Source organism: Platichthys flesus, chromosome 24 (genome assembly GCF_949316205.1).
Source record: "Platichthys flesus chromosome 24, fPlaFle2.1, whole genome shotgun sequence".
Lineage (NCBI taxonomy): Eukaryota > Metazoa > Chordata > Actinopteri > Pleuronectiformes > Pleuronectidae > Platichthys > Platichthys flesus.
The window spans coordinates 4,770,628-5,003,269 of NC_084968.1; the positions used below are offsets into that span (position 1 = coordinate 4,770,628).

At 43.8% G+C, this 232,642-nt stretch overlaps 5 protein-coding genes and 1 pseudogene across 5 annotated transcripts; 2 read left to right on the forward strand and 4 right to left on the reverse strand.

Moving 5' to 3' along the window:
• Positions 1-9,427: 9,427 nt before the first annotated feature.
• Positions 9,428-170,692, forward strand: nlgn2a (neuroligin 2a). The gene is made up of 9 exons (XM_062384143.1): positions 9,428-9,626; positions 69,610-70,488; positions 97,725-97,778; positions 119,158-119,307; positions 158,882-159,067; positions 161,941-162,206; positions 163,691-163,844; positions 164,777-165,143; positions 165,841-170,692. Exons 2-9 carry the CDS (start codon positions 69,981-69,983, stop codon positions 166,676-166,678), a joined length of 2,523 nt encoding a protein of 840 aa, XP_062240127.1. The 5' UTR covers positions 9,428-9,626; positions 69,610-69,980; the 3' UTR covers positions 166,679-170,692.
• On the forward strand, positions 162,463-162,763 carry LOC133950249 (histone H4-like; annotated as a pseudogene).
• A 1-nt stretch (position 170,693) lies between the features above and the next one.
• Positions 170,694-177,033, reverse strand: LOC133950274 (up-regulator of cell proliferation-like). The gene has a single exon (XM_062384526.1). It carries the CDS (start codon positions 177,031-177,033, stop codon positions 172,321-172,323), a length of 4,713 nt encoding a protein of 1,570 aa, XP_062240510.1. The 3' UTR covers positions 170,694-172,320.
• A 17,826-nt stretch (positions 177,034-194,859) lies between these two features.
• On the reverse strand, positions 194,860-200,955 carry LOC133950352 (up-regulator of cell proliferation-like). The gene is made up of 2 exons (XM_062384610.1): positions 200,812-200,955; positions 194,860-199,702 (listed from the first exon to the last, which is right to left on the reverse strand). The coding sequence occupies exons 1-2, from the start codon at positions 200,888-200,890 to the stop codon at positions 195,018-195,020; spliced, it is 4,764 nt and encodes a 1,587-aa protein (XP_062240594.1). The 5' UTR covers positions 200,891-200,955; the 3' UTR covers positions 194,860-195,017.
• Positions 200,956-214,983: 14,028 nt separating this feature from the next.
• LOC133950343 (interferon-induced very large GTPase 1-like) lies at positions 214,984-216,611 on the reverse strand. Its single transcript, XM_062384601.1, has one exon. The coding sequence runs from the start codon at positions 216,427-216,429 to the stop codon at positions 215,299-215,301; it is 1,131 nt and encodes a 376-aa protein (XP_062240585.1). The 5' UTR covers positions 216,430-216,611; the 3' UTR covers positions 214,984-215,298.
• Positions 216,612-218,107: 1,496 nt separating this feature from the next.
• LOC133950342 (interferon-induced very large GTPase 1-like) lies at positions 218,108-219,330 on the reverse strand. The gene has a single exon (XM_062384600.1). It carries the CDS (start codon positions 219,312-219,314, stop codon positions 218,196-218,198), a length of 1,119 nt encoding a protein of 372 aa, XP_062240584.1. The 5' UTR covers positions 219,315-219,330; the 3' UTR covers positions 218,108-218,195.
• Between the last annotated feature and the right edge of the window lie 13,312 nt (positions 219,331-232,642).

Sequence of the window (232,642 nt, forward strand, 5' to 3'; positions counted from 1 at the left end):
TGGCATTCTATGTGTAGGATATCCTTTAGCAAAGCTCTTTGGTTCATCTGCTCTCGTTTCGAGGGTCGTCTGTCTCTGAGACTCCTGCCTTCTCCTCCAGTGCACTGGAGGAGAATGGATTCCGTGGCGCCCTGAACATCAAAGAACGTCACTTGAACACTTGACAGCAAACTCTCTCTTCTGTTGGACGAACATGGCGCTGGAAGGCATCAGCGGCATCATTTGTGCTTGTTACTGTTCTGCAGTACAAAAAGATTAAAGTGGAGTAAAGCCCCAGGGAGAGGTGTGGATAGAGAACCCCGGTTCACTACATATTTCTTGATGTCCGCACCCTTTTAAATGAACTAGCTGCTGCTCCATCTTTCCGTGTCCATTGCAAATCAGCTGAGCGAGCTGTCAGCCTATATGCTTGCTTGTTCAAATTACAAGTAGCATTATCTTCAGTACCTTCTATTTGTGTAACTCGGATCCACATCCTCCCTCCCTCCTCGTGCTGCTGCAACAAGCCCTGTTTCCCCATGGGGACCATTAAGGTTCCATCTAATCACCTAATCTAATAATGCTGAAAAGTTCAAGTGTTGTGCACATTGCGAGCAAAGTGCTGCTCGGCGTCATCCATCTGGAACGATGATGTTGCCCGTGATACAGTCAAAGAGATGTCTTGTCGTTTGGATACTCCTCCCGGAGGAGCCACTTTCCACTTCCATTATGTAGATTGAGCTCCGCTCCTCGCGCTCCGTCTCCATTTTCGGAACGCGCCGCCCACGAGGCAGCGGGCTGCAACAAAAACAAAGAATTTGGATGAATTAAATATATTGAAAAATAATTACAGTCAGCAAAAAAGTCAGAGCGAGATAGGTCTGCCTAATAACCTGTAAAATGATGTCTCCTTCTGGTTATTATTCATAATGGAGCGTGCACGCAGGGACACACAGAGATGCAGGCACACTCACACTCACTGGTCTTTGTGCCTGTGCTGGTGTGTGTGAGATAGATAACGATTAGGTGCTGAGTTTATGGATAATTCTGCTTTATTACAACTTTGATGTGGTCGTTTTGCGACTGCACCTGACAGTTAGCAATCAGTTGTTTCATAGTGAAGATGTACACGTGGACACATTCAGCTGGTAGAGTTTTTGAACAGAGTGCAGAGAAGTAGTAGTCTTGTGCCTCGATTTGCTCGTGCTTGTGCTCAAACGGTGTGTGTGTGTGTGAGTGTGTGTGTGTGTGTGTGTGTGTGTAAATGTGTGTGTGTGTGTGCGTGTGTGCGTGTGTATGTGTGTGTGAGTGTGTGTTACATCACTGGTAAAAGAAGGGCTCATATCAAAGTCACACATTTCCCCCTCATTTTACTACCTCCTCACCATGAATAATACATCAAACATCAGTCCCATGAGCAGCATCCTCTTGCCACACAGACACACACACACACAAAAGCACAACACAACAAATTAACCTACTAATGTTAAAAATGACTACATTTGTGTTTATGACAACAAGGTCATAAAGCCAAAGTATCCTGGGCAGAGGAAGTAATGAAAAATGCAAAGTTTCTCTCTCTCTCTCTCTCTCTCTCTCTCTCTCTCTCTCTCTACACCCCTCTCTCCCCCCCCCCCATCTTTCTTTATACCTCAGGGTGCCAGCTTTCATTGAAGGGACATGTGGCACCGCAATTAGCACTGGCCGATTCATGGATGTGGAGACCACGCCAATGCTCAGATGGGAACAATTAAAAGCAGATGCCACTCCAGCTAATGGGCTGTGCATAAATGTGTGTGTGTGTGTGTGTGTGTGTTTGTGTGTGTGGTACGGAGATGCTAAGTTACATAGACAGCACAAGAAGGGGTGGCATATGCTGGAAACCAATGCAAGTGGAGCTCCTTTAGCACTAATCTGGCGGGCGCCCTGCTGCGACAGATCAGAGGGAAGGGATGCGATGGGGGGGCCTGCTGAGGAGCAGAGATACCGGAAAACAGGATGGGAGGGAAAGAAGGAGGGAGGGATGGAGGGCAGCAGATATAACCGGGCGAGTATAGCGTGGAGTGGGGGAGCCTGGGAAAACGGAGGGCAGGCTAAGTGTAAGTAAACAAGCAGAAAGAGGATGGAGGTGAAGGAGCAGGCTTGCTGCGACAAGAGGGTGGATGTAAAGCGAGGGGAGGAAGGTGGAAAACGTCCACTGGGAGAGATTTGCTGTGAGAGGAAGCAGGTGGAAGGGCTGGCGCGACAAGATGGTGATCATCTCGGTAAATTATCCTTTTTAAAATTTGGAGACAACAACTTTGGACCTTATTTTTTTTTTCACTCCCTGGGTGTAAAGGATGCATCCAAAATGTGGTCACGTTCATAAAGGAATGAACCGGCTCCAGATGCAAATGAGGGACAGTTATTAACTAATAATAATTAGTTAATAACAATCAAGACTAATTCAAAAGTCAAACCAAATGCCCTGCTGCCAGGGAGGAGAGAGAGAAACGATTCTCCTGAATTTGTAGTTTGTGGTGAATGCGTTATCTGGTTTAATCTTGAGCCCGGTTGATACTGAAGTAACTAACTTGTTTGAAGTGTAGCGGGACATTCACACAGTTATTTGGTTTTGAAGGAGCATTTTTGCGCATTTACAGCTACTTGTGTGTCGGATCTAATATTATATTTAGTAACTTTTCTAACATACCTGCTGGGTCTGGTTGTTCAAGCTGCATGATAAATTATGTCTCGATATCTTGTAATTCAGCATCCTCTAAAACACCCTGAAGCTCTTATGGGCCCATGGAGAACTATGTGATTTACTCCAAAGAAAAACCTTTTCCATATATTACCACATTATCCCATTTTCATCTTATTGAGTCCATGAATCCAACCCATATCATTCCGACAAGTTGAAGAAAAACGAGCGGATCAGGCTGAAACACTGGTGTGTTGTTGATATGCCGAACGGGTCCGTGACAGCAGACATGATCAGGTTTCCTCTGGAGCTGTGTTTCTGGCCACCTGATCAATAGCGGTCCAATATTCGCTCTCCCTGTCCGCGCTGTGTTTCTCTGCAGCAACTCCCAAGTGATATATCTGTCTCCTCAGCTGCCAGATGCTCCACCGTGTTCACAGCCCGGCTCGTCAGCTGGTCGGTGGCGGGCGAGTCTCGTACATTGTGTTACAGCTTCATATAAGAAAACAGCTGCCTGCCGCAGAAAATGGGATTTGTCAGAGCGGTGAGATTGTAACTTTTCACCTGTGTTATTAATATTTTTGATTTATTTTTGATAAAAGGATAGGGATAAATGCAGATAAGTAGGCCCAGTGAATGCATTTGTTACTCCTGCTGTGAATAGAGATAACGACAGGTGGAATGTTGACAACTGAAATTGGAGAGTGGATACAGGGGAAGAAAGCGAGCTGGCCTCGAAACAGTCTGGCATTAAACAATTTTATTTTTTGTATGGAACAGATGTGATATAATGTCTGAGTGTGTTCATTTAAGTGGTGCTGGTATTAGTAGAAGTACATGTAGTAGTACATGTTTAATCTTTGAGCAGAGGATTGCTTCACTAACAACCTGCTAGCTGTGGCTCCAAATAAACAGATGTGAGAGTGACAACCAATATTCTATCTAAATTCCCCTGAAACTTACATAAATACTTTTTAGTATCAGTACTTTTACCCTATCAGTCAGAACCCATAGTTGTGAAATGTAGAAATTCTGATGCACGACACCGGTTATAAAAGGAAAATTACCTTTTTTAAATAACTTCTTAACATCCACAACTGCAGTCCTGGTGGCTTATTGGATGGTGAAAAACTCATATCAACATTTAACAGCACTATTATTATGGCGGACCAGCACCAGCTGAGGGATCTGCTACTGCACAAATGAACAGTAGAATGAAATATGAACTTGAGAGCAGGCACTTCAGGGGAGCTGCACCAGAGACGATAGTATATCCACACTAGTCTGGACTTTATGGACTGGAAAATCAGCAGCACCTTTCTCCTGCACCTCTCTCCCACAAGGAATAAAAAAGAAGGGAAGGAGGTGTAAAGACGGTTGGAGAAGTCCACTGCCATGAGTGGGCGTGCCACAACGAGGGGTCTCAAGGTGGCTTAGCCCCTTGGGGTTCAATGTTTTAGCGATATTTTCAGGGTGAGCATGTGAAGCGTTGTGTAACTGTATATCGTTCTGTGTCTGCGTAATCAGATTCTTAAATGTGGAAAAGAATCTATTAATGTGCGCATCGATCTGTGGTTGTGAAAATAAATATTTAATATTAATGGCTGTTTGATGGGAAAAATAAAAACAAAACTTAAAATCGTTTCAATCTCTTCTCTCATTCCCAGCAGCCATCACGCCTTTTTGTAAAAGAACACATGAGAAATGAGATAAAAAAAATAGCTGCCTCGCTTTCAATACCTTAGCTTAGGTTAAAAAATAAATAAAATCATAGTGGAAATACGTAAATAAAAACATCAATTTTTTTACAAATCTGATTACACAAACACACACATACACAGATAGCGGGAAAGCATCTTTTAATTTCTGTTCATATTTGCAAATCTCTGCATGCATTTGCAGACTATTTGACACATTTACAAAGTGATTACACGCACACGGGTTGAGATACAGTTACACAGCTCTCCATAAACACACACATAGACAACGTAGCTACAATATTGGCCCCATGTGGCCCCCTCAGTTGTGATGGATTACCCTTTAAATTAAGCTTCAAGAACATATGGCTGTCGTTTCAGCACCATGGACAGCTCTGTTTGGCGGCTGTAGGCTGCACCCAACGCACACAATGTGATAAAAATAAGAAAATGAGCAGGGACATATCCAAGCTCGTTTGTTTATTGTTATTCAGGTGCAAGTCCAGAAGGGGGCTGAAGTCAATGATAAAATAGTAATATCAAAATTTGGGTTTTGTTGACCTTTGACCCTTGACCAATGACCTCTGGAAATGTATCCATGTGTTGATTATTTTATGTTGTGCACACAAACACACACACACACACACACACACACACACACACACACACACACACAAAGGAACAAAAACAACACCCTGCTCCCTGTGTGGCTATGCCGGCGAGCAGGGCAATAAATAAAACTGTGCTCACACATAAATCCAACCTCACGGTGATAAGTGGGTTATGTGAGAAACACAACCACGATGCCAGGAGGGAAAGAGCCAGACAGGAGGAGGACGAGGAGGAGGAGGAGGAGGAAGAGGGATTGATGTTGGGAGAACACCACCAGTTACTGACCTCGGGCCGGACACCTTCCTTGCGGGCCAAGGAGCTATAGCAAGAGAGGCAGAATAAATGTGAAGCTACAAGCGAAGTCAAGAGAGATTACTAGTGAAGGAGTTTGGGGAAATCAGCGCGAGGAGCTTCAGATGTGGTGCAAGGGTGAGAACACGGAAAAGACATGAGGAGGCCAACGTGGAGAAGCTGGAGGAGAGGGAGCGTGTTTGCGCCTTGCAGTTCCTCTCCCTCTCCTGGAACGCTTTGTGAAATAAAAGCTCCTGGGATCCGCATGCTGGAGTTTGTCCTCAGCTAGTGTGACATCGTTGCAGGTGTTAACTTTCGCAAAAGAAATGAAAAGTCTGTAATTATGCATATAATGAACACAAGGTTAGCGTGTGCAATACCGCGCTGCCCTTGTGATTAGTCGTAAACAAACGATTGTTTCTCTTTGATATTCTCCTTTAATCTCCGCAACAGTGCAGCTTCTCAGCGTCTGCAAACGCAGAGGGGGATTTGTGGGCGTGCTCAATAGATCAGGTCGCCGGAAAGTAAATTAGAGCGGGTGGCCTTTCTGCATAGTGTGGGCGCCTCAGACCGAAAAGGTTAATGCCTCTTTGAGATCGCAATGACATATTATTGCAAACACCTCCGAGCAAACAAAAGATTTGATTGTACGATTGCAGGATGTAGCTGTTGCAGTTTGTTGTCGATGGAATATCCAAATCCACAGTGCGTGTGTGTACGTGTACTGCACATGCTTATGCTTGTATATACCTGTGTGGCATGATATCCATTTATGTGTGTGTGTGTGTGTGTGTGTGTGTGTGTGTGTGTGTGTTTGTGTGTATATATGGAAGTCTTATGCCCTTACCTTCAATTGCAGAGTTCTCTGTTATATCGTTTCTGTTCTCCTTTGAAAAGCAGAGAGTCAGGAGCCTGAGCTGAGTGCCTGTAGGGGCCCGATGGACTCTAGGGCCACATTGATCGGTCTTGTGACTGGTCACTTATCCGCAGAGCTGTGCAAATCATGCAAACTGTACTATAATGGTTTTCTGGGGTTGTAAATACACACAAAAACACTGCAGAGGCATTCTCCACAGACCAGCAGCCCTTCCCTGGGGCTCCACATGGGCAAGCTGGCCTCTAGCGCAACACACATCAAATATGTGTGTGTGAGTGTTTTTGTGTGTTCTGTTTGTGCTTATCTTTTCAGGAGCTTTTCCAGCATAAGCGCTGACCTTGTCAGGACCAGTGGACCTCATGGGAACCAAAGCCCGGTCTTGTCTGAGGTCCTGGTTGAGGTTAGAGGTAAGATGTGAATTGTAGTTAGGTTAAAGGACCGGTGTGTAGTATCCACCCCTCCCCTCACCCGTACCTCTCCCAGTGTGTAGGAGAACAGCGGCCTGCAGGTGACATTAAATGTGAGAGGAGCTCCTCAGAACCAGTGATTGGTTAGTCCGGACTGGGATGTTATAAGCGGCGGTTTAACAACTATGAATTTTATTATATAATACATTTTTGACAGTAGATCCTCCTGTATGTGTGTTTGTGTGTATATGTGTGTGTGAGAGAGAGAGAGAGAGGGAGAGGGGGGGGGGGGGGGGAAATGGGGTTTGTAAGTGTCTTGACACATGTGTTTCAATTGTGCATCAACGTCATGCATCAGTGACAGACAAGAAGTGGTCATGTGAATGCACTGAGGAGAGTGTGTGTGTGTGTGTGTGTGTGTGTGTGTGTGTGTGTCTGTGTGTGTGTGTGTGTCTGTGTACTTCCACATTTGAGTGCGTGTATCTTGGTATTGGGGCTCAGGTGGTCAGGGCTCCCTTGTGGGCCATCACCTCTGATGCTTGGCTGGAGGCTATCAACTGTAGGACATCGACCTCACCCCTGAACAACCACACACACACACACACTCCACCTTGGCTCGATGGGACACCACCGGGGAATGTACATCCACCACCACACGATTTGTCTTGATGGCTGAGATACCGCAGCCCCACGGCAGCCTATCTCTCTCTGCCTCGTCTGTGTCCCTCAGCTAGTCTGAGGTGCTCAAAGGTAAAAAAAGGCAGGACAGGACTGACAGAATGTTCTGGCTGATCGACGACAGCCCGGCTCACCCTGCATGAGCGAAGCAGCAGCCTGTGTCTGTGCCTGGGGTTTCTAGTGAGTATGAAACCGGCACATGGATGTTAGGGCAGTAAATCGTCTCTGCAATGAGATGTGGCCTGGGAGCATCGTCTGGACAGGCCAGGCTGGGATGCTGTCGGGGGAGTTACTCATTTCACTTTGGTTTAGCCGGTTTAAGACATTACCTCTGGAGACTGTCCGCAGAAAAGGGCTTGGACTAGAGTTTGCCTTTCACACGTGAATAAAGCAAAGAAAGCAATTCTGTGTCTTCTTCAACACACCCACTCGCCCATGATGAATGATCTCCGGCTCTTTGGGACATTCTCTGGAGTTTTTACTATAGCCTCTCTCTCTGACATTCATTTGCCTTCTCACGTACAACCCCTTCTCGAGGACATCCGGAGATTATCCGAAATTGAGTGCATGTCTGAAAGCAGCTTTAAAGTCCTCCTGCGAGCCGGGACATCCTGGCAGGTGTCCTCCCCAGGTGTTCATGGCCACAGATGCATGGCTCTGCAGCGGGATAGTGACTGAAGCAGATGTTTGGCCGTGTTACGACCCGGGTAATAAGACAGACATGTGGCCGCGCGGCAATCGAGAGGGCAGCAGGTGCTGCCGCCGCGCAGCCATTACCATCTGCATTGATGAGATCAGGGACTCGGCCGTGCTGGATGCGAAAAGCTCACCGTCCCTTAAAGCAAAACCATAGATAAAAGCTGGCCAACAGAAGGCCTAGGAAAGTGTAGCGGGGTGTTGCATCCTCATGTCATTGTACGGTGAATCATTCTTATCATCTATGACACCACTATGAAATTCTTTTTAATGCCCCATTTGGCGCTTAAAACAGTGTTGTGATATTTATCCTCTGGTGATTAACATTGGTTAGCCTGGGGATGGGGATGGGGTGGCGGATTAGAGGAACGGAGAATGACATGCTCGCCGTGTCTCGAGGTCAAGCCACACGACGGCTGAGGAGGTGGAGGGCAGCGGCGGACGGAGGGATGCTCGGATGAAAGGGTGGCGGCAGAATGAAGAGACGCAGGGATAGAGGATGAGGAGGAGGAGGAAAAACACAAGGGGTGGTATCGCTTTAACTTCCCGTGACGTCATGCTGATGCAGACGTGGAGGAGAGGGATGCCGAAAAAAAAAACAAAAAAAAAAACATGAAAGTCCTGAGCAGTGATTTCTCCTCATCCTCCTCCTGCAGGAGAAGATGGAGCCCGACCCTGTGAGCACGCGCACACATGTTCCCGCCGCAGACCGAACGCGACGCTGCGGGGGTGCACGCGTTCCCTTTATTTAATTTTTATTTCTTTCTTTTTTTGCTAAGAGATGCGACCATATTGAGGTCAGAAGAAAGCGTTGCCAGGGCGACCGGCACTGCGGCGCGCGTCCCCGACGTGTGACGTGCTTGGTGCGGGCGCGTGCCAGACGAGAGAGAGAGAGAGAGAGAAACAGGGAGAGGGAGACAGGGTGAGAGAGAGAGAGAGAGAGAAGCGCGGTCACGGTCGCCGACCACAGCAGCGGCAGGCAGCGGCAGCAGAGGCGCCGTCGTCCCGCAAAGACTCCGCCGGAGCACCGTGTTGCCCCCCCCTGCCCCCACCCCAGCACCGAGGCTGGAAGCGCCGCTCCGTCCGGAGCTTCTCCATCATCCGCGGGGATTTACCGAGGATTTATCGAGCACACACAAAAAAATCATAATCGGCTGCAGACGCGAGCACTGGCCCGACACAGGTGGCACGAGCCGGCTGAGTCCCCGCAGACACGTCCGGGTTGTTTTGTGGATAAAAAGAGGAGGCTGTCATCCTGCAGGACCGAGCGATTCCTCCGCTTCTCCGTGTTCCGCCGCCTGCTGCCCTCGGATGGGGGATCTCTCCGCGTCCTGCTGTGTGTGATGCAGCAGAGCAGCTTTGTTTTTTAGAGATCCTGCCTCCTCCGGCTGCATGGACTGAGCCAGCTGCAGCTGCAAGCGGTGGCATCTTTTCCCACTATTATTATTTAGCTTTTTCTTTCTTCTTTTTTTATATTTTTACGCTTGATTTTCACCCTTTTTTTCGTTGTGAATATGTGTTGGCACAGTTTTTGCTCACTTGACATTTACTGGACTGCCGGGAGGAGGGTTTAGGGAAGAGGAGGTGGTGGAGGAGGAGGAGGAGGAATTGTCAAAAAGGAAAGGAAAGGGAACATTAAAAAAAAGAAGCCAGGAGGCATCAGTTGAAATCTGGCATCCATCCACCATCCAGTGGGTCAGGAACAGGTAGGCTGAGCTTTAAATATGATTCCTAATGAAAAATCCAAGTTGCAAAATAAAACAGGTTATATACGAAATGGAGATGATGATCAGCAAATGGTTCTTATTGTTTTTTAATTGTTTCTCTACATTGTAATTCCACAGAGGGCTCTATTGTGGGGGAAATGCATGGAAATACACATTGTTTGCAGTAGCACCTTCAAAGACAAGGCCATTATATTCCATTAGTTTCCTACCCTGTCATTCTAAAGTAGATTGTTTTGGGGGGTGCGGAATGCATGGAGCACCCTAAAAGTTAAAGCATTTGTCCAAACTTGTCAGATTTTTTCATTTGTTACCCTTGTCATCATTAATAGGACTATATTTGTTGGGATATGAATGGAGAAACATGCTGTCAGCTGCAGCCCCCTAAATGAAAATGCATTTTCAGACCCCTCTAGGTCTAGAGTATATTTTTTGTGAAAATGAGTAGAGATGCATGTTGTCAGCAGCAGCAGCAGGAGCACCCTGGAACAACATGCATTTTCAGTTGCCCCAGACATGTCATAGTTTGTTGCTCTCTTCTTTTAGCAGCATGTGTTTGTATGTGTAAATTTGCTGAGTGGCGATGTCAAAGCTGCTGTGAGTGAGTCGTGCTTCACGCCGGCAAGCCTCCGTCCTATCTGTGAGAGGAGAAGTGCCCTCCCTCCCTTGTACCACTAATGAGGACCCTGGACCCGGAGCTCCTCTGGTGAAATGAGACAAACAGAGGCTGCTATTCAGTCAGGCCCGAGAATCATTCCTCCTCGCTCCTATAACAGGCCAAATTTGTAGCCCATCAATCAAGGGCCCTTCGCTGAGATGGCATTGATGCTCGGATCGCTAGCTGGTGATCATTTCTGTCATTGTGTGCATTTGTCTGGAGTGAGAGTGAAATGGACAAGAGTGAGAGGGAGATTTTGCCAGCACACTTTGCCTGTGCTGCAGACAGATGCACGCTCACAAAAGTCCCCCTTCAATGGTTCAACCATCCCTCAACTTAATAGGAGCATCTCACATGGGGTCTTTATACTCGAAAAGACCCCAGGAAACGCCATGGCCATGAGAACATATTCCCCTAAAAGCACCCCTACACACACACACACACACAGAGCAAGAAGAATGGACCGCATTTATATGCTGTGGCTGGTGTTGTGGGGCATTCGGATCGGCAGGCCCTGCTAGATGATAGAATTCAGCAGGGACAAGAAGACCTCTGTTCTTATCTGCGGCGACGGGAAAGGGAGGACAGCTCCGCTCGACTCAGCTCAGCTCGGCTCATCTCAGTTCAGCTCGGCTCACCTTCTCTCCTCGGTTTTAGGCAGCGAGCCTGTAAGGCAGATAGGGACATCTCTGTGGGGAGGATGCGTTATTTAATGGAGAAAAATGTGCAGCCGTCCTCGCGCTAAATAGATGCTGTCACAGAGGAGGTGTTCTTTATCTGGACGGCGGCGGGCTGGAAAGTTTGAGGATGCGTGGAGATGTTTGAGGGGGATGAAGGTGGCCTGCTCATGCTGTGTGTGGAGCTATTGCGGGCATTTGTCACTGAGGGGGGGGGGGGGGGGGGGGGGACATTGAAGCATAGAGAATGTCTGTAGTAATATAATATGCCATGTTTGGTTCATACATTTGGGGTAATTGGCTAAGTTGCTGTAAGCCTACACAAACTCAAAGAACAGCCTTGTCGAGGAGGCCTGGAAACACCATTTGAAGTGTGTGCTTGAGTGTGTGTGTGCGTGTGTGTGTGTGTGTGTGGGGGGGGGGGGGGGGGGTGTTAGTCATCATCCTGCATTCAAACATTTGTTCATTTTCCCAAATGTCCAAAACGAAAATGCATCTAAGGCCCCTGAAACCAATGCTGAGTGGCATCCATCCTGGGCAAGGTGCAGCGGGGCTGGAGGCAGATGGGCCCTAGGCGCTCGGAGTGTGTCGTTGGGCAGATTGATGGCTCCCAGCGCGGGTCACTAAGCAGGCAACAGATGCAGGCCGGTGTTGTGACAGGATGGGATCTAAATGGTCATCACAATCCCACACGTTCACACTTCCACAGTCGTCGGCAGCCCCCCCGACTTGTTCATTTAACTGCTGCAAATTTAGTCCCTCGCGATTTATCTTTATCGTGGATAAATCAGCGACAGCAGGTTGCCGGGCTGGTCAGGATGTTCTCTGATGGCGGAGCTAATTTTAGCCGATTTAATGTCATCTGTGTAAAAAAAAGATAAAAAGTCTTCAGGATAATGGCAGCCGACTTGTTGACTGGAGACTCATGTGAGAAATGCTGGTGAAATTAAATGTTTGTTAAGCAAAGTCGAAATGAATCAGCCAAGCCAAGGCTGGCTGAACACGCAAGTCCTCAGGGAGGCGCTGTTGATCATATCTTCCTTCTGTCACAGAAATCTGTTTGAAAGTGCAGAAATTAATTTCCAGGGCTGGCGGCAGAATATTTTAGTTTTCATTTCCCCCACCGACAAAATCGTGAAGCAGTCTTCCACCCTTCAGCCGAACTTGACGGGTCCATTGTGACAAACTGCACCATTAGCAGTTGTATAATTGGCAGAATATTGAATATCTGTGGGAACCTGTTTTTGCAGATTTGAGGGATCTGTTTAGAAGAGGTGACTGGGAGCAGTGTGTTATACCGACACACACTTAATGAACACATCGGGAGAAAAACATTTCAGGGAGACTCATTTGGTTTGAGTGGATGTTCAATATTTTGACAAACCATGACATGTGCTAGTTGCGGTGAACACCTTTTAGTGTTCTCTGCCTCCCAAGTAGAAAATAAAGCAATTTAAATCTTATAAAGTATACTTTAAAGTATAATATGGCACTAAGCGGCTTTTTTATAATAGCTAATATAAGTAAAGTTAGAGTGGATTGATGATGTCATGGGTCTTTACCTCTGTTCTTCTATTTGGTGTGTGTGCATTTTAGTACATGTGACTTCCTCCACACCATTATGAAGAGGGTCCAGTACAAGCGACTTTCTTAATTTTCACCACTGAAGAAAACATTTTCTTCATTTGACAGGATGGCCAAAAGGAAATTGCTATCAGCAGTGTTGTGGAGCATAGCATGGCAATGCTAGCACGGGCTAATGGCTGTGGCTGGTTGGCTTATTTTTTGGTTCTCGTGTTTCTTTATTCAGTCATGCCTCTTGTTGTGCCTGTAGGGGGCGACCTGGGCTTCACTACACCTTACTGAGAGCACAGAGAAAGGGGTGAGCTGTGGCCTTAGAGAGGCCGAGTTGTGGTAGTGAATATCATGCATATAACCTTTTAAAGATAGAATATGCAACAATTCTTTATTACGAACAGACCTATATTATGTACTTTTGTGACTCTGAGAAATTGTATTCATGGTAAAAGGAGGTTTTATATTTGGCTAAATTGAATTGCTTCATATCTACGTTACTTGAGAGTTTGCTTGTCTTGGCTAGCGATGTATGACGAAGGAGAAACAAGTTGCTTGTCAGTTAGCCAATGAGCTAGCTTTCATCGGTCCATCGTATTGGATCACAATTATTCATCACTGTTTGCCTCACAAAATGAAAACAAAATTTAACACTCATGAAAATGACTGGTCACAGCAATGGTGGTTTACACACCAACGCCCATGAGCCCATGCCGCTTCACCACATCCTCAAACTAGGTCTATTATTGTTCTGACTGAGAGACCCCTAGTGGCTGAAGTTCTAAATTGCACTTTAATGGAATAACCCCATACTTTATGCTCCTTTTGGTGCGTCAAGGCTCAGGTAATTGACAACAAGCTGTTCTTCTTCCTTGAGCCCAAGTGTCCCCATGCAATCACCCAGTCTTTCACATGTGTTTGTTGTAATGTGCAGGCAACCGGTCTCTCCCCATTAAATTAAATTGACTTAACGCCAAGTGTACATGCTTCTGTAACACCATATACACTGCACGACTCCTTCAGTGCCTTTATTCCTCAGTCATGTATTAATTTGTCACACTTCTCTCTCCATTTGTGGCCAACTCATTCATTTGGTTCAAAGGAAGCCTGGCAGCGGTTTTTCTATTGCCAGGAGTGTGCGTTGTTGCTATGGCAGCATCTTTCTGGACGGATAAGCCCCTGCAATGATTTTAAACCTCAGGCTCGTGTTTTGTTTTCATTGGTGAGTGCGTGTGCTCCAGCATGTGTCCCTTTATATTCAAGCTGCGGAATTAATCAAAAAAAACACAACTGTCATCACCATATCGACTGCTGCAATGTCCAAATTGCTGGAGGATGCATTTTTTCCCCCCTTTGTGATAAAGCCCAGTAAACAGTGTTCTCCGGGGCTGTGCAGAATCCTGACATGAAATCGTTATCATCAAATATTTTATTACTGTCACAATCTGCGAACCTAAGCATTTAGCATGTCTTATTTACTTTTTCTGCACTGAAGGAAAAGCAGCGTTGGGTAATACTATGTATTCTTTATTTTGCGTTCAATGCTACTGATTTGCTTTAAGAGTTATTGAAAGACCGAAGCGTAAAGATTTGATTATATTGTGGAGGATTGTTGCCTCGAGACGAGTACCTCTGTCTTTCCAGCTCAGTCTGTCAGTGTTTCTGTTTTGTTTTACGATTCTCTGAGTGTGCTGGTCTCCCACAGTCCCTCCACAGTGGCCCCTCTCTCCTCTTTTTCTGTGCCCATTGAATGAGGTCTTTGCTCTCTGGGGCGCAAGATGGAGACGAGGGGTTAGAGCCATTACTTGTCTCGGCTCCCTCTTTGCTCCCTCTGCCTCGGTCCTACTCTACTGTCTCTGCTCGTCGCTCCCAGTTTCTCTTATACACTCTTCCGCATCCGTCCGGGCTGTGGTGTCCCCAGGGGGCTCATTAAGGTAAGATCAAGGTCGAACGCTTTCTGACACGTTTTGATCGAACTGAAAAGAAACCCCCCAGATGTTTGCTTCCGGAGTTTTCAACCAACTGCAGTGGGAACCGTCACATCAGCACTCCTCCCACCCTCCGCTAGAACCAGGCTGACCACCGGCTAAGATCAATGAACATTCACTCTTTTCTTCAAAGCGATTAAAAAAGCCAGGGAAAGACACAGAGACGATGAGAAGACGAAAACCACCCAGAACATCCACCAGCTAGCTCGGGACTGCTTTAGCTCCCCTGTTTAATTTGACATTGCATGATGCTGGATTTGGCTCCACACTCCCTCTGACAACAGAAAACCTGGAAAGATTAAAATCTCTGCTGGGTGATTTTATATTTTATAATTCCATTTATAATAGAGGTGCAAGGCTTCAATGGGATTTCATTCTTCTGTGCTGCAGAGTCAGGCCCTGAATAGAAAGCAAGATATAGATTTGATGGAATCAACAGTGCTGGAGTCAGCAGCAGCCGGGATTAAATATATCCTGCTTTCTGGCAAGTCCGATTGACTGACAGTCAGAATCCATGTTGCTCTGAGTGGTGCAGCTCATCCCTCTGGCACAGTGGAGGTCTTCCCTGCATATCTCTTGTGCATCTGCAGGAATTGTACCTGTGTGCTTAATTTTTTTGCCCTTAATCCCCGTCTGCGGGCCTTTTTATAGGCCGGGGGTTTTATACCCAAAGCTCACAGCAACATAACTTTGGAGATCAATGCGTTTATGAAAAGGAAACTTTTTGTTCCTCTTGTGTTGTTCATTACAGTGTCTCACAACACAGCATCTTGGTGCATCTTCCATTTAAAGCCACTCACCGCATTTTACTTCTCACAATAGACGGGGATGCGGACAGATTGAGTGAGTTAGAGCATTGGCAGCATCTCAAGGTCAGGAGTGGCCACATCCTTGCGAGAACCCCCACAGTAAACCCTCAGCATCGCAAACAAGCTCTGGGTCAACGTGGCTGGAGACGGCCGGCCCGGCGCGTCCCACTATGCCTGCCCTCTTACCCCAGACACTTACACAGGGAGGTCGAGAGAGTGTGTGCTCTGAAAGGCAAGTGGCCACGGATGTCACAGGAAATCGAAAAGAGCAGGGTGGGGGGGCGAGCCGAAGAGCAAATAGGAGGGTGTTTCAGCAGCGCGAGCCGCGATGGAGTGTGCCGCGCAACAGGGAGACCGAAAGGGAGAGAGAGACGCCACGAACATATACACCGTCATCTCTACTTTGCACTCCGAGCATCTGCTGTATGCTTCCTCTCCCCTGCTGTTGCAGGTACATTAGTGCGGGCTGACACGCCGCCACGCATATTAGTATGAGCTGTCAGCAGGAGCCCCAACAACCAGCGAGAAGAGGACCAGTTTAATGGTAATGCTGGCAAAGGAAGTAGCAGCAGTAGTGGCTGTGCTGGCCAACAAGCTGAAGTGTTATCACCGTGGCTGCACTGTATAATGATGAGGGTCGTTATAAAACACATATCTCCACACACACACACACACACACTGAGCGCTGGTCTCAGTCAGTCAAACATAATGAGCCTCCGTGGTGATATAGCCAGTGGCTGTCCCATAGTACCGGCTAGGCTGTTATCCATTTGATGTCCATGTGTTGACATAAGTGACGGTGGGTTGCAGTGGCTGGGTCTGAGGCACGGCTCAAGCTGCCGGCTAATGGCCACACTTGAGGATGCTGAGACACTCGCCGCCGCTGTCGATCTCCCAGGGGTTGGTGCCGCTGTTCAGACCGCAGCCCGGAGGAGCCGTGGATGAGCTGTTCTCAGCCACATCCCCCCTCTCCACCTCCCCTCCTGTGCAGACATTTACCGTGAAGGCAGGCATGGGAGCGCAGTCGCACGCCATCTCCTCAACCTTACTTTAATAATTGAGACCCCGACCCCCCCTCCGCCTCCTCTCGACAAATGGAGCGGTTCGAGTACTTCCGTATGCCGTCGCGCTCCAGTTGATGCATTGTTAAGCTGCCGGGGCTTTAACTGTCGCGACGGCGGATGCTAATGAAAAGAATAAGGTTGTTCTTATGTGGTGAATTAGGATGTCTCTTATTTGACAGGCCCTTACGAGACTATGGATGTGTTTGTGTGTGTGTGTCTTGGTTTGGAAACGAAGGCGCGACAGTGATGAATGAGCAGCGGAACGGCGGCGTTACGCTTTTTGCACTGATTGTCCCGGTTACTGTCGCAATCAAACAAAGAAACCACGTACCCTCCGGATGACACACGCACTCACATGTGCACACGGACACACACTGCAGGGAAAACCTTTCGCCACGCCTTTTCGCCTGTGATTTATTTTAACTACATGCACTTTCCCTTTGTCTTAATATTTAAGGATGCAGCACTTGTATTCTCCATCCTTCACGGAAAACAATGCATGCTGGTGGAGTCATTCATCTGTGACTCCTCACACTGTCTCTCAAGGCTGAAGCAATTCTTCTGCTGACAAATGGCAGCAGCAAAGAGGGGGCTAATTTCCAATCTGTGTGGATCCCTCCTGGGCCACACACCCCACTTGAGCAGATTTTCAAAGGCTATACTTTCACAGGTAGCAGCTCGCAGCACCGGGGCTATGGGATATAACATCAATGACATAAATGCCAGTGTTCTGACTTGTACCGAACTTTATTGAGTGCACTTATCTGCCACCCTCAGGCTACAGTATCTCGGTGAAAGCGACTCATCCTCCCTGTGCAGTGCCCTTCATATGTCCCCTCGGACTGCCTGGTATCTACCTAAGGAGTGAAAAAGGAAGGAATAAAAAGTTCAGCGAAGGAGGCGGCAGGTTTTGTGGTAACATGTGTGAATTTAGAAGGGATGTAAAGAAGAGAACTGCTCACTATTAGAGGAAGAAAAGTAGGGTCTCGTCACTTTAATAAGCCAGAGTAATGGACTGTAACCTTTCACACGCTAAAGGTTACAGTCCTTTCGCTAAAGGCTAATGAGTGGTGAGATAGCTTCAGTGTAAAAGACGTTTGAGAGTGTTGCTTGTAGACGGCTGAATGGGGTGGAGTGCAGTTGAAGAAGACCTGGGAAGAAAGCAACTGGTGAACCCCCCCCCCCCCCCCCCCCGGTATTGACGTGAAACAATCTCTTTGCATTTGCTCTGAATCTCCAGGGACATGGAAATAAGACAGGGAATGGGAGAATGCGCTGTCGATTCGGAAGGCTGCAAGTCAGCAGGATTTCCTGGCCCTATTTTTTTTTTCTTAACTGCTTCATCCCCCCCTTTTGGAGGGGAATAAATACATTTCTACGGATGAGTTCCATATGTCAGAACAGTTGATGAGTATACGTGTGCTCGGCACATGTATTCCTCGTATCGAGATGTTGTTGACAAGCGAATATCTGAATTGATTTTCCAAAGGTCTCTGCACAGATTGTGCTCTGGATGTCTTATTTAGCGAGACTTGGACAAATCTGAAGAGGTGGTGTGGTATCGATTCTAGCAGGTGAGCCGGTAGTTCAGAATCATCACTGGCTTTTCAATACCACATGGTCAATCAATCAATTTATTTAAGCAGACTCACGGGAATGCGACTCTCGGTGAGCTCCAAATCTTTACTTGCCAAAATCTGTTTACCTCTCTTGTTGTCACCCTCCTAACCTGCGCCCACTTGGCCTCTCATCCCTCCCCCCTTCCCTCTTTGCCACAGGCTGCTCAGTCCAGCCCCCGCCCTCTTCATTTTCTCCTCGCTCCACTTAATTAACCAATTGATCAGGATGCTCATAAATTAGTTCAGCTGACAGGCCCTCATAGAGCACTTTTCTCTCACACCCCTCACCCAGAGCCATTCTTCCATCGGCCTCACTGTTACAAATAAGGTCCCTTGTCAAATGTAGTTTTTAAAGATTTCCGTCGATTCAGCCTCATAAATTTACAATAGGCCAGCGCAAGCCGGAGTTTGGAAAGGGAGCGGGGAGTTGTGTGGAGGTCAATACTGCTCTTGTAGAACCCCTCAATTCATTAGACTCACAAAGCTCAACCTTTTCACGGCACCCCCCTTGTGTCTGTAAATGTTTCCCCCTTCCTGCTCTCTGTCTGACCTGTTCTCCGGAGCACGGTGCTCAGAGATTTGCCCAATTAGGAGGATCTCGGAGATCATTATGGAGGGAGGCCTCTATAACACTGCCCCCCCCCCCCCACCCCCACCCCAGCATCTTCTTGCCTATTCCTTCCCTTTCCGTCCTGCCTTTTGACTCTTTGTCCTGTTTACATCACTTATACCCTTTACATTTTCGTCCCCTCATCATCCTTTACCACAACCACTTACAGCGTTCCTCCTTCTCATTAAGCCCCATCACTCCTTTTATTACTATCAGACCTTATTTCTTCCATGTTTGTCCCTGATTCTCCGGGTTGTCATCCGTTTGGCAGCCATTGTTTTACTTCCTCTGTGCTTACTGTAAATCCTCCTCACCCTCATCCTCTCCTGTGTCTGTAATGTTTTATCTGAGCCTTGCCTCACGGTGCATTACATCCTTTGCCCCCTGTCAAGTTTTTTCCTTGCCCAACGGAGTGTTTAGCAGAGCTAAATGGATCTGAACTAAGAACATGTGCTAACAATGATCTGATTCGGGGTGGGTGGATGGTTTTATTTAAAGGGTTGGCTCACTGGTACATGATTCATTCCCATCCCAAGGTGTCCTGCTAGGGCCACAGCCTGGGATGGGAATATGTGCTGAGCCAAAAGCTATGTTTGTGCTTGTGGAGGTCAGTTAAAGACAGAAGGCTTTGGCAAACTGCTGAGCGGAATGCATAGAGAAACATTCTCTGTTAAGAGTACAGGGACAAGAACATTTACAGTGAAACTCACATTAACCAGAGCCAAGGAAATATTTTTACCTACCACATTGTTTCTGCTGGTAACATTCAAACGTAGCAGCATGCCCTGGCAAAATCTCAACACAAGGCCTGGTTGCATTTGACTGTGCCGAGTGCCCTGTCGAAGTGTCCTCCTTCCCCACTTCCCTGCTGGCCAGTGCACCTTAACAATCATATTGCACCTTAACAATAAACACCAACAACAAGGACCTGAACAGTAGTGAAGGGATTGCTTGGTTTGATTTGCTCTAGAATTTACGAGGCACACATGTTGAAACATTTTTTGTACAATTTATCTAGAATTTATAATTATGCCGTGTAGAAATGCACCTAAATGCAGTGGTGCTGCCAAGGGGGGGTAAAGCATGGGGCACAATATTCTCATTTTGGTGAAGAAGCTGAAGAAGCTGTCCACTTGCAGGTGAACAGAATGTCTAAATCATGTGTGTGCTTCCTGAGCTTATATTGAAAATGAATTACAGCGGTGGCTTTTTATCAGCGGCTCTCAATATCTGGGGGAGTTTCAGAGACTACAGCTCCGTGGAGGAGGATTGCCCTCATTGTTTTCTGCCCACACTCTGTTGTACAATGCAGGACTTTTTACTCCTGTGTGCCCAAGTAGCTCCCATGGCTCAGCCCGTCAGGCAAATGCACACACGCAAGGACACAAGCAGGTTTACCAGCCTGTTTGGCATATTTCACTATAGCTGTCACTGCACTTTACATAAGAATAAATATGTTTTAAGGGAATGATCTGATCTCCCATGTGCCCTCTCTGGCTCACGAGTCTTCTCTGTACAACTGTTATAATGCTATTACATTTCTCTTGTCAAAGCCAGACTTCAAGGTCGCTCGCGATGGACAGGGATTTAGAGTCGGAGCCGAGCAGGGAACAAGTTAAACATTGTGGTTTTTGCGTATTAGAGTAAAATGGTTCCCAAGGGGCTCCATGAGTCAAGGTCAGTGATAACACCATCACATGGGGCTTGTCGGGAGGAGGGGGTGCGCCGTTTAACACCAACCAAATCATCCCAGGGGTGACAGAGTCTACAGAGAATCATCAGCATACCTGTTTGTATGCATTCTAACCTATAAGGAATGGTATTTACAGCCATTATTTACCAGGTCCCTGTTAATCAGCTTTATCCTAATGACATCCGGTGTTTTCCTAGTCTGTGCAATTTGGGTTTCCATGGAAATTAAGTCCTTTTCGCTCAGCTCTGCAGATTCCTGACGCTCAGGGCTGCAATGATACCTGTATTCGTCTCCAACCAGTTCAGTTTGGTAAGGACCCTCTTCGATTTTGAGACCCATGTGGATAAAAATATCGATTTAATTATTTTACAGTGTATCGACACATAGCAGAATATGAATAGCAGAAAGCATTGCGGTGTTATATCCCTCATTTTGAAGTATTGTCGTTTCAAACACCGCACGCAACAGTGCATTCTGTTGGAAATATGCATGCATCCTTGAAAAGTCTCGATGATTTCAATGCCGAGTTCTGAGGAAAGAAAGCCCGACCTTCGAAGGACCATACATGTTGGTACTCTGCACGGCTGGAAGATGCATTTAAAGAGCTTATCTCAAATAAGACTTTGTGTCATGTGTGAGTTTCTGTATGAAGGGGCCTTGTGAGATCTGGAAAAAAGCTTCCCCCTCCATCTCGGGTACCTTAATCCCCACCAGTATCCTCCACCTGGAAGCAGTGAAGCGGTGGTAAATTATGACTTGCAGCCAGTCATCATCATAAAGCTCCGTTCAGCTGACGTCAGCCTCACCAGCCCAGCTGTAAGTGCTGAGCATCGGTACGGACGGGGGTGGGGTGGGGGGGCTTTTCTTCATTGCAGTCTTTTCCCTCTGGTGATCCCTATTTTCAAAAAAACGTGCGAGAAACTCCTCTCTCAAAACACCCACATTAGCAGTACAGTGGCATTTGATTTTGATTTTCCTCTTTTCGTTTGTTCTGCCCATGCTGATTTCATTCCCCTTTGTTTCAAGAGCTTCACACAACTTATTAATTTTTGACTCTTTCACCCTAAATCACTTTCACACAATTTAATAGTAAAACTCCCCGTGTGGTTATGTAGGAGTTTGGATAGATCGGTGCCACGTAGACTTTACCATGTTATCTGGAACTAATGCATGATGGGCACAGACCCTAGTAGCTGGTGTGAGATGGTTGTCGGCTCTTTGCGACCCATTATGGACGACAAGCAAAGCACCATCAACATATAAAGAGGCTCTCTGCTGTGATGAAGGAATGCGTGAAAGAATCCTTGTGAGAATGATGGAAAAGGAGGGAGAGCCGGAGGGAAAGTGAGTGGCCGTGAGGTTTGAGCGATGTGCGACCTGAGCTCGAAAATTTAGAAATTATGTTTTTGCTCGGTCATGTCAGGCAAGCGGCAGGCAAGCAATATTTGACCAATGCGTCTGAAATCAATTTACCTGGAGCTTATAGAAAAAAATTGATTTCACTGTCATTTACAAGATGCCCAGGGGTGTAATCGGGCAGCCTGTGACCATGGTAACAATAGCTGCATCGCTGCTTTGCCAGACTCGGGCCGGGTGTAGACATGAAGACAATTTAAATCACACCCTTCGTTCTGCAAAAATGTTTGGACGCATTTGGAGAGTATGATTTCCAAAGTGCTTTCAAGGGAATACAAGCTCGTTTGAGAGATTTTGTGAAGAAAGAAATGTGCGGCAAAACGTGTCCAGACGCACCAAGCATGCTCGCACACAGTCTGCACACATTAAACTCACTCAAGCAGGAACGATGCTTTCTGCAAGTATATGATGAAATTACCATGCACACACACACACACTCACACACACACACACACACACACACACACACACACACACACACACAAACACACACAGACAGATGGATGCACTCGATGAAACTTGCTCTCACGGCCACTACACATACCTTCGCGTACACATGTTAAAACCACATTACACAACCTCTTTTCAAGGCTTTTTAAGTGGTACAATGAAGTCATGCATCTATTCATCGCTTTGCGGGATAAAAGCCTCATCAGTGGCTGGTTTATTAATCATTTGCATGAATCCCACCGACAATGCATTACACCTCTGCACCTTTTGTCATCAAGGAGAAAATTAGCGTTCTCTCTAAAAAGTCACGTCCAGGCCTCCACCTGAAATGAGGCTGAGTGTGTTAGTACAATCACACATGTTTGTATTCTTTACGGCTACCAACGCTCTTAATATGTTTTTGTTTAATATATTGTGATCGTTAATACAGTACATCATCCCGCATCAGAAAAAAACGATCCCGCAAACAATTCGCTAAGAAATACAGGAGCCATTTATGCTGAAATTGTAGTGGGATGAGAGTTGTCAACGCTTTGTTTCAGTAGATTATTATACCAATGTGAGACTGTCCTCACTAGATAAATGACAGAATTGGTCTTTTGTTTCAAACATTTAAATAAACCATTATGTTTGTGGCAAACCAATAAAAGGTAGCAGTGGTGAGGCGTAATTACCTCAAAATCCTCCTAGAGTAATTTATTTTGTCCACGAACACCGTGGTTTCTCTAAGCCTAACCCTGTTTATCTGTAGTATCTTAAGTAGTAATTGCAAAGTACATGTTTTTGGGCCTTGTGGGACTTTTCATACCCACAACTTTTGTCAGAATTCCCTCCATATCTCTACTTGTTGCCTTCGTACCAAAGTCCTGCCTGTTTATGTCCCTTGCGGAAGAACTCAAACAAATGAGAGTAAATGATATTAAATGACAGATTTTTATACACACCATTACATAGCATCATATTGCAGACTCCTAGTCACGTAAGCTATGCTGCACCCTGGCTCAGGCACTTCCTACATTCCCGATCCATTTCGCCTCGACCTCCTCCATTCCAGCTGCTCCTTTTGGTGTGGCCGCTGCTTACAGTTACGTAAGACCCAAAGCAGGTGTTGCAGAGAGATTGTGTTTTTTCGAGCTATTCCTGGGCACAGGTGGACACGGACAGTCAAAGCAACACACCACCACTCCCCAGACGCTGCTGCCATTTGTGGGGCCCAGATGTTTCAGCTCGGGCAGGAATAGATCTGAGAGTGTGTGTGTTTTGTGTGCGCGCGCGTGTGTGTAATAGCGTAGGTGCATCAGTGTTATAAACATCTCACACTGATGCTGCAGAAAAGCCACAAATGCCTGGCAGCTAAATAATGTGACCGTACCTGCACACACGCTGTAACAAATACATTTATCTTGCGCTTAAAGACCGATGTGACTGTAGTTTAACGGCCTCGGGCTGGATATCTATCTTCTGCGGTACTTACATTTTTTCGCTCCATCATGCCACACAACATACATGCATCTTAATGGCGGTTCAGCGAGGATAGACATCCCATAGGCTACATATTAATCTGCAGGTAAATGCGGCGCCGGAACATGATGTGATAGCGGCGCCCTCCCGATAAGACACAAAATGGGAACTGGAGCACGGCCGGGCCTTGACAACGAGACATTTGGTCAGTCTATGGATATATATGTGTGTGTGTGTGTGTCTGTGCAAACATTTTGGCGTGTGAATGCCGTGTGATGCGGAGATTAAAGCCCTATTTCAATGATAAGGATGGCTTTTAGACGGCGACGTGTAGCCTGACTGTTGCTGCCGCTCCGATGTAAAGGATTATCCCATTACCGAGACCTGGGCATTAGCACTCAGCCACTCACCTCAGGGAATGACAGACGGACGGAAAAGGGAAGAAAAGGAGGGACATCTGAGATAGAGAGAGAGGGGAGGACTAAAGGGAGGAGGAAGGGGCTATGAGTGTTTGCTGTTGGATGGAAAAGATGAGGAGGGGTGGCTGAGTGAGGAAGAAATGGAAGAGAAAAGTGAAAGGGATGTAAAAGGGAATGAGAAGGCGATAGGAGGGGGGGGAGGCACAAAGCAAAGGGTTGAAAGAGCAGGGTTGAAGTGAGAGACGGAGCTTTGCTGCATAGATAGAAATAGAAAGGGGCAAGACGCATGCAGCAGCAGCAGCAGCAGCAGCAAGAGGAAACCAAGGCAAGACATTACACAGGGGGTGAGGAGGGGAGGTGGGGCTGAGGAGGGGAGAGAGCTGGAACACCAGATAAAAGCCGATGATGAAGATTTGATAGTGTGGCTGTGAAAGAGATCCAGAGTGCATTAGGGAACAAAACCATGAATGATGCATCAAAGAAAAGGGCTGTTTGAATTATCGGGGCTGGAGCTGGGGTCGCTTGAAAAGAGAATTTTATAAAAAGGGAAAAAGAAAGGCGATCTGCAACAAAAGGGGGAATGAAGGATGAGTGTGGATGGCAGTAAAATGAAGAAAGGATGGAGCGAAGGGGAAAAATGTGAGATTAGAGGCAAACAGAGAGGAGTTATTCCTGGACCAGTGCGACAGCAGGAGAGGGAGAGAGGAAAAGATGAATACGTGAGGGATGACCGGAGAGGGAGATGTGTATGTGAGCAGAAAAGGAGAGCCAACGGGGGGAAATGGAAAAAAGAAGAGAATATGGCTACAGAGAGAAAGAGAGAGGGAAGGCTGATGAAAACAGAGGACAGGTCATTATTCTGTCAACCTCTTCTCTCTGCGGATTGATCCAGCGATCAGGCACGCACACACACACACACACACACACACACACGCACACCTGCATTGATTTGATTGGCGTCCTGTCCGGTCCTGTGTTGCCGTGTTGTTTACGAGTACTGTGTACAGCACATCAGTGCTTACACACAATCACACACACACACGCACACAAACGCAGCACTGTGTACAGAACATCAGTGCTTACACACAATCACACACACACACGCACACACACACGCAGCACTGTGGTTTACAGCTTGACTCCGGCATTGCCCTTGAACATGTCCACATTGCAAACACAACGTTCTATCAGCCGTTGCAAATCTATAAATTTGTGGCTCTTATTTTGAAAAAACGGCACATAGGAGACCTTAAAAGGACCATAAAACCACTGGTCAAACAAACATAAGATTATGGAGGTGTTTTATGGAGGTAACTAGTCATTGAAAACAATTTGTACAAAAATATAGAGTAACAAATTTGGTACGAATGTTACGCATTATGAATAGTCTGTAGTAATAGTGAATATGAAATGATTAGTGGCTTTGGGTTTGGCTGCCTTTGGAGCTACATGGGGATCATTGGGATTTTTTGTATCTATTTTTAACAAACAGGAGAAAGATAGGCTGCGTTGGAGGTTTAAAAAAAAAAAAAGCACACTGAAGCTTAAATTGACTTGAGTGGTTTGGGCCTGGGCCAGAGCAGTAGAAGTCAATATAGTAAACGGGTAAAAGTAAATAGAATAAGACAAACTGAGAGGAGATGAAATAACATCCATTTTCGTTGCAGAGCACAGATGTCACTCAAGCAAGAGGCTATACACTTCCTTGAAGCTGTGACCAATAATATAATTACTAGCAGGTTAATTATATTATTGGTAACTGTGACTTTTTTATTATGCCTTTTTTGAAAATGTTGAATTTCAAGCTACTTTTCATTTCCTTTAGATCCAGAGCTTTAGATGTAATGTATTAAGGTTTGGCAATGAGTGGAATATCACGGGTTGTTTTCTCTTTAAGTCCTGCCCACGAATTTGCATGTCCTGTTCATCCCTCTTCCTCCTTGTCCTAATGAACAGGATAGGCAAAGCTGCCTTAAACAAGTTTGAAATATGGTGTCTTTGCAAAACACCTTTCTTCTTCTCCAGACTGTAGCGTTATGCAGTTCAACACCTCCCCTCAGTGTCTGGTTAATGCACGTTGAGTCTGACCTTCATTGATATTTAGCTTTTAATCTTTTGTGATTATTATTTAACGCTAATTCAAAATATAGTTATATCAAGAAAACCACATAAGCTCAAAATACATAAACTCAAAATATGCACAGCTTTTTATTAAAATCTGCACGACTGAATTTGGGCAGATTATGTCATTCTTCCTGGACGGAACCTGTCAGCTTCTATCATGCTGGATGGGAAACGTCTGTGAATCCTCAGGTCTCTCCATAGACGCTCGCTGGGCTTTGTCTCGGACACTCAGGGACAGTCCCTGACATGTCCCCAAGCCACTCAGGCGATGTCTTGGCTGTATGCCTCGGGTCATCGTCGTGCAGAGAAGAGAAGCGCTACCCCAGTTTCAGGTCGCGAGCACTTCCGAGCAGTGTTTGGCTGCATTCGTCCTTCCCCTTATTCCGACCTTTCTCCCTGTCCCTGCCCCTCCACCGTGTTATGATGGTCCCACCACCATTCTCCACTTATAGGGCTGATATTAGCCAGGTGATGAGCAGTGCCTGGTCTTTGCCAGTGTTAAGAGTTCTTGCTCAAAGGGGTTGTTATATCATCGGGCCGCCACGGAAATTACTGTTTAACAAGCTCCAAGGAGGCTATCATATGCCTTTTACTTAAAGCACCTTCCATCTAGCCACTCTACCTTAAAGGCCTGATTAATTGAGTGCTGCTGAGATCATCCATCCAGCAGGGTCCCCCCGCCTCTGCAGAGGACTTCTGAAGCTCTGTTAGTGTGACCGTTGGGCTTCAATCACCTCCATTGTTCCAGGAAGAGTCCGGATGCTTTCCAAACTTCTTCCATTTCACAATAATCGAAAACACACTGTGCTACAGAGAGCTCGGTGGACTGCAGGGTTTGGTTTTTGTGCTGACGTGAAGTGTGGGTGCCTCAGATACACAAGTGTGTGCCTTTCTAAACTTTGTCCAATCAATTCTGTTTGCCACAGGTGGACTCCAGTCACATTCTAGACACATTTCAAGGACAAGTAGAGCAAACAAGACCACAATCTGTAGGAACACAGCAAAGGACCTAAAAAAACGTGAACGAGAGATTTGATTTTCACTAAATATTAGAACATGTTTTCTCTCTTTCATTCATCTCTCTCCATTTTAAATTCAAATCTACAGTAGAGTAGAGATTCCAAAAGGTAGAGTGTTTTGAATTCTCTCCGTAGCCAGTGTGCATTGGACCGTGACGTTTGATGAAACGTCGCATAAATACTGAAAAGCAAAAACCTCCTTTTACATAGGCCTGAATATAACATCACAACTGTACTCTCAGTTTCTCTTCAGGGACCCAGTGGTCTGCAACACGCAGCACTGCTGTGCCGGCATGTGAGGTCAGAGGCTGCTGATGACGGAGAGACAGAGAGAACATGTGGCAGATGTCAGGCCAGTGACAGCGCTGCATGTTGAGCTGCACACGAGCAAGTACACATGTAAAAGCAGTAACAGCTTTGAAGCAGAGTCAGTCCAGCGACTAGCAAGCAGGAAGCTGTTGTTTAACCCCCACCCATCCACCCACTACCACATCCACATCCGCCTCTGCTGACTTTCTGGGCAAATGGACAGAACCTCATTTGTCTCGGATTTGTCCCTCCCAGCCAGCGCACGTCAGCCAGTTGAGAATTTGGCATTTCTTCCCCCACAGAGGCAGTGGGAGGGGAAGGGCCTGGGCCAGTCGATACAGAGCTGATGACGCGGGGGGGACCATCGACCAACGGGGTTCATGGAATTAGCGTCACCGCTCGTGCCAATCCGTGGATCAATTAAGCCATCTAAGGGACCAAATGGAGGTCTGTCTTTGAGCTGGGGGTTCTGGGAACAATACAATCAGATAGTGCCAGGCAGAGATTGAGTGGACACTATAAAGATGGAGGAAGGGGAAACACTGTCTCCACCAGCAGCAACTGTAGGAAATAGGCACATGGCCATATCACCACCTCGTAAACAGCTCTGTCCTGTCGTGTTACCCGAGTAATATTATGTCCATTCTGTAACGTCACATGTTACATAGTGTTGGGTCTATTTTTTTTACCTGCAAATTTCCAAGGAGACAATTTGCATCCAAACATTTCAAGAGCGGAAAAAGATACACAAGGAGCGGAGAGATTGTGATATCGAGGAGGAGTTCAATTGCTTTTAAAATGGCTTCTTCTTTTTCTTTTTTTTTTATAAAAAACGCAATACCAAGTGGCGAGATTGCGGCGAAACCGCAAATGTTGCAAAGAGGGCAGGCAATGTAAATGTTATCAGAAAGAAATAGAGGCGTCAAGCGGAGTGCATGTGCATAATGTGAAAGGCCACATTGACTGTATTAAGCGAACGCTTCCCTTCATGCTGAAGTGGAACGCGTGGAACGTGCGGCACATTTCTGATAACGCGGAGCAGTGGAGTTTTATCCGACTGATGTGGTAGAGGAAGAAGAAAACTGCCGGTAAGAGCTTTTTTTGGTGTCGGTGCAGTGAAACAGAAGGTTACATTCTGTAGTTTGTGATCATCAGGTCTGTAATCACAGTGTGGATGATATTTGAGCAGTATGATACAGCCCAGCATCACAGGTTGACTGTCACGCGCTTCGGGCCAGGCAATTAGATACACCAGTATGGTTCTGTGGTGTAAATAAGTGAGGGAACAAGCAGCCATGACTTAGAACCCGACTTTAACTGCCCTGTACTGGCACACCCACAGAAAGGAGAACTCTGCTTTATGGTTCACCACATCACGTGGGCCTGCTTCTGCATTACACTTTTATCATCACTGATATTAATTGTTCTGTTTTTTATATGGTTTTACGAGTTGCACGGCTCTTTGTGGCTCTGCTCTATTAAAGTAATTGAGCAGCATGCTTTGTTTATGAGTTTTGGATGAGCCGACCGCACCAGCCCGTCACTGTGGCGCCTGGGCGACCAAATGCCGATGGCTCCAGCAATAACCTCACAGTCAATCACAGTGTTAGGGCATCGATACAACTGAGGAAGAGGTGGTTGTATGAGGGCATAAAAAAAGCCAAATGTCTCCAACGTCTTCTTGGCCTCTTCTTGGCGCTATCACATTTGACTTTGAGACATTTTCGGCGTTGGATTAAAATTGGGCCACATAAAACAGATGTCTCCAAATTGCGGTGTAGTGACCAGAGTGCTCGCACGGAACCGGCTCTGCCTGCCAGTCTCTTCATTAACTGAGACAAAGCTCGGTGGTGCCCGGCTCTCGCAGAAGACAAGGAGAGACGAGAGAGATTCATGAGCACCCGCATGCAAGACACACAGATCCAGGCACATATACCAACGGACGCATTCCATCTATCAATTATCGACGGTCGCGGGGGGGAGCTGACAATAGGGAAAGAGGGGGGGCAAACCCTGGAAAAAGTCATTAGGATACAGAGACAAACAACCCATCATACAAATGGTAACTTTAGTGAGTCCAATGAATCTATCTGGAATCTGCATGTCCTTGGCCTGTGGGAGGAAGCCAGAGTCCTCAGAGCAGAGCCATGCAGACGGATCCTTATGCGGTGGAGGGGAGACAAATAACAAATACTACACCGACCAAAACACCTATTACCCTGCTCATCATGCAAAACCTGTCGATCCGCGAGTGGCTGAGAAAAAGAGTTAGAGAGGCGCGGAGTCAAGATGGCCCCGGTTGATTAGGAAGTAGCAGGCGTTTACCTCCTTGTGCAAAGATGATAATGACAACTCTATCAGCCCCTCTGTCACAGTGGACTGGTATTGAGGACCTATTGAGAGGAGCCCCAGTGGCTGGTGGGTGGAGGTCTGGCTCTTCAGGTTTGAGGACGCTCGGCGACAGCAGTGATACAAACATGGGTTGTGCGGGACTGTCCTGGGAATAGTGGAGAGAGAGGGTGAGGAGATGGCAAAAGAAGTCTGATGAAAATCTGATCAGGATGCTTTACTGAAAGGAAAGAGAGACCTGGAACCGCATCAGGTTTCAGCTCTAACCAGCTGTTATTATGAAAACAACAAGAGTGATAATTATGGATGTAACGATGTTATTAACGAAAGCAGCAACAATTCATATAATAATAATAATAATCATTTCAAAATCGAAATCCTCTTTTAGCTCTTTAACAAGTCAAAGCCGGTTGGATAACGGTTACTTTCACCTCTCCTCTTCTTCCATAACTTCTACAATGTCCAGGTTTCTTCATTGCCATTATATCCTGAGAATACGGAGCTAACTTTTTTCTACAGCTGGTCGCTAACTCTGGCTACACTAAAGTCGAAATACCACGTGATATCAAAATTATGTTATTTTAAGGTAAAAGATGTTATTTTAAGGTAAAAGAACAACCTCATTGTGTGGCTTTACAGGAACACTCAATCGGAGTTAAGTTACTTGTCATGGAGAGCGTTGAATAATCATATAATGTCTGTTGCTCTTTAGGGAGCTGTACAAAGTCTGATAAAATATGATGTCTTAAGGGTTCAGAAACATGCATGATGTGCGGTATATCTTTATTAAGAACTTCTCATCCATTATCTCTTATGGTTATCTCTCCCAGAGGAGATGCCATTTCTTTGATATCCTCCCTCTGGCACCTCTATTTTTTCACAGAGCAGCATGTCTAGTTTTACGCTCTGAGAAGAAATCCTTTTTTTTTAGGAGTTTGTTACTGTAAAAGACGAAATGCCCCTACAGGACATTTTGATCCATTAGATATAATTTCTTTTCGCCCTCCTGGCAAAATGATGGCCCTTGTTTCTTTTTGATAGTATTTTTAAGTTTATGGTTCTCAATAAAACAGAAAGAAATAAAAAATGTTGCCACGAGTGACTCTACCCGCATAATCCCTAATTCATTGTCATAGATATATAGATGTTTTCATAAAACATCACTGTCAAAAGACTCATGAACCTGTCTGTCGTAGCGGTGTAATGATTCCCCCGTATGGCTTTAATGTACCCAGGGGGGTCTGCAATGTAAAGGTTATTATCCATTTTGAGCTCGATTAACAGGCCTAACTTTTACTGCATGTGTGTTTGCTCTTTCGATTGGACCAAATCTCCGTGTGATGCATGCAGTTAGAATGCAATAAATGTGTAATAATATTTTTCTAAATGTACTTTCCTCTAACTTTAACCGGAATAGTTATGTGATTTACATATATAACGGCGAAAAATGAGCTTTGCTACAAGAGTATAGTAATGAGAGATCAGCCGCTGATTTAACAGGAAGTGTCCCACCCCCCACACGCCCCCTTGCAGTCACCGGCTGTTCATGTTGACCATCAACTCGGCTGCCAAATTGAGAAGCCAAACTTCAACTAATGTCTGTGCTGCACCATTTTTCCCCCGATGTCTATCTTGCATGACCCCCAAAGTGCAATGTAAAAGTGCTTGTGTACTTTAGGTCAATTTGGCCGCCTACTCACACACATGACCTCCAGAGCCGTGTGTCCGTGACGTGACTGCATTTGGCAAATGAATAACCATTGTCTGAAAAAAAGACTTGAGTTTTAAGTCTGTTAGTCAGATTGATTTTTTATGTCTATACCATATTATGTGTTTAGAGAAGGTGCAACTACTCTTTCGCCAAAAAATGGACATCTCAAAAACTTGATATTAGCTGAGAGCTCCGTACCAAAGGCAGCACCACTCGTTTGGTGTCTCTCCTCTCGTGACGGGCAGCTTTTACCTTCTCCTCTCCGGATGATTTTATTATATTGGCAGCCATCTCTCTCCCCAATGGCTCCCATTTCTCCTGACTCTGCATCTCCCAGCCAGATATAACCAATGGTCCCTGTGTCAGAGCGCAGTGTGGGAGTGAGATAAGCAGATATTAGCCGATCTTGCCCTCAGCGGAATGGACCTGGGGGGGGGAGACGAGCTCTCGGGCTTGGACGGGCATCATTAGGCACTGAAGGGCAGACAGTGGCGAGGACAGCTGAGACCTGCTTCTGCCAGGTCGGGGAGGAAATTGATCCCATGTCATACTGAGGCGACAGTAATCTGATTTCAGAAAATCAATGTCAATAACCACGTATACAGACATGTAATAAAACTTAGAATGGAAAATTTGAACTAACAAGTGGACATTTTGTTCTGCACATGATCATAAGTAGGACCAAGGTGACATTTGTTAGATATCACACAAATTCACACAAGACTAAATGATGGCTCATCAGTTTTTTGAAATACATCGTGTTGGGAATATCTGGATTATTTCAGACCAATACAAATATTTATATTTGAAAAAAAAAAAACAGAGAAAAATCATAACACAAGTTATACAAACACTCCTGTGAGACTAGGCTACTTCGATTGAACATTGGAATGAGGAACAAAATATTTGTCACAGTCAAAGACATTATTCAATATTCAGTACATTTTGGATTTTCTGCAGGGATGTCGGAAGAATATTATTGGCAGACTAGTGATGCAGAAAATGGCTCAAGGTGGTGAAAAGTCATGTGCACAAAAGATCACATCATCCGCATGAAAATGTCTTGCTGCAAATCAACCACCTTCCGTGCAGATCTACTGATATACATGCAATAAGAAAATATACGATGATGATATGGGAGGGAAGAGGCATAGACAACAGGTTTGTTCAGGTTTATTGATGGAAAGGATGTATTTCTATTGATGCCTGAAGTGTTTATTCAAAATAAGAACCTAATCTGAAGAAGAACTACTTGCAGGAGGAGGGTGTGCATGTAAACACACTCATTACTCTTCCTAAAATCGGCGCTGGTGGATGAAATGGCCTCAGAGCCGTGGTCAGCTGGCAGGGAGCCACCCTGAGTGGCACCGTGTTGCTCTGCAGTTCCCTCATCACTCTATCCCTCCATCTCTGCCTGTCCTTAATCACCTCTCTGCCTCACCCAAGGCCTCCCTCGACACACACACACACACACACAGACAAACACACACACTTTGCAGATTTGTATGTTCAAACCCAACTTCTGGAGTGAAGAGGCTGATGATTTAAACAATACTAGTTACTCCTGAGCACGCGCACACACACGCACACACACTGACATCCTATAAACACAGTGAAAAATCCACAAAGACCAGTGCCACACTGAGCCAGACACACACACACGTTTAATTTAAATCCCCAAACTGCATTCTCATACGTCCCAACACTCCACTTTTAATAGACCTTTGCCTCTTTATGGCTTTCCGCCTCCTAAACCCATCAATCCTCTCCTCTCTTCCTCACTCTCTCTCTCTCTCTCTCTCTAGGTCTCTCTGTCACATCTGATTGGAGCCGTGACGCAACCTGCCTCTCTCATCCAGCCTCTGTCTTAGCCCGCTTTATCTAACTCCCTTTTCTGCTCGACTGCAATCATTTTGTCTTTTTGTTTTACCCCCGGTTCTGTTTTTTTTCTTCTTCCTCCAATGCTCTTTGTGCCGCCTCCACCCCCACCCACCACATCCCATCAACCCGGTCGCCCTTCTACTTTCCCCTTTCTGTTCTGCCGCTAAGAAGGCTGGAGCCAGTGCAGCACTGCATGTGGAGAGGGATTAGATAAAAAAGAGCGAGAAGAGAGAGACGATAAGTGGAAAGTGAGTCAGAGAAGGAGACCAAGGACAGCAAACAGGAGACGGATCGACTCAGAGGCTGTAAATGAGTTTTGGGGAGGGGTGGGAAGCCGAAGTGAACAAGGCCAGATGATGCACGGCGCGATAAAGATATTGAGATCCAGTTTGATCCGATCAGATGTCTTCATCTCATTTATTTCCCTAACTAGGCACTGAACCCTTAGCAAAGCATGTAAAGAAAAGCTATACAGTATAACGCGGGAATCCACACTAATTGCTGATCAATGCAGGAATACGTTCCCCTTGACATGTAATATCATCAGAAATCCTTTGCATATTAGAGGTAGGGCTGCAAATAGCAATTATTATACTTTATTCTGCTCGTAGCTTAAGCTCTAATAAGGAGAGATGGCATCTGCTACGTCTTTGTGACCATGTTCATGTTCAAAGCAGGAATGTGAATCTTCCACGTCGCACAAAAGCAAAGCTGAATTCCTAAGCAATGAAAGGCAACATTTCTCAGCTCAGGTGAACTTCGCCGCTAAAGCCATAACTACTGGCTCTGATTCTGTAAGCTGGTATGACAGAGTAGCATGTGGTGGCTGATAGTTGCTCCTGTTATCAAATGTAGACATAGTTTGCATCGACGGTTCAAAAGACATGTGTTTGAAAGATACAGCTGCGCCAGTCTAACTGATTCCAAGAGCCTCTGCTGTGCCACATAGCATTCACCAGTATCCTGTAATTTGTATCTAAGTAATATCGGCTCATTTTAAACTTCCACTTTCATTTTGCATATTTTTACATATTCAGAAAATAACTAGCAAATTCACAAATATTCAAATGACCTGCCTGAACCAGAGGCCTTCATTACCGGGCTGTAATGAAGTTTGGCAGAGCCTCAGGTACAGAGCGGTGCGGTGTCTCACCCCACTGGACAGAGCCGAAATTAGCTCTGAGCAAATAAAACCGAGTAAATGAGCGAGGGGGGAGGGGTGGTGCTGGTGTGGCGGTGCTGCTGCAGCAGTGTTGGCTGGCTCAGGTGGGCGCTGATGGCAGGGGTCCTGGGCGGGGAGGCAGCGGGCCTTGACCAATACATCGGCGCACCTGCACCCTGCCTCCCACATCCCGCCCTCTGGCTCCTCTAAACAACTCCCAGTGCGGTGATGGCCCTCCCCCCGCCCTCGCACACCTCCTCATGAACTGTTGCTCTCTACCCTCCATCCCTCCATCCCTCCGTCCCTCTAAAGCACCTGGCCTGATTGTGGGCTCCAACGTCACTCTGAGGACTTTTTCGACTCTAATTGAACTTGCTCGCCTCACAGGTTCAAACCTGGATCAGTCCCACTTTGAAAAACAAATTGGATTCATGAATATTTAACTGCAATAGTTCCAGCATCCCCACCAGTGATGTTGTACAGCCGAGCTAAGTGAAGTTTAATATGTGTGATGATTAAGTCATTAATGGACAATGTGCATTTTTGATGTATGCAGCAAGGTTGAGTATGACAGGGGATTTAAACTAAATTAATAATGACCACTGCCCTGCTCTGACCCAGTACAACCCTGCTGTTATACAACACCAGTCGTAGTATATAGTATATATATATATATAATAATATACAGCCCCTAACGCTCCAGCTATCACAGGGATCACTCTCCACATCTGTTCTAGCTGTTCTTTGGTACTTCTCAATCTTCTCACGCTCCTTTTCCCTGATGTTACTATCCGCCGGGATTGCCTTTGATGTGTACTTTGACTTGTTATGTCCTATCCACTAACACGGAGCAGGTGGCTTTCATGACCTGTAGTACAGCTGATTTGACTTCACTTTTGGGGAGCTGTCATGTCGTCCATCTTATTCAGTCTCTGTTGTGCACACGGTACCTTCATAATCATTAGTCGCACAACACCTACTTCATGGTCTTGTCCTGTCTTGACATGTTTCTGCATGTTGAATGTTCGGTTCTACAGTATAATCTGGGTTTGAGGATTGATTGACAACCTTTAGCTCAAAGCGCAACCCAGCCTGCTACCGCCGCTGTAGATTTGTTCGGCAACAATGCAGCACGGAATAGTACCTCACCCATTTTAAAGGGATATTTTTCTGTTGGAGGGCACTTGATTGACCCCTTTAGCGTGCGACCTCTTAGCTTTAGCCTCAATTAGAGCAAGAGCAGTTGAAAATAAGAGGCTTGGGCAGTTTGGTGTTGAGGGAATATGATTTAAAGTACTGTATTACAAAACCTGTCCGTCAAACTAAATCACTCAATCTCTCTTGCTCTCTTTCTGAGACTCTGTGGAACGCACACACACACACACACACACACACACAGAGGGGTGTTGAGGTGAACTGTGACGACTCAGTAATACCTGTGTGCACAGGGGTGTTTCAGCGGTGAGTGGAGCCCTCCTCTGAATAATAAAGGTATGGACAGAGGTGAAAAGGAGAGGAAGAGGAGGGCATGAGGAGGAGGGGGAGGGAAGAGGAGGGAGGTAAGGACTAAAAATAGCTCGGAAATCGCCTGCCTTTCTTTCCTAAGCCTCTCTTCAGCCTTTCCAAGCAAAACATTTGAAGTCTCCTGGAATAATAGATTGATGGTGCGCTCTTTTCTGGCACAACAAGACCTTTCCCCGCACAACTGAAGCCCTGACATTTGGAAATACCGACAGTATAATGTGACAGTATAGCAAATATAAACACATTTTGGAGTATCATTTTCCAATTTGATCCGAAACACCTTCATCTAACCTGGCGGTTCTCTATTTGTAATTTTATATTTCCTGTTTTTTTTTTTAGCGCTATATACATCTACTTTTGAATGTGAGGAAGGTCTAGACTGATATTTTCCCAATGCCAGCCCAGAATACCCATATTTCATATATTTAATAAATGAATCTGGACACTTTTCAAGGACCCCCCTGGCTGTGTGCTTAAGACCCCCATATGAGAGCCACTGATCTTTACAGTGACAGCCTATTGTTGTGTGACTGTTATACTACTCAAAAATGATCCAAATTGGATTCAAGGAGTGCAGCTCTGGGTGTGTAGGAACAGTTTGTAATGACTTCATGTCCCTTTGCTTAGGGACAACATTAATTACACAACCAATACCATTTTTCAAAGAACACATTATTTTGCTCAAGGAATAAGTAAGTACACAGCAAGAAATATTGTGTTGAGCCTTTTGGAGTTGGACACATTAAATGGGGACTTGACATTCCCCATGTCCAGTAAATGTAAAATTATAATGTCCACTAAATGTGGTTACTGAAGTACCAAAAGTTAGAGAAATCCTACAAAAACATAGAGATGAAGAAAGCAACTATTCTGTATTGATTCCTGTGGGGACATTGTCTCAGTGCCCCTCTCTCCAAGCTGAGGAGAGAGGTCACGATCAGCAGCAGAAAATAAAAACATCCCGAGGCACATAGGGATACAGTGTATGGCTCAAGGACCATTTAGCAGATGCTTGCTGGTCTGGGGTCTTGAAAGGTTAAGGAACATCCCGCTGGCTAAATAATGGATTGCAGACATTTAAAATGAGGATGGGAAAGCAGTGCAGGTTATTTGAGTCCTCAGCTGCCAACAGTCACATCCTTACCAAGTGGATCCCTTTTGCATTTTACCCTCACTGAGTGACGTCATATTTTGTTTGGATGAATCCATGAGCACTTTGAACGAACGCTTCACAAACTGTTGTCGCTGGCCAGAAGCGTGTGTGCTATCTGGCAGAAATAATCTGATTGGGCATTCTGTCAAGGAAGCAGGGAAACCTTCTGGGACCACAGCGGCACAGCAGTAGCCTCAGTCTGTCCTGATAGATTCTCTGGCTGGCCCAAAGGTCACGACTGTCGATATGCAGATAAAATCTTTAGCAGCCTGCCCACATGCTTAAAAAAAAAGGTTAGAGGTTATTGTTCTCATAATAATCAACACTTATCGTAACCTTAACTTAACTTTAATTAATAAACATTACATTTATTTTAACCTTAATGCAGCCAAAGTCAAATTTTCCGGCCAAAAATATATCCATACACATATATCGGGACATTTAACTGCTTGAGTCATGCCCAGTAAACAAACTAATTCTTATCGTCCCTTGTCTCCAGTCCGCCTCGATCCCCAATGCACGCCAGCGAGTCCGTGCCTGGGTAACACAGGCATAATCAAAGTGTTGTTTGAAATATGGCTGAGATTTGTTATAAGGTGAAGGCTTTGTTTTTCCCTGGCATGCACGCAGACTGGGGGATTTAAAGGCTCCCTATTGGAAAGTGTACAGATTAGCCCCGAGTGGAGCGGTCGCTGCAGCTGCACGCCGCTTTTTCAAATTTGTGGCATGGTCAACTCCGAGGCCGTCCAAGTGTGGAGAGAAAAAGGGGATAAACATTTGATGGTTTTCCATAATGGCTCCCGGTGAGTGCAGAAATGGTGAGATGAAAAAAACAAAAGAACAAGGTGCAGTGTTTAAGCGAAAAACATTTCTTGGAAGGAGAACAAATGGAGTCCATATAAATGAGAGTACAGATTTCTCTGATACACACAGTTGTTCTATTTCATTTGCAGTCACGTTTGTGGCTTTTAACTGTAAGAAGCCATGAAGGAAATAAATATATAAAGTGCCCCATATTATTGTCATTATCCTGTCCCAGTTCACTGCACTCGATTGGTTAGCAGGAGATGAAAGGGAATTACTCATGCGGGCTAATGTGGACGGAAGATGCTTTTTGAGACATTGGCTTCTCTATTTTTACACGCCTTGTCTCTGTGCATATATGTGGCAAAGAAGGGAACCTCTAGCTCAAGGGCATACAACGAGGGACATGTTGAATACGCACTTAGACATGCTAAGAGCTAGCATGTTAGCATGTCACGTGTGCACAAAGTCACACGTATGCACACTACACACGCCTGCACTTAGGATGGCTTTTGTGGCTCGGCCGTGCTGCTATCTTTTATTCAGGGCAGCTCTATATGTCTATTTTCAGCCGTGCGTGTACAGATGATTTGCTCTCTAGCAACAGGATTTGGGAGAATGGGATAATTTCGGCCAAATGTTCTCCTCCACTGCCCCTTTCACTCTTGTAAACACACACAGACACACACACACAAACACACAGACACACACACACACACACACACGCTATACACACATTCTGTGTAAATTACACATCATTGTAGCTGATCTGCATATTCATAGAGACGCTTTGTGCCAAAGCCATGGCAGGATTCCACATCTAGCAGCAGGGTGACACAGTCATTTAAATACTGCTCTCCCATACTGCACTAGACTCTGCTTTCTGCCTCCATCAATTTACTATGTATAGACATGGAACGAGCATTTAATGCCATGTGGAGACAGACAGACTTAAAGGGACGGAGGAGGAAGCGCAAGGGGAGATTGTTGGAGACGGTGTCTTGCTGGAGCGACAGGTAGAGCACAAGGTCATGAGTGGCGTCTCTGGAAGGGAACAGAGATGGAGGGAATGAGGGGCGAGCAGAGGGAGACGGAGGTGAGGAGGTTCTGTGGAGGCAGCCGCAGCCCCCTTGGTTGCCTCGATGACTCAGCAGTGGCGACCTGAATAATCAGAGCCGTTCTCTGGGTCTCTGCCATCATTAGATTGGTGCACATATTAAATATTCAATGAGACATTTTGGGCAGACGTGCACAGGAGCGGGCGAAAGGGCAACTTTGTTTGAGCACGTGCAGTGTGCGACAAAGATACGTAAACATGTGCGTGTCTGTGTGTGCGCTCAGAGGGCTGCTTTCTAATAAAGATGTGTATTCGTCTTTGGGACATTACATGTTAAGGCTTGAGATTGACTTTGGAAGTCATGGACCCAAATACCCCTAAATATACAATGACGTATCAGTGACCCTGTTCAGACCTGGTTTTAAGAAATTGTCCTGAGTGATCAAATCGCACGTACAACATAACATGCACACACATTTACAAACGCAAACTGGGTAAAAGCAAAATTTGGTCTTCGAGAACACCAATGACGTGCGTGATTATTTGCTTATAGAGCGAACACACTTACAGGACACTGGTCACATGTGATTGGAACTCTCACCTTGTCTGGACGGGGCCAAAATGATAATCTATGGCTAACATGAACAACAAGAACAGCGCAGCGTCACATATGATTTGAGTTAAAAATCTCCAGGTCTAAAATAAATAAATATAAAGAGCAGTGAAACTGGAATTGTCTAAATATCGACTGGGTTAGATCATCGTTGCTTGAGGATCATCATCGGTTTCTAAAAATTCACCTGAATCTGAATCTAACTCTTCAGATCTCGGCACACATGCAGCACCTTTGGAAAGGTTGAGGGAAAAGTCAGTGTGTGTAGGTGTTTCGGGGTGTGGGGTGTGGGGTGGGGGGGGGGGGGGGGGGAGCACCGGTCCACACTGCTGAAAAAGGAACAGAACAAACACGCCTACGTTCAAGCGGACTCATCTGGGCATGGGGGCGGAAGGGGTCGCTCAGACAACTGCCCAGGTGCCCCGTTTGGTAGGAACTGCCCATTGGCCGACATTACCAACAATATGGCTGTGTTAGACGTACTCTGTAGGTCGTGTCATATTTCTCAGACCAGATGCCGAATGGATCCAGATTCGGCACCGGTGGCGCTCCAACGCTGTAATAAATCTGCACGCCGCTGACAGGCTTCTCGTGCATTCTCGAGTCCAGAGTCAGTAAATATTGCATCATGTCGTCGCAGTAGGTGATGTAGCTCTTAATTAGCCCTCTGAGCAGGCTGCCTTCTGCTGACTGCCTCAACACAGTCAATATGTTTCAATGTGCACAGTCGGCAACGAAGAATGAAATCAAGACGTATTGACTCCATAGCTGCACATTTGCATCAAGTGTTCCAGTATTAAAGCTGCCTCAACATACACTGGACCTGTTTTGAATTTTAGCAGCGGTGTACTTACTTTACTCTTCATACTAAAAAAACATAAATCGATAAATGTAGAAATAAATATGTACATAAATAAATGAAAATTAAAAGGCTTTATACATGTATTTCTACATGTATATGTATTTATTGTTTGTATTTAGTAATTCATTTATACACATTTTCCCATACTAAAAAAAAATGTAGAAGTACATAAATGTATTCATGTAGGAGTACATTAATATCCTATTTCACAACAGAATGTGTATTTTTATTAATGTATTTAATTATATAGTTTTGCATTTACTTATTTATATATAATGAGGTGTTAATTTCTTTATTTCTTATTAATTTTGGCAATTTCATTCCTCCCTACCTGCTTTTACCCACTTGGGGTATTATTATTATATTACATTTTGTGTGTTGAGGAGTGGACCGTGATCCAAAGAGGAACTCATTTAATTTTGCAGCAGATCTGGATAAGCCGGTGGAGTCAGTATTTTTTATCTCCCACTTTGTTTAACATGGCCAGATTAGAATGCCTTCTAGAAAAGACTATACCAGTAGTGACTTTAGTAAAAGGTTGGATTCACAATCTTACATCACAGCACCTGCTAAATTAGAAGTCGGTGCACAGTTTCTCTAACACACACAAATTTGTAAAGGTTAAAACTCTCATTTCTTTTTCAAGAGTTTTGTCCGGATGTTTTTTTCTGTTAGAATTATTAGCACTAGCAGAAGTCCCAAGCTCCTCCAGTATGGAGGTCTGTGTCAAGTAATGAAGGAGAGGATAAATTCCACACTGTTTCCTAATCCATCCTGTTTTTGGACCCACATGCCTGCTGCCTGTGCCTGATGCATTGTTACCGTACATTGCGCGCCGGGGCTCCATTCGTCTCAGTCACCACGTTCCTCTATTATCATTCCAGAGCAGTTACTTTTGGGAATTTTACCAAGCATAACAAATGAATTATACACCGTATTCATTACACAAATAAAATATGAGACGCGGGCGTGCCAAAAGTCTCTTTTTACAAATGGCCCTTGGGCTGTGTTTAAAGAGACCAACGGTGCATTTAGCTGAGGAATAATCACAAGCATCAATGCTGGAGTTGAGAGTAATGGCCAGTGGACATCCACAAACAAATGTTGCAGTGCACTAATTGGGAAGCTATACTATTGAGAACTGTGTTTTACTCAAGAGTGGAATATCTCAGTAAGAAAACAACAACATAAGACTGTACGCTAACAAGACACAGGTACAAAATGCACTCTGTCTGGGCCTCAAGTTCCCCGAGATCCTCCTAAATCCGCCGATAACCGCAGCCCACCTGCAGGATGCGAGACTCCCCTCCATGCTCGGTTTCCTCCAGTCAGCCCGTCTCCTCTGCCGTGTCAATAGCACCGAACTGGATTGACGGCTGTTTATTGCACGCTTCTTTATGACCCAAAGCGTGATTGAGTGAGTTAGCCGCTCTGCAGGGAGAGAGGCAGAGAGAGAGAGAGAGAGAGAGAAGACAGCACCAGATTGCATGCTAGTGTTCCACTCCCGGGCCTGGCTCTTCCACAGCGTGCCTTATTAATAAACACATGTTTGTAAACACGGCATTTCCTTGGTTGTATTTAAGTTGTTTTGAGTATTGTGTGAGAGAATGTGAGATGTTTTTTTTTTTTGCGCAGGTGGGCACTCATATTAAATTGTGTTTTTACACTTTACTACGCTTCATCTGTTTGAGTAGCTACTCGTTTCATTCTGAGCGACATTAATTTGTTTAATTTATGATTTGAATAATTCACTTGTGTGTATTTAATTCAAGATTCATACATTAGAGTTTGACTCAATGCACTTCGGGTGCTGTGTAAGTTGTGTACATAGAAGAAAGAATCAATCTAGGAAAAACGCGTATTCTATATTTATGAGCCATTAATGGATAATAGTTGATTATTAAGCATTTTTCTACTAAAACATGTTGCATCTCGGGGAAACGACTGTTGTCAGTGGTTGGGCACGTCCACACTTCTGTGTAACCCCTGATCAACAACAACAGGGAAGCAAAAGAGGAGGAGAGGGAGAGGGAGAGGGAGGGAGAGAGAGAGAGAAACGGTGGAGGTGCAAGTCGTGGGGGTCGAAAGAGAAGGATGAGAGCAGTCATGGAGAGAGATATAAGGCCAAGATCCTCGACAAGGTGGACCGCAGAGAGAAGACGATGACACAAAAGCACCTATGAGGACAGAGATACAGTCAGAGCAATATCTGAAAAACGTCCACACAGATAGGAAAAACTCAAATATAAACACTGGTCTAATAATGTGATTTATATTTGTGGAAATCTCAATTGAGATTAAGGCCAAAAACACACACACACACACACACACACACACTTGCAAGAACCCAGACACGTGACTATACACGATTGATAATCCATCCACTTCACACACCCCGTGTGTTTGATGTGTTTGATGTGTATGTGTGTGCACACGCATGTGCATGTGCTGAGTCAGCAGGCCGTGTCACCCAGTCAGTCAGAGTGCTTGTGCAGATTGTAGACGCCAGCGTTTTACACCCTGAAGTTTCATGCATGTCGTGCACACACACACAAACACACAAACACACATGCAACTTTTGCTTTGCACATACAGGCAGTATATTTTCATACATCTCAAACGGAAAATACTTTTACCATTTTACCAAGTGCACGTGAAAACGGTTGGCAGTCCTTGAGCCACGGCTCGCTCTGCATGAGTGAGCTCCCAGGGAGCCCTGCTCACAGCGGGTTGCAGTTACTTCAGCTCTCTTTGGCTCCTAAATGGTCCGGCGGTGACATTTGCTCCAATTAGCTTCCTCCTATCAGGTTGTTTTAGATCAGTGCTAAGTGGTTGGAGATAAGAGGCAGGGTGCTGTCGACCAGAGCCCGCGTCTCCTGCCGATGAGCCACATTCTCCTGAGCCGTGACCGCAGCAGTCCTTTTAAACAGCCCCAGTAGCTGCAGCCATTACACACCTCGTTGGATTAAAAGCAAGCAGGCAGCTGGCGGTGTGATGAAAGACGAGCGGGACGGCATCTGTGTGAGCATGTACGTGTACGTCACCCCATGTCCGTGAGGTGCTGAGTGCAAATCAGAATGGGTTTTTATGGGTAGTTGCTCCACATGCTGTGTGAACACGAGATGGAAGTCAATGAATCCTGAAATGTTTTTTTTAAATGTTTGTATTTAAAAGAAATTACATGACCTCCAAATGGGCCGAGATAATAATAGCTCAAATCTGTCTTTTGAAAGACGGTGGGGAATATTGAGAAAATGAATATTGCAATCTCTGTCTCTCATATAGAATTGACTCATTGTTTATATCATTGAATAGCAGCAGTGCAGTGAAAACCATTTATGTACAGATTCTGAGATTTCTCAATAAAGTTCTTTCATGGGCTCAGGACATTCTCCTAAAGCTGTAGTAACTGCTGTATGACTTTTGCGCAACAGAAATAGGCCAAAATGCAACACTGGCATTTATCAGCCCTTAAATTGAAACTTAACAGAATAAAACCTATTGCTTCTGTTCACATCAACAGTTTTTTGTAGCCACGTTCACTCTGTTTAAGCTCTGATTTGGTCTCCACCGACTCCTGGGAGAAATATTCAGGTCTTCAGCTCACTATGTTCCCCAGCTAGTCAATCCCTTGTTGTGTTAATCACAATTACAGACTGATTCTGAATCCCTTTTTGGATTACTGGTTTACCTGTTGTGCAAACGACTGTCAGTTGTCTGAAACGCCCCCGAGAAAATGCTCCACACGGCCGGGGATTAGATTGGTGGCATGTTTTCGCTAAACCGACTTACCAATTTGGATCCATCAACTGTTTATAGCTAACAGGAGCATTTTTCATTAACAAAATAAACGGGGGGGTATAAAATGATAATGGCAGTGGTTTTTATTGCTAATTAAATGTATCTAGTTAGCTATTAAAAAGGAGATTGTTTGCGAGAGAGTTGCAGCGGTAAACATACGGCTTCACCCTCGACGATCTTTTCCCGGCGTCTTTTCCCGTCGTCTTTCTAGTAAAGACAGAAATATGACATGAATAATGAAGAAGGCTGTGTAATCTGTGTGTCCGTGCGTGTGTGTGTGTGAGAGAGAGAGAGAGAGAGAGAGAAAGGGGAAGGAAGAGGGAGAGAGGGCGAGAGAGCCTTTGCAGCGTTAGAACAGGTAGCAGCCTCGTTGCTGATGCTGATGTGGTCTCAGTTTGCATTTTGAAGAGGTTATGTAACACATCACGCCGCGTCGCTGGGCGAGCGGTGTTCCTGCTATTCATAGAAACGCTTTGATGGAACAAATTCAATGACACACAGACACAAAAACATCAACCTTTGTGTTTGTGTGTGCGTGTGTGTATGTGTGTGTGAAATCCTTTGTGAGCTGCACAGGTATGATCTTTAAATACCTTTTTTTCCCCCTCGATATTATCTTCCGCTGTATCTCGTGCACCAACACTTTCACACAAACAATAATAAGGTGGTATCCGATAAACTGTAATTGTAGCTATTAGAGGGATGAAGAGGCTATGCCGACTTTAGAGGCTGCGGCACAAACCGATAATTATCGATGTGTCGTGATCAGTCGACAACGTCCATGGGGCCCACTCGCTTTCTGTCTGCCCATGCACGTCTCTCTTCATCTGGATGAGTCAATCTTTCAGATTGGCTGCAGCGTCCCCTGTGTCTCTCTCTCTCTCTCTCTCTCTCTCTCTCTCTCTCTCTCTCTCTCAAGCATGCATGTAGCGTGAGGGCGCTGTCACAGTCTGGTGCGGCATTTTCCGTTTGTTAATTTAAACACCAAGGAAGAGAAAAAACCATTACGGGGCGCAATGTGCCATGACGGCTTTTTGATCAGCCGGGAGAGGGGGGGGAGAATGTTGTGGGCATTACCGCTCATTTTCTCGAAGGTGCTCCGATAAACGGTTCATCAGCTGATTGCTTTGTTTCGAGCCCCGTCCTCCTCGGCAGCCAGGAGATGTCACAGCGAGCGAGGAGGAATTGTACCTGTCGTGCATCTTCAGCTCACATTGGTCTGCATAATGGTCATAGGCATAAATTATTTTCATTATACATTTATGGGTATAGCTAAAGGATCCAGATTATGTATTCTTCTCATTGGTTTGTGAAGACAGGAAGATTTTCTGATGATAATATTGCAGCTGAAATATCTCAAAAACCTTTGGATGAATTGTACGGAGGCAGAGACATCGCAATATAAACGCAAAAAGCCCCAACACAACTTGAAAAGCCAGGTTTTTGAAATCCTGATCAACTCGCCGTAGCTTTTAATTTTACTGCTTGTCTATTTGAGATGTTACCGCATAGGAGCCTGGAGTGCCCAGAAGAGGAACTCACCTATACCGTAACACCTCAAATAGACGAGCATCACATTTTGAGTGGTATCTAGCGTTATGGGATTTTCACAAATGACGGCTCACTTGACAGCACTGTGAATCTGTGGCTTTTGCTGTTGTTCGGTCAATGTGGTCGTTGTGTTGTAACTTTTGTTGCGTTTCTTTTAATGTGCTTGTGTGAGACATCTTGGCCATCACAGGCTTGTCAGGAGAACGACATTCCTGCTCCCCAGAGGATGAATCCTATTAACTTAGATGTTGAGGTAAAATTACATTAGGACGGATGCTATGACATTTGACACCTGCTGCAAAAGACTGCAGCACTGAGCCATTTATCGCTCTGCGTTACTTTGTCTGGACATGTGAGCCACATGCTTTCTTAATTTCCCTGCATGCTCCTGCCATATGCTACATTAGCCCCCCACTGCTCCCGGTCTATATGTTCTCGTCAGCAGCAGGCTTTCACCTTAACAGAGGTGAGCAGGGCGTGACAGCGAGCACAGTAGCAACTGAAGCATCCGCCTTCTGTGTGCCTCAAAATCAACAAGTCAAAGAGGGAATATCTCCCTTCTTGCCAGCAGCTGTCACAATCTTCGCGATACGGCGTAAACAACAGCCTCAAATAGAGGGATGTATCCCAACAGCTGGTCCGGCTTAGATAATGTGGCAGGGATCCACTTCAAAAATGTAAATTATTTTATGGTAGACGACGTCTCACAATTCTATCGTCAAAGAGTCGTTTTGGGAAGCAAACAGAAATATCAGATGCATTCCCAGCTGTAGATTGACTTTGTGATGTGTTTTTTTCCCCCAATGTGACACATTTAACTGAGTAGTATGAGCTGTAAACTTGCAATTATTTACTCATCACCTTCCTGCCCGCCTTGTTTTGATCTGAATGATTGAAAAGAGTGAGAGATGGAGACAGATAGGGAGACAGAGAGAGAGAGAGAGAGAGAGAGAGAGAGAGAGAGAGGAAGGAGCAGGCATTGACAGCTGCCGAGAAGCGTGCTGCCTTTTCAAGATATCGGAGCAACCGCAGCACCTCAGCAACCAGACAGATAAGACTCCAGCTGAGATATCAAACAGCATCAGCAATAAGCAGCTGCCACAAACAAACACTTCTGCAGCCCGGCCTCACAAAACCTCCACCCTGACGCCCACCGGGCCACGGGCCGCCTCAGGAGGCGAGGGGTGCGGGACGTTCAAATGGAACCCCGGTTCACCTCGCCACGCGCTCCCTCATCAACAACCCAATAAAGACACAGAGTTGCTCAGAGCGGCAGGTTTGCTTTAAAATGGGGGCACAGAGAGGGGAGAAGTGAAAATGAATGTGTTGCTCATTATTTCATCATCTTTTCACTGCCTTTCAACTACAGTACCGGAGGCCAGTTAGAGGTGAAGACCTGGGGGGGGGGGGGGGGGGGGGGTTGCAAAGGTCACGTTCTGCCTTTAAACAGCAAAAACACCCATCCGTCATAGAGGAAATCATGTATTTTAAAGCCTTTGTGACTGATATGCATCCATTGTATCGCGTCAAGTTTTTAGCGCGCTTTGCTAATCAGTAATTAGATTTTCTTATCTCTACGACAGAAAGAAATAAGGATATTTAATCTTTTGACACATCAGCACCGCGTTATCGGACAAATCAGGACTTTGAAAATATACTTGTGAGAAAACTGTGTCTATTCTGATGAAAGAACCACACAGACTTGAAGTTAATGGACTTTTTGTGGAGGAGGAGATGTTTGCGGGGTGTCGACTGCGGAGCCTGTCGTTTGTTACATCTGTGTGATATTCAAAGGAGATGTGTAGATTCTCAAGTCCCAATGACACTTGTTGTTTGGATCCAGAAGGAGTGGAACTCTCCTTGACGAAAAATGTGTCCCCTATTTTTTTCTTTATTCTCATAATGTTGTTACTTTTTCTCTTGCCAAATTATGACTTAATTCTCGAAATCTGAGAGATAAATTTGTCTTCAACAAGATGCCATTACTGCATCATAGATCTGGAAGACTGAACGCGAGTGCGTAAATGCTCCATCAAGATGCCCAAAGCACATCCAGCGTCATTGATTGAGACAGACCTCTATGATATTCATGTAAACAGATTCAGCGATGGCATCCATGAAGTCTTCATACAGTCGTTTTTTGACGTTTCATGCTGTCATAATGAGGATTGACCCAAATTAAAACTCTTCAAAGATTAGAATATTTAAAGATATTAGCAAGTAATCATTTTTTATGGGAGGTATTAATTAAACTGCAACTCTGTTATTTGACAGTCATTGAATAATGCTGAAATGCTAAACGCCAGAGTTACTGTGGCACAATTGGAAAAGAGTCACGGAGGCAGTTGAACACAGCAATAGCTTATCAACCACATGGAGTTTCCTCAATGGAACAATCTGGACTTCTCCTTTTCCTGGAAACCAAACAGCTACTGCTACATCTTGAATGATTTTAAGAAGCAGCCCACTTCTAGAGATCTTCACGTCATTGTAATGTCACTAGGGTGAAATTGTAGAAGAATTTTCACACTTCCGTGTCGAGGTGGCAGCAGGTGACCAGGGTTTTCCAAACATCCTAGCTCCTCCTGCAGGATTCCGATTTGTTACCAGGCCAGATGGGATATATAATTCCCTCTGTGAGTTCTGGGTTCCTTGACATTTTACTAAAAATTTAAAATAAACATCTCATTTTGAGGTATTGCTTTTCACAAATATCAGTCGGCTCTTAAATGATCGCAAGTAAAGACTGCAGTAGGTAAATGCTCATTCCTGCCCTTCTTCCGATTCAGCATCTGGTAATTTCTGTCGGAATATTAATCCAGCATAATTGGACCTAATCCAGCGAGTTTTGTTGCTCCTTTCACTGTTACAAAGAGCGCCTGCCCTGCAATGGCTTCCATTTGGAATTTGAGGTAGCCCCTGTGCTTTCATTTAGGTGGCTATCCTTTACAGCTTGCTTTGGATGTTAGAAATACTCCTTTATGGCGAGCTGAAGACATTACATTCCCGACGGCAGTAGCTTCATCACTCTCTTCATAATGCCGGATATGAATCATGCTCCCTGTGTTGTCCCCCACTGAAGGAATTAGGTAAGAGTTGTGAGGCTGTCCCATTCCCCATCCGTTTCCTCTGTCTCATTTATCTCTGTCTTCTTCAGGTTTCTGTTTTTTTTTTACCCGTCTTCTTCCTAACACTCAAATTTATTGTCATCAGCACAGAGGTGCGGAGAAGATCCCATTTCACAAACAAGACCGAGATTAAGGCGCACAAAGAGAGGGAGCAGGCAGCTGAGCCCATTAAGAGAGGAAAATGAGACCGTCAGCAGATCAACAGACACTCTCGTTCTCATTCCAGAACCAGGTACTTATACCCGGTCTACATTATCGGGGTGCGTCTAGCACAATTTCCTGCTCAAACTTAGCAAACAAGCAAATACAAATGTCTAAAGATTCATGAACAAATATAAATCGCATTGTGCTCAGCGAATCCAAAAACCTCCCTGTCGAACAATCGAGCAAACATATTTCGAGCACATAATGGATCAGAAACAAAATACAGCATTTTCTACAAGTACAAAAAGTACAACCCCCCCAACGGATAAATTGGATAAATTGATCACACGTTTGAAATCCAAAAGCGTTAACTTTATCATGGGTTAGGGTTAGGGTTAGGGTTCAAGTTTGATATCATGAAATTAATATCAAACTTGAATTATTTAATATAATATTAGGGCACGGCTGTACATACGATTCTATTCGAGTGAGGAGGCAAATAAATCATTCACTTCCCCTGGAGAGGCACATTTTCCATCGTGTCCAGACTAGCTGGTTGGCTCTGCACAGTGACGACTCGAGTCTCCGCTCAGAGAGGTGTGCGACCCAAAAACGACCTTTAAGAGTGAAAGAAGGTGTTTGTGTGGGATATTCATCTAAGCTGAAAGCAAGTGATTTTGTCTACCGGGTTGGTTTCCGGCCCAATGTCAGCCGGTGTGTGTGAAACGCAGTGAACGGAGCTGAGATGGATTCACTGCTCCGGCTCATCCCCGCCGCTCTCTCCCTGTCAATCTCCCTCTCAATAGCGTCTTCATCATCAACTTTTTTCCTCTATTCGCTCCCTCGCTTTCCTTGCTTCCTTTCGTCCTCCAAACTCTGTCTCGCTGGCATCTTCCCTCCTCTTCTTCTCCTCCTGTCCTTCGTTGGCTCCTGCCCTCCATCCCTCCTTACCTCCCGTCAGCCTAGACACCCCACTCTGCTCGTTCCTCACCTCCTTCACTCTGCAGCTCCTCCATCTTAGCTCGTCCTTGCAGAAGAAGCGAGGTATTTTTTTTCTTCTTTTTTCTTCGAATGCTGCTGATGTCACAGGTGTGTGTGTGTGTGTGTGTGTGTGTATTTGTGTGTGTGTGTCCATGTGCACGTCTCAGAATGGCACCGATCGCCCTCGGACCGCAATGAATGAGACGATCCAGCCCTACACCCCCCTTGCCCCCCCCCCCCCCCTCCCTTGCCTCACACTTCAGCTCGCATAAAGGAGTCAATTTGTCAGAGATGTCAGGGGGTGCTAACGAACAGCCAGCTTCTCGCCATATGTTTCTGTGTGTGTGTGTGTGTGTGTGTTTGTGTGCATGAGAGCACGTCCGTACTGTCTCTGCAGCATGGTGAGAATGTGTGTGCCAAGTGTACTAAGCAGACAAGTACATTTGTATATATAGATGCTGAGTTTAGAGCGCTATTGAGACATTTTTACAGGTGTGATAGGATGTGTCAGTGATGTTGGTCTGTGTGTGTGTGTGTGTTGTGTGTGTGTGTGTGTGTGTGTGTGTGTACACTTTCAGAGGTGGCAAATGTGTTAATTAATACATGACAGATGTGTGTTCTTTATGCGCTTTGGCTTGCCCTGTCCCGCTGTGTGTACGTGAGCATGTTTTTTTTTTTTTTCTGCGAGTGTGAGCGTGTGTGTTTCCTGGGAAAGTGTGTGTGAAGGATCCCCTTCATCGGGTGCTGCCCAAGGAGTGTGATGACCAGTCTATCTGACAGACGTTTCCGGCACAGTGGTTGGCCAATCCTGCAGTGACCAGGTCACCGGAGTTTAATTATTCTCAGCGCCAGTCCACACACACACACACACACCCACACACACGTATACACATCCTGTCCCAGCGAGACATGTAAAGTGTAAACACACACTCTCCCAGCTTTGACCTAAAACCGAATGAAGCCTTTTAACCCGAAACACACACATGGCAGCGCTCCGGTGACCCAGAGGTCTCGGGTGCATACTGTGTATGAGTTAAACCGACCAATCCACACACGCTTTCCAAGCCAGTCCTTAATGTATGGATTCCCGCAGTAGAGTATGGATGACAGTGACTAATGTGAGGCAGTCTCCCTGCTAATTAAAGGCCTAGTCATACATTAATTACCATGAGCTGCAGACTTAAAGTTTTTAATTGAGAGCTGGAAGATTCTCCCTTTAACCTTTGCGTCGCCGGCATTTCCTGCTGTATCACTTTATAAGTTGACATAAATAAATGAGAAAACCTAGTTCTCAACACACAAATCTAATTTCTATTCGACCCTAATTATATGGCCGGTTAGGTTGATGTTTCGGGGCAACATCTTAATTTATCTCGCAGTTATCATTTGCATCCAGTGGCCCCTCAGCTTTGTTGATCATTACTCTGAATATAAAGCTGATCCCTGTAATTCCTGCTTCATTTCTTTATCAGCTCATTCACAGAGAGATGTATTGTTTACAGGAGAATAGGATGCAACATCATGGTTCGCTCCTTTCAGACGCGACGACTGGAAAAGCTCTGTGATCAGATTGCAGCTCAGCACTCGTTTAAAAGAAAGGTTCATCTTATTGAGAAGGAGGCATGTTATTATCCCAACATATTCTTTATCTATAATCTGCTCATTAATTATTACAGCTTTCCCCCTGATTATAAAAATAATATATAAAATACAATATCTAGTAAATACGTAGATATTGTGCCGTGATAAAGCACAAATTGAATTGCGTTAACAGATTTGTTAAGACTGGCTATTGTATCTATCTAACAGTGAAAATGAACTGTAAGTGGCAACATTATTAGGGCCAAAGAATAGCCCTGTCCTCTGAGAGCAGTGATAAATAGATAAATAGATGTTTTTTTTTTCATCTTGATCACAATTCATAATTGCCATTTTTAATGTAGCATCCTTCCTTGGGCAGCTGTGACTCAGGAGATGCTCCTCCACTCTCAAAAGGTTGGCGGTTCGACTCCCGGCTCCTCCATTCCACATGCCAAACTGTCTTTGGGCAAGACTCTCAACAGCAAACTGCCCCCGGATGGATGTGCGCTGTTAGTAATAAAGATGATATCTGTTCAGCTCATAGATACACTGTGTGAATGGGTGAATGGCAAAAACTCTTGTCCAAAGGGCTTTGAGTGGTCATCAAAACTAGAAAAGCGCTAAATAAATACAAACTACAGATTACAGTTCAATCAAAATTGTAATATACAGTAGATACCAACCACCCATTAGTCTAGTATCAGTTATATACTGAACAGTGGCCATCATGGCTGCAGGACGTGAACATGGGGCCGAGTCCTGGCTGAATTATCAGGAGCAGAAGGCAGCCATGTGTGAGTGGGCGGGGTAAAGGCAAATGCTCACACTGATATGCACACACACACACACACACACACACATACACACACACACACACACACACGCACACACACAAACACACTTTTTGTTATGAAGGTGGTGCTGTGTGAGCACCGTCTGAATTACATTATTGCACAAAAGCATTCACAAAGCAAACCAAATGTTCCAAATGTGTCTGGGTCGCCCCCCCCCCCCCGCCCCCACTTCCCCTGCCCCCGCTCCCCCTCCCCTCAGTTGTTACACCACGGCGGGATCACAGCGCTAAACGGGCTGAAAAACAGAATCCGGAAAAAAAGAAAGAAGAGCACAACAAAAACAAAACAAAGCTCCTGATTTGGCACAACAAATGAGCACAACAAATGAGCCCCCTCGTGACTGCGAGCACATCAGGAGAGTGATATGCTAATGAGCGCCCCGCGTGCCTTCGAGCAAGCTCCTGCCAGATGCCAGGGAGCCCGGTTCGGGGATGTGCTGTGATTAGGGTTGGATGTTTTCGGGAATTGTCTCGGTGCTGTGTCTCGGTGTGGACGGTGCGTTTAGAGAACGAGGTGAAATCCAGCTGCTCTTTTTCTAATCTGGAGAAAGGGATGTTAAAAAAATTTGGTGCACAAATTAAATGGAAATAAACCAATGGAAATAAAGAATGCATAAAAACAATGCCGCCCCAGATGTGACAGGTTTACAGGTTACAAGCAAAAGTGCCACAGGGTTTCAGGAGCCCTTCACATAATGAAATGTACAGATGGAATCATGAGAGAGAACTGAAGTGGGTGCAGATGTGCAAGCTGCATATCAAGCTACTGTGGCTTCTTCATTGGCTATTTTCATGGCGGTTATAAAAACTGAAATAAATACATTTTGTTCTGTGGGTATTGCCTTATAAAAATGATGAAATGCATTCAGTCCCTGACACATCATGTGTTATAGTGCACAGGACACTCGTCCTTTGGAAAAGTAAACTTACCTCTAACAATTGTAGGATCAAAAGTCACCCATCAGGGTGAAAATAACAATGCATTATTTGTATTCCTGTTTATTTTTGCAGTCTTAACAATTTTATCGTTCCTGTTATTTACATTACAAAGCCATTATCCCTCCTGTTCGTTTGATTCTGAGTTATGGAGCCTTTTGTAAAGTCTCTTTCACAATGAGCTCAGTAGCTAAATCATTGATCACCCCTCCGACGTTTAATTACCATGATTGAGATGTTACCGCAGTGAGGTATGTGTGATGAATTAGTGGGACAGGCGCCATGAATAGCCACAGTAATGTGTGACGGTTGCATGTAAGAGAGTTTCTACCTCCATTTAAATGAATGAATAATCGTGATTGTAATTCATATGACAAATTAGAAATGAGATAAGTAAAGCAGTCTTCAGTGGCTGTTCACAAATGATAGAGTTGTGTGCTGTTCTTAAATTTGAGCCGATGGGTTCCACAGTCTTTGTGGTAATTAGATTCACATTGTTTGAATGGGCTCATGTTCTTCCGTTTTTGTCTGTGCTAAATGACACATGAGTAACATTACTATGGGACTAAGACAGTTATAGAAGTTAACAGAACATTGAGCTCTTCATGATTACAATTTTTTTTTTTAAAACAAACTTCATAAGACAATTTAGGACAAACACATATTGCCTTGATTTAAGATACTAAATATTTGTTAGATTTCAGTTTTGCAGTGAACTACTCTTCTTCTCTCATCTCCATCATCCTCACCTCTTGATTCTTTCTAATTTGGTCTGTCTCAGTGAAAAGATGATATGCAGCCACAATTGATATTGCTTGCAAACATTAGGATAATCTGGCAGTAAAAATAAAATGTGTAGTGGCAGCTACTTTTAATACTCATTCCTACTTTTTTTGACATTGGGCGGTCGAAATAGAACTAGTAAATTCACTGAATTCACTCTGCAGAGTTCCCAGGCGTCTGAAATCCTCGAGGGAGGGAATGGCTGTGAATGAGTGGCACATAACGCAAGGACTTGTTATTTATTTATTTTTGTCCGTATGTTTACGACTTTTAAGTTGTCCAGCGGGGCAAGTCAATTTCTCTTCCATTAGCCCCCTTTGTTCCAGTCATAAGGCTATCACATTTGAATCACAGTTCCACAGTTCACTGAGCCCAAGAGCCTATAGTGGCTGACGCTGGTGTATTGTTGTGAATCAACCGCCCTGTCAGAGCACACTGTGTCCCTCTTCCCTCCCTCTCCTAACAGCCTGTGTCACCCAGCCATGTTGCCAATACGCACACACACACACACACACACATACACACACTCACAAAAGACATACACCCACACTGAAAGCTGTTAGATGCCGCAGTTTGAGAGCAGGTGCTAGCGTGGCATGGCGGCGCCCGCAGGGCTCAGAGGCCGTAGACGGATACCAGATCCGCTGCCAGTTTTCAACATTTTGTGGCAGGCACTCGCTGGTGCCCAGTCCTAATTATTACTGGCCGCTGTAATTAATTACAGAGCCTCTGAGCGGCCAGCAGCTATAATCCGGGATCACTCCCCGACATCAGTGGAGTCACTGGGTGCTTCGGACTGCGTCTGTGTGGCTGCTGTCCCTGAGACTGGGCGATCACGCTCGGTTCTGTACCAGGAAGTGTTTGCCGTCAAGCACTTGGTGCCGCTCATTCTTGATTTGGCACAATTCTGCAGACTAGCATATGGTCCAAGGATGGAATGTCTGATTTAGCTTAGATTTGACATCAAACAAATTATTTAGCGGTGTAATTAAGTTGTCAATTTAAACTACGCAGTCAAATATGGATGTCGTATTTTATAGTCCGTGGTAGCGCCTACTGTTGGCCTGTAAGGGCAATTATTATTGTCGGGGAGCTATAAAGATTATGGCTTTATGAGCAGAGGATTTGTCTTCTCCTTGTGGTCAGAGGGCTGCTGCTGCCTGCAATACACACACAGGCGCCAAGATTTAGGAGAAAAGTAGATGAGTATTGAGTGTGGGATATATCTTGGTGAAAACTGCACCCGGGGGAGAAAAAGGGAGGGAGGGAGAGCTGAAGAACAGGCAATACGAAGGAAGCCGGCTAAAATCAGGACAAAAAAAAGAATCAGCGCGCCTGGAATCGAGGCTCGATGGCTGCCCTTGCCACGCCAGGATCTGCGCCGTCTTTTAAAAGTGGGTTTATGGTTTTGCTCGTTGCACCCCCCGCCCCTCCCATCCCAAATTATGGCAGGGGGGCTGTGAGGGGATCGAACACGCTGCACTGTCTTATTCCTTTCTCATGCCTCTGCACTGAGGAAGCGAAGGAAAGGGGGAGTGAGGGCCAACAACACTGAGAGGCTGAGGGAATTGGAGAAGAAAAATAAACCAGCGTAACCTACTTTTTTTCCACTGTGTCTCCGGGCGCTTATGTGGAGGCTTAACGAGAGGCAAACACACGTGCGGACGTGAAAACCCCTTTTGCTTGTAATTGCTCCAGTTGGTGCACGGGAACAGTGCAGTACAGTGGGAGCAACATGCAGGTTCAGAAACAGAGAAAAGGAAATGGGGATGTGTGTCAAGATGGCATCATGCACACACTAACACACACACACACACACACACACACACACACACACTCGCATTGCACTCACACACTTTTAGCCCTGGTGTTCTGCCACCAAGTATTAAGTGTGACCTGCCTCCCTTCCCAAACGCCAAGTGGAACAAGTCTCCCAGGCCTCCTCCTCCTCCTCCTCCTCCTCCTCCTCCTCCTCATGCTCACGCCTCACTTGTCTTCAGTCACCGCCATCCTCCGCTGGCGCCTTATTATTTCCTCAGGACCCAATTTGGCAAAGGCTGCCGATTCCTTAGATGCAGAGATAAGCAGAGAGAAAAAGAGTGATGAGAGCGAGAAAGATTGAGAGAGAGAGAGGGGGGGGGGGGGGGCGGAGGTGCACGTTCGACATCCCACTGTGCTGCGCCCCACACTGCTGTGACACCTCAAACGCGCCTCAGACTCGCACACGCGCGCCCAGATTGAAGTACAGTAGCAGCAGGGGAGCAGGGGCTGAAGAAAGGCAGAGGGGAGGGGACAGATTATCGGAGCTGGAGCGGAGCAGAGAAAGGCAAACTGTTTGAGATGGAACCCGGGAGGGGGAGAGTGTCGAATGGAAAGAGAGCACGAGCCGAGAGAACATCGCGCAAGGAGAGAAGCAGGGAGACAGTAGACGTTTTTGTGGGCAATGAGTGCTGCAGTGGGCAGCAGGCGTCTGTCTGTTCTCTGCCACCAGTCCAAACTGGGAGACCTCATTCAGTCACTCAGACCTGCAGGTATTTCAGTCCATACTTCCTTCACCACTTGTATACACACATACTGTAATATAAATACTGAGAAGTATATCAAGTATACACCGGATTCGTACCCATGTACCTGACAAAGAAATAAAAGCATCCTGATCATACTTAACAATACAAGTGCTAACCAGTTGCACAAATGGAACGCCCCTCATTTCTTTGTTAGAGACATTAGCCGGGTCTCAATTCTGGGGCTGCATCCGTTGGAGGACTCTGCTGCCCGTGAAGGTCGAACCATAACCAGATGATCTGGTCTACAGAGGCTTTTTGGGATCACCAGCTCATCCCACCTCCATTGCTGTTGCCTAGCAACTGACCTGAAGTTGGCCACAACGAGGAAGTTTATTCCCCCTTGTTTTTTTTTAACCGTTTGCCGTTTGACTGAGTTGTCGCCTTATACTTAAACACTGTATGTCTCCTCACTTGCCGGTGCCATTACCTCTTTGTAAAATGGTTTCGGCTGGGAAAGAACCACCCCCCCCCCCCCCCCCCCCCCCGAGAATTCATCGCGCATTTGTCAGCCACTTTAGAAGGAGCCTTTCGAAAGGGGACAGTCTAGCCAAGGAGCCTCCCTCCACTTTGACTGACCAGCCGGCCTCTCTGCTGTGATTGGTCAACAGCCTCCAGTGCGTACAAGACGAGTCGACCTCCGCTCCTGCTCTGCCCGGCTCTGTGAGGGGGCGTGCCAGGCGAGCCGCGAGGCATTATGCAAAGGTCCATTGTGATGTCATGTTACATCACGATGCCGCAGAAATAATGGCTGGACTACTGACAAGACTCTTTGGATGTGATTTCCCTGGTGGAGACTTTGGACTTTTTAACTTTGCAGATCCTCACTTACGCAAAAAAAAAAACAATAACACAAAAAAAAGCTGGAAAATATGTCTGCTCTATGACCCTTTTACTGTATTCTCCTTAAATTGCCACCTTTTTTCAACGACCTTGCCTCATGTAGAACAGGCTGTACTCTACTGCCAGTACACCATCACCATCATGCACATCAGATCTCGCGTTGGGAGAAAAAACCAACCAGTATTTACTCTTTATTATCCTGCTGATCATGTACAGTACATTTATGAGCTCGTCTTCCTCCTCCAGCTCTCCCCCACTTGTAAAACAAACACAGCCCTACTTGATGAGCTCAGCTATAGATTAAAGCGCCGGATGAATATTCATCGCTCATATTAATAGCCAGCGGAGGGGAGGAGGGAGAGAGAAATTAGGAGGGAGATAAGGTAGAGAAAGGATCTGGAGGGGGGAGAAGAGGAGGCAGATTTCTTTCTGCTGCCGCAACTTGACAATAATAACACTGATTATGATCTGGGGATTATTCTCTTCTCACTGTGCCCTTTTTTTTTGCAATATCTATCCCATGTCCTCTCCTTGGCTTCTGCACGATGCGGCGCAAACTCTGACTCGGCACGGAATTAAATCAATTGGGGACAAAAATAGACACAGGGTGGCTGGATGAGGACAACAACAGGTACGGGGGGGAAGCAGCGAGTGCTGACGTGTCCTCTTGTTTGGGAGAGAATCATACACATCAGCTGCTCATGTGCTTTAGCGGCCATCTGTCAGGGACAACTAGATCAGGATGGCAGCTCTCCAATCCCTCCCTCTTCCTCTCTCTCACTCTCTGTGGCATTCACATTAATGGACATCACCCTCGCTCAAGGTTCATCGCTGGTCATCAGCAGTCAAACGCCACTGACTTCATTTCTCAGTGTCATATCCTTAGGTGGCCAGACTCAGTGTCCCCAATAGAGTCCTTTATATAGTCTTTAGAGTGTAGCATACGCTCATGGTACTATTTTACTGTTAGTAAGCAGGATCTTGTAAAAACTACCGGGGGAACTACTACAACACTTAGTTTCACTCTCTCTGCAGCATTTCATACAGAATCCTTGCAATCTACGGTAGTCGTGGTAGTACACATGTTTTTGCAAGATTGTTTTAGGCGCAACAGGTTCTACTTGTCAGTACGTGTGCAACTGCACGCAGCTTTAAAATGAAGCAACAGGAGAAAACGGAAAGTTAAAGATCTCTTATTTTATGATTACAAGTGTAAACAACCTATTTATTCATTATGAAACTATTGTAGGACAAATTATAACATGGCAAGCCATAGTTGTTTTTTTTTACATGGTACTTCGACTTGAATTTGTATATGTCTTGCCTGGTCTTGTTAGCTTGAAACAACTTCACCTGGACCAAGATGGTCAGTTATTATACTGAGTAGCACACATGACTTCCAAATAAGACCTTCAGCTCTCTCCAGCCTCAGTGATTCATTGTTAGTACACATAATAGTACTTTAGGGAAATGGTAGAATAGGCAAAACAATGAAGGTGTTACCATCTCTTGCATTCCTGCGTCACTTATAGAAGAACAAAAAACCCTTTAATGGAAGAGGCATCAGCATTTGAAGGAAGCAAATACCACCACCTGATCTGTACATGTCGTGCTGCACTCTACAAATACACCCAACTTTTGATTAATCTGTTGACGTCGCAATATCTGTGTGCTCTAGAGCCTTGATGGGATCTCAATCGGAAAATTGCAGGTTTATGTCACTTTACACAAGTTCCCTCACCTTCCTAATCCTCTCTGTCAATATTTAGATGGGAAGCTTTTTATCTCTATCAGTTTGCGAGTTCCTGCCTGACAGCAAACAAAATCCAAGTTCCTTTCTGCTCGCCAAGTGAGCAGCTGTAAGCTAGGACTATACAACTAAACTGCTGTTGTACAACTTTATTCAAACCTGCCCAGGAAACGTCAGGGAGCTCAGAAAGGATACGCAGCAAATGGTGTTTGACTGCAAAGACGTTTAGTGTCACTCTCTGATAGAAACCAAAGTTAATGACCTTTTTGGATTACATGCGCAAGACCTTTTTAAAAAGGCCCATTTAATCACCACTGTAAGAAACTGTTAAAAGTTTTAAAACTCTGCCCGTGTCCTCCTACACGGTGGTATATAACCTAAAGTAGTCTGATCCAAGGTCAAAACCACTTAGGAGACGGTAAAATATTTATGATATATGGAACGTGTTTAATGGCGGCGCTATCAGCAAAGTGTTATAGCCCCCAGCCCGCAACCCCCACACCCTGCTTTCACGTTCCAGTGAGCAGTGGCGGTGCCTTCCAGCATGCGGAGGAGCTCTCCCCCCCCGCCCCCCCCGGGGCAGGACCACGCAGACCTCTGCCTCTGCTGGACGGTCCCATGTGAGGGACAGATCCTGGCGAGCGGCTCAGGATCTGTCCCTCACATGCAAGGGGAGCGGGGATATTTAGAGCCGGTGATTTATAGTCGAGACGCAGGCGGAGGGGGCAGAATTGAATCGCGGCACGACGGCAGGGGGGGGAAGCTGCTCTTCGCGATTCCGTGCACGTGTGTCTGTCTTTAAATAGCAGAACGCAAGCGAGAGAAAGGCGTGTACTCTGGAGATGGAGACACTCGTTTTCCGATGTGTGAGAGGAGTTCGCCACGCGAGCCAGATTAAGTGATCGGGGCTGCGTCGGGGCCCGATGTGAACGTGTGTGGCTCTGCTGTCGGCCTGTGATTAATCTGCCACTGTCTGTCTAATTACCTGCCGTTGCCCCTGCGTGTTCCTCGGCTCTGCCGTGGACGCGTTGACCCAAACCGGAAAACTCACTGCTCCCAATGCAAATTTAAGCCCTGTAAATATTTGCTTTTAACTCCCGCTGACACATTGTTTCCAATTTTGCGCTCCGGTGGTCCGCAACCCCCAGCCCCCCCCCCCTCCTCCACACATACAGAGCACTCACTTATACCAGTGCTACCCACCGCCGACGTGTGTGTGTGTTGTCAACAGGTTTACAGACATCCTCAACACCCCCCCCCCCCCCTTCCTCTGTCTCCCCCCCTCCCTCCGCCTCTGCGTCCTCCCATTGTGTCTGTGTTGTGGCTGGAAGTCTATCAGCCCAGTCTCCTCCATTGCTCCATTGTCCGACCAGTGGGGTCTCCGGGAGGAGGTGAATCGAATCCGTGCAGCGAGGGGAAGACAATGTTCAAATGTAAAACGATAGAAAGGCTGAATGGAAAAACAGGATTTCACAAATGATTATCAAATTGTGACGTTCAAGTTTAAATACCTTGCAAAGATAAGGTGACAATATGAATCATTATTTTTACTTTAATTGAAGTTTTTACAACTAAAATGTGTTTTTCTTTCTGTGTTTAATATTTCTAAGCATCTATTCCAATTACAGAAAAGTAGTACAAATAAGAAATACATTTTCTGATATCCTACATTGTTTTTTTCATTAACAGTTTTAAGAAATATTCAAAATGCCCCCAAAAAATTGTTAAATGATAACAAATTAAATATTTAGTGTCATTTTACAGATTGTTGCTTTTCTTATATAGATCCGTTAACACTAATCCGTGTTTCTGAGCACTACCACTGCAGAGTAAATCCACACAACGATGTTGTCCTGTACGCACAGATTTCAGCTCTTTAACAACAGTGTATCGAAATGCATGGTTGCAGGTAACATGGCTATACATGTAATCTGTCTATGTATACAGGTCTTGGAGTACTTCTCTATATTCTGCTCCATTAAATCCTTTTAATTCCTCTTTATCCCCCGGAAATCCTTCACTGAAACCTTCCTGGTTGGAAAAAATATAATTCCACACTGAGAATGTCAAATATTTTACAGTTTTATAAAATTTTTAAGTTGTTTGTGGAGGTAAAGTGTATTACTCTGATGCTTTTCCATGAGTTTATCTAAAGTCAAATCAACTCCATGACCTAAAAGTGTTTATTCCATTCTGATTTTCCTAAAGAGCTAAATGTTATTTGCTTGCTCTGCTCTTTGCATGCCTTCATATTATTAACCTACCTTTCCCCTCTGGCCCGATTTTCCCTCTTTCCGACATGGAGGGAAAGATAGAGGCATGAACAATTATTAAAAAAAATAAAAAATGATTGGCAGAAGGCCCAACGAGGAGTGACCTGCCCGTCGGCTCCTTTCTATCCGGAGCCCGCACAGAGGCTGTCAGCCGGATGGCAAACATACAAACAAGCAGCCCTTTTGGGTTGAACCGCTCAGCGTGGCTTCAAAATTACTTCCACAATCAACACATCAGAGCTGCTGCCGCCACAGATTTAAACAAACACACTCTTCAAAGAGAAACACAAGTGCAAAAATGTATACACACGCAGATGGATGAGTGCGTATGGGCTCACACGAATGTATACAGACACGTGTATAATGTCCAATTTTCCCGTCTCAGCCACGAAGCATTCATTATCAAATATGAAAACAAATGAGATGTGCTGGCTGAGAGACCGTCAGGCTGTGACAGCCTTGAGAAGATAATGAGCGTGATGCAATTGTGCGCGTGGGTGCATGAGTGAGTTTGTGCTTGTCTGCACACTGACATGATAATGTACAGTATTTTCTTTATTTTTACATCTGCATAAATGTGGACTTCATTTTTTAGCCGGAACTCGCTTGTCCAGCACCTTTCACTCACTGAATTCCAGCTATTAGCCTGCACCCACCGCCATAGCAATATCAGCTTATTATCTATCATTAAGTCGAGCCCAGTGTACTGGCTGACTGACCGGCAACAAAACACTGGGAGAGAGGCGGCAAGCAATTACAGGTGAGGTCGTAGTGGCTGATTCTGCGGCTGTATTGGAGTAGAACTGGGTGGGATTGGTTTGAGTGGGATCTAGACTGTACTGGGTAAGCTCTGTGGCACAATGGCGATAGATCCGTGTCTGAGAGTCGGATCTCCAGGCTGATATGTACGCTGCAAAATAAATAAAATGGGGGGGAAAGCTTCGTTTTTCTTTGCTTCACACTGAGCTTGTGAATCCATATTCTTGGCCGACGAGTGCTGCTGTGAGAAACAAACACAACAGCCTGAAGAGCTGTTCACACCGGGGGAACACAGGGAAATGGGAAATACTCGCCTACACGTATTTCTCCTCAAGACAGCGGCAATGCAAACTTGTGACTGCTGCAACAGTTTTTGAACAGGAAGTTTCAATAGATTCCAGCTGACACTTCAGAGATAGCTAATTCAGAAGTCACCTAATGATGATGATCCTCCCCGCCTCACTTCATTAAGAGCCGATTTTCCATTTTGACAAGGTAGGCAGGAGAAGGCGAGTTTCGATGCCTCATGCAGGATCTGAAACTGGACCACAATATAGTTACAGCAGCCTGTCAGTTCTATAAGAGCCTTCATTCTTTAATGAAAGATTCAGAGATATGCTCAATGCATTTATTTCATTTTGATTTGTTCTGCAGCTCATTTGATGAGCTTTATGTTACATGAAGGCCAAAGTATAAAGTAACCTTCCTTACTCTCGTGCACTAAAAGAACATAAGCTATCCTCAACCTTTTCCCTTTTCTTTATTGATAATGATATTCCATGTGATTTTGTTCTTTAAAAGCCTTTATTTTTGAATGCACATTATTTCAATCTGAATAACTTTTCTAATACATGGAAATGTCTTATTTGAGATGTCAAAATATTTCATTTAAATTCTTTTGAAAGGAGAAATGCTCCTCCTCCACCCAATGTTTGAAGTTTTAGTCAGAACTGTTGTTGTGCTAACAATGAAATATTAATTAATCCATATTTGCTTACTATATTTTGCAATTTTACCCTCAGGTGTGCATAAACTATGGGCTATGAACGCCTTTTTAAGAATCGTGAAATTATTATCGCTATCGGCCATGTGAAGCATGTAAATATCAGGAATCTGCCTCAATAATTTATACTGCAGCCTTTCTCCTCACAGAACCCTCAGCGGGAAATCAAATATGTCCAATTCCAAAAAATGTCAAACCTCTTCTTAAAGGAACGCGAAGCACCCTGCCCAGTGTGATAATCTATGAACAATGCTTTTGTTCCAGCAGAGCGACTCACTTCCGCGAGGTTAATTATGCAGGGGTTGGGTTTGTTTGTCCACAGCTTGGAAAAAGGGAGAATCGTCTGTGGGGGACCGTCACAGCAAACAGGGGTCACCCAAACAGACGGGAGGGACACACCACCTATCGATGGGAGGACAAGACAGGAGAGCGAGTAAAGCCCCGGTGTTTCCTTACAGTAGCATTGATCAGGGAAGCTGTGTGAGGAGCTGTGTGTGTGTCGATGCTCGCTGCGAGGGCGCGCGCGGCACTTGGCAGCAATGCAATCCGACAACACAACCACCAGCTCCGACCCGAGATCAGTCTCGCGGTCGACGGTCCAAGTTAAAATGGACGATTATGAGCGTCGCAAGTTGCTGCACGGAGAATTAGATCGCGCGTCGCTTTGCAGGTGTTGTTATTATTCTCTCTTCCTGTTGTGTATGTGTGAACAATTTTCTCCCTCGTTAATTGCGACGAGTCTCGGCAGAGGTCTTATTGCGCAAATTATTCTCATTCAGTGGATCGCCGCCTCATAAGTGACACCAGACTTTGATGTAATCGCTATGGGCGGGGGGGGGGGGTTCTCAGTGCTCATGTTAAGGCAAGAATAACATAGGATTCTTCTGATTTCATGTTTTCCGCAGTGAGTGCTTCGAGGAGCATCGGGAGACTCGTGTGCTGCGAGCGAGGTTTCCTCCAGTTAGGCTGCCGTTAATCTTCCATGCGAGGGGGCCACGTCTGTGTTTGTCGAGGCTGACGTGAGATCAGTCAGGGTGATTGAAATTGGTCCTCGTCTGGGGGGAAATTAGCATCATTCCTCTCTGTTTTGTAAAGGTTGAAATGCGGCGGATCAGTCAGTTATTGGGAGTTATTTGACTCGTATCAGAAAAGGAATCCCTGCTGTACAACAACTTTACGTTTGACACTAATTTACCCTGGTTCTGATTTACACCTTAGATCCCTGCCGAGAGCTGTTATGTGGCTGTGGTTTAAAAGATGAAAAAATGAAGGAATGTAAAGTATATTCGGGCATTTCAGACAAGAAATGAAGAATAACAATAATTTAAGGTAAATTCTTTATGTCCAAAAGTTGTCGGAATGAAGGAAGAACTTATTTCTCCATGAAATGAATGTTGAACTTGGTCCTTCAAGTTTTCTCGCTCAAAACAAGTTAGTCTAGTAAAGCAAATAGAGGAAAGAATAGACAGGCAGACGAATAGATGTAAGGCAGACAGACAGCGAGACACACAGACCGATCAGAGGGTGTAAGACAGAAGAGTAAAGACAGGGAAGCGATGCCATGGAGAGAGAGTGACACACAATCAGAATGTTTTTTTTTGCAATACCCCTGCAACAGACTCCGCTGTCGTGCACGCCCACGTGTGCGTGTGTATATGACACGTTGAGTTGTGTCAGCGGGAAAACAGGGCTCCCCCGAAAGCCACAGGGGGAATTCAAACACCGGGCCCTGGCTGTTGCAGCCTTGTTAATAATAACATCTATCGGAGTTTGCTAACAGGCAGACTGTATTTCGGGTCAGCAATTGAAGCTGACAGATTTGTAGGTTGAATTAAGGTGGTTGACATTGAGATGGAGGGGAGGGGGGGGGGGGGGCTTAGATGGATAGACGAGCAGCTGAGGTTTTAGCAACCTCTAGATTCATGAAGCATGACACCGCCTCTCTGCATGCCGGCTGTTCATCGTAAGGAGACGCAATTGTCTGCTCAAAGCCCCGTTGTGTGTGCATCTGATTTGAATAATGTTAAGTCATTGAAAAACATTTTTACCACTGTTGTGCACCTTTTTTTTGTGCTCGTCCTCAACGGTGCGGAGTCACACAGTGCCCGTAGTGCGATACACTCTGCAGTAAACAGCCCGGTCGAGGATCGGAAATATAATTTGTCTTTCTTTGTCCTCAAGAGGTTTTGCCGACGGTGCACGTTCTGATGACAAATGCCAAGCGAGAAAGTGCGGCATGGTCCATACTGACGCTCTGCCACCGCGCCACCTGCCTGATGAAAACCTATTCCTTTAAATCTGTAAACCAGAAAGTGGATGCTATCTGCATTCCAAATAACCCCCCCCCCCCTACACACACACACACTGCCATGGTTGCCTCCTATATGGCGGTGTTGCCTTCCTCAGCTCCCCATCGTTCCTCCCTTTCTACCTCATCAATCACTCCAGCTCTCCCACTGCTCAAAGCAAAGCTGGACCCATTATGTCCTCCGATTGAGCCAATTAGCAATGAAACACTGAGGCGCACCCACTGAAATTCTGTTGGACCCATTCAGGCACATTTACGCCTGCTGGGGACTTGGGGGTTTTACCAGGGATCCTGGCTTGTGCGGGTCTGTCTGTAGGGTCCGAGCCAACCCAGAGAGACCGAGCGTCAGTCAATCAACTGTTTTTGGTTAGACCATATTCACAAATTGGCCTTATAGAGCTTAAAAAGGTGAGACATCCTCTGCCCTCAACCTTAGAGAGAGTCACAAGCGAGGGATTCCTCTCCCAGGAAGGACACAGGGGCATTAGATGTAAGAGAGCACATCAACCGAATAAAAACAATGTAAACATTCATGAGAAACATACGAGAGAAAAGATAAAGAGATGAAGGGAGCAGCTTCGACAACTGTTATGATAATGGTATCGCCAAGAATGGTAGGCATATTGTATGGCGAGCGATCTAGTTGTAATCGGTATCCATGATCATATGCCTCCAAGACCCACGATGTGTCCGCAGCTGCGCTTCTTAATCTTCAGCGATAAAGCACCTCTGGGAAGGGGTCACGTCAGTTACATGTAATGACGAGACATTAATGTGATGAAGAGGGAGAGGAGGAAAGAGAGGCTCCGTGTGTCATGTGTCCCCTGGCAATCCAAGCCTATAGCAGCAGGTCCAAGGCAGCTGCACCCGTTTTCTTTCCCTCCCCACTCTTTCTTCAGGCCCCGGCCCTGTAGACTCACTGCAGGGTCATTCAAGGCACGCCCGCTCCTCCACGAGAGGCTGCACGCCCCAGACGCACACACATGGGTTGCGTGGGCGGCACTACAACGTCCACGCCGAGAGGAACAAAGGCAGGCGGCGACATATTAAGGCTTAACACACTGTGCCGAGAGGAGACAATGAGCCATTTCAGACGCTAGTGCGGACATGCTCGCAATTACCGCTCTCTAAACGAAGACAAATCTGTTTTCCGCCACGCTTCTCCCTATGAGTTGGAGTATTCCCTCCCCTCAAAGAGCTTTTTTCTGGTGCCGAGGAAACTTTAGTATTACACGAGCGTATCTCCTTTATATCTTCCCCAGCGCTGCTTCTGAGACCCCTCCCCCGCTCATCAACCTATAGGCTCAAATGATGTGCCGTCTTGCCTCAGGAATCTTAACTTGCACACCTTCATATTCAAATTGCTTTAATGGCGGTGGGAGAAGGGGGTGGGGGACAACAAAAACACGGAGGCGCTTCAGTGGGTGCAGGTCACGCAATAACACGGTTAATGACGACTTTAAATGGGACAATTATAGCATGGGATAAAGGGGGAGGGAGCGTGAAAGAATTTAGAATTTTAACAATCAGATAAGAGCGGAATAGTGCACAAAAATTTCTCATTTGGATATTTGATTTCCCCCCCACGGCGCAGTCATTGTTGCTGCTCGCGTCCTGCGTCCTGTGCCCGTTACGCAACACCACCCAACAATGTTAATCTCCGCCGTGACTCCTGCATATCTGGTTCGGGGTCTGTTACACGAGGATTTGCACATTTCCGCACTAGATTACATGAATGAGCGCACAGTGCCGTGCCACTCGCTCATGTGCGGGTCAATTAAGGCTTACCGCGTGCATGTGTGTGCGTCTTTGTGCGCTGTATGTTTGCCGCAAAGTGTCCAGGGCTGTTATAAGCTGCTTACGGGCGCCCATTATTGACCCTTGACTTTACTGGGCAGTGAAAGGCTCGACCTAATCTCAATATTCTCGTCTTCATCCTCACTGCCTACTGTGCTGTGGTTCCTAAAATCGGCTCTGAAGATGTTAATAATACGATAGCAGGGCCCGTTCTACACCTGGATGTTTGTGACGGGCCTGTGGTAATGCTGGCTGCAGCTTTATTTCTGAAACTGAAAAACCGAGTGAGCTGTGATCAACCATATTCTGTTTTCTTGACCTGATTTTATTGTCACTATAGCAACCCAGCCTAACTAGTTTTATGTTTTAATAAATTGCATTTTGACTAGTACTTCAAAACGGGCACGGTATATCATGCTTTTATTTTGCAGAGAAACTGCTAAAGAGGCAGTGATGCTATGAATGTTGTAGCCAGGACGGAGATCAACACCTGCAACATCCATGGATGTCTTTCAGTCTGATATAAAGTAAAGATAAAATTATCAATAAAAACTGTAGAGCCAGTGCTCATACAAATAACATTAACATTAAATAAATTAAAATAAGTTAAATAACTGAGTTACTAAACTAATACTTAAGTGGGAATGAGTCTTGATGATAATTCAAAGTGATATGGAGTATTGCATATGATATTGAACATAATACAATGAAAAGAGCCCGTTACACATTCATTGTTATGTAAAATACAACAAAAATGGATGATATTGCACATAGTGTTCGTATTATTTTTACATGGAGAGGCGGTGGTCTAGTGGCAGAAACTTGGACTATGGGCAGAGAAGGTCTCTGGTTCGTCTCTGGTTCGACTCCACGGAGAGACAACAAAAAGACGAACCTGGATTGATCTGTCCAAAAATCCAAGAGTCTCCCTACCCTGTCTAGTGCCCCTGAGCAAGGCACCTTACTCCCCCAACATCTGCTCCCCGAGCGCCGTACATGGTCGCTCACTGCTCTGTGTGTCCTGCACCAGATGGGTCAAAAGCACAGGATAAATTTCCCTACCTGCATGAGTGTAACTTTGCATGTCTGTGCATGTGTTTGGGACTAATAAATGCATCTTAATCTTAAACATGGTTATTTTAATATTTTTATTTGTTATTATTTATTACGACGAGTATTTTAGATATTATAAATTATCAAAATGATGGCGGGCGGGTTGTTGTGCAAAGAGTGAAGTTGACACGATGAATGATTTGCAAATCTTGAAAGGGTGAAGTGTGGTTCAATTAGCGGGTCGATAAATATTGACTCATCAGCGTCAGCGCTGTGAGATGTGTGCATGTCAGGAAGGAGCCGGGAGGCAGTTTGCCAGGAGGGATTCGGTGCATGTCCTCGCGCAGGTCAGATCAAGACAAGGTGAACAAGACTGATTCGGGGGGGGTTCTCATGCATAATAGAAAGAGGAGTCATGTCGCCGTGTGCAGTCAACACGGAGCAGACATGAGCCTTCAGCAGGTGAGATCACTCACAGGAAGTCAAACGTGAGGGTTTCGTGACTCCACACGGTGCGTGGCTGCAGTTTTCCACGGTGGGATGTAATGACGTGAGGCGAAACGCATTGATCACCACAGGAAATGTTCCCCGTGTGAGGCCTATTGACTTGGTGTCATTTCATCTCCGCGGCTTTTTTCCCCTTCAGGAAATCTTTTTTCCCTCGGCAACGGTTGAAGGGAAAGTGTTGCGCTGACAACATTCAATGGAATATATTTCTGTTTCAGATAAGCTTATCTCCTATGGCCCCCCCCACTTCCCTTTGCCACCTTTTCTTGTTTTCTGTTTTCCTCTCTTTGTGTCACCGACCAATCTTTAAATCTCCTTTCCCTCTCCTTCTCTTTTTCTGCAGGATTTCAGTGGCTGTGAAGAAACCTCAAATCAAATGATCTGGACAAGAGACGACCAATAGGGATGGAACGTAACAGAGCCATGGCTGGGGAAGCGTTACGGATCGCCATCACTCAGAACCAGCACTGACCTGGCAGCCAGACCGAGGTTCCACCTCCTTCTCCAGCTCCCTGTGGACCCTGCTGTACCCCAACAACTGCTGTGTCCTTCACCTCCGCTCAGCGCTCCTGGGGATTGTACCTCCAAGAAGGCTCCTTTTTGTCTTTCAGGGCCTTGGCTGCTTCTGTTGTTTTAATCCATCTCTTCTGCTTTAACACATTGTTGGTTTTAATCCACGTTCCCTCATAGACTGGAAGCAGGTGGCTGAACAATATGAATCCAGTCATGTACTCCCTTCCACTTGCTCCAAGCAAACAAAGTCGGCGGGGTTTGTCGTCCAGGACGCGCCCCCTGACTCTTTTGACAGACTGGTGCCTGATGGGGGCGCTAGGCCTCATTCTATTCTTCAGCCTGGCCTCGAGCCAGAAGATGGACCCTTCCAAGCACCCCATAGTCACCACCAACTATGGCAAGCTCAGAGGTGTAAAGAAAGACTTGAACAATGAGATTCTAGGCCCGGTGGAGCAGTACCTGGGCGTGCCCTACGCCACGGCACCCATTGGCGACCGCCGCTTTCAGCCGCCTGAGGCGCCGGGATCCTGGCAGGAGATCCGCAACGCCACGCAGTTTGCCCCGGTGTGCCCTCAGAACGTCCAAGGGGTGCTGCCAGAGATCATGCTGCCCGTGTGGTTCACGGACAACCTGGATGTGGCAGCCGGATACATCCAGAACCAGAGCGAGGACTGCCTCTACCTCAATGTCTACGTGCCGACGGAGGACGGTGAGTGGACAGTATTAAATACAGGGATGGTGAAGGGTGGGAGTTTTAGATTCTTGATTTAGGATTAAAGTCTCTGACAGATTTCACCTCCACGAGTCAGTTGGAAATGGCCGACTGACCTTTTAACATTTCCAGCTAACTTGGTTTAAAAGGAGCAGTCCGTAAATGTCCTGTGGACGTGATGGCTACATACGTGAGGTTGATGTAAAAACACTGAGCGTCTAACCAGTTCTTAATCCATTCAGATGGCAGGAAAATCAAGAAACAACATTTTTAGAGATCTTTTGCTTCAATAGAGAAGTATGGTCCTGGCCACATTGGAGATGTGAGCGTCAAGGTACAGTTGCAATCAGAAATATTCAACCCCCCCAAAGATTTTAAGGATTTATCAATTAAAGTAGACAGAATCTTGTTCTTTGATCAAGATTCCGCTTCGGATGCCTTCTTTATGAGTTGAGTGATACAGAAAATCAACACGGAAAATGCATGATGTAGTATTTGTGTGTAGCAGTATATTTTGTTAAGATAGCCATGTCACAATTATTTAACCCTTATATAATATTGTTGTTTTTAAAGCTGTCTGACAGTTTTTTTTGTCCTAAAGTTGAGTTGAAACATTATTAAGCCTTTGGGATGCATATATAAACCCCACCCATGAAGGTATTCAAGGTGAGTTGCAATCATGGTAAAGACAAAGGAGCTTACACAAAAGCTGAGAGAGGAGATTATTTCATCACACCTGAAAGGCCCTGGGTAGAAGAAGAATTCCCCAAAAAATTATATTCCAAGAGACACAATTGGGAACATTATAAGGAAGTTTACAACTGATGGAGCAGCCTCAAGAAGAAAGCCCAGCATTTCATCAAGGACCCTCAGCAACTTAGTCAGAACAACTCAGATAAACCCCTGTGTGACTACAAGACACCTACAGGATGACCTGATGAAGGCTGGTACAAGTGCTGCAGTGGCAACTATAAGACATGCACTGAATAATAAAGGACTTAATGGCCGGCTCCAAGACGCAGTCAGCTCTTGACCACAAGCAACATCCAAAGTCGAGTAGAATATGTCAGGAGGAATTTGGATAAGCCTACAGAGTTTTGGGTGACAGTTCTATGGACTGATGAAACCAAACTGGAACTGTTTGGACGTATGGACCAGCGGTATGTCTGGCGTGTGAAAGGCCAGGCTTATGACCAGAAGAATACCATCCCCATAGTCCAGCATGGAGGTTGGTCAAAGATGATGTTGGGCTGTTTTTCTGCGGCAGGAACTAGCAACTTTTATTGTGTACATGGCATCATGGATTCACAGAAATACCAGGCCATTTTAAAGAGGAATGTGATTCCTTCTGTTGACAAATTAAACCTTGGTGATCATTGGACTTTCCAGCAAGACAATGATCCAAAGCAAAATCTCCAAGTCCACAAAAGCTTGGTTGAGAAAAAGATCCTGGAACGTCCTGGAGTTGCATTCACAGTCACCAGATTCAAATTTGATTGAAAATCTTTGGTGGGATTTAAAGAAGGCAGCTGCAGCATGGAAGCCATCAAACATCACTGATCTAGAGGCTTTTGCACTTGAAAAATGGGCAAAGATTCCAATCGAGAGGTGTAAGAAGCTTGTCCGCACATTTTTTAGAAGTTATAAAAGCTAGAGGATGCGCAACAAAGTACTGAAGCTGGGGGGTTGAATAATACTGCACATGCACATGTGTTGAAAGAGTTACATTTTTCATTTGAACTTCAAAGTTAAGTCAACTTCTGTTGTCCAAATGACTAAAATACGCATCAATAAATATTTTTTGTTGTTTGATGAGTTTTTTTTGTCATTTATTGTCATTATCTGTCATCCATATCACTATAATGTCTATTGAGGTGAGGGGGTTGAATATTTGTGATTGCAACTGTATATTAGAGCTACTCCACTTCCCTTCATGAGTTCAGCATCTTGCAAGGGTCTCGCTTATTTTCTCCATGCATGGTTCAAAGCAGAATAGACAGTCAAAAAGGGTTTTCACCAACATTTTCACAAACATCATAATCTGTCATTTTATGTGACATATATTTGCAACACTTCCTGTTCCTTCTTTCAAAGTAAAAGCACTCTAGTTTTTATCCCGACTGAATCCAGTCATCTATTTTAACGGGTTTTTCCTTATTATTTTGATTACGCCCTCCACATGCATCCATCGTGGCCCAGGCAGCTTTAGTGGAGTGTTGAACAAGTGGCAATTAAAGAAGGTAGAAAACTAATATTTCAAATTCAACCCCATTCATCTGCTTTGCCTGCATTGACTTCTAATCAAGCAGCTGCTGCTTGGAACCATTGCTGTTCATGGGAGGGATTCAGTGAACGGTGAACCACTCGTCAGCGTACGGAGCCGAGGAAATGGTCTGGAAAAACCACAGACAGTATTTCCATTCTTCTCCAGATGAATGCACTACTCTTCAACATCATACATATTGCATAGAGGCTTCTTTTGGAATGTGAATTTTAGATTTAGAATGAGTGGTGTGTACAATATGCAAATTATTCTGTGGAGTTTTTTTTTTTACAACTTCCCCTCACTGATATAAAGCAAGAAAGCAAAGGTCAACGCTGAGGCAATTTCCAGGTGTTTCAGGGCAAAAGAATATGGTGACGTTGACTTTTCTTATTTTTTTTTTTACCTTTTCCCTTCACGAACCCCCTTCTCTCTGCTCAGATCCTACTGTGGACATTTTAGTCTACCCGGCCACGATTAGGTGAGCAAATAAAAGAGAAAGAATTCCACACTTTGTCGGCAGCTGTTATATGAGAGACTTCCATCACCCTCTTCTCTCGCTCCTTCTCCCTCTCCTTGCCTGGGGTGCTGTAAGATGTGTTTCCCATTTGTCTTTTGGTTTCTACATCTCTAATATAAGCTGCTCTAAGCCGGCAGAGAAAAGGTGGGTTTCACTTTCAGAAAGAAGAACACATCCGTTTTGACGTGGGAGATGACAGGAGGTCTTAAGAAAAAAAAGATCACATCAACCATTTTGGGAAAGAAGTGTGCGTGTCTGCAATTATGTATGTTTTTCATTAATCAATGCTTTTTTATGTGATGAGGTACTGATTTCATTATTTAAACAGATCCCTCACTCTAACACTGTCTCCCTTTCAGCGATTCCCTGCCCGGACTTCTTTTCCTTTTTTTGTAAAGACCTCCACAGCTCAACATCCTCCCCTCCGCCTCTCCACTCAGACACTGCAGCCTCAGCCCTCGACACCCCATCATTGCCACTTAAAGCTCCTCGGGCACATACAAAACACAATAAGTCAGGTCCTGAGTCATTTCACACTGTCGAGCAGGTTGTTTTTTCCCTGTTCCCTGAGATGAACGACTTTGTGGAAATGCAAGTGCCATAACACAAATCCTATAAATACAAACACACATTTATTAACAGGGCTGTATGGTAACTTTTTTGCACATATCACTGGTGCTGCTTTACTGCAGGGACATTACATCAGTAAAAAATCGTAAACCTTATTCTTTCTGTTTCATATCATATGTATTTAGATTAAGATTAGATTGAGATACGTTTATTCATACCAAACACATGCACAGACATGCACAACACACCCATGCAATGGCAGGCAAATTCAACCTCTGCATTTAACCCATCTGTGTGCAGGACACACAGAGCAGTGAGCGACCATGTAAGGCGCTCGGGGAGCAGATGTTTTGGGGGAGTAAGGTGCCTTGCTCAGAGGCACTAGACAGGGTAGGGAGACTCTTGGATTTTTGGACAGATCAATCAAGGTTCGTCTTTTGTTGTCTCTCCATGGAGTTGAACCAGAGACGAACCAGAGACCTTCTCTGTCCATAGTCCAAGTTTCTGCCACTAGACCACCGCCTGAGTTTGATCTCATGACTGTGAGATGATCAAAAACAATGTTCAAAGGGGTAAAATAGACTTGATTTAACTCCTTATCGCACTTTAATGGACATGGAATGCTCTACAATCCATAAAACGGCAGTCTGATCACCAACACAGGTGACTAAGAAGGAACGAGTCTCTGTTAAAAAGAAAGCCTAGAGTGGTTTTACTTCAGATCAAGGCTTTAAATGTTTTACGTCCGAGACAGCAGAGTTCATGATAAGTCAAGAGAACTGTATAAATGTAAATATAGCTCTCTCAGAAAAAAAACCCTTTGATTTGATAAAGCTTCTTTTTCCGTCCATTTACCAAATTGTAATGTCAAAGCTATATAGCGACCTAGCTCGACCTGTCGTTGTGGGATTTAGTGTTTCTACGCAGAAAGGGGAATTGGTTTTATATAGTCCACACACATAAGTGACCGTGTTCCAGACACACACACACACATACACCAATGGTAAATTTGATCATTGCGCAGACAGTCTTTTTTGTAGCCCTTGCAAAGTATATTGCACACTATATAGCCCTAGTGAATTAAAAAAGATGACATTGAAAATATCTATCACCAGATACAGAAAGAAATGCTTTGGTTTATTGAGGGGGGGGTGGGGGTGGAGCAGGCAACATATGAACTCCTTTCATTTCTCATCCTTCATCGTCATTGCTGGCACATTTATGGTGATCAAGTCAGGCATGACATTGCTAACCTCAGCATTCCCTCATGCAGCCCTGGGGTTGTCTGCGTCTTGTGCTCCTCCTTCCTTCCTCCTCCGCTTCTCCTCCTCTCCACCCCCAATTTTTTTGGAGGGGGTAATCAGGAGAGAAGAGGAGAGGGGACCACGGGATCAGACAACTGCCACCATGTCCGTGGGGACTATATGAGCTCAACTCGCTGTCACACACCACAAAGTTGAATATGCTCCCATAACCACACATAAACACACAGATTCTCTCCCATTTCCGTTTGCCGTGCCGCCCATCTCCTCTCACTTCTGCTCTTCTCATGTATTAAAACATGAAAGCTGCATCTGTCAGAATCTCCCGAGTTCTTTTAGCTCATGTTCATTCGGTGGAGCAGCCGTGAGGAGTATCATCAAAAATAGAACCCCTCGTAAGTGGATTAATCTCACAGAACTACTTCTTAATGCTGTCGTCAGTGCGAATCTAAGAAAGTGGGGCACTGAAGACGTGAATGTGTGTGTTTGTTCATAGATAAACAAATATACATACTCACGGCTCCTATTTTTAAATGCTTAGGAAGACGAGAGGCTCGTCCACGTTTTGTCATTTTTAGTTCCATGGCACACATGACTAAGCATGTTTGTGAGTTTGTAATGAATTAGGAACAGACGTATGTAATCATCTCACAGTAATAAAACGACATCACACTTGTTACGCTCTCATAAACAGGAGCTTAATCTAATGTGGAAACTATGATTTCTTGTTTTTTTTTTTAAGGGGAATTTACCTCTTCCAGTATTTGAATATTTCAGAGCCTCGTTCCTCATCACACTCTCTGCACATCGTGACCAATCCTAGACCGTCCTGTGAAAAACGATCCCATAGGTCGCCTGGTCGCCGGTTTATTATGACCCATACTTATGTTTTATTGTGAGGTGACCTCTAGTAGGTGTCGTGATTAAGAAAAAGAGGAAGTAGAGGAGGTTAAGAGGGGGGGGGGCGTGGTGGGTGGACGGATGTAGATGACAAAACATGTCCTGTTATTCTTAACAGTGTATGTGCATCACTGTAACCACGGCGAGAGAGAGGACAGAAGGGGGGTATTGTTACATAACTGTGGGTCATATCAGAGGGTTTGGACAAATAAATAATAAATAAATAAATAAACTGAGTGAGAGTCAGAAGGTCACCATCACATAAACTTTAAGATAGATAGATAGATAGATGGATACTTTATTAATCCCGAGGGAAATTCAGATCATCCAGTAGCTTGTACACTTAACACATCACTGACATATTCACATAAATCACATATATCACATACGGAGAGCATATATACAGATACAGGTATGGAATGCAATGATGTGATTGTGTCAGTGTCCAGTATTTAAAGTGATTTTGTGCTGGAGTGGTTAATATAACAAAATATAAACTGTATATATATATTATAAAAACAGCAGAAATATATATATATATATATATATATATAAATATATAGGAATATCAATCAATCCATCAATCAAATTTTACCTGAATAGCCCATATTCACAAGTTACAATTCTTCTCATGGGCTATAACAGGTCGTGACACCCTCTGTCCTTAACCCTCAACAAGAGTAAGGAAAAACCACGAAATAACCCTTTAACAGGTAAAAATATAGCCAGCTTGCACTCTTTTTTATAAAATACCCTATAGCTGGTTAGTCCCATACCAAATACAAGCAAGGAGGGAGGGGGAGGGGGGGGGGGCTCCACTGGTTCCCTCGGAGTTGACATGCCATAAATCTTGGCGAGAGGTTTTCATGTGGCTCCTGCAGAGTCACGCTGGATCGATGGCTAGAGGAAGGGAGGAATGGGCTGGCCTCCGCTGCTGCCGCCGCCGGGCCCTCAGACACACAGCATTATTCTCTCAGCAGCTGTTAACACAGCCCCGAGTCGTCATGGTGAATGAGTTGGGGTAGCTGGACTCCACAGCCCATAAATGGGAACTCGCTGTCAATGTTTCCCCCCTGCACACTCAGAAGCCGTACTGTTGATGTGATGAAGAAACCATTGGTGTGATGTGAGCAGAAGAATGGTTGTCGTGAGGAAGGCGACACCTGCTGATGCATCTCCACCGACCGTGCAGCATCCGCACCGGAAACTGAAACAAGCCCATTCAAGGCAGACGACCTGAAACAGTCCACCCGACAACAGGAGCACCCACCGCCGAATCAATGGCAACCTGAAAAAGATGGTATACCTTCGCTGAACCTAGACTGTGGAAATAAAATGCACATTTATCGCTATTTTCATCAACCTTTTTAAAATATTACATTTTCCGCCAAGAATAACGTCTCCTCCACTTTGCTCGGGAATGCAGCTGCAGGGATTTGCACACAGCTCACCGGTTGTTTGTGATACTAGACATTTGTGAGGTTATGCATGGGAATTTGTGCATAACTTTTCCAAAGATAGTTTATGAGCATAGGTGCCTGATAACAGAACCTCTGCACCTACTGGTCTCCATGAGCAATTAAATAAATGGGTGATATCATCCAACTGGTAGATTTGGTCGACCCTTACTAGTTTAAATATATAGGACCGATGTGAATTGCAGGTGAAATTCTACGTTTTCCTTATTTTACTTCATTTTTCTATCTCAAACCTCTTCTCACCCTTGTGACCCCATTATGATCAGTTTAGGGCTGTTGCCCTTCAGGTACTTTCTGCCCAGCCATTGTACAGAACCAATAAGCATGTTCCTCTTCAGACAAGGGTTCAGCAATCAAACAAGCAAGGGTCTTGAATAAACTGGGACATACACCCATGATGTTGAAAGAACTTTATTGGTGGTAGGCCGGGGTTTCGCCCTGGTAAGCTGTTACAAAGTGCCTTTTAAGCTGCTAGTTCTTCCCAATTAATCCTGTTCTAGAAGGGTATACATCGGTTTTGCAAGATAATCCTCGGGGATTTGAACCGCTAACCTCAGCGTTGTCAGCGCTGTGCTTCTTGGGCTGAGCCTCAGGGTGCCTCATACATTATTCCATCCAATACTTCATCCATCTCCATGCATCAGGCTCAAGCTCCCACGTCTCCCCTCTGTTCTGCAACATTTCAATTTTGTGAGCAGATGCATCAGGAGGGGTTCGATACTAACACGATTCTGCACGCGGCGGCCGAGGGCTGCGCTGCGGCTTCGCCAAAGGGCTAGAGATGAATGAATCGAAAAAAAGTGATAAAAACAAACAGATAAATCATAGAGGGAGAGAGAGAGAGAGAGAGAGAGAGAGAGAGAGAGGCGCTGGCATGCAGCAGGGGAAATGTATATTGCTTCTGATGCCAGAAAGAAACCTTGATTATCCTCTTTATGTCGTCTCTCTTTCCTGCCAGCCCCAGCTGATACCCTATGAGGAACAAAAAATGGATGATGGCGCTGAAAATACTGTAGATCACCATCTTTCTGCAGGCACAAGACAATCCACTCCCCCCCACAATGAACAAATGCTGTTACATACACTGTGGTAGCTCCCAGGGGACTCGTGAAATATCCACTGTCTTTGTCCCTGCCTCACACACACACCCTTTATCTCACACCCCAAATTCTTCTGTGATGTGAGCATGCTTGCCAGAGCTGAAGGAATCCAAAAAGACAAGGACACAGCTAGAAGCAGAAAGTTGGACTTGAAACTCAGCATCTCCAGATAGTGTCATTTCAGGGAAGACGGAAGTCAGAGCAAAAGGCCCCATCCAGCCTGTGGTCCAGCCCTTACAAACAAACTCCGGGAGTCCATCTTTGTTTTTTTTCTCTCATGTTTCCCCTCGCCCCGTCTCCCTCTCCTCCATCTGCTGAAGCACAGAGGAGCAGACGGAGACTGACCTGCCTGGTCAAAGGCTTTGTCTTACTCTGGGAGGCCATTAGGGTGAAAGCAGAATCATATCAGCCTGTTTAGGACACTGAGAGACAAGGATACAACCGTACCACAGGAGTGTCTACGACTTCAAACAAAAGGACTATAGGATGATCGGACTTTTCACCCAAAAGATGATATGGACTCGGTCACGTTCTTTTGCGATTACATATGACTGAAACCAGATGTGAAGTTTGGATACTTTGCCACTTGACGGCTTCAGTTGCTAGCAACCTTCATTTTCATTTTTTGAGCAAGTCAACTGTGCACATTGAAGCCTCCAGTCTTACCAGTCGCTCTTACTGCAGTGTGCACTCTGAGAGGTGTGTGGCTTAAATAAACTCGTCTGAAGAGTGAAATAAGGTGTTGTGATCTAAGATGTGCCGAAGCTGAAAGCCATTGATTTTGTCTACCTGGTTGGGCTCGCCCAGGTACCGCCAGTGTGTGCAAACCACCGTGAACAGAGCTGAGCTGCAACGCTGATTAAAAACCCTGACAGGTCAAGATTCTGCGGAAAAATTACAAGTCTGAAATCCACTCTTGTGCGACCCATAGAGAACGGGGGGGGGGGGGGGGGCACTGGAACCCTATGTTATTAGATTGTGACCTTGCATGTTGTCCCCACAGGTATGAGCTACACTCTCTATATATTGTAAAGCCTTATCACACCTCTGCTTGAAATCTCCTGAAACAACGCGCAGCAAACTGACTCTCCTTGTTATGAAACACCACGGAACAGTCTAAAAATACCCATTGCTTCCATGTGTCATCACTAATTACTTGCTCTTTTATTAGAGGCTCAACTGTGAACGTGAGGGAGCTACCGTAGACTTGCCGTGCTAGAACACACCACTCGATGTGGTTCATGATGGGATTGATTTGTTTTATGGTGACTCACGACGGTAACATCAAGTAAATCCCGATAAATAGTGATCGTATCTCATTGTGATCGAAGTATGTTCTTATTCATATGGTTGCACTGTAAAATAAATTAAAGGAAAGGATGGCAAAACGTGGTTTTATGGAACTGCTAGATTGAATCAGGAGGATTTTGTGATGATGCTAACAGTTAGATATCTGCAAACCAGTCCCACCCAATGGTTAAGGCTATAGGTGCCATTAATGTGGGAAACATTACCCTAAAAACTGCTTTCAAAGCTTTAACAAGGACTGTAAATGAACACTTTGGAAACGCCAATGCCTATAAACTGGTTGCAGCTGAGCACGACAAAATAACCCCCCACCCTTGTCCAATAATACAGGCGAACATGAACACAGGGTCAGGCTCAATGAATGAAGTGGAAAGACATAGCATTCCAGTTGGATTCTTGGGTCATTGTGTCGCAACCGAATATTTTACAGGTTAAAAATAACAAACTGGTTCTATGACACGGGGTTATTAGCCCCCAAAAATCCCAACAAATTTTGTTTAAAAATTCATGTTTAAAAATAAATTCACAGTTTGAATTCCTTGTATCTTGTCACCCCCTATTGATACACTTCTAATCTCTGAGTATTTAACTTTTTTTCTAACAATTTCAACTTGAACTGGTGAACTGGCAGAGTAGCATTATTACTGATAGTCCTCGGCAGCCTTTGTGTAGCCACTGTATATGTGCATGTGGTCTCATTTACGAATGTGAAGGACTGACAGGTTGTTTTAGTATAATGTCATTGTTTGGTTGACAATCCATTTATTTGCGGACTGCGTACATAAATAAACTTGAAAATAGACATTCAAATCAGGAAAGCCAATATATATTACTACTATTGGTGAGTAAGAATAGGGAAGTCGGGCTGTTATGGCGATCGGCAGGGTTAAACAGTAATGTATGATGTATAACTGACTAATAATCAGATTCCATGCACCCCCTCGGAACTGATGAAGTGTCCTGGATGAGCGGCAAAACCATCAAACCCAGTAGCCTTTGATGTTTTACCTCTAGATATACTCCTGGCCATCAATTTCATGCTTGATTCTTTTTTCTTACACATTCAGTCGGTAAAGATTCCCTGGTGGTTCCCAGGCAGGACAAAGCTCCATGAATGTTTGATATCCGCACGAAAAAGAATCTGGGCGGTAACATCACCTCTTTCAGCACCGACCTACAATATCCAATTTGAGAGGAGCAGAGAGCTAAGCTGGCAGAGCTTGTGGGTTTGATGGACTGTTGAATTGGTTGAAAGGTTATCAGAAATGTGTCCAGAACTATTGAGTCTAACATGTCGTACAAGACAAAGCTGTACAGACAAAGAGGAGACGCCACATCGGGTGTCTGGAAGGGAGTGAGTGAGGAGAGGAGGACTGCGCCATGTCAAGAATAAATCATCTCAATATTTTGTGGTGTGAGCTGGACTGTTATTTTCCAACCTTACTGGATGTGTTGGGATGCAAAAGCAGATCATCTCTGGAATTCCCTCCAGTACGCGCGGAGCGCCGTCCAGTTTTATTATTGGCTTCTGGACAAAGGCAATGCTTTGGCAGTTCACCAGTGATTCATTTGTTGTCCAGTTGAGTGATATCCTGAAACGTAGAGAAAAGTAGAGAGTATCTGTGCACGGTGATCGTAGCTTTCAAACTAAATTTAACTAAAACACATCTCTGATAACAGACAATATGCTGCGAATAGTCGCACAATTGGTTAAATGATAATGTCTAATCTAAGTCAACGCCACTTGGCCTATATTGGCCAAACAGATTATAAAAATGTCAAAATCTGCCTAAACCCAGCCAATTTCACTTTGAAGAAGTTATTCCTCATCCTTCCTTCCAGTATTTGGCCCATCATCCTGGCCATCAATTTTTTCAAACTTTTGAAAACCGGGCGCTAAGCCCTAACCCCGTCTGCACCCGTCAATATTCCTGTTTTTGCTCTGGACATTTTATGCAAATTACTTTACTGTGATAATGTGACCAGTTTCCCAGATTAAAATTTGCAATTTTACACTTCGCTGATTAAATAGGATACAGCTGAGTTTGGTTTGGTTAAATTGAAATGTTTTCACTGAAAATTTGCCACTTTTACAGTGAACAGTTTTGTGACGAGACTTGGAAACTACTGTTGGAACACTTCCTAGCTTTCTCAGACGGGAATAATGCAAAAGAAAAGAAACTCATGGTGGTGTGGACTAAATGATCAGTCCTGATTTTAAACAGTCAAGTCACAGTTGCGCATGTGTAATATCTGCATTGTGCAGATTTGACAATAACGATACAAAGTATTTTCAAAATTCGCTCAGTAGCTGTACTTTTTGTGGTTGCAAGCAAATGCAGCGGTTTCCCTAATGTGATTACGTGACTGAGACGGAGTCCACCGCCAGATTATGATATTGATCGCATTAAGAAACCTTGCGGCTCGCCCCTGGAGCAACAGTGCAGTCGGGGACAGACGCTGAAATGGAGGGAGGATGAGACCCAGGGATGGAGGGAATTTCGAGCAGTGCAGAATTTAGATAGAAAAGAGACAAGACGGCGGAAAGTGGGGCGGAGGGGTTGCCTTGGCAACCAAGCGCCACTTCCTGTATCCTCCTGTCAGGGAACGCATCAAAGGCCGCTTGCATTTTGCCTTTCCACTAGACTCTGAATGAAAGAATTAGCAAGGGCTCAGTTCCAGCTATTTTTAGCCTGTGTGCCAGAGAGATGGAAAGAATGAGAGGGAAGTTGGGGAGGGTGCGTATGTGTGTGTGTGCATGTGTGGTTAGGCTTTAGTGTCCTATGGGTGTGCGTGCAACATCACATGACCCTAATAAAATCTGCAGTGTGTTTTAACCCATTTGTTGCGTTCACATCTGTTTGTTTGTTCTTCTCATTCAGCTCCTATTATATCTCTATTCTTCCAGCATTTCCAATCTTTTCAACCCTTCACAATCCATCCATTTTCTGTTGTCCCGTCCTCCTTTCTTTTTCTCTTAAGCAAACCCCCCACCTCCTGCCCCAAATTCTCACAGCTTTCCAGTCATCACCGTATGCGTTGGATGAGCAATGGAGGCAGAAGAAGTATTTAGCTGTAGACAGCCCATTTAAATGCTCTTAGCCTCAGGAGAGTGAATTGACTTTACAACAGTACTTAAATAATAAGCTCTCAGGCTTTGGCTATTCGTGTTCTTTTTGGCTTGGCTTCCTCCATGCAGCGTTCCAGCGCTATCTGGGATATGATCTGATTTAACTCTGGGATTGATGGAGTACGTCTAATTGGATTCGATGCAACCCGTCCTATCAATTAGGCATTCCACATAAAATAAGCTTCTGTCCACCGATGGGACAGCGGTTTGTCTTTGGCCCAAGTTTCTGACACAACCATCTCCTGAACTCTCTGTCCCAGTTCCCTATTTAAAGTGTGAAGGTATTGACCCATAGTGTTGAATGCATATTTAAATACATTCTTTTGCTGGTTGCACAAGCAAAACTTATTTTCTACATAGAGATTTTGACTATTAGCCATAATATTGTCACTTTATCATCCAAGGTAGCCTTACCACGAGCTACAAGATTATTAAACTAGTCGTATACTCCTGTAGATGCCGTAGTTTTGTCTGATATCAACTGTGTTTTATTTGCAATGTCAATGAGAAGTACTACACTTCCTACGATCCTCAGGTGTAATAGCGATGTATCTGAATGGTGGAGCTTGCTGTTATCATGGATTTGGTTACCACAACTGCAAAAAATCATTTTATTCCTTTCCTCTCGTAGCTGGTCTGCCTCGTTCCAGGCTTGAAACTTTATTAGAAGGATTTTCTGAAACAATGAATGGAAACTGTCTATTTGGATAAGGTCATTTCTCACCTTTCGATCGGTATACTGGTTTTGCCTTTCTACGGCTTCCACTATCAAAAAGGAGTCATTTTTGTGATATAGTGTAAACAGGGATTGGACAGGGTGTATTTGCTTAAATGTATCCCCCGGTTTATTGATACTATTCCACTGCTGAGCTGCTGAGTCGGCAGCACGGCCGGTCGCCCTGTCGCCGTGTCGTTGGCGAGAGCAACAGCAGTTGAAAATTACAGAGCAGTGCTGTGAAATGGAGATAAGCTCAGGTATAGAAACTGGGTGGTGCTGTGTTGCAAGAATTTATTGAATTGCAACACTGAAGCGTGCAAAATTGATATTAGACATTGTTATTTCATTTTTAAATAGGAATCACTTCTACGCCTTTATCCTAACTATAAACCTTTTTCACTTGAATGGAAAAGCCACTCGGAGAGAGAGGAAAGTGATGTAGTGCTGCTTATTTAAAACCGATTACGTCACAGACTGGGCCCTCAACAGGATCACATGTACTGGTGTTTCCTGTATCTGTGGAGCCTAGGAACAGATAATGTTCTAAAACTGCAAGTGTACTTGTGATTATATAGTAACCTTAAGAAAAGAAGCTGTAGGAAGATTGAAGATCCAGGAAACCTGTGAGTTGCAAAGAAAAAACGAGAATTCAGCTTTCAGGGGATTAATAATGACTCTGGTTTGGCTGGAGGATAAGTAGCTGAAGATGCATGATATGCACACGCACACACACGTGCAGACTTGTTAGACACATACAGTACATGCACATGCACAGCTCATTCTGCAGCATGAGGCATGTTCCTTTTACTTTAACTATCTCCTTTTGCTCTCACACACACACATGCACACACACACTCTTTCAGTGCATCTCAAAGGACCATCTCTTCAGGGCTTCTGAAGCCGAAGTGGCCAGTGGCAGTGAATGCAAATGACCCCCTCCTGCGCGCACACGCACGCACACACACACAGACACACACACACTCAAACAAACGCACACACAGAGAGAGTGAGAGAGAGAGAGCAGGCTCCCTCTGCCAGATCCTCACTGTGCCCCCACCCCCCACCACCACACTGAATGGCAAGGGCAGACAGAACAGGGGAAAAAGTGAGAGGGAGAGCAGAGATTAAAAGAAAGTAGGGAATGAAGGGATAGAGCAGGATGTTGTCCAGGGGTAAATCCCCCTCTTTTCTGAACTGCAGATTCATTCATGTAGGAGAAAGTCAATGCATCAGAGAAACGCCATTCATCACCAGCCGCTGCCGGGTTCAAGCTGACGCCCAGTATTAATGACTGGAAGCCCAGTTTAATCCATGCAACACAGATACACACACAAACACAGACACACATGTTCTCACACTTAATTGAAGACATAAGACAATTTATTTCTCATCGCAGGCATTGACGAAAATTATGTTTGAGGACTCCCCAGAGGCCAGCAGCAATAGAAACATGACACAACAACATCATTATGATGGGGTTGCATCCTCCATTAGCTCACAGGCACATATACTGTGTTTACTGATGTACACAAATGCACTAACTCAAGGAGGTGATGAGTGTGTGCAGGCTCAGTGCAGTCCTCGCACAAAGTAACCATGCGGCAGTACACTAAATAGAAAGTGTCGTACAAAATTGAACACACATAGGTCTCTGATACAGACACATGAACAAAGGCTGACATTTGTACAATTATAATCATTAATTTTATAGATCATAGACCATAAATCATCCTCTTCACCCTTTTTACCTAGATGCATTTATACATTTTTGAATTACCCATAATATGTGATTACATTTTAAGTATTCAGATGACGCACAACTGCACGGTTTCAGTGCATTATCAGTGGGGAATAACCAAGAGTCTAGTACCATCATGCATTGGGCAGTCAGACAGGAAATCCATCAATGTGAATGTGCTGCAGTTTTGTATTAGATAAAAAAAAAAACACAATAGTCCATCATGACTGGAGCCTGCGCTGCTCGTGAATGTCAGGCCACAGTTCAGCACCACGGACAGCGTCAAAGAACAAAGTCCTGACAACTGCACACACCGAGTGTTTCTTTTGCTCGTTAATGTCCAACTAGTGTCCTCCTCAATCAGTTCTACAATATACTGTCACTTTTTTTGAGTGTTTGTGTCCTGGACCTTCTGTGCAGAATTAATATTAATGAAAATATAATAATAACTTTATTTGTTTAGAACTTTATGTAAACATTACAAAGTGCATCACAAAATCCATGGCAACAAACTGAATGAACTGAAATAAAAATGTAATCAATCAGTTCACTTTTTAAAGCCAAATCATAACCTTATAAGTTGAAAGACCTTACAATTTAAAAAGGGAAACCAACATATCCCAATGAGCAGCACTTGGAGACCATAGTCTCCCTCAAGTGCTAAATTTGCGTTATTACTGTTCACGTGCGTGGCTTATATAGAAGTTTGAATGATCTACTGAACTACTGATATTTTTCCGGAGAGCTGTTAAACAATAGACACAATCATCTGACTCCAGTTCACAACTTGTCAAATATAATCCCTGTAATTCAGCATTACATGATACGAGAGTTATACTTTTATTTACTAATTTTATTAAGACAAAATACCACTTCCTTGGGCAAATAAGACACCCGCCCAGGGGAAAGCCGATAAGATTGAATGATCCTTTTATCTGATAATGCAGAAGGCATCCACAGTCCTCATGTTTATTATTTCCAATCTAGGTTGGTTTTTAATTGAAATTCCAATCAAAATCCTTCAGGTCCTCAGAGCAGAGCGTTTGGTATGATGTAGCTCGAGGGAGATAAGGTGGTTTAGCTAGAGAGATGGCAATTGAACTGTCCAAAAGCATTAAAATAACATGTGTCTGTTTTAACTACGCTGTCAGCTCTGCCTTATTTCCCCGGGGTCTCCTTTATTATTGCGTTTAACACAATTTCCCATTTTGGAAGACCTCCGATAGACAAATTTGTATAAATGGAACATCTCTCACGGTTTCACGACTTAACATTAGCAGGAACATTTAGGAGAATACTTTTCCCATGTATTAATATGCACAGCTGGCATACATCAGGACATTGGAGATGAAGAGTCCAAGAAAGGCATGTAGAAATTGTAAATGTAAATGGTCATGTTGCTGTATCTTGGGTCCCTCCTGGGCTTTTGACCCAAATTACTCCCCGTGCTCCATCTCGGCACTCGCTCGGTGTTTCACTCTGTCAGCATTAGGAGCTCACTGGTTAGTAACGGGCCTGCGCTGCAGCCGGCCCACAGCCCGCGGTGGAATAAGCTCTTACAAGGCTGGTGATGGAGGAGGAGATGAATGTAGATGGAGGCCGGGGGAGGGAGGATGGCAAAGGGTCAGCCGCCAAACAAGCTTTGTGCTTCGCTTCGACCGTTCTCAGAGAAGACTTTGATGAAGACACACTGAAACTCCTGTTTGCACTGACTGTAAAACATTTTGAGTGTTAACATTTTTTAGCATTTCCCATCACTTCCGTGTGCGTATTTAAAGGTAAATTCAGCTATTTCCAATAATCTCTGTGCCAACTTTTGATCATTTTGGTTATTGATTAATGAAGTAGGTCTTCAATTATTTGATCAGTTGTTAAGTCTACAAAGTATAATAAAAAATAGCATAACGTCCACCATGGCTTTTTAGGTCAAAGGTGAATTCCCTGACAAAATACCTGACAAATCATATAAAATACAAAATCAGCAAATCCTCATATCTGCGTGGTACCAGTAAGTATTTGGTATTTTTATTCAATATCTTGAAAATTTAAAGTTTTTAACATTTACAAGACCAACTTTGTATCTAGTGTCTGGCTCTATTAGAGGAGAAGACCTCTGTGTTAGATGTGGTGGAAAGGTCCTTGACATTAAAGCAGCAAGATGAGTTCAAAGCCCCCCCGTGGACAGATGAACAGCAGCTGTGATCAAGGGTGACCAAGGGGCCTTTGTTCAGGGCAGAAATAGCCCCGGGGTTGAACGACTGTTTAACCAAACAAACAGATTGGGTTCCTTCATGGACGACGGCAAGGAAAAGGCAATAAACCGCCGAGATTACCTCCAAGAAGAAATAATACATGAAACGGCAACAGAGCAGCTGAGCCTGTCAACGTTTTGATCGCTCAACACAACAACATCCCACCATATTTTTCCTTCACCCCCCCCCCACACACACACACACGCACACACATATGTCAGACAACATAAAGACTGTTTGCTCTTCAAAGGTTAGACCGATGAAGAGCGCACGCAGACGCGAAAAAGGCTCTGCTGCCAAAACCGCAGATGTCAGAGTGGTTCAAGTGGACTCCTCTGAACGCAAACCTTATCTTTAACGTGGAGAGACGAATAGCGAGAGGCTGACAGACCCAGGGTCTCATGGGAGATGGAGTGAGAGTGTAATATTATCGCTCCTGGGCCAGAGGGAATCGCCCTGTTGGGACTGGGAATTGACTGGATCTGCACACACCGAGTTCAGTTGGACGATTTGAGTAAAATGTGCATCAGAGAAATGTATGAATAGATTTGTGACAGTATTGCAGGTCATAGGGCTTAGTTTACAAATATAATCACAATATTACATTTTTTTAAACCATCACATATATGATCGAGTGCTCCTGTTGACAGCTATGCTAGGTAGCTGCTTATGCTAATGCTCACATTATCTTCACCGACTGAAAGGTTTGGCTTCTGCCCATACCTGAATCCTGTCGGTCTCATTTCAGTTGTAAGGAATCATCCTTTAACAAAATCAAAATAAAGGAAGTGGTATTTCTTTTTCAAATAAAAATTAATACGAGTTTTATTTGGCCATGTTTTGCAAATTCACACATTTGACATAGATTTGCTTCCACTGTTAGTTTAACATTGGCTGTAGATGGGTGTAGCTGGTGAAATCAATAATTGCCAGATAAAAGTTGTTTCATTTTATTTCAACTTCTTTCACACTAGGTGGTTGTGATAAAAAAAAGAAAAAGATTATTGTTCACTCGCCTAGTGCACAAGAAAAATAAAAAACACATACCTAGAACACTCAGAGGGCACTTACCTCAGACCCGTAAATAACAGCCTCCTCAAAATGTCAAAATCCCAAAATTGAAGGAATTATTTTCTGTCCCATAGTGCATCATTAGTTTCATAAATAAATTATCAACGCATATAACAACATAACCTCCTTCGGGAGACAACGTGATAGTCGTGCATTTACTTGACGTAGACGATGAGCTTGGAGGCCAGACCCACTCATCGCCACCCCGAAGCACTGTTGTAAATCAATGTGTGGAATCGGAGGTGTGTTTTTCATTAAAAGTTTCATGCAGTGTTTACGCTGGGGATTCAGCGTGACATATGAAGTAATGTAACTATCGAATTTCTCTTTCTCTATTTGGCCACCTTATGAAAAGTTAATGCAGCGGCTCCCGGTCTCCAGTTAAGTTCGATATTCTCGGTTGAGAGGAGCGCAATTTACAGTCGACAGCGTGTGAGGTGCCCGACAATCTTTGACTATTTTTATTCTGTTGTACCGTGTATGACTAAAATCCAATCATTCATATTCACAGTGGAATATAAACAGCAGCGCTCATATTTGTTGATGAAGTGGATGCATGAACGCACAAAAAGATAAACCTGGAAGTGTGTGTGTGTGTTTGTGTGTGCGTGTGTGTGTGATTGTGTGTGGCTGCATGGGGAGAAAATGGCTTTAACCTTCATGCCTACTCGATCATCACCACTTCGTAAATGTCACTCCATCCTCCTCCCCGGCCCTCTCCACATCTCTGTTTACACCCTTTCTTTCTCTTTGCTTCACATAATGTCTTTATCTGTTTCTCTCCCCCCCCCCCCCATCTTTTATTTTCACCCCTGCTCTTCTCTGTGTCCTCCATGTTCCTCTGGGCTTCCCGACTTCATCCTCCTCCCGCCAATCCTTCCTTTACCTCCTCCATCACTCCAACACTTTAGCCCCCCCCATACATAAATACTACTGCCCTCACTTTCGCTTCCTTTTCCCTCTTTTAGCCTCCCTTCTTTCTCTGTCTACAATGCAGGCGTTGGTTGAAGAACCCTATGTCAGCATCTCTCTCCCTCCTCTTTTCCCTCTCCCTTTCTCTCTGTCTACCTGATTCGGCCCCTTTGGCTAAGTCGGATCGATAAATCTCAGCCTCTCAATCTGAGGCTTCAGAATGAGGCACCGGGAGACTGAAAGGATGGAGAGGGTCGACACGGGGACAACAGAAAATGAAAGAAATAAAAGGCAAGAGGTAAAATGTGGGAGAAAGCAAGAGCAGGAAGAGAGGGAGGGAGTGAGGGTGAGAGAAAGAAGGAGGAAGAAGGGTGAGAAAGAGATGTGGCAATCATTTCATGTGTTGTTTGAGCACACATGTCATTTCTGGCTTTGGATTATTTTTGTACTGACAGATATTGTTCATAATCCCTTATATCACCTATTAAAGCTCAGCCCCACCATGCCTTATTCTTCTGTCTACCTCTGTAGCCTAGCAACAACATATCAATGGCCACAGATGCTGTGAGCCGCACCGACTCGGTGAGTTTGCGGCAAACAAAACAAAAGAGATTTTGACAGATGAGTGTTTGGTTAACATCCAATTGAGAGTTCTGCTAACCAAAGTTGGAGTTTAACGAACGCCTCGGTTCACACGGTTGACACGGGGCGGTGGCGCTCGGAGTCGACCAGCTGTCAAATATGTTCTCCTCCGGGAGGAGCCAGTGTATCCAGTGTGTGCATTAACCACATTGTACAACTAGTGTGAAGCTGCGTTAGAGGCACAGACATAACTGAGAGTGAAAACTGGTTTGATAAGTGAGGGAGCTTTCACAACTGCCCTGTTCCGGTGTGAGGGGCGCCTCAGACCAGCCGACGTGAATTCAGTCCGACCAGGAGAGGTGGTCCTGGTGTGGATCAAACCAAACCTTAGTTTCCATGATAGTTTACAAGGTTTTCAGTGCAGCTCAGACTTTTGCACCAGTTGCAGGAAGTTGCGTCAGCGTTAAACAATAGACAAAGAAATGGAAGCAGAGGCGTCTGGCAGGATTTCTCTCATCGTCTTCGCCTCTGACGCAAGTTGGAGTGACGAGGTTGTTCATGTTGCTGGTTGTAATGTCATCATGATATTACAGTGGCAACAAAATCAACAAGGTGAACACACAGGTTTATTACTTGTCTCCATTCAAACAGAAAGACTTCATTTGGTCTCCGTGACGAGGACACCCTGTTCACCCTCTGTCCCTTACAGACATTTTTATTATTAAGTTCCCTGCCCTTACTCATAATTTAAAAAGATATGGTTTTCCCTTACCCTCGCTGTTCTTTATAATCACACACATTACATTTGTATTTATTATGTATTATTAGATTCTTTTCTCCTGCTGTCAAATTCGAATAAATTAAATGAAACTTTATTTTAAAGAAAGTCAGCGTATACAATCACAGAATAGACAAAAGTGGGTTTCCTACAGTGCAATCTGACACCGAGGCTTTTAAAGAGTAACATGCTTGTTTATCCGCATTGATTTATTTATTTATTTATGCTGTTCCAAATATTTACAAGTTACAGTTAATACAGCTGCCACAAGACTCCTGCTATTTATTACAGCATGTTTACGACTCAGCAAAACCCCTTGTGGTATACAGATTTAACTACATCTAATAAATTTGCAGAACCTTCCGCACATATTTAATTTATCCCTTTTTTTTTTATGTGCACATACTCTCCAGAGAAGAATGTAAGCTGAGATTAAAGCAGGCCGAAGCCGGCACAGCCACAACACTCCCTCCTGTAGCCCAAATCAAGGATGGAGCGAAAGCAGAATTGAGTTTCGCCTTATATATAATTAGAACATTTGAAATTAGGAGATGGGCAACATAATCCCAGAGCGTTATAAGGCACTGCTTATGTATGGAGATGAAGCCGACTTTTATTTTTAGATTTATGCAGTTTCACCTCATTTGCAGCTCTTTTCCATATTTTCTTCTTTCTATTTTTAGACAGCAAGGGTGCAACAAACAATCTGACAGATTCAAGCCCAAGCTTCCAGTTAGGCTGTAAAGAACCTGCAGAAAGGGATAAGCCAAAACTTTTAAGATCAAACCACCTCAGCAATTTCGCTCCTATCTTGCCTTTGTTGCCCCGTGGTAGACCCCGAGTCAGGTTGGTTAACTTCAGTGCGCTGGTCATTTTCCAGCTGCTGGCATCAAACTGGCAGCAGCATGACAGTCCCATCTGTCCTTGTCTGTAACTTTGAAATCGCCCCAAAAGCCTATTATTCACCTAATGCAGCTACAGGCAAGGTCACTGTGCAGTGAGTGAGATGGACAGGGGGGAAGGGGAGGGCGGGGGGGGGGGGTTCGTCTTGTGACTCGACAGCAACACAAAATAGGCCAAAATATCGCTCTGGAAAGAGCAGGTGGAGGCACAAGCAGAACATGTAGTAGCTTTAACTCTTGGGACTATTTGGGTCTTTCAGTTTATATACGCCATAAAAAATTGACCATGTTGGTGTTGTTTTTTCAGCACAACATTGCCTTTATTCCCTTTTTTCCTTTCGATACAGTTTAACATTTTGGACCAAAAAATACAAAAAAAATATTCAAAATGAACATGTGAATAAAGGTTGTAAATATGAATAATCAAGTATACATCTATTTGAAATAAAAAGCAGGTGTACTCATAGACTTTTTTTCTCTTAACTGTTCCAAACTGTTTATGTATTCAGTTAGACAAATATGCACATAACTGTCCTTTCATCTTCATAGTGAGGGGAGTTCCTAAGTAATGAAAATGTTAGTAAAAGGTAAAAATCAAACACTTTTCCCCGTTTGGGATTGATTTGTTAAGTCCAGTTGTTGGAAACACAAACTATCCCAGTCTCATGAAGACATTTGAATCGTGCGTCATGTTATCGAAAGAGAGACTTCATGACACAGAGCGGCAGAGAACTACTTGTGACTGAGTGACTAATGACAACGATAGAAATCCATTTAGAATATGTCTGCGGGGCGAATGTTTAACATCACCTGAAATGTTCCATGTCATTCAGCTGAGAATGGTCTGCACAGTTGTCTGCAGTGGAGTCACAGCTTACTCATCCTAGCTACTCATCTGTGACCTGCCCCCACACACAGACGCACACACACACACACACACATGCAGGGTATAGTGACTGAGGGAGCCGCAGTGTGTGATAATGAAACAGCTTGGTATGTCTGCCTGATTGTCTGTGCATCTAACTACATGTATCACACACTCTCTCTTTGTTCTTTCTCTCGCTCTCTCTCTCTTACACACAGACACACACGTGCACTTGCACTCACTCACCAGAACATCCACTCATAAAGAGAGATTGTGTGTGTGGGCTCTTAGAGAGTGGCAAAGAATCATATCTCGCTCATCCTAATTACTCATCTACAACAGACACACACACACAAACACACACACACCTTACTGAGTAATTCACTGCATTTCTGATGTGCTATTTTAGCTCCAGGACAATGACAATGTCTCTCTCCTCTCTTCTCTTCTCTTCTCTTCTCTTCTCTTCTCTTCTCTTCTCTTCTCTTCTCTTCTCTTCTCTTCTCTTCTCTTCTCTTCTCTTCTCTTCCCTTTCCTTCCCTTCCCTTCCCTTCCCTTCTCTTCTCTTCTCTTCTCTTCTCTCTCGCGTCTATCATTGGTGTTCGAAGCTCACTCGAAAGCTGTCAAACACAGTTCCATTTCCTCGTCGATCATTCCAGACCCACACTGCAAAAAATGAGCTACTCAACACCTACTTACCCTTGTGGCTGAGCACAAACATCACACACAAACACACACTCCCATGCTGCATCATACATCTGTGCAGAAGTTTTGTCCTTTTACATTGCATCTCCACAAAAAGAGACATTCTCTTTTTGAATGGATGCTGTCCATATCTCCCGTGGAGTTCGACCCACTTGCAGAGTCAAGATGCACTGAAGCCGTTCTGGAGTCCCCTGGTGGCACGACCACTTGTCAAGGCGTCTCAGAGTGTTTCTGCCATTAATTGGCCATTCATAAATAAATACTGAATGAGAAACACACACACAGACGTAAACAACAGGACAATAACCGGGGGAAAAAAACCTGTCCTGCTTCATCTTTCTGTTGTCTCATTATTTCATTCTTTATTCCTGCATCTTGTGTGTGGACGTATTTGCATCTCCACACCACATGCATACCCCTGTATCTTGTTTGTCTGTTTTGCATGCATGCGTACTGTATGACGTGTGTGTGTGTGTGTGTGTGCGCGTGTGTGTGTGTGTGTGGCCGTCTGGAGAAGCCAAGCGAAGCCTTGCATAACTAGCTTCAAAGCGACAGACACTAGGGAGCGAAAGGAGGGAACTAGTTTTGCATAATAGGGGGAAAAAAAAAATGTGTGCTTAGCGGACAGAGAGTGTAAACAACGGGGGGGGTTAAATTCTAATACTCACCTGGATGAATGATTATAACATTGGTCATCCAACTGTCTTTTTATTTAGTCCTAAAAACTGTTATCTGTGTTCGATTGCCTTTTTTGGCACTGCTCTGAAGTCATCAATCACCACGCCATCTTTTCTCTCTGCGCTGAGTTTGTTCTATTTGTATTTGCCTCTTAATTTTGGGATGTATAGCACCTACACGTCCGTGGAGGGCGTGGAGGGGGTTGATGGGACCTGGGGTGTATGGTTCTCAACTCCCGTTGCCTCTGCTCCTTTGTCTGGAAGAAAAGAGGCTTAAAATGTCTGGAAAAGCATTTTTTTTTTTTTTCACTCAGCTTGATTTACCCTCCGGGCAAACAGAGATGTCAATCAAGATGAGGTTTTTCTTTTCATTGTTCCTCAGCATGTTGCCAGCCAAGTAACGGTTTGCTTGATTTTCAGCTTTCCCCATTTTGCCTTCTACCTCCACCCAAAAAAAGCACCCTTGTTTCTTTCATAGTCGTGTTACCATTTAAACTTGTGCTTGATTGACTTTGTTTGTTTATTGTTTTGAAATGTGCTAATCGTCAACATGTTTGTAGTTGTTTTGTGCTTTGTTTAGCTAATAATAGGTCATGAGCTGCAATGATGCCGTTTTCATTTTTTACAATCAAACCCATAAGAAGACATGAACACTGCATCATCTGCATAGAAAGAGTCGGTCCTTCCTCATGACTTTCAACTAATCTTAGAGTCTTCCTCAGCAAACAGATGTCTTCATCACTGATTGTGTGTATGTGTGAGCTAAGGTTTTTTTCTTCCTTTCACTCCGGTGGCGACCCTCTCTTCAAGGTCAGGAGTGAACTTTCATTCTCGATGATCTGTCAGATTTTTCCAGTGGTCATTTCTGAAAAGTACCACAGACCTCAGCTCTCAGGTTCAGGCTGCAGCTGCAAGTGTTCGTAACCTCTGCTTTCAGGTTGTAAATCACCAAAGAAAATATTTAAAATGTCAGTTTTCATGTTCAAATATCAGAGAGATCCTCGGCTTTCATCTTATAAATACTGTGAAAAATATCATGAATTTCAGCGTTCGGGCTGTAAAAAAGATGCAACTTTTAGAATTAAAAGTAAATCCATCTGCCTCAGCTGTACTTTGTGTTTGGGGCTTTTTTCTCAAACCTCAGCATGCTTATATGTTGAGTTAACATGATAAACCTTACACTATCAAAATACCAGCATGGCAAAAAAGATAGCAACATGGCCAATTATGTTTTCTGAGTCGTGGCCACAGTTTCCGCACAGTTCTAATGCTGCATCCTTCTCAGTTTTCTGTGTTAAAGAACAATTTACACCAACCACCTCCCTATGAATTGTGTGTTATCCTCTTTGAACACATTCTGGATTTTTAAAACCTTGCCATGCATATGTGTGAATAAATACATAGTGTTTAATTATGACTATTAGTAGTAATTAAGACACCTCTTAATACACCAAGGGACCAAGCTTCTCCAAGAGCTTTCAGTGTGGGTTGAGTTTTTCATGCAGTTTATGTACGCCTTAAAGGAGATGTGTTCATTTTCAGGTTCCTAGATGTAATTTGTGTTTTTACTTGAAAAGGTTTTCATGCTCTGATGTTAAGAAAACAGAACTCCTTCCTCAAGCTGTCAGTTTCTGCACCTCCTCTTTTCAGCCTCGGTCTGAAACACTGGATTCTGGCTCTTATCTCTTTTAAGGAGGCCCCCCTCCTGATAAAGCTGACCCACTCTGTTGTGATTGGTCGGTCTAGTCCCTGGCTGTGTTTGGCTTCATTAGGGGCCGTGCCAGACTAGCCGGTATGCGTGACTTATGCAAATGTTGGGTATCGTGATGCTATGACACATTCTGATACTCTGGAAGTATCGGCCTGAAACCTGACGAGGTCTTCAGGAGTCAGGTCCTTTAAGCTCTATCCTTTTTATTTTGGTGTATTTTGATTGTTAATGCACTCTTATTTTGAAATCTCTTTGCCGGAGGTTCTTCAGAGGTTACCTATTCATCTTCCCATTTCTTTGTCTGGTAAATATTGGATATATGACAAACGTTCAGCCACCTTGCAATAGGCTGTTCACATTTTGAACAAAAGAAAATTAGACTTCTATTAGCTGCCATCTGTTTAGTCAGATTCTAGTCTTGTTGTGTAAGCTATCCAGCTTCTTTGCCAAAACCTCTAGCGGATTTATCAGATGAAAGGGAAAGCGATGAAAGGTGGAGTACTTTTGTAGCAGTGCTGACTTTCTGAAAGCTGAGGTGAAGAGCACTCTATATTCACCTTCTCCTTTTGAAGCACGAGGTGAACAGCACACACCGATACGTTTTCTCTTTTCATACAACCAAAATAGTCAACTTGGCTCTCTTTTCGCTGAAATGTATTCGCAAACGAAGGTTGCAAGCTGGAGAGTGGCAGGTGTGTGAGGGCGATGAAACGGGACCCGGGTCAAAGCAGACTCCAGAGTGTTTTCTTTAAACACCACACTTTGTGATTAAAAAGGAGGATACGGACAAGAACAAATACAAAAACAAGGATGAACGGAAGAAAATCCGAGGTTAACTTCTCCTCTCTCTCTCTCTCTCTCTCTCTCTCTCTCTCTCTCTCTCTCTCCCTTCTTCTTCTTTCTCTCAGCCAAAAACAGCCAGTGGGCAGATGGGGATCAAATTACATTCCCCTCTTACCTGCGCTACTCTGCAAAATTAGTGCCACGCGTACTCGTCATTTCAAATTGACACACTGCTGTTGTGCTATGTAATTATTTACCCGCCTGGGGAATAGGTCTCTGGTTTAACCACTAAATAATGACACACACACAGAAACACGCACACACAATTCACAACACAAAAGCACCTGTGCCCTATTTTATCTGAAACATGTTTAACATGCCTTTTACCCCAACAGGGGTCAGTATCTTTTTGCTTTCCACTGGTAATCTCTTTGAAAAGGACTAATTGACCTGTACGATTTCACTGCCAACCAAATTTTGGGGTTTGCGCATCAGGACCCGAAACCTCCCGTTCTTCCTATAGGTGTCCTCTTCTTTGCCTGTTCTTCTTCTTCTTTTTTAAAATGTGTCTTGTTCTTCAAACCACAACGGCCTCACTACTCCCCATGTCTCCTCCCAAACCCGAAATCTAGACAACAAAACAGGGGTTAACGGAGAGAAAGGGAGAGAGAGAGAGAAAGACAAGGACTTTAAAACATGGCAGCCGTTTTCTTCTGCAGGGGGAAAGGAGGAAATGCCGTCCCAAATAAAACCCCAGCTTTCTTTGATCTTGTGTCTTTTCTTGTGATAAGTCTGTGTCTGTAATGCCTCTTGTTTTTGTACACTTTTTAAAGGAAAAAAGAAAGGATAAGAAAACCACAATAAGCAAACATGAACTCTTGCTGATTTGTCCTTTTTGCTCTTGCTTCTTTTCTTTTTTTGATATTCTTTTTTTTTTCTCGTTTTTGCCAGTAATCTTTTTTGAATTTTGTCTTTTCTCTTTTTCCCCCCTTTTTTTCTTAACCCTAGGTCCGCTCACAAAAAAACACGATGAATCTACAATGAACAAGCCTCGAGACGAAGGTATTTTTGTTGCATGTTTTTCCTTTTTTCTTGTTTTGAAGTCTTTTTGGGGGATGTGTGCACATACAGTGGAGTGGAAAACACACACACACACGCACGCACACACACACAAGTCAAATAGGTGGGATTTTGGATATGAGATGCATACCGATGTGTTGCTGTAAGTGTATGTGCTGACCGTTGCAATTAAAAAAAAGCCGCCTTTCCTATGCGAAGCCTTATGTAACCTCGGAGGATCACAGCACCTGGCTGATGGAACCCAGGTACCCTTCATTAAAAAGCCATCTACAGGCTGCCGTGTGCATTTTCCAGAGGCCCCTTATCTCACTCTCGAATAACAGAGAGCCTCGGACATCATCATCATCATCACCACGGTGCCCTTGAAAAACACATTGGCCCACGTACAGCATTGTCCCCCCGATAGCAAAATTGTTGTCGGGATTTTCGAGCGACAAAGCGCCCCATTGAGAGCCGCTCGCTCAATGAGGCGCATTGTTATGGTGCCTCAATACCCGGCTCGTGGAGGAAATTGGTATCGAGTGAGGACCCACACAAATGTTAAGGTGGCCCCGCTCCAAGTCAGCCACGATCTCATTGAGTAATGCGGAAGTAAGATCCACACTTTTCAAATCGGGGGGGGGGGTCGGACATCCGAGGACGCTCGTGCCCCTCTCTCGCAGACGGTCAGAGGTGATTTAATCTGCACTTTCACCCCGCAACCCCCCCCCCCCCCTTGTCCTTGTTCTTTTGGACCTGTTTCCTGGAGGGCAAAAAGATGATTTTGATACATATTTCTCTTTATGCTATTTTAAGGGGTTGTGCTGGTGAATCTTCTCTTTTTTCCCCCTTCGTCGTCTTCTTCTTCCTCTTCTTCTCTCGCTCCGTGATGCTCTTTGATTTGGGGGTAGTTTTTTGAAGTTTGTGAGGCGGAGGAAGTTTGACACAAGAGGATTTTCTTGGTGATCAAACGCCATGGCACAGACACCGCTCCTTTTTCCTTTGGAGCCGCCGCAGTCATCGAGCAGTCAAGAAGCCCCCCCCCCCGCACCCAAACCACATATTAGATATATCTTCAATCCGTCATCATGACGTATGATTAGCCTAATTTGATCCTGAATCTCAGATTCTGTTACAAAATTGGATACAAATTCAGCTCTGGCACAGGGAGGGGTGGGGGGAAGTGGTGTAACACTGAACACTGTTAAACTACACAACAGTTTTGATGCTAAAAACAAGTGTTACTCATTGAGATATTATGCTATTACATGGAAATCAAAATTCAAAGGAGAGAATATGCATAAAACTGAATAAGGTGAGAGATATTAAAAGCTTTAAAGAATACAAAGGAAATCAGTTCCATTACAGCCCCATTAGTTGTGAGGCTTGTCAGGGCTGCAGCCAAGACTTCAGAGCAGCGCAGTATAGGACAGAAAAAAACATTCTCAGTTATCAGGACATGACATGACAAATTCTCTTTGTGAAAACCTTCTCCATCCTCACGGCAATTTGGAAAGAACAAAAAAGATTTTGTGACACTGAAGCTCATTCTGATGCCAGTCATGGTCCAATATACGACGTGGTCCCTTAAAACTTCCAGGGCAGAAACTATGAGACCTTTCAGCGAGGTCAGAAACATCTTGTGTCGAGTAAAGTTTTAAAATTTGCACATTCAGAATGGACAGTTTTCATTGAGAGAAAAGAAGTGGCAATAACAATGTTTATTCAACCGTTTTTTTGTCGGTAAAAACAAACAAACAAGATACTTCAATTGTATTCCATACATTATAAAACATTACTGGGGAAGAAGTTTAAATAGGTTAAGTTTAAAAGATCAGAATAAGCCTTATAAATGGGCTGTGAACCCGCTAATCCGTTTGTAAAATTCCCAAATTTACAGAAGCTGTTTTGAAGTCCATTGTGCCCACACTGGTGACGAGTGTAGTGTTGTAAAAACAGACATGTGGAAGGAAATATACCAGTGAGTTTAAACTTCCAATAGGAACTAAACACAATACTACTTGTATCTTTTAAAATGGATATCAGTTTTCCATTATCAATTAACATTTGACAAAAAATTGTGAAAAACAAAAGTAGAACTGAGAGAATTGCCACAGTGTGTAGACAGAATGGCACTAAGTCATAAAATTGCTTGATTTTTTTTCATGAAGATCAATGAAGTATTGTTTGAGAAATCAACACAAATGTTGAAATATAAAAGAACAAAAATCCTGGATCTGCTCCCTGATTATGATCCACCGCAAAATTCAATGGCTGGTTCAACAAAATAATCTGTATACCTGCAGAACTACCTGTTTTCCCAAAGTTTGTTCAGTAGTCATGTGACCTAAGTATGGAACAAGAGAGATCCAAAAATCCTTTGTCCTCTCCAAAATAAAAGGGGTTCTTCCTTTGGTCCTGCACGCCCCTCTACAAATCTCATGGAAATCAGAGTAGTTTTTGTGTAACCCTGCAAACAAATCAATCAAACAAACAATAGCAGACGAAGGAATAGCTGCCTCGGTGGATGTACAAATACAGTAACACAACACAACGTGCAGTACTTTGCATTATGTTCTTTTGGTTCCATCTTGCCGGTTGGAAACCATTCATACCCACACTCAGGGCTGTAGGCCACATACCCTGTGATTCCCAGCTGCTGCTCCGCCCGACCTGTGTGTTGCTCCACCATAAGGAGAAGCCCTGTTGCCTGTCAGCGACCTGCAGTGTTTAAATTGTTGCACAAATAAAGGTTCCGCCGTGTGATTGCAGGTATAATCTCCTGTTACCTCGGCTTAAACCTTCCTCAGTTGGCTCCTTGAGTATTGTTTTCCCCAACCAAGAAAATAACACACTCAACACGCCAGACAGAGAAGTGAATAACCACATGGCCAGCTTTTTATCTGATAATAGCCACGGCGAGCACAATCGGTTCATCCATTTTGTCCTCATTCTTTCAGCCGTGTATCAACAGCCTTTTCAAATTGGCATGTTTTTAAGCCGCGTAATCTAGGCCACGCAGAAACACATTCATAAGCTGTTCTCTCAAAGTAAAAACACAACGACCATGTAACTTATACTCGAGAAGCGCAACAAGCAATTAAGGCGGTGTCCTCCGCCCAGCGAGATGCCTTGACTCAGCAGCAGCAGTGGCTCACTCTCCGCCTCTGCGTCAGGTGTGATACAGAGAGGGTGAAGCTGCTGTGCCGTTCAGCGTCCATGTTTGAGTAGATTGATGGTGCACACAGCGCAGCGCGTGTGTGTGTGCGTGGAGAGGGGAGGGGATCAAAGACCAGCCCGAGAATGAGCTAAATTAAGAAGGAGACGGTGAGTGTGTGTCCCCTCTTTGTCGTTCGGTGTGTGTACTCTGATCAGAGACAAACCTGGGATTTATTTCCGCCAGGACACACACACAAACACACGTGACACATGTCTCCAAGACTTTAAAGGACGTTACAGTGACCTACATTTCTTTCCTGGAGACTAACTTTAACTTTAACCTGAGTTACTACTTGCCTTACCCTTACCGTCACCAAAAATTTTACCTAAACCTAACCTTGGCCTAATGCTTGACCTTGAACGTGACCTAACCTTAAAAAAACGTCTTTACCGTAAAGTTAGATGATTTACATTATGGAGACTTGCTTTTTGTGCCCATCAGGAAGACAAGTCCCCTTAGTGTGACTTTGTAAATAGAAATAGGTCCCCACAACACGAGTAACACCTGGATCACTCACACAAACACACACACACAGCGTAATATAAACAGGGCCACATAATACAACCCCCGTATAAAGACAATACTCCATCAAACATATGAATAATAAGTAATCATTATTTTGAAGACATTTTATTCATTTACTCCGGCCACATTAGTAGACGACTTAAAATTGAAACCTAAACATTCAAACGACGGGGATCCAGACAGAATGAGGAAAAGCAACGACTGCAACTTCTACTTTTAACAATGTAGAGATTATTACTCCTATATCCCACAGAGGATAGAAATATTTATTGATCTTTCGAGGCCGAGTGTCGCCCACTGGTCAAACATTTAACATGTGGATTACGTGACATATGGAATGAGGCTCTGGCTTCTTCCGGTAATGCAGTTATTTTTAATTCATGACTAGCGGTGATAAGAATATGAACCATCCAGCTGCGTGTTTAATTACAGTGCAATATTTGGCATCATTAATCAATTAAAGCACGGAGAGGTTTTATAGTGGTGCTGTTACATCCCCAGACTACAGGAATTATAGAATCCCTCTTTTACACACTTTTATTTTACACTGCGTAAAGCTTTCTGCTAACATGGACACAGATAGTTAGGTATAAAATAGATCAAGTGGAGCCGTTGATTAAATGAAATGCATACGTAAATTGAACATTTGCCAGTTTATCACCGCAAGCACCTCCTCACGCGGTAATTAGACAGAAATATTTTCTGTTTTACGACAAATTGATTGTAATTTCTTACGATGGAGGAAATCACATTTGTTAAACAGTAATTTACATTTGATTCTCATCAAATAACATTTGTTTAAGTGTTATTGGGAATCTATGAGACTGCATTGTCTGCTAAGGTGCACTTAGATAAAGTGATTTGTTTAGTCAGAACGCTGCTCGCTCTGAGCAAGGCTGCCGTGAAATGAAAACTCAAAAATTCCGAGATCAGGTGGATTTATTCGTACAATAACTGCATTTAAAAAAAATAAGTGCATTCCGATATCTCAATTTCTACCAAAAGGATCACTACCATGGCTCTGGTTGTAATAAGAGTTATAAGGTTGTAACCAGGCCAACTAGCTACAAGATGAATCGGGACTATAACATTTTTTATTGAGCCATCGCAATTTATTTCGTGTTTCATGCCCGGTGTTTAGCCAATAGTTGAAGAAAGACATGAGGAAGAAATGTCCACAATGGTGGATTCTTTAGACAGACTCTTTCAACAGGTACATTATCACAACTTCCTCCACCGTAGCCATGTTTGTTGTCGTCAGAAAAACACTCTTGACTCTGCGCTGCCCTCTAGCGGATGTGCTGCTCAACAACAAGGACGGATGTATGTGGACGGTGACGATAACAACGTTTGAAACTGACGCATGAATTTTCTTAATTAATGGCAGAATATATAAGCCTCAAGTGGAGGAGTCATTCTACATTTTCATCTGCCTAATGATATGATGGAATATAATATGATATGATTAGAGCCTGACCGATATGGATGTTCGGAGGCCGACATAGAAGATACAGAGAAGTTGAGAAGAGCCAGATTCCCATACTACAGGCAACAGACAAACTGTGCTGGTTTATCGTTAAAACCATTAGTGAGGTGTTAGTTTCTTCACCCGAGCTGGATTCGCAATACTTTGCGTACAAATACAGGTCCTTTTAATTCTCATGTCAGTGAGGCGGCCACGCAGGAATGTTAGCTGACAGAGCGGCTCCCTCTGCAGGATAACCTTTGAATTGACTTATTTGATGACAAAAATAAAGTCTCCCCCGCTATTAGCGATACTACTTTAAAATTAATAAATCGGTGCAAAACTTGTTGCCAATTCTGACACTCACCAATCTATATGATGTGATACGATACGATACGCAGCACGATTTGATGTGATTATTGTAAGCAGCATATGCGTTTGTTCTTGAACACAGCATGCCCGGGCCTGTGATCAACCCTGTCCAAGCACAAGATGCTTGTAAAAGTTTATCTGTAAAATGTACTGTCCCTGCTGACCACTGTCTGCTCACAGCCGAACAATGGCTCCTCATCAACAGGCGTTTGATTAACGGCCTGTAATTCTGGCTCCGCAGAAAGTGCCTCTCCACGGGCTGGACGAGCGAGCACGGTTTACTGAATCGGCATTTTGACGAAGGCCTGGTAACTGAACATGTCGCACAGTAAAGCAGGAAATGACTTGGCTGTCACAGACCGTATTCACACGGAAGAAACGGTTTATTTTTGGCCGGCGGTGTTTATTTTTAGCTGCTGCTAATTTCTCAGGATTATTGAGAACCGGGCCTCCGCCGAGACAGAGGAGCAAGAGGGCAGGGAGGAATAGGACCAAGAGGCACGGAGGGATGTCAGTAAGAGTTATGGCAGCATCAGTGTCAGTCGCTGCCTAATTCGTTGTGCGTGTTGATGGCGAGCGAGGGGGGGGGGAGAGAGACGAAGGGGTTCATCACAGGGAGAACTTGAGCGGGAAACAACAGAGGACATTCACAGTGCTCCCTCCTTTACGGTGCGGAGGAGAGTTTGTCGTTGTTTGTTTGAGTCAGATAGAATATTTTCTCTCCTCTCTGTTTTCGTCTGCATCAATGCATTTGGCCGCGCCGATTTCCACTGCGATTACAACTCGGCTAACAGACGCTTGAGGCCCGTGGGCCACGCAGCGTCCCTTCACATCGGCCTCTCTGTACCGTGCTCTCGGAAAGATGCACGTTTGCCCGTTGCTGCGCTCGCCCCACAAACCCCTCGTTTTTGGAAAACGGCGCCATTCCTTTCTGTTTCATATGATTTGGAGCATCCTGTGAGAGGCCCTGTAGGCCTTGCACCCTGGACAAAGAGTTATATTGAATGTCCTGAGCTATACACATCCTAAAAGCCAAATCTCTAACTTGTGATATCCAAAAACAACGAGGGAACCGTGAGCAATCCGTTGTGGAAAATGTGTAGCCCGGCCTCCATTTGTTTAGTTTTTTTGTCTCGCACAACTTTTTACTTCCTTATGTGCTGAATACAAATAACTTTATAAGAGGATTTTGACTAGAATGAGGCGCAACAGTGACAAGATTGAGAGGTACATTGAAAAATGATGAAAGGAGAATGGAAAGAAAGAAAAAACGGCACGGAGCAGAACTGAGCAGCCCACGGAAGAAAATGACAAAACAGGACAAGCCGGTGGAGAACACCACACACACCCTAGCGTGACACACAAAAATAAAACACACTACAAGAAAGCCCGGCGCAGGACAACAGAATTCTTCTTCAGCGAAGGATCAACAGAACCGTCAAACCGACTTCATTTTAACATTACATCAGAGACCCGCATCTCTTGTCTCCTTCTATCTCCCCGTCTCTCGGCGGACCTGTCAGTTATTTGCCGCTGAGGCTCCCTGCCTCCCATTACCTGCACGCTCGGCCCACGTCGTGTCAAGGTTGTGTCAATACCGTGTCGAATACACCTACTCCGCTGCGTGCTGACAGATAATATTTCATTGAGCGTGAAACCTTTTTGACAAGACAAAGAAAAAGCAGAGCGGAGGGAGGGAAAGGACGGGGGATGAAAAGGATCGGGAGGTACCGCGAGATAGAGTGGGTCTGCGAGTTAGGAAGAAAGAGACGGGGAGGGGGGGGGGAGAGAGAGCTGCTTGGCGCCGTGTCGCCCGTCAGCTCACTCAGAGCTTGGGAATAAGGGCTCAACACAGTTTTTTTTTTTTTGTTTTGCACTTGGCTGGGTTTATTGCCCATGTGTAATGGCTATAAGGGACGGAGGGGAAGCAGCTCCTCGCTCACTCCTGGACCTCAGTGAATACCCCGGTGTCGGCTTTGAGCTAGCCAAGAGCTATAGTGGGTCTGTTTAATCCAAATCAATAAAGTTTAAAGTGCTCACTGAAACAAATGAAGTTTGGAACGGTCGAATTGCATTGCAGAGGAGGCCTCCCAGCAGGGCACTCGTAAGGCCAGTAATACTGAAGGAGAGTGGTGGAATCACTCTCTAGATTAACGATTGGGTGGTACACGGTTTAAAAATGGAAACGCACATTAAAGCACACTGCAAAGGATAGGAGCCTGGGAGCATTTAGACGTACAATCTCACTGAAGTGGGAACTGTGTGTAGCTCTGCCTGCTTGACTGCTACTGCAAGAGAAGATGCTGCACAACCAAGGCGGAAGGATAGATGGTATTTCAAGACCACCTCATTAGCAACGGGAGAGGTTTCTCTACCATATAAAGCCATTTTCAGACGTGAGCGCACAACGGGGTCCAGAACTTTCTCCGGACTTTGCTCGACATCGCCACGGCAGGAGATTCTCCAGTCAGACACGTTCACGATCACACAGTCTCGATCTCCGGTGCGTTCAGGGGAGGGGGGGTGCAGCAGGCAGGGCCAGGATGGGAAGTGAGGAGATCCTAGTCTTTTTGTTTACAGCACATCAACACCGGCGTCGGCCCTTATCACCGAAATATCTCCTGACATCCTCTTCGGCGTCCTCTGTGTGATTGGCACCTTGTTTTCATCCTGACATATTTCTGATCTGTTTTTACTTTTGTTATCTACGGAGACACGTCTGACTTCTTGAGTGATTTCTGAATAATCCGACTCTGTTTTTCAATCTATGCTGCCATGTGGGAACTCGAGGTCAAGAAGAGTTCCTTAGCTCACAGTTCACCCACTGCAGCGGCAGGATGAAAATCATCTGGAATATGACTCAAGAGACCGGCAAGACATTATCAGTGCTCTAATTCTGTCTATTCTAAAAGAACGACTGACATCAAACTTCAACAGTAACATTAAAACAGATATTTGCAAATCTTTCTCCTCGAAATAAATTCATGTGCAGTAATATAATCCCGACGGCAAATATGCACATAGAGAAATAAACTGCCGCTGGTTTTTAATCAACATCTTGAGGAAAGATTTTTAAGGAGAGTATCTGCAGTGTCATCAGACAACATCCGCCCATGTCAAACATGGAAGCGGGGTGGCCTATTTTTATGATGTTTCTAAATATTTAAACGATTGAAAATACTTTTGGCCGCTCCATTTATTTCCTAGTTTGTGGAAATCGGAGCAAAGCGAGTGGGACTTCAAGTGGAAGAATTCCATCGGTCTGTTTCCAGAGTGCTTGTAAACACCACGTGTTGATGTGTACCAGCGACGGTTGCGGTTCAGTTGCATAGTTACAGGGAAAATGTGGGTGTTGGAAAACCAATCAGAGCAAAGGGTCTGACAGCTCCGGAGGAAAAAAGGCAAATTTGCTTCTCCGCCATCAGATTATCTGTCAGGACAGACGAGATGAGTGAGCTGCTGATAAGCCATATATCCTCCCCGGGGCGACGTGGAGCACAAGCAGGAAGATCTCCATGCATGTAACGATGTCTGATTATAGATGAGCGGTGAGAACACACACACTCGCCCATCAGTGCCCCCCCCCCCCCCCCCCCCCCCCACGGTGGAACGTAGCCAGGCTCCTGGCAATGCAGATCCCAGAGATCGCAGCTCAAACGGCCTACCTGCTGAGGATACACACGCTCGCACACACTGCAGGAGAGATGAGTCATCCCTCCGACTGTGCACACACACGCAGTTCTGCGAGAATATGTCGAGGCAAAGTTGCTGCAAGTTATAAAAGTTCCTCTCTCTTTGACCCGACACAGCTCTCCTTAGCTTGCGCCTCTGCTCGCCGTGTTTGTGCTAGTTGTCGACACCTGGGTTGTATTGTAACTGTCACAGGGAGGCAATTAAAGAGGCATTGTTATGTGTGAGAGGGAGAGCAGTGGGTAGTGGCAGGGGTGACAGCGTTACTTAATGGGAATGCTGGTGTCTGAATGGAGTTGACAGCGGTGACTCTGTACGTCCAATTTATTGTTTTTTCTGCTCCTCCTGCAGAAGCTCACACTCGCACAAATCGAAAAGAAGATATTACTTCCACGAGGTCATATTCTGCAAACACACAAACAGCGCCTGCGTTATTGTAACTTGCACATGAATACGTTATAAAGTTCAGAACAATAAAGTAACAAGAAGTCTATGCAAAACCTTTGGAACCATTAATCAAGACAATAAGTTACAACCTTGTACAAAACAGAATATATTGTGTACTTATATTAATTTGTTCATCAGTGGGCTTGCGTGTGCCGCTGTAAACTGTAATTGCTCCAACAATAGCTTTGTTTCCTGTACATGAGCAGATTTACTTTTCATTCTCACTCCACGTGTATCAATAAGAATCTGTACTTTCCACTCCGCTACACTCTCCGTTCCACTGCTGCATATTTACAGTGTTCTTTATAATATTAAAAGTAATGAGTTGTTCCGGTGATCTGAGAAGGCAGGCACATCTTACCCTGCCTCTTGCAGCAGCACTGGTGAAGCAACACCACTGAGACGCAGCCATTATGATGTAATTATTACATCATAATGGTACACATATATACATTGTAATAGAACAGTTGTATCGTTATAAAATACTGAACTTTATTGCTGTTAGCAAAGACAACAGTTCAGCCACGATTGTAATTGATAATCCATTTTGTGTTCTTCACTGGTAGTTGAGCCTCATGCTGGTTGTTTTCTTCCGGAAGCGAATCATAGTGATGGAAAACGGACCAATCAGAAAAGGCTATGTCATGACCAAAGAGGGGTTAGGGTTAGCAACCAGTAAGCAAGCAGTTTTTAGTCTACATCATAGTTCTTAAAACTCGGTTTTAAAGGGCAGCCCCGATGTTTTCAAACTTAAACGAGGCCGGTGCCATTTTTAAAAGTCTATATTTACAGTGCACAGGACAAAATGAACATTGATGGAGTAACAAACTTAATTAATTTTAAGGCCTGTAACATTGTGAGCTTGTAAATAATCTAAATTGCATATTTATATACGTTATTAAATCAATATCAAACAATCAAAATTGTCGGTGTAATGACATGGATAGGCCACTTTTTGTAAAGACTTACTCAGAGTGCACATCTCTGTTGGGGCAGGTTGAACAAACCAGCCCCTGGATTCCTGCCTGTGTCAAGGAGGCCTCGCAGCAACGAACCCTCGCACTCAGTCAATCCCAATTAGACCCCAGACACCCCCGTGAAACCAGGGCTCCGATGGTCGCCCCGCTAATGGCCAGATCGTTCTAGCGAGGGCAGAGGGAAAGAGAGGGAGGAGGACTGGGTATAATGAGAGGTCGCAAGAGGACAGACGAGGAGGGAGGGGGACGAGGAGGGTAGCGTTGGTTGATTCCATTTCATTCAAAGACATGCCAGAGATGTACAACCACAAAGTTCAGACATGCCTGTGCGTTTTAGAAATCAAAATAGTCTTTAAGTATTAAAGAGCGACGGTTTTCTTAAAGAGATACATGTAGTTTGGGCTTTTCACAGCGGTGGAGCAAGTACTCAAACATTTAACTCAAGTGAAAGTACAAATACATACACATGAATGTACTCGATCAAAAGTGAAAGCACTGCAGAGTGGAGCCTGGTCGCGGATGCAACGCTCTATTACATCATAATGGCTGAGTCTCAGTGGTGTTGCTTCACCAGTGCTGCTGCTGCTGCTGCTGCAAGAGGCAGGGTAAAATGTGCCTGCCCTCTCTGATCACCGGAACAACACATTACTTCTAACAATCTAAAGAACACTGTAAATATGCAGCAGTGGATCGGAGAGTGTAGCGGAGTGGAAAGTACAGATGCTTATTGATACACGTGGAGTGAGAATTAAAAGTAAATCTGCTTAGGTGAACCCCAGGCCCTGTTCATGTACAGGAAACTAAGCTTTTGTTGGAGCAATTACACTGCATGCCTGGGCCGTGCTCTCAGATTTTATCAAAACATGACCAACATTTTATACAGTGTATACTTATATACATAGACTGTACCATGTAAGTAGTAGGTAATAATAAGCCTGGTACACTAAAACAGCTATATACCGGTAGGCCTAATTTGTATTTCAAATATGTGGCATGAAGTGGACCATTTTGTTCATTGATTGTTTGGTTGAATAGTTTTATTAGTATTTGGCATTCTACTTCAGGCAAGACTTTCAAATCCACATTGAAGCACACAGACACAGACAAAGGTTTTGCATAATCTGTTACCGGTCAAGCATAAAGAAAAGAGAAATAAAAGCAAAGCAACGAAGAGAGGGGGTCAAGTGAAGTCCAGGAGGCTTGAGGCCAATAGAAAGGGATGCGGAAAATGGAAGAGAGGAGGGACGTTATGAGGGGAAAAGAGAGCGAGCCAGCAGTGGGGAAGCAGGGACAATGCCTGTGTTTGTGTCGTCTTTGTCGTCACTGTGGCTTTTTGAAAGACAGTAGGGCTGTGTGTGTCTGTGTGCGTCTCTCTGTGTGCGTCTCTGTGTGTGTGTGTGTGTGTCTGTGTGTGTGTGTGTGTGTGTGCTTCCCCATCCCCTTGATTTGTGCAATTGATCTGCTCCCTAATAGTGAGCAACACAAAAAGTCGGCCTAATCCAACCATTATTTATAACACAGATGGGAAAGAGGAGGAGGAGGGAGGAGGGGTGCAATTTACCAGTAGAATTGCTACAAAAGCCTATGATGGAGAGATGAGATAAAGATAGAGGAGAAAAAACAGATACAGGGAGAGAGAGAGATGAAAAGAGAAAGGGACTCGACTGAGTGCAATTGGAAACTGAGTAGAACAAGAAGCACGGAAATGCTGGGCTCGTATCCGAGGTAAGAGAGGGGTTACGAATAGACTCTCACAGAAAGAGGCTCGCCAGCGCTAGACTAAGACAGAAGAGGAAAATAGCCGTCGATGAAAAGAGAGGGGGTGGGGGGGGGGGGGGGGCCTATGGCAGAGAAAATGGAGATCAGAAAACAAGCAAGTGGGCAAGATGAGCCAGGCTGGCGGCTGGCTGCCGGAGAGGACGAGGCTGGAGAGATTGCGAAATAGATCGAGAGCAACAGGAAGTGGGAGAGGAGGGGGGGGAGGAGGAGGGGGAGAGCACTTGCTGGGGGCGAGCGCGGGATCGAAGAGGTGGTGTGAGGGGACGGAGAAAGAAGACGGTGAGATGGATGGACGGCCGGGGGAAATTACTACTTGTGTTTTTTTTGGAGATGTTATCAAATCTAATAGGAATCAAGGAGTTTGGAAGCAGCTACTGCTGGTCCCGGTGGTCGTACTTGTCTTTTTTTTTTTATTTCCTTTGCTCTGCTCTTTTTTTCCTCTTTAAACCTCACCCACACTTAAATCTGCTGCTGTTGCATTTGGAATAAAGAGAAAGTAGATGGAGGAGGCGCTGAGCTCTAAATACAAAGGAGCAAAGGTTGCCGATGCTCGCCACACTGTGATAGGTATCTCTGACTCCAGAGCTGCAGGATCCAGATCTGACACGACTCGGTTGTTATTATATAACAGAGCGAGGACCCTATTGTAATTGCTCCGATTATTATTATCGTTGTTGTTGTTGTTGTTAGACGGTTCTGTCTGTCAAAAGGGAGTTTTTTTCTTCTCCCCAGTTGCCAATGCAATTACTGAAGCTGAGCTTTTGTGAACGCATACGTCCGAGTGGGATGCCGACTTTCTCCGCCCGTCGGGGGGGGGGGGGGGGTTGATGACGCCTCGAATTCACGACAGACGCAAAAATGAGAAAAGACGAGAAATAACTGCTGGTGAAAAAGTGGTGACACACACGTAAAGGACACAGATAAACATATCAATAGAGCTTGTGGCGATAAGAGCTGTCGACGAAGGAAGTCATGTGATCTCCCCAGCAGAGTTAATACATCACTTCCTGTCATCCGCCTGCTGCACCCAGCCTGAACAACACCCCTTTGCAGAGAAAAGGCAAACTGTCGGTTAACTCCGAGCCGATTCTCCGGGGGAAGTGCCTTCACATGATGTATGTTGTGATTTGGCGCAACACAAATAAAGTTGTATTGAATTGAATTAACACCCACGATAATAACAGGCCTGCCTCATCTAATTGCTGAGCAATCAATACTTATATATGGCCTTCCACAAGATGGATGCTGTAGCTTCTCCGCTTGCTTCCGGGCTGTAGGGTCTGTTGGTTCGTTCTGTAGAAGCATATTGAGCTGGGAGGTGGATGTTTGTTCACTGTGGCTGGAAGTGAAGTTGGTGTAGACGGAGTGCAAACAGCACAGGATCATCCAGACTCCCTGCTGGTCCCTACACAGCCCAGAGTGTAAAAAGCTCAGACAGAAGGAAGGGGGAAGAAGCAGCACTCTGTATGTTCTTACTGTGTGTGTGTGTATGTGTGTGTGTCTGTGTGTGTGTCTGTGTGTGTGTGTGTGTGCTCGCTCACTGTGAATTTTCCAGACATTTTCCTGCTTGCTTCTCACATTGGTTCTCCTGGATATATTTGACAAGGGGTGCTGGCAGGAACAGGAAAAGCGCACCAAATTTGGTTTTCAAGCTTTGGATACCGATGTACCAAAATCACTAAGTTGCCATCAGTAAAACCAAATTTAAGTCGATGTAAAACTTTCTAAAAGGCAGACTCTGTTGAACGTGCCTTTTTTTGTGAGCACATTTATCTATTCCCCCTAATATGACTATCCAATAAACCCTAGAGGCAACCACATGCCATATGTCAATACACATAATGAGATAACGTGTCGAAACAGGTGTTTTGTGGGGTTTTGAAATTGCCTGTTTGTGTTAAAAAAAAGAAGCTCTACAGTGTAATAGATGTTTTACAATGCAATATAATTGTAAATTATCTTCATGTAATTATGCAGACTTTAATCAGGACTTTAGGAGGTTTGCATTATGATAGACGCTTGAGAGTCAGCTGCCATTTCAATGGAAGAAAACCCAGACATCCCGCAGCACCCGTTCCTGTTCGGTTCCTTTGTTTCTATACGGAGTTCGATGTTATGAGAGAATATTCCTCTCAATGCAATACTACCGAGCAGGAAACTACCAGGTTGAGCAACTGAAGGCAAATCGATTGGTATTAACTGCAAATTCTAATATGATCTACTTTAGTTTAGTTTAGTTTGTTTGACCAAAAACAGGAAAACAAAATAGCATAAATGAATAAAAGTGACACAAAACAAGTGAATTCTTTCTGTATCGACGTTAGAAATTAGAGCTGTAGCAGTTTTTTTTCTTTACAGTTAGGACTATAGAACATGCCCTTACGTCCAGCGGCTTCTCATAATGCCAATGCACACACATACGCACACACACACACACACACAAACACACACACGTCCCAGATGCAATCAGTATGGCCTTGATCCATTGTGTTCTAATGATTAAGCCTTAGCCCTGCTCGCTGGCCTATAGGCCGGCTCCGCTGCTGTGCATCTCATCACATCCCATTCATCACTGCGCGTCCGTCTTAACCTCCAGCGCTCTATCACACGAACCTGCCATTGACCTCCTATTGACAAACACACACACACAGTTGCAGTCATCACATTCGCGTGAGGCCTCCACACAGTGTGTTGGGAGAGGACATTTTGTGCCTTTTTCTCTGAATGTGGTTCATTTCAGTTGCTTTACCGACTCAAGGTCCAATGCAAACGCACAAGTGGGTGATTCTTGGCGGCCACTGGCTTTTGTATTAATGAAAACAAAAGCCTTTGACAGATGAGCAGAGGAACAATATATTTGATTTTGCCTTACAGGTCCAGTGTGTAAGGTTTAGGTAAAAAGGATCAGCAGAAATTGAATATGAAATAATCCTAATTTCACTAATGTGTAATCCTCGTTTTCTTGTTTTCTTTAACCTAGAATGGGGCCTTTGCATTTAAATACTTTATTATGACATCAGGAGGGGGGTCCTCTCTACGGAGGCCGCCATGTTTTTTTCCAGTAGTTCAGCAGAACCATCAACTTCACTACTAGATGCCACTAGATGCCACTAAATTCTACACACTGAACCTTTAACTGTATCTTCTATACAGGTATAAATGTATTTTGCTCAACCAGAGAAAACATTCCCTTGCACAATGGTCTTTTCCTAATGCAGAGGATGAAGCCTTATTGAAGATAAGCACCATAATAATTTTAGTCCATCATGATTAAAACTGCAGGTCACAGGAATTCAGAAATATCTATTTTACCTCCATTTCACTGTTACAATATTTTCACCACTCCCTAACCTTTGTGTTAATTGGACCACTAGTACAAAGTGCCCGCGTGTATTTGCACACAGATGACAGTTCATCATTTGCTGTGAGCAATTTCCTTATTATTACTGCTCAGAGTAAAAGGTCAACATCTATCTACCTCACGCCTGCATGTGCTCGTGCACACACACACACACACACACACACACTCACAGGCCCATCCATTCTAATGAAAATGAAAATAGAAATGGTGAGGCAATGCACAAATGTTGAGCCTATGCGGGAGAAAAAAGCTCATTTGTAGGAAGTGAAAAATACATAAATCTGTACAAGATATTATTCCCCCTTGTGTTGTCGTTTCATTACAACGTGATTCGATATCTTTCTTAATTATTTCTCTCTGTAAGGAGAGGGCCCTCCGCTCCCAACTCTAAATGCTCAGTTTATGTGGAGACGATATATCAGGAGGCATTCCTGTACTCTCTGCTTTGTTTAGAAGTGATAAATGTTTTTTAAATGCTGTGTCCTCCACACACACACACACACACACACACACACACACACACACACACACACACACGCACACATACAGTTGATGTAGATCCCATGAGAGCCGAGATAGGCAGGATTTGGCTCATGTTAATCCATGGTTCACCCCCAGCTCTAATTTAGTATATAAACAAGAAAACATATTAATGTAGACTTTATAATCAGTGTCATGTCAACCCCCCACTAAAGGTCAGCTGTACGTATGAGGCTTTTTCCACTCCTCTTTCGCTGAATTTATCAAACATCATCTCCCTAAAAAATCAACACCTGACAGACGGCCGCTCTCCGTCCCCGCGACCCGTCAACCAGCCGATAAACGCAGTGGAGATGAAGACCCGCGTCTCGTCGGGAGATCAGAGGGTGGCATCTCGGAGGGCGGGCGGTGGGTGGCGCGCTAAACTGGAACGCTCGACACAAGTTTTAGAGCCTAATCGTCTCATTGTCTCCGTTCTGCTTGAAAGGATCAGCAGCCATGCTAAGCTCCTCGGGGGTACCAGTCCTCAGCTGCTCTCTGCCATCTTGCATTGTCTTTGTCTTGCTGTTGTTTGTGTTTGCTGACTAGAGACAGTTTTGTTTTTTACTGGCATCTTTGAGGTATTTGATTCTTTTTTTGATTTGAAGTGAATGGATGTTTTTATTTTGTGTTTTCAGGTGTTTTGTGTTGTCCTTGATTCCTATTCTAATCCTTGAGTAGACATTATAATAGCACAATGGAAAAGTGACCAGGTGAAAACCAGGATCACTTTTTTCCACTTCTTCCCCATGTTCAAAAATATCTGGTTGTTGCCGTCTTGCTAACTCTGACCAATCACAAGTACATCGCAGCTGTCAGTCATGATATCTCCGCCCCATTTTACCGCATCAAATGAACAATAAAAACTTACAGGAAGTGTGAGAACTCGGAAATACATCAGTGTTAAAAAATCTTCCTAAAGTGACAGGGACCATCTTTGAGAAAAAATGTTTTGATGTCCACTTGAATTTTTTGGCTTGGTCCATGTCCCATCCACTTACATGAAAGAGGCGGGGTTATTAACTATAATACATTAGCCACCAGGGGCGATCCAGATGTTTTGGCTTCACTTTTTGGATGCTGTCATTTAGTTCATATTATATACTGCCAATGAATAAGAGGGCATAGAAGCTGCCCCATGAGGCACAAATATGATGCAAATCTTTTTTAAACTATCATTGTCAAACATGGTTGCCATTTACAAATATTGTTAAATAATTAAAACAAATGCAAAAGCCAAAAACATAATAATCGCTCAGACACCGTACCAACCCTATTATATGTTATGGTATGTCAAGAGTGTAGGTTCTGTAGAAGGGACCAGAAACTGATATTTAAAGTTGTCACATAAATATGATGGAGGGAAAATTAAATGGATATAAAAGTAAAGAAGCTGTTAGGTGGCATAAAATTCAATGTAATAACACAACTTGCAAACTGTTAATACTTACCCCCAACATAATAATGTTGACGTGTTGTTGTAGCTCTGCCGTCCTGTAGTCGTACGTGTCATCAGTAATGAAAGACGAGTCAGCGCCATGTCATGATGAGTAAGCCCCCTCTCTGTATCACCTCATGCCTGTGAGGAAGTGTTTACCATCTGTCGATAATCTCAGGATGTGTAGGATTTGTTGAGGCTTTGCTGGATGTATATTCTGGACACTGTCCCAATAACTGCCTCCGTGGCACCACACATCCACGACACGTTGTCATGCAGCTCCTGCTTTGTTTCTGATTCGTGGACGAGTTGTGAAAAGTGTTGTCCCAGTAGAGCTGGTGATCTGATTAGCCTGCTGCCTGAAACAAATGCATTTTCGTGTTTTAATAGATAAATAATGGAACATCAGGGTTCTTTTTTTTGCTGTGGTCTGTTAGGAGTTTATCCCATTTGGCTAAACACTGGCCCTTCAGTGGGCATCGCATGCTAAAGTTTTTTGTTGTGACAGACACACGACAGAGCCAGAGGCAGAGAGTGGGAGACCGAGAGCCCGAGAGAGGACAGGAAGAGGGAAAGAGAGAGGGAGCTTGTAGCCCCCGAGGGCCCCGGTCCGATCTGTCACTGTGCCAGAACGATTCGCCCTGTAACTGATCCGTGGACACAGAGTCTACAGGTCAACTGTGACAGCCTGCTTGGTGTGTGTCTTTGTGTCTTATGTGGGTGTGCGTGGGCGCATCAGTGCATCTGCATCCTGTCTCCCACGATGCCAGGGGCTGTCAGTCTTCATCTATTGACGCAGAACACAGATATGTGTGTGTGTGTGTGTGTGGGTGTGTGTGTGCATGACTTGTGTGTCTGGTCATTGGCCGCTAACGAAATGAGATTCAGGTAGGAGACGCGGTGAAGGGCACCGCGGGGTTAGAGATCCACGAGAGCAATATGTTACCATGGCAACAGTCAATGAGACTTTGTCCACGTGAGGGTGGCTCATGCAGGGAGGGCGAGAGAGAGAGAGAGAGAGAGAGAGAGAGAGAGAGAGAGAGAGAGAGAGAGAGAGAGAGAACAGGGCAGAAACAAGTTGGATTGAAGCAGTTGCCATAGCGACTCTCCATTGCAGCTGCCTGCAAATTTCTCTCTCCCCAAGTGCAGAGTGTGACGGCCTGACTGATGCACCAGTTTTGGCGTCATGGCCGCGTGTACGTATGACTGGCCCGGTGGAACCGCTGGTGTTTATATATACACACTGTTTATTTGTAAATACTGTACATGAGCCGGTTTCCAAGGTAGCCAGACGCCCTCCATCTCTCTTCCCCACTATCAGATCCAGCAGCGGTTATTTATGTGGTTGTCCTGCACTGCTGCTCTCTCACATCCCCAGGCCTACACACACACACACACACACACACACACACACACACACACACACACACACACGCGCGCAGGAGCCAACAGGGGCTGTCGCTGTGCCACACTTCTAAGTCCTGTGTGCCATATGCTCCCGTGGGCTCCTGGCAGGAGTGTCGCTGCTCCCAGTCAGGAGAGACTGGTTCAAACGAGGGCCCATAGGGGGCCATCCTGCACACACACAGCTCGGCGGGAGCCAGCATATGCTGGAAACTCCCATGACTGACGTCGACTGGGTGTAATCTGCATGCGTCTATTCAAGATCGATGCCAAAATGTGTCCAAGGAGTTTGGGCTCTCAGAAAACTGTCATTTTATTTGTTGATATAGAAACACAATTCCAAATGTGGTTAGAAGAAGGAATGAATGAAATCAAACACCTTAGTATCAAGACATGAATGACCGATAAAGATGATTCTTAAGTCTGATTGTCTGTTAGACTGTGTGTAAATAGTCTGTATTTATATAGAGCTTTTATTCCAGAGCACTCAAAGCTCTTTCAGTACAGTTTTGCCATTCACCCATACACACATGTGGGTTTGGGTCAAGTATCTTGCTCAAAGACACTTTGGCAGAATGCAGGAGACCTGGATCGAACCGCAGACCTTCTGGTCAGTGGACGACCCGCTCTACCTCCTGAGACAACCCACCCTAGGAAAATTTGATGATGTGTCGTCCAATGATAGAAGTGACATTTTGGTGTGAAACTTTTCCATTACCTGTCCTTTTTCTCACCGCGAGGCAGGCTCCGCTGGCAATTTGTGTTGTGCAAAAAATATGATCGCGTCCACGAAAACTGCATTGTCTGGAGATTCCCCCCCCAGGGGAGTTAGGACGGAGAAATTGCTTGTTAAAGTCGTCCCTGCAGCTCAGGAGAAGCTGCGATTTGCATTCAGGGGAGATTTGAGTTCTAAAGTGCAAAATAAAACGAGGAAATTATAGCAATTCGTGGCAGACATGAGGAATTAAGAGCCAGTGCCCTTTCATTATCATTATGTGCCGATTTTGCACAGAGTGCTCTTCAGACATCAGCATAACTCCGACAGGTTTTAATATGTGTCCATCCTGGGGCCTTTTTCTTCACCTTTAAATTGTGCCTCTGGAGCCCTGTTACTTTCTGCCTTCTGTTGTCCCAGAGTGACTTTCTGCATGTGGTTAAAACTTCTTCTTCTTTGCAGCAGGCGTGCACAGTAACCCTCTGAGGAGGAACGCTCCCTCCTAACTGGCCGCTAGAGACTGTTGTTTGCAGGATCCTGTTTATATCGTTCTTAACTAAAAATCCAAATGGCTGGAACAGTCATTCTGTTTGTACTGAGGGACAAAACCTCCGTCTTCCGTAGCGTGATGATGTCATTACGTCTCAAAAGAAAAGTGGATGTCAAAAACTTTTCATAGTTTAAATAAACGTGTTGAGTGTGAACAAATACTTTGTTCATGTTACAATACTTGGAAATGTTCGGATATTTCTATAACTTATGATTTTTATAGTATTTTTACAGTATCTTATGAGTTTCTTGACTTACATTACCTTATAGCTGATGTTGACCAGAGTTTACTGATATGAAGCTTTTGAAGACGCCCAAAGAAGAATCGCAGTAAGCAAGATCAACACACGGTGGATCAAAGGGTCGACACCAACATTTGACACTGTCACAATAAAAGAGCTGTTGTGCAAATGACTGGCTCCACACGTTCTCCATGTTTTAACCAATCGCTCGTGTCGGACCAGGTTTTCATTGATAGGATCGCGTCCTTGCAGCTCAATCCGTGCGTCCTGGTGACATGAAGACTCTCAGAGGCCGTGAGACACAAGTTGGCTCTAATACGCGACACCACTACCCTGTGGTTTTCTTCAAGGCGTTATTGCTTTAATCAGGAAACGTTTGATTCGATTCTTGCAGGGGTGTCTCCTATTATTGCCTGTTGCTGGAATCATTGCCTGAAATCGAAATTACCTCAAAGTCATTTTTTGAGAGATGACTCCCGGCTGCAAGGAACAGTGCAGTTACTGTGTTTTCATCCAGCCGAGCAATTTGCTGTTTTCACAGTATATTAGGAGCTAACACAATGTGTGATCAAAGAGAATATGAGAGGCATAAATACAGTTATTGACTTTTCCACCCCTCCTTTCTGCTCGCTAATCTCTCTCTCTCTGTGTGTGTGTGTGTGTGTGTGTGTGTGTGTAGATATCCGTGACCGCAGGAAGAAGCCTGTCATGCTGTTCATTCATGGAGGCTCCTACATGGAAGGCACCGGAAACATGTTTGATGCCAGCGTCCTCGCCGCGTATGGCAACGTGATAGTGGTGACCATGAACTACCGGCTCGGCGTACTGGGTAAGTGGCCTGGGCGCTTTCTTTTCCCACTGCAAAGACGATTTCTCTGTATTTTCCGGATTGATCGAGTCAGTGATGGACGACATCGATAGAATTCGTCAATCTAATGGAAACCAGTGCACTTGTTGATCCTGAGAGCTGACTTTCCCCACAAACACATTGCAACCACTCCAAGGGAAATCTTGGAATTTCTTTAACTGATTCAGACCTAAGCTGCCCTCTGAAAGGAAAAAAAAAAATCTGACACCCAGCCTGCTGAAAACCTGAGGCTTATCTGGAAAACTCTCTTAAAACTTGAGTTCTCAGTGTCTGAAAAGGAAGGACACAGACAGACGGATGAAATACAAATCATTTGAATTTCTAAAGTGCAGTTTTTTTATTGCACTTCATTGTCTTTGCTGGCGATGGCTTGAAACACACATTATTTTTTATTGAAATAATAACTCAATTATTCGTAGCACACGTTTATGGTGTGGATATTTATGAGTCTCGAGTCCTTTCACATCTTGTCAAGTAACTGCAGGACTATTAAAGTTTAATTAAAAGAAGGTTATTTAGTCGTGAGTGGCCTGCACATGATCTGTATTTCATCTTTTATCAGTCGTATGGGTGCAGCTGGTAGACACACACGACTTTAAACAGATTGATGATGTCGCCCCACCTTTAACCTCATCTTCCACGTGACCACCTCTTTGTTATTGATTTTTCATCTGAGTGAAAGTCAAGGGGATCAAGCATGCAAATCACATGCCGATCTGGGATTTTAGCGGCACGACCCTTTGCCTGCATTGTCGACCTTCGAGGCGTCTGTTTTGCAGCTTCATATATTCTATAAAAAAAGTAAGATATGAAAACGAATAATGGGAGGGCCGAGTCACAACGCAGGTTTGTGATGCATTTTGGTACTGAAACAGTTTCCCTGCTAACAGGCATCAGGAATATCACATCAAGCGTCTCGTCAACATCACACACTCTCATCATAGCTCCGTGAGCATGTGACCTTAGCCTTCAGTTAGCTAGTAGCTACCTCAAACTCAACAAAATGCCTAAAGCTAATGAGTTGAAGCCCAAACCTTGTTACAATGCATGTTGAGTCACAGTGATGGTGAAGGATTTGTAAAGTACCTGAGGTGGCTCTACTGGCCAATGCCCGCTGAGCTCGCTCTGTGATCTGCTGTAGACAAGTACCAAGTTCCACCTCAGCTCTCCAGCACCAGCCTGTCGACCTTTCCCTGGAAATACACCCCACTTCTCCCCTGTTACCCGCCACTCTCTGTCTCACTCCATTGAGACCAAGTCATTTAGCGTGGAGAGGGGGAACATGCCTCTATGGAGGCAGCTGCTAACCAAAGGAAACTAAGTGCATTAGATATTTCATTAGCCAAAGAGAGCAGGTTTTTGGAAGCTGTTTCAAAATAGGCTCCTTCACTTTGATTTGTTTCGTTTCTTTCCTTTTTTAGATGTCATTTTGTTGTTCTTGCAGAGCTCCTACACAGCCTTTCCAATGGGGACAGATTTTCATTTGCATATAATTGCTTTAAGGGTTTGCTTTTCAATGCATCTTTATTGAGTTCATCAGCACTTCTCGCTTCAAGTGCGTAAGGAAATGCAATCTAAAATGTGAGATCCATGAAGCCGCCAGGAAACCACGGTGTGACAGGAGTGTGTTTCCTCGCTTTCAGATGTCTGTGCTCTTACTCAGCTGATTATTGAAATCTTTTCCCCAAGGAGCTTATGTTTTCAGCCCTGTGTGTGTGTGTGCTTCTTGGTTGGTTGGTGTGTTTGTGAACAGGATTATACAAAAATGAGTGAACATATATCAACCAAAGTTGGTGGAAAGATGCAGGATGGCCGAGAGAATACAAAATTTAATTTCTGTTTAGGCCCCAGACTTGTTTTCAGTTTTCAACGTGAGATTGGACATTTTGCTACTTTTTAAAAAGTATAAAACTCCGGCACAAGCACAGGCAAACTTTTACGGCTGGAGAAGCCTGGTCCAGAAATGTCTGTGCTTCTCTTCTGTCAGTGACCCTGAAGCAGGCTAAGAAAAGATGTCTATTAGATGGCTAAATGTCCCTGGAACAGCCTGAATTCTATAATAATTGAATCGGATTTAGGTGATGGAAATTTAAATGAACACATTCTCAATGGGCCAGTGTTTCACAGAATATAAAGCCGGGCAGAGCAGCCGAGTATAATGAGTGAACCTTGTGCAGCTTCTTACTTCCTTTATGCCTTTAAATTTGAATCTTGGAAAAAACACACAAGCTCGTCTGACTCTCCACCTCACGTCCCTCTAGTGAGCGTCCGCTGCTCTACTCTTCCATCAGCCCGCTCCACTACACTTCCCTTTTCCCTCCCAGTGCTTCGCCATTTCTACCACCAATTTAGATCTCCTGTCCCCCCCCCCCTGTGGCAGCTTGGCCATCAGTCCATCCATCTTAAACCCTTTCACAGCTTAAAACATTTAGTGCATTACAGCACCGGCCAGGACAGCAGGTGTGTCTTTGTCTGCTTTGGCCATCATGGCTCCAAAAGTCAGGTCTCAGGTTTAAAGATTTACAGTCAAACTGAAATTATGCAGTAAAAGCATTGTTGGGATTAAATTGAGTCACTTTAGATTCGTGTTTAACATGTGAGTTATGTAATTAAATTCTGTCTCTCTGCTAATCCTTCTCCTTGCGTCATTCACGGACCTCAAACGGGAGCATTAACTGGAAAAACAAAAGGAAATCACGCACAAGCAGAGAGGAATAGAAGCAATAGAGGTCAAGGGAAGAGAAATCCACACACTCTATCTTTTTTTTTTTTTTTTTCAGCTGACTGATTGAGAGATGTGATCTTTTCACTCTCTCTCCGCTCCCACTGACATGCTTATTCTACACAAACTGTGGAGTCATTGACATAGCAGGACAAGCCTGCCCCTATCCTTATACTAAAATGGAAATGTACCTGTCTGCACTCCAGACAGCGAGTCTCTCCAGCGGCGGCAGCAGACCCGGCTGAAGTGGCGGCGGACAGAGCAGCGGGCGGTCTCTGCGGGGAATTCTGCCGAGTTAAATACGTAATGAAAGGCTTCACCCGGCCACTGAGCACTTGACCTTGCCTCGGATGCCTTAGCGACAGACGTGCTTACAGTACATGCATCACCTCCACCCTGATGGGCTTTTTATATCCCTCCGCCGCCCAGGAGCGAGGGAGCAAGAGGGATGAAAGTGAGACAATGAATTCATTCAGACGTTAACTGTGGTGATGAGAGCAGAGAGGTGGAAGAGCGCGGAACAGAGCTCCGAGCGCTGTTTGGGGCTGTTTGTGGACATACTGTATGCACTGTGTGTGTGCGTGTGTGTGTGTGCGGAGATACACACTCATGAAATTGGGTGAGAGATTTTGAGAGATGAGAGCAGTGACGGTGGGAGAGAGATGGGGGAGAGGGCAGGGAGCAGGGGGAGGAGAGAGAGGGGCTGCGTTCGCCCGTGATGCTAAAAATAACACCTGCAGAGCTGTTTTTGAGTGTGCACCAGAGCAGACATTCATCTAGAGCACAATTCTGTGCACATGGCACACATTAGGCCGGCCCATCTATTCATTGCAATGACCGCAACACACACACACACACACACACACACACACACACACACACACACACAGAGGATTGAATGTCTTGCGGTTGGGATGAATTCTCCTTAAAAATGCTCTGCCTCACACAGTCGTACTGAGTGTGTGCCGGGTGATATCGACTCTGTGACTTTGAGATAGAGGACAAGCTGTTCCACTATTTTCTGAGAGGGGATTAGCACCTCTCTCTCTCTCTTTGTTCCACACACACACACACGGCTCACATTCCCATGGGCAGGTGAGGTGCCAGCAGACGCCCTCCCGCACTGACACACACATTGACACACTCGCATATATGTTTTCAGACAGCTCTGACAGATTCCTTCAAACCGCTCCCCAGACGTTCTTCCATTTCTGTGAGTCCGTAGCTTTGATCTCTCACCCTACGTTCCTCCTGCTTTTTCACTTTGATTCATTACCTCCATAAGGATGGCATACATTTAACCCTCTAACACCCATTGTTAACCCCAGATGTAGAACTTTGAAATAAAAAGTTACACAAATATAAACCTTTAACACATGTTATGATGGATTAGACTTGTGTTATTTGGGTTGAGCCTTTGTGGCCGTGAAAAGAAGCTCCTGTGTGACAGAGCGTTTCAAGTTGTGATAAAAAGTTGACACATATTTGACTGACGATTAAAATCTCACCTCAAGTTCTTGCTATAGAATAGACAGGCCGGAAAAGAGCGGAAAATCTAAAGCACAAGAAGGGTTTGTTTTAATGGGAGGAGTATTACAAAATCGACCACGCTCTTGAATAAAGATTTATTCAATTAATGTGCAATTGTTGCAATTGTTTTCAAGACTTCTTTGAGATTAGGGAGAAGAATACCTAGTTCGTGATGCCACCCGATTTCAAGATGGGTCAGGATTTTAAAACTCATGTGGCACTTTTTGCCCCGTTGTTCACACTGCAAGCATGAGTGCTCAATTCTGATCTTTTCTAGAGCAGATGCTTTTATGTAGGTGTTTCTACATTATCCCTTAAAATGTGGCCAGTATCAGACTCCACTGTGAACTGGTGTTGAGCCTGATGGCACCCCCGTGCTCAGAAGAAAACCCAGACGACCCCTCAGTTACATTACATTCGTAGGTCATGACCTATAATCCCCCTTAATTTGATTATGGAAAATCATGAAAAGCAAACCGAATCATGCATTCAAATATAAAAGTAGATGAATTCACTTTTATATTTTCCTGTTTTCCTTTTATCTGAGGGCATAAAAGAGTGATGGGACAAATTACGCTGATGTATGCTTCACATGTCGAACATTCAGCTTTGTAAGTGAGGAACCAGGGGCTGATAATAGCCAGGGATGGATCATCATTACCAAAGGGATGACAACCACTTGAATCATCGCGTGGCGCTGTGCGGCTGGGTCCACTCACTTTCTCACAGGAATGGCGGAGTTGTTTTTCGGGGGGGGGGGGGTTCCATGAATCTTTACGTTCAGACTGACACTCATAAAGGCAGGCTGTGGAGCGAGTGCAGATGCATGATACATGAGCTAAGCGACATGATCTTCGTGTCTCAGGACCAACACTAACATTGCCTTTGCGCTCTCTGTGCAGGCAGCCAATACACAACAACATACGGCATCAGCATACTACTGTATTTATTGTGGATATAATTGTCCGCTGCACTGTAGTGTACAATGAATGAGCCATAGCTCTGTGTTCTGTGTCTTGGTCTTCCCGTTTCTTCCACCTCAGCGTTCCTGAGTGAGTTTCCTGCATTTTCTTAAGCAATTCTCCATATTCCTGTGAGAGCAGTTGTGAAGTGGAGGCTGTCACCTGTTTGGTTTGGGTTGCAGAGAAAGGAGCGACAGGCGAGGCTTGTGTCAGTTCAGTAAATTGTGCGTTTTTTCAGAAATTTTACATCCCAGTCTCCTGTGGCTGCCATCAGTCAGTGTCTGTGCCTCCGCTGCAATGTTATCCAAATATTACTTGTTAGAAAGACCCAACATCTTGGGCCATTTTAATCAAGTCATCCAGAGCTTTTAGAGGCGATAACACTATTAAAAGATACATAAAGTGATTTCCTCCTGGTAAATAGCATTGAATCCTGGTAAGGCTCTCAGATACATAATATATTAAATTATGTATTTTAGACTTCGGGCTATCCACAGTATCAAATGTATGATAAAGAGGCTAAACCTCCTTGATTGCAGCTTTCATTTTATTAGAGTTTTAGGTTCAAGTAAAATCTATTTACTTATGCTCTCTGTTAGATACGCATATGGAAATGGAGGGAGCCTCCTGTCCAAAATTTGGGCTTCTGAAAATGGTTGAATATTGACAAAACTGCTAACATGCAGCAGTACCATCTTAAACCATTGGGGGGAGTGGAGCAATAATTCTAACCCTAACCCTAAATCATGGCGGTATCTGGCGACAGTTTCATAGTCTGACATGGACATTTTCTTTTTACTTTTAGTCAGCATAAATAAGCCTCGGCCCTATCCCATAATCCTGTGTTGGTATTTATCTGTAGTGTTTTTTCTTATCATGCTCTAATGCTGATTAGTGTAAACTCTCTGTGGGATTCCTGCACACAATATGAGGGAGAGCTCAGGACAGCCCCAGATTCAGCACCATGGACAGTGGTTGGACAGTACTTTTGAGTTTAATGGCCACCATTAATGAGCATGTGGTACATTGTGCTTCCACCACAGTGTACAGAAAATCCTCGCTTCTGTTTGGCTTGTTTCCATTGCGTTTGCCTCTCCATGCCAGCCGGCTCCGTTGCCACCTGCCCCTGGTCGCAGACAGACAGAAGGATCATTCCACGGCTCCAGCTGCTGAACCCTCGGTCCTTCTCCCTTGGAGGATGCTTTGGGCTGGGGCACAGCTGGCTAGCAGCACCCCTTTCCCCTCTTCTCCCCAGGATCTCCCTCACTCTCCCCATACCCCCATCACACCCATCACACCCTCACCGCTACATTAACCAATCAAACCTGACTAACACAGCACCTGTGGCCAGGAGAGTGTGTGTGTGTGTACTCCATTTGCTCATGTCCGATATTCCCCTCTTTTCCTATCTTAAACACAAACACACATGCACTATGAATGGTAATACGAGTCATTTGCATTTTACAGCAGGTGAGGTCAAGGGCAGGACTGCTTGGTGTCAACCACAATGTTGGCCAGGGCAGCCGTGATTGACAGGAGGAAAAGCATGATAATGACAGAGGCAAAAGGACACCTGACATAATCACACATGCACTCACAAACACACAAACACATACACACACACACACAGTGGCACTTACACATAACATAATGGGACAGGAGGAGGCCGAGGGAGGTAGAGTTGGACAAAGGAAAGCTGAGGGCTGGAGAGGGAGAAATTGTCCTCACTCGTATGTGACTGTAGGTCACTTTCTCACAGGCATGCCTACACACACACACACATACACACACACACACACACACACACACACACCAAACGCAGGCCGGCCATAATAACGTGATGGCCCATGCAGCAACAGATGTGGAGCCAGGCTACATCTGCATACCTCTGCTGCTCCACCTCCTCTCTCTCGTCCACTCTCTCCACATCCAAATGTGAAAGGAATACACACACACACACACACACACACACACACGCACAAGCACATGCACACTCCTAAAGCAGGCCCAGGGTAAGATAGGGAATATGTACTGCAAATCTTTCCCCTCAAGTCGATGTTCTTTTACATGTTTTTCACAGATAATGAGCCGTCGATTCTCAGGTTGAAAAGGCTTCTCATAGCTGGTGGTGGTAAAAGTACACACATTCTTTACTCAAGTAGAAGTTCAGATGCTTATGTTGAAAAGTAAAAGAAAAAAAAGTTAAAGGTTTCTTCCAGCTGTATCCATGCAAAGAAAACCAAGACTCGTGCCATATTGACATAGTTCGATAGGTGTTGCTTTGTCTGATGGAAGGAGCTATGAATATGTAGGAGAGTGGGTGTATACAGTATGTGGGTTGTCTACCAGCTCTCCAACCTTCAAGGATGGAGCAGTTTAGACGTCTCGTTAGGAGGCTGCCGGGGCCAATCAACCAGTTCACCAGCACAACCAGTGGAACCTTTTGCCTGAAGGAGCTTCTTTCGCGAACCTAAAAGGATGTCCGGACCTGGCTGAGAATCCTTCCTCCACTCGCCATGTTTGGTTCTTGCCACCTTGACCAGCCTGCTCACGCTCTCTGTTACTGACGGTACCGATTGTTCGTCTGGACCTCGGACGGTGCCGCCTCGAGACAGATGGCGCTCGCAGGAACGTCCACGTTTCCATATGGAAAGCCCTGTAATCTGTTGAGCTCTGAATGAGGCAGATGCCACCTCTAGAGTGGTGCCACGACAGGCTCTCGCTGCCGTGTCAAAATGGGCCTTTTCTCCGTCGGTGTGAGGCGACATCCTGAAGACTCCTGGAACAGAGACGCATCTCGAATGAATGACTGCTTCAAACCGGTGCACAGAGACTCCCGCTCGCGCAACTATAATCTCTGAAACATGAATGAAATGCAAAAGGAATTACAAGCTTTTATTTTGATAACGCACACATGAGGTGTTTGAATATAGTAGCACTGAACATGCACACACAAGGAAGGAGGGAAAGAGTGTTTTGTGTGCCACATCATTGCACGCTCCAATGCACCGGCACAGCACGTCATGGCCTCTTGTGCCCTCTGCGTGGCTTTGGTCCGTGTTTGTACGTACAACACTCTGCCCAGAACAACTGGGTGCTGAATTAGTAATGAACAAAATATATGAAGCCACTTTGTCCTTGTGTGTGTTTATGCACAGTGCTTGACTCGGGGTCCCAAACCAAATGCGTTATTATCACAATATTATTACAGTTTTTCACGCCTGGCCCCATTAACAGCCCCCTGTGGCTCGGTAGGTAGAGGTCGCCTACTAACCAGAAGGTCGGCGGTTCGATCCCCGGCTCCGCATGTTGAAGTGTACTTAAGCAAGGTTCTGAGCCCCAAACTGCACCTTATGATGTGTGTCTGAGAGAAGAGCTCTGTGTAGAACAAGCACTGTAAAGTCGCCTCAGACATGAACTCTGGAGAACGCTGTATGCAAGCAGGAGGCCAGTAGTTGTAGGTGAAGTAGAAAAGTGTTAATGTTCAACACTAACACGTCCATGGAAATCAATATGGATCATTCGAAGGTGAGGCAGTAGATTTGTTGTATTTTTTCGCACAAAATCCTACATGTAGTTATATAAAAGTCTTTCACAGAGTTTGCCCTTTAAAAAATTCAGCTTGAAACACTAATGAACCAGGATGGCACTCAGTAGAGCGTATACTTCCGCCAAGGCCAAACAGTACCCTGATGAAACCACATTTATATTCACTAGATCCCGATTTGGATTTGGATCTGCACCAAATTGCTCACTCTCATGAATACAAGTCCCCTCAATATCTCTTTTTGTTATTTTCATCAAGATCCACAAAATGCCGTGTCTCACAATGTTATAAAAGGATAAAATAAAATCCTGAATATGCTGTCGGACAGAATTTAAAGGTTTCACTAACAGACAAACAAACAGAGATGAAAACTCCTTTGGCCGAGGCAACAATAAACAGAGACTTCTGGCCAAGTCCCTGCGTGACTGCATTTACATGGTCATCTATATTTCATTGGAGTAACACTGCCATGTAAACAGTATTTTCTGTGGAGTATTCTGCCCTTAGCTGCACTGTGTAGGTAGACATGTGTACATCTTAATCGAATGACGACAACCGAATATTCACAGCATTCCCATTAACAACTCCTGTAAACATCACGATGACAATAATTATCAAACAGACGCATTATTGTTGTCCATGTAAACGTTGTGTATCTGTCGGTATTTGGAGCAGTGATGGATCGGAAAGCCTAACGGGGGTGAGGGCTCAGTGAAACGTCGTGCCTGGCTGCACACGGTGGTGGAGGTTTGCCGTGCCATATACATACTGTATGGCGGTTAAAAAATTCAAGCCACCGTGCAGAGAGGATGTGTAATTCGCGGCTCTCTTGCATTTATCGCGAGTCACAGCCGTCCACCGAGACTCGGAAGAGAGTTGCCTGTGATGTGTTCTGCCCCGCAGCCATGTGACCGTCCATATACATCGCCATCTCAAGCATTAGTGCTACGGCACCCCCGGGGTCCAACTCACGAGAAAAATGTGTGATATATGATCCGCTGACTCCCACGCCATCCGGCAACAACCCAGGCACCAGCTCGCTTCTCCGTGGGAATTTCCACGATTAAAGAACCAGTTTGTATAATTTTGGGTCCCAGAGCTGCGCCCAAAGAGTGAGGGAAAGGGTTTAATTTGCACTGTGGAATTTCATAATGTCAAGCGTGTTTTGAAGAACATCAACACAGCGCGACACGGGAACATGGAGTGCTCTGACAGATCTTCTTAACCACGTTCCCCCTCTGATCTTTGCCTCGGTTCTCCTGTGCCCCCTCCTCAGACGCCACTTCTCTCTATGCAGAATGCGGGAGAATAAATTGCATTGTGTCATCGGTGGTTTGGAAGTGTGAATGTAATTACGTTTGCAGACCACATACTGGCCCTTAAAATCTCTAAGTTGTTGTTCTTGCTCACAAAAGCGTGACTTCTCCTTATCCCTCCGCACATCATCCCCTGAAAGCTTCGGCTGTCTCACCAATCCGCACCTTTCCCCTCTTTCTAATTACAATGAAACAAACATGCTAATCAATCGGTGGACTTTGAAGAAGGGGAATTCAGAAAGACCCTAAAAAACATTCTGCTGATGAGGGCAATTCGATAAATAAAATATTAAGTCTGCTCGCGCACAGAGATATCCTATGACCAAAGTATTTTTTTGGGGAAAACAGAATAGGATTAATCGGCGGCTTTTGCCTGACACATGTAAACATGAAATGTCTGGGTGACTTTGCGGGAAATGAGCTGGCTCCGAGCGGCCTTTGAGCAGATGTGAGTGGTGGAGAAAAGCAAATTGGAATTGGCGCCCGATCTGACAACTTGGCAGTGTTGTTACCTCCCGTCCTCAATATGACTGCGCTGAATTGAGTTTGGCCCGATATGGGAATAAGATGGGGAGATGTGTTTATTTATATTTTCTTTTTTTAAACTCCTCCTTGGCTTGCCTGCAGGTTTGTAAATGGCAGCCGGGCCTCAAAATACTACTACCTTGGTAGCTGAAGGGATTCATTTTTGACTGCTAATTGGTGATATTTCAACACACGCGCGTGCACAGGCACACACACACACGCAACAAATTCAAAAGCAATATGTCATAAACCATTTAGGTGTCATGCGGCACATTGTGCTTATGTACTCTTGCAGCTTACCACAGACTGTTCTGTTATGCATTAGATATACCATGGATAACGCATGAAATATGTTATTCCTATACTGTCTCTGTGCGTGTGTGTGCGTGCATGTGTGTGTATATTTATGCTATATGAACATCTTGACTCCCAAACTGATTTCCGAGCAGGTGGCTCTTGATCGTCCCCCTCGGCTCTTTGCTCTGCATCTCCCCAGGAAGACGGATACAAGTGCAGCGGAGGGTGGCGTCTAACACTATGATTATGTGCTGTTCCATAAGTATTCATGAGTCTTAAATAAAGTCTGTTCACACGCGTACACAATATTGCCTTGTGGCGCATCGTTTGTGAGGCACACTGGATCGAGCTCCATCAGGACTTCCTTCCATCCTTGATGTGTCTGTTCTTGTGCACAAGCAACTCCACCGCCTTCAATTCTCTAGATAAATGGTCGGCCTGTGGAAAGAGGTAATTAAGTGGATCATTTTTCACAGGGTGTCTCATTGGTCAGTCATTAGTTATAATGTGAAAAAAATCATATAATTTTTATGATTTATAAAAAATAAGTTGTTATTGGGGTTTTTCATCCACATGAAATACCGGATTGAAGCTGGGATGGAAACAAGCATATCCCACCATGACACCCCACTTTGACTGAGTCATTGTCAGATTAAAAAGTACATTTATGTCTAGACTTTATGACCCCGAATAGATTTTATGAAATGGAAGGAAGGATGAACGGTTATTTGTCAGTTAATTGAATATTTAAAGTAAAAAAGATCACGTCTCTGGTGAAAAAGATTTATGGAATTTCCTGAAGAAGCTGTTTTTACACTGAAGATCCGGCTGAGGGGGGTTTTAGGGAGGAAAGAGGACCCTGTCAGCAGTTTTGATCCTTAATGTCTGTATTATAAGAAAAAGTATCTTAAGTGCATTAAGATTTAGCAAAGACTTTCTGAGGGTTTTAATAAAGCCACAAATCAAAGCGAGGTGTTTTAGACTGTTTTGTAACTTTGTTACACTTTTTTTTCCAACCTTTGTTTGATTACCTCCAACTACTTTCTTGTCTGAAAGTAAAGACATCTATAGGTCTCTCCATCTCTGCGGTAACCTCTCGCACAGTTTGCTCTCCATCCCCACTTTCCTTTCTTCCCCTTCTTCCTCTCATCCCCCACGTCCACGCCCTCCTTTCATCCCGCCGCCCCCTGCGTCCTCGGCAGTGCGGGTCAGGCCGGTTCAGAGCGTCAGGGTGAGCAGTCAGCTCTAGTTATGACAGCCTGTCTGACCGAATACACCTTCCTCTCCTCTCCTGCTCCTCCTCCTCCGACCTTTATCCCCTCTGTCTCTCCGAGAGGCAGCTCCCCTCAACCCACCCCTTCCGCCCTCACTCTCTCTCACTTTGCTCACACTCCCATCCGCCTCACCATCCTCTTCCTCTTCCGTTTCGTGCTCCCGTCCAACTATTGTCATCTTCCCTTCCTCCCCTGTAACCTCTCGTTGGTCCTCCCATCCATCACCAGCTCTTCCTGTCCTGTCTCGTTGCCATGCAAATGTCTCAAACCCCAAAAGCTGTCGCTCTGTCTCCGTCTCGATCAGTTCATCTGTCTCCTCTTCTTTCTCACCACACGCACCACCATCGCCCTCCCTCTGTCCCTCATCCGTCACTCACCTCTTTGTCTTTCTTTTCTTCTCATTTTCTCCCCCCGTTTTTGTACTTTTTCCTAATGAAAAGATCAGTTGGCTCTGAACCTGGGGATCGTTCATCTTCATTTTCCTGCGCTACAAGCGGCACGTCTGTTCATTAATCTTTAGCACGCCCCCTGTCTGTCTCTCTCTTATCTTTCATCTGTCTATCTCTACATCTAATTCCTCCAAACCGTTCTCAGATCACACTCATTCCCATCTGAAATATATTCTCAATCGATTTACCTGTACATTTTTATGTGCAGGTACAATAATGATTTCCACAAGTGTTTATAGCATTTAGCATTTAACGTGACACCAAAGCTATAAAAGCCCATATATAATTGAGTCCATCAGAGAACATGAGGCATGTAACATTTAATTCTTACTCATTATCTTTTTATCCTGACAGTGATTAAATTACATTCACATGATTAAATCATGTTTTTATCGAGGTTGCCATGGGGTAGTGATTTCCCTTTTCAAATTTTTATTTTAATGCTACCCTCAATATTCCTCCCCACAGAAACGCAAGTGACTCGAGGGAAATAAAACAATACAAGACGATTATTTTATCAGTTTTGACTCAAGGTGTAGAATAAAGGTTTTTTTTTAAGACAACCACCAGAAGGCTGTGTGTTTCCTGAAGAAGCAAATAGAGACACACATAAAAACAACTGATGGCTCCTCAAACGTGTCTCTTACCGACTGAACCATTGTCAGTGGGTCAGCAGCGACATCGTGTGCTTCTCAATCTTCTACCATTGTTATTGTCTTGAATGAAAGTCTCCTGTACTCTCCACTGACTGATACAACGTGATTTTAAACAACCTTTTTTGCAGGCTACCGGCTCTTACAAACCAACTGCGGCTGAACCAGGCCAGACACAGTTTCCAGTCTTTATGCTAAGCCAAGTTAACCATCTATTCATCTTTTCCTCTAATCCTTGACTAGAACCCCCCCCCCCAAAGAAAATGTGATTTTATAGCAGTACTTTTTTTAATGTATACATCTGTGTAAACGAGTAGACCACACTAAATTCACAGGAGTTTCTTTCCAGATTGGCCTGTAGGGACTCAGTGAGGTGATGTCAGTCTCTGAAATGAACCCCGGGAGTCATCAGTTCCTCATCTTTCATTTTGATGATTCTTCGAAAGGAGTGGGTGGGTGGGTGGGTGCACTAACTTTGTGCCTGACTGACCTCTGACCTCTTGATAGGGAATCAATAACACTTCATGCTATGTTTTGACGTTAATTGGTTTTATCAGCAGCTACTATATAGAACAGTGCTTCTGTATTCTTCTCAGTGGCAGTAGATTGCAAATATCACAATTCCCCTAAATAAGCTCTGACAAATAAGTGTTTGTTTTTTAATGCCACTGGTTTTGTGTTAGAATTGCCTCATTACCTTGAGTTAGTTGTTAGTCTAGTCAGGACAGGGTTAGGTTTTTTCCTTCATTGGTTTGCATTGGTGGTTAGCGAGGACGGCGCTAATCTTTCCCGAGTCATCTCCCATTAGCAGCCGTTTAGCCACCGCTTTCCCCTCCCATTACCGTGACTGACGGGGGTGGAGGGGAGCCAGGCGCTCAGAGGACAACAGACTAGTGCACATTTTACTCTGCTTATGCAGCCAACACACACACACACACACCCCTCAGAATCCCAGCATTTCTAAATCGCACACACACACAAGGCACTGTTGCAATAATACAAAACTGAGATCATATTTGCATTTTAACCAAACACTCGATACTTGCACCCATTATCAACAATGTATACTGGATTCCCGTGTGGTTTTATGACACCTTGCCTCCCAGGACTTCAGAAACGCTACCTACATCTAAAACCTGTTGAGCTCCTGAAGCACACACATTGAATCAATAGCTCAGTTAGTCTCATGGCCATCTTGACGGCTATATATCAAGCAGGCATACGCTTCCATACGCACACGCTGACGCACACAGCGGATCAATAGCCACCAGAGGAACTAGGGTGTGAGCCCACAGGAGGCTGAGTGTATCCTTTGTCAAGAGTTTCTGGGTCATGCCTCTGGTCCTCGTCTTCTGATGCAGCGGCTGGCGCATTGAGCGGCCATGTGATTACACTTATTGCAGTCGTGTTCAAAGGGTTTCTTGTTATTTTCAGTGTCAGGCCTGTTCTGGAAATCGGCGTCACTGAGTCTAAAGTTAAATCCACATCTGACTCATGCTCTGCGGCGTAGGATGTGTTTACAGTTAATATTGAAAGCTTTCTAACTTTATAAAAAGATGTTCCTAAGCTGGTTAGAAAACAGTCCAAAAATAATGATGTACTGTTTGTACTTTATTTATAATTAAATTCATAACTACGTCATGAGTTAATTTGACTTACAATAAGGTGTTCAGGCCTCTCTGCCTCAGCATAGATGATTAACCGGTCAAGAACTAAGAGAGAGACATTAGAGATACAGTTTGTAAGATTTAGGTGAAAGGGATCTATGGCATAAATTGATCATAAAATAATCCTAGTGATGTTTTCACTAATGTGTTTCAGCTAAACTGTATTAATTATTGTTTTCTTTACCCTAGAATAGGTCCTTTATATTCAAGTACTTTACATCAGGAGTATTGATTCTATTTTATCAAAACTTATTGGAATCATTTTGCTACCTTCATTTTGAGTACATTTCACCCTCAACAAGGTTTTCAATCCTCTACGCCTGATGGATGATTGTAGCGTTCGATAATATTATAAGACTCTTTTGAAATGTATTTGTTGTAAATAAACGTAAGCTTTGTAATCATGATTACTCAGAGGGAATCTAGCTGTGCTGGACAGGTTTCTTGTATTCCCTGGATTCTTCAGTAACTGCGACTGCTGAGCGGCGTGGAGCATTGGTCCTAGAGAGACCACACAGTGTTGGGTGGAGGAAACTCCGGCTGGAGGAAAGACAAAGAGGCGTGAGCATTGAAGAGAGTTGTCAGAGGGATAGCAAAGTGAAAGAGGGTTGATGAGGGATGGCAGTGAGAGGAGGAGAGTCGGAGAGCAAGTGAGTGCGCATGAAGCATCTTGGTTGACGAGAACGGGGAGGACGGAGCGGGCGAGCGAGAGGGACACCAATCAACACCTCTTTGATTGCCTCAGGTGTCCCCGGCGGAGAGATCGATCGGCGGGGGAGGGGGGAGGAAGAGGGTTAGAAGGACGGACGGATGATCGCTCCAGACACTCGTCACAGATTACAAAGGAGTGTCATATCTTCCGTTGACCCTCCATCTCTCTGCAGGCCACTCGGGAAGGAGCCGAGATGGCGCGCCGTGGCTTCATTATCAGCTCGGTGAAGTCGATGCGGACAGCAAATGAAAGCTACGACACTCCTCTCCCAAGTGCCCCTGCTGGTCGGTCTGTCCGCCAATGAGTCACTCGATGTTTGTGTAACTCATTGCCTAAGCAGAAGCAGTACCTTGGAATTATGGGAGAATGATCACCGATTGCCAGTGTGACATGGAATTGAACCTTTACCATGGAGCTCTGTTTTGTTTCACTGCGCACTCCTCGCCCATGTTTTACAGATTACACCCAGAATGGAAGATCTGATTTACGGTGAAAAGTATGACATAGCGTCAAATTGTCATTCGTTTCTAAAACACTTACAACTTTTCAAGAAAGGGAAGGGGAACAAATATTTGTGATGGCCTGTTTAGCACTGGACATGACACCATACGCCCTTACATTGAGTTAAAGGCTGTAGACTCCAAAAGACCAAAGAAGCTACGAGTGTGACTGTGCCTGTTTTAGTCAAACGACAGAGACATGCCTCCGAGTGCTTCTTAATCAGAGCTCAGTCATCCATGCTAAGAGTGGGTGCAATAAAGAGGAAAGATTGACCCAATTACGTGTACCCGCTGATTACCTTGTCGTGGACTCACCGAGAGCCACTCAATCTGCGTCGCCGAAACTGTATCTCCCACACGCATCCAGTGCACACACCCACCTCTGGCTTCCTGCTCTCCCTGTGACATCTAATCACAAAGACGAAGCTGTGATGGGAACTAAACCAGCCATGGCTGAGTCACGTTCGTGTTCGGGTTGGCCCTAACATGACGGAAATCAATGTCCTCTAGCCCCTCTTCGCTCCTCCACCCTCGCTCTCTCAGTCTTTCTCCCCTCTCCCTCCCTCCTCACCATCGCCTCCTTCCACCCTTCTCAAGGTTGTTAATGAATTATGAATCTCTTTAATTCACATCCTCTGCGAAGTCCCGGCTCGCTTCCAGTGAGAGTGAAAGCAGAGAAGTCAAGGAAAGCGAAGGTTACCTTATTGTTGTGTTTTCTCCCTGCTGGCATTTAGTAAATACAGATACAGATATAATAGAGTGAGTCACCGGGACATCAGAATGGAGCGTGTCGTCCTCGCAAAAAGGAGTTTGTTGACTTTCAGAGGACTAAGGGTTCCGGTGTGCCATTGCTCACATTCATCAGCACTATACAAATAAGCAGGAGCCTCGTGACTTTTCCAGTGGTGATAATTAACCAGTCCTCGCAGTTTTCATTTGTTTATAGAGAATTAACTTTTAAAGACATGGATAGATGGATTTATTTGTATGATGAGATATGAAGTCACCAAATTCCTTTAATTAACATTCATTCAACTCTATCCTGTGTCCAGAGTTATGACATGACAATATGAATTTGAAACCGGGCCTCTTGGCATGAGACTTGAAAGTCATTTTCCCATTAGGAATACAAACCTCCCAGACCCAGTGCAGTGAAGAGAGTTGCTGGTTTCCTGTTTAACTTCTGTAAGGGAATAAAAGTTTGAACTTTGCCCTCAGCAGCTGACCTCCTCCCTCGCTGTTGAAGAGAGATTCATACAGAGGAGCAGAGGACAGTGACTTCATTAGCCGCTCTGTAGATTGTGTGTGTGTGTCTGTGTGTGTATCAGCATGTTTAGTCTGTGTGTGTGTGTGTGTGTGTGTGTAAATGTTAATGATATTAGAAATGGAAGGATGGCTAAATGAACACGGTGTAAAATGTCAACTGTGTTTGTGTGTATGTGTGTGTGTTTTTTTCCAGTTTTCATTACTGCCACCGTCTCTCACTCGCTGTCTGTCTCTCCCGCTCACACTTTGCAATTATAACCTCCATTAATTATGAATCAGGCCCCGGATGAACTGGGCGAAGCAGCTGCCTCGGTCGACCCAGCCAGGCGTCAGACGGACCTGGCAAGCTCCTGAGCTGTTGACGACGCCTACGGAAGCGCCGCGTTTTCATTTACGATTCATCAATTCAGGTCGCTCGAGTCTGGGCGGCGATACGGAGGGGTGGAGGGAAGGAGGGAGGTGCTGGAGGGACGGTGTATAGCTGTAATTATCCCACAATATCAGCAATGATTATATTATTGCTGGGAGAGGGGGACTCGCTTGCCCCGCAGCCCTGCCCCGCTGCTTCATTTCGGAATGCGGAGTGAGTGATGAATTAATAACAAAACTTTCCACTGGCTGGCTAGTTGAGTGGCATATGACATCGGCGTTCTCTCCCTCCGACGCTCTCTCTCTCTCCATCCTTTTTCCACGTGACCACATCTCTCGTTCGCTGGCAGAAGTGCATCACAGAGACGCTCTTTCATGCGAGTGATTCTAGGCGAGAGTGTAATCAACAAAATTGAGGCAACCCGCTGTACTCTGTCCACTGCAATTCACTAATCATGACCCGTGTGTGTTCTGACATTTTGCTCGTTTGTGTGTCTGTGTGTGTGAGTGTGTGTGTGTGTGTGTGTGTGTGTGTGTGTGTGTGTGTTTGTCTGTGTGTGCGTGTGCATGCTGCTCCACAAGGTGACTGCTTCGCAATCAAGGCAGAGAGGGCTGACAGGTCGGGCTGGGAGACGCCCTGCACTCTCTGTCAAAATGTCATCACTGTTCGCTATGAACAGACAGTAGACCACCTCAGGTCACCCTAAGCTGTGTGACTTGACAAATAGAGGGGGGGGTCTTTGAGCGGTGTTTGTCTATCATCAAAATGCCGCGGAAGGCGCAAGTTTGTCTGCGGAGAAGTTAAAAGAGGAAATGTTCTGGAACTGCAACAAGTCGGGCATTAATGTTTCCCCGGAGTTGTCGACTGAAGGAGTCTTCTCAGGTCAAATTTTTTTTCCTAATGAAGTCCCGATCCTTATATTCAGAGAGGGTGATTTGAAAAACCGAGCCGCATTTTTTCACCCCCTCTGATGCGCCGCGTTTGAAAGAGTTTTGCCGACCAAACTCTCTAACCCCCTGTGAGCGGGGAGTTGACAGTGTTCAGCACCAGCCCGGCTTGTTTTGTTCTCTGTGACCTGACGGAGCTTAATGAGACACAACTATGTTTATTCCTCTAAACTCTTTCATTCCGAAAGCCTCGGCAGGTTGTCTCATTAACCAACGTGTGCGCCTTATTTCACTTTGCCCCGTTCATCTGTCTCGTGTCCTGATAGTCTCTCTCTCTCTCTCTCTCTCGTCTCTCTCCGAGCTCGGCCATGTAGCTACGTGTTGTTGTTGTGTGTAAAAATAACACAACCATGCACTCTCCGTTGGCCTGCAACGACAGATCGGATTCTCAAAGTCACTAGACAGCTTGACAGAAGCAATTAGCACATTGAGGGGCTCCTTATTGTTGCATGTCACCTTAGAGCTCCGTCTAGTCATGGGTGTGTGTGTGTGTCTGCGTGTGTGCGTGTGTGCGTGTGTGCGGAGGGCCCTTAAATTCCACTTATCTCTTTTCGAGAAGTGTTATTGTATATTTTTGCTAGAAGGCTTCTTTTGATCCACTCAAGATTGCCCTGTTAAACTTTGCGATAACTTCAATGGAGGCTAGCCTTGTTGTCCACCACCGGTCTTGTTTTGATCCCCTTCTCTTTGCCTGGTTCATGTTACATTACATCATTATTTGTGAAGTCAATACTTCCTGTTAGCATTTCAAATTAAAAGCCCTTCAGCATGCCAGTGGACAAAACCCCATTATTTTTCACATCAACTCGCTCTCCAAGCTCTCCAAGGCCTGTGTAGCACATGCAACAGCAGCCGGAATGGGATTAAAGGACGACAAAGCTAACTGGATGCAACAACTTTGATACACACATGCTGTTATAGCTAGTTTAATCCCGAGGTTCTCAATCTAAGGGTTGGGCCTGCTCCAAAGGGTCACCAGATAAAGCTGAGGTGTCATGTCCAGAGTGAAGGGAGTGGAAAGAAAACATGTTTTCTACCTAACTTTAATTAGTTAAATCATCTTAAGATCTTACTGTGATATCCTTACAGGTGTTTGGACGATAATACTTTAAATGAAGTAAGATTTTGAATGCATGAATGTACTTGGAATTGATTGTGTATTAAGTGTGTAGGATTTAGGTGCCTCTATCAGCAGATATTACATTTTCATTAGTGTATAATCGCCAATATTTTAATTGAGTTGAAGGAACGAACACGGATGACGTCTTTCTTCTTTGCAGTTCTTTAAGAAAAAGTAATAGCTCTTCATTATCTATCAGCTCCGAATCCCAAACGATTTGCTAGTGACACTAGCCATTGTTCTGAAGTACACAGAGACTTGTAAATAAGCAGACCAGAAACCAGAAGACATTCACCTCCAGCATAGAAACTCTGTGATTGCTCGGCCCCGGCTGTAGGCTACATGTGTATCTGTGGCGTACCTTAAACGCAGAAGCATCAATTGATCGATGTTGCTAATTCCTATACTTTGAACGTTATAAGAAGTGGAAATTATTATTTTCTCTACCATCATATAGCTGTCAGATAAATGCAGTAAATTAAATAGCACAATAACTTTCTCTGAATTTGGATGTAGTAGTATTGTGGATGCCAGGCGTATCTGTAGCGGATTTGATGCATTTTCAAACACGTAGTATTGTGACCCTAGGCTCGGCTTGTGTTGCAGCCACCACTTGTGCACACAAACCCATGTCTCAATTGTCCAATCAGGGATCCTCTGCTATACTGCTGTGATATAAGTCCGGCCTGGATACAATGGCAATTAGCAAGTCTAATTGCGAATTGACTGCCTTCCCATCCTTTCATTGATTCGACCCTCGCTCCCTCCTTTCAGCATGCGCAGCTCGACATCACAAGGCATCACCGCCCATACAGTGAGGTCAACGCCCCTTTTTCCAGCAACGACACAGGAAACGTTTCATCCTCACGTGTCTAGGATCAAAGGCACTCGTCTGGTGGTGCACGAGAATAACGGGCGCTGTCACAGGCCGCCGCCAACAGATTGCTAGGCTATCATTAGCATCTTAATCGTCACGGTTATCTGCTGCTGATAGCCGTCGCAGCGAAGGAGCAATTTCTCCCACCGAGCACAGAACAGCCGCGTGATTTTGGTCTCACCAACACAGGCACACTGAGCCTAATCGTTCCAAGGCCGGAAATCATTTTGCAGGCAGGAAATAAAGAACATACATCATCTCTGGCACCTTTTTGCGTCACTTGTGCGGCCTGTTGTGTGTCATTAGATCCCCACTGTGTATATTTAGAAGAATCTGCACACAGCTGAGGATATCTTAATAAGGCGGATGCTAGCACACGGTGTAATCCTATGAAACATGCCAGTGGAGTCGTCTTATCAGCGCTGACATGCCAGCCACACAACACCTAATCCTGCTCATGTGCTAATGGAAATGTGCATGTTGACTGTTCACCGCAAACTCCCCAAAGAAAACAACAATATTGCGATGGCTTATTGCTGTCATCTAGCCCTCTCTCTCCCTCTCTCTCTCTCTCTCTCTCTCTCTCTCTCCCTCTCTCTCTCTCTCTCTCTCTCTCTCTCTCTCTCTCTCTCTCTCTCACACACCACCTCCAGCTCCTGTTGGAGAGGGATATTATTTAATGGAATGGTGCTTTTTAAAAACGTATTTATTATGCTCTTATCGGCCTTTCCACAGACACCCAGTTTGCCCTGCCAGGAAAACAATGAGAGCACATAGCCTTTTGTTAGGACGAGCACGAGGCAGTTCCACCTCCGCCACCCACCCATTCCCCCCATTCCCCCCCAAAAAGTGCATTGCATTCACACTTCCCCAATGTCATCTCAGTGTTGTCTCACTTCCATTCCCCCTCCCTCCTTTGCCTGCCCACTCCGATCTTGGGCAGCAGGATTTTCTAGTTTTCTTCTTCATCGCGGCCAAGATGCGATATGATAAATGCCGTGTGATGGAGGAAAAGTGGTGTGAAGCAGGGAGAGGGCTGTGTACGATCCACGTCACTGTCATCTGCTGCTCACACGGTGACTTCAGCAGGACGGCGAGGGGGGGATCTACGTGCAGATTGCCTGGAGAGTCTCTACTGTGCGAGCTGACGTGCTCGCAGCTTCAAAATGAAAAAGTCCATCATGTTTATTTTGCTTGATTCGGGAATGAAAACAATGAATACATACAATTTCTGACGCTTCTATCTCTCCTGAACACAGACACACACACACACACACACACACACACACACACACACACACGCCTTGTAAGCTCTTTTATTACCACCGCCAGCACCACCTCCTTCAATTCCTACTCTGCAACTGCCTCCTAACATGGACGCTGTCATTAAAAACATGATTAAATTCTTCTAAGCGGCTATTGCAAACCTTAATCTTCCTCCCCAGGTTGATTGTAGAAGCACACACACACACACACACACACACACAAAAACACACATTTACACCATGAATTACAGAATTTAGAGATAACTCTCATCATCGTATGGGAAACGTAGACCTTAAGGGAGAAACGTGAGGTGTGTGTGCGCTAGCGTGCGGGTGTGTGTGTGTGTGTGTTGTTGAAACATTAGGCTGAGACCATCAGATAAACACCAGGCTTGTGACTTTTTTGTGTCAGTGTGTGGTTCTGTGTGAGAGTGTCACCCCGCCCTCATGGATATGGTAAACGTGTAAGCCCTGCCAATAGCCAGGATAAAGGAACATGCGTGATAATGACATGCTGCAATTAAATCACTACGACCAATCCACGACCATTAAGTCCAGAGGCCTGAATGCACACACACACACACGCACACATACACACGGTCACTGTATATGTACATTTAGTTGTGTCTCTTAGTTTGACATGTCTTCTACAGGTTACTTCTGCTTTCTTTTGCGGAACATTCACCTTGAAGATGACCCTCCTTTCGTTTCTCTTTCCGATTTGCTTTCCCCCCCCATCCACCTCTCCCGCTCTTTCCTCTCGCCCCGCGGTCTCGTTGGGGACCAATCAATCCCATATTCTATCTTTAATGTGGCCTATCATCATTTTCTCATTATAATCAGAGAGTGATTGGATTCTGGGGGTAAATGAGGGATTCTGAGAGGTAATTAGCGGACTAATAACTCCGAGTTCCGACGCGCCGAAATAAGAGACGGATGGAGGGACTTTGGGTCTCTCGTCTGCTCGGATGAGAGGAAGACGAGGGAGGAGGAGGAGGAGGAAAATCAGCCTCTTCTGAAAGCGCTCGGCACAGATTCATCAGTAGCAAGCCCAATATTATTCAGTGGAAGTGGGAGGAAGAGAAGTGGGAGTGGATATATTTGTGGAACATGAGGCACGTTTGTCTGAATGTTTAATTCTTCTTCTTCTGGAGTTTCTGTTGCAAATTAGGCTCGGATCAGAGTTTCGTATTTACTCAAACAAAGACGAGACAGCCCGTATACACAATGGGTACTTTCACAAACAGGAGGGCAAAATTAGCGTGTGGAATCCTGGCCAAAGACAAAATGGGTAAGTGACCTTTGACCCCGCAAAATCCTCCTTCACTCCAAGAGAACATTTCTATCAAACTCAAAGCCATTCAATTTTTTTCATATTTACCTGCGCCAAGGAGGTTATCATTTCACCCCTGTCCAACTGAGTCATGATTCAGAGACACACAGGCACAGGTAGATGTTATTTTCTCAATCCTATCTATTAACAGTACTTACACCATTGGCATAAATACAAGTGGGGTTGAGGTTGTCTCTCTATATACCTATATATAACAGAACGGTGCACAAGTGTCCTCAGGGCTGGAAAGCCTCTGTTAAAGTTGTATTCGTCCATCAGCCTCAGGTGCTTTTGTCCCGGCCAGCAGAGCGCGTGATTAGCCAGCGCCACCGGCCGTCCATCTTGGTTGGTGGGGTCGGCCGGAGGGGCGAGGCTGACTACAGACCGGGTTGGCCTGCACCCCCCACACCCATGTGCCTCTCCACCTACTGAGCACACACACGCACACCGCAGCAGCACCAGGTTAATAGCTTTGACTCCTGTCCACTCCATCTCTCTCTCTTGCTCCTCCCTGTCATGTTGTCCTATAGTCAAATGTTGGCTGTCTTTATCTTTATCTTTCCCCGTCTTCTTCAGCCCAGCGTCCCCGCGTCACCTTCCCTTCTTCTGCGCCTTTCTCTCCCGTTTCTCCATTTGTTTCCCCGATGACCTCTCCCATCTCCTCGTTACCTCCCTTTCTCTCCTTACCTCACCTGGAGGGGGTAATGCATATGTATGAAGGACGCGACAAAGTGCCACCCTCAGCACAAACACAGGCAGGTACTCGGAGAGACTGATCTAAATAATTGGGGGGGGAGAAGGAAGGGATGAGAAGGGATGGAAGACCTTAAAAAGAAGGATAGAGTGTGTAGGGAGTTATACAACGGTGTGGGGAAGAACGAGAAAAGGAGAGGGAACAAGGAGGACAGGTAGGAAGGAAGGATTAAGGGCAACCTTTTATTATTATTATTATTATTATTATTAAATGTTTTACCAGGCGCTACGTGGCTGTGGCTCAGAGAGAATGTATTAAAATAAATATTTTCTCATAGCTAGTGGAGAGAGCTGGTTTAATTTAACAGGTTTTTTTACATTTTATGATCCTGACCAAAGTAAAGCAGCTTGGAGAGGGCGCTGCTTTTATTAAAGTGGGTGAGAAAAGCAAAAGTGATGAATGACAAAAGGAGGAAAACAAGGGAATGAAGAGGAATGATGACAGCAGAGTAAACAGGTGGCGGGCAAAGGAGTTTCATCAGTCTTGTGCCCCTGTCACAAACGGAAGACACACACAACAAATATAATTAACTGTTGTTTATTACAAAGGGAATAATCCACTAATGAAGGGAGTGGGTAACGCAGCAGTGCCGGGTGTCATCAGTGAGATCAGCAGAGGTGGGGGGTGCTGGAGGAAAGATGACATCGTCTGTGCTGTCATAGCCGGCGAGGTTCTACCTAGGGCCAGTTGCCAGGCAACGGTGAGCTTGACAACAGCCGAGGGTGACTTTATGTGGCTCTTTCTTTCTTTGCGAAGAAGTCAAACAACTTTCCCCCCCGATACACACACCAGGTCAGTGCAAGGGCACTCATCCTGTAATAATGGGAGAAGAGCCAAAAACTGCACGGCAAAGTTGTGCGTCTTTTTTCGTGTACGTGTCAAGAATTACTTTTCTACTATACTACTCGCCGCTCCGTTGGAAAACTACAAGGGTGCACACACACACACAAAAAGACACCAGAATGAATGAAAAATGTTATGCTGACACACTCCATGTGACAGCGAGGCAGTACTTTGCTATGATGGTGGGTGGGTGGGTGTGTGTGTGTGCGCCTGGAGTTCCACACGGTCTCATGCTGTGGTCATAAATAAATGAGTGCCTGTGCACCCCACTGCATGGGAGCCCACCTACCCGTGTTATGGTCCCCCTCAGTCCCCAAACAAACCTTGATCGGGACCTACCGCTGTTTACACCTGCATCTTATCTTATGGTAATACTGCCACTGACACACACACACACGCACATGCTTTCATTGGAGGAAAGAGCTCTCCTGCATCAGTAGCTGAGCATCTGACTTAGTTCAGAAGTGGGTGGATGGGTACTTGTGTTAAAAAATATAGAAACAATGTCAATCAATCAATCAATCAAATTTTATTTGTTTAGCCCATATCCACAAATTACAATTCATCTCACAGGGTTTTAAAAGGGTGTGACATCCTCTGTCCTTAACCCTCAGCAAGAGTAAGGAAAAACTACTAAAAACCCTTTTAACAGGGTAAAAATATGTAGAAACCTCAGAGAGAGCCACATGTGAGGGATCCCTCTCCCAGGACGGACAGAAATGCAATAGATGCCCTGGCAGGAAAACATCATCAAGATTAAAGTCTTCAAGATTACAGATTAAAGTCAGATTAAAGCAGCATTTGATGAGAGTAAGCACCCCAAAGGACAACCCCAACATGACATGCCAAGCAGTCCCGCTGCAATCACAGTCCATGGTCAGCAACCAGCAGGACCACGATCCACCATCCAGACCAGAACGCCACTCCAGTCCTCAGTCACCGTCCACCGCCACCCACCACGAGCCGCCGCCGCGGCCCTGGTCCAATGCCCGTACCGGATGCCAACGCGACACAGGGTCCGCCACCACCACCACGATCAGCCCACACGACACAGAATCCGCCACACAGGGTCCGCCACCACCCTGTGCGATATGAAAACACTTCTTTTGGCACTGTGGAGGTTGAACACCCAAATGACCACATTTATGAGGAGAGGGAGACGTGGACTCTGCTTTTTCCCCAATTGTTGCAAATTTTTCATTTCTTTACCCCTACCTGTACTTTCATAAACAACCTAAAAATGCACTCTGGGTGTAGGGATAAACCTGTGGTTGATAGGGACAGACCCGGGAAGGAATTTAACCCAGAGGGGAAATGAATGAGGCAACAGTGAGCGTGTCGTCCTGAGAGTGAACGCTCCGCTCCTCTGCAGTCGCCAGCCATTTACCAATCTGTCGAATTTCTCCGACCTGTAATTTCTTTATTTTTCTTCAACTCTGAAACACATCGCTCAGATTCATGACTTCCTCACCAGGTTGCATCTGTGCTGTCTGAGTTATTGCACATGACAGACGAGTGGATAAACCAGCAGAGAAATCAACTGAGCGACCACAGTCATCAAAGGTGTCAGTAACATGAGGAGAAAGAAAAACTAAACATTTCCCTTGTATTCCTCTGTTTCATTTCTGTTATATGTTATATGGCAACTAATAACAAGAGAAATAGGATGTACTCTGTTTTGCCTTTCTGGCTGCTTCAAGAGATGACAGAGAAAATGTAGTTTTGTGTGTGTGTGTGTGTGTATGTGTGTGTTTACGTGTGTGTACGTGTGTTTAAGTGTGTGTGTGTGTGTGTGTGTGTGTGTGCATGCCTGCCTGATGCATGTTTGTATTGTTTTCGTATTTGATTCTGAGTGTGATCGAACTAGTATGTGTGTGTCAGGATGGGTATGTGTGTGTCAGTGTGGGAGTGTGTGTAAGTGTGAGTGCTGGAAAAAATATGTGTGGGATTTAACAGTTTGTGTGCGTGTCTGTGTGCGTTCCCCTGTGTTTATGCTAATATACAATCCAGTGTGTCTGTTCTGTGTTATCAGCCAACCCTGTTTTGTGGTGCAGAAGGGCATGTGGTTTGTTTGCTTGTGTGTGTGTGTACGTGCGCGCGATTGTCGCGACAATACACTGAAGTTATGAGAAGGATAGAGAAAGAGAAGGTGCTAGTGTGTTTTTTTTGTAAGCATCTTGTGTGCGTGTGTGGGGTGTGTGTGCTTGTGTGTGGCCTTAATTTAGTAGACCTCTGCGAGCGCCCAGGCAGGCCAGTCTGTCAGCGTCGCCGCTCTGCCACTACTTATTAATCAACCTGGCAGACAGACAGTGGTGGCACTGCCTCTCTGCCTGCCAAATAGGGAGCTGGCCTCACTCTGATAACTTTCAACACTCTACACCCTCTGCTCTGAGGCTGCCAAATTAGGAGCAACCCGGGCTAAGATAACTCTAATGGTCCCATGCTGTGGGAGCGTGATAGAGTGGCTCGCCTTAAAGATTGCTGGTTTCAGGTGGGAGCTGTAGGGTGGGGGGTTGAGCAGAAGAAAGCAAAGGGTTGTGGTGAAGGAAGCCGAGGAAAAAAGGAGAATTGCAAACGTCTTTTACCGGTTTGTGCCAGGGGACTTCACCCGGCACACTTGCTGTGTTTCCAAGCTGCACTCCGGTCGGGTGAAAGTGGGTGTGCATGCAAAGTGGAGCAGGTTCCACGCCAGCAGGAAAAGATGATGCTAGTTTACAATTTCCATTTGTGTGGTAAATCCAGCACGAGCAATGCGCCGCCGTTCTCTGTGGGCAAAACTTCCACGAGGCACAAACAGGGGAATCGATCGGCCAAGCTGTGACTTTGGACGGGTCATGGGATTTAATCCCTCTTCTCTCTGCTGAAGTGTAAATAATTGTCAAAGACTGGAGCGCAGCAGCGAGGAGTGTGCATGTGCTTTTTTTGTTTAGCGGGTTCTTCAATGGTTTGCTAAACTTAGAGACTTCATAGCTTGCTTTCTGATGAATGTTTTGTGGGGATTTGAAATCATTTGAATAATGGACGTTTCCTGGTGTAGAGAACCATGAAATGTGTTGCAAAGAACATTTTACTCTGTGAAGGGGTTTCCAGGTTTTTCCTTGCATCTCCTTATGTTGCTGTATGAATTATTTATCAGGGCCTTGGACATCTTTAACATACCAAAGTGTGGATCCGCAGAACACACACGTAAACATTGACTCTCCATCTCCCCGCTTTTTCACTATAGTGCTCTGACTCTGACTTTGTCCACCTTACTTTGACTCGACATGTTATTTCCAACATCCCGTCTCTCTGTCAGCTCCTCTGTCTCTGGAGAGGAAGCAGAGTGACTTCCATTTCTCTGTCTGTCTGTATGTGGAACCCACATCTGGAGAGCAGTTCATCTTATCTGCTTCAAACTTGACACGTCTATTCTTAAGGTCCCAAGGAAGTGCAATGTCAAATTACAGTTTTAGAAAGCAAGCTGCAACCATCCCCCCCCCCCCCCCCCCCAACCCTCCCCATTCCTCCTCTTCCTCAAACGTAATCTGCTTCAATATCCCTCCGTCCGCCGTTGTCTGAAGAAACTTTTTTTGCCGGCTTGGAGCGCTAACTGACAAACAAATTTAATTTCCCATGATGCATTTTGCCCTCCCCGCTCGTATTTCAGTGTCACTGCGATGACACTGTGGATGAGACGCGCGCGCGACTCATCCCCCTCTAAAAGTAGAAGCGCACAGATGTTGCACCCGGTCTAAATGGGTTAATTGGAACATATGTCTATTTCCGGTTGGAACATAACATCCAGTTATTATTACATTTTATTCATATGAGTCGAATAAGAGGTAAGAAGTTTCCCGGACATGTTGCCAATTAGACAGAGAAAAACACACCACCTCAGTTTGAACAGTCCATCTCATCACAGATCGGACGAGAGGAGTGACGAGATGAAGAAGTCATTAAGAGATGAAGAATGAGGAGGGTAGTTAGCAGAGTTTTAATGTCAGCGGCTCAGGGACAGTCTCTGATTGACCACCAAGGCGTGCACAATGCCGGGTCACATACACTCCAGCCAAGAACTCCATTAACTTGAACAGAGAGAGAGAGAGAGAGAGAGAGTGGTGGAAAATTGCAGGAAGGGATACACACTGACTCTCAAGGTACACCACACACCTGACAGGTGCTTTCTCTTTGTGCCTGTTCACCCTGCTGGGTTCTCTCCACTTTCTATTGTGGTCCACTGGCAGTGAGGACATGAAGACATTTCTATTATGCCTGAATTGATTTCTTTTTCGTTTTCTTTTTCTGATGGGTTGGGTTTGTTGCTACAACTGACTCGTTCTGATTGGGAGCTGGGTTGTTAGCGTATCACATGTGTGGTTTTCGAGGTGCAGGGGTACGCAATTAATCAGAGCCCATGAGGGCTTGAACCACTAACCAGGTGATGAAAACACAGCAATGATACATGACAATGGGCCAAATAAAAAAACTACAAGGTTTTTACTTACATCGTTAGCACGGGATCTTAAAAACTTCTGAATTTTAGTTTTATGATAAATCCAATCGAAAAAATTATGAAGCTAGAACAAAAGCCTGATGTGTAGGTTGTGTGCTGGCTGCACTCGGTGCCATACAAACGTGACGAGGGGTTACGGTATCTAGGCCAACCCAGCATGGGCTGTGTTTGAAGTGTGGCAGCACTTTTGCCAGCAAGTAGTGGTGGAGCAGCAGAGGACTAGTTACTGACACAACCTGCTGCAGTGGAAGGGCGAAAACATGCAGGGAAGATGACATACATTCACAGATATACATGCCACATATATGCAGCTAAGCAAACGGATAAAAAGACTCACAAACAAACACATTCACACTTCCCTGCAGACCCACAGTGAGGGGTTGTTGTTGTTTTGCTCTGTGAATCCGAACCACCACACAGCTGCTGCCGCGGCTGCTGCTTCCACTGCTATGAATATAAATCTCTGAAATCTTTGTTGACCCTCTGCCAACCACATGTGAACATTAAGCCTGTGTAAGTGATCTGAGGAGCTTCAGTGTGAGCGAATGACACACTAGAGTCACTTAAGTTTGGAAACCATTCTGGCCCCGTTTTACTTTGAATACCCCGATGCTGTGTTTTAGTCTGGACAGAATGTTTGACACGTTTCGACCGATCACAACCGCTTGCTCATTGGGCCGTTTTGGTCACATCGCAGCTGATTGGCCGAGCTCATATGACACGGTTCCCATATAAGGAAGAAAACAACTGTGATTAGCCTAGGCTACCAGTGTAGAACGCAATATGGATAATCTGCATAAACTGTGCAGTTTACTTCTGCAATGACAACGATACAACTGCTTACATGTGTAGGAGACAGGCAATCTGCAACAATTCCCTTACCTCTTTTTACACCTGCATGTGCATGCCAAGGTTGCAAGTATGGACGCAGTATAGAGTACCTTTAAGAACAATTAACATATTTGTATGATGTAACCTGAGACTTGGTTTTAAATTGAATTACAGGAAGTGTGGGATCCTGTGGTACTAGTAACATAAAGCTTAATGGCGAGGTAACGGCAAAAGAATGAAGAATCCTTGGCTTCTGGACACGTTATTTTATTTTTAATTGAGGTGGTGCAATTTCCCAATGTGATCCTGCTAAACCTCGAGGCCTAGAAGTCACAACAGAGTCTTTGATCAAGATTACAATAATAAAGTAATTATATCATGAGAATAAAGTTGAAATATTATGAGAAAATAGTCGTCATTTTTACAAGAATAGAATTGTAATATTTCCAGAAATCAAATCAGAATTGGGTCATAATATCAGGCTATGTGTTGTTGATCAGAAGATCAGCCTGTCACCAACATTAGAATAAGGAATGTGTAGCATCTCGTTAAGCTATAATTTAGTATAATTTCCCCAAGTAACGAAATACTTCACCTTTGCCTCATCAGCACCACATTTTCTAACTCGATATTGCCTTAACAGTCCATCATAAAAAGTCATTCTAATGCAAAAAGTTCCACACATTTTGAACATGAGAGCTGGCGTCCATGCACGGCTGCTTGAATAATGGCCCTGATCACAGGGGTGTAAGTCTTCACATAGGACGCCGAACACGGCAATGAAGAAAAAACAATTACAGTAGCTTTGTACAAGTGCCCTACACACATGTTACGCCATACATCGTGTCCGAGCTGGCCCGTGGCACCCCTATTTCACCCGCCATTACCCTCTGACTGGATAGAAGACCCCCGGGACTGTACCACTCGAGGGAGCCAAATGAAGGATAAACAGGAGTGTAGGGCAGGAAGTAGTATGAGGGAGAAATGTGGAAACACAGGGGGCCTTTCAACACCGAGCGCACACGCACTTACATGAAAAGGCTCGTGAAGGGAGTGTGTGATCGGACTAGTGAGCTATTGCTCCTTGGGGCTGTGAAAGTGTTCACACGGTAACACAACCTGATCGATAGACACACACCACTGCTCTGTAGAGGCTCTAGTTAAAGTAGGAGAGTGAAATAGAAACCGGTGCCTCTTCTTCTCGTCCCGATGGACACGCACACACCTGACAATCGATCATCTCACTTCCTCTCGCCGTGTTTGTCCCTTTGTGGCTCATTCTGTCTCTGTCAGCCGCTCTCCCTCACCAGCATGTGTGTGTGAGTGCGTGTGTGTGTGTGTCTGTGTGTGCGTGTGTGCTCGTCCCTTTGACACTCTTGGACCGGCCTGGGACAAAACCAACAGCAATCACACTCCTCTGTTCTTAAGATTGCATATAAACATGCGTGTGCGGGCTGAGGCATTGAGAAAGACTCACGTGTAGTCTGCTGGGAGCTGGCCTGGTTTCGCTCTCACAAGCATCCTCTCACACACACACACACTTCCCACACTTCCTCTCTTGCTGTTGTGGTATCTCTGTGTTGTTGTACAACCCAAACATAGGGCATACAGAATGACAATACAAAGAGACAACATCAAAACATACTGATGCAGGCACACACACACACACACACACAGTATTGGCTCTGCAACTTCATTAAAGGCTGAGTGACAAGGCTTGAAAGACTCTTCCAGTGGCAGTGCACCCACCACCCTCAAAATGCACACACACACACACACACACACACAGGAGAGGACCAGGGTGGCTAGCAGCCAAAGCCCCAGATTAAATCCTGAAAGATGGAGGGATCGTACAATGGGAGACCAGGGAGATGAGAGCATAAACGGAGGCGCAGCCATGAAAAGGTAAACTGGTGAAAGAAAGAGAATGAATTGTACAGTAACCCATGATTTGGCGGCACCATGTGGTTCCATGGTCACAGTGATTGTGCAGAAAAAGGCTGTAGCAGCTCACCATGCCAAAAATGAAAACTGTCCAGTGAACATTGCTTCTTCTTCAAGATTGTGCCTTTAGACAGAGAAGACACTTTGTTTCTCTATCACTGATAAACTGCTGTTTAGTTAACTGTTTCAGAAAGAGTCCGACATCTCACTCATTCACTACCCTTACTCACTATATAGGGAACTCCTCGCCAAAAGGCAAAAGTATTTCCCGACACCACTCTGCGCAGTTTCTCTCTCCGGTAATTACATCATTGTTGCAGGATTAGGACTCACAACAACAATGGCCGGTGTTAAATCGCGTGTTTTAAATTTTAATTTCATGCTTTAGTATTGAAATAAAGAGCATTTAGGTAAATAGCAGATTGAATGACCAATGAAGATATAAACTTGTTTCCTGCAGATTGTTTATTTTTTTGATTAGAATAAGAAGGAGTACAATTGCCAGCTGTCTTGTCATGCATCAAGTGCAATGCATGATGGTATATATTGTTGGTTAGCGGCGGTTAGTTGTACCCTACTTTTCACGATGCATTTTGTGGAAACAATGAGACCATAATATAGTGTCATGGGAATTTCTCAATAGTCAAGCACAAGTTATTACAATGTCTTTCTGGAAGTTTATTCTACATCTGCAGATGGGCATCAATGTACAAGACCATGGGATAGATTTCATACAATGAGCAATGACATACAAGAAAGACACTTTATACATCAAAAGCACTTTATACATCTCCAAGCCTCTCCTAGAGAGGAAACAAATGTTATCCATCAACCTCTTTGATGTGAAGTAATAGGTGACCAATATCCTGTCACCTACTCTTTCCCGGACCCCTGGAATGTAATATCTATTCTCAAGATCCCTTTCCCAATGTTTACAACCACAAATCCCCCGTGCTGTTAAGTGACCCTGTCAGTGAGGAAGTCATATAACATCAGTTTGAGTGCAACCCGGACTTCTCAGGGAAATATTTGTTATCTTTCTAAACATCAAAGAAGTTCCTCATATCAATCATTGCCCTAATATTAAAATTTCTATCACAATAGCGTATCAACATTTCACTTAACATTCGGACAGCATGATAAAAATGGCAAATTTACTAGAGAGTGAGGGATGAGAGATTTCCGATGAGCTGTCGATGAGAAGATGTGAAAGAGGGCGGGGGGACAAAAGGAGAAAGACGGGTATTTAAAGATGAGATTGAAAGAGATAAGGGCTTCCAGGTATATGTCTTCATTCAGCTAATTGTCCAAATCTCAAAATGTCACAGTTTTTCCGCTCAGGGAAATGGATCGCGTCACACGGATATACACACACAGACACACTGGGAGAGATGGGTTCTGCTCGGCGTACGAGGGCATTCAAATCTGAATCATTTCACAGATAATTTGCTTGTCACGGCGCTGCAATTGTAAGAACAACTTTGGAGGGAGAAAGAGCTCAAAGAGGAGGAGGGAGGGGAGCGGAGCAAATCACCCGCGGCCGATCGCTGGGTCTGAGCCAGAGCTGGGTTTGTCTCTTTTTTAAGGTCAATTAAGAAAAGAGGGATGTTTCCCATTTCCCCGTTTTGTCCAACTTCTCCGTCCCTCTCCCCCTGAGAGTCGTCTGCTGTGACCCTCTGGAAAATAAAATGTTTAGTTGTGCAGTTTGGCTTCGGTGTTCTAAACAGGAAGATACGCTGCCCTAATGGTAATAAGAAGTGCAGTAGCTGGTCCGGGCTGTTTGCCTGGTCTGTGGGCGATGTTTCTTTCTGAAACTGTAAAAGTAATTGAGCCATGGCAAGTCGCCTGAAGCTGCGCCACCACTGCTGCACACAGAGCTGCTCACCTTGTTTACTCAGAGTTCAGTGAGGCTCGACACCGAACTGGAGAATCAGATGTCGTGATCGACGACGTGACTTACAGAGCACAGGTCGCCTGTTTGTTTAAAGTTCATAAATATTGAACATATCTCGTGTTCAAATTCAACACTTTACTTTCCTGGGCCCTCAACAACACACAATTCCACTTCAAGGGACACTGGAAGGAGCTGCAGCTTCCCCTTGTGGCAAGAGGCTGTCACTGCAGGCAAAAATATTTTACACCCAAAATAACATTAGAGAACATAGAGTTCAATAATATTTGTTTACATTTTTGAACATTCTGTGTATTTTCTGTTGTGATGCACAAGTGTAGAATGTGACTGCAGTAGACAAGGGTGGTTGGATGTCTCAAAAAGAATCTGTGATTATTTGGGTTTATCTTATTCTCCCTTCATTTAACCAGGAAGGTCCCGTTAAAATACAAACTGATATGATCCGAATTAATGAACTGTGGTTGACGGTTCAACACACAGACGATTGGGTCTGTGCGGTTGATCCAACAGGCAGAACAAAGGAGGCAGAGGCTAAGGTGTGTGTCGTATTGGAAACGTGTGTGTCCCATTCATTATTCAGATGCTTTGAGCCGCTCACATCTGTTCAATTCTCTGGACGATGCACACTCTCCTCTGATAGACAATAATCACTGTGTTGCCAGGAGCACGCTCACACACAGAGCTCTGGCACCCATGTGGTTCTCCAACAATGAATCCACTTGGGGTGTGGTGCGTCAAGCCCAATTCCTGCTGGTGGGTAGAAGTTATGCCGTAGCCTATGCGTAGACATGAACCTTACGCAGAGCCCTACACCGAACCCGGACTGCACCTTCCTAGAAATGTAGCTCCGCATTGCTGGCAGACTCTGCTTCATGTTTTGAAATGAGTTGAAGGAACGAACACGGACGGCGTCTTAACTTTTCTTCCTTTCAGTTCTTCAAGAAAAAGTCATTGCTCTTCGACATCTAAAGGCTCCAACTCCAACTCGCCATTGTTTTTCATGCCAAGGTCCTCCAAACTGGTGGAGAGATGGAGCAGGGACCCCCTGCTCCATCTCTCCCTGGACTTAGTGCCATGTATAAACATAGCTACCCTGTTATTGTGCATTCAATGCTAAGCTATTCAAATATTACATGGCTTCATTTATTCATGTTTTTAATTTAAACATGTGCAAGGTACAGGGTGGCCATGCCACTGTCATTTATAAACATACATTTTGCATTAAACACTGAGCTATTAAAGTAATTCACAGATTCATGTTTTTATTTTAAACATGCATGTAGAAGAGAAATTGACTCCTCAAGCCATCTGTGGATGGCACACATACTCCCACATTAGTGAGATGTCGGACTCTGATGGGTAGCACACAACTTATCTAATCTTGGACGGATGGAGGTTGTCAGGCGGAGGGTCAAATCAGCCTCACAATATGTTGGATGCATGTTAATGTGTATTGAAAGACATTTAAATTTGTGGGAAAAAAATTGGTTTGAAAGTAAATAAAACATTTAAAAAATTGTCTAATCAACCAAAGATTTTGCGCCCCACCTGCAGTACTTCCGGGACCCCCTAGGGGTCGCGCACCCCCTGTTGAAGACCTCTGTTCTAAAGTAAACAGAGAAGCCAGAGAAATTGTAATAAGCACAACCTCCACTAGCATTTCTGTGGTGTATTTGCAGCTTGACTCACGTGCACCTACATGCGTACCTACGGCGTAGCTTTGTGGCAGAAGCATTAATTGGGCTTTAGAACACAAATCCTAATCAAAGCCCAACGTACACACACGGCTGCACTCGCACACAACGAACCTGTACATGCACATCGGCCCTATGTAATCTCGAGGCTCTCTGATGACACATGAAAGGCTCATTGCTGCTTCGTTGTGAGTGTGGGAAAGGTGCCCAAAAGTGTGTGCTCGCTCGAAATAGACAGAATAGAAAATGGGCACGTATTGGGGGTCTGTGTAGGCACCAGCGTGATGTATGATAGTACCTGGCCTCTTGTGTACGTCCTGTTTACATGTGCAAGTGTGCATTTGCGTTATCTCCCATCTTGGCGTGTCGTGCGCCTGTTTCTGCGTGTGTATGGAAAAGAGAGGGAGATGGAGAGAAAAGGAGGCAGTCTTCTCTGTAGTGTCGGCCTTTGATCTGTGTGTGTGCGTGTGCGTGTGCGTGCTTGTGTGTGTGCACACCAACCCCTGGTGTCTTGGAGGCAGATGAAACACTGTGCCTCTATCCGGGACTCACAGAACACCCACTATCCTTCTCTCCTTCTCCTTCGCTCTCCCTCTCTCTCTCCGCCTCTCTCTCCCCCCTCGCCCCTTCCAACCACCTCTCCTCACCACGGCCATTTTAAAGGCAATTCATGCAGCGCCGCGCTTTCATCTCGCTTTGCCGCATTTTAACCGGCTCCCCTGTTTTTCTCAAGCCTTTTATCAGATTACAGAGGAACGGGTGAAGTGGCCTGCTGCTGTACACTGACTCACAGTCGGACGGCCGCAGCGTGAAGGCGCAGGAAAGACAAGAGAACGTCAGGATCCTGCATGGCTGCTGGGTCTGTGGAGCCCTGTTCAGTCGCTTCAGTAGTTTAATGTCCCACCAGCACAGCACCTTTTCCTGCAGGGACCTGCTAAAAAGCAAAACGATAATAACTTTATTCATTTTCAACACAAAGTGCAAGGTGCTGCACAACAAGAAGACAAAGGTTCAAATACAGAAGAAAGTATGTTTTAGGATATTTTATATTTTTACTAGTGCTCAGTGCTCCCTAGGAAGTGACAGCAGACCCTCACCCAAAGATCCAAAGCTGTGCATAGGTTCACAGGGAATAAAAAAAAATGTGGATATATAGCCTGGGTTCAGACCGTGAAGATCCTTAAAAGTCATCAATACAAAATTGAAAATAAATCCTAAAACAAACAGGGATCCAATGTAAAGTGTGATGTGATCTTATCTCTAGTTAAAAGCCGAGCTGCTGAATTGGGTACAGACTTCCGGGTTTTCTGATTTCCACCAGAGAAAAGTATTTTGCAGTAATCGAGGTGTGATTCTGATTTGAAATATGACAAAAACTGTTTTTCATAATCTCTGGACTTTACATTAACCACTGCTCTTATATTTAAAGCAAGAAACAACGCTGACATGGAAGTATTGCTTTTCTTTGCATTAATTATCTAATTTCCTGGCCCTATTAGCATAATGATATATCATGGTGATTGCATTGGGGCTATTAGGCAGCTTATTTGCCTCTGTCTTGTCTTTAACTTAATTGATGCACTCACACATGCAGCCTTATTTGTGTGTAATTGTCCCGTCCAGGAAATGCACGGTGGCCTCACAACATGTGCTTCGATCCCCTTCGTTTGTATGGATCATTTGCGATGATGACCATCAGTGGCCTTTGGCTGCAGGATGAAGAGTAATTGTTCCCTAATGCTGTGGACTCTATGCGATTTAAGCCCTTAAGCATAAATTCTGCATATTACTGCTGAAAGGTATCACAATTCTTTTTGAACAAATGAAACTAAATCATTTGAAATGTCAGCGGCCCAAATCAACATATTCCTTTACATTCTATGGACCACTTTCAGATAAGATAAGATGAACTCTATTCAACCCAAATTCACTTGTTACTACAGCAGATAATCAGAATGACTTATACAGGTGACAGTATGAAAATAGAATAAAAAAATATTAAAACAAGATAAAATACGTAGAATTTGTACATATCAATTCACTACACATGGAAATATTACTTGTAGAGAAGTGTACTTTGCTAAAGTGCAGTGGCACAGGATGATTGCACCAGGATATATTCTGTATTTGTGCATTATATATAAGGAAATAGTCATAAGTATATATGCATTTGTTTAAAGTATATAAATCGTTGTCAGGGCAACAGTGACAGTCTTTGCATATTCATGTCATTTTTTTCACTCATCAGTCGTTGTTTATTTTATTGTTCTGTATTATAGTTGTAGACATAGTATTCAGTGATGGGGGGAGGGCGATTTTGCCACAAGGTGGCGTCTTATCCAAAGATTGGCTCTTACTACAAAGTGTTGGCATTATGTCTGGTGAAGTGTGGCCAGTCTCATTATACTGTATTCTGTATTTGTGTAATGGTTTTGTGTTGTCCATACAATGTTGCTCTGTCACTAAAAATTAATGTCCAATTTTTTTATTTGGCCAATGATGTAGAAGAGCATTTACAGATTTGTCTACAAATAAATACGAATCTCGCTGCATTTACATATTACACAGATTGTTTACATGTGCACAAATCGGATAACGCACACACTGAATACAGAATACACATCTGAGGATTATTTGTACACAGTTGCAAATCCTATTTTACCCACAAGGATTGAAATACAGTTACACAACTCTCTACACACACTCTCAAATAATATTGCTACAATATTGGCCACATACATTGTACGCTACACATTTCCATATCTTGACACCTTGACAAAGGTGAATTTCCATCCACTATTGCTGCTTGACTTTATCTTTGGTCCCACTGGAAATAATCGGCTCCTTCTTAAGGTTCCCATGGTAGTCAACATACTGGATATTTGTGTTACAGCAGATGCTGGGAGCTCACTGTACTCACGTGTGTAACCTCGACTGTAGCGGTTTAATTGATGACCTTACCAGTGTACCTGCCTTTAATAAAGCTCTAATTAGGAGTCCCATTAGGATCCAAGAGCCTTCCAGTTAATGGGCACTTAAAGAGAAAAAGATTTAGGGTCTTTGGTGGAACAATCGAAGACACTCATGAGAGGCAGATATCGGCTAAACTACAGTGTCCCCGCTCGTGGTTATGAAGGAACACGTCTCTGATGGGTTTGAATCACAGGGGAACAAGCTCGACACACACACAACACTAGTCGATAGAATCAGCTCATTGTTGGCTGTAGTCTTTATCTGGGATTTGTTAACAGTAAGAAAAATTGCAGGATATGTAAAGAGGGCATTAGTTCCAGGCATCATGTGTCATCACTTGTAATCCAGTCACGGGTGTGATTCAGATTAGGGTCACCTATGTGCATGCCGCTGTAACTGGGAGTGCTTTTCTTTCTTTCACATTCCCGGCTCAACGGCATTAGACAGCGCACATTTCTGCAAAGCCCCTTTCCCACTGGTGAAGAAAACCACTAACACCAGCTAGTATCCGGCTTTTGTCTGCAATGAGAATGGATTCATCCAGCACACACACAGTCGAACACAAATACAGAAAGTTACCAGAACAAGTACGGAACGTTTGACAGACAGGTACCAAAGCTTCAGATGATAATTGTGATTGAAATGGGAAATGGGCACTGTTACCTCCCAGTAAGAAGATTTTTGCACCCACCTCCAGTTATTACCCCATAACACTAATGTCTTCTTGTCTCTCTCTCTCTTGTCTCTTTATACCCAGGCTTCCTCAGCACCGGTGACCAGTCTGCAAAGGGAAACTACGGCCTGCTGGACCAGATCCAGGCGCTGCGCTGGCTCAATGAGAACATCGGCCACTTCGGCGGCGACCCGGAGAGGATAACCATCTTCGGCTCCGGAGCGGGGGCGTCCTGCGTCAACCTCCTCATCCTCTCGCACCACTCCGAGGGTAATTGGAGACCCTCTGTTATTTGCTTGTCCTGGTACAGCATCCATTTATGTTCATCCGTCTCCTCAACCATGCATTTTTGTCCTTTCTGTATCTTTACATTATGACGATATGTTAACACAAAAACTCCAAACATCGTTTTTCATACCAAAGCAAACAAGCGTTTTGGCTCTATATCAGTTCTAATCCCTGTCTATACTAACATGCCTGGAAATGTGTAACTCCTGACCACCCGCGTACACTTGATCATCTCCTACAGCACTACAGTATTTCCAGACGTCTCCATTTAAGCGGCTCTTAAAAGCGTTGATGCTTTTTCAACCTTAAAGGTAGTAATGGGGATGTAGCCTCAATGTTTTCTAATCTCTACCTACAGAGCATTATTTGTTAATTATATTTGCCGGAAACTGATGGCGATGCTTGACTTATTCAACGTCCATCATGTATTTGCTGATTACTTTTGCCCTTCTCCTTTGGCCGTGTTGAGATCCATGGTCAGATGGAAACTCAGCTAGCAGCATCCAGTTTAGAATTCATTAGGTCCTGACACTTGTATGCTCAAGGTAAAACACTGCTCATCCGTTGAGCTGTGGCGTGGCCAATGAGTTTGTCCGGATTTCCTCCAGTTTGATGTCTATGGAGGATAAATGACACTAGAGCTCCCACATTACCGCACATTACCTGACCTGACAAGCACTCCTGGCCCTGGTAACGGTCCACTGCTCTGCAGCAGAGAGGTTTTATCCCCCATCTATCTGACCTAATGCTCTCCATTATCAACAACACACCCCGAGGGGCTAAGTGTTAACATTGCACCACCCAAAGGAGAAGAGGCCTGTGGTCCAGTCGACTTTGATCTGAATTGAGATCAGTGAGGCTGACGACCCGCAGCCAAATGGCCGCGCACTCGCCGCCTTTGATCACGCTGTTCTCAAAGCCGTCCTCCTCCGATCGGATCTTCTCTGTTCTCCGCGACGCTCGACGACTCCCACTCACCATCTCTCTCCTCTTTTCATCTTCCATCTCACACACGCACAAACCACAACGGACAGCAACAGGGAAGAAATGGTGGGTGAAAAGAAAGAGAGATTAGAGGGAGTATGTTCACAGAACCGCACATCTATTTCGATCACCGCTCGCTCTGTGAGTGTGTGTGTCTGGAGCACCAAGCAGACGTCTGACACGTCTCTAATTTTGACCCGTTCTGTCCGCATAGATGTGCCATGAAAACAAATATGTGTCGTCAAAGCTTGAGTCCACTGCCATCTCACAGTGTCAATATAATACAACCTCTATAATTTGACTGATCCCCTTTAAATCCCCCCTAGGACCCCTCTGGTTATATAGTTAATATGAGATTGACCATAAATTGCTTTGGACTTAAACGTGCAAAGAGCAAATACAAATACAAAACTGAAAATGTTTACAAAAGGACTGCATCGTTGGGGAGCAAAATTGTAAGCTCTGCAAACCAGGCTCTGTTGCCAATATTAGCACATCTGGACTTTGGAAAATGAGCTCACTCTGTCATTTTACCTCCAGAGCAACTCATTTGTACATTTGCATTCTCGCAAACAGCCCCTGCGAAGTATTTCAGGGGAAAAAAGGAACCGTAACAGAAACCTTGTATTAACCCCCTTGTCTTCTGTCACTGACACCCACCCCCCCTCTGCTGCCGGTCCTCTCAAATGCCTCTGCTTTGTCATCACCCCATCATCATCGTCTTCGTCCTCATCTAACGGTGTAACATCAGCCCACTAGACGTCGCCTGTCTGTCATGCAACCCCCCCCACCCCCCCCCCACCCCACCCCTCTCCCCCATCAGGTAAGGAGCCTGTCGTCTGCACCCGCAAGGGACACCGATCATGTCAACAACACAGCATCACAAATCACAGGCCCGGCAGCAGACATGTGCAGGATGGATAGCAGGAGGGAAATGGCAGACGGGATGGAGTGAGGGACTGTAAAATGATACTGATACGATGCAGGGTGGGGGATACTTCGGTGTCTGGGGTATCTAATGTTCAGGGAAACACAAGGAGAGGAGGGAGGAAGGGAAAGGTTGAGGTTTGCTGAGGTAACGCTGGGGAAAGAGAAAAAAAACTCTCTGGCCTGGTTTATCCGAACGGAGAAGTAGCCAAGTAGAGGAAGGTATTGAGCAGGGAAGGCAAGAGGCACTTGGACAAAGAAACTTATTTTGAATGATATAATACCCAGCTCCCCCTTCTCTGTGTCTGTCTCAGTGCAGATATGTAGGTAAAGCTGTTTCCGAGCTACTTCTTACTGTGATTGATTTTCCCAGGGAGAGGGGGGCTCTGCTTAATAATTAACTGACCAATCTTGAGCCCAGGAGAGGGTAGAGAAAGAAAAAAGGAGCACATGCAGAAATGAGCCAGGCAGCCGGCCCCTTGGCGGCCCGCTTGATTGGTTCAAACAGCTCAGGACACACAGAACTAAGGAGACAGAGAAAAGGAGACACCAAGAGAAGCAGACAAACAGCTGAGCGAGCACTGAGGAAAGAAAGAGGAAAAGCAGTCTTTCAAAATCGCAGCTACAAGCTTACTCCCTGCCTCCATTTGACTGAGTTACAGCACCACAGCAGGCTCTTATCTATGATGTTTTCTGTAGTGCCATTCCTGATCTGCCAGTTTTGCTCCAGTGACAGTGATGAAATGATTATAAATAGACAAAGAGACGCGATGCACATCAAATCATCTCGCTGCATCCTTTCTCACAGACATTCAGTCAAACAGCTTTACATGTCGTTACATCCTACCTGCAAAAAGGCAAAGAAATTGATATCGCAAAAAAAAACTTCCTAAATTATTGCGACATTAGAATAATTGAGCTTCTTTTCCATCTGTCCTTTGAAGGTCTGTTTCACAGGGCCATAGCCCAGAGTGGAACGGCCATCTCCAGCTGGTCTGTCAACTACCAGCCCCTCAAGTACACCAAGATCCTAGCCCGGAAGGTGGGCTGCACCTACACGGAGACGGCCGACCTGGTCGACTGCCTGAGACGCAAGAACGTCAGGGAGCTGGTGGACCAGGACATCCAGCCAGCCCGCTACCACATTGCCTTTGGCCCTGTGGTGGATGGCGACGTGGTGCCTGACGATCCTGAGATCCTCATGCAGCAGGTGAGGGAACATGACAATATTACTGCAGGGTTATGTTTTTTTTTTATTCCTCTCTGTATTCAAGACGCAGTCTTTCAGTTGGAGAGCAGGCCCTTATTGATTTTTGCGTTCAGATTTTGTATCGCTCAAAACCCTGAGCTCGCATTCCAATACACCCAATTTGAGTTTAGATTTCCTGTGCGGCCGCTTCAGCTCTTTTCCTCAAGCTTACTCTGCATCTTAGCCTGAGTGAAACATCTGCCCTGGGAATTCTCCTATGTACGTACTCCTTTTATTGTACGTTTTCCTGTGGTAACCTTTTAAATTTGTCGAAGAAATTCAATAAAGTCAGATTTCTAAAAAAGGAAGGGAGGGTAAAGGACTCCGTAAAGGAGGCACCAAGCGTCACCTTGGAGTTCTTCGTGATAACATCCAGGGAATCACACCGCCTTGCTTGAGTTGAGCGGGTTCCTGGAGAACGTGATCTGTGAGGCTGTCACCTACACCGAGCCCGCCAAGGGGAGGTGGTGTATGCTCTGAAGAGACAGGGCTTCACTCTGTATGGCTTCGATGGTTAAACTCATTTACCAGCAGCTCAACAACACAACAACCCAATTGTTGGAAATTGGGAATTTTTGACGGCTTTTTTCACGTGACTCAAAGAGAAGAGCTGAAGCAGGAGGAATTCCAAGAAAAAGCAGGATAAATCAGAGGCAAGGTATTGAAATAAATAAGTTCTGCTCTCGAGCTGAAAGACCACACTCTTAAATAAAGAGAAGAGAAACTCCCATACAGAGTGTGAGCATGAGTTATGACATTTACCAGCTGGTGTGATCCCCTGCAAAAACACAGTGAAAAACAACTATGGTCATGTACAAAGGCCGGTGATGCACAACCCTTTTTGCTTGGGATCCTTCAATACAAGTATACCGTCACCAGAGGGTGCAAGTGCACCATGCTGGGAGCAGTTCTATCAGAGAGTGAATAACTTGAAGATGTCTGGATCGGTAGAAGTTTTTTTCAAATAATGGAAAAAAAGATAAGAAATAGTCTAACCTATTTTGTAAATGAGAATTTCATTGTATCTTTTTTTCCTTATTTCCCACATCATCTTCTGACCTCCAGGTTTGCAATCCTCAATGTCAGGGACTTATGATACTTTATAACATTGTGTTTTCAAGGGACCAAACTCAGTGCTCCCCAAGACAGTTGAGGATCTGAGAGAAATAATTTGACTGGCCAAAAACCTGAAGAAAGTTGTTTAGAGCTTCTCTTTGAGGTACTTATCCTCGTGTGATGATGGAGGCTAGCATTCAAAAATAAACCCACGTCTTATTCATGCAAAGAGATGATACGATGCAGGTTTACATTTCCCGGCATGAATCTCAACGAAAGCTCAGCATCATCTGTTGCTGTTGGGAAGTTAGAATTTTGATTATCTAAAAAAAAGCTGATATCACCTGGAAAAGCAATTTCAGCACTTTTCCCCCTTATCGCACCACCAGGGGGAGTTCCTCAACTACGACATCCTCATAGGAGTGAACCAAGGTGAGGGGCTGAAATTCGTGGATGACAGCGAGGACAATGATGGCATCTCAGCCGCAGCGTTCGACTACACCATCTCGAACTTCGTCGATAACCTCTACGGATACCCTGAAGGTCTGGAACGCCAACTGTTTTTGTTTATTTTTCATGATTAGCTATAAAGGTGAACTGTATGGTAACTCACAAATTTTACTTTAATAAATATGTTTGCTAAGTCCTGGGGTGGAGGAATTAATCAAACATTTTATTTGAGTGAAAGTGAAAATAAATAGCCAAATATATAGAATGTACTCTAGTAAAAGTAGTAAAGGTAGGTAAGTACTTCTTTTAAATTTACTTAAAAGTATGTGCAGAGTGTAAGCTATTCCCTAAACAAAGCAGTGGTCTACTGCATCAGAACGGCTGAGTCTCGTTGAAGGAGGCGGGGTCTACTGTTACCTGCTCACTCTGATTGGTGGATCAGCTTGATCAGTCGATCCATTCCCCTTTAGTTTAAGAAAAGATAAATGTCAACATGTAATGCGATGCACTGTAAAAATGACATGCGCTAGAAAGTAGAGATATTGGCAGTGGAGTAAAAGTGAGAGCTACCCAAAAATAAATCCACTCAAGCAAAGAACATATAAATATAGTTTATATTAATATATGCTCACAACAAATAGACATCTACAGCAGCTCCCCTTGGATTTGAAGGTCTTGAAAAGATTGTTCGTGCCAAGAACACGACGAGAAACAAACGTGCAGAACCAATGCAGACAAGCATACTGAAGACGCCGCATGTCATTGAGATTATCTGTCCCCGTGGTGGGTCTGCGCTGTGGCCTCTCAGGCTCTGTGGGAATTACTGCTGTCTCTCATCATCCCCCAGGCAGCCAGTTCCCAATCACAGTGCTGTTGTTCCTCACAGATCAACCTGCAGACCCCTCACAGCGAGGCCACAGTCAAAATACAGGCACATTTGGATAACGCAGTCACGCTCCATCTCAAGTGCCCCGTCACTTTTTAAACATGGTGTCTCTTTTCCTCTCCCGCATCTTATCCTCCAGGCAAAGACATCCTGAGGGAGACCATCAAGTTCATGTACACCGACTGGGCGGACAGGGACAACGGCGACATGCGGAGGAAGACCCTCCTCGCTCTGTTTACAGACCACCAGTGGGTGGCGCCGGCAGTGGCCACCGCCAAGCTCCACGCTGAGTTTCAGTCCCCGGTTTACTTTTACACCTTCTACCACCACTGCCAGACGGAGACGCGACCCGAGTGGGCCGACGCCGCCCACGGAGACGAGATACCCTATGTGTTCGGTGTGCCCATGATCGGCGCCACGGATCTGTTCCCATGCAACTTCTCGAAGAATGACGTCATGCTGAGTGCCGTGGTCATGACTTACTGGACCAACTTTGCCAAGACTGGGTAGGCCTTGCCGAACTATTTATATCCAAATGGTATCTTTTAAATTTCTTAAATTGTGTGTTAATAAAGATCCACGCTGTAGCTGTTTTCAGACATGAACTCCGGGAGAACTCCGCATTCAGGCAAAGGGGAGGTGCAGTAGGCGTAGGATGCAAAGTAGAAATTCCCCTTCATAGATCATGTGTTTTTGTTTACAACACATCAACATAGTTTCAGCTTTTATCTACAAAAGCTCACAAATCTCTCAGTAGTTTAAAGGTGACATCTTTGTCTGCGTCTTCTACGCACCTCTTTTATTTTTTCAGTTTTGCAATCGAAAAGTCATCAACTTGTAGCTTTCGGTGAACCCCTTCTGAGAATTTCCTGCTGTTTTATCACACAGGCTCATTCTGAAATTCTTTCTTTTTTATTTGGGGCCTGGGAAACTGGGGAAAATCCTCTGTGGGCACAGCTGAGGGAGGACGGAACGATGACAGCCTCTCACTCTGACATTAGCGTTCTCAAATACAGAGTCCGGAGATCAGTGCATGTCTGAAAGCAGCTTCTGATGGGGGGGCTGATTTCTCTTGTGGAGTTGTGAAAAGTTTAAATCGAACTGTCTTGTTTAAATCTAAACAGTGAAGAAATCCTTCATCCAGAGTGATTAAGATCTTGACTTGAAATCTGTAACTGAGATTCTGCCTCTGTCGTCCACTAGGGATCCCAACCTGCCAGTCCCGCAGGACACCAAGTTCATTCACACCAAGCCCAACCGCTTTGAGGAGGTCATCTGGACCAAGTTCAACTCAAAGGACAAGCAATACCTCCACATAGGCTTAAAACCTCGTGTTAGAGACAACTACAGGGCCAACAAGGTGGCCTTCTGGCTTGAGTTAGTTCCCCACCTCCACAGTCTACATGAGGTGCTCTTCCCCACCACTACCCGCTCACCGGCAGGCCCTCGCCAGGGCAATAACGGACCCTGGTCCAGGACTCCGGGCCCTCGCACCACCACCCGTCACCCCTACCCTACATTCCCCTCTGAAATGGAGCCCGAGGGGTCTGAGCGTCCACACCAGGACCTCTTCCCTGGAGACATGAGGGACTATTCCACTGAGCTTAGCGTGACAGTCGCCGTGGGTGCATCGCTCCTCTTCCTCAACATCCTGGCCTTCGCCGCCCTTTACTACAAGCGCGACAAGCGACACGAGATGCGGCGCCACCGGCTGTCCCCCCAGCGGGGCGGCCCGGCCAACGACCTCGCCCACAGTCAGGAGGAGGAGATCATGTCCCTACAGATGAAGCACTCGGAGCACGACTCGCACCACGACATGGAGCCTCTCCGGCCCCACGACATCCTGCGACCCGCCTGTCCGCCCGACTACACGCTGGCACTACGCCGCGCCCCGGATGACGTGCCACTGATGACGCCCAACACCATCACCATGATCCCCAGCACCATCACCAGCATGCAGCCTCTTCACGCCTTCAACACCTTCCCCTCCACGGGCCACAACAACACCCTGCCCCACCCCCACTCCACAACCAGGGTATAGTAGGGACTGCCCTGACACAGCACCACCCGAGGACCAGGAAGACTGGCTGTGCTACTGATCCAGGAGGGAGGCCTCTACATTAGGGCCTCTCTGCTCTCTTATGCTCTTACTCCTCATGTGCTGTCAAACTTAGCAGCTCCCTCCACTGGCGCCGCGGGGAGAAGCAACTGAACTGCACGGCAGCAGACGACCAGTTGGGGGCGGTTTAGATCTTTTACAGATACTGTTTTCAAAGAAAGTCGGCTGTTTCCAGACTGAAGCCCTCTGACATTTGTCAAAGGGGACATGTGCTTTTACTTTAGTGTCATCTCTTTTTTCTCTCACTGGTGTATTACGTGCATATATCGTTCTCTTTTTCTACATCTGTGTCTTATCCCTGCTTTTGTTCCTCTCATTCAACATGCGATTCTCTCTCTCCCCCCCCCCCTTTGCTCTACTGTACTGAGCTGCAGGAGGGGACATTGAGTGCATACAGTTGGCATAAAGCTATGAAAAGACAGATATCCGATATTTTGTTCTACCAGCATTCTTTGTGCCAAGTATGTACTTCTGTGTTTGCGTTCTCATCGAGGGAGGGGAAAAAAAACTAACCTAAAGAAAATTCTTGACTATTCCCATTTACTGTCAACTAACAGATGCTGTGTGTTCTCATGACAAAGTGCCAAACTGGCCCTCGATTGTGTTTTTATTTTATTTTAATTTTTTTCAATCATTTGTTTAATCGTTGTTTCTTGTGGAACGAATTTTTTCTGAAAATATAGATATAGAGAAATGATATTATATATAGTTATATATAAATGTGTACAAAGGAGAAAGTATATAAAAGGGGTTTTCTCAGCGGGGATCTATGCATGAATTATTTTTAAAGATGACGGCGGGGGATAGGACACTGTATCTGTCAATGCACGTTTCCCAAATCTACTCAAAAACCACACCGGTCCGCTTTGGATATCAGTCTGCTTAACCTCACAGAATGAGAGCATCACAGGAAATCCTGACGCAAGTCCCCAAAAAAAATAAAAGAAAGAAGAAAATCCACCTCCTCAGCTCCCAGCAATCATTTCTTCTTAAAGAAAGAGTCATTCCTGCAGATCTCAGAAGATGTTAGAGTCAAAGCAACAACTGTGAACACATTCTTCCGTTTCCTCCTTTCTTTCATAATCTCATGGAGGGGAATTTCTCTAGACCGGGTGAGCGACGCACCGACAGCCATCCCATCATGCAACTGTAGCTCCTTCCTCTATCCATCTGCTTTTTTCTTTTCTACTCGAGTTAGCAGATATGTTGTTGAAGCCGGCGTGATCGACATTATTTTTGTATTTCAGCGAGCGTGAGAAACACAGAGGAGACCAACAGCCCCCCCTTGCGCTTTTACATGCACCTTCCTTCTCCTGTCTGCGCCCCTGATTCCAACACGTGCATATTCTCTTTAATGTGTGTGTGTGTGTGTGTGTGCGTGTGTGTGGTATCGGAGCTCCTTCACATTGGCATAGGTGCAACCTAATTAGACAGCGAGGAGATAGAAAGGCAGACAGGCTAAAGGATGATCCCCACAGTAAAAAACTTCGACTCCAGAATGAGCTCCTTCCCGCTGCCTCCCCTCTCTCCCTCCATCTCTTCCTCCCTCCCTCCCCTCCCCCCATCAGGACTCCAGCTCTGTACATCACGACTGACGCTCCACGACCACGTGACCGCCCGCAACTACCCCACTGTGACCACGAAACTCCAAGTAACCTGACTTCACTGTTTCAGCGCCGCGCCACACGCCATCGTGTTGGCGCGCGGGGCGAGTTGAGGTTTCGTGAGCTCACCGGTTGTAAATGAGAACTCCTAAGCACACTGAGGGGAACCGGTGAGCCTTCATGGCCGCTGCAGAATGAAAACGGGGCTCAGGTCTCTGACACAGGGTAAAAGCAACACACATGATAACCAATGTTTCTGATTCCTCTCTTTTTTTTGTGGGGGAGGGGGGGTAAGGATTTCAAATAATACTAGAAAATGGGTGATTATTACAATATGTTATCTGAACTGATGTGCTGGTACTTGAGCCCACAGGAAACCAACGATAGCTTCCACCCAGTATGAGATAAGTTAGTCACCAGTGTTGTCTTGTGTTTGTTTGTTTTCTATGATATTACTGCCTAACAGGGTGGTGTGGGAGAGATGTATACAGTGCCCGGCTGCTCTTGTCAAGAGTTTTTTTTAAAGGGAAAAATGTGCACAATGTTCAACACAAGACAACTGCCTCGGCGTGTCACAGACGGGACAGCGGCGCAACGCAAGGTGCACTCCGTGGGGACGAGACATTGGGAGGAGATTGGATACAGACTCTCAGCCTTAAATATATCAGTTAATCAATATCGGAAGAAGGAAAAGAGAGGAGGAAGGAAGCAAGTGAGGAAGTTCAAAGGCATGGTCATCTTTCTACCCGCAAAGTTTGTCACATCGCTACTCAGTCTGATGGAGGATCTGTGGGATCAGATCCACGTGAACCCTTTTGTACTCGCCCCGGGGCATTGTGAAGAAAACCTCGCCACAGCACGGCTACAACAACACGGCTGGAGGTGAAAAACCAGGTGTTCAGTTTGGTCCGTTTCAATTCCTTTGTCTATTTTCTAAGGCAACACTAGAGGGCGCCATTTCGGCAGATTCACCACAGGGCTGCCCAACAGGAAACGGAAAGAAAAAAAGAAACCAAACCGGATAGCAGGACAGAGACACACAACATCTGGTGGAGGATCCAAACTGTACATTTTTAAGTGTAAGAATCAAACAGACAAAATATTTGTAAATATTAAGTTTCTTGTTTTTTTTTCTTTTTTTCTTTTTGGGTGAATGAATGAAATGCTTATTTTGTAACGACAAAAGACAACAGGTGCAGTTTGCAAAAAAAAGAAGAAAAGTTGGTGAGTAGAATTTGCTCACCACCAATCACTGTTCATATAGTCACATTTTCTTTACGCTATCTTGTTCTCCCATTGCCCATCATGACGTGGGCATTCTGTAGCATCATCAGACACTGTAGCAGATTTCCCCCCTCCCCACCCACCACATGACAGAGGCCCTGATGCTGTAGTTAGCATTAGCTGTTTTCCAATTAATATTAATATTAATGAATTTGAAACATGTAACTAAATTATGTGGTTTGCGATCATCGAAGCCTCAACTCATCTTCTCCCCCCCCCCCCCCCTTCATAATTTTGCATCGTTTTGTTTCCCAACGATCCACCCACTCCTGATGAATTCGTGCTGCGTGACTGCTGTGACATCCAGAGGCTAAAATACTGAGGAAAGCCAGCTTTGCCTTTTGCCAGCTCACTAATGTAATGGCCAGTGTCACGGTCAGGACTTTTAAAGAAGCGGTCGGTTAAATGTCAGCTCACTTCACATGTAGCAATGTTTACATGTTGCCACTCAATCACTTGTGGGACAGACATGAGGGCTTTGATACCATTAGATGCCTCATATCCTCATCGAGCGACGCCATCACACCTTCCGCCCAGCGTCTCCCTTCCAAACACTGTGTTGCGATGTGTTTGTGGAGGTTGTGTTGCTCTTACACTGACGCGATGTAGCAGAAAAGAGTCCTGTGTTCCAATTGGTTGAGGGACAGACGATGATGTTTCATAGTGGGTCTGCTTGTATGTATGTGGACACACGCTGGGCCAAAGTAGCTCACTGCGGCCCTGAGGCTCGCCGATCGCCAGAGCTTGTGATGCATGAAAGCACATGGTAAACAACTCACAATGACAAACACAAACACGTAAATCCTCAGCTTGCCAAGTTGCACCTGTTGTCTTGTTTTTAAATTCTTTGTTGAATTCAGAAACCCAAGACTTGAGATGAAGAAAATGTTAAATAATGGAGTTTAAGAAAAAAAGATGATTATTAAAAAAAGTACAGTAAAACTATATAAATAAATGAGGTGATGATATTTCTGTTTACTTTAGAAGTTATTATACACTGTATGCTGTGATTCTGATCTGGGAAACATTAAAGACATTCATAGCCAGACTGCTGATTTTGTTTCTTTATTCAGACAGTTATTGGTTATTGAAAAAAACTCCACATATCCATTACATTTCCTTTATTATAATTATACTATGCTATGTAACAAGTTATCATGAATCTGATTATTAGTACAACAAATATTTTTTTCACATTCATTTTAAAATAGGTATCAAATGCAACAGAATTCACACCAAAACATTATTGTTAAAATTTCTGCAATTGCAACACATAGACTCAAGTTCAAAACATGTTGTCCAGTGCAACACATCAACACAACAAACATCCATTGTTTTGATTATTATTACAAATTATTCAAAGTTGTAAGAATTGTAATTTTCTTTACCCTAGAAGGGGCCCTTTATATAGAAATAGTTTATATTTATATCAGGAGCAGGTCCTCTCTATGGAGGCCACCATGTTTTTTTACTGTAGTCCACACTGGACAAACTAAAAACCTTTTGAGTTTTTACTTCCACAGGTTCTCTTTCCTGTTTGGAGGGGACGGTGATGTGAGGGTGTTCAGCTACAACATTTAACTTCACCACTAGATGTCACTAACTTCTACACACTGAACCCTGACTCGTTTTTTTTATTATTATTATTATTTAACGACATCAGGACCCAGTGTACAGTTTTTTTTTTTTCAGACATGTGAAAGTGTTATTCTCGTGAAGAAAATCTTAAATCTGTCTGGCTGTCACTCCACGGATTTGCGGTTATAGAGAAATTTCTAACTGTATGTCCTTACATCCTCATTGTTTCTCATCGTTTATCATCACTTGTATGAGGGATGTGCTGGATCTCGGTAAGTTATTCTATTCTCCCTCTGTTTTCAACATATCGCAGTCACAGTAATATTAAAGCAAGTCCCAAAAGTCTCATGACAACATTTTACATTAACCAATTAATCGCGATATATTACAAAAAATTGAATTGAAATTTTAGCAGTATAATGAAGAATCACTCTTTAACTGTAACAGATCCATTTACAATCGTTTTTAAATCGCCATTTTGATGTATTGGATGTTCAAAATCGACGGAATATGATTTTATACATCACTACAGAACTAAAAGTCAGTACAGTAACACGGAAGTGTTTCAAATAACATATTAGAGTGAATTAACTAAAACTGAATGGTGTGAATATCAACAGAAGCAGCTTTTCTACTTAAACACACATTCAGCTGATCCTTGAACCAGTCTAGCAACTGGTGTTACATCAAAAAATATCCATAACCAAGCGAGCAACTAGCGTATCCAGTAGCATTAGCATTATAATTAACATTGATACATTGATATGACGCTTTGAAGCACATTGGGAACAATACACACCATTCTCAAAAGCTCTGCCTGTTGGTGTTTTATTACGAGAGACAACAGGCTAACATGCTACACTCAACACAAGCCCCCCCCGTCATTCTCAGTCGAGATACTAACGAAAAGCAGCTGATTCGTGTTGACACATGGGAACTGTTAATGTCCTCGGGCTGTCCTGAGCTGTTACGTACCAAGGAAAATCCATTTGCAGGTATTTCAGGAGGAAATCCCTAGCGGAAGTTGTGTCTCAATGATAGTGCCAACAAAGTGGATTTAATCAGGTTCACTTCTCTAATCAGATAGCATGTTGTCTCTCAGCTGATGTTAAATGACCCTTTGAGACTCTGTTGTGCCTGCAGACGTGTAATCTTTTTCCAGGTTGTAGGAATATCAGCAGGCCTTGCACCATATTCTTCTGCAAACTGCTTATTGAACTTTGCCATTACATATTTCCAGTAGTCTGATGCCTCGTAGCTTCCATCTGGAGGAATGTTCCAGTCTGGGAAAATAACTCTGTAATTTTTGTAAAAGTGATATTCACCTTTAGGAGCATCACAGATGAATCGGATGTCGCTCACCACTAATGACGAGCATATGTCAGTGGCTAGTTTTTCTGTTTTCTCCCACCTGTATCCATTCAGACCATTTGGCCTATGCAGTGGAGCCGTATGCACAGTATGGTTACCACCTCCAGACACACAGGCCACTCCACAGAAAGGACACTGTTTACCACATCCAATCACTTGTGTGAAAAGCTCATTCTGGGGCTTGACATCAAGATGTTTAAGTATCATCTGGATGTCTCTTATTTTAAACTCTTGCTTCAGAGCTTTTTCCATTTTATCCACAAACTCTGTGAACCAGTGAGCAAACTGCTCTTGGTTTGCTTTGTTCAGGATCATGAAAGCCCCAAGCGCATCTTGGGAAATGACCAGTGTATCACCAAGTTCCTGACAGAAGTTGTTAATGAATGTTTTCAAGTCAGCACTTGTTTTCTTTGTGGCCTTGTGGATTGCATCCTTTATGCTGCTGATACTTGAGTCAAGATGCTGATCCACTAGCTCAAACATCTTAGAATCTTTTGATAAGTGTTTCACGGTTTGGTCGAGTATCCACTCCTTCACATAAACCTCATATGAGCGAATGTACCTTACGTACTCACTAAAGCTGTGCTTTGAGAGCAAATCCAGTAAAATGTCATTCTGGGAGTAGACTCTTGCAATGAACTGTGATTGTTTCCTCATTTCATGAATGATATCAGGACCCAGTTTACTGTAGACAAAGTTTTCAACTGCAGGCTTCAAACATTGTTTGGTGAATTCTTCTGCCTTCTTCTGGCTCTGGTCTCTTTGATGGAACACATCTTTAAAACTATCACAAAACTGTTTTTTGTTTTTGTTCAGACATAAGTGAGGGTCATTCTCCTTTAAGAAATCTTCGTGCATTTTCTGAAAGTGTCTGGCTGCAATGCCACAGATGTGCTGTTTTAGAGAAACTTCAAACTCAATGTTTACGTTTACATCCCGATTCTTTTGCAGCCTCTCATCAATTATGCGAAGGATCTCCTGGATGTAAGCATCAGAGTAGTTTTTAGTTTCTTTTGCATCTGCTTCAGGTGCATCTGTTTTCACTTTTTCTTGCACATACTGATTGCATTCATCTATGATGTTGTCAGCTATCTTTTGTACCCTGATTGTGGGATCTTGAATGGGTATCACATTGCTCACTATCTTTTTAGCCCCTTCCAACCATCCTTTGGCTTTATATTTGAAAGGTGTTTTGCCGCAATCTTGCAGGTTTCTTTGACTCAGCAATGCACATGCATGACTCCCTTTGTCTTTGAGATTTATTCTTAAGTAGTGGGCGACACTGGTGAAGACATTTGTTGGCTTTTGTTTGGGAAAAGACAGTTTCTTTACTGTTTCTTTCCACATAACATCAAATTCTTGGTTCAGTTCTTCATCTCCCATCTGCATGTTTTTCTTTCGACATTCATCGATCAGTGCACACACTGCTTCTTCAATTTCTTTTGTGTGATTTTCCTTGATTTTTTGAACTTCTGTCTGTCCCTGTTTGATTTCAGCCGCTGCTGTGAGTTGACTATACACAGAGTTCTGTATGTCTAGTCGAAGACTCCTTGCACTGTTTGCAAAGTCCTTTTTGTATCTTTCTACGAGATGGACATGGCCGTCTTTTTGCTCGAAATAGTTTTTCAGTTTTTCAAGAAGCTCTTCCTCCAATTCCGTCAGCTTTGTGAAAACTTCAATTTTCAAAGTCAAGATGAGTTCTTTCATGTCAACTATTTCAGATTTGGAAGCAGGTGTTCCTAAATTTGAGATAATTGTTTCAGCATTTGTTATCCACTTGTATATGGATTCTTTGAAGTCCCATTCCCAATTGTTGAATTCTGTGCATAGCCTCATGTATGCTTCAGCCACTAGACTGTTTCTGAAGCTGAAGATGAAGTTTTCATGCTTCACTGCTCTCCACAGGCTTGACATCCACTCTTTAAACTTCAAGATGTCATTAGCAGAGGACTCACAGTTTCCTAGTATCTGTGTGATGTTTTTCTTGAACTGATATACAGCTTCGCTGTACCCTGCATTGACTGGTGCCATTGGTGGGTTTCCATTCCAGAGTCCAGGAATGTACCAGTTCCCGGTTTCTGGATTGTAGTCCATGACATCAGTGAAGCAGGTGTTCTTTTCTTTCTTCTCCATTTTGGCTGCTGCCTGTGTCATCTCGTTTAACTGATCCAAGAGCAGTTTCCTCTCTCTTAGGGTGTTCTCATTGGCTGAAACATCTGACACATTCTGGTGAACAAACTGACATTTAGGCTTTTTGCCCACCTCTTTCATCCTGAGAAACGCATGCACAACTATCTGTAGGATGTCCTTCATTTGTGTGGAATTCTCCATTGCAATATTGACAATGGTGATGTCACTCAGCCCCACAACAAGTGTTGCAAGCTCATTGTCATGCTCATGGCTATCTTCCAGTTGTGCAAGCTCTGCTGACTTTAAGCCCTCAGTGTCAATGATGACCATGAAGTCACAGTCAAGGTCTTTTTTGACATCTTCATCGATTCTGATGAGCAACATAAAAGCACCTCGAGTGCATCGGCCAGTGCTGACTGCAAACTGCACTCCAAACATGGTGTTAAGAAGAGTGGACTTTCCTGTGCTCTGAACTCCAAGAACCGTGACAACCAGTATCTTGTTCTTTGGAGACACCAGTTCATTGAGCTGGGAGAGAACATCACTCACCCATGTGAGAGGTATGTTGGATGCATCTCCATCTACAAGCTCCAGGGGAAATCCATCAAGCAACAATCCTGCACAGATTTTGGGCAGATGCTGTAGTTGATTACGTAACAGATCTTGTTCTGGAAGGGAAACTGAAGCTTCATAAATCTGACCCATTTCACGGAAGAAGTGTTCAGTTCCCAGAGGGCTGTTGGAAAGCTCTTTATCAATGTCCTTGATGGCCTCTTTGTTGTCTGCATCTTTGCATTTTTCTTTGTACTGCTTCCTGAGGCCAGACAGTTTTTCTCGAGACAGGTTATCAAGGTTAATTCGCATCCATTTAAGGAAATAACGTCTCTCTATGCCTGGGCTTGATATTGCACTGATGAAGCACGTCATGGCATCTGACATGTTTTCAGAGCTCTGTTTCTTCCGAAGTTTTCCTTTTTTTTTCTGAAGCCCTGCTTTGTACATTTCTATGTCTTCAGATCCAAGATTTTTCAGTCGAAATTCTTCCTTCTCTAAAATTGTCAACTCCTTCCATATTTCGCCCTGCAAGGGAAGCTGAGCGGCTTTGTAGTCAGGGATGTTTTGAATTTTATATGTAATGGCATCTGCATTTTCCTTGGCAGTCTGACACTTTGGACAGTCTTCATCAACCAAGATTCCCAATTCATGGGCAATGTCAGCCATCTTCTCAATGCACATCTTCTCCTTTGTGTTCTCAATTACATCGTTGACTTTTTTCCGCAAACCTTTGACAAATTCAGCATAATTTTTGTGCTTGGTCTTTATAATGATGTTGTCTTTACTCAAGCCCAGCTTTGTTGCTACTGTTTTGAGTGCATCCATACTGAAGCATTTGCTTTGTTGGTTACCCACCAAAAACATCTGTGCCTTGTGGTGGAGGTTGGTTAGCAGCTTGCACTCAGGGTCCAAATTGTCAAAGAACACAAACACTGCTGCAGATGTCTGACACAAGCAAGAAAACTGAGTTTCAAATGAAGCAATGTCCCCACGAAGGTTAGCTACAGCTAATGGCTCACTGAAAATATCAATGTTATTTTTGCCGGAAGGAAGGTACCATGATATTTCAGTCAGTCCATTGGATATTCTTCTTGGGGAGTCACCACACTCCATATCATGGTGCACAAAAAAGTCATGGTACTCTTCAGAATTGCTCAAAAGCTTATTGAGAATCTCTGACTTGGACATGGAACTTTCCCCCAGTCTCACAAAAGATATCATTGGAATTTCAGAGAGAACAATTCTTTCTTCAGTAAAACCCTTCGATTGCAAAAGTGACTGAGGTCTGTAGGTTTTAACAATGTCTCTCATGGCCCAAAGCATGAGTTTGCACTGATCTGTGTCACAATCTGGAAGCAGGACAGGCACAGAAAACTGACACATGGACATTTTGAGGGCCATTTCCTGTTGCACAAACCCATCAGAACACAGGAAGAGAGCAGTGATTACGTCAAGGGGGTTTACCTTGTCACCTGAGTCTGTAATGTCGCACAGATTACTGAAGTAAAATTCAGTTGCTTCTGTTGCTCCGTCTTTGGATGATTCACATTCTGATTGTAAATTTCTCGCCGTCACATTAACCATCATGAGTTTCTTTAAGAAATACCATGGAAGATCTGAGTGGCACTTGGCAGGTTCATCAGTGATGGCCTTCAGGTCAATCTGAAGTATTTCGCTCAGTGTCAGCTTCTTTGTGTAGAGCTGCTTCAAGCCCAGATCCTCCAACAAGGTCTGCAGTTGTGTGTCTGTGGGCATGAAAACTATGATTATTAATCAGGCATACATCTGCCAAGATTAAAGGTCAATCTCTGCATGTTAAAGAATGGTAAATGGTTTTGTATTCATGTAGTGATTAAAAATGGTTCTACTGATGACAGTTAATGTCAATTCGGTTCAACAAGTATCCAGAATAAGACGGGACGGGAGGCTGAGATATCAGAACAAAATACAATTTATTTAATAGATGCAAATGGTTTAAAACAGACTGCTCAAACAGTAAAGTGACATGTGCAAAGGTTGGAAAAGCTGGCCTGGACTTGATATAAATGACAGCTTAAAAAAGAGAGAAATTAGAGGCTCCAGACCCAATTGTACAATGCTAAAATATCATGTATTAAAAACCAAACATAACACACTTTAAGAAAATCACTGCAAACGATATACAACAAAATGACAAAAGAGGGCCTCTACTTTATGGAGCCAATAATTCACCACCATTCAAGTCACTACCACTGAATTGCACAGTCCCAGTCAACCATATATATTGCACCTTGCCATAGAACAAATCAAAATAACACAAAGAAACAAATGATCAAACCAAATAATCTAAATGAAATCTAAAGTGGGAAAAAACAGTGACCGTAACTATTTTGCTGGAGGCAGCCCTATAAAACACACATGTTATAGTTAGGTCACACAATTAAAAAGCACATTTATAATATTTAAAAACATTTACAAACATTAAAAAAAACACATCCTTATCTCATACCTTTAAGTCATTAAAATAAAACAGGGACAGCGTGCATCCACGGTGACGCCGACACCGTCGCACACACTCGCACACAGACACAGCTTCACGCTGGGCTCTAAGGACAAACTTCAGTTACAATTTGCGGACACTTTCTCTGTGATCTCCGTTAATATTATATAACTTCCAGCAACTTACCGCGACAAACAATTGCGACCGCACGTGCTGCGCTCACGCTAAACGTATGCACACACCCACAGGACCGGCAGTGGGGAGAGAGAGAGAGAGAGGACGAGGGAGAGTGCTAAGGTGTCCCTAAATAAACTCCTCTGCCTCCCCGCAGCCTATAGGAGTTGCCGTCCTGTCAGGTTAATTAACACATCCAGAGCGGGGAAAATGACAGTGCTAAAAGTATAAAACTGACCCGCTACAATGGCCCCAATTTTGAAAGGTCACCGACCCGGTGACAAATTACAACCAGGGTCTAAACACTGTCTCAACCACGTGATGATTTGCAGCATGGTTCACCTGCACGGTTCTAACTGAGATGTCGACGGTTTCATTTACTGACCTTGGAAGGTTAAAAGGGTTAGTGTGATGCCCAGCTGCGTTCCTTTTGGGCCTACTTTGTGATAAATTTGGCTGCCCTGTTGCTACTATATTAACATTGCTTGGGCCACTTTCTTGGCTGTGATCTGAAGTGGATAGTGGGGTGCCAGAGCTATGTAATTCTGTGCCCATGGTTTGACCATTTAGCTCAAGGGGAGTGAGGGAGGGGGCCTGAACTCTGCACCAGTCGGGTTCCGTGGTGATTAAGACCCCATCTGAGTCACTGTCTTCGTCGTCTTCATTAAAATCCGGTGAATCATCGACCAGGCCTGGATCAGGTACTGGTTGGTTTTGGGTCATGGGCCTATGGATGATGGCAGTCGGTAAAACCCTAAGTTCTGCCCTGTTAAGGTTCTTTTCTGGGCCAACACCATCTCTAGGGCATATCTTATATACCCTTCCTTCTTTATCCATGTTTTTCACCACCACATACACAGCTGGATCCCAAGCATCCTGAATTTTGTGGCGTCCTATGGGGTGACTTTTCCTGTAGACCAGGGTTCCAGGAGCGATAAGCGAAGTTGCGTTTGGCTGATAGAGTCTGTTCCTTTGTTCTGCTGCCTGCTGGAGTCGTTCCTTTACATGAAGATAGACTGAACTCAGAACTGCCTGTGGATTTCCAATAGGAAATCCACAGGCAGTTGTGCCTTCTGGCCAAACATTAGCTCATATGGTGAATAACCAGTTGATTGATGATCTGTGGTATTATAAGCATAGAGAACCTGAGGTAGATATTTTGGCCATTTTTTCTTCTTTTCCTGGGGGAGGGTGCGCAATAAGTCATGCAATGTTCGATTAAAGCGTTCACACTGTCCGTTGCCCTCGGGATGGTAGGGTGTGGTTCTACTTTTCTCAATTCCATACAGTTGACACAGTCTTTTCAAAAGGTCTCCTTCAAAACACTTCCCCTGATCACTGTGAATTCATTTGGGCACGCCATAAATGTAAAACCACTTTTCAGTCAACACACGTGCTACTGTACTGGCCCGTTGGTCTGTTGTTGGGAATGCTTGGGAAAACTTTGAAAAGACATCCGCGACAACCAGCACATTCTCTCTTCCATTACTGGCCTTATCCAATACAGTGAAATCGATGGCAATGACTTCCAATGGTTTAGAGGCTAACAGGCTCCCCCTGAATGTACGAACTTTTGGTTGTACAACTTTTGCCAGTGTGCATCGGTTACACTCCCGACAGTATCTGTCAATGTCACTTCCAATAAAAGGCCAAAAACACCTCTGCCTCACCAGACTGTTGGTGCGCTCTATTCCTTGGTGGCCCTGGTCATCGTGAAGACTTTTAAGGACCTCTCCCTGAAGGCATTGAGGCAGCAGGAGTTGGAACACCACTTGTCCTTCCCTTGGTAGCTGTATTTGACGGTATAGGACACCATCCTTTGACTTTATTTTGGACCACTGCTGCACCAGCTTCTTTACGCCCCTACCAGCATTGGCCATTTCTTGTTTAGTTGGAGGTGTGCCCCTCTTCCAATATTGTAGGAAAGTACCAATTACTGGATCTGTGGCCTGGAGAGCAATTAGGTCAGCTTTGGGCCGTGATGGGAAAGCAGCTATTGCTTGGCAGGTTGCAGCCATGGCGTGGGCACTCTCGAGTAAGACTTTTGCTGGTTCATGGACTTCCGGCGGCACCTTCAAGCCGGGGAATAAAAGTGATGTGCTCTGACAGTGCAACTGGCGTGACAAAGCATCTGCATTGCGATTGGTTGGTCCTGGGCGGTACTTGATCTCGAAATCAAAAACTGCCAACTCTGACGCCCACCTTTGCTCCACCGCCCCCAGTTTTGCTGACTGCAGGTAGCTGAGGGGGTTGTTATCAGTGAACACTATAAATTACTGTCCGAGCAGATACTCTCGATATTTTTGGGTCACCGCACATTTAAGGGCCAGGAATTCTAGCTTTCTAGAGCTGTAGTTGGACATGTTTCTTTCCGTGGGCCTAAGGCTTCTGCTTGCAAAAGCAATTGGTCGCCGTTTTCCCTCCTGGTCCTGGGATAACACAGCACCAAGTCCAGCATGGCTAGCATCGATTTCAAGGACAAAGGGTTTGGTGAAGTCAGCATATCCCAGGACTGGCACTGTCACAAGCAGTCTCTTGAGTGTTTGGAAAGCATTTTCACACTCCTGACCCCAACGGTCACCTATAACGGCTTTCCCGAGGGTTCTGCATTTCTTCTTGGTGCCATCCATTTCAGCCACCAACCGGTGGAGGGGAGCAGCAAACCTTGCAAAACCCTCCACAAAGCGGCGATAATAGGATGCGAATCCCAAGAATGATTGAAGCTCTGTACAAGTAGTGGGTTGTGCCCATTCAGCCACTGCACTAATCTTCGAAGGGTCAGTGGCAACGCCAGATGCTGAGATGACATGACCCAGGTATTTAACCTCAGATTGGAAAAAGTGACATTTACTTAGCTTCAATTTAAGATGGTGCTCTTTGAGACGAGTTAGTACCAACTCGAGACGTTGGAGATGCTGGTCAAAAGTTTGTGAAAAAATTACAATATCATCCAGATATAAAAGCAAGGACTGACAACTTTGGTCTCCAAAGATCCTCTCCATCAACCTTTGAAACGTACTAGGGGCATTACATAACCCAAACGGCATCCGATTAAACTCAAAGAGTCCGAAAGGGGTGCAGAAAGCAGTTTTTGCTTTGTCCTTTTCTGCCATGGGTACTTGTGTGTACCCACTTGCAAGATCCAATGTGGAAAACCACTGAGCGCCTGTGAGGGCATCCAAAGATTCGTCGATTCGGGGAAGCGGATAAGCATCCTTCCTTGTTTTGGCATTGAGCAACCTATAGTCCACACACATACGAATTTCTCCAGTTTTCTTAAAAACGACCACGATCGGTGAGGAGTATGGGCTGCAGCTTGCACGTACAACCCCTCTGTCCAACAACTCCTGAATGTGAGTTTTGACTTGCTCATACTGTGATGGCGGGAGCCTGCGATAACGTTGCCTAACTGGGGCGTCATCCGCTATAGGAATTTCATGCTCTACCAGCGTGGTACATCCCAGGTCTCCCTCCCCTTGACTAAAAACTGTGATATGCTTCTGCAAAAGCTCTGTGCTCATAGGAAAGGTTAGGCCATGACAGCTTATGTAGCTCAATGGACGGGAGGCTCACTGCAGTCACCTCCTGAATAACTGCTAGCGTGTTCTGGTTGTCCATTTCCCGGATAAGGATAGAGCTCTTTGATTTTGGCAGGTCAACTACATGCAGCTCACCCAGCTGTGTATGAGGTGGCAGCCACACATCTTCAGTTCCCACATTGACTACAGGAATGTCCACCTGGCCCCGGTGGACAAAAAGAAAGGCTGCAGATACAAGGGCACCTGCTGGGAGAGGATTTCCTTTTGCTAGGGGTTCCAGTAGCACTGATGGGAGGGTGGTGTTCAAAGTGCAGGGACAGGAAGTGCGTATCCATTTTAAGGAACCAGCAGGAACGCGAACAGCTCGACCATGGACTTTGGCTATACCCAAGCACCCCTGTGTGTTTAAAGCCTCAATGCGATGACACATAGAAAGAGTTTCTTTCCACTCCTTACTAGCAGCTTGTAGGACCGGTGACTCAAAAAGACGAGATCCATACTGTTCAAAAAGCAGATGGTAACAGTGTCGAATGATGTTCATTCCTAAGAGGCCAGGTACTACCGGTTGCTGGCATGTGAGCTCATCTAGGGGGTCCCTTACAACTAGCACGCCCATTTGTGAGAGGGTTTTACCCAAAACAGTGACATCGAGCTCCATATATCCTAGATAAGGGATTTTTAGTCCATTGGCTGCCCTTAGACGTAACCAGTGACATTTCTTTAGAAGGCCGACACCCTGTGACCTGAAGTGTTTCTCAAAGAAGCTTTCTCTAATCGTGGTAACCATTGACCCGGTATCCAAAAGGCAGGGCACCACCACACCCCCCATGTTGATTTGCACAACTGGGCAATCTCTTATAAGTCGAGAGTGATCATCCATTTGATGTTCAGGTGAGCTCACGAAACCCTTTTCCGATGCTTGGCTCTCTGCACCAGAGGGGTCTAGTTTCCCGATGACTGATAATCAGAACCCCCTCCCCCTACCTGTCTCTGCACCCCCACTTCCATAGCAGATCCTTCACGTGTCATAGTAGCAGTTAGGTTTACCCTACAGAACCTGGCTATGTGGCCTGGTCTATTACAACGGTGGCAAATTAGTTTGCCATCTGTTGGAAATCGTGATGATTTAGCTTGGGTCAGGGCTACAGGGCTCTGAGTAGGCTGAGGGGGCTGGGCAGTGACATCCTTCATAATAGTATCTAATTGAGCTTGTTGTTTGCGAAGGCACTCTTTTATCTCTGCCATTTCATCGTTAGAGCTAGCAGTGACTGCATTTGTGCTACCCTCAGAACTATCCACTGCCTGGGAGTGTGTGTCACAAGAATAGACCCGAGGTCTAATTTTACCTCCCTGTCTACCCGTTTCTGCCCACCTAATAGCAATAGCCCGAAGGTCTACGAAAGGAATACTTGGTTGTTGGACCACATGCTGCTTCAACTCTCTACGCAACATATCATCAAGCACATGTTCAACAAACTGATCACGCAACAGGACATCAGAGTTAGGGATACCACCAGGAGTTTTACATATAGCTAAATCCATTAAGGACTTAAGGGCATGCGAGTAATCACGCAAAAATTCACCTTCTCGCTGAGTACGTTGGAAAAACTGTAACTGGGCCGCAACATAGGACTGAGCGCAACTATAGTTTTCTCTTAAAATCCTAAAGATTTTTTCAGAAGTATTTCTGTCGGCAGGAGAGTGAAAATGTATCTCTGCCTTGGCACCTCCATCTAAATGGTCTGTGATAAACAGCAACTGTTCAAGTACTGGCATATGCCTAACCTCCAGACATCTACGTACCTCCTCAATCCACTGTTCAAGTGTTAACAGATCAACTGACATTTTACCAGTGAACTTGGGGCATTTACGCTCTCTAGGTACATAAACATAACGGAGGTTGGCTGCATCAGAGGCTAGGCTGCCTTCTGGAACCACATTAGGGGAGGAAGTGGATGACCCTGGAAGTGATTCAGCTAATTGTGATTGATTCTGCAACTGCTCTCTCAATTGTTCATTGGCTGTTTTCAGCTGTTGCAGCTGCTCCATCAGGGCCTGTATTTCTTCCATCCTCCAAAAAGACAGTCAGTATGTTGCAAGGTCTTCAAATAAGCCTGTGGTCTTCTTCACCTGTAGACCAGCCACTGTTTTTTCCCACTCTGGCCTAGTTTCTTTACCAATCAATAGGCACAAAAAACAAAAAAAACACTTTAACCAAATATTGAAAATAAACAGAAAAATTGTATATTCAGCCTCCGACCCTGCCAACAACGCCAATTCTGTAGTGATTAAAAATGGTTCTACTGATGACAGTTAATGTCAATTCGGTTCAACAAGCATCCAGAATAAGACGGGACGGGAGGCTGAGATATCAGAACAAAATACAATTTATTTAATATATGCAAATGGTTTAAAACAGACTGCTCAAACAGTAAAGTGACATGTGCAAAGGTTGGAAAAGCTGGCCTGGACTTGATATAAATGACAGCTTAAAAAAGAGAGAAATTAGAGGCTCCAGACCCAATTGTACATTGCTAAAATATCATGCATTAAAAACCAAACATAACACACTTTAAGAAAATCACTGCAAACGATATACAACAAAATGACAAAAGAGGGCCTCTACTTTATGGAGCCAATAATTCACCACCATTCAAGTCACTACCACTGAATTGCACAGTCCCAGTCAACCATATATATTGCACCTTGCCATAGAACAAATCAAAATAACACAAAGAAACAAATGATCAAACCAAATAATCTAAATGAAATCTAAAGTGGGAAAAAACAGTGACCGTAACTATTTTGCTGGAGGCAGCCCTATAAAACACACATGTTATAGTTAGGTCACACAATTAAAAAGCACATTTATAATATTTAAAAACATTTACAAACATTAAAAAAAACACATCCTTATCTCATACCTTTAAGTCATTAAAATAAAACAGGGACAGCGTGCATCCACGGTGACGCCGACACCGTCGCACACAGACACAGCTTCACGCTGGGCTCTAAGGACAAACTTCAGTTACAATTTGCGGACACTTTCTCTGTGATCTCCGTTAATATTATATAACTTCCAGCAACTTACCGCGACAAACAATTGCGACCGCACGTGCTGCGCTCACGCTAAACGTATGCACACACCCACAGGACCGGCAGTGGGGAGAGAGAGAGAGAGAGGACGAGGGAGAGTGCTAAGGTGTCCCTAAATAAACTCCTCTGCCTCCCCGCAGCCTATAGGAGTTGCCGTCCTGTCAGGTTAATTAACACATCCAGAGCGGGGAAAATGACAGTGCTAAAAGTATAAAACTGACCCGCTACATTTATATAGAGCTTTACTAGTTTTGATGATCACTCAAAGCGCTTTACAGTACAGCTTTTACATTCACACATTCACACACACATTCATACAGTGCATCTATTCGCAGCACTTTGTTATTCTATGGGGTGCAATTCAGGGTTCAGCATCTTGCCCAAGGACACTTCAGCATGCAGATGGGTGATACTGGGGATCGAACTGCCGACCTTCAGGTTGGAGGAGGACCACTCTACCCTCAGCCACAGCTTCCCAAAGAGAGTAAAAACCTCCCCCTGATGCCGTATACCTGCAATTTAATGGGTTCCTCCCTGATCCATGTCCCATTCTTCCACGAAGTCTCCTGGTAAAATGACCAGTAGTGTTTGTGAATTGGTGCTAAGTAACAGACAAACAAACTAGATGTCTTTCAGTATAGAGCTCAAAATCCCACTGAGGCCCAATGATCCCCTTCAATTTTAAGCTAAAATGAATTTCACACACTTAAAGATATCAGTTCTCTTATTCTGTCCGATCTTTCCATCAAGATACGTTGATTATTTGCTGGGAAAACAGCATCCTTCCAATAGTTTCAGTTTTGTGGTAATTAATGCAGTTTTTTTTGTGTAATACTGTAAACTAATAAAGAAACAAACAAAGAAACACAGATGAAAACACACTATTCTTGGCGAAGATAAATAGGTTAAACCATATAATATAAACATACAAACATATATTTAGGCCATATGCCTTAGATGCTGTTTGATCATATCATATTAGTGTCCCCTGTAGCCAGGTCTCTTTTTTTTCACTGTGCGTTTATGTGTGAATAAGATTCTAAAATGCTCAAATCTGCAATCGCTGGTCATATTCATTATTAAATCTGACCTCTAATTTCACACTCTCTAACTTGACTATTCATAAATAGCAGCTGAATTATGCAGTTGGTCTTTTTTTGAGAATGTAACGACTTTGTCATTGTAGTAGTGGACTGTAAAATGAATTTCTCCAACCGCAGACTAGAGTAATAAAGTCATATTTGACTCTTTAATAAAACTGAAGAATTAACGTTTGAAAACTAGAATGTCACTCCGTAGAGTGCATTTGCCTGACAAGGCCCAACAGTCTCCTTGAAACCATGAAGCCAATTGGAATCCTCCTCGCATAAAGGAGCAGATATTGGTCCTGCTGCTAGGTTGATGCCCTTCCTGTCCAACTCTCCTCAAGCAACAGATTCATAAATGTAATACAAAAATAATTCCTGATGCCAACAAGGTGTTAAGAGAGCTTTCAGTTATAAGAGCCGACGCAGGTGTTGATGTGATGTAAAGAAAAACTATAGATCTACACAGCAGAATTTATGTTGCATCCTGCCTCTGCCTGCTGCACCACCCTTCAGCTGAACGCTCCGGATATTTCTTTGATGTTGTGAACGTGTCAAAGCAGAGGATCTCCTGCTACCTTGTTCATGCGTTAAAAGCAAACTCCGGAGGAAGTGTGGACCCAAGTCTTCAGAAGTCTTCAATAGTTCATGTCTATTTTTACTTATCTGGCAGGTCATCGTATTACTAACCCGCGATCAGAAACATACAAAATACCAATGACCTGATTTGTTGACCTTCTGGCCACAGGACTATGGAGGACCATACATGACATAAGTAAAAATAAATAAATAAATAAATGTATAAATAAATACAGAAATAAATAAATAAATGAATAAATAAAAATGGAAATAAATAAATAAATACAGAAATACATAAATAAATATGTTAATACCAAAAGAAATGTCAAAAGAAATGTCTTAAATATATTTTAACATTTATTTTTTCCGTGATACATTTCCTTTGCATTTGCAGTGTCCTTATGCTAATGAGAAAGGCGGGCCTAACCGCAGTCTCATGCAGGATTGGTCACAGGAGTGTAATGATCCAGCCCTACTACTTCTGCCTTTCAATGCTGGTGTCCAGTAGCTGTTTGCAGCGTTGAGCCAGTTCACACTTAAAATGAACTAGTTCAAGTTCAGAGGGTTAGTTAAGGTTATTTTTTATTGGGATGATTTAGCTGTCAGTAGTCCTGACTGTGAGCGTCACGTCTCGTGTTGTACTGAGCACAAGGAGCGAGCCGAGAGGAGGAGGAGGAAACAGAAACTCCAGCTCGGTACAAACCACCTGCAGCTTCTGCTGTGATCATGAAGCCGCTGATCTCTGAGCAGATGTGACCAGAGAAACTCTGTGTTTCCACTGTTTCCACTGTTCCACAGAGTCACTAACTGGCTGTTGCACGGTGAAGAGCTCAAGTCTCAGTTACTGCCTGTGTCTCTGAGCGAGTGTGTGGCACAGCGCAGGGGCTGTGTGTGTGTGTAGCTCAGTTGACCAATCCTGCTCGAGACTGAGGTTAGGCCCGCCTTTCTCATTCGCATAAGGACACTGAAATCGAAAAATAAAAGTTGGAATAAATGTGGAAATAAATAAATAAATATGGAAATAAATGCAGAATTAAATAAATCAATGTCTTAAACTTATTTCCACATTTATTTATTTATTTCCACTTTTATTGCAAATTTTATTTATTTCCACATTTATTTATTTCCACATTTCAGTGTCCTTATGCTAATGAGAAAGGCGGGCCTTAACCTCAGTCTCGAGCAGGATTGGTCAACTGAGCTACACACACACACACAGCCCCTGCGCTCCGTCACACACTCGCTCAGAGACACGGGCAGTGACTGAGACTTGATCTCTTCACCGTGCAACAGCCAGTTAGTGACTCTGTGGAACAGTGGAAACAGTGGAAACACAGAGCTTCTCTGGTCACATCTGCTCAGAGATCAGCGGCTTCATGATCACAGCAGAGGCGGCAGGTGGTTTGTACCGAGCTGGAGTTTCTGTTTCCTCCTCCTCTCGGCTCGCTCCTTGTGCTCATTACAACACGAGACGTGACGCTCACAGTCACGACTACTGACACCTAAATCATCCAAATAAAAAATAACCTTAACTAACCCTCTGAACTTGAACTAGTTCATTTTAAGTGTGAACTGGCTCAACGCTGCAAACAGCTACTGGACACCAGCATTGAAAGGCAGAAGTAGTAGGGCTGGATCATTACACTCCTGTGACCAATCCTGCATGAGACTGCGGTTAGGCCCGCCTTTCTCATTAGCATAAGGACACTGCAAATGCAAAGGAAATGTATCAGGGAAAAAATAAATGTTAAAATATATTTAAGACATTTCTTTTGACATTTCTTTTGGTATTAACATATTTATTTATTTATTTCTGTATTTATTTATTTATTTCCATTTTTATTTATTCATTTATTTATTTATTTCTGTATTTATTTATACATTTATTTATTTTTACTTATGTCATGTATGGTCCTCCATACAGGACGGCGATAATATGCAACTAATGAATGCAGAAAGTGTTTTTGTGAGAAGTTGACTTTCATTGACCTTTGGTGCATTCATGTTAACTTGAAGTTTCAGTGTAAGCTTTAGTGACATCTAGTGGTGAAGTTCCATGCTTTAGCTGAAGACCCCTCACCCTCACTTTCCAAATATAAAAAAGAACCTGTGGTAGATTCAGTTGTTATAAAAACTCTAAAACAGTGTTTAGTTTGTCCGGTCTGGGCTACTGTAAAAACATGGTGGCCTCCGTAGAGAGGAGCTGCTCCTGATGTAAATATGAACATACTATAATATGAATTATTTAAATATAAGTGGGCCATTAGTAAAGCATCTCATTGAATGAATTTCTTGTTTTGTGATTAAAGTCTTCACAATTTTCAGTGCAACTATTATCTGTCACTTACGTGTATTGTCAGATGTTCCAATTGGCGGGCTTCTCGTTCCACTCCTGCCCTGAACATCTACAGTGCTGGAGTCCTCCATCATCCCACTGCCTCTGAGTGGGTCACTGCAGGGATCTGAAACAGTCCTTGTGCCTGAACAGAGAGGTGTTTCTTCCTCTGGTGAAGAAACATCTGTCAGAAGAGAAGAGAAAGAAATACCTCTCATTACCTCCAGATCACACCCTGTTCTTCTGTTCACTGGACTGGCACACTTACTGTTAGACTGTGTTGTTGAGGGATCCTTCTCCTCACTGTCAGGCTCAGGGAAGGAACGTTGGCGTCGAAGAACTTGATAATTGAGAAAAACACAAAAAGCAGTTTGAAGTGTAATTAATCGACTCATAATCCCGTTCACTATTGCTAACTGTAAAATTGTAACTATAAAAACAAGCTGTTTACCTCGTCCTCCCCTGAGCTATCCATTCTGGGTGCAGTGTCAGTCGTGTCTCACTCGGTCCAGATTATTAAATCTACTTCTCTCTTAAAGTAATCACAAACAAGTTGCATGTTTAGTTAAAGGCCTTCAGTAAAGTCAAAGAACGAAACTCTGAGCAGAGTGCCTTATGGGTAGAAGCCCTGAAACATGATGTATAAATTAATCCAGTTTTTCACAATACAACAAGTTATCAATCTATCATCAGAATAAAAGTTTTTTACATATTATTTAAATTGTTGAATTGATTGAAGTAGTGATGTATAAGAGACATTACATTACATTACATTACATTTCATTGAGCTGACGCTTTTATCCAAAGCGACTTACAATAAGTGCATTCAAACCCGAGGGTACATACCAAGGACGACAAGAATCAAGAAAGTACAATTTCTTCAAAATAAAGCAAAACTACAAAGTGCTATAAGTAAGTGCCATTTAAGTGCTACTAAAGTGTTAGTTTCAAAAAGTTGTTAGTAGTTTTTTTTTTTTCGTTTTTTTTGTTTTGTTTTATTCAAGGTAAAGTCGGAAGAGGTATGTTTTTAGTATGAAGTTGAGTAAAGTCATGATACTGCTTTGGTTGGTTTGAGATAGAGATAATTTCGTTGAAAAGTTTTGTCCTTGAAAAAATTACAATGCATCATACTTTATAAGCAAATCATGGTTTGAGAGTCTAATCTACAACAGTAAAATAATAGCATCAGCTGTCATGCAAATGAAGTTGAGTAAAGAGTCCAGCTTTTACTACCAAATATAAGGAACTTAACGGAAGTCATTATTCTTTGTTTCTTCTTTCTACCTTAAATGTATTTATTTATCTCTTTTATTTAATGATCTTACCATCTGGAAGTTTAGTTGATATGAAATAATAAGAATATATCACAAGAACAGCAAAACAATTAAAACAAAAAAACAGCTTCACATTAAAACAGGGAGAAGACAAAAGCATTTTTCAAAATAAAACCCTATCACAAAGCTTTGAATCTCCAAGTGAAATGTTGGACTCAAGTTCGAGGGCAATTTGCTGTCAACTCCATTTCAGGTGGCACCTGTTCCGTGGAAGCAGTTCTGCCAACATTAGTGCATACACTAGGGACATGCAGTTATTCCAGTTCCAGTAGATAATAGATCACATAATGTAGACCAGTGGTTCTCAACCTTTTTTCAGTGATGCTTGATAAAAAAAATATTTCAGCCGACTACCCCCTAACCAGCGGAAAGCATTTTTAGTTGAAAGAAAGATGTAATACACAGTGCTGTGCCATTAGTGTCTGATTTATTAAACTTTGTAGCTAGACACTTTCAAATTTAAAACTCCATCAATGTCCAGAACATTGCTCATTTGTAGTTGTCTCTCTTGAACTATTTGGAAATAAAAAGATATAAAAATAACTAAAGACTTATTAAAAAAGAAATAACCATCTTAATTATAAATAAAGTTTTGTGCACATACAAATAATTATCAACTTAAAGTGACCTCTTTTGGGATAATGATAAACATATTTTCTCAAACTGAACTCATGAACTTAATTATAGATAAACACTTCTCACAAAAAATTAATAATTAACTTAATTTTAAATAAAAGATTACCTCAAATTAAAAAATGTAATTATTTATCATCTTAAAATATCTTCTTTAAAGATCGAAAAGAGTACTGATCTTAACTGTCTACAAGGAATATTACATTGTTGCATTGAACTGAGTGAGTGCTTTTGCGTTTACATTTTAGTGAGAAACTTGTGCTTGTGCTATACTGAGGATCTTTGTCAGTCTCTGTGGCAGGGAAGCAACTGCTGTGATCAAGCTCTTCTCCAGGCACAGTCTGTTTCTCTGCTTTGTTTTGATCACAGTCATTGCAGAGAAGGAGTCCTCACATAAATATGTGGAGGCAAAGGGTAGTAGCTGCCCCAAAGCTTTCTGTTCCAGGTGAGGGTGCTCCTGCTTCATGAACACCCAAAACTGTGTGAGTGTGGATGTGGCAAACTTCATCTGGAGGCCACGGTCAGATGACACGTCCAGGAGTTTTTCCTGATAAGTGACAGGTAGCTTGTTTCGGTTTGCTTTGGGTAGGCTTTTCGCATCGTGTCTTGAGATGACCTGAGTTCAGAAACTTCCTCTTAAAAAACTCAGGGGCTTACCAACCCTAACCCTAACCCTAACCCATGTTTTGTCTGGAGATACAGCTGAATAGGTGCTGGCTTCATGCCACTGTTGGCTAATCTCTCCCCACAGAAAAAACAAACAAACTGTAAATAACCCAATCTATGTTATTGTTAATATTTGCTCGCTTTAAAATCAGACAATTTCATTTTCCGTTTTTCTATTAAATGCTATTATTTTGAAAGTTTTCCGGTAGAGACGCAGACTTCCTGTCATGAATTTGTAACTTCACAACTGAAAAGTGTATATATAGCTTCAACCCCGACTCCATTGTTCGAGTTTTCAAGGCGGCAGTGATGACAGGTTGGGTCAATCCATCCTGGTATGGGGGAGACTCAGGATTTTTAGGATAATGAAATTGAATAGCCTACTGAATATAAAATTAAGTTTATGAATTTACACTTTATGAATATATTTTTATTTTATTGAATATTTATTAAATAACTATTTGTTTAAGGATTTTTGAATGGATGATCATTTTAAATATATAAAAAAAAAATCTCAAGTACCCCCTGGAGTTCCTTCACGTACCCCCATTTGAGAATCACGGATGTAGGCAACTGATTTAAAATGAGAGAAAACAAGATGTGACTTAGTTTGGAAGCTTCAACATCAGAGCTTCAGAAATGATTAACATGATACATCTATCTGGAACGAGTACGATATTCGTTGTCCATGAAAAGGAGTTAGGTGCTTGAGTTTTGAGAGTGAAGCATGGGAATTCAGAATATCTCCATAGTCAAGTGCTTAATAAAGGTTGACTGCACGGAAGTTTGACAGTTGGAAATAAACACCCTTTAATAGGTGGTGTAATATTGTAGTACGATAATAACATCCACTTAACAAGCCAAGCAGATACACTAAGCTTCCTTGAAGACGCACGTTGCCACGTGGCAAGTTTGTATCGGCAGTATCAGGACACAATGCTTGTCACTTGTTCAAATAATAAAGGTTGTTCTCTGACAAAATAACAGATAAAACATTCTAGGAACTCACCTTTGTAGAGATCTGCCACAGTCTTTCATCCAGTATTCGATGGTGTCCTGTTGCTGTAGATACAACATCACACTTTGCTGCATATTCCAATACAGACCTGTGCTAGCAGACATCCTCCTTTTATTCTGTTGGTCAAAACACTTTCACTTTTGGTTTGATCATGTGATTTCCCAGAATAAGACGAAGAGAAGTTTCCAGGAAATGAAAAATATGGAAGTTGATAAATCCGCTGCTGTCTTAGGGTGTTTCTGTTCCCTGTGTTGCAGAATTAATTTGTGAGGAAATCAATGTAGACAAAGCAGGAATCACACAATGTTATACACAAATATTCACTATGAAATGAAATTCTCTCCATCGATTTTGTGAAAGTGTAAGTAATTCTGGATTCCAGCAGAGTCCCACTCACACATTGACAGGATGCAAGCTGTGTAAACAACAACAATATAATACTAAAGCATTTAAAACTTTTTTTAAATAGATATAGTGAAATGGCAGTCAGAAAGGAGAGACAATAACAAAGAATGGAACAAAGAAACTTTTGTTGATAATAAAAAACATTACAGAATAAACATTGCAATATTAATTCCAGTGGAAACTCCATTGCTAAACAAAGCTGGATCTGAAAAAGATTTTTTTTACATTGGAGTTGATGTTTCAGGGTCAGAAAGCTGTGAAAGAACCATAAGAAAAAAAGTATAAAACATGACACAATTATCTTCTCCTGATATATGTAATTTCACATCCTGAGGTGGTGGGAAGTTCACTAACATTGTATTTCTGGTGCATAGAAATAAAACTAATCTAACAAACAACAGATTGAATTCATGTTGATGTGGTATATTACCTGTTCAACAGAAAACTGGAAACTTCAGCGTCAGAAACTTTTTGTCTCTCAGTAGTTTTCAATCGTGGAGACAACATGTTTGTCCTCATTTCTGTCTCATTTCCTGTCTCACCACGCCTCACTTTAACTTTCACTTTCACTTCTGAGATGAAGCCTGGGCCTTTTCTTTTGTTTTTCGGTGGTACATTTATGGTTTATTACTTATTATTATGGAAGTATTTTGCGTTATGGTTTTTATTTTAGGCTCACTACAGAGTTAACATAACTTAGATATGAGGATTATATCCCATTTTGTGCAAAGAGAGCATTAGAAATCCTAAGACATCTTACACACTGCTACTTTAAATTGATCTTGTCATAACCTGCAGAAATCCTGAAGTAGATAAAAGATTATGGTGCTCAGCTCATTTACCGGGGAAAACCAGCTGCTTGTTTTCATACAAAAGTACATAGATGTTATCACTACACAATAAGATTACCAGATTTAATAACTATTTAATGGAGTGTTTATAGGAAAATGCATTTGAACTATGCAGACTCTAATATTTAGTTGTGAAATTATTTGGCTTGATGGTTTTCTGACTTAATGTAACTCATTAAATGTTCATCTTTTGTAACTGGCCTTTTCCTGCCAAGCTTATGACACACCTTGCTGTTGGGTGGGTGAGAAACAATAACTTCCTTTAAAGCAAATGAAAAACACAAAGGGCTGTAACAGTCTTTAAAGTCAGTGTTGAGGGTGTGTGGCGTTAGAAAAGGACGTTGAAGGGCAGAAACCAGAGAGAGAAAAGGAGAGAGAGAGAGAGCGAGAGAGAGAGAGAGAGAGAGAGAAGGGCTCTCATTTCTCAGATATTCCTTCATGTATTACACAATCTCAAATAAGTCTGATTCAGTGGATGATATTTTCAAAACAGCCACCCTGTAGATCATCCCAGCAAAATCAGAACTGATTTGCGGAAATTGTAACTAAAGCTTACTTTCTACTCCTGTGAGAAAAAAACTATTGACTGTATCAGACTGGTTAGTAAATTTAGAAGGTTCACCTGATGTCACATTTCCATTACTGTGAATAAAAACCCATGACATTAAATGCAGATTTAGCACAGTAGCAAACCTACACAAAACCTTTTGATGTAGATATGAAAAAGTAATTCAAAAAAAGAAAAGCTAAAGGTGACAGTATTCCTGTTGTGTTCTGTATGCTGTGATTGTGCTTTGGGGATCATTGAAGAAAACATGCTGAGCACTGCCATTGTTTCTGTATGGAATCTGTTTAATTGACTAATTCATCCGTACATGTTGACAGCATCACAAATGGAGTGAATGATCTTTTAATTCCTTTCAAAGTGTAAATTGTTACCACAAGATAAAACTCAAAACAAAGAAGCCCTTCATTCTGAGGGAGAAAATGAAAAAAAATTGCACTAAATTTAAAGAGAAAAAAAACTCACCAACATATTGACATATACACTTAACATTTGCCTACATTGAAAATGTCAATATTTCAATTGAGATAAGTCACAGGAACAGGAACAGATTTATAAGGATGATACCACAAACTGACATGGTCATGTTTCAATAAGAGACAATATATGTAAATATTTGACCTCAGGATTGTCATAGAAACAAAAAAATTGCGTATTACATTTGATGAAAGAAAAAAACAGAATTTCTGTTTGGTTTATTTGCGTGGATGTTTTTAGAGGCAAGATAATGATGTTATATCAAACAAAATCCTAAAATCTATTTGGTATATTTATTAACATGCTCCTAGAATGTACACAGACTATCAGACTGTATTTCAGTGTGCTCATCAACACAGAGTTAGAGCAAATTACTTTGTTAAAGACATAAAAACATTCTCAGATAAAGGTAAGCACAAATGGATCAAATTATCCATGACAGGATAATGAATCAGTGTAATGAGGAGGATGTGCACTTCTCTCATCAGACAGCTTGTTGTCTCTCAGTTCATGTTAAATGACCCTTTGAGACTCTGTTCTGCCTTCAGACGTGTGATAACTTTCCAGGTTGTAGGAATATCAGCAGGCTTTGCACCATGTTCTTTTGCAAACTCCTCATTGAACGTTGCCATTACATACTTCCAGTAGTCTGAGGCCTGATGGCTTTCATCTGGAGGAATTTTCCAATCTGGGTATATTTCTCTGTAATTTTTGTAAAAGTGATATTCACCTTTAGGAGCATAACAGAGAAATCGGATGTCACTCACCACTAATGACGAGCATATGTCAGTGTCTAGTTTTTCTGTTTTTCCCCTCCTATTTCCATTCAGACCAAGTGGCCTATGCAGTGGAGTCGTATGCTCAGAATGTTTATCACCTCCGCACACACACGCCACTCCACAGAAGGGACACTGTTTTCCACATCCAATCAATTGTGTGAAAAGCTCATTCTGGGGATTGACATCAAGATGTTTAAGTATACTCTGGATGTCTCTTTTTTTAAACTCTTGCTTTAGAGCTTCTTCCATTTTATCCACAAACTCTGTGAACCAGTGAGCAAACTGTTCCTGGTTTGCTTTGTTCAGCATCATGAAATCACCAAGTGCATCCTGGGAAATGACCAGTGTATCAACAAGTTCATGACAGAAGTTGTTAATGAATGTTTTCAAGTCAGCACTTGTTTTCTTTGTGGCCTTGTGGATTGCAGCCTTTATGCTTCTGATACTTGAGTCAAGATGCTGATCCACTAGCTCAAACATCTTAGAATCTTTTGATAAGTGTTTCACTGTTTGGTCGAGTATCCACTCCTTCACATATCCCTCATATGAGCGAATGTACCTTACGTACTCACTAAAGCTGTGCTTTGAGAGCAAATCCAGTAAAATTTCATACTGGGAGAAGACTCTTGCATTGAACTGTGAGTGTTTCCTCATTTCATGAATGATATCAGGACCCAGTTTACTGTAGACAATGTCTTCAACTGCAGGCTTCAAACATTGTTTGGTGAATTCTTCTGCCTTCTTCTGGCTCTGGTCTCGTTGATTGAACACATCTTTGAAACTATCACAAAACATTTCTTTGTTTTTGTTCAGACATAAGTAAGGGTCATTCTCCTTTAGGAAATCTTCGTGCATTTTCTGAAAGTTTCTGGCTGCAATGCCACAGATGTGCTGTTTTAGAGAAACTTCAAACTCAATGTCTATGGTTACATCCTCATGCTTTTGCAGCCTCTCATCAACTATGCGAAGGATCTCCTGGATGTAAGCATCAGAGTAATTTTTAATTTTTTTTGCATCTGCTTCAGGTGCATCTGTTTTCCCTCTTTCCTTCACATAGTGAATGCAGTCATCTATGATGTTGTCAGCTATCTTCTGTATCCTGATTGTGGGATCTTGAATGGGTAACCAATTGCTCGCCTGCTTTTTAAATTTTTCGAAAAAGCCTTTGGCTTTATATTCGAAAGGTGTTATGCCACAATCTTGCAGGTTTCTTTGACTCAGCAATTCACATGCATGACTCCCTTTGTCTTTGAGATTCATTCTTAAGTAGTGGGAGACACTGGTGAAGACATTTTTTTGCTTTTGTTTGGGAAAAGACAGTTTCTTTACTGTTTCTTTCCACATCTTATCAAATTCTTGGTTCAGTTCTTTATCTCCCATCTGGATTTTTTTCTCTCGACATTCATCGATCAGTGCACACATTGCTTTTTCAATTTCCTCTGTGGGTTTTTCCTTGATTTTTTGAACTTCTGTCTGTCCCAGTTTCATTTCAGCCGCTGCTGTGAGTTGACGATACACAGAGTTCTGCATGTCTCGTCGAAGTATCTTTGCACTGTTTGCAAATTCCTCTTTGTTTCCTTCTACGAGATGGACATGGCCATCTTTTTGCTCGAAATAGTTTTTAAGTTTTTTAAGAAGTTCTTCCTCCAATTTCGTCAGCTTTGTGGAGACTTCACTTTTCAAACTCAATATGAGTTCTGTCATGTCAACTATTTCAGATTTGGAAGCAGGTGTTCCTAAATTTGAGATGGTTGTTTCGGCATTTGTTATCCACTTGTATATGGATTCTTTGAAGTCCCATTCCCACTTGTTGAATTCTGTGTATAGCTTCATGTATGCTTCAGCCACTATACCGTTTCTGAAGCTGAAGATGACGTTTTCATGCTTCACTGCTCTCCACAGGCTTGACATCCACTCTTTAAACTTCAAGATGTCCTTAGCAGAAGACTCACAGTTTCCTAGTATCTGTGTGATGTTTTTCTTGAACTGATATACAGCTTCACTGTACCCTGCATTGACTGGTGCCATTGGTGGGTTTCCATTCCAGAGTCCAGGAATGTACCAGTTCCCAGTTTCTGGATTGTACTCCATAACATCAGTGAAGCACTTGATCTTTTCTTTCTTCTCCATTTTGGCTGCTGCCTGTGCCATCTCGTTTAACTGATCCAAGAGTAGTTCCCTCTCTCTTAGGGTGTTCTCATTGGCTGAAACATCTGACACATTCTGGTGAACAAACTGACATTTAGGCTTTTTGCCCACCTCTTTCATCCTGAGAAACGCATGCACAACTATTTGTAGGATGTCGTTCATTTGTGTGGAATTCTCAATTGCAATATTGATAATGGTGATGTCACTCAGCCCCACAACAAGTGTTGCAAGCTCATTGTCGTGCTCATAGCTACCATCCAGTTGTGCAAGCTCTGCTGACTTTAAGCCCTCAGTGTCAATGATGACCATGAAGTCACAGTTGAGGACTTCTTTGGCATTTTCATTGATTCTGATGAGCAACATAAAAGCACCTCGAGTGCATCGGCCACTGCTGACTGCAAACTGCACTCCAAACATGGTGTTAAGAAGAGTGGACTTTCCTGTGCTCTGAACTCCAAGAACCGTGACGACCAGTATCTTGTTCTTTGGAGTCACCAGTTCATTGAGCTGGGAGAGAACATCACTCACCCATGTGAGAGGTATGTTGGATGCATCTCCATCTACAAGCTCCAGGGGAAATCCATCAAGCAGCAATCCTGCACAGATTTTGGGCAGATGCTGTAGTTGTTTACGTGACTGATCTTGTTCTGGAAGGGAAACTGAAGCTTCATAAATCTGACCCATTTCACGTAAGAAGTGTTCAATTCCCAGTGAGCTGTTGGAAAGCTCTTTATCAATGACTTTGATGGCCTCTTTGTTCTCAGCATCTTTGCATTTTTCTTTGTACCGCTTTCTGAGGCCAGACAGTTTTTCTCGAGACAGGTTATCAAGGTTCATTCGCATCCATTTCAGGAAATAACGTCTCTCTAAGCCTGGGCTTGATATTGCAGTGATGAAGCACGTCATGGCATCTGACATGTTTTTAGAGCTCTGTTTCTTCCGAAGTTTTTCTTTCTTTTTCTGAAGCCCTGCTTTGTACATTTCTATGTCTTCAGATCCAAGACTTTTCAGTCGAAATTCCTCCTTCTCTAAAATTGTCAATTCCTTCCATATTTCACCATGCAAGGGAAGCTGAGTGGCTTTGTATTCAGGGATGTTTTGAATTTTTGATGTTATGGTGTCTGCATTTAGTTTGGCAGTCTGACACTCTGTACAGTCTTCATCAACCAAGATTCCCAATTCATGGGCAATGTCAGCCATCTTCTCAATGCACACCTTCTTCTTTGTGTTCTCAATAACATTGTTGACTTTCTTCCGCAAACCTTGGACAAAGTCAGCATAATTTTTCTGCTTGGTCTTTGTAATGATGTTTGATGTTAATCCCAACTTTGTTGCTACTGTTTTGAGAGCATCCATATTAAAGCATTTGCTTTGTTTGTTACCGACCAAAAACATCTGTGCCTTGTGGTGGAGGTTGGTTAGCAGCTTGCACTCAGGGTCCAAATTGTCAAAGAACACAAACACTGCTGCAGATGTCTGACACAAGAAAGAAAACTGAGTTTCAAATGAAGCAATGTCCCCACGAAGGTTAGCTACAGCTACTGGCTCACTGAAAATGTCAATGTTTTTTTTGCCAGAGGGAAGGTACCAAGTTATTTCAGTCAGTCCATTGGATATATTTCTTGGGGAGTTACCACACTTCATATCATGATGAATAAAAAAGTCAGTGCTCAAAAGCTCATTGAGAATCTTTGACTTGGACATGGAACTTTCCCCCAGTCTCACAAAAGATATCATTGGAATTTCAGAGAGAACAATTCTTTCTTCAGTAAAACCCTTGGATTGTAAAAGTGACTGAGGTCTGTAGGTTTTAACAATGTCTCTCATGGCCCAAAGCATGAGTTTGCACTGATCTGTGTCACAATCTGGAAGCAGGAGAGGCACAGAAAACTGACACATGGACATTTTGAGGGCCATTTCCTGTTGCACAAACCCATCAGAACACAGGAAGAGAGCAGTGATTACGTCAAGGGGGTTTACCATGTCACCTGAATCTGTAATGTCGCTCAGATTATCGAAATCAGATTCAGTTGCTTCTGTTGCTCCGTGATTGGATGATTCACATTCTGATTGTAAATTTCTCGCTGTCACATTAACCATCATCAGTTTCTTTAAGAAGTACCATGGAAGATCTGAGTTGCACTTGGCAGGTTCATCAGTGATGGCCTTCAGGTCAATCTGAAGTATTTCGCTCAGTGTGAGCTTCTTTGTGTAGTGCTGCTTCAAGCCCAGATCCTCCAACAAGGTCTGCAGTTGTGTCTCTGTGGGCATGAAAACAATGATTATTAAACCCACAGTTACCATGGCCAGTGGTATTCAGACCAATCCCCTTAGCATTAGGAAAGATGGATGATATGTGTTAAATAAGTTAGTATGTATACATCTTGGTCTGACTTTGTTTTACACCCCTTTACTAGAGTACACTATAAGTCAATAATCAAATATCTATAAATGATATATTATTACATTGAAAATAGAGATTGTTATATTAATACATACACAGATATATCTACAGAGGCGTTATGTTTTGAATCTGTCAGTACATCGATCCGTACCGTTTTTTACTTAATATGTCAGTGTGGGTTTGGGTAACATGTACGGAATTTCATTATATCTGGCACAAGTCACTTGGACTTATGGTGAACACTGTGAAGTGCATTATTTATAACCACAATAAACACGAGACTGCCAGAGCATTGCACAATGACAATTTAATAAATGTACTTTGGCCCAAGTGCATCATCAAAGTAACATGAGATCTGCAGATGACTTTGGTAATTGCAAGGTAAACAGACAAATGGGTAACTCGTGCTATGAAGTAAACCACTATAGCAACACTTAGGTGTGCAAGCACAAACTTTGGTTAATATAAGAACAAAGATCAAAACAATTTACGACTGCCCCGGCATATCACAACTTTCAAATAGAATTCGTTTTACCTGAATCTTACACACTGGACCTTTTAAGAGAGGAGGCTTGTGTTTCCTGTACTGTATGTTTGTCAATTGACTTGCTTTGGTGTCAAAAATTGTTCACAAAATATCATAGATCTTTATTTATCATTGCGATCAGTCAAAAGCTACATTCTTGAATATGTTCTACTATATTGTGTTGATATTAATAGATACATCACACATATAACCAGAATTATAAATATATTATGGTGGGTCTTACAGTTTAAATTTAAACTGGTATGCTGTAAAGTTATTATAATTTCATCAACTTTTAGCGTGATAAAAAAGAAATGTTGAACATATTGAGTATTTAAGACTGCATCGTGCATTGGTGAAGCATCTCATTGAATGAATTTCTTGTTTTGAGATTAAATTCTTCACAGTTTTTATTTCAACTACTATTTTCTTTCACTTACGTGTATTGGCAGATGTTCCAGTTGGGGGGCTTCTTGTTCCAGTCCTCCCCTGAATATCTACAGTGCTGGAGTCCTCCATGGTCCCACTGCCTCTGAGTGGGTCACTGCAGGGATCTGAAACAGTCCTTGTGCCTGAACAGAGAGGTGTTACTTCTTCTGGTGGAGAAACATCTGTCATAAGAGAAGAGAAAAAAATACCTCTCAGTACCTCCAGATCACACCATTGTTGGGACATGGTTTTTGTGCAAACCAAAGGCCTCCTTTCAGTCAAAACTTTAAACAAGCACGCTGCATGTTCTGGAGTGGACTCAATCCCCCAAGGTGCAACATGTTTTCTTCGTCTCGAGAAAGCCAAAGAACTCAGTCCCCCAGGATGTGACAGGATGCTGCATGTCCTGTGGTCTGGACAACGTCACACAAAGGTGTCAAGAACCACCAGGGTCAACTCCTGTTGGTCACTATGGCCCAGGACCCATGAGGTCACGGGCCAATATAAGGGGACTTCTGCCCCAAACTCTTCCTCTTTCTCCAATCCCTCTGAGGATGGAAGGCTGCTCCAGCTCTTTCCACAACTCTTCAAGGAGTGAGGATGCCGGCCTTTCTCCTCCTGCATCGGTGAGAGGGAGAAACCTGATTTCTCCAGCTCAACCCTTCTCTTCACATCCAAAGAGAGGAACGCGAAGTGCAGCTCCCAGCTCATCTCATCAAGGAAACCGCCTGTCAAACCAACAAGCGGAGGTCAGAGGTGCAGCTTTCCAACTCATCTTCTCAAGGAAACCTTCTCTCAAATAAAGCTTCTGCAAAATCCTCGCAGTGCCTCGGTATCCTGCAGGTTAGGACTATGAACCAGCATCTGAGCACACGGCTCGACAGAATCGCGAATGCAGAACTCCACGACCACAAAGCCAGGAGACGTCACAGAATTGAGAAACTGCAGCAACTTTCACCCTTTCTAAGGACTGATAACAATCTGGGCTTAATAATTATACATGCTAAGCAACAGTGTTTACTTGATTCTGTGTGTGTTTATAAGTTTGATATGTGGTTTGATATTGTGGCTACAAGTTAAATGACAGCTATGTTAGATAGGCCCTTCACAGGCTTCCTTTGTAGGTCTCTCTGACTACCATTTTTAGAACACCCTAATTTGCATACACACTCACATACACATTCTTGTTTGTTTGATTAGTAATTAGTTATTTTATTTTCATTCGTTTTTCACATTCATTTGAATTTATTTTTTTTAACTCTGACATTTATGGTGCAGCCCCTGTTAGGCAGAGTACGGCTGGCAAAACTTCATGACTATGCAATATTAATGTGTTTTCCATTTTTGGCCAACACCAGAAATAAGTGAAGTTGGAAATTTCAGTCAAGCCAAAGGTTTGAATTCAATTCCACTCATCTGCCACCGGAGTAGACAGTCAACCTTATTTACAAACAAGTGCATTGTGGTGAAATTTAATTTACTCATAAATTAAATGTTTATTAATAATTTATTATGAAGAACTACCATTTTAAGTCACCATAGTGTTACGCTAAAAGATTGCTATTGTTGCTAATAATTCTACTTGAACGTTCTTTGTTGAAATTTTAAGAATTTCTTTTAACATTTGAATATCACATATTCAATGTTAACTGGTCAAGCTGCGAAATTGCCTGTAACTGCTAAATGCTTTTGAATTAAGACGTAGCATGCCACCGGCCATATGTAAAAGAGCTTGGACCTGGCTGTTACTGCCAAGCATATCAGCCCAAGTTGGATAAGAGAACCTGAGAAAGTGTTACTGCCCTGCATATCAGTTAGTGTGATTAAAAGTTTGGTGAACTGTTTTACCCACCATAGTTTTGGTTAGGCTAGTGCATGATAAAATCCACACTACAAGGTGTCTGCCATCGCAACACCAAAGCCAACCACACTGCTTTTTGATTTATAAACTTAAATCTAATCCTTAAATTTCAGATCTAACAATGGAGAACCCCTGTGTAGAACAATTTGTTTCTTCCCTAGCACCGAGCCTGACCCCTGGCTATCCTGAATTCATCAACAAGTTGAACTTCAATGAGTGTAATAAAGAAATATATTCTTTACTTAATGACAGGTGTGATGCACAAACAGCATCAAAGGGTCCAATGTTGAGATGTATGATTCTGAATTTCCACAGGCAAATCAACCTTGCCTGTCAGAGCAAAGAAGCCATCGAACAGGAGGTTAATGCCCTTAGAGCACAAAATGCTCTTCTACTTTCTGATCCTCCACTGACAGGAAGAGGTAACAGCTTCCTAACCACCGATCTCTCCGACTCTGAGACTCACTTCTGACATATGCAGTTTATCTTCAAGAACACATTGTGCCTCATATACTTCTCATCCACTGACGCATGACAAATTTCCATGCACAACTCTCGAAAGGGGGGACTTCAACATTCAAAAATGTTTTAGCACCTCCCCCTCAACCAGAGAGACCTGTAGCAGGTGATGCACGTGTCCGGACCTCACAGTGTCCGCGCTTTGAGCTGCTTGAGTTTCTAGCTAAAGATTTTGAACAATTTGATCCAGACGACTGTGATGACAACATTGACAATTACTTTAGAGAACTAGATCTCAGCTTAAGTGATGTGCCAAATGCAACAGAAAGAGAGAAGGTTAGACTTGTGTTAAAAACCAGCTCTACAGCTGTTCACAAGTTTATTCAGTCACTTCCTTCCAGTGTCGCAAATAAATACAGAGAGCTCCATCTAGCACTAGTCGAGGAATTCTCTTCTACTGCTGATGAGATAACAGCCATTGTTACAGTATTCAAAATTAAACATTCATGTCATGAAAATCCCAAGGATTATTTCCAACGTTTGAGGCATATTTATTTTCAAGGAAAGAACAAACCAGGCCTAGAAGAAAATCCCACCTTCAAGGCCATGTTCTTACGTAACTTACATCCATGTATACGCACACATGTTGTACTGATGACACAGGAAGGAAAACCTTCAATGAAGCAGATCAGGAAGATGTCACAGGTGGCTTTGGAAACTGTTGTCACTCTCAAGGCTACAGTTGGTGCAACCGAGCCTGTCAGAACAAATACCAAGGTGTCAAATTTATCCACAGCCTCAAAACGCCCCCCTCACAACAAAACGAAGGGGAGTGACAACAGGAAGCGTGGGGACACAGAGCGTGTCCACCATGTCCACCAAGTTCCCAGAGATAGGCATTCCCAAAGTAAAAGCTGTAGGAAGCTCCGTAGAGCGTTACAGCCCTGAGCCACGACACAGGCGATCTAGAGCTAATGAGAAGTAAACAATAAGAACAAGCTGTTTACTTCTTCCTCCCCTGAGCTATCTGTTCTGGGTCCAGTGTTTCTCGTCTCACTCGGTCCAGATTATTAAATCTGCTTCTCTCAAAGTAATCAGGAACAAATTGCATGTTAAGTTAAAGGCCAAGTAAAGTCAAGAGCAAAACTCTGAGCAGAGTGCCTTATGGTTATAGTTTATTTAATTATCTAACCATCAGGAAGTTTAGTTGACCGAAATAACACATATCACAAGAACAGTAAAAAAAATTATAAAAAACAGCTACACATTAAAAAAAGGAAGAAACGGGGAGAAGACAAAAACATCTATCAAAATAAAAGCCTATCACAAAGCTTTGAATCTCCAAGGGAAATGTGGGACTCAAGTTCGAGGGCAGTTTGCTGTCAACTCCATTTCAAGTGGAACCTGTTCTGTTGAACCTGTTCTGCCAACATGGGTGTATACATGAGGGACATGCAGTTACTCCAGTTCCAGTAGTTAATAGATCACATAATGTAGACAACAGATCTCAAATGAGAGAAAAAGAGATGTGACATAGTTTAGAAGCTTCAACATTAGAGCTTCAGACAGGAATAACATGATACATCTATCTTGAACGAGTACGCTATTTGTTGTCCATGCAGAGGAGTTAGGTGCTTGAGTTTTGAGAGCGAAGGGAATTCAGAATATCCCTCATGCCAAGTTTGTATCGACAGTATCAGGACACAATGCTTGTCACTTGTTCTGTGACCAAATAACTGATAAAACATTTTAGGAACTCACCTTTGTAGAGATCTGCCACAGTCTTTCATCCAGGATTCGTAGTTGTCCTGTTGCTGTAGGTAAAACATCACACCTCGCTGCATATGCCAATACAGACCTGTGCTAGCACACCCTCCTTTTATTCTGTTGGTCAAAACACTTTCACTTTAGGTTTGAACATGTGATTTCCCAGAATAAGACGAAGAGAAGTTTACAGGAAATGAAAAATATGGCAGTTGATAAATCCTCGTCTGGCTAAGACTGAGAATTAATTTGTGAGGAAATCAATGTAGATAAAAGCAGGAATCAAACAATGTTATACACAAATATTCACTATGAAATGTAAAAAAATACTCGTAACAATACTACACTTAAACTGAATTTACAGCTCAACACTTGAGATCATGACGTCTATAAATATATTTGAAAAGGTTAACTCCCAAAGTCAGAACTTTTTCACTGACACACACATTTGACCAAGTTCTAAGACAAAAAAGGATTACATTTACTTGAACTCAAACTGCAGGATTTCCGCAGCATCTTAAAAAGTCAAAAATCTTTTGAATTTTAGGCCTTAATGAGTCTTAAATATGTCTTGAATACATTTAGGAAGGTCTAAATCATGGTTATGCTCATTTAACACTACTTCCTTTGAACTTTAAATACTTTTTTTGAAGAAATGTTTTAGCAGCCTGCTTATTTTGTAAAAAGGAATCTGTAATTTATCTACAAAACAATGCCAGCGTGGAGCTGATAACTACTGTGATGGAAATCTAAAAAAACCAGAGGCTGGACCCCAAATTTTTCTTTGTGGATATAATTGGGGTTTTCTGCAGAAAGGATCAACACAGAGAGTTAAAGGGATCTCAGAGTTTTGATGGAGAACATTAAAATGCAAGGATCTTATATAGGAGAACTAAGGCTGATTGTCTGACCCAGTTCAGACTGGTTCTGTAGGGGCAGTTTGAGACACGAATTAAGACACAGGAATAAATGATTTGCATACGTGTCCTTTGAAGATAAAGCTTTCTATTTCCTGCTGTGGTTTCGACCTCTTCAGGCAGTGTAATAGTTAGAGCAGCAACAACATTCACACCTGTTGAGTGCCATTATAACAGGTGTGGCTGATGCAATATTTTGTATGTACAGTGGAAACTGTCCTTCGTTCAAACTCATACTGTCCCATTTGATAAGATCAGTGGTTTTCAAACTTGTTTTGCCCCAGGCACAAATAAGGTCAAACCAGAATAACGAGGCACACCTGTGATCTGAGTCATGCGAAACACAAGTTAATTCCTAGCTCTCCTTTACACTGGCTGTCTTAGATGTGTCACACACTAATAATTCCAACCATCTGACTAGGGTTCCAAATGTTTTTTGGGGTAAAGAATGTGTGAGTCATTGCTTCTTAATAAATACTTGTTGAACCAAACCGAGACCGGCTCTTCTCGTATTTGGGATAAAAGAACACGACAGTAGCTGCTGGTGAGTCTACCACTGTACTTTCTAGAAGTGTTTTAAATATTCAGATGCAGTACCAGGAGGATCTTAGGATGCTGGACTCACACAGTTTTCAGGATCCTGACCAAAGCATCTCCTCTGGCTGTCGGAAAGGTGTGTCCCTATAGTTCATAGGAGCACCATGGTGTATTCATATTTTTCACTATAAATGTTTGTTTAATTGGGATTACACTGTAATAAGAAGTGCAATAATAAAAGGGACATTATACAGATTTGCTTTTTTATTATCCAGTTTGGCAAAAGTAATGCTTATACGAGAATGACTTAAAGTTTGTATTCCACAAGAGTGGAGAGATATAAAAATGCATATTTTAATTAAAAAATATATTTGTATAGTCTTCTGAAGCTGCAATTCCAGTTTTCAAATATTCAATATCTGATATATATGTTAACAACTTTGAACATGGACTGAATGATAGCTTCCACCTAGTATGAGAGAAGTTAGTCACCAGTGTTGTCTTGTGTTTGTTTGATTTTATGATATTACTGCCTAACAGGGTGGTGTGGGAGAGATGTATACAGTGCCCGGCTGCTCTTGTCAAGAGTTTTTTTAAAAGGGAAAAATGTGCACAATGTGCACATTGTGCACAACAAGACAACTGCCTCGGATGTGTCACAGGCAGTGCTCTGGAACAGATGACCAGACAGCGGCGCAAGGCAAGGTGCAAGTCGTGGGGACAGGACATTGGGAGGAGAGTGGATACAGACTCTCAGCCCCAGGGCGTTGTGAAGAAAACCTCGCCACAGCACGGCTACAACAACACGGCTGGAGGTGAAAAACCAGGTGTTCAGTTTGGTCCGTTTCAATTCCTTTGTCTATTTTCTAAAGCAACACTCGAGGGCGCTATTACGACAGATTCACCACAGGGCTGCCCAACAGGAAACGGGAAGATAAAAGAAACCAAACCGGGTGGCTGGACAGAGACACACAACATCTGGTGGAGGATCCAAACTGTACATTTTTATGTGTAAGAATCAAACAGACAAAATATTTGTAAATATTAAGTTTCTTGTTTGTTTTTCTTTTTTTCTTTTTGAGTGAATGAATGAAATGCTTATTTTGTGACGACAAAAGACAACAGGTGCAGTTAGCAAAAAAACAAAAAAGAAAAGTTGGTGAGTAGAAGTTCTTTACCCCCAATCACTGTTCATTTAGTCATATTTTCTTAACGCCATCCTGTTCTCGCATTTCCCATCATGATTTGGGCATTCTGTAGCATCATCAGACACTGTAGCAGATTTCAACCCCCCCCCCCCGCCACCCCAACCCGCAGAGCCCACATGCTACTGAATTATATGGTTTGCGATCATCGAAACCTCAACTCGTCTTATGTATGTGGACACACACTGGGCCTAAGTAGCTCACTGCGGCCCTGAGGCTCGCCCATCGCCAGAGCTTGTGATGCACGAAAGCATATGGTAAACAACTCACAATGACAAACATAAACACGTAAATCCTCAGCTTGCCAAGTTGCACCTGTTGTCTTGTTTTTAAATTCTTTGTTGAATTCAGAAACCCATGACTTGAGATGAAGAAAATGCTAAATAATGGAGTTTAAGAAAAAAATATGATTATTAAAAAAAGTACAGTAAAACTATATAAATAAATGAGGTGATTATATTTCTGTTTACTTTAGAAGTTATTATACACTGTATGCTGTGATTCTGATCTGGGAAACATTAAAGACATTCATAGCCAGACTGCTGAGTTTGTTTCTTTATTCAGACAGTTTCTGGTTATTGAAAAAACTCCACAGATCCATTACATTTCCTTTATTATTATTATACTATGCTATTTAACAAGTTATCATGAATCTGATTTTTAATACACCAAGAGAAAAAACATTATTTTTTTCACATTCATTTTAAAAATAGGTATCAAATGCATCAGAATTCACACCAAAACATTATTGTTAAAATTTCTGCTATTGAAACACATAAACTCAGTTTCAAAAAGTGTTGTTCAGCGGTTTGGCTGTTGCGCAATATGGCTGCGTAGACTTCAGCTCTTCAGCCCATCGTTTACAATTTTGTTTGTGAACACCGTTTGAGTGGTTTTTTTTTAGGGACAGCAAGTTATATTATTCTTTGGTCAAGGGGAAACAACAATTTGATATGAGAAAGGCTCTGTCTGATGGTAATTTTAAGATCTGGAACAGGTGTGATGGCTGAGTTGGAAGCTAAAATGGATGCTATGCTATCGAAGCTGGCTAACGTGGACAGTGTGCTGGGGAAAGTAGATTCACGTGTAGCTAGCATGGACGGCCGTCTTGCTGGTTTTGATGCACGGCTTGTTGAGCTTCAAGATGAGGTGTCTGGTATTCGGGCGGACTTTACATCGCAAAAGGAGGAGATCAGCAAAGTCAGAATGGATGTTAGCGCAGTGCAAGCTGACTTGGGAGCTAACTCTAGCAAGCTAACTGAGCACGAGTCCGAGCTGGAGGCGATGCGCGCTAAATTGGCTGACATGGAAGACCGAGGCAGACGCTGCAACGTAAGGATTAACGGACTGCCAGAGGGGGCAGAGGGCTCCAATGCCATCCAGTTTCTCACCCAAAACCTACCCAAGTGGTTCCCCTCTCTGGTTACCCTGCAGGGGGAAATAATGCGAGCGCATCGTATCTACAACGCAGGTGCCGGGGCTAGCAACAGGACAGGCCTCACTTTGATATTCAACTGCCTGCGATACACCGTCAGACAAGAGATCCTCGCTGCTGCAAGGAAAACGCCTCCTGTCATCCAGGGTCGGAAACTGCGCTTTTCCCCGGATTACAGCGCCCACACAGTGAAGCGTCGCCTGGCCTTTTCTACAGTCATGGATCAAGCAAGAGCCAAGGGCATTGAGTTTTTCCTGATCTACCCAGCCACCCTCAGGATCAAGTCGAAATCTGGTGTTTGGGAGGCTTGCCGGTCTCCCAGGGCTGCAGAGGATTTTATCACGTCGCTGCTGAGGGGATCGCAAGGAGTGGAGAGTGGTGGTGGTGAGTGACATAGACTTTGCTGGTAACTTTGCCCGTGGCCAGCCTACGGCTACGCACACCATGTGCGTTTTCACTGATGCCTCGTCCCACAATGCTTCCCTTTTTTCTTTTTCTTATTAGCCATGGTAGACGGGCTAATCTGGGCTGTTTCTTTAACTATATAAGGTCATGGGACTGTCCTATGTAGACTATAGACGTGCTTGACGTAGGCTAGCCTACTACGCTGTCCGGTTCATGGTTAATGTTATACGGACGGGTTTCTTGCATTTGTAGTCTCAATACGACCCACTGGACAGCTTTATTTTATTTTTATTTTATTCATATTTGTTCAATATTTTCGGACAGCTTGACAGCCCACTGCCTGGATTGCACTTTTTGTTCTCCGTTATGGATGTTGCCACGAGTGGAACTTTTCTCGGACTGTTTATTTTGATGCGCCAACATCTGGAGGCTGGACTGGTACTTTTTTAGATAAATGCTGTTGATGGTTTTGTTTATTAGAATATATATCCTACTCAACGGTTCATGGTGTTAATTGAGTATTGGGTTGAGTCCTGCATTTTCGCGGCTCTATGTTCATACCAATCGCGGATCAATGCTAAAGTGTTTGTCTTTTTTCTCACTGTCTTGTTTGGTCATGTTTTTGAGTGTATTTGTTTTGTTATTGGGGGTAAGGTGCCTTGGGGCTTTTGGGTGTTTTGAGAGGAATATGCATTTTTTCTGTTTCGGGGAACATGCACATGAACTGCTACAGGTTGGGATGACATCATTTTTTTGCCGACTGGTTTTCACTTTGTCTAGATCGTTGAATACAAAGCAATCTAATGGGTGAGTTATCAATCCTGGTGTGGAATTGTGACGGTTTGAATATACCCCACAAACGAACTAGTGTTTAGACATAGCTTTGCTTAAAGAAACACATTTGTTAAAGAAGGACTCAGTTCGCATGGCCAATAGATTTTATCACACCATAGGTTCCTCCTCAGCAGAATCGAAAAGCAAAGGAGTGGCCATTGTTTGCAAACGTAATTTGAAAATTAAGGTTTTAGATGTGTGGGCAGATGATAGTGGGAGGATCATAATTGCCAAAACAGAAATGTATGGGAGAAAGATAGCTATTAGAGATGAGCCGGATACTCGGCTGAAACGAGTATCCGGTACGGATAAAGCACTTTTGCCGAGCACGAGTATTATACGAGTAATACGAGTCATTATCTGTGCTCAGACTGAATGAAAATCCTCACACAGCGTCACAGCGCTCCTCCCCTTCACACACCGCTCTGCTCACTCACTCCCAGAACAGCTCTCTGTCTCTCTCAGTCACTCAGGTTTGCGGGTCTTTTCGGTTAACGTTTAGGGTTTCTTCAGCTTGAAGTTTGTTTTTATTTCAGTTTGTACTTACTTATTAACCAGTAGAGTTCTGTTAAACGTGGGTTCGTTCAGACGTGGTGCTGGTAGAAAGCGACTCGCGTTGCGTCTCTGCCTGTCGGAGATTTTTTTACTTCACGCATTAAGTGTCTGACTACTCTCTAGCGTATGGCCTCTCTCTCTCTCTCTCTCTCTCTCTCTCTCTCTCTCTCTCTCTCTCTCTCTCTCTCTCTCTCTCTGCCAGTTGTTGGAGTTTTTTTTTGTTTTTTTTAAACCGTCAGTTGGCTCTAACCAGTTTTATTTTACTTCACGCACTGAGTGTCTGACACATTCTAGGTAGTAGTGGTATAAAAAATATTAAAAATTAAGCTACACACACACACACTCCCCCTCTCTCTCTATGTCTCTCTCTTACTCACTCAAACACACACTCACACACACACACACACACAGACACACACACTCCCGGGTTAAATCACACCCACTTCCGGGTTAGGCCCCGCCCACTCCGAGTACGGATACGGATACAGATAATTCATATGGTTAACAGATACAGATACAGATACAGATAATGCTGTACTCACACATCCCTAATAGCTATTATCTCAGCCTATGCCCCCAACAAATTTGAAAGGGAATTTACAGCATGCTTACGCTAGAGATGCTACAACTAGATGAATATTCATTTATTGTTGGTGCTGATATGAATGCAGTTTGGAGGGCATCTGAACGGTCTAGTGCGACTGCTACTAAGGACCAAGAGTTGGCGACTATAGCCTTACAGGCCTGGGCGAAGAGTTTAGGTTTGGTGGATATCTGGCGCACTTTTAATCCTTCTTTCACAGATTACAGCTTCTTCTCAGCCAGGCATAAGACCTCCTCGAGGATAGATCTAAAAAAGCGATTAGATGGCGCTTTAACTCTATATTATTGGAGAATGAGGCTTACAAATTACAGTTTAATGCTCAATTACGAGACTTTCTGGACATTAATGTGGGCTCGGTAGGAGATCCAAGAGTTCTTTGGAACACCGTTAAAGGGTTTATTAGGGATAATACCACACTATTCTCATCAAACATGCGCAAGGCTAGGGCTGCTAGCCTTGGGTCCTCCCGGCAAGGTTTAGGTCCTCCCGGCAAGGTTGCCCCTTGAGCCTGGCGCTGTTCGCACTCTCCTTAGAACCCATAGCCCAATTTATTCGCCACTCTGCCGACATGCAGCCCATTTCAGTTGGCCGTACCTCTCACCATCTGGCGTTGTACGCAGATGATTTGGTGGTGTTTATGGAAAATCCGCTTCAGTCGCTTCCCAGTCTGCTCTCCATATGTAGTGGGTTTGGCGACATATCCGGCTTCAAAATTAATTGGGATAAGTCTTCTTTGTTACCCCTTAATGATGCAGCTAAGAAACTACAGTTCCCACCTAATATTCCTGTTGTACAACAGTTTAGATATCTTGGAGTCCAAATCTTCCCCTCCCTTAACCGCATTGTTTCCCACAACTACTTAGAAATCTGGAATAAAGTGAAATCCGATTTAGATAGATGGACCAGCCTTCCCAACCCTCTTTGAGCCCGTATCTCTATTGTGAAGATAGATGTTTTACCTAGAATCAATTTTGTGTCCTCTATGATTCCCCTTGCGCCCCCTGTCAATTATTGGAAGGAAATTCAGTCTAGTATCTCACAATTCATTTGGAATAGAAAACGTCCTCGGTTAAAAATGGCAACCTTGCAGAGGCACAGGGCAGATGGAGGATTGGCAGTTCCCAATTTTAGGTTATATTTTTACTCTTTTGTGCTTAGACCTCTTTTTGTGTGGGTTAATGCTGATATATCTGTATCTTAGCGGGGATTGTCCAATGACATTGCAAGGGGTCCAACATGTCTAACTCACAATGCAAGCGGCGTTTTGGCCCGTTAGTTTCCTTCCTTATTCAAACCTGGCGCACAGTTGAATCCCTTTCTAAAATATCCTGTAAATGGCACACATTCTCTCCAGTGTTCCACAACGAGAGGCTTATGATTGGGAGTAGACCAATCGTGGCATCTCCTTGGAGTAACAGTAATATCCGCTATTTGGGTGATATTTTTAGTGGTTCAGGTTTAAGTTCTTTTCATCGACCTGCAAGTCAATTTTGCCTTACCGGCCTTTTCATTTTTCTTTTATTTACAACTTCGACATGCTCTCAGTGTTTCAGAATTATACTCATTTTTCCTGGAATCTTCTTATTCTGGCCTAGTGCTGGATAGGCTATGGAGGAGTGATCACCCTGATCTAGATCCTGATTTTGACAAGGAACAGGTGTGGACGAATATCAGGGAGGCTTCCCGCAACCCGGACCACCAACAAATTCATTTCAATTATGTCCATAGAACTTATCTCACACCACGTAGACTGCATGCTATGAAACTGATAAATGATCCGTCTTGCAGTCTCTGCAATTTAAATTCCCCTGGTACGTTCATTCATATGGTGTGGGAGTGTCCACCGGTCGAACAGTTTTGGATTAAGGTGGCCTCTAAACTATCAGATCTGGCCTCTGTAGCTGTTCCAGCTACTATACCTGTCCTGCTACTGACTGACTTATCTGGACTTGGTCTATCGAGGGCTGTGAGGCGGGTTGTGCTTGCTGGTATTACAGCCGCTAAGAAGCTGGTCACACTGCGGTGGAAGCCTCCCCACTCTCTTGTCTTTAGACACTGGATGTTGAGTTTTTTGGATGTTGTGTATCTGGAGATGTCAACTGCCAGAATAAATGGTGCGAAGGAATCTACACTGAATGATTGGCGAGCTGTGGCCAACTCATTGAAAGATTTATTACAATGATCATGTCCTGAACCTGTGCAATTCTTAATGTTTTCTGTATGTACATGTGGTTGCAGGATTCCTCTCTTTACTATTTTGCATGAATATAACTGGGGGGGTGGGGGGTGGCACCTTTTGTGTTTTATTTTATTTTATTTTATTTTGTGTCTGTTTTTCTTTTGATGTTTTGAATTCAGCGGCTGATGAGACCAGTAAATGTTGAAGGTCTTAGATTTTGTGTAATATTGTGCTTATGATAGATATTACGGTAATATGTGCTGCTGAATCTTAACACTTTGTTGTATGTTATGTCTTTGTTGTTATTATCTGTTGATGTGTTATGCTAAATGTGTTAAATTCTGTCACATTTCAGTTAATCAATAACAAATATTTGATCACAAAAAAAAAAAAGTGTTGTTCAGTGCAACACATCAACACAACAAACATCCATCGTTTTGATTATTATTACAAATTATTCAAAGTTGTAAGAATTGCTTTCTTTACCCTAGAATGGGCCCTATATATTTAAACACAAGTTTTTACTTCCACAGGTTCTCTTTCCTGTTTGGAAGGGAAGGGTGCTGTGAGGGTGTTCAGCTACAACATTTAATTTCACCACTAGATGTCAATAATTCTAAACACTGAACCCTTTTTTTATTTTTTATTATTTGACGACATCAGGCCCCAGTGTACAGGTTTTTTTTTCAGACATGTGAAAGTGTTATTCTCCTGGATGAAATCTTAGTGCATTTTCTGTTTTTTTGTCTGGCTGCAACTCCACGGATGTGCTGTCCTAGAGAAACTTCTAACTCTATGTCCTTACATCCTCATTGTTACTCATTGCTTTTATGAGGGATGTCCAGGATCTAGGTAAGTTATTCTATTCTCCCTCTGTCTCCAACATGAGACCTTACTGACTTATTTTGGAACTTCTCATTCTGTTCAGTGCAACCATATGACTAACAACATACTGCAGTCACAGTAATATTAAAGCAAGTCCCAAAAGTCTCATGACAACATTTGACATTAACGAATTAATCGCGATATATTACAAAAAAATAAATTGACATTTTAGCAGTATCAATGAATTATCACTCTGTAACTTTAACACATCCATTTACAATCATTTTTAAATCGCCATTTTGATGTATTCGATGTTCATATCGAAGGAATATGATTTTATACATCACTACTAAACTAAAAGTCAGTACAGTTACACAGAAGTGTTTCAAATAACATATTAGAGTGAATTAACTTCACTAAACCTGAATGGTGTGAATATCAACAGACGCAGCTTTTCTACTTAAACACACTCTCAGCTAGTCCTTGAAACAGGCTAGCAACTGGTGTTACATCAAAACAATGCACTGCTATCCAAGCGTGCAACTACCTTATCCATTGGCATTAGCATTAACATCGATACATTGATATAAAGCTCTGAAGCACATATGGAACAATAGAACATAAGCTCTGCCTGTTAGTTGGTGTTTTATTCTATCTATCATGTTTTATCTAACATGCTACACTCAACACGAGCCCCACGTCCTTCTCAGTCGAGATACTAACAAAAAGCAGCTGATTCGTAATGACACATGGAAACTGTTAATGTCCTCGGGCTGTCCTGAGCTGTTACGTACCAAGGAAAATCCGTTTGCCGGTGTTTTCAGGAGGAAATCCCGAGCGGAAGTTGTGTCACAATGACTAGTGCCAACAAAGGGGATTAATCAGGTGCACTTCTCTCATCAGACAGCATGTTGACTCTCAGTTCATGTTAAATGAATCTTTGAGACTCTGTTGGGCCTGCAGACGTGTGATATCTTTCCAGGTTGTAGGAATATCAGCAGGCTTTGCACTATGTTCTTTTGCAAACTCCTCATTGAACGTTGCCATTACATATTTCCAGTAGTCTGATGCCTCGTAACTTCCATCTGCAGGAATGTTCCAGTCTGAGAAGATTTCTTTGTATCTTTTGTAAAAGATCATTTCACCTTTAGTAGCATCACAGATAAATTGCCTGTCACTCACCACAGATGACGAGCATATGTTAGTGACTAGTTTTTGTGTATTTATCCGCCTGTATCCATTCAGACCCTGTGGCCTATGCAGTGGAGCCTCGTGCACAGAATGGTTACCACCTCCGGACACACAGGCCACTGCACAGAAGGGACACTGTTTACCACATCCAATCACTTGTGTGAAAAGCTCATTCTGGGGCTTGACATCAAGATGGTTAAGTATACTCTGGATGTCTCTTTTTTTAAACTCTTGCTTTAGAGCTTTTACCATTTTATTCACAAACTCTGTGAACCAGTGAGCAAACTGTTCCTGGTTTGCTTTGTTCAGCATCATGAAATCACCAAGTGCATCCTGGGAAATGACCAGTGTATCACCAAGTTCCTGACAGAAGTTGTTAATGAATGTTTTCAAGTCAGTACTTGTTTTCTTTGTGGCCTTGTGGATTGCAGCCTTTATGCTGCTGATACTTGAGTCAAGATGCTGATCCACTAGCTCAAACATCTTAGAATCTTTTGATAAGTGTTTCACTGTTTGGTCGAGTATCCACTTCTTTACATAAACCTCATATGAGCGAATGTACCTTACGTACTCACTAAAGTTGTGGTTTGAGAGCAAATCCAGTAAAATGTCATACTGGGAGTAGACTCTTGCAATGAACTGTGATTGTTTCCTCATTTCATGAAGGATATCAGGACCCACTTTACTGTAGACAAAGTTTTCAACTGCAGGCTTCAAACATTGTTTGGTGAATTCTTCTGCCTTCTTCTGGCTCTGGTCTCGTTGATTGAACACATCTTTAAAACTATCACAAAACATTTCTTTGTTTTTTTTCAGGCATGAGTGAGGGTCATTCTCCTTTAGGAAATCCTCGTGCATTTTTTGAAAGTCTCTGGCTGCAATGCCACAGATGTGCTGTTTTAGAGAAACTTAAAACTTAGTGCCTACTGTTATATCCTGATTCTTTTGTAGCCTCTCATCAATTATGCGAAGGATCTCCTGGATGTAGGCATCGGAGTAGTCTTTAGTTTGTATTGCATCTGCTTCATGTGCCTCTGCTTCAGGTGGATCTGATTCAGGTGCATCTGATTCATGTGCATCTGCTTCATGTGCATCTGCTTCATTTGTATCCGCTTCATGTGCATCTGCTTCAGGTGCATCTGCTTCAGGTGCATCTGCTTCATGTGCATCTGCTTCATGTGCATCTGCTTCAGGTGCGTCTGCTTTAGGTGCATCTGCTTCATGTGCATCTGCTTCAGGTTCATCTGTTTTAGGTGCATCTGCTTCATTTGTATCCGCTTCATTTGCATCTGCTTCAGGTGCATCTGCTTCATGTGCATCTGATTCATGTGTATCTGCTTCATGTGCATCTGCTTCATGTGCATCTGCTTCATGTGCATCTGCTTCAGGTGCGTCTGCTTTAGGTGCATCTGCTTCATGTGCATCTGCTTCAGGTTCATCTGCTTTAGGTGCATCTGCTTCATTTGTATCCGCTTCATTTGCATCTGCTTCAGGTGCATCTGCTTCATGTGCATCTGATTCATGTGCATCTGCTTCAGGTGCATCTGCTTCAGGTGCATCTGCTTCATGTGCATCTGCTTCAGGTGCATCTGCTTCAGGTACATCTGCTTCAGGTGCATCTGCTTCAGGTGCAACTGCTTCAGGTGCATCTGATTCATGTGCATCTGGCTCAGGTGCATGTGCTCCAGGTACATGTGCTTCATGCTGTTCTGTTTTGACTTTTTCCTTCACATACTGAATGCATTCATCTATGATGTTGTAAGCAATATTATGTAGCCTGATTGTGGGATCTTGCATGTATAGAACATTTCTAAAAAACTTTTTACATTTTTCTATCTTTCCTTTGGCTTTATATTTGAAAGGTGTTTTGCCACAATCTTGCAGGTTTCTTTGACTCAGCAATTCACATGCATGACTCCCTTTGTCTTTGAGAGTTATTCTTAAGTAGAGGGAGACACTGTTGAAGACATTTTTTTGCTTTTGTTTGGAAAAAACAGTTTCTTTACTGTTTCTTTCCACATCTCATCAAATTCTTGGTTCAGTTCTTCATCTCCCATCTGCATGTTTTTCTTTTGACATTCATCTATCAGTGCACACACTGCTTCTTCAATTTCTTTTGTGTGATTTCCCTTGATTTTTTGAACTTCTGTCTGTCCCTGTTTGATTTCAGCCGCTGCTGTGAGTTGACTGTACACAGAGTTCTGCATGTCTCTTCGAAGACTCCTTGCACTGTTTGCAAAGTCCTCTTTGTATCTTTCTACGAAATGGCCATGGCGGTCTCTTTGCTTGAAATAGTTTTTCAGTTTTTCAAGAAGCTCTTCCTCCAATTTCGTCAGCTTTGTGGAGACTTCATTTTCAAACTCAAGATGAGTTCTTTCAGGTCAACTATTTCAGATTTGGAAGCAGGTGTTCCTAAATTTGAGATTGTTGTTTCTGCATATGTTATCCACTTGTATATGGATTCTTTGAAGTCCCATTCCCAGTTGTTGAATTCTATGCATAGCTTCATGTATGCTTCAGCCACTAGACTGTTTCTGAAGCTGAAAATGAAGTTTTCATGCTTCACTGCCTTCCACAGGCTTGACATCCACTCTTTAAACTTCAAGATGTCATTAGCAGAGGACTCACAGTTTCCTAGTGTCTGTGTGATGTTTTTTCTTGAACTGATATACAGCTTCGCTGTACCCTGCATTGACTGGTGCCATTGGTGGGTTTCCATTCCAGAGTCCAGGAATGTACCAGCTCCCAGTTTCTGGGTTGTACTCCATGACATCAGTGAAGCACTTGTTCTTTTCTTTCTTCTCCATTTTGGCTGCTGCCTGTGTCATCTCATTTAAGTGATCCAAGAGCAGATTCCTCTCTCTTAGGGTGTTCTCATTGGCTGAAACATCTGACACATTCTGGTGAACAAACTGACATTTAGGCTTTTTGCCCACCTCTTTCATCCTGAGAAACCCACGCACAACTATTTGTAGGATGTCCTTCATTTGTGTGGAATTCTCCATTGCAATATTGATAATGGTGATGTCACTCAGCCCCACAACAAGTGTTGCAAGCTCATTGTCGTGCTCATAGCTATCATCCAGTTGTGCAAGCTCTGTTGACTTCAAGCCCTCAGTGTCAATGATGACCATGAAGTCACAGTCGAGGACTTTTTTGACATCTTCATTGATTCTGATGAGCAACATAAAAGCACCTTGAGTGCATCGGCCACTGCTGACTGCAAACTGCACTCCAAACATGGTGTTAAGAAGAGTGGACTTTCCTGTGCTCTGAACTCCAAGAACTGTGACGACCAGTATCTTGTTGTTGGGACACACCAGTTCATTGAGCTGGTAGAGAACATCACTCACCCATGTAAGAGGTATGTTGGATGCATCTCCATCTACAAGCTCCAGGGGAAATCCATCAAGCAACAATCCTGCACAGATCTTTGGCAGATGCTGTAGTTGTTTACGTGACAGATCTTGTTCCGGAAGGGAAACTGAAGCTTCATAAATCTGACCCATTTCCCGTAAGAAGTGTTCAGTTCCCAGTGAGCTGTTGGAAAGCTCTTTATCAATGTCTTTGATGGCCTCTTTGTTCTCAGCATCTTTGCATTTTGCTTTGTACTGCTTCCTGAGGCCAGAAAGTTTTTCTCGAGACAGGTTATCAAGGTTCATTCGCATCCACTTCAGGAAATAACGTCTCTCTATGCCTTGGCTTGATATTGCACTGATGAAGCACGTCTTGGCATCTGACATGTCTTTAGAGCTCTGTTTCTTCCGAAGTTTTTCTTTCTTTTTCTGAAGCCCTGCTTTGTATATTTCTATTTCTTCAGATCCAAGATTTTTAAGTCGAAACGCTTCCTTTTCTAAAATTGTCAACTCCTTCCATATTTCGCCATGCAAGGGAAGCTGAGTGGCTTTGTAGTTAAGGGTGTTGAATTTTTGATGTTATGGCTTCTGCATTTACTTTGGCAATCTGACACTCTGGACAGTCTTCATCAACCAAGATTCCCAATTCATGGGCAATGTCCGCCATCTTTTTAATGCACATCTTCTTCTTTGTGTTCCCAATGACTTCGTTGACTTTTTTCCGCAAACCTTGGACAAAGTCTGCAAAATTTTTTTGCTTGGTCTTTATAATGATCTTGTCTTTACTCAAGCCCACTTTTGTTGCTACTGTTTTGAGAGCATCCATACTAAAGCATTTGCTTCGTTGGCTACCGACCAAAAACATCTGTGTCTTGTGGTGGAGGTTGGTTAGCAGCTTGCACTCAGGGTCCAAATTGTCAAAGAACACAAACACTGCTGCAGATGTGTGACACAAGAAAGAAAACTGAGTTTCAAATGAAGTAATGTCCCCACGTAGGTTAGCTACAGCTACTGGCTCACTGAAAATATCAATGTTCTTTTTGCCACAAGGAAGGCACCAAGTTATTTCAGTCAGTCCATTGGATATTCTTCTTGGGGAGTCACCACACTTCATATCATGGTGAACAAAAAAGTCATTGCTCAAAAGCTTATTGAGAATCTCTGACTTGGACATGGAACATTCCTACAGTCTCACAAAAGATATCATTGGAATTTCAGAGAGAACAATTCTTTCTTCAGTAAAACCCTTGGATTGTAAAAGTGACTGAGGTCTGCAGGTTTTAACAATGTCTCTCATGGCCCAAAGCATGAGTTTGCACTGATCTGTGTCACATCCTGGAAGCAGGAGAGGCAAAGAAAACTGACACATGGACATTTTGAGGGCCATTTCCTGTTGCACAAACCCATCAGAACACAGGAAGAGAGCAGTGATTACGTCAAGGGGGTTTACCTTGTCACCTGAGTCCGTAATGTCGCACAGATTATCAAAGTCAGATTCAGTTGCTTCTGTTGCGCCGTTTTTGGATGATTCACATTCTGATTGTAAATTTCTTGCTGTCACATTAACCATCATCAGTTTCTTTAAGAAATACCATGGAAGATCTGAGTGGCACTTGACAGGTTCATCAGTGATGGCCTTCAGGTCAATCTTGAGTATTTCGCTCAGTGTTAGCTTCTTTGTGTAGTGCTGCTTCAAGCCCAGATCCTCCAACAAGGTCTGCAGTTGTGTCTCTGTGGGCAGGAAAAAACGATTATTAATAAGGCATACATCTGCCAAGATCAAAGGTCTTTCTCAGCATGTTAAAGAATGGTGATTAATCGATTTATATTCCTGCGATCCAACTGAATCGATCTGTGCTCAGCAAATCGGCATTCTGGACGACAAATATCGATTAAAAATCGATTGAAATTGTGCATAATTGATTTGTATCGATACTTGGAAACTGCACATTGGATTTAAGCACAAAAACTGTATAGATGTGTGTTTGTTTGTTTGTTTTTTAGCACTTTAGACAGGTTAAACGTTACCCGATTCGGTCTGCCTGTCTGTGACGTCATCGGTAAGAAACCGGCAGCCGCGCGAAACTCAGAACAACAACAAAACACAGCATGGCGGATGGCGGAGGAGACAGCGAGCAAGAAATGTACAAGCCAACTTATCGATCCAGTGTGTGGAAACATTTTGGCTTTTGCAAACACGGAGGTGTTCTAAATAAGTCGGACGCTGTTTGTAGAATATGTAGAAGCCAAATAAAAAACCACGGAAACACAACAAATCTTTCCAGCCATCTACTAAGGCGCCATGGGATTAAACAAGACGCCATATTGCAGTTCAAATGAGTCGCCGCAATGTAAGAAGAAGGCATTAAGCCTGAAACATGCTTCTGCGACTGCGTCTGCGTCTTTTCCCCAACCGTTGCGCGTCTCACAAAGCAATTCCGCGCCAGAACACTAGGCGGAGTAATGCTTTTTGGCGAAGACGACCTGAGGGACGCCTTCTTTGTGGGTGTGGCAATCGTTGTTAACTGTTTATTTACCGTCTACCAGTCGTGTTCTCCATTTCAAACACACAGTGAACCATGACAATTGATTGAGATGGAGCTGCTGGACATTGAAGAGCAACTTCTTATAATTAGTCATCAGGAAAAGCGACTGGAGAGGAGACGGAGGCGTAGGTGGTCTGTACGGCCATTAAATCAACCGAGGCCGAGGTCCTTCTACTCGGATATCGACGGGTTATAAAGGACTCATATTTTCGGACCTCTTCCGACAGGAGTTCTTCGCGGTTGTCCATTCTTCTTTTTAAAATCTTCCGTTGTTTCTGCCTGTATTATGGGGCATGAAACCGGAAATGCAGCTCCAGAAGGGATGTAGAGCAGACCAATCACAGCCTTGCGGGCTTAGTGAGCTTGCAGAGCTTTGCTGTAAATTTTAGAAAAGTGGGGCGACGCCCGTCAGCACGTAAGGAGGGATACATAAGCACGTAAGGGACCCGGAAGGGCTCTTGCGCTTACGGGCCTGTGAAAACGCAGAAGCATGTTTCAGGCTTTAGATGCACTGTTTGGCGATTCCTTCACCCAAGGAGAAAGAAAATCCACAAGTGAGACAGCCAGAGCAGAGGTGATAAGGTACCGAGCAAAAGATGCATTACTTTTGACTGACAATGCCATGAAGTGGTGGAGATCACAGGAGAAAGAGCTACCACTACTTTCAACACTTGCTAAACGGTACCTCTGTATCCCAGGCACCAGTGTGCCAGCAGAGCGAGTTTTTAGTAATGCTGGAGATATAGTAAACACAGAGAAGTGTTCTGCGACCAGATCATGTGGATCAGCTGATATTTTTGAAAAAACAATCTGTAGAGTCATTGAAGAGTAGTTGGTTACACCTGATCTTTTGTTAAATATTAGTGTACTGCTGTTTGTTTATTAAAATCAGAGTAGTAGCAGGCTCAACCACTGCTCATTTAACCTGAAAAGAAGTTGGTTGCACTTTATTATTGTACTCTTTTTTATGTTGAAAACCTCTTACCAGTAGCAGGTCAATCCACTGTTAGTTGTTGAAAACAACAGCAGAAGTAGCAGGTGGTTGCACTTTATTGTGTAATGTTTACATTGAAAATGGTTGCACTTTATTCAAATAAAAGGTTAATACATTTGCCATTAATTGTTGTTTGCTTGTTTATAATATCCATAATTAATTTAAACCTGATTTCCTTACAAGAAACAACAGGGATCTCGGAAACTTTGCCTGCACTGTCCAGTAAAGTTACTGAATCGATTTCAAGTCACTGAATCGAATCGTCCTAAATTAATTAACCAAGATCGTCCTTGAATCGGCAACCATGAATCGAATCGAATAGTTGTTCAAATGAATCATTACACCCCTGCTCAAATCACTTTACAGTCTGGGTCAGACTGGGGATCGAACTGCCGACCTTCAGGTTGGAGGACGACCACTCTACCCCTCAGCCACAGCCTCCCAGAGAGAGAGTCAAAACCTCCCCCTGATGCCGTATACCTGCAATTTAATGGGTTCCTCCCTGATCCCTGTCCCATTGTCCCACTGAGTCTCCTGGTAATATGACCAGTAGTGTTTGTCAATTGGTGCTAAGTAACAGACAAACAAATTAGACGTCTTTCAGTATAGAGCTCAAACTCCCACTAAGGCCCAATGATCCCCTTCAATTTCAAGCTAAAATGAATTTCACACACTTCAAAGATCCGACATTCTGTCGGATCTTTTCCATCAAGATACGTTGATTATTTCCTGGGAAAACAGCATCCTTACAGTTTTGTGGTAATTAATGCAGTATTTTTTGTGTAATACTGTAAACTAATAAAGAAACAAACAAAGAAACACAGATGAAAACACACTATTCTTGGCGAAGATAAATAGGTTAAACCATATAATATAAACATACAAACATACATTTAGGCCATATGCCTTAGATGCTGTTTGATCATATCATATTAGTGTCCCCTGTAGCCAGGTCTCTTTTTTTTCACTGTGCGTTTATGTGTGAATAAGATTCTAAAATGCTCAAATCTGCAATCGCTGGTCATATTCATTATTAAATCTGACCTCTAATTTCACACTCTCTAACTTGACTATTCATAAATAGCAGCTGAATGATGTAGTTGGTCTTTTTTTGAGAATGTAACGACTTTGTCATTGTAGTAGTGGACTGTAAAATTAATTTCTCCAACCGCAGACTAGAGTAATAAAGTCATATTTGACTCTTTAATAAAACTGAGTAATTAACATTTCAAAACTAGAATGTCACTCCGTAGAGTGCATTTGCCTGACAAGGCCCAACAGTCTCCTTGAAACCATGAAGCCAATTGGAATCCCCCTCGCATAAAGGAGCAGATACTGGTCCTGCTGCTAGGTTGATGCCCTTCCTGTCCAACTCTCCTCAAGCAACAGATTCATAAATGTAATACAAAAATATCTCCTGATGAAAAGGCCTTGCCTTACACGTATAGAAGACACCAACAAAGGTGTCAAGAGAGCTTTCAGTTATAAGAGCCGACGCAGTTGTTGTTGTAATGTAAAGAAAAACTATAGATCTCCACAGCAGATTTTTTGTGCATCCTGCCTCTGCCTGCTGCACCACCCTTCAGCTGAACGCTCTGGAGATTTCTGTGATGTTGTGAACGTGTCAAAGCAGAGGATCTCCTGCTACCTTGTTCATGCGTTAAAGGCAAACTCCGGAGGAAGTGTGGACCCAAGTCTTCAGAAGTCATGTCTATTTTTACTTATCTGGCAGGTCATCGTATTACTAACCCCGCGATCAGAAACATGCAAATACCATGACCTGATTTGTTGACTCTCTGGCCACTGGATGGCGATAATATGCAACTAATGAATGCAGAAAGTGTTTTTGTGAGAAGTTGACTTTCATTGACCTTTGATGCATTCATGTTAACTTGAAGTTTCAGTGTAAGCTTTAGTGACATCTAGTGGTGAAGTTCCATGCTTTAGCTGAAGACCCCTCACCCTCACTTTCCAAATATAAAAGAGAACCTGTGGTAGATTCAGTTGTTATAAAAACTCTAAAACAATGTTTAGTTTGTCCGGTCTGGGGTACTGTAAAAACATGGTGGCCTCCGTAGAGAGGAGCTGCTCCTGATGTTAATATGAGCATACTATAATATGAAGTATTTAAATATAAATGGCCAATTAGTAAAGCATCTCATTGAATGAATTTCTTGTTTTGTGATTAAAGTCTTCACAATTTTCATTGCAACTATTTTCTTTCACTTGCGTGTATTGGCAGATGTTCCAATTGGCGGGCTTCTCGTTCCATTCCTGCCCTGAACATCTACAGTGCTGGAGTCCTCCATCATCCCACTGCCTCTGAGTGGGTCACTGCAGGGATCTGAAACAGTCCTTGTGCCTGAACAGAGAGGTGTTTCTTTTTCTGGTGGAGAAACATCTGTCATAAGAGAAGAGAAAGAAATACCTCTCAGTACCTCCAGATCACACCCTGTTCTTCTGTTCACTGGACTGGCACACTTACAGTTAGACTGTGTTGTTGAGGGATCCTTCTCCTCACTGTCAGGCTCAGGGAAACGTATCGTTGGCGTCAAAGAACTCCTTGAAAATTGAGAAAAAACAAAAAGCAGTTTAAAGTGTAATCAATCGACTCATAATCCCGTTCACAATGAGCTATCCATTCTGGGTCCAGTGACAGTCGTGTCTCACTCGGTCCAGATTATTAAATCTCCTCTCTTCTCTCATAAAGTAATCAGAAACAGGTGTATGCTGCATGTTTAGTTAAAGGCCAAGTAAAGTCAAAGAACGAAACTCTGAGCAGAGTGCCTGATGGTTAGAGGCCCTGAAACATGATGGATAAATTATTCCAGTTTTTCACAATACAACAAGTTCTGTCAGACAACTCACGTTTGATCATGTAATATATTTATTACAACAGATTTAGTGTTTGGCGTCTAGGCTCCAACTTAATCACTCCCCCATATGATTACACAGGAATGATGGGAGTGATGAGCAAATACATGTAACCCCCCAAAACTGCACATAGTCGGAGCCTGACGTATGGATCGGTATCTGCTATGTGTGCGCCATTCACCGCCTCGGTGTGGCCATTCTCCGTAGGGGCATTAGCCTGCAGGAGAATATGCTAACTAGTGAACCTGTTATGTGAGCCATTCACCGCCGCGGTGTGGCCATTCTCCCTAGGCGCATTGCCTGCAGGAGAATATGCTACCTAGTGAACTGTTATATGTGCCATTCACTGCCGCGAAGTGGTCATTCGCTGTAGCCAAATTGTCTGCGGGGAATATACTACCTGGTGAGGTTCCCTATACGAGAATATAGTGAACTTGGCACATGGCAACATATGCACCGGAATTTCACCTTTAAGCCCAGCAAACCACCTGAAATGCAATAAAATAATCAGTTTGCAAAGCACATACAAATTATTCACTCACATGTTTTGTTTGTATTGCCAATATTCAAAACACGATTCGTTTCATCGGGCTTAACAAATGGGACATCCTGTCCTTAACCCTCGACAAGAGTAAGGAAAAACTACCAAAAAAAACCCATAAACAGGGGAAAATGTAGAAACCTCAGAGAGAGCCACATGTGAGGGATCCCTCTCCCAGGATGGACAGGAACAGATGAATGCCACGGCAAGAGTGTAATGAATGCCTTGGCATCGTTCGCATTGTATCGTCACCATTTGAGGGGATGAAGGCGCGCCGAAACATGCCTGTGACTACCCATGACGTGGAGACGTGATGGATCCCGAGATCTGACATGCAACAAAGGATTTATGCAGCGGAGATTACATATTAAAACATCAAGGCTGCAGATGATGTTTGAGAGTCAATATTCCTTCTTGTGGTGTCCAACATAGCATGAGTAGCATTGATGATGGAGTGTTGCAGTCATAGCGGTGCAACATCCTAGTGAGTGCAGGGACAGCATCCAGGTGTTAGGCCTCAGCTCTGGCAGGGATGGCGAAGCTTTGAGGAGATCTCGTCATGCATTTTCGACCATTGTTGGTAGGCAAGGGTGTCGTCAGATGGGTTGAAGAGGGATGCAAGCGTTTGATCATAGAGAACAGAAAGCAGTATTATTCTTAGCAATGATAATTCAGAAGTCTCGACAAGATCTATCAGACTTGTAGTGAACATGTGTTCTTCTAAGACTAGAGAGGATAATGTCATGTAGAGGATTAAGTAAGCGTCCTTGTCAGATTTCCTATTAGACTGCTTCCGTTATCGTATACTCTGACTCACCTTGACAACAATTCAGTAATAAGGAAATATAAAGCCAAGGTAAATGTTAGGTAAGACTGTCATCATTGAGGATTCATAGCTTTTCTATTGTAGCAGCATTGACACATGATAAGGTTATTGGTTCTTGATCTATTCACTGCTCTGTAGGAATTGGATGAATACCATGGGGTCAAGAGGCTTGGGTATGGTTGGACAGATGGTATTTCCCTCTGCTTAAATAGACCGCCTAATGTGGTGGATGAGTGCTGTGGCTGATTGTGGCAAGTGAAGTATGTCACCTGATATATGTCACATGATTTATGTCATCTGATGTATGGCACATGACTGAAGCAGCGCAGCTCGAGTTGCCTGCCAGAACTAGCTCGCTGGCTTCGCTCCATTTCAGTCAGACAACTCACGTTTGATTATTTATCTTATTTATTACGATATTTATTATTCACAGCAGAACAGGTTTGTGTTTGGCATCTAGGCTCCAACTTAATCACTCCCCATATGCTAACACAGGAATGATGGAAGTGATGAGCTAATACTGTAACCCCCCAACACTGCACAGATTTGGAGCCTGATGGTTGAATCAGTATCTGTTATGTGTGCGCCATTCAACGCTGCGGTGTGGCCATTCTCCATAGGCGAATGCCTGCTGGAAAATATGCTACCCAGTGAGCCTGTTATGTGTTCCAAGCCACTGCGGTGTGGCTATTCTCCATAGGCGCATGCCTGCTGGAGAATATGCTACCTAGTGAGCCTGTTATGTGTTCCACGCCACTGCGGTGTGGCTGTTCTCCATAGGCGCATGCCTGCTGGAGAATATGCTACCTAGTGAGCCTGTTATGTGTTCCACGCCACTGCGGTGTGGCTATTCTCCATAGGCGCATGCCTGATGGAGATTATGCTACCTAGTGAGCCTGTTATGTGTTCCACGCCACTGCGGTGTGGCTATTCTCCATAGGCGCATGCCTGCTGGAGAATATGCTACCTAGTGAGCCTGTTATGTGTTCCACGCCACTGCGGTGTGGCTATTCTCCATAGGCGCATGCCTGCTGGAGAATATGCTACCTATTGAGCCTGTTATGTGTGCCATACCACTGCGGTGTAGCTATTCTCCATGGCGCATGCCTGCAGAAGAATATGCTACCTGTGAAACTGTGATGCGCACCATGCACCCCCGTGGTGTGGTCATTCGCTGTAGGCACATTGTCGCGGGAGACTATATACTGCCTGGTGAGGTTCCCCCTAACTGCCCTGGCTGTAGGAGAATATATTGTGAACTTGGTACATGGCAACCTATACCCCAGAATTTAACACTCTAAGTCCAGCAAACCACCTGAAATGCAACAATTTATTTTTTCCCTCTGCTTCAACTTCTACAGACCTCAGAGTGACAATGGGAGCCACAACAACTAGGGCTGCACAATTAATCGAATTAAATGATCGTCAGCGATATTGACATTTAAAATGCGTGCTTTGCTACATATCCAATCAAGCGCTTTTTCGACTAACATTCGCTAAACACCAGAGGGAGAACAAGATGGGAGTTGTCATGCACGCACCCTGCAGCGGTAGCCAGAACAAACGTTTTGTCTGCAGCCAGTTCCGGTATTTCTTAGAAGAGTAGAGACAGAGAGTAGTGAAAGTGTCGTGTGAAAGGTAAATCAATTATCAGGAGCAGAAGGCGAGGAGCTAGTCCTTCGAAAAGCAATACAACTACCTTGTTTAACCACCTGAAAAAAACAACCCACAAACCATAGTACAACAAGTGCATCAAGGCCAAAGCTAACATTACCTCCCTGAATCTCCGTCCATGTCATGCCAGAAGTCATAAGAAAGTCATATATACAAGTTATTTACAATTATTGCATTCAACATCTATGAGGGCCGATTTGAGGGTTCAGTATCTTGCACAAGATTGAACCCCAACCTTTGGTTGGAGGAAGACCACTCTACCCACATATATATTATATTATATAATTGAATGTTTCCGGAATAACAAAACATATTACTTGCTAGCATTTGATTCCTTTGGGAAAGGTACTGTTGTCAGGAGACAGGAGCTTCAAACCCATGGCTGGAGATTGGACTACAACTCCCATAATCCTGCTGGAGTGACGTACCAGGAAGTACTATAGCACAAGCCGATACCGTAGTTTTGTTTACATCACGTGCAGGGAAGATGGCGTGTGATTCGAGACTGAATTGTTTCATTCATAACGTTCAGTGCAGACTTCATTCAGCAGAGGAGACAGGATGAAAGCCCCAGCGGATCCAGGCGCGCTTCCTCTGCCTCCGAGGGACAACATCCCGCGGTGAGGGAGAAGTTGGTAGAGCAGAGAAGTCCTGGGAAGAATCCGTCAGCGAAGCTGCCGTCAGTGACGCTGCCACCAGCGATTGTTCGGCCTCGCGGAGCCGCCTTCAGTCAAGAAGTAGTTGAAACTAACTCGTGGCTCAGGCCGGATGAATTACACGCTTCGGGTGCGCAGCTCCTCCAGGATGTGGTACGCGCTGAGAGGCCCGCGGGAGTCGTGGCGCAGACGCTTGACGTCCGATTCACACGTAGTGAATCTTGAAGGACCGAGCCGAAATTTCGGAAATAAAGCAAACCCACGGAGGAACAACGGTCACTTGGTCAACGGCTGAGACGCTGAAGCAACAGGTAGCAATACTGCAGCAGCAGTGCGAGCAAGAGGGGTTGATGGGAAATGTCTCTCTGGTTAAATAGACCACCTGATAAGGTGGGTGTGTATTATAGATGGTTGTGGAGATTGAGGTATGTCACATGATGTATGTCACATGATTGGCGCAGCGCAGCTCGAGTTGCCTGCCAGAACTAGCTCGCAGGCGTCGCCATATTTATCAATCTATCATCAGAATAAAAGTATTTTACATATTATTTAAACTGTTGAATTGATTGAAGTACTGATGTATAAGTTCATTTCATTGAAAAGTTTTATCCTTAAAAAAATGACAATGCATCATATTTCATAATTCTTGTCCTGCAAATGAAGTTGAGTAAAGAGTCCAGCTTTTACTACCAAATACAAGGAACTTAATGAAAGTCATTATTCTTTGTTTCTTTTTTCTTCCTTGAATGTATTTATTTATCTCTTTTATTTAATGATCTTACCATCTGGAAGTTTAGTTGACCCGAAATAACAAGAATATATCACAAGAACAGCAAAACAATACAAAAAAAACAGTTACACATTAAAAAAAGGAAGAAACAGGGAGAAGACCAAAACATTTATCAAAATAATACCATATCACAATGCTTTGAATCTCCAAGGAAAATGTGGGACTCAAGTATGAGGGCAGTTTGCTGTCAACTCCATTCAAGTGGAACCAGTTCTGTGGAAGCAGTTCTGTCAACATTAGCGCATACACGAGGGACATGCGGATATTCCAGTTCCAGTAGATAATAGATCACATAATGTAGACCAGTGGTTCTCAACCTTTTTTCAGTGATGTTTGAAAAAATTATTCAGCCGACTACCCCCTAACCAGCGGAAAGCATTTTTAGTTGAAAGAAAGATGTAATACACAGTGCTGTGCCATTAGTGTCTGATTTATTAAACTTTGTAGCTAGACACTTTCAAATTTAAAACTCCATCAATGTCCAGAACATTGCTCATTTGTAGTTGTCTCTCTTGAACTATTTGGAAATAAAAAGATATAAAAATAACTAAAGACTTATTCAAAAGGAAATAATTCTCTTAATTATAAATAAAGATTTGTGCACATACAATAATTATCAACTTAAAGTGACCTCTTTTGGGACAATGATAAATAATTTCTCAAACTGAACTCATGAACTTAATTATAGATAAACACTCAAAATAAAAAAATGTAATTATTTATCACCTTAAAATATCTATTCTTTAAAGATCGAAAGGAGTACTGATCTTAAATTTACAAACTGTCAACACTGAATATTACATTGTTGCATTGAACTGAGTGAGTGCTTATGCATTTAAATTTCAGTGAGAAACTTGTGCTTGTGCTTCACTGAGGATCTTTGTCAGTCTCTAATTGCATTTTCCGTCTTTTTCTATTACATGCTTTTATTTTGAAAGTTTTCCGGTAGAGACGCGGACTTCCTGTCATGAATTTGTAACTTCACAACTGAAAAGTGTATATATAGCTTCAACCCCGACTCCATTGTTCGAGTTATCAAGGCGGCAGCGATGACAGGTCGGGTCAAACCATCCTGGTATAGGGGAGACACAGGATTTTTAGGATAATGAAATGAATAGCTTACTGAATATAAAATTAAGTTTATGAATTTAAACTTCATGAATATATTTTTATTTTATTGAATATTTGTTAAATAACTATTTGTTAAAGGATTTTTGAATGGATGATAATTTTAAATATATAAAAAATAAATCTCAAGTACCCCCTGGAGTTCCTTCACGTACCCCCATGTGAGAACCACTTTTTTTAGACAAGCGATTTAAAATGAGAGAAAAAAAGAGATGTGACTTAGTTTAGAATCTTCAACATTAGAGCTTCAGACATGAATAACACGATACATCCATCTGGGACAAGTACGATATTTGTTGTCCATGCACAGGAGTTAGGTGCTTGAGTTTTGAGAGTGAAGCATGGGATTTCAGAATATCTCCATAGTCAAGTGCTTAATAAAGGTTGACTGCACTGAAGTTTGATAGTTCGAAAGAGACACCCTTTAATCGGTAGTATAATGTTGTAGGACGATAATAACATCCACTTAACATGTCAAGCAGATACACATTACTTCCTTGAAGACGCACGTTGCCACGTGCCAAGTTTGTTTCGGCAGTATCAGGACACAATGCTTGTCTCTTGTTCAAATAATAAAGGTTGTTCTCTGACAAAATAACAGATAAAACATTATAGGAACTCACCTTTGTAGAGATCTGCCACAGTTTTTCATCCAGGATTCGTAGTTGTCCTGTTGCTGTAGATACAACATCACACTTTGCTGCATATGCCAATACAGACCTGTGCTAGCAGACATCCTCCTTTTATTCTGTTGGTCAGAACACTTTCACTTTTGGTTTGATCATGTGATTTCCCATAATAAGTCAAAGAGAAGTTTCCAGCAAATGAAAAATATGGAAGTTGAAGGAAATTCTCTACTTCATCGATTTGAGTTAGTAATTCTGGATTACAGCAGAGCCCCACTCACACATTGACAAGACTGAGTTCTTAGGTTTGCAACATCTCAAATCTCAACTTTTTGAACCAGTTATTTTTGTCGGTATTTATTTTTTATTTATATTACATACGTACGCAGATTTGTTTACACAGGTTGGTGTGAGTGAAAGGCAGCATGATTCAGCTTTGCTTTTCAAAGACGAATAGTGGTCCTGTTGAAAACAGTTACAATACTTAACATTCATATCCAGTTTGGCAAAAGTAATGCTTATATGAGAATGACTTACAGGGTTTGTATTCCAGAAGAGTTACAAAAAAAGTTAGTTATGAAAATGCATATTTCTATTAAGAATTGTATTTGTGTATTCTTGTGAAACGGAAATTCAGGTTTTCAACTATTCAATATCTGATATACATGTTAACAACTTTGAACATGGACTGTGGATGTGAGTGAACTATTTCTAATGCAATCTGTGGAAACAACAATATAATACTAAAGCATTTAAAACTTTTTTTAAATAGATATAGTGAAATAGCAGTCAGAAAGGAGAGAAAATAACAAAGAATGGAACAAGAAACTTTTGTTGATAATAAAACACATTACAGAATAAACATTGCAATATTAATTCCAGTGGAAACTCCATTGCTAAACAAAGCTGGATCTGAAAAAGGGTTTTTTTTCATTGGAGTTGATGTTTCAGGGTCAGAAAGCTGTGAAAGAACCATAAGAAAAAAAGTATAAAACATGACACAATTATCTTCTCCTGTAATATGTAATTTCACATCCTGAGGTGGTGGGAAGTTCACTAA

Excerpts from the sequence above, each read along its gene's own strand:
- nlgn2a (XM_062384143.1), top strand. The coding sequence starts at position 69,981 with ATGAATCCAGTCATGTACTCCCTTCCACTTGCTCCAAGCAAACAAAGT. Across the intron at positions 70,489-97,724 it reads CTACGTGCCGACGGAGGACG|GTCCGCTCACAAAAAAACAC; the intron begins GTGAGTGGACAG and ends TCTTAACCCTAG. Across the intron at positions 163,845-164,776 it reads CCTCTACGGATACCCTGAAG|GCAAAGACATCCTGAGGGAG; the intron begins GTCTGGAACGCC and ends CTTATCCTCCAG.
- LOC133950274 (XM_062384526.1), bottom strand. The coding sequence starts at position 177,033 with ATGCCCACAGACACACAACTGCAGACCTTGTTGGAGGATCTGGGCTTG.
- LOC133950352 (XM_062384610.1), bottom strand. The coding sequence starts at position 200,890 with ATGGAGGACTCCAGCACTGTAGATATTCAGGGGAGGACTGGAACAAGA. Across the intron at positions 199,703-200,811 it reads TGGAACATCTGCCAATACAC|AGACACAACTGCAGACCTTG; the intron begins GTAAGTGAAAGA and ends TCATGCCCACAG.
- LOC133950343 (XM_062384601.1), bottom strand. The coding sequence starts at position 216,429 with ATGCACGAGGATTTCCTAAAGGAGAATGACCCTCACTCATGCCTGAAA.
- LOC133950342 (XM_062384600.1), bottom strand. The coding sequence starts at position 219,314 with ATGTCAGATGCCAAGACGTGCTTCATCAGTGCAATATCAAGCCAAGGC.